The 257333-nt window shown below is 42.1% G+C and overlaps 2 protein-coding genes and 1 long non-coding RNA gene across 14 annotated transcripts; all 3 read left to right on the forward strand.

Annotated features, from left to right (window-relative positions):
* Positions 1 to 1301: 1301 nt before the first annotated feature.
* Positions 1302 to 98237, forward strand: PTPRE (protein tyrosine phosphatase receptor type E). Of its 6 annotated transcripts, XM_051801111.1 has the most exons (21): positions 1302 to 1495; positions 26665 to 26745; positions 64506 to 64615; positions 71730 to 71832; positions 72075 to 72148; positions 73527 to 73663; positions 77973 to 78063; positions 78321 to 78397; positions 78499 to 78535; positions 79630 to 79727; positions 80840 to 80959; positions 81894 to 82054; positions 85167 to 85302; positions 85822 to 85971; positions 87732 to 87825; positions 88252 to 88328; positions 89558 to 89692; positions 90457 to 90582; positions 91516 to 91676; positions 94370 to 94505; positions 96304 to 98237. In XM_051801111.1, the coding sequence occupies exons 2-21, from the start codon at positions 26723 to 26725 to the stop codon at positions 96376 to 96378; spliced, it is 2121 nt and encodes a 706-aa protein (XP_051657071.1). In that variant the 5' UTR covers positions 1302 to 1495; positions 26665 to 26722; the 3' UTR covers positions 96379 to 98237. The 6 variants fall into 6 exon arrangements, with proteins under 6 accessions (XP_051657071.1, XP_051657073.1, XP_051657076.1 ...); XM_051801113.1 differs by lacking the exon at positions 26665 to 26745 and having other exon boundaries at positions 1317 to 1495; XM_051801116.1 differs by lacking the exons at positions 1302 to 1495; positions 26665 to 26745 and adding an exon at positions 1565 to 1987.
* A 6324-nt stretch (positions 98238 to 104561) lies between these two features.
* On the forward strand, positions 104562 to 123231 carry MKI67 (marker of proliferation Ki-67). 7 transcript variants are annotated; one of them, XM_051801047.1, is made up of 17 exons: positions 104562 to 104690; positions 105742 to 105855; positions 107329 to 107410; positions 107492 to 107607; positions 108069 to 108138; positions 108680 to 108758; positions 109668 to 111149; positions 111466 to 111704; positions 112774 to 113176; positions 114382 to 114497; positions 115315 to 115486; positions 115573 to 115707; positions 116276 to 117097; positions 117158 to 117618; positions 118284 to 118350; positions 118782 to 121805; positions 122602 to 123231. In XM_051801047.1, the coding sequence occupies exons 2-17, from the start codon at positions 105764 to 105766 to the stop codon at positions 122739 to 122741; spliced, it is 7500 nt and encodes a 2499-aa protein (XP_051657007.1). In that variant the 5' UTR covers positions 104562 to 104690; positions 105742 to 105763; the 3' UTR covers positions 122742 to 123231. The 7 variants fall into 7 exon arrangements, with proteins under 7 accessions (XP_051657007.1, XP_051657008.1, XP_051657009.1 ...); XM_051801048.1 differs by having other exon boundaries at positions 116276 to 117037; positions 117098 to 117618; XM_051801049.1 differs by having other exon boundaries at positions 116276 to 117037.
* A 9921-nt stretch (positions 123232 to 133152) lies between these two features.
* Positions 133153 to 151794, forward strand: LOC127477210 (uncharacterized). Its single transcript, XR_007906886.1, has 4 exons — positions 133153 to 133215; positions 142151 to 142308; positions 150446 to 150599; positions 151198 to 151794. It is a non-coding gene; the product is annotated as an uncharacterized LOC127477210 (long non-coding RNA).
* The last annotated feature ends 105539 nt before the right edge of the window (positions 151795 to 257333 follow it).

A 257333-nucleotide genomic window follows, 5' to 3' on the forward strand; every position in this document is an offset into this window, starting at 1 on the left:
ATTTTGGAACCACATTATAATAGCACTTCTAATTTCTGTGCTAATAGAAAGCGCGGTAATTTTTTCTAATATGTATAATAATTCCATTTACTTTATTGCTGGGATATAAGCAGTGATTTAAATTAATATGCAATTCCTTGCAAATGGTTACTAGGGAGAAAATTGCTGACTTGCAGTCATTTGAGCTACAAAAATGTTCATTAAAACCCAACACCTCCCTGGTGCTGTGCCCACTTGCAGTGCCATGGCTGCTGATAGGATTTTAGCCTCCTCCTAAATTGCTGTTTCCTAGTCAACATGATGCCAAAGGGACATAATTAGGCTCTGATTAAGTTTCCTGCAGAAGACACAAATATTCACAGATGTTCTGATATTTCTGTCCCAATGGGTCTTTCTGTACAACCCTTAATTCTCTGACATCCTTTGGAACACTTAAAATAAATGTGGTTTGCACAGATATGGGGGTTCTGGAAGTAATGCACAAGAGTCATGAAGGTTGGAAAAGGCTTTTCGGATCACTTAGATCCCTCCTGGAGGAGGAATTTCTTCTTCTGGGAGACTCTTCTTATTCTGGGATGTCCTTTGGAAAACTTAAATATGGTGTGCATGGGTGTGGGGGTTCTGGAAGTAATGCATAGAATCATTAAGGTTGGAAGAGGCTTTTCAGATCACTCGGATTCCTCCTGGAGGAGGGATTTCTTCTGCTGGGAGACTCTTCTTGCTCTGGGAGAGGCGTGTTGTAGGGACGGGAGACAAGAGGCAGCAAGATGTGCCTTCAGCCGCCCTGATTCTCGCCTATCCCTCAGTAATCCCCTCCTCCCTGTCCTACTTTTCCACCTGACGTTTCTATTCTGGGTCTCCGTGTCCCGGTTCACAGTCCCGGTGCAGCTTCGGCTCCCGGAGGTCCCGTCGGAGGGGACGGTGGGTACCCAAATCCTCAGGTGTGTCCCTTCCCCCCCGCCCAGGACAGCGCCACATTAGCGGGGGGGTGAGCAACGAGGGGAAGGATCCTGGGGGCTGTTTGGTCCCCACAGCGAACTCCTGGACCCCAAAACGGCACGGGGATGCCGGACAGGGGGCGGTCCAGCATCGCTCCCGCCGGCCGCGGGGAGCCGGACGCTCTGGAGCCCCGGGAGCGCGGGATGGAGCGAGGCGACTCCCGCATTCCCAGAGAGCGGGCGTGGCGCGGGCGGTGCGCGGGGATGTGGCGGCGGTGCCGGTGACAAGGAGCGGATCCCCAACGCCGCGTTCCCCCTTCCCGGTGCCGCTCCCGCTGCAATGCGGGCGGTGTCCGCCAGACGGCGCCGCGCGCGCCGCGCCGGCAGCAGGATCGGGGAGCGGGAGCGGGATCGGGATCCGGAGCGGGAGGAGGCGGCGGCGGCGAAAGGAAATTTCCTGCCGGGAGCCGCCGCCCCGACCCAGAGCGCCTGCCCGGGCGGCCCGGCCGCGGCCCCAGCGGCCACAGCGGCCCCGCGGAGCCGCCGCCGCCGCGCAGGTGAGAGAGGGAAGGAGGGATGGGATAGCGTGGAATGGGATGGGATGGGAGGACGGGGGAACACCCGGGATGCCGCGCCCGCAGGTGCCGGGAGAGCCGCGATCCCGCCGGGCGGGGGTGAGCCCCGGGCTGCCCCCGGCACGGAGCGCTGAGCGCGGCGCTGCCCGCGGCCCGCCCTGGAGCCAGCGCTGCCCCCGCCGGGGCGACAACTCGCCGACAGCCCCGCGGCGACATCCCCGTAGTGACACCCCGGCGGTGACACCCCCGGCCGGTGCCTCCTCGCCGGGTCAGTCGCGCCGGGCGTGTTCGGGCGATGCGGGACGCGCCCGCAGCATCCCCGGGCCGAGGGCGCATCCCTCGGCATCCCCCGGCAGCCCTTCTTGTTCTGGGAGACAGGGGTGCGTGTTTCGGGCTCTTCCCGGCTCCGGGGATGGCGCTGCCGCGTGAACTTCGCCTTTAAAGTCGTTTATCTTCTCTCCATCCCTTGCTGAGGTGAGCGGGGCTAGGGGCACACGCGGTGCTCGGGTGAGCTGAGGGGTGATGTGGCTGTGTACAAACTCTTCTAGTCTCTTTTGGCCAAGATTAGTGTTTACACCTCCTGTGTTTCCATTTGTGCCGTTTATTAGTTTGCTTTCACCAGACTTTAGCTGTCTCCCATCACTGGATTTTATTTTCCACTTTAATCGTGGTTTGTGGAAAGGGTTAATGGATATTTGCAGTGTTTTTTATTTGGGAAAGGCTGTAGCGTATTTTTTTTCTAATTTTTCAGTGAGGTTCCTCTCCATGTGGCTTATTTCCATGGAGTGAAGTGCTTTGCTGTGTATTCAGCTGTGGAGCTGTCTGTGTCTGATTTGGATGGGGTAGAGACTGCTGAGTTGAAAGAAATGACATCTCTTATCGAGCTTGTTTTCCTAAATAATAAGCCTTGGAAACTAGAAATAAAGAGGTTCAGAATTGGAAAAAAAATATTTGTTATGTGTGTGACAATCTTTATTTCTGTGTTTTAGGCTTGTAAATTAAAAAAAAAAAAAGTGAATTCTAATGAAAATTAATGACATTCATCTGGAAACTGGGTGTGATTTACAAGAGATTTATATGTAGATATAAAATGCCAGGAGGCACTTTAAGTTCCCATTTAGTTTTGCTGGGGGATAAATGAAACCATTTTGGTGTGGGAAGATGAAGGGTGGTTTGGGGGCACCAACTTGGTCTTGTTCTTGCCCAGGTGGAAGTTGGGCTTTGATGGGAGGAGTCCCTAATGGGGTAACAATCTCTAATTGTTGATGACAGGGTGGGATGGGCTTGTGGGACAACCTGCCTCTGCTTTGTGCTTGGGGTGGGGGCACTTGGGAGAGAAAAGGGGGTGGGATGGAGGTGGGACAAGTGGAGACCATGACGGGGAGGTCTCTGAGATGAGTGGGGCTGTGCTGGTGGGGATACAAACGTCATATATGGGAGCTCTGCATCAGGAGAGTGAAGAGAGTTAAGGTAAAAATGTTTGTTTTCTCAACTGACGGGATCATTCAGTTCTTTTAGAATGTGGGAGAAGAAGGGAAACAAAATAATGAAGGAAACAAAATGGTGTGGGCGTAGTGTTTGATTCCTTTAATTGGCTCTGTCTGTGCTTGCAAATAAAGGACTTGTACAGGAGCTGTGTCACACCAGCCAGCCTTGCTCTGCTGTGACTGGCACACTCTGTATTCCTGAAATGCACTGAATATGTTCTTCCAACTCAAAGATAAAATCTGAATTCTTAGTTTAAAAGCTTCCTGTGCCCCTGACACCTTTAATAAACCCAGACATCTTTATGTGCTTCAGAGCATTGTGCTGATGCTGTTTGGGCTACAGCAGTTCATCCTCAGCCTGTGAAGTGCAGGTGCAAAGTGGGTAATTTTAGCACATTTAGGTCCTAGTTAACTTTTGTATCTTGCTTTCTCTTCTTGTTTCCACCTCACATATTTATGTTTATCTCTCTGTTATCAAGCTCAGTTGAGGTTTTTCACCTCTGAGTTAAGAGTTGACCTTTGACAGCAGAGCTGTCTTGAATCCCTGGATTTCCTTGCTCTTATTTTTCTTCCCTCACCCTCTGTTGCATTCCCAGGTCCTGGTTTATACAACTTGGGTGATGGCAGAAATTCACCATGTGGGTTGAAATTATGGGAACCTGGAAAATGATTGTTTGGGTTCAAGGTCTGTGTAAGACCTTCCTCTCCCACACAGATTACCGTGGAGCTGGATCAGAGGATGGAGCTGTGGTGCTTGTGTGCACAGAGTGGGCTCTTCCACCTTCCCACCTGGAAGGTGACATCAGTGACTTATGGGGATATTGAAGTTTGTTGGATTTCTGGAGCTGTTGGTTTAGGGGCCAAAGCTGTAGAGCTCTGTTATTAACTGAACTAGTTTTAGAGTGTTACAGTGTTTTGACCAGTTTACCTCGTGACCTTTTTCTCTGTCATTTAAGAGGTTCTGTGAAGGAAAATGGGTGGACTTGGGCTGACAAGCTGCTGAGTGAAATAGAGCTGGAGGAAAGCAGTGGTGCAATTCTGCCTTGTCACAGATGTCCTTGGTGTTTTCTGAGAAGTCAGGTGTATGTGTGACCATGGAAACATGAAATGGTTTGGGTTGGAAGGGATCTTAAGGCCCATCCAGTTCCACCCCCTGCCGTGGGCAGGGACACCTTCCCCTATCCCAGGTTGCTCCAAGCCTCGTCCAACCTGGCCTTGGACACTTCCAGGGATGGGGCAGCCACAGCTTCTCTGGGCAACCTGTGCCAGGGCCTGCCCACCCTCACAGGGAAGAATTTCTTCCTAATATCTAATCTAAATTTACCCCCCTTCAGCTTAAAGCCATTCTCCCTTGTCAAAAGCCCCTCTCTAGCTGTTGTCAGTAAAGTGTTTATATACTTCTTCATGCTTGATGATGTCATGTAAATTTGTTCAAGGTTTTGGAGCAGGTCAGTTGTACAGCAGTGAAGAATAAAAAAGAGCCAAGGCAAGTGCTGAATGCTGTGTAGGATGAAAACCAGGAAGATCACAAGGAACACTGAATATTTGTCATGTTGATGGGGAGCACAGTCCATCAGTGGAAGGTTCTGCAGGAGAAATGGCTCAATTATAGAGAACCTGAGGATTATGTGGGTCACTCCTTGGAATGATGCTGTCACTGTGTAAATGTGATACAGTATTTCAGTCTTTATCTCCAAAATACTCTTCAGCATAGACTTATGGCAGGGCTTAACACCATGTAGAGATCCTGTGTCTGAAGGTGGGATCAGAGCACTTGCAGGCCATCAGCAATGAATGATGATGTTTTCGTGTAAAACACTTGCCTCTACATAGCAAGTTAAAGTGAATTACTCTGTATCTGGACATACCCTGAAAATGTCCGAGGGGAAGAGACTGAAAACAGATGTTTTTGCTAGAAGGGGCTGTTTTCATCAGTGTCAGGCAGGAATGGACCAGCAGAGTGGTGGTGGCTGATTGTATCATGTGTAAAAAGTGTGATAAGAACATCTCAGTGTGATGGCTTTGGTGAATCATCTGTGCAGACTCCAGCTCAGTTCCTTGCCCTGCATCCAGCACCCACTGGGATGCTGCAGCTTTCCAGCTGCATCCTTGTGCATCCTTCCTGCATCCTTGTGGTCTGGGAAGAGGCAGCAGAGCAGCCAAACGAAGGGCTGCCCTTGGGGGTGCCTGCAGCGAGCAGGACTCTTTCTTCATAGGCATTTCATTATTGATCCCTTGATACAATATTAATGAAAGCGGAATCCCTCTGTAACCCAAAATATAACCTGGTGCCCCGGCACTGAAAGTGTTGTAAATTGGATTGATACATTATTAAAGAGTCCTAAATTATGTGCTCTCGGTGGAGCGTCTTTTAGGGGTTCCCTGGAGGTGGTGCTCGTTTTGTGGGCTGGGAGCTGTCCTGGGCAATGACTGGGATATTGCTGTAACTGATTTGTGATGTGGTGCAGCAGAATTCAGGCTGAATGAGAAGTGGCTGTAGCCACCAGGCTGCTCAGTGCAGCCTTTCTGAAGCCTTTTAACTGTAATCTTACCTTTTTTTCTCATTGCCTGTGCCCTTCTACACAAGGTTTCATCCTAGTGTTGTTTTTATCCTGACTAATATGTATTGTATAATCCCAAATGGGGTTCCAAATCCTATAAGGGTTAATATTTAAGGTAAAAAACCAAAAAAGTGGCTGTATTTATTCCAAACTCCTTGCTGAAATTTAGATATCTTTTCTGGTTTCTTGTGCAAATATACTTAAAACCTGTGTAAGCCAGAGCTGAAATGAGATACTGATAAGACAGAGATTAGGAGGAGCTCAGCAGCAGCATTTTGTTGAAGTATTTGTACAGGATTTATTTTTGAGTTATTCACATTATGGAATGTATTTTTAAGGCATGTGTGCAGTGTTGTGCCTTTTAATACTGCAGGTATAATAATTCCATCAGTGACATCCCTTTGACTGCCCAAATCCTGTGTGTTGTCAGCAGAGGATGCCTCACCCACCACATCTCCTGTCAAGCAGCAGTGCTCTAAAAATGCCCTTTTCCCTTTGGCTCCTGGCAGTGATTCAGTGCTGAAGTGGCAAAGTAAAACGCTGGTCACAGAGATCTGTCTGTGTTCAAAGGTGTTTCCTGGCTAAGGAAAGAAAGAAAACTGGAAAGCCATTTGCTGGGGTAGTTTGTTGCTTGCAGTGACAGCTGATTGTCACTGGGAAATGTAGCACAACTCAGCTGTGGATTTTTCTATCACTTTTTTCCTCTCTGTAAAAAGGAAAAAAGGGCTCAGTCCTGAAAACTTGACTTATCCAAGATTTACTTTCTAATATAAAGTAATAATTTCTGGTAGGAATGAGAGGTCTGAGTAGGTAAAAGCAAAAAACAGAACTAAATCAGGTGGAGGTGACATGAGATATAAACTAAAAAATATATGAGGGTGGAAGTGACAGTTTTTGGGTTATTGCTGTTGAGAAGAGGCAGCTCTTTCACCAGGAGAGTGAGAGTGTCCCAGCAGCTGGAAGGAGCTGTACCAATAACAGCTGTTCTCTGCAGATAACACACACAAGCAAGGATGCACCAACAGGAATCACCAGGAAGAATGAAGGCTTGGAAAGGCTTTGGATCAATAGTACTATGAATTTTAAAGAGAGAGCAAATAGCAGATTTACAAGGGAAAAAAGTGAAAAGAGTGTTACTTGTCAGTTGAAAAAGATTGGGACAAAATAATTAAGGAAGCTGGAGGAGAAACCTCCTCCTTCTAAGTTTTGTTGCTCTGGAGTACTAGAAAATAATTCAGAATGAATTATCCAACTCTTCATTCATGACAAGATCTTACCCTTTTGAGACCAATGTATTTCAGGTTCCCTCAAGGTTGGATGTTCCTTTAATTGTTGTGGGTTTTGAGTTTTCTTCCTCTTCCCTGAAATCAATCTCTTTCATATGAAATCACCTCTAAAGGAAGCCTGGCTATAATGGAGCACTGCTGTGGTTCATCACGGTGCCCCTTATAAGGGACTGATTGAAGAGCAGCAGAGTAATTTTAATTATCATCCAGCATAACTAGACTGGCATGAACTGTGGGAACAGGATGCTTTTAAACATCCCTTTCCCATTGACGTGGTGTAATGTGGATTGTATAGTTTGGTTTGTTGTAGAGAGTTGGTTCTTCCTGGCTTGTGATCCTGAAACCCAAAGGATACGGTGTCCCAAGATCTGCTGGTGTCCTGTCTGTGTATTCCCAAGGGTGGGACTGTGCTCCCTGAGCTCCAGGTCTTCTTTTACCTTGGCATTCACTCCTGTATTTGTTACCTCCCTTGGTTCTTTTAATGGAATTTTTTATCCCAGACAAAAGACAAGTCCGTGTTGAGAGGAACCCATGTAATCACAGCTTGAGCCAAGGATGAGAATTGATGCTTAAAGACCCTCCTATTTTCAGTGTATTTGATAAAGGTTCTGTAAATATTTCCTTACCAAGATCTGTAATTCTTCAGCTTCAGAGCAGTTTTCACTACTAACCCTTCTTTCACCTTGCCTATTTCCTTTAGTAAATTCCATTTTACCATCTTTTGCCCTTTAATCCTGTCATCTTTGCTGTTTGTCCTTGGATGATTATTTTCCTTTGCATTCCTAGCCTTAGTTTCTGCTGGAATATGCTGGGCATTGCTTGAGCTACAATGCTGTGCTTTTCATGAGCTATTGATTTAAACAAGCCATAAATAATGTTTGTCCCATGTTCTGTGGGCTTAGATGTCTCAGGCACCGAGTCTTTTTAACTTAGCTTTGAGTTTCATGAATGTATTCAATCATGGTGCACAATGTCTAATTTTTAATTACTAACTGTTTAATTACTTGACAATATTAATTTATCTGCAGTTTATCTTTCTACTAATCTGATACAATTGGGCAAAGTTTGCAAATTGCTACTGAGTGCAGGATTGTGGTGAAAGAGCTTTCATATTGCAGGAGAAAAGCCTTTGTGTAAGCAAGTTAAAATGATAGATGTTTTTCCTGTTAAATATAGGGATGAGTTTAAATGGGTTCACGTTATCATTTTGTTTGCAGATGTCAAAAGCTCATTAATTTTAAGTCAAACTACCCGGCTTGCTGCTTCAAATGGCTTTTAAATTACACATGTGCTGATCAATCTTGAAAAGCCCAAATTAAAAACTTGGCTCAGGGCACGTTTCAAGGCCACAGATACAACACTTAATTCTAATCTGTTTTTCACAGGCAAACCTCCCACCTCCAGCTCTGGTTCCCGGCAGAACTGGGGGGAGAGGAAGTCATAGAGACTTAAATGTTTCTGGGAAGGCAAAGAGGAAAGGAAAAGCTGGAAATGGGGGACTATATTTAAATAATGACCTATTTGCAATACTTAAAACTATTAGAAACAGACTTAGGGAGGTGTGATGCTGAGATAATTGGTACTGTTATAATGCAGCATTTTTCAAGGAGAAACCTCGAATCCTGGGGTTAGTTTTGGACCCCTCATGACAAGAAGGACACTGAGGGGCTGGAGTGTGTCCAGGGAAGGGAACAGAGCTGAGGAAGGGTCTGGAGCACCAGGATTGGCTGAGGGAGCTGGGGGGGCTCAGCCTGGAGAAAAGGAGACTCAGGGGGGACCTTCTCCCTCTGCAACTCCCTGACAGGAGGGGGAGCTGGGAGGGTCGGGCTCTGCTGCCAGGGAACAAGGGACAGGACAAGAGGAAACAGCCTCAAGTTTTGCCAGGGAGGTTTAGGTTGGATATTAGGGAAAGTTTCTTGTCCAAAAGGGTTGTCAATCATTGGAACAGGCTGCCTGGGGAAGCAGCAGTATCACCATCCCTGGAAGTGTTCCAAAAACCTGTGGAGTGGCCCCTGGGGACATGGGTTAGTGATGGGCTTGGCAGTGCTGGGGAGTGGTTGAACTTGATCTTAGAGGGCTCTTCCAGCCTAAATGATTCCGTGATTTCCACTGTAAGTCCCTCTAAGTTTCACCTGAGCACAGCATGGCTTGACCTGGGATACACAATGATCTTGGCAGTCAGATTCTTCACGTTTTCTTTTTTTAATATCTTTGACTAGTGAACTGCAGAAGTTATTTAGAAGTTGTCTGTGTGTGTAACTTGAGTTGTAATGTGTACTGAAAGAGCTTGGGAATTGCTGTACTACATCAAACTATTATCCCTTGAAATATGGCCTAATTTACCAGGATCTTCCAAGGAAGAAACCTGAATAATTTCCTTGAAAAATCGCTGAACCCTCAAAACTTTCTCTGTAAACAGTTCTGAAAGCCCCTGTTCTCACTGATGAATACTCTGCAGGATGTTGGTGCCGATCATGTTCTTTAAGGACAGTTTTGCTCTGTTTACTGTTACTGAAATCAGATTTAAAGATGGACAGACCCTCCCTGAGCTCTTTTCCCCAGGGCACCTCATCCCAAAAGCGGGACTCTACCATCACTGGGAGTTGTAATCGGAACCAGCTCCGGAGCGTGGGAAAGGAAGGAACTGTCCCGATGGATGCTGTTTGCAGGACTGTGCCCAGCTGTCTGGGGGCCAGGGAAAGGGGGAACGCAATGTTTGGTCAATTTTTTCAGCTAGAAATGCATTCACAGCTGTCTATTGGTTTTCTGAGGTGTGGGATATGCTTTTTAAAAAATTTTTACTTTTTCCCGAATTTACATATATTTGTGACTCTTAAATTCAGTGACTTCCACTGACTTGTGTGGTCTCCTAGAGCTGAGTATAAACCGTGGTGTTGTCTTGTACTGTGGCACAGCCCCATGTCCATCCAGCAGTGCTTTGGGCAACTTTTACCATCTTAACTGACCATATTATTATGCAAAGACGTGTTGCAAAGTTGATGGATTTCTGTTGATTCCTTTAACATATTTATTTCTCCACGTGTTGGTGTGTGCCTGTCCTGCCCTTACTCCGTCCTCCTTCTCTCACCCCTTGTTGCACCCAAGTAATTAATCTTCTTATCACTTGTTGATCCACCAGGTTAGATTTTTATTAAGCTGCTTGTCAAATAACAGCTGTCAGTGACTGAGATGTGTGATAGTTACCTTTGCTCTCCTGGAAGTGAATGTCTGAGTTCTCATCCTCATCCCTGTAATAACCACCACGTGGCTGGTAACAGGAATGCCCTCTTTGTAGCAAACACAAAGTAAGGGCCTGATGTGGTTCAAGAGGTTTTGAAGGGCTCTATTACAGAAAAAGCCATCTCCTCATTTATTGCTCTCTGTGGGTGTGTTTTGTGATGGCCAGGAAATAGAGGCTGATGTTTGAAGGTCAGGACAGCAGACCTGCTGATGTGTTGACAGATACCTGGTAGTAGACTTTGTGGAAGGACTGGTTTGAAGACATGCCTTTTAAAAAGCAGATTCATGGAAAATGTCTGTATGGTCTTTTAAAAACCTTTTAGAAGGACCACAGAAAGCTAAAAGACTTGTCTTGCAAAGAATATGTTCTTTTGATAGTACTTCCATGTTTGGGGTCATATGCTCTATTAAAGATGGACAAATTGAAGTCTAAGCATTGGATTTGATGATCTTAGAGGTCTTTTTCAACCTAATTTATTCTGTGATTCTAAGGTCAGTGGGGAAGAGGTGCTGTGTTGCACATGGAGCATCAGAGTTAAAATTGGTGCTGGGATATTCTGTCTTGCTCCCAGTATTGGATTATCCTCTTAACAAGGAGAATAAAGAGCTCTGTAGCCCCTCACAGTAGTGCTGTTACACAGTGTGTGGGTGTGACCTTGCATTATTTTCCTGTGTTTGGGCCCAGGCCCAGATGGGGTGGGAGGAGGTCGTGCCCTTTCTGGCAGAGCAGGCTCAGCCCTGGGGCTGCCTCTGCATGGTCACTTGGTGTTTGCACACACACAGAATGCTGGATTTATGTAGATAAGAAACGTGCATTCACACTGAGTGCATTTAACACAACTGCTTTTGCCATGATCAGAATGGAAACTTGATGGTTGAGTAAATTTTCAAACTGTTGTATCCATGTGGGAGACACAGTGCTGTTCACATCAACCTCAATGTCCTGTTCAATGCTGTGTTTTTTCCAAGATTAATGTAGTGTATTCTTATGTTTTTCAAAAGCAAATTATTTGTGACTGTCACATGATAAAAGCTTCTAGGAACCTAGATACATTGCTATTTGAATATTACATGTATTTCCCAGTTTGTAAACTTGGGTCTGTGAGATCTCCAGCACTGTACACTGAAACTAGGAGGTTGGTTTACTTAAGCTCTGTCCTTATTGTAGGGATAATTTGGACAACCTGTGGGCTTGTGCCCTAAACTGAGAGTCCTTCTTGTCACTTGTCCTGCCTTGTTACTCTCTCTGAGGGAAGGGAGATAGGGCAATAAACTGCTTGAGTTCCAGTGTTAGGTAATGTATATATTTTATACATCTATTTGTGTCTATACATATATAGAGATTGATTCTTCCCACCAAAAGAAACTCATCAAAGCCAACAGAACAAGACAAAAGAGATGAAATATTTTTACTGTGCTATTTCTAGTATGCAAATAACAGCAGTCACCTTATAGACAAAGTACATGGATGGTTTGAATGGGAATCAAGTTAAAGCAAGGTGGGATTTTAAGATTTGATTAGAAGTGAACATTCAACCTGTTCTTTAATTCCCAGGGGTGGAAGGGACTTGTGCTGGGGAACAGAACTGTTGGGGAAAGGCAGGATGAAGAGAACCCTGAATTCAAGTGAGGGCTGTGGTGATGCCCAGGTTGAGTGGCAGATGGGCAAGGTGATAAAAATCCCACCTAGGGGCAGGGTTTGAAAAGTGGGAGTGGGTTTGCAGGGTCCTGTCTCTGCTCATCACCTTCCCAGGGTAACCTGGTACAGAGCAGAAGTTGCAGCTGCTGAGGGTGATGGGCTTTGCATAATTTCTGCTTTGCATAATGAGAACCTGTATCCAGAGAACACCTTGCATGTGTATCCTTCTGTGCATAAAAGACTTTGTCAGAAAAGTGATTTTTAGAGCAGGATCTGCCCTCATTTTTTAATGACTTAGATCTGGTTGTGCTGTACCTTTCACTCGGGTATCCTGATTTCCCGACTGCCTTTTGTTTCGAGACACGCCACGGCTTTGATGGCAGTTATTGAAAGTTGCTTCAACATGCAGGAATGAAACAAAAAAGCTGAATTTTTACAGAAAATATTGTATTTCTATGGAGTGTTTTCCCCTGGAGGTGACACAAGGCCATCTGTTGATGTCTGGTAGGCCCAGCCTTGAGGAACCACAAGCCCCCATTGTGTTGGCCAACGCGCTGGGTTCTGGAGCTGAACACTGGGGCTATTCATGGGGGCTGGTTCAAGGGCTCACAGCAACCTTTATCCCTGCACAGAAACCAGAATTTTCCTCAGGGACAGAAGCAACAAAGCTCAAGGGGAAAAATGAGTGTGTTCAGCACTGATTTGTTTCATCCCATCAACGGCAAGGCAGGACCGTAGGGAAGTCCCTCTTCCCTGAGCCAAAGGCAGGTGATAGAAACTTCTGAGCATCTGGGGCTTATGGTTGTGTTTTATATGTGTGAGCTTTATTTTTCTCCTAATCTCATTAGATCAGAAGGGCATAATGCTTTTCTTAAAGATCGACCTTTTTATTATAATTTTATTTTAAAAATACTGTATTAATTCTATATGTGTTGAGAAATTGTATCTGTGGAATATAAATGGAGCAAAATGTTGTGTTCTCAGGTAGAAGAGGAACTTTTTAAGCTGCTTTCAGCATCTCAAATCAATAATTACAGTGATCCAGCACATAAATACCAGTAGTAGTAGTATATTTGCTGGGAATTGGTGGCATGTCAGAATTCGCCACTTAGGGATTTGCAGCAGTTGAACAGTAGCTAATGTATTTTCCAAGGTATTAAAGAGATTCTGTTAATTTTCAGGGCCAGAAAGAAACAACACTCAGAAAGCACAGAGGCATTTGGGGAATTTGGAACTCCGTGTTTAAGAACTCGCATGGGAACCTCTTAAAACCACCAGGTGTTTTGTAGCTTTTTATATCTCCCTGGAAACATATAAACAATTGCATCATGTCCCTGCTCTTTGATCAGAGTCTTTACAAACTGTAACTCTTGTTTAATTGCAACATGGGATGTTTGGTAATAGGAATTTGGGAAATAGTGGGTACTTAAAATAGCTTCAGACTTAAGTAAATACAGAATCAAATTCCAGTTGTTCTGGGATAGTAAGTAGTGGCAGTTGGGAATTGTTGTAGTAAAATTATTTTGGGAGTTGTTGGGATTGCAGTGGTGTTGTGTTTCTTTAGTTTGGGTTGGGTTTTTTTTAAATTTATTTTAATCATGATCAAACTTAAATAATGGAGCAAGATTCACGTTTGTGACAGTTGATGTTGCTCATATCTCCCAAATATGAGAGACCTCTGTAGCAAATCTCTGCAACCCAAGTTGCTTCTGAATTGCTTGTCACCTATTAATTTTATTTAATTCTCTTCTCCAATTCATGCAAACATGTATAAAATACATTTATGCTGATGAGTCTTCCCGTAGGAAGAACAGACAAACAAGGCATGGCCTGTTTATAAACGTCTGGAATGCTTAAAATCATTTGTGGGTTTTGTTTCCAAGCAAACAAACTCGGGACAATGGGGAAAGGATATTGTTGTTGGGCCCCTGGGACTCTACCAGTGCATTTGATTTTGAAATAGCTTTTAATATATCCGACCTGATATCCTGAGCAGTAGAAGAAAATTCCAAGTGGGCAGCTAGCTTTCCTTGTTTTGGAAATTTCTCTGCTGTTGTTGTCTGAGGTTGTCTGGAGTGTCTGCCCATGAGCTTTTGGCCAGATAGGATCAGATGTAAAATCTGTTTCAGATCTTCTACTTGGATCTGAATGAACGAGGAACCTGGATCCTAGAGGGGACTAAAATTATCTCATGGCCCTGTGATCCAGAGATATAAATCCAAACTATTTCTCCTTTTACCCTCAAATAATATTAGCAAGCATTATTCTCTAGCTGCCTGTCAAAACTAGATTTTCAAATGTACTTTCATGTTCCCTGGATGCCCTGGAGCAGGCAGGGATCCCTCGCTCCTGCCGGAAGGAAAGCACTTGAACAGCACTGGAGCAAATCAGTGCAGTTTGATGCTACCTGGGTTTAATTTAGCAGATTTGGGGGCATTTTCCAAGGTTGCTTTTACAAGAGAAGGAACAACTGTCTTGCTGAGAATGCTGAGCAGTGGTTATTGTGTGTGGGCGGGCCGTGTCTGGGCGATGTTACGCCTCATTTCGGCTCATCCCTTTGGGGAGACCTTCCCGTCACTGATGTCTTCAATAACGTTTTTACTGGTAGCATTTGAAAGAAAAATTCTGCCGGTTTTCATTTTCTTTTCACGATGTTTCTGCACAACAAATGGAACAGATTTATTGCCTGTTCTTGCTGAGTTGACCTCAGTTGCCCGTAGCCCACGAGGACCAGCCAGGAGCCAACTGAGTCTGTGCAGACTCTGTTTGAGCAACACTTCTGCTAATCTTGGAATAAAATATTTACTGGTATTGTGGAATAATTCATGCTATTGTGAAAATAGTGGTTATATATAAGGATGTGGAGCTGCAGGAGCGAGTCCAGAGGAGACCATGGAGATGCTCCAAGAGCTGATGCCCCTCCGCTCTGGATCCAGGCTGGGAGAGCTGGGGGTGTTCAGCCTGGAAAAGAAAAGGCTTCAGGGAGACCTTAGAGCCCTTTCCAGTGCCTAAAGGGGCTCTAGGAGAGCTGGAGGGGGACGTTGGACAAGGGCCTGGAGGGACAAGACAAGGGGGAATGGCTTCCCACTGCCAGAGGGCAGGGTTAGGTGGGATATTGGGAAGGAATTGTTGGCTGTGAGGATGGTGAGGCCCTGGGACAGGTTTCCCAGAGAAGCTTTGGATGCCCACAAGCAACAAAGGCCTTTCTAAGCCAGTTGATTTCCAGCTCTGTGGCGTTTATAGCTGAATCCATCTGTGGAGGCTCATCCAACCACCAGTTTTTGAGAGAAAAGTTCATCTGAAAGACAGACTCTGTAACTTGAGCCTTTTGAAGACAACCAAGTCACAGAGAGTGTTTTCTTCATGGAAAAAGAGGCAGTCTGTGCCAAAAGCTGGGCAAAGCTCACCAGTTTTTAAGGAGTGGAAGTGACTGGGGCAGCTGAAGAGCCCACGGAGAGTCAAATCTGTCTTTTGACTTCAAAACCCTGTCATTTGTGGACTTCACTGTGTAAAAATGTGTGTAATGCACTGGAAGTTATGACACTCTGGAGGTGACAGGAGTCACTGTGTTAGTTGTCATCCTCAGCCCTGAGCAACTCTGGGAGATCGCAGAAAATATATCAGTGTCCATTATGGGTTTCATCTTGGAATTGTAGAACTCCTTCCTCATCATAATTTGCAAAATAGAGTCCACGTGAAATCTTGTGTTTTTGTAAGGAGATTGATCTATTTTCATTTCACCCTCCCACTGGTAGTTTTTGTTTTGCATCTGGATTTCTGGTTGTTTATCCAGTCCTTTGAACGTGAACATCTGATGTGCTCCTGGAGCCAGCAGTAATAATGACTCAAGGAGGAATGAAGTTCACCATTTCTTTTGGGATATTTGTATAGAAGAATAGCTGAAATAAGCAAAAACTGATACAAGCTGGAGTTTCCATCTCCCACATTAGACAAATAGCAGTTCTGGTTTCTACAGAAAGGGATTGGGACAGCAGCATTCAAGTAAAAAGGTCAAATCCCTGTAGCACACATCCAAAACATTCAAATGAAGGAAATGTTGTATAAATGCAAACATGAAATGCTCCCTGAGGGCAGGAACTTTTATTTATCCCCTCAATGTTACAGAAAACAAACTCGGAACCAATTTCTGCTCCTTCAGGCATCACTGTGAGTCTCTGGAGGATGCTGTCCTCCTTCCTGCACGTTTCCAACTCTTCCAAGGAAGAGTCCTCTCCAGATGGCTCAATATGTGAGGCTGGAAGTTTCTTCTGCACCGAGGCAGAGAAACAGTTTATTCACATCATGTTTATTCTTAAAGAGAAGGAAGAAAAGACTGTAGGTGAACTTGGCATCAAAACACATCTATAATGAACATTGGCAGTCATGTGGGGGGAAGTCACATCTCTGCAGCAACATGAGATGACAAAACAATTACTTGATCTTGCTGATTGATCGTGGGATGGTTGGAGTTGAGGAAAGGTTGGGCTGGGATGAAGATGAAGGCAATACTGAAATGTTTCCTGCTGTTGAGGTATGAGATTGTGAGAAACCCCTTGTGATAAAACTCAGTGCCTCAGAAATGAGGGATTGTATGTGCTTATCTGGAAGTTACCTTTCTTTCAGGCTGATAACATTCTGAGCTGAGTAAGAATAGAAATTGCCATCCAGCGCCTCGTGTTATCATACTGGGAACAGACTTTGCAGTGGATGGAAAAATATATTCTTTAAGTAATATTTAACACAATCTATCATGTTTCTGAAGTAGAGCTACATTATATGGGCTGTGGAAGAGGGAATTGAAGGAAATAACTCGTTCACTCTTATCAGTAATCCCCACTGTGTAGATTGTGCTCCCAGTGTCCACTGCCTCGGAGCTGACCCGGCAGCAGGACAGGGAGGGGGTTCATGTTTCTGTTTCCACCACACTGGGCAAAATCATTCTAAAATCTGTGGAAATCGTTATTTTCTGGAGCTGTAGGTGTGATGACTGCAGGACCTGCCATTCCTTGGCTCCTGGAGGAACTGCCTCACTCATCCCAGGCAGTCTTTCTGGCTTGTTTATCTTCCGTTTTGCCCCCAGGGACCCATTATGGGAAGGAGATTTTTAGACATGAAAAGTTAGAAACTAAACAGAGAAGGCAGACAAAGGCTGAAATAAATGAACTAGCCATGGTGTTGTTTAGCTGGTTTGAGTGAAGGCTGTTGTGGTTATACAAATGTCTTCTTCCAGTAAAAAATTAATAGCTTTCTGCCTGTTCTCAGCTACCTATTCATGCCCCTGAGCTGCCACTCACTGAAGATGTAGAATGTTATTTGTGGGCTGTAAATCACATCAGGGAAATGTTTCCTTCTGGAAATTGCTTTCCTAATTTTTTATTTTTCTTTTGCATTTCTTTATTTATTTTAAGCCAGGTAATTTCTTGACCTGGCTTACAGCAAGTTATGCCAGCACTGGTGGTGATGTGGTGCAGAGCTGCTGAGGGGGTTCTCAGCTGTGGAGGGAGGGGAGAAGAGAGGAAGGGGAAAAAAAAGGAGCCTTTGATCTTGGGTGTTGTTTTTCTGCTGTTTGTGTTCGTGCACGTGCTGCACTCTTGTTTTTTCCAGTGCTGTGAGCTGTTCTTGCTTTCAGTGTGACGTTGAAAAGTGGATTCCACTGTGGGTGTGGGGTGGCTATGGGGTGTTTTAGATGTCTGGGTGTTTTGAGTGGCTGTCGGGTGTTTTAGATGGTTATGAGGTGGCTGTGGGGTGCTTCAGATGTCTTTTGGATGTTTTAGATGGTTATGGGATGGCTGTGGGGTGTTTTAGATGGTTCTGGGGTCTTTTAGATGACTTGACTGTTTTAAATGGCTATGGGCTGTTTTAGGGGGCTGTGGAGTGTTTTAGATGGATGTTGGGTGATTGTGGGGTGTTTCAGGGGGCCATGGGGTGTTTTAGATAGTTAAGGGATGTTTTCAATGACTGTGGGTTGGATCTAGGGTATTTTGGATGGTTATGGGAGGGCTATGGGGTGTTTTATATGGTGATGAGGTGGCTATGGAGTGTTTTAGACATCTGTGGGGTGTTTTAGATAGCTATGGAGTGGCTGTGGGGTGTTTTAAATAGTTGTGGAGTGGCTGTAGGGTGTTTTAGATAGTTATGGGGTGTTTTAGATGGTTATGGGGTGACTCTGAGGTGTTTCAGGTGGCTGCATTACAATGGGTGGTCGTGTCTTTATAGACACCACTCGAAGCCAAAAGTAAGGGAATGGACCAGGAGGAATAATAACCCAGTTATTCCTGACTCATATGAGAAGAACTGTGCCTGTGACACCAGGGAGGGCTGGGGTGGAGCTGCCCCTGCCTTGGGCAGTGGCAGGAGGTGCCCTAGCCCACCTTGCCCTGGGGCAGAGGGGATTGGCATTGCCCAAACCCCAAATTCTCAGATCAATTTTTTGCTTTCCCTGGACATCCCTGTTTGAGGGTGCTTTTGTACCACTGAGCTTGTTATGTCTGTGCTTCGTGTGACACTCCTCTGGTTGTCCCCCAGGCCCTAGTAATCCTTCCAGAATGTCATCAAACCCCACTGTTATTTCTGGACGTTGCAGATAAAGTTGTTTTCGAGACGTTTAACGCCCCAGATTGATGCAGAGCTGAGTCATCAAGTTTTGCTCCTCTTAATTTCTTAAATACCTACTTAAAGCTCTTTGATGAGAAACTCATCTTGGCTGTTAAAGGAAAATAATCCTATATCCTCTGTGTACATCTCCTTCAGAATTCCAGTTTCTCCTCTGGCACCAAAGGTAGATCCAGAGCTTCTAAAGCAGAACCCAAAAATGTTTGCTGCAAACACACATCCCTTGTTAACCAGTATTTACATAAAACATGCTGACACCACTTTGGGGAGATTGAGTAGGATGCTTTCTCAGCTGCTGAGATTTGCACATGAGATGGAAGATGTTTTGATTAAAAGAAGGGGTAGCTGAATATTTTTTTCCATTTATTCCCATGTGTCAAAATCAAAGCAGCTTTTCTCCAGGCACTTTGCCCATTTTCTTTTTTTTTTTTTTTGTTCCTCTTGTTCAGTTGTTTGGATTTTTTCCTCTCAAGGTTGAGATTTTTGTAACTTTTTCTTCGTGGAGGAATTCAGTTATTTAATGAGATAACTACATGTTAAAATACCTTTGAGACAGAAATAAACACTATTACTGGGTTTAGATTCCTGTTTATTTTTAGGAGGATTTGTAAATTCATTCTTTTAGTTATTGGAGAGGGAATGGTCAAGTGGGGACAGGCAGAGGGCACCCAGTGAGACCTCACCACTAATGTCATCCTCCTGTAAGAACAACAGTCAAATACTACTTTTTTATTACATTTTTTACATATTTTTATAATTATTTTATTATAGACTACTAATTTATTGCATTAATAATGGCTATTTTACTCCACATTGTGACTTTTCTAATCTGGGGCCATTTCTGTGATAACATTTTATTATGTGGTTCTTTATTTTTTGAGCTGTGTTTTAAAGGCCTCCTGCCAAGGAGAAGAACTCCAACTTTTTTAATCAGTGTTGAAATGAAATTTTTAAAAGCATAAAACAGAATCTTATCTCTTTTTGTTTCCCCTGCAGTGAGGGAAAAAAACGTTCCCTTTCTCACTTCTTTATTGTTATTTGCTCCGTGTGGGTGTGAGTGCTTCAGGCCGCTCAAACTGGAGCAAAATCTTTTTTTAGAAACTAGAGTAGAATTTTCATAATAAACCTGATCTCGTGCAGCTCCAGAGTCTCCTTTGGGGGGAAGTGAGAGAAGGAAGCTGGAATTAAGGAGGGTTATAAGCACTGGAACTTCAAGGATCCGTATTCTGAAAACTCTCTGCGGATTTGCTGCTGCTGCCTGGATTAGAAGATCCTTTAATTTGCTTTTAATTAAAATGATTTTCATTTATTCTAGGCCTTTTGCAGGGGTCCCAAGGCACCTCACAAACTTGTGGTGCTGTGTATGAAATGCAAAATCCATATTCACGTGCTGCTGAGGCTTCACGTGGAAGTGAAGGATGAAAAAGAGTCTTAACCCTCCTTTTTTCTCTTGGTACTTTTACAGCCTCAGTTCCCCGTTACAGAGGGAGTTTGAAAGCACTGGAGTTGTACATGTTTGATCTCAATGAGACTGGAGTCCAAAGTGTAAACATTGACCTTCCATAAATAGCTTATCTGGATACTATATTTAAATAGCCAAGGATTTATTTGTGCAACCTCATTCAACTGGAGGGGAAAAAAGGTCACGTAGATACCTTTCTCTTTCCTTTTCTTTTCTTTTCTTTTTTTTTTTTTTTAAAAAAAAGGAAATGCACCTATTGCAGAAAATTCCAAAAGAAAATGATAGATTAAAATGGAAACCGTTGCATAGCTTGTAACTATAGTTAGGTTATGTTAATTTTCTTTTAAATAGCTGATCTTAATATACAGTGTAAGTGTTTGGAAGTGAAAAAAACCCTTTCCTGAAGATGACTTTACTGTGCTACATTTTCCTTGTGTACTCTGGAACTACTCTACACTCAATAACTACTAAAGAACTGAAGAAATAGGGTCACCAACTGGTAAAAACTCAATGACTTGTGTGGTGGTTTCTTTCTGTTTCATTACTTGCTGTGGAATTAAACCTGATGATCAGCACAGAAACCTGAAGGAGTTCAAGGAGTCTGGATAATGTAGTTTCAGGGATAAATTTGATGTGCCAGGTGAGGTAACGGTGACAGAGACATTGCTGAGAGAGCAGGAAGGTGGCAGGAGCAAGGATATGTAAATGCTGAATTTTTCCAGAGGCTGGAAAAGTTGCTGTTGAGTAGAACAGATGCTGAGATTTCCTGTCATGCTCTTGTGAGGTGGAGGTTGGTCTCTCCTGCCAAGGGACAAGCCATAGGACATGAGGAGGCAGCCTCAGGTTGTGCTAGGGGAGGTTTAATTTGAATATTAGGGAAAATTTCATGATGGAAAGGGCTGTCCAGCCTGGGCAGTGGTGGAGTCCCCATCCCTGGAGGGATTTAAAAGCCGTGTGGATGTGGCACTTGGGGACATGGGTTAGTGGTGGCCTTGGCTGTGCTGGGGGAATGGTTGGACTCAGTGGGCTCAGAGGGCTTATCCAACCTAAACAATTCCATGATTCTGTGAGTTTAGACAGCTCTGAATTCAGGAAGGCACATTTTGTGAAGCCCCACAATCTGCTGGAGGCAGAAATTCTCCGTGTGCTTTCGCACGACGCCGGCAGTTGTGCAAATTCAGGAACTGCTCCATGAGGTTTTAATATCTGGTCATTAAGAGGGAAAAACAGAACAAAGTCCTTAAAAACAATATAGACGTGTTTATTTAATAATAAATAAAATGGAAAAAATGTGTCAGAGGAGAAAACCTTAAGCTTTCTTGCTTGCTTACAGAGTGTCAGAAATCTCAGTGTTCGAGCTCGGGGAAGCAAAATGCCATTTTTGACATTGCACTGTTGTTTGGGGATGTTACACCAGAATTGTGAGCAGCAGATTTTCTCATAATGCTGGTTTTGTTTTCTGAATGAATGCAGCAGTGTTTTGCTCCTACGGGGGAGTTATTCATGAGGAGTTCACAGAGCTCACCCAGGGTCTAGGAGGAGGGCAGAGGGCTGCGCTCAGCAGTTTGACTGAGGATGAGATTTTTGAGGCATTTTTGGGGCTAACTTTTGAAACGTTGTAATCTTTCTATAGATATCTGATGAACAATTAAATAAACCCCACATGATTTAATTTTCTGCAGCAACTACAGTCCTGTAGCCTGTTGGCACTCATGTCCCTGTCCAGGTAGGGTAGAGGTGGTGCTGGAGGAAACTGGTTGAGTAGCAAGAACTGAGTGATCCCAGTGAACAGACAACTTTGACTTGAATGATTTCACTCCCTAATCATAGATCACAGAATGGTTTGGGTTGAGAGGGCCCTTAAAGCCCATCCAGTCCCAGCCCCTGCCATGGGCAGGGACACCTTCCACTAGCCCAGGTTGCTCCAAGCCCTGTCCAGCCTGGCCTTGGACACTTCCTGTGATAAGGCAAAACTTGAGCGTTTCAGGTTTGAAGCTTGTGGGTTTATTTGTTTGATTTTCTTCCACCCTTGTTTGCCAAACCCCTTCCCCATCTCATGCTCTTAAATCAAAACCAGAAACTCTCAGTGTTATTTTCTGCTATAACTGATCAATAAAGATGACTGGACACTTGAAGGCTCATATTTGGGGCAACATTTTTGAGACACATTGTTTCCTAAAGGCAGGTATTCCTCCTCCTCCTCCCTGCTGTGTCCTCTCCTGAATTACATTCCTGGTGATGGAGTCTTTTTTCAGACCTGGAGTGGCTGATTTCCAATGAGGAGTTGCTTGCAAGCTTTGGCCCAAGAATCCATGGATTTCTGTTTTGTGGAAACGCCTTAGGCCATAGGAAAACTGTATATTTAAAGTACAAGTGGCACTTACAAAGTAAAGCTGAACAGGCCTTTAATTTCTTTTCCCCCCCTGTTTCTAGTGGACTCTTACCTTGAGTGAGGGTTTGACTGAAGGATAGAGATGTTTATAGCCATCTTATGGAACCACTGTGTCCTGCTGCTCTGTAAATAATAACTGGGGGGTTGTGTTCGTCTGAGACCAAGGACAAGCTGCCGCAGGGTGATTTTTTGTGGACTTGTAGCCCTTTGAGACGATGGACTTGGCGTCAGCCATCCACACCCAGCTCGATTAAGAGCCAGTTGATGCATTTGTGGTGAAAACCCACAACAGTTGGGCATTTGCAATGAATTTCCAGCCATCTGTATTGCATCTACTGTGTTCCATTGTTTCATCCAGGCACAGATGTTGGAAAAATGACTGAAAGGAGTGATGCAGAGCTCCAGAACAAATTGTTGTTCTCCTTGAAATGAGGGTGGTGTCATCTTGTTTTGGCTCTGGGGAGGTTGGGTGAGAGGGACTTCCCAGAGTAACATCAGACACCACAACCTGCAGCTGAGCGTGACCCCAAACCCTGTGTGAGACCTCGCTGCTCTCCATCTCTTTAGTAGTGCTACCACCCTGTGGCATTGGTGGGAATTAGGATCTCCAGGGAAATGGCATTTTGTGTGTCACTGCCCCTGGGAGGACAAACAGCATCAGAAGTGCCATCATGTTGGAAATCCAGTTGAGGAGTCGTATCCTGTTGTCCTGATGTGCTCCTTCAGGACTAAAGGCTGCAGAGATGCCCGTAAATTGTATAGACTTGATGAACAGCCTCATGGGCTTCCCCCAAAACAGTGTTCACTGCTCTGTTGTATTTTGAAGGCAAGGGGAAGGTAGATGGAGAGGAGATTCCTAGGATAACCCATGTGACTGCTGAGGGTGTTGGCCAGGTCAGGTCTGGTGCAGCTTCACCTCTCTGTTATAATCTGGAGTTTATCTGTGGGTTTATTTAAAGCTGGATGTGCAGTGAGTGCCTCAGTGTTGTTGTCATCTCGTTCGTGCATGAGAGGAAGTTCCTTAATGAGCACAGAGCAAAAGCCATTTTCATAATTAGTGTTCTCAAATAAATTTATGAAACACTGATGACTTCACTTGGCAGTTCCTGGAAAACCTAATGTAAGGCCCAGCTTTCCACAGAGGATTGGCCCAAGTGGTCTCCAGAGCTCTTTGCCAACCTCAACTTTCCTATGATCAGTTTTACAATCAGTTGGCATGTTTCTTTCTGGACTTTCAGCCTTTTCAGTAGATAAAATTAATTAATTTCAGGCAGAAAAAGGTGCTTAAAAGAAACCTTGGGGGGGTGACACATGTAAACTGGATTCAAGGATTTATGGTTTGGGGGCTTTTTGAGGGGAGGTTGTGGAATTTTAATGCAACCATTAATGCAGGGTGAGTAACCAGAATATTGGGGATGAATGCAGTTGCACTCCTGTCAGTGAGAAGCTGAGCTGAGCTGTTTGTGTTCCTGCTCAAGGAGGTGTGTGGCATTTGCGAGTTCGTCTCCCTTTAGTGCTTGAGGCAAACAGTCAAAACATCAGCAATTGCAGTCTGCTGGAATAACTGCAGGTCTTAAAGCATTTTATATTCATCAAGAAGCAATTTCTGTTGGCTTTCTTTTTAAGATTCAGTACAAGAGTTGGATTTAGTTAATGTAGCCCTGTTTTTGTATTCTGTGTGCATCTACAACGTCCTAACAAACATCCCTAGTACATCAAAAACATGCAAAGCCTGACCTCTGAACACAGTGTTTTCTTCCTGTTTATGTTGGCCCTGGCCCTTCAAAAAATTATTTATTTTGTGATGCAGATGATTACCAAATAAGTTCACATCTGTGGAAGCTTGTTTGAGGTAGATATTGAAACTTGGCATGTTCTGCAGGTTCTTGACCTTCCAGGAGATCATTGAGGACTTTTGTGTGATATCATTGTCCTATCACTGGCGACACGTGGGATGAAAATTAAATGAATGAGCTCCAGCAGGGAGCAGGCTCTGGAGTCAGATCTGCCCAGCAGCTGTTCCTTGTTTGATCTGTACAAACGTGAGAGTGAAGGTCTTTACACGTCATTTTCCACCGGATGCTGTTCAGCCAGGTATTCCTGTGGAACATCTCTGCCGGTGACCTGGAGATGGGATGAAGGGCACACCCAGCAGCTTGGCAGATGGCCCTCGTTTGGAGGGCAGGGATGCTGTGCACAGGGACATCCAAAAGCTTCCCCGTGCTGGAAGAGCCAAATTCAAGGGTGTGAGGATGTGAACTAAGAGTCTGGAGGAGAAGAGTTGTGGGGTGGGGAGGAAGGTCGTGGAGAAGACTGAGCCAAGCTCTACCCTGAGGTGCAGAGCACAAGGACAGGAGGCACAAACTGGTTATATGAGGAGAAATTGCAACCTGTTCTATGGAGAGAAGAAAATTCCCTGTGGGGATGGAATGCAGGAGCCCAGGGGGCTGTAGCATCCTCTCCCTGATCCCCCCCCAATACATATCCCATCAACCTGGGGCTCAGCAGGAGGTTGGGCAGGATGATGCCAAAGATCCTTCTCAGCCTCAGTTATTCTGTCTCACTGAGCATTTTTGTCCACCCGAAACCCTCTCCAGGAAGCTGGACATGCAATTAAGTGACTTGTTACTGTTAATTGTGAATTAGGAAAAAAAAAAAAGGGGCAAAAAATGAGTCCTTGGAATGACTTAGGAAGGGAATTCACATCTATGCAACTCCAACTGCACCCTGGTATATATAGAATATACTTGGGTATATTCTAAAACGCTGGAGAGCCTGACAATTTTTATCATCAATCTGCTTCATTTTTTCATTATTTTTAATAATTGTGATTAGTCTAAGCAAATGTTTGACTCTTCTGTTCAGAGTCTGTATTGACAGAATAGTGGGGCTTGTCACAGCAGGTGTTTGTGTGTTTTCTGGGAATTCACTGTATTAAAACATCCTGTGGTTGCAGTCGTTCCCTGAAGTATATTTTAAATTAATTCTTGTGAAGTAGATGCACTGTTATGCTTCTGCTTTTAGCCCTTCTCTTAGTGGTGCAATATAGGAAATAAAAAACAAGTCTGTTGATTAGGAGGAAGGTAAAATTTTATATTTAGGTAATGTTTAAATTATCAATGCTTATAAAGACAGTAGGGCAGAGGGAGAGCTCAGCTTAAATGTGGAAAAGATTGTTTTTCTGTAATATAAATCTGATTTGTTGACTTAGTGAAGTAGAAGCATCATTATAGTCCATTGTTGATGATTTTAAGGAAATTAAGGAGTGAACCTGATCAAAAAATACCAGGTTTCCATACTGGTCACTCACTACCACCTTTCCTTGGGACAGAGTTCATCTCCTTAAGCCACTGTAATAGTATTTTTATCCAAAATAGTGCTGTTCCTATCCCATTAAGCCAGGATGTGCAACACCAGGAACAGTTTGTAAAGAAAATGAGTTATATAACTATAGGTTTATGTGGTAGCAATGACACTTTAGGCATATATATATATATATATATATATATATATATATATATATGCCTAATCACAACTCTACATATACGAAGGCAGACCCACAGTTCTACTCTGGTTTGATTTTTGTGTTGAAAAATAAGCCAGTTTTGGTCAAGTCAGTACAGTTATGTCTTAAAATCCATCTACTCTTGTGTTTTCAGTGATGCATTTTGCATATGTGGCTGAACATCCACTAATTAAACATCTCAGAGTTGTAACAGTCACGAGTCTTTTTTATGATTTTCTTCTGATCTTTTTGTTGAAGCAGGGAAGGATTTCCCTGTGCAGAATAGGAGTAGAAACCTCTGCAGGCATCAACTAGAGATGGAAAATGTATTTAGAGTTAGCCCTTCCTAGAAGGAAAAGGTTGGGAAGCTGCAGAGAAAGTTATGCAGATTAGTTTCGAATGATATCCTGCTGGGGGAATGCTGTTGGTTTAGGAAGGCTGAGGAATGAATCACTGGAATTGCTCCTGAGGGCCCTTTTGGGCAATATTTAGAAAAGTGGTTCATTGCCAGTGCTGGGAGGTGGGGGGACAGAGCTCTCAGCCATCACAGCCAGCTCCCCTGGGTGCAAGATGTGGTTGAACTGACCCCAAAACCTCTGCATTTTGGTCAGAAATCACCTGGCCTGGCACCACGTGGCAACAAACCTGCCTGGGGACCTCCTTGCTTTGATCTGTGCTTGCACTTTACAGATGGTTTGGGTTTCTGGCAGCGCTGTGAGGAGGGATGTGCAGAGAGACAAGGACCTTTTCAAAGCCAGCAAGTTCTTCTCAAGATCTTTTTATCTGCTGAGTTGAGACATGTCCAGTTCTGTAGCTTTCTTCCCTATTTTTTGACCAGTTTGCATCGGTCACGATTGAGTGGTGTGAGATCCTTCTCTGAAATCTGATCAGGAAATGTTAACTTTGACCAAACTGAGTATCTTTAAACATGCAGATTTTGTCACCTTCCTGTTTATCCTTTTTCCAGATCCCTGAAGAATGGCATTTCTTTTATTTCTGTTGTCCAGGCACCAGCACAGCTCCTCATGAAACACCACTGTGAAAACCAGTAAGTAGTTAGAGCAGAGAGAGGAAAGGGCAGAAAAATAGATTTATCTGCTCACAGCTCCTCACCTATGTCCCGTGGTTAAAATACAAGAAATCAAGACCTTCAGTTTTACATTTTATAAAAATGGTCTTTTGGATGTGCCCTCCATCAGTGTTAATTATAGTGGGCACAGTTTGGGAAATAAGGAGAAAAACCCCCAGTGTTTTGTTGTTCCACCTAAATTCATGTTTTTTGTCATTACTCACGAAGCTGAAGTTTTGCTTTACTACCAGAGAATCGAGTTGTACATTGTTTAAAAATTACTCCCTGCAGGTTCATCTTTTGCTGGCTCAAAGGCACTTTAAAGAAGGCTTTTCCTTATCTCAGTAGCACATCTTGGGAAGTCATTTAGTGAGCAAATTGCCAGTTAATTGCCTTGATCTGCTGTTGAGAAAGATGCTGAAAATGAACTGTTCTTAATCATGATATCAAAATATCAGTTCTGTTCTATTAATTAGCATGCTGGGAAATAGGATGTGTTTTTTAAGGAAGCTACTTAAGCTGATCTGGTTTGCTTTTTATTTTTAGTTAATGCCTTTAGTTGGTTCCCTGAAAGAATCAAAGCCCTGGGCCTGTGTGTGTGAGAGGGAAAACGAAGTTTCCAGGGTTGAGCAGTGGATGATAACACTAAGGATTTTTCCATAAAAGAAATTTTGAGGTATATCTCAGGATTTCATGCAGCTTTGTTGGCTGGAAAGCTTCTGTTCAGACATAAGGGGTTCCTCTCATAGGATTTTTATGGCATAATTTGCACTTCTCCCACAAATGCACCTTCCTTTATAGTCTTTACTTGACCTGTGAATAAAAGGTCTCTTGGAAGCCAATGTGGTGTGATTTTATAGGTTACTGGCTTTTCTTCTTATTTTGAAGTGCTTTTTTACAGACTAGGATTGACTTAGTGTTGACCTAAATTTACTTACTGTAAATTTTGTTGGTAATTAGACTTGGCTCTCTACTCTCCAGAAATATATCCTTTATTAATATATATCTTTATGCAGCTTAGTTCCGTGATATGACCAAAAAGCCCAGAGAGTGAAATAGGTGCAAAATCAACCTGAAACGAGGTGAAGTCCCATTATTTTGTCCAATTTATTTTTCAGCAGCACGACTGTGGTTCTTTGGTGAATCTTAAAGAATCTTTGAAAATCAGACTTGTTAAGGTTGGGAAAGACCTGTAATACCAAGTCCAACTGTTTCCCAGCCCTGCCAAGGCCACCACTTACCCATGTCCCCAGGTGCCACATCCACATGGCTTTTAAATCCCTCCAGGGATGGGGACTCCACCACTGCCCTGGGCAGCTGTGGCAGAGCTGGACAGCCCTTTTGGTGAAGAAATTTTCTCTAATATCCAAATTAAACCTCCTGTGGTGCAACTTGAGGTTTCCTCTCATCCTGCCCCTTGTTCCCTGGGAGCAGAGCCGACCTCCCCCTGGCTCCACCTCTCAGGGAGTTGTAGAGAGCGAGAAGGTCCCCCCTGAGCCTCCTACTTGAGCATGAGGGACAAGAATTGAGGATGTGATTTTTTTTTTTTTTGAGAACTGCTCCTCTACTGCTTCTGATAAGGCTGAGATAAGTTTTATAAGAGAGGTAACCTGCACTTCAATGGCTTGAGCTGGAAAAGCAGATCACAGGCACAAAATGTGCCCCAGGGCAGCTGTTTGTGACTGATGTGACAGGGAAGGAAGGGATATGTTTCAGACACACTGCAGAGGTGTTGGTAAATGCAGCTTGGTTCTGTTTCTCTCCCTGCAGATGTGTATATATATTTTATTTTATTTTATCTTTGCTGTTGAAATGTGTGTGAGACATGGAGAAGCCCTTGGCACCCCAGCAGTGCCTCCTGCCACTGGGATTTCTGGGATAATCCTTACAGGAGTGAGCAGCTCTGCCAGCCATTCTGTGCTCGGAGCTATGTGAGCCAATTATCCTCATTTTCTTCTCTTCATGGAGAGAGATTGACTTGAATCTCACAAAATCAGAGCTACCCGTTGTCGGTTCTGCAGCTGCCAGAAAGATTTTCTGGGCAGCAAATCAGTTCAGCTCTTCCATCTAACAAGGCTTTGAGTTCTTGATGAGGCTTTCTGAGAATCACTAACTAATATCTGCCATTTTTCTGATTTTTCCACTATTAGCAATTGCTACTAATGTCTAAGGAAAAGGCCTTGTGGTTGTTGGTCCCACGAAGCACATGGATGAACTCTTCCCTCTCCTCTTCCCTCCACCCTTCTCAAAATGAGCTGGTGTGGCTTCCCAGGATGTGATTTCCTTGTTTTTCTACATCTAATAGGCTTTAAATTTGCTTGTCATCTCACAGGGCACAACTCTTGGTTCTTTTAAATGCTTGTAAATAGTTATCTAGAGCCTGCTGAGCTCTGAAAATATGATATGGTTAAAATCATTCTCACTGGGAGATAAAAACCTGGTTGCTTTTTCCAAAAGGACCTGGTTATTTTTTTCAAAGGGACTTGTTCTGTCAGGTTTGTGTGTCTTTTTAAACACAAAATTTCTGTTCTTCCTGCTTGTCAGATGTTTCCTTACATGAATGAAGATGTGGAGATGGGATTTGGAATTTAATCTCCTGCAAATAGGTTGAAGGAACCCACTTTTGGGGGTGAGGAGTGAGGGGCACCCAAGCAATGGGAACAGTGTCCAAGCCAGCTCCTGGCAGGGTGGAAGGAGTTGAGCCTCAGTTTCCCAGGCTGGGTTTTCCCATGGCTGGGGAAATCTGCTGTGGGAATCTGCTGATGGTCCCTTGTAGGGAAGAGGGAAAATTGCAGTAAAAAAAAATTCCCTGTGACTTCCCCTTCCCTCCTCCCCCAGCATTTGCAAGTTGGGTGTGATGAGACTGAGGGCTGTACATGGAATATTTTGTTTATCTATCCACAAGAAGATTTTCTCCAATATTTCCAGGAATAGAAATACACAACCAGGTCCTCAGTAGCGGCTCTCTTGGAAAAAATAGGTGATTTCACTTTGTTGCAGCTTCAACCAGTCATTGTTATCCCTGAACATTTATTTTCCAGTCACAGGAGGAAAATGTTGATGTTTTAATGTGGCCAGAGCCTCTCAGGTTATTCCATTGAATCTGTGGGATGAGCACTTATCACATGCTAAAGCAAAATACTCAGCACTCAGGGTTTCCATTGCTGGGGTGGGACTATACAAACTGAATGTATTCTATAAAAAGCTCACCCTTTTTTTGGCTGATATATCCTCAAAGGCGAGTTTGAGAGGCAGAACATTCAACTGAGCTGAAAAAATGGATCCTTTGGGGTGGTGGTGTTTGCTCCTGGGCGTCTCTGCATCAGTTGGGAAGCAGGTAAATAAAAGGAAAATAAAAATAATCAATTTATTGATGCAATTTAACAAAGTGTACCTGTATTTCTAAGTGTGTGTTATCTTTGGGACCACTGAAGAGAAATTCAGATGTTGTGGGTCTTCTCTTTTGCCAGACAGGGATAAATCTTTCCAAATGGTGCTGGGACTGCAGGGAAGGACCAGCAGCCACACGACTGGGCCAGCTGAAATACATCTAATGTGCAGATCTTGCTTAAATGTAACTTAATTAGTTTTAGATTGAAGGCCTGAAAATTAATCAGAATTACTTTTATAGGCTGTCCATTGATTGACTTGGAATAAGCTCTCCAGGAATATTAAATAAAAATTAATATTATGAGGAGAGGACTGTAGAATAACAAAATATGAATTCCTTGGAGGAAAAGAATTGGAAATATAGTTTGGATCTTCTTCCTTAGTCTCCTGGGCCTGTATTTTTTTTACCCTAAAATGTACATGTGTGTGACTCGTCTCTGTGAAACTGGTTGTATGGTTTGGACTTAAAAGGATGGGGGTGGATTTGTGCTTTGAGTGATTGTGGACCAGAATGTACAGGGGAAAAACCAAGATAACATTCACTGGACCAGGAACCACAGAGAACTACGAAGGTAGTTTAAATATTCACTGCTTTGAAAGTTTCCTTGTTTTAGAGAAATTGATTTGTTACAGTGTGGGAACCAATTACTCCGGGTTTAAGATGAAAATGCAAAACAAACTGAAGAAGTGACAATATTAGTACGTGTGTGTTTGTAAATTATAGTGCTGGAGATTTTGGTGATGCTGTTTTAAACCTGTTTCATCTGAAAGGGTTATTAAAAGGAAGTCAGGTTGACTGGTTTAGTTTCATATCCTCTGAGGCTAAAAGTGTCATTTAAGTAATTTCAAGGTCTTTCTGTGTGGTTTTGGTTGGAAGGGACCTTAAAGCTCATCTCATTCCAACCCCAGCCATGGGCAGGGACAACCTTCCACTAGCCCAGGTTGCTCCAAGCCCTGTCCAACCTGGCCTTGGACACTTCCAGGGATGGGGCAGCCACAGCTTCTCTGGGCAACCTGTGCCAGGACCTCCCCACCCTCACAGGGAGGAATTTATTATCTGTATAATATTCCCTGGTAAAAGCCTTAGAGCAGCCAAGCACTGGGCAAGTGTTAGGTCTGGATTAGCAACCACAGTATGTGTTTTGTCTGGGACCTTGGGACACCTCAGTGTCCCCATAATCCCTTGGCAGGGAACAGAGTCATTGCCAGGAACCTCGTGGTGCCTTGGCTCATGCTCCTCCTGGAGTGTGAGATGTGCTTTTCACCCATCCTTGCTTCTTCCCCCCCAAACACCCCCCTGCTTGTATTTTATCCTCAATGCTTAACATGGAATAAGTGACCTAAACATGATGTCAGGGCCTGGCCAGAGTGTGTTTGTGGATCCTCCATGTGAGTCGGGGCCACCAGCAGGTTCCCAGTGGCACCAACAGATGGCTCGGGCAGATGCAGAGCCCTCGCCAGCTTTCCGTGTTCAGAGGATGCCATAGTAGACACTGGGGGAGAAAAAAACCTCCTTTCTAATTAAAAACAAACCCAAAAATGTGCTGTTTCAGAGAACAACTGGTTTTACAACAGGAGCTTTCCGAGCCCGTGATTTCAGTGGATGCTGCTGGTGCTTGGCACCGACAGAGCAAGGGCAGGACGTGTTCCTGCCAGACTGTGCCACGGTGTGGGCTCTGCTCCTCTGCTGGTTTATTTGTGAAAATAAAGCCTGCAGATTTGGAACTCTGTGTCCTGCACAAATGCTGGGTTTGTGTTTGATTTTTAAGCTAACATACTTCCAAAATAGAAATATAATTCTCTTTGATCTTAGGTCCAGGATACAGCTCAGTCCAAAGAGCTATTCCCATGGTAACAAGCCACACTTGACCAAGGGGTATTTTCCACCCAAAAATATTTTTGGATGGAATTTCAGCATCTCTAAATGTGATGGTCAAATCTACAGCTTTGTGTTTGACTCCAAGGAGGTTCCAAGTGGGACTGTCCTCTATTTTCTACCCATGGTGTCAGACACAGCTGTCAGGGGCTGGTGGGAAAACACTCTGCCATTTTTTTTTAGTCCTGTCCTCAAAGAAAAGCATTCCTTTATGCAGAAATCCAACTTGCAGAATAAGGAAGAGAAATAAATAATAACAAAAATCCTTTAGAAATTCAAAATGATGTTTTTGTGAGCTGTAAATACCCTGATCAGCTCTCAAAACTCACTTGTGCTAAATATTTCCCAAGAGGACGTTTCTGTATTATTGCTGTGATTACTGTGCTGTTATTCACATACAGTTTTTCTTCTGTTCCTTAGTAAATATGTTCAAGAGTAGCAATTCTTTTTAGTGCCATGTCTTGATAAGAATTTTTAAGGATTTGAGTGCGAGCTGGCTGTGGATGTTCAGTGCTTTGCCAGGGATTTAAGATACATGAACATTTTACACACCAATGCCATCAGGAATTCCAGTGATGATTTTGAAACACATTAAATAGTAAAATATCAGTTTATTCTGCAGAAAGTATGACAGCAAATGCATACTGATGCTGACACCAGCTGTCATTGGAAAGCAAACATTCCTTGGGTTGTTTATTTGTAGGCAGCAGGAGCGATGACAGCAGCCCATAGGAAAATCAATAGCTGGATTTTCCATCAGCCACTGCCTCTTGCCAAACTGCTGCTCCTGAGTGATGCTGCCTGTTAATTAGTGCTGTCAATGTCTGAGCAAAAGGGAAAGGAGATTGTGAGGGTGGTGAGACTCTGGCACAAGTTGCTCAGAGATGCTGTGCTGCCCCATCTAGGGGGGCATTGTGGGAACCATTCTGGGATTGTGTATTAGGAGCAGAGGTGTCTCATCCCAACATGCTGCTCCCATGGGATCCAGGCAGGTTTGCCTTCCTCAATATCTGAGGGAAGATGTCATTGCACTTAAAACTTTCTTGGGAGGGGCAGAGGAGGGGCAGGCAGTGATCTCTGCTCTGTGGGGACCAGGGACAGGACCCAGGGAACAGCTGGAGTTGTGTCAGGGCAGGTTTAGGTTGGATCTCAGGAAAAGGTTCTTCCCCAGAGGGTTATTGGGCACTGAACAGGCTCCCCAGGGCTGGGGGTACAGCACCAAGACTGCCAGAGCTCAAGGAGTGTTTGGATGATGCTCTGGGGCACATGGTGTGACTCTGGGGATGGTCCTGTGCAGGGCTGAGGGTTGGACTGGATGATCCTTGTGAGTCCCATCCAACTTTGCATATTCTGTGATTCCATGATTTTCCTACCTTGTGGTTTGGGGAAGAAATCTCATCATCCTTTGATTTATTTCCCATCCTATTTTCCCAGGTGCCATATATCCAGATCCTCTTCCTTCCCTCTGAGTGGTGCTTCAACCTTTCTTTATTGCTTTAAATTTAAATCTTGAAATTATTTGCTGATTAAATGTTACATTGCCATTTTCTAATTTCTACCAACCTATTTCTTATCTCCTTCATGAACAGAAGTTGAGAAGGGCCTACAAGGACTTTGTTCATGATAAGCAATGGCAAACTGGGGCCTTTTGGCCTCACCTGCTGCTGCTGCTGTGAGGAATTCTTGGACAGGCTGTGATTTCTCTTCCAATTTGAGTTGAAAACTGACTTTAAACCTCTGATTCAGCATAGATTTGGTCCTGGAAAGGTTCCAGAGGTACCAGAGTTGCCCTGTTTTCTGTGCTGGTCTTTTCCTTCAGTGGGTCTTCCTGGTTTTCCTTAAATACAGACAATTTCAGTGGTATCCCAGAAACCTGCTGACATCCATCTGCTCCCATGCAGTGCAAGTGTTTCCTTCTCCCAGTCTTGTTTACATGTGCTAGAATTGCATTTTTCTCTATTCTTTCACCCACTCACTCCCTCCAAACCGCGTTTGAAGCAGTGAGGCAGTGATTTACTGCACAAAAAGAGGAATTATAGCAAAAGGAAGGAGGAAGTGTCATTAATTGCGGGAAACAAGCGTTTCTTGAAGTTAATTGAGGTGTAAATGAACTTGCTTTGCTCTCATTAATGTCAGTGAAACTGAATATGCTATTTGCTAATTGCAGTGAGGGCACACAACTCTCCAGATCCAGACTACTTTGGATATTTTTAGTTGTTCCTTTAGTCATCAGCTTCCACTTTTGTCTGTTCCAGGCACTGGTGGGAAAACACAGCAGCCCTTTTCTCCAGCAGGGTCATGCCGTTCTGAGGAGACAGACTTTTTTTTTCACTTCTTTTTTTTTTGCATAGAGGGAAAACACAGCGTTTTGGGCTCTCAGAATTCTTGTGGTGAATGTTTATTCCAATCACAAAACTGTAATGTTTCTTTCTCAAGGTGTCAACTTCTTGAGGACTACTGGATAGGTGTTAAGCAGGTCTGAGTTCCTCAGTTGAAATAAGAAACCATTACTTGTGATAAGCAGCTGAATATTTTCTCCAATTAAATTTTCTTCTGTCTGAAGTGCAACACTGACAGCAGGTTGGAACTGGCTGGTCTTTAAGGTCCCTTCCAAACCAGTCTGTGTTTGGGCAAAACTTTCTGTAACACACCTGGAGATGTGCCTCCATCTGTTGGCCATTTCCTTGGGTTTGTAGTGCATTGGACAGTCACCAAAAGTCTAAGCAAACTCAACCATTCTTGGCAATTTGACAGTGGAATTGCTTTAAAATTACTTCAAAAACTTGGCTGGATGAGGTCAAGTGTCACATCCAAGAACTGCCTGATTTATGAGTCTCCATGTGTGGTTCTTGGTATCTCTTAAATGCCCTAAATGAAGAATTTGGATTATGAGGGGAAAGTATATGGTGAAAATTTATAGAAAGGTGGTAAAACTCTTCTTTTCTTGCTGAAAAGACACTTTGCTCATTCTTGGGCTTTCCTGGAGATGGTGATGATGATGTGAGTGTACAGGGAAGTATCCAAAGGTGGGAAGAGGTTGCTGAGAACATCCATGGACATGAGGGAAGGTTGGGTTAAACTTGTTCCTTTTCACTCAGTTGTTGGCCTGTACTCACTTTTATCCTGTTATCAGCAGTAAATCCATGGTGGTCTGAGTGAACTTCTGGAGTGAACTCAGAAGACTGTGATCAGTCTTCATCAGAAGAAGATAACTTTTGTGCCACAGCTTTTTGTAGCTCCTTACATCTACAGGTTACTGTGAAAGTAGTGAAGAGGAAATTCAGTGTTTTAGCAGAAAGTCTCAGGAACATGGGCTCTGGTGGGGTCAGTTTATTGGGGCTGAAGCTCTCCCTGGCTGAAGGCCTGTATTATACTATGGCTCATCCACAATAACAATATTTGCCATTTTTAGGGAACTTTGCTCTTTTTCTCTATGTAAAATTTTTCAGACTGGTTTAAGGTGCTGTACTGGTTTGTAAACCTGTACTGACTGTAACAGAAATGAGGGAGAGCAAACAACAATCACAGCTGAACCCTCAGTGGAATAGGGTGAGAAAAGAGGAGGAACAGCCACTTGTGTTTCCCATGTCAGGCTCCAGCAATAATTGAGTATATTCAGCTGCAGTTCAAGGGCTAAAGTGAAGTTTACAGCTGATGGGCAAAGTTGGGATGAAAAGGGAAATGTCACACACAGAGAAATGTATCAGGAGTGTTGAAATGGTGTAAACGCGGTTAGTCTGGAGGAAGCAGAACCTTTCATTTTCATTTACTCTTAGTCTGTGGGCTCAGAAAAGACCTTGGTATTGTCAATGATGGAATATCAACCTATCAGGTGGTTATTCATGATGATAATGTTGTAACAGTGTTTGTCTCCTTCAGACAAGCAGCTGAGAGATCCGTGTGATGTTCATTGGTGTGGGCACTTACTGTAACCCAGTCTGTGCACAACTGAAATTAAAAAAGCGACATATTTATTATTTATTCAGTATTATTTCATAATATATTGTTAAATATTATTTGGTAAAATTATTCCAATAATATTATTCAATTATATTTCTTGAATATATGTAGTTATTTAATATTTATTATTACAAAATTTGCTGTCAGCATCGGCAGCACTTGAGCATATGTTTGCTGTCAGCTTGGCTTGCAGATGAAGACCTTCATGTTCCAAACCAACTGGCTCTTGTGGGCTCTGGGTATTCGAGGCGGGGAGGGAGCAGCCCTGAGAGCTTTGTCTGTGGGCAGACTCAGTGGTGGAATTCTTGTTTCAATGCTGGGAATTCGTTTTCCTTTAGCTTCTTAAATATTTTCCTAATAATATTCATTATACCCCAAAATTTTAAGTGTATATACTTATATAGTAAGTTCATAACTTATTATTTAATTATTTTGATCACTGCTGTGTTACCTGGCTTGCTGAGCACGATGTTTAATGATCTTTCTAAGGTGCAGGAATCACTTTGCTCAGCAAGACAAGGGGGGGTTTACACCCAACCAGGCGTCTGCTCGTCGTGCTGACAGTGCTGATGTGCAGGATAACCTAAATACACACTTTAAACCAGCTTCAACTGAATTGATGTGACCTCTTTTCTTTGAAATGTGATCAGTACAAGGGAAGGAGGCAGCTTTCGTTGTTAATTTTTGTTTTCAATCTCTCCAACCCCCTTTGTGTTTGAAGGGCAGTGCGTTAAACAGGCTTTGTTGTTCTGGGGCACGTGGGTACAACTGACACGTTGCTGCAAGGAACTGCACACACAAACCAGTTCATTAAGAACATGTGATTTTGAAATAGAATCATAGAATTGTTAAGGTTGGGAAAGACTTCCAAGATCATCAAGTCCAACCTTCAGCCAAATCCCACCATGCCCACTAAACCACATCGCAAAGTGCCACGTCCGCTTGTTCTTTAGAACACCTCTAGGAATGGGGACTCCACCGCCTCCCTGGGCAGCCACTTCCAATGCTTAACAACCCCTTCCATGAAGAAATTTTTTTCTAATATCCAGTCTAAACCTCCCCTGGCACAACTCGAGGCCATTTCCACTCATCCTGTCCCTTGTTCCCTGGCAGCAGAGCCCGACCTCCTCCGGCTCCCTCCTCCTGTCAGGGAGTTGCAGGGAGTGAGAAGGTCCCCCCGAGCCTCCTTTTCTCCAGGCTGAGCCCCCCCAGCTCCCTCAGCTGCTCCTGGTGCTCCAGACCCTTCCCCAGCTCCGTTCCCTTCCCTGGACATGCTCCAGCCCCTCAGTGTCTCTCTTGTCTGAGGGGCCCAGAACTGTCCCCAGGATTGGAGGTCCCTCAGCAGTGCCCAGCCCTGGGGGGTGGTCACTGCCCTGATCCTCATGACTCCATTGGGATCATATGATTTCCCATGATTATGAAAGGAAGAGAACAAAACAAAACCCGCAGCTTGTTGGGGACTTTTCAGTTTGTCTGTGGGGTTCTTTTTGACTTTTAAATTTGTAAGCATGTCTTGGCACACAGTTATTTTAACTCTGGCATCAGGAAGTGTTAAGTTAACACTTACTCTGACTCTCCTTAATTTAAGAATTTTATTTTTTATTGAAAAGAGCTCTAGGATGTAAACTGGTTTTGGTTGTATTTTCATTTTGGGTTTTCTAGTCTGAAAGTCGAATAATGTGTAAATAGTGAGTGGAAATGTATGTGTACATTTACACAGACCAGGGATCTGATCCTATCCTATCCTGCCCTATCCTATCCTCTTTTTCCAGACTAAAGCACTGTAGGTGATGAGATTTTGTACCTTTGTCTGCCTCAATTGATGAGTTGAAGTCTGTTGTTCCCTATTACCCCTCTTAGTAATGGAGTCATCTAAAGCCTGAACTTGTCTGAAAGGAGAAATTGTGTTGCTTTGGGTCTGCTGAAAGTAAGTCTGACTGGAAGTTAAATTAATATGAATAATGGGAAAAAATGCATCTCTTGTTCCAATTCAGCAGGAACTTTGTTGGAATAAATGCAGAATGTTCTCAAGTAGTTTTTTTTAGTGTGTCCAAGTTGAGCAGAGCAACAGGAGCATCGCAAACCTTGTCTTGGTGGGAAACAAGAGGATAAGAAGTGGATGGGGATGAATTCCACCTCTAGAGGTTTAGGAAAATGTTCCTACTTGGACTCTACTAGGAGCTGTGGGAGAGAAAGCTCCAATTAGTGAGGAAGGGGCAGAGATTTCTGCTTGCAATTTAATGTATCAGCTCCTGACAGCTCACGAAGCACCAACTGGTTGCAGCTCAGCCCTGTCCACCCCAGCAGGACACGGATGCTCTGGGGAGGGACCTGTACCAAGGGCTCCTCTCCCAGTTTGCACCATGACCAGGTGGGAAGCCACAGAAACCCGGAGCAGCTCTGCTGCAACATCACTATGGCAACCAGCACAAATAAGGGCCATTCTAGGAAAAGAGAGAGAGCAAATTTTGTTGCAGCCAAGAATTATTATTGGCGTGCGATTGCAGCCCCGCTTCCAAGTTTCTCTGCAACAAAACCAAAGGGCAGTGGAGATGTGATGCTCAGGTGAAGGGACTTGCAAGCTTCAAGAAAAGTAAATGGGATTAAGCCAAAAAACAGAAGAAATGCTGCATTAATTAAATTTATACAGCTATTAAATGCAAGATTTAAAAAAGGCTGTTGCAGTCCTCAAGTTTGTGTGCAGCCCCCATGCAATGAGAAATCAGAACTCTGTGATTTTCTGAGTGAAGTTTAAGGTCTAGTTATTTTTTTTTATTATTTTACAACATTGGAGGAAGTATCTGGGCATCCAGTAATTTTCTGAATGTGATATCCCTATTTTTAATATTGGACTCCTTTGCTAGTCCTCAAGGTATCAGTTCTCTCAACTTCTTTATACACAAATCTCTGAAATGGCTTTTTCTTTTTTTTTTTGCCTTCTTAAATTTTTTTAACCAGAAAGTTTTTAAACTATTTAACAGAGCTCAGAAACATGTAAATAAAAATGAGGAATTCTATAATTGCAAAAGCAGGGTGCTGTTGAGTCATGGCTTATTTTGCATGGAATTACCATTTCTTGTCCTCTTGAGCTACAAAACTGCACTCTGTAAGAAAATACCATATGATATTGCATATGGCATTTTAATAACACATATTTTACAGAACTTCTGCTTAGCCAAACCCACAAATGTGAGATGGAAAACTTCAAGGACGTACTAAAATTTCTAATTGGAAATCAAGTTTCCTTGGGATGCTGGATGAAGATTTTGTTTTATTTTATTTTGTTATTTGTTTTATGTTATTTCAATTTTTGTTTTAGAAGAAGGGTGAATCCTGTGCTGCCATCAGGGTGGTTTAAGGTCTTTTCCAACCTGAACTTTTCTATGATTTTTACCCTTCCCCAAGTACCTTTATACCCAATTTTGAAGGTGTGGTGTTTCACACTGTGGGATTTAGAAGTAAATATGAACTGGTTATAAATTATAAATGTGGATGCCGTGAATTTGTCTGTGGGAAAACTGCTTTTCTCACAGAAACATTAGATTTTGAGGGAACTTGCTGAAATATTTTTAGCCCTCTGCATAATTTAGGAAGTTCTGCTTCCACTGTAGTGTATAAGAAGAGTTTTTTCCAAGGTTTATTGTGAATTCAAGAAGGTAAGGAACCAATCATTACTCAGACAAACATTTTAACTTTATTTCCTAAGTGCAATCTTAGCATTATCCTGTTATCAAGAAATATATTTAAATTAAATATATTTCATTAAATTTGCCTTTTCTGAGGTGGAGGACTTGGAATTGGCAATAAAGACCTGACCTCTACCCCTTCCTTCTCATTATTAACTTTTGAAGCCTGTGGTGGTTTTCCTCTGTTTGTGGGATCCATCAGCTCTGTTTCCTTCCTGAGAAAGTGGAATGTTCTAGGGGTTTTTATGAATGTGTAGGTAAAATGAATATTGAATACACATAATTTTGATCATTTATTCTTTTCAAAGTTATCATTGCTGCTATGATATTAAACCAGTCCCAGGGGAATGGTTGGACTTGATGATATTAGAGGGCTTTTCCAATCTTAACAATTCCATGATTCTATGGAAAAAAACTGTTTTATTTTTTAATCAGAGCCCTGCCCATCATTCCTATTTGCAGTGCAGTGTAGTTCACTGTCACTAAAAGATGGAGAAGAATCCCTGGCCACACTTCTAATAGAAAGTCATGTAATATTTCCTGTAACCTGAGGTTGAACCGCATTTGAACGAGAAGGTCTCCGAGGACACTGTACAAGTATGAACAGTGTTTGAAGTGATATTTTTTCCAAAGAACTGTGCCCAGGTCAACATCAAACCAGAACATTTTCAGCTGTTCTTGAACATTTCTGAGAGTGCTCTCTGAGTTTGCAGTTGAGCCCTCAGAATTACTCTGTGATTATCACATTAGTGATGAGATTATGAAAGACATGTCTAGAACAGCCCCAAAGAATACTTAAAGATAATTTTAATGCTTTTGGCTTAAATCTCCAAGGGCTTTGCTGGGTTTGCATGGAGAATTTCAATAAATATGTATTGGCTGTATTAGCTTAAGTGGTTAGAAAAACACAGTGATGGGAAGGGATTGTAATCCTGTGCTTAACAAGAAGGAAAAAGTATTACAGGCTTAGTACTTCCATTGCCACAAGCATTAGGCTGCTTTCCTAATGGGATACGTACTTTGCTCAAAGTTGATTGACATATTGAATAGGTGGAATCCCTGTTTTGGGGTATTTCTAAAGCATTTCAGCAGATCCATTCAAAATTTCTGCCCAGCTGCCATTTTCCTGAAGTTCTTCTCAATTAAAATAATATAATGAGGTAATTTATATGTGGCCACAATGCAGATAGTTTTAGTACAGTATATTTACCCTCTGGAGTTCAGTGTGTGCTGCAGAGCTACTCTGCAATGCAAATGAATATTGAAGTGTTTCCTACAAGTGCTGATAGATACATTCACTTTCCTTGGAAAGCAACAGATTGCCTAGATCAGAGTTTTTGTCCTCATTTAAAATGTAATCCCTTCCTCTTCCCCATTTCTCTTTGGTCCCTTGCTTTTCTTGTACATATTATGCTGCTTTATTACCAAATGAAAATTGGTTTACTTTCAGATAAACAGTATACTTGCTGTTGATTAAAAGGAATTAAAGATTATAGAGTATAGAGACAAATAAAAATTCTAAAAATGTCTTAGCAATGAGTGTTCCTGCATCACAATAGTATTCTTTGGCAGTTATTTATATATGAAAACTCACTGTTTTCTAAGTAGTTTTCATTTTGATGAAGAAATGAGCCATAAAACTGCACTTTCATATCCATCTGTGCATTTTAGAAATGATATGGGAATGTTCTCCTTTTTCAAGGGTTATGGTGATGTTGAGTCAAGCCCTTTGTGGTTCAAAGCACCAGTGCTCTGGATTTTACAGCTGTTACATTTCAGAGTCTGTGATTTCATAGAATCCCAGAATGTTTTGGGTGGGAAGGGACCCTAAAGCCCATCCAGTTCCACTCCCTGCCATGGGCAGGGACACCTTCCACTAGCCCAGGTTGCTCCAAGCCCCATCCTACCTGGTCTTGGACACTTCCAGGGATGGGGCAGCCCCAGCTTCTCTGAGTAACTTGTGCCTCACCACCCTCACAGGGAAGAATTCTTTAGGATTAATGTTGTGTCTTTGAAGTACTAATCCTTGCCTTTTGAGGTGATATCTTAGAATTACTGAGGTGATAAATTTTGGTTGGAATAATCTATTTAATGAGATCAAATGCCAAGAGAGAAAAACTGAAAATTAGTGATTTATCACTAAAAAACTGTTAGAACCAAGTGCCATGGACACATTTTTAGGAGAAGGTTCTAAGCTTCACTTTAGCAGGTCTGTGTGTGCACTGTGCTGTTATTCAGTTTTCTGAGCCAACAGGATATAAATATCCAGGAAGGAAAACAGAAGGTCAAGTGTGAACTGCTCACATCAGAGGAGGCCATTCAGCATCTTCCAACCTTCATTCTGCTATCTCTGATGAGAAAAACATATTTTTTTATTCAGAATGCAAATAAACCAACCAAAAAAAAAAAATCCCCTGAGTTTATTGGGACTTGGAATAGTAAAAGATGGGAGTTAGGAAATGTGTGGATGGAGTGTCAGGGATGCAGGGTTGGTACAGCCCGGGGCAAGAACAGTGACTGACACCAAATCCTTACACCACATTTTCCCAGGAAGGGGTTTTAAGTTACATTTACAACTGTATTGAAGAACATAAGTGAGAATGTACCATGTTTAAATGTGGGTTTTTTTCCTGCAGATAATATTTCCAAGGAAACTCAAAATGTTATGACACTCCCAGAATTATAACTGCAGCGGAAAGAGTTTATTTTCTAAATATAGTGGTGATATTTAATTTATAATCCTCTCCTCTTCTTTGGGGCAAGAAAAGCTCCCTCTCCTCGAGTTTCTGAGCTGGTGAATATGACTCCTGAGTGTGTGGGCAGCAGTGGAAGTAATTTGTAGTTTTAGATGCTGTTCTCCTACCCATCTAAAATTCTGTGGGATTCTGATGGAGCAGGGCCCAGTTTGCCAACAGCACCCAACTGGAAGGGTGACTGGTAAACCTGGTGATCTACCAGAGGCACCTGGACCAGCAGGAACCTGGTGAAGCTCAGTGGGGATGTGCTAAATCCTGCTCCTGGGGAGGAATCCTGCCTGCAGGAATGCCACTGCATATTCAAATCTGCTTTGGGACCTGACTTGGGAAAGCTGCCCTTTGCTGCACTAACATGATCCATATTTGTCCTACATTAGTGTTTTAAACCTAGTTTTTTAACAGAAGCTCTTGTAAAAATGCTTGGCATTTAAGTTTAGCTGTGTGTATGCAAATATTCATAGTGCCTTAATGACTTTGCTCCTTTTGAATAAATCAGTGGGTTTTCAGTGATATTTAAAACCTGCAACGTGGTGTGTGATGCTTCTACATTTGAGCTGGAAGTAAAACCTTGTGGGAAGGTGGGTGGTGATGACCTGCAAGGTCTCTGGTTGTGCAGGGGAAGCTTCTAAATCTCTCAGTCAAGCTTCTGCATCCCTTTTGTGTTGCTGATGTGTCTTGGGCTGAACGGCAAGTGCTGTAGGATGGCTGTCACACAAAGGTGGATATAATGTTGTCTTTTATAAAAAAACTATAGAACTTATGGATATTTATGGCACTCCCAGAATTATAACTGCAGCAGAAACAGTTTATTTTCTAACTATAGTGGTGATACTGAATTTATAATCCTCTTCTTTGCAGCAAGAAAAGCTCACTCGTCTATATATAAACGTATATAAATAAATATTTATATATTCTGTATATAAATATATAAAACTATGTATATGTAGTTTTATAATTCTGTGAGCGTCATAAATGTCCGTAAGTTCTAAAGTTTGGCTTTGCTGTCAATGCTCATGATGTCTCTTCCTGGCTTTCTTGTCAATAGATTGATGCATTTCAGATAATTTGCACTCTTTGGCGCAATTTTGTCCTTTATGGATGTGTAAATTTTGGAAACAGGCCTAAAAATAGATGAAGCTCTTTTCTGATTATCCAGACCATATCAGCCTGGTGAGGGTGGTGCAGTCATCTCACAGATTTATGAGAAGATCACCTGTCCTTGCTAAGGCTGTGTATGGTGGGACTTCCATAGCTGTGAGATCCCTGGTGCCTAATCAGATCTACAACACAACATTTATGGCATAAATGTGTTGTTTTAATGAGCAGTGAGTAAATAGATTATTAAATTCAGCCAGGAGAAGAGAAGGTTGTGTGGAGACCTCACAGCACCATCCAGTACCTGGAGGGGCCTACAGGGAAGCCAGGGAGGGACTTTGATCAGGAGTTGTAGTGATAGGACAAGGGGGAATGGGTTCAAACTGGAAGAGGGGGAATTTAGGTGAGATATTGGGAAGGAATTCTTCCCTGTGAGGGTGGGGAGGCCCTGGCACAGGTTGCCCAGAGAAGCTGTGGCTGCCCCATCCCTGGAAGTGTCCAAGGCCAGGTTGGACGGGGCTTGGAGCAACCTGGGCTAGTGGGAGGTGTCCCTGCCCAGGGCAGGGGGTGGAATCAGATGGTCCTTAATGTCCCTTCCAATCCAACCACTCTATAATTCTATTTCCCTTCAGGCTTTCAAATTTCCAGTTGACCAGCAAACGTATTTGTGGCTTGAAGGTTGCTACTTATATTTAGGTGGCATTGAAGAAAGAAAAATCTTGATGTAATTATTTAGCAAAGCCCTCAGAACTAAATAAATAATGTGCCCTTGGCTGCCTGATCTAATGATACATACTCTCCAAAGACAAACAGCTCCACTGCAGAGAGATTCCTGTATTTTGGGTAAGTGGAACAGTTTTTGGAGAAGGCGGGGAAGTCATTGACCTAAATACATGTTTATCTGAGAACTCTTCCATTAAAGTGAGGTTTTTAGTCCTCTAAATCAGTGGGAGGTTTGGAGATATTTAAGGTTACAGAACCCAATAAATTTGCATGGATTTTTCTTGCTTTATTCTGTGTTTATTACACAGTTTCAGTTTGTCACTGGTTTGGTCGTTTGTATATTTTAATGTGAACTCAGCATGAAGGCACAGAGCAGATCTAAAGTGCGCTGTGTTGGACTGAATATCATGCTTTTTGTTAATTTTTAATTAATATTTCAGTGATTTTTCTGGCTGTAACAGTTCAAATTTCCTTAATACTCAGAAAGCCCACGTGCAGAATCATTTTAATTTACTCAGGCAATCCTGTCAATAATTTTTTACACACCATGAACAGTGACTTTTCTTTTTGTTTTCTGATGTTCTCACATTTGTAAGTGGCATCTCTAATGCACTGAAGTGGCTGCAAATGTACTCTCTGGTGTGTATTTTAGTTTTCTTCCACTTGAACTCACTTGCTGCTTCCTGTCAGTCCCTCTCCCTGCTCTCAGCTCCCCCCGTAACCTGCCTGTCCCCAGAGAGCCCTGAGGCTGCTGCTTGTGGTTTGGAGAAGAACTGGTGATCAGGGAGGTGTAGCAGAGGCTGGGAAGGGGGGGTCAGAGTAATCATGGGTGTGTTTGCCAAGTCCTTGTTTCTTCTGCAAAGCTACAACACAAAAAAATGTGGATTTCTTGTGGAGATTCTGGCGTGTCCTTCCCTGAGTTGAAGAACCATTTGTCGTACAGGGCATGGCTGTAGGATGTTGTTAGTCAAGTATTTGTGAGGATGAAAATCAAATTAAATAATAATTTCAGCAAAGTGTGCTGCCTGTGAAGAATTTTCCAGAAATCAAGGATGGAGAGAGGTTTATCTTGGAGGCAAAATAACTTTTTTTTGGTTTAAGAGTGATCTGAGTGTAAAGGAGCTGGGTAAGGCAGCAACTGTGCCTGTCACAAGGCATCCTGTCATCCTGCAGATGTATGGAGAAGAGGTGTATATTTGGGGAGAGAAGTTTTGTCATGTCACTTCAAGGAGAAAAAGGAAAAATAATGTTTTTAAGGAAAACTTTCTGTGGACTTGCATAAGAAATCATGAGCTTGGGCTGTGCTCTGTGTGCATGCAAGGGCTGCCCACAGATACCAGTAGTCACAAACCTAATTTTTGCAGCTATAACAACTGTGTAGCTTGTTTTTTTACTACTCAGCTTTGTTTCTGATTAATTACTAATTGATTAAGTTCCTGCAGATCAGAGCCTGGGGCTGTTCTCATTGACAGTTGGAATGCTCAGATGGTGGTACTGGGTTTTCAGATGGAGAAAAAACCCCCAGTTTAATAATGTTGCAGTAATGAAATTTATATTTTCGTTCACAAGGAAAGATTAGAAGCCATCCAACATTAGACAAAAGTTAGGGAAGAAGAATTATCTGTGTGCTTTTTGATGCTTCAGCCTTTTCCTGCCTGAAGTGAGCAGCATTGGGGCAATTTAATTAGAGAAGGCAAATGAATTTTTCTGAGGTTTTCTGTATATTTGGAATTACAGTTGAGAATGAAAATATTTTTTCTAATTAACAGAGTTTAAGTTTTCCAATTTTCACTTTGATACTCAGTGTCCAGATGCTCATGGACACTGCCATGGGCAGAGACACCTTCCACTAGCCCAGATTGCTCCAAGCCCTGTCCAACCTGGCCTTGGACACTTCCAGGTGTGTGACATTCACAGTCTCTCTGGGCAACCTATTCCAGGGCCTCACCACTCTTTGAATAAAGAATTCCTTCCTAGTATCCCATCTAACCACGCCCTCTGCCAGTTTATAGCCATTGCCCCACATGGAAACCTGAATTGGTGAGGTGGGAGCTCTGGGAGAGAGTCCATCTTTCCAGCTCTCGCTTGAAGTGGTGACAAATCACTTTTTACAGCTCATCAAGAGCCAGGCTTTGCAATATGAATGTCACTGCTTAAAGGAACTACCATGAATCCATCAATTTGTAAGGCTGTAAAAGTGACATCATGGTGATGAATGGGAGGCATGTTAGATCTGGAAAGGACATCTCTGGTGGTGTAGCTGTCGATAATTTATGCAGCTCTGTGTCTGTTATCAGTGCAGCCATCAGGGATCAACATCTTTTTTGTTAGATTTGACCCCAGCTCTCTGTATCTTTGATTTCAGAATCATTTATCTGAAGTGAGGTTCAGCTGTCATGTACTTTGCAGGTGACACTGAGCATCATTTTCACATTTGCAGCTCAATTTTTAAACTTAACTGTGCCAGTAGTGGTGTGGAGAAAAACTTGAGAGGAGGTGAGGAGAAAAACACCTTTATCCTTTTTTCTAAGCTTGATATAAAACTATTTTTACAGCTGATTGTCTGTATTGTTCAACTTATAGTAAAAAGTGCCTGTAACCTTTAGTAAGATACAGGGAGATGATATATAACAGTGCAGGGTGTTTCTAGACACCAAAATCTTCCCTATTATTTATTTTCTTAGTGCTTCACCTCCCCCCAGCTCCCTATTTCCTGGCCCCATTGCAAGGGGATGTTGCTGAGAGGGTGAAAAGCTGGACTTTTCTATGCCTGTTAGTTAATTCCAGAGTATTTTAAAGCATATTAGATAACACAACAAAACATTTAGCATGTTGAATTCCAGTGCACTGAAATATATTATAAACCACGGGAGAAGGATTTAATTAATATGTTTGAGTTCAGCCCAGGTTGGTCACCTGCTAAGCTGGGCTTAGTTGACTGAGTTGTGTCCAGCGAGCTGAACTTGGAAAGTACTCTCTGAGCTCCCCTTACTGAAATTTATTTTAAGAGAATGTGGCCAGCATAGTAAATTCTGAATGGTGTACAGGTGTTTCAAATGGAAATTCCAAGAGTTGAATTGTGCCTTCCTGCCTTACCCCTTAATCCTTCTTTTTTTGGCTGATTTTTGGTGGGGGAACAGCTGCCTGAGCATCACACATGTCTCAGGGAGGATTTCTCCCCAAAAAGATGACAGTAATTTGGTTTTCTCCTTCAGTATCTTTCCCTTTCTTCAAATGGAAAGGACAAGCTTAAAGTTTGATAAGGCTTTAGACTTTGAAAGATGCTCCAAGGACTCAGCTCAGCCCAACACTGTTTTATTGGGTTTTCTTGAATTTTCCCAGTCCAAGGCTGATCTGAACTGAAATAACAGAAAATTCCAGTGGAAAATTTCCATCAAATGATGGGAAAACCACTACAAAGGTGGTTTCAGTGGTGAATTGCCCTAATAATCTGTATTCTGGGGAAGACTTGGGAGTTCTGCTGAATTTATCCTCCCCCAGCTGCTGCAGAGCTCAGGGTGTCAGACCTTGATAGCAAAGTCATTTTTCAGCTTTCCCCAGCCTGTGTCAGCATTTTCCTCTTGGGGTTCAATTTTTTTGTTGTTGCTGTTGTTCCTCTTTTATGATACTAATTCTTTTTCAGACTGGAGCAAAGAAAAATCTTCTCCCCCCTGCCAAGAACCCTCAAAATCCTGTGTTATGCGTGAAAAGCTGCAGATGGTTCATTCAGGAGGGATTGGATTTGCTCAGTGCAGGCCCAGGGCACGTGTTAAAGCTTTCAGCACTGTTTGCAGAGATGCTGGAGCTGGGTGTGCATGGGAATTCCAGGGATGCAGGCTCTCAGCATCCCAAGGACGCTGCCTGCAGTTTCTGTGGGCAGCCTGGAGTGCCTGCATCCCTGGGATTTGATGCAGCTCCAAGAGCTGCCTGTACAACCACACTGCAGGCTCAGATTTTACATCTCTGACAACTCCAGGGCTTGCTATTTAATTTCAATAGTAAATCCAGTTTCTGTTTATTTCCTGAGGCTCCGGGATGTAAAGAACTTTCCTAAACTTAGAAATTCACATTGGTTATGATCTTTTTTTGAGATAAATGGCTTATTAGCAGGGCCTGGGCCTTAATGACTCAGAAAATCAGATGTATTTTGTGTCCTAAAACCATATTTAGAATTAAAGCTGGTGCTGTTGATATCATAAGTTTAGTTCTATGAAATAAGTATATCAGCTAACTTAGGGAATGTCAGAGGAAAAGGGGAATAGCAAACCCTGGTGACAGATGCTCTGATATATTCGTAACACAGGCCGTGCTGTTGCTTCAGTTCTCGATGCTGGAGGAACAGAGAGCTGCCTTCTGTCCCTGAAACAGCCTACTCCAATAAATAATTGGAATATCAGGCTTTGGATGAAAGCTCAGCAAGCAACTCCCAGAAAAACAGATGTTCCCCCGGAATCCCGGCGCACGTTTCCGAGCGCCGTTGTTCCGACCCGACACCAGGCACGGAACAGGTGTTCCATGGAATTGTCTGGGGTGGAAGTTCAACATCTGGCACGTCTTGCTTCGTTGGGTTTGTAATTGTTTTGTACTCATTTAATTTCCTGTGCAGCCTGGCTGGTCAACGGGAAGGACTGGGCTTGGAAGGGGCAGGTCTGCACGAGCAGGCCTTGGATTTCATTAACCTTGGATGTGGGTGGCTTTTTGCTGGGAATGCTGCTGCTCCCGGGAGATTATGTGAAGGACAAATATTATGGAGTAGCTCTAGTTGAAGTTTTAGTGCTTCTTTATAAAAAATTGGAGAGACAGAGTGTTATACATGGATAAAAATACACATGACTGAAGTGGAAGCTTCAGGGGGGAAAAAGGCTCCAAAGACTGTGGATTTTTGCTGTAAACCTTAGTTTAGTAAGTAAACACTAAGTAAACCTTAGTGTGTGCTGGTTTGAAGCTGATGCTTCCTGAGAGCCCCTGGGATGTAGGGAGTGAGCGTGGTCCTGTGTTTGCCTCACGTGATGATGGGCTTAGTTTGAACATCAAGAGCTCCTGTTGCTTCAGCTTTAAAAATAATCCCCAAAGTGACATTTATTGTGTTGCTCTTGTGTTTGGAAAGGTTCTGGTTCCTGCTCTTGTCAGTGTGTGGATACAGCTGGTTCAATGTGAGGAAACCATATCCGAACAACCCCACAGAGAGGTGTTTTCCTGGGATGGTTTGGATTCCTGGCTGTGGGGGAATGCCCGTGGCTTGGTGGTGGTCACTATTGCCTGGCTGGCATCTTGGGGTGTGTGGATGGTGCATCCTTCTCCTGACAGGAGGGTCCAGATTGGCCAGGTCATGGGCTCAGCCATTGGTTGGGCTGTGCTTGTGAGTTTGATCATTAAACTGGTTCAGATTTCAGAAAAAATAAGTTTTCCTTCCTTCCCCCGCTGGTTTTTGCCTGGTGTGTTGGCAGTGAGATGTATGGGTGTGTTGGCGTCAGTAGGAGTGAGCTGGGGGTAGAAGACAAAAGGGATGAGAATGTGTAAAGCCTCGTGCTATCAAAGCCTTTGTGTTTCAGAGCAGCTGATCCAGCCCCTCTGGCATTGCCTCTGAGCTGTGCCTGTGTGTGCTGGAGGAGGAGGATTCACAGAAACGTGGAACAGTTCGGGCTGGAAGGGAACTTTTAAAGTCATCTAGTCCAACCCCCCTGCAATGAGCAGGGACATGGACTCATTGAATAAATGAGATTGGAAAAGACCTTTAAGATCATCAAGTTGTCTTCAACCAGATTGGGTTGCTCCAAGCCCTGTCCAACCTGGCCTTGGACACTTGCAGGGATGGGGCAGCCACAGCTTCTCTGGCAACCTGTGCCAGAGCCTCACCACCCTCACAGGGAAGAATTCTTTGGGATTAATTTTGTGTCTTTGTGTTTTGAGGTGATTTCTTAGAATTATTGAAGTGATACTTTCTTCCTTTCAGTCTTGGCAGCTCTGTGCCCGGTGGACCTGCTGGAGGAGGGCATCAGCCACGTGCAGATGTGGTGCAGAGGTGATGAGAGGAATTAGAAACCTTGAAACACAGTGGTACCATCACTGTTCCTCCAATTATACAACTGCTAAAAATATATTGCTGTACATGGGAAGCAGCTTAAGCTTAAAACCATGAACTTTCTCTACTCAGAGTACATATCAGTTGCCTTAACTGCAGAGTGGAGGGCTCTGTGGAGAACCCTGAGCAGGGAGGAGGAGTTACCTGAAGCAGCAGATTTGAGCAGCTCTATGGTGGGGCTGTAACTTCTGACCCATCTCACCACCATGCTGACCTTCCACACCAGCCAAAGAGAACTTTTGCTATTAACTTGAATATTGGCCTCCATTTCAATCTTCATCTTTGATTAAATACTTCTGTCATTAAATTCTGCCAAGTGATGGAGTTGACCCTGAAAAACATGCCCAAGACTTGGCTGCTCACCTTTTCCTCCCAGGTAACAGCTGCTTTACCAGGTGTGCTCTGAAGGGCGTTTCTAGTGCTGTTTCCTGCCTCTGGGGTCCTGGGCCACCAATCTCCAAGGACCTGGTGTGGAGGGAGCTCAGGTCATGGTGGAGTTAGAGGAGCAGAAGGAAGATCAGGAGTGAGCTGGTCCCATGTGTTATGGCCAAGCTTAAAATTGGCACTGAAAGCAGCATCAGAGCTCCCCAGGCACAGTTAAATGCACCATTTGACTTGGAAGCCTGAGTATTGCTTTCACTGCAGGGTCGTTGTTTGGGTTTGGATTTCTGCAGTGCAAAGCTGTGCTAGACTTTGGATACATTTGTAAGGTTTCCAGCCTGCTGTGTTGAAAACTTTAAGCCCTAACCCTGCTCCCTTCCTTCCTGTATTACACCTCTTACATGTTAAGAGTGAATTCTCATGAATCCAGATGTCATGTTCTCCTTTTCTGCCTTGTCTGACTCTCTAGACAGGGCACACACTTCTGCTTTTGGTTTTTCCCTTCCTCCCCTTCTCTTCTCCAAAATGAAACACTTCGCTGCTGAAAGGCAAGCATTTAATGTGGCCATGATGCAGTATTTAAATTCTGTATGTATTTTCCATTGTATGTAATTAGTTTTTGTTTTCAAAACGCAATTTTAAATATTCATCCAGATCTATTACAAAGGAACATCTGTATGATGATACATTTTCTGCAGCTGAGGAACAGAGGAGCCACTGGGAAGGAACCAAAGGCAACTTCTCAAGTTAATTGTAAGATTTTATTGGTGTTTCACTTCACTGCTCAAGGGTTTCTTGTGCAAATCAATCTCAAACTGCTTAATTTATGTATGAGCCCTGCTTGAAAGGCAGCACAGATTGATCTGCTGACAATGCATGGGGAAAGGTGACCCTAATTTGTGACTTCAGTCACAGGCCTGTTGGGAGAGGGGGATACTGGAGACTTGTGAAAATGTAAATGCAGATTTTTGCCTTTGCTTGAAAGGTTCTCCATCCATGTTCAGTAAAACATAATTAATGTGGGGTATGGGTGGTTGTTTAGTACTACAAAAGATATTAATGAGGTGTTAAAAATCAGTCAAGGTGTTTTTCCTGAAGTGTTTGTTCCTCTAAGATTTTATAAGGAAGTCCTGAAACTTTCTTGTTGGCCTATGTTGAATTATTTGATTAGTCCCTTGATTAGTCTGACAAGTCTCTTTTCCTTCTCCATGTTTCTGTGTTGATGAACTCACTCCTTTGGTGAGCTCACAGGTAAAATTGTAAATAATTAAAAATACAACCTTGCTGCAGACCTTTATTTATCTAAAATGAGCCCAAGAAGGATGGACAATTAATATTTATGCAGCGAAAGACACATTTGGAGGTGAAATGGGAGTGTAAAATGGCTGTGGCATAGACCTGATAGCAGAAAACATGTAAAAATAATAATATAACAAAATAATCCAATGGTTTTTCTTTCATTTTCCCCATAAGAGCACTCTGTGCCTTAATCTCAACTCAATCTTGATCCTCCTCTTGGGTGTTGGGCAACTCTTGACATGTGAGCATCCCCCGGGGGCCGTGACCGTGGCAGGGGTGGCTGTGGTAGCCATGGCCAGGAGTCACAGCTGCCACCACCAGCCCTGGAGTGACAACCACTTCCTTTCCTTGTGCTGGGAGCCGTGGGGATGGGTGGCAGTGGCCAGGGCTTCCTGCTGACTCAGCACTGACATCCTGCCCCACCACCTCTCTTGTAACCGTGAGGGGCAGCTCAGCCCGCGACAGGGATCCTCACTTCAACTCCTTATCTGGGTGTCATTTCTTCTCTGCTGAGCATCTGCCTCGAGACTCTGAAGTGTCTTTTAGGATTTCTTTTCTGACGTAGAATTCCCAGCGGTCTGGGGTAGGAAAGGGATTGACAGGGCAAGGCGAGGTTGGCAGCAAGAGCTCAGGCAATTTATAAACCTCCTCTGTCGAAAATCAGACGAGGCCTTTTCTCCCACGCTGTCTTGGAGTAGATTGGCTCCTCTTTGTGCTCTCCAAAGGCTGGGCTTAGTCAAATGTTCCTCAAAACAATGGTGCTGGTGAAGGGGGGCCAGGGGAGGGCTGGCTCCTCGCTCCTGATAAGCTTTTCTATATATAAAACTGCGTGGCTGGCTCCTGATATGAGACGTTCTACTGGCTCCTGATAGCACTGATGTGATAGGGAACGTTCTGTTAACCCTTTCATTCATTCAGCAGTAGTTAGAGGTGTCACTTGCTGTCCCCAAGTCGTTTTGCTGATGACTGAGAGCAAGGCTCAGCTCTGAATTTCATGCACTGCATTGCAGAAACCGCTGCTGCCGCAACCGGGAGCAGCAGCGAGGAGGAAATGGTGAAAGCGGCTTCAAAAAAAGGCATAAGTCCAAGCCCAACTGCAGGGTAGAAGTAAAAAAAAGGAAACAAACTGAAAATACTTTGTTCTCCCTTTAAAAATGTCGTAGAACAGAGATTCACGTTAGGGGATTGGTTATGGGATGAACCTGAAGAAATATGGTGTTTTAAATACTCCAGGGAAATAATTCAGCTCTTCCTGTAGATCAAGAAAATTTCTTTTAGCTCGAGAAATACTTTTACAGCTGTTTTTGTGCTTTGCATGGGAGCAGTTGGTGGAGAATCGCGTGTGGAGTCACCTGAGCGTGGACAGTGGGTAAGGTGAGGTTAGTGGGGTGGTGACACCGTGTACAGGTGGGATGGTGGCCTCCAGCTCCAGGATTTGCTGTTCTGCTTCCCAGTTTCTGCCTGTTCTGCTCTGGCTGAAGCTGTGGTGAGGTGGGATTTGGGCTCAGACCTGGCATTTGAGGTCCAGGTTGTCACTGCAGCCAGGAGCTCTCCCCCCGGAGCTGCAGTTTGCTGGCTGAGGCATCGCAGTTCAGATGTGAAGTAAATCAACTCTCTGGGGGTGAAAAGGGAAGAATCAACTTCTTGTGAATTTTCTGGTTTTCGGAAAATTTTCTGAAAAGACTTCTGGTTTTGTGGAGTTGTTGTTGTTGTTCTGCTCCTTTGCAGCTGGACCTTCATGAGATGACTGAGCGTGGTTGGGCTTATGTGTCCCTGAGGGAGATGTTCCTTCAGGGGCTCTGTCTGTGAACGTTGAAGGTGGGTGAAGGGATGGGGGAAGGCTGGTGGATTAGCTCTCCTCATCAGCAGAGGATGATGGAGATGGCTCCTGCTCTGCCTGGAGTGAGCTGGGAATGGGCAACCAAACCTGCCAGTGCCATGTGGTAACGTGGGTGCAGGGATGGGGACTCAGGCCGTGACAAGGGAAGGACAAACTGGCATTCAGGTGAAGGTGGATGTGAAGTCAGTGGGAAATTCTCACCTGAGAACAGGCTGGAGCCATCTCTGGGTTTGGGTTGCAGAGGGCAGGAGATGTTGTGTGAGCAGGCACAGGGCATTGTGTGGGTCCAGTTTGGGAATCACAGAATCATTAAAGTTGGAAAAGACCTCCAAGATCATGGAATCCAACCTTGGTACAATCCTCACCTTGTCAAACAGACCAGAACCCTGAGTGCCATGTCCACTCATTAAAGGAGACAAGATCTGGAGGCTTCTCAGTTTAACTCAATTTCCATAAAATGACTGAAACTATTAAATGTCACTCCTGGAAAGTGTTGGAAAGGTGTGTGGGGAGTGATGTGTCCTGCCATACCACACTTTGTCCAGTGACAGTATAATATGCCTTATGGATTTCAGTGGAACCTGTAAGTGTGGTGGGCTTGGCCCTGCTGGGTTCATGCTTGGACTCGATGATCTTAGAGGGCTTTTCCAACCTGAGTGATTATAAGTGCTTTTGTGTTGTAGTGGAGTTTTACCCCTGTCTCAGAGATGATGCTTTCTCAGAAGCATGTTGAGAAAAGATGGATGTGATGGAACCTCAGCTTGCAGAGCAGCTGTTCATTAGAAAAATGAGACCCTGAAGAGTGCAGGGGTGTGGCCTTCACAGCAGCCTCAGTTATTTATTGTGTCTGTGAAGGCTTGGCCTGCATGGGGAGTGTTGTGTTCATGGCATTCAAAGCAGTCTTGGCTAATTTGGGGAATGTTGTGGAGAGGAGCCATCAGCTGCACCATGGAGTTGGTGAAGAACTTTGCCTCCACAGGAGAACCAAGGAAAGGACCTGTCTGAGCCTTCCTGTGGCACGATGCCAAAACAAATGAAGGTATGAGGCAGTGACTGGATTGTTATCCGTGCTTTGGGCTGATGTGGCCTTACCCAGAGCATCAGGGCTTTGGGAAGGACCGTGGGCTGAGAGAGTCCTGAAGGGAGTAATGAGAATTGCTGGAGCTTGGGAATGATCTGTTGGGAGAGGCTGGGAGAACTGCTGCTGTTATTGAGTTTACAGAAGAGATGGTTAAAGGAAGATGCCTGTCTTCAAACGTAGAGGGCTCAAATGGGAATAGTGTGGAATCCATCTTTCTGGGAGTAAAGGAGCAGTGGGCTGAGTTTAAAATAAATTTAAATAATTAAAAATTAAAGAAAGTGTGAAGGACTGGAATGTGGAGCTGAGGGATGCTGAAGAACTGGAGATTTGGGTGAATGCTCCAGAGTAACATGTCAGAATTGGGGTAGGTACACCCTGAGGTGAGGGAATGGCCTGGGTAACTTGTCAAGGACCTTTTGCCAAAAAAACCCTTTTTGCTTGGCCATGTTATTGAGCATTTTGCAGCTATACTGATGTATTTAGAATTAATCCTCTTGCAGTTGTTAGGCACCTAAATGAAACATGACTCATTTAATTAATTACACAGAAATCATGGGACTTTATACTTCACTTTAGGTAGGAGTTATTTTATCTCCTTCTTTAATGATTAAAACCTCAGCTCATGACACAAAAGTGTATGAATCTTAAAAAAAATATGATTAGGGGATTTTTTTTTTAATTAATATAGGTATTTGTATTTGGTTTTGGTTTTTCAGTTTTTTGGTTGTTTGCTTTTTTTTTAATAACAGAAGGAACTACAGGATGTTTGTTTACATTTTGGGGAATATATAAACACTTTTCTATGCATCAGGTAGGAAATAGTGAAATAGTGTCCTTGGTGTATTGACTTTGGAACTCTACGACCACTTCAGAAATGCACCTGCTGAGACGGTTGTTTCCTGGTCAGGCAGGGGCAAAAACTGGCTTAAGAGTTCTTTAAACAGTGTTTGACAGTAAATATACATCTGGGAGAGAATGTACTAATCATCTTGACCTTCTTTACTGCAGCATGGAAATAGAGTTTTGAATTTGAAAATAATTTTCATCTCTCTCTCTGAAGTTGTAGTTACTTCTTACTTGTTGTGTGCTCTTTTCCTACTGTTGTCCCCCTGTGCTGGCACTGCTGAGGCCCCACCTCAAATCATGGGGAGGGTTTTGGGCCCCTCATGACAAGAAGGACACTGAGGGGCTGGAGCATATTCAGGGAAGGGAACAGAGCTTGGGAAGGGTCTGGAGCACCAGGAGCAGCTGAGGGAGCTGGGGGGGCTCAGCCTGGAGAAAAGGAGGCTCGGGGGGGACCTTCTCACTCTCTGCAACTCCCTGACAGGAGGGGGGAGCTGGGGGGGGGTTCAGGCTCTGCTCCCAGGGGACAAGGAACAGGAGGAGAGGAAACAGCCTCAAGTTGTGCCAGGGGATGTTTAGATTGGATGTTGGGAAAAATTTCTTCATGGAAAGGGCTGTCCAGCCTTGACACAGCTGCCCAGGGCAGTGGTGGAATCCCCATCCCTGGGGGGATTTAAAAGGCATGTCGATGTGGCACTTTGGATACATGGGTTAGTGTGGCCTTGGCAGTGCTGGTGAATGGTTAGACATGATGATCTCAGAGGACTTTTCCCACTAAAGGATTCCACAGTTTTTGTGATGTGAAAACTGGCTATTCCAAGCCTGACTGCATACCTTTAGATATGATGTCCCAATACCTTCCCAGCCTTTGCGTTACTCCATTGAGAGCCACTCAGGCACGGAAAAGAAATCTTTCCTTCTTTTTTGTCCCTTCATTTCCATAACTGTGGGGCTGCAGATAATCCCTGTATGCAATACATGAGTGGGCATGAGTGTATATTTTTCCAAAGTTAAGGTTGAAGTCAGAGTTCATTCTGTTCCTGGTTTTAAACACATCTAAGCCAATTCTCTTTTTCATTCAGTTTATCCCATAGCATATTTTCAAAATGCTTTAAATCTGATCCTGATGAGCAATAGCACCAAAGAACACAGGGAAATAGTAGAAAAGAGGTCACTGTCCCACTCAACACTGCTGCCTCCTGGTGATCATGGAATAACTTGGGTTGGAAGAGACCTTTCAAGCTCATGTAGTCCAGCCCAAGTATGACTTGCTCATCTAGTCCAACCCATCTAGTCCTGGGTGCATTTGTGGATTCCTATTGATTGAAAAATTCCCCTCCATTCTTAAGGTGTGAAATGTCACTTTGTAAGGCTGGAATGTCCCCCCTGGTGTCCCCACTGTCAGTTAATCCTTGTTGGAGCAGACCTGCTAATGCAGGGCTTAATCTGCTGGTGATAACCTGTGATTTATATTCCCAGGAGACCCCAGCCTTGCTGATTGAAATGAATTTGAACTTGTGTTCACTGTGCTAGGCTGGGCTTGGAGACTTACTGAGAAAGACAGATAGAACCAGCTCTACTGGGTCAGTAGAATTTAAAAACTATTAATACAAAAGTGGTCATTCCTGTCTGTATTCAGTAGGTATCTTTTAACATCAACTTTTTGAACAGATTATGTATTTTCTCTATAAATCCTGATCTAGTCCATGAATGAGTGTCCCATAGGTGGCTCACCTGCCTCTAGCACATCAAAAATCATCATTTCTTGTCTGTCTGCTGCCGATTTTTGTCGCTCACATCCTCTGTGCCACATCTGCTGGCCTCCCCTTACATGAAAATCAAAGCAAATATATTAATTTGTCCACCTGAATTAGACACAAAGTGACTAAGCAAGAAAGACAGTCTATCAAGCTTGATTATTCCAAATGGAAATTCATTTTATTCGGTTAATTGGTGCTTTGCCTCGCTCAGTCTCTTACGTGTAAGTGATTATTCTGATTTGTAATTCTTAATCAAATTATTTCCCTCTCCTTTAGATGATCTTTACTGAGAGTGATCATGTAGCATACTTGAGGAATTTTTACTGTCAGATATAATTTTGTGAGCAGTTGTATTATAAAGGATTTTAAAATTAGATATTTATTCCTTTAATTCTCTCGTTATTTCTGAAGTGGTCGGATACAAAGCTTGTCTTGTTGTACAAAAAATTATATGTACAATATAATAGGCACAATAAACCCAACAGTGAGTGTGCTGTAGACAGTCCTATTAAAAAATTATAGGTTTTTATGGTGAAATTTGACTTTTCATAGCAGAATGTTTTCTAACTTGTTGTGTAGCTGAATTTAGGGAGTGTTTCCCAAGCAGAGAGGTGTCTGCCTGAGTTTTTTTGCCTCTCGCTGGGCTGCACTGAACACATGTGCAAACATCTCCACAGATATCTGAAGTCCATTTCTTTTTTTCCTCTGGATTTTAGGACTTCTGGAATCTCTGAGGCAGAATCACAGGGAACTAAAAATAAGAATATGGAAACTCAATGTATTGATTTTTTTAATTATTATTTTATTTTTTAATCTTTGTTTTTAAAAGCAGGTCAAAACATGGGGCTTGAACAAACTTCTGGAAATTTGCTTTGTTGCTTAATGTATAACTCCAAGTAGAGAATCATTATGGAATGGCTACCCCTAACAGGAGGAATACTGAGAACCCCTAATAGGAGGAATACTGAGAAGCTGATCCCAACTGGTGTCCTTAGAGTGGTGGTGTGATGGGTGGGATGTGCTCCCCGTGGAGCTGAACCCAGGAGCCTGAAGTTCTGCTGCTCCACAGGCTTCAATGCCAAATGCCCAAGGTGGGAATGGTGGTGGAGGGCCTGGGTTTTGGCTGAGGGGTCTGTGGGACTCAGCACCTCCCTGTGATGACCTTGGAAACACATGTAATGAAGTGTCCAAAGCCAGGTTGGATGAGGCTTGGAGTAACCTGGGCTAGTGGAAGGTGTCCCTGCCCATGGCAGGGGGTGGGACAAGATGAACTTTAAGGTCCCTTCCAACCCAAACCATTCCGTCTTCGTGCAAGTTCCTGCTTTCCCCCTGTTGGTTTTGAAAAGGAAGGAGCACTTCGTTTTCTGTCTATTTTGTAAAATCATAATTCAGCTGAACAATTTCCCTTGGAGTGCTGCAGTAATGATTGCTCACCCTGATGACATAATGGCACAATAAAGTTGCAACCAAAAACGAGGTCATGCGGGAGCTATTCCAGTTAAACTGTAACTTGGCACTGCCTGGTGTGCTGGGATGGGTCACACAGTCACAGTCCCTGACTTTCCTGAGGCCAGAGCTTGAGGAAAGAGAAAATAGCTGCAGTCAGCCCAGCTGGAGGTAAGAGCTGCTCCTGTGCCAGGGATTCCTGGCCAGGGGAGCTGCTGCCGTGCCGGCTCACTTGCTCCAGGTAGGGAATCCCCCAGCCTGGTGGAGAAAAGACTGGGGTTTAGGACTTGTAGAATCACAGAATGGTTTGGGTTGGAAGTGACCTTGAAGATAATCTCATTCCACCCCCTGCCATGGGCAGGGACACCTTCCACTAGCCCAAGTTGCTCCAGGCCCCGTCCAACCTGGCCTTGAACACTTGCAGGGATGGGGCAGTCACAGCTTCTCTGGGCAACCATGTTCTTTAGAGGGACCAACAGTGTTTGGAGTTTTATGGGTGAAAAGCAGGAAGAGTAAAAGAAGAGCCAGAGCATTTCTGTCTTTCTTTTTTCTTTCCTCTTTTTTTTTTTTTTTTTAATTTTTTATTAAACTCAATTTTTTGGGTAGGCACTTGCTCTTGCTGTGATCAACACCTTAAGTGCCAATGCCTTGGTCAACCTACAGTGCCAGTGCTTTCATGTCTCTCATGTCGCTCATTTTTAATCCTCTTTTCTGAGTTGATGGTGCTTATCCTTGAGAATATTAACTTTTATAGCACTAAAAATCTGGGGCATGACCTGAGCTACAGGATTCTAAAGCCTTGGGGGGAAAAAAACAAATCCCAACAGTCTCTCCACTCTCCTCTGTGTGAGCTGGGATGTGTCACTGTTTTATTCCTGCTTTAGGAGGACGCAGGGGATGGGTATCAATTTAACCTGCTCTGAAGCAGCTTGTGCATCAGATTCCTTGGAAAAGTCTCACAGCTGTAGCAGGGCCACGTGCCATGACCAAGGTTTTATTGGCCTAGTTTCTTAAAGCCCAGGTTTTACTTCTGAGCTGTCAGGTCAGATGAGGATTCAGTTCTGCGGCCAAAATAGAAATTAGCCACGTGTAGTAATCCATTAATCCCTGAAAATAATGCTGTTTGTTCACATTTTGGGGAGTTGGGCTGTCCCCTGTGACATCCCTGTGGGCTGTGTGAGTTGTAGTGGCAGCGATCCCGGAGCTGGGAAGGGCTGTACAGAGGTATCACACACTCCCCAAACTTCTGAGCTGATCCCTATTGAATTGCATCTAAATTCCAGGTGCTTTGCCTCCTGGGACAGAGACATTGTGGCTGTCCCATCCCTGGAATTGTTCAAAGCCAGGTTGGGTGGGACTTGGTGCAGCCTGGTCTAGTGGGAGGTGTCCCTGCCCATGGAGGGGGTTGGAAATGGGTGATCTTTAAGGTCTCTTCCAGCTCAAACCATTCTAGGATTCTGTGATTCTTGGCAGGATTTGAGTTACCTGTACAATTTTACAGTGATTTTTTTATCCTTTTTTTTTGTCATGGTATCAAGTTCTCTGTTGGACACAGAAGTGTTAATGTGTAACAATGCAGCCTTTAAAATCTGTCTTTGCAACAGGAATCTCTGGCACCTCATTCAGATAATGAGATATAGCTAAATAATAATGGTAGTAATAATAAAATACACGGAGTAGTAATAAACTACCAATAGTAGTAATAAATTACAAAAAATACTAGTCCATGGAGTGGACTTCAGGACTGAAGTGCCTGAGCCATTTAGAATAGAATTACAGAATCATTAAGGCTGGAAAAGACCTCTGAGATCATCAAGTCCACCCTGTGCCCAATCCCCACCTTGTCACCCAGCCCAGAGCACTGAGTGCCATGTCCAGTCTTTCCTGGGACACCTCCAGGGATGGGGACTCCACCACCTCCCTGGGCAGCCCCTTCCAATATCTAACCACCCTTTCCATGAAGAAATTCCTCCTGATGTCCAACCTGAACCTCCCCTGGTGCAGCTTAAGGCTGCTTCTTCTCATCCCATTCTTGGTTTCCTGTCAGAAGAGGCCAACCCACACCTATCCAGGGAATAAAGGCTGGAGGCAGTGGGATGTAAGCAGATAAATGCCCTGTATCCCATGTGGATATGAAAACAGTTCCTGTCTCTTTTACAGGAGGGGCAGCAGTTGCCTCCCAGCAGAGCTGTGTAATAATGACATTGTGTCTCTACCTGGATCTTTTGCTTCCCACTTTTATCAACAAGAGGCTTCTTTCGTAGCACATGGTTGTCCTTTCTTGTTCAGCTGTGCTTTTCTACCCACCTGTTCTCTCTGGGGAGTTGTTACTATTTTTTACTTCTTGTTTTAACAGGCTGTATTATGACATTGTACCTTTGTGAGGATGGAAAATGCTGCTGTGTCTGTAGCTGTGGGTTTTTTTTAATTCAAAAAATTATGTTGTTGCATTCCTGTGTGTGGTGGACATAAATATGAATATACAGTGCAGCTCAGGGTGTTTTTATGTGATTGCAACTCACTCACCTCCCCATCCACTCCAGTCTGAAGAGAAGTAGTTCCAATTTCTCTCAGGGAACAAGAGACAGGACAAGAGGAAACGACCTCAAGTAAAACCTGGAGAGGTTTAGGTTGGAAATTAGGGAAAATTTCTTCATGGAAGGGGTTGTCAAGCATTGGAAGAGGTTGCCCAGTGAGGTGGTGGAGTCCCCATCCCTGGAGGGATTTAAAAGCCAAGTAGATGTGGCAGTTGGGGACGTGGGTTAGTGGTGGCCTTGGCAGTGCTGGGGGACTGGTTGGACTTCATGGACTCAGAGGGCTTTTCCAACCTTAACCATTCCTGATTCTATGAAATTTTAGGGTCTTAGAGGCCTTTTTCAACTTCAGTGATTCCCTGATTCCCCACGTGGTCTATGCAATATTTGGTCTATGCTGAACTCAGTCCTTTGCATCGCCCTCTGTGCTGCAGCTCCTGAATTTCCTGTAAGTTTTAATCCTCCTTTCTTTAGCAGTGGAAATGCAAAGTGCTTTGGTCAAAGAGTGGGATCTCACAATTTGCATAATCTTTGTCGATGTGTTTATTTTTAATAAATTGTGGGACTTCAAAGTGTGCTCCAGTTCCACTTTATCACATCCAAGAGAACAGATTCAGGGTGTCTGGCATGGAATTGGCATCTGTAAAACCCTCCTAACAGTGATTTTGTGGGAAGTGTTGATGTTCCTTCCACCTTCCCGTCTCTTGGAATCTTGCCAGCAGCTTCAATTATTTTGTGGTTTGTTTTTTTTTTTAAGGAGTTGGATGTATTTTAAGGATGAGCCAGTGAACTAAACGCTGCCTGGGAAAATCAGGCAGCAGAGCCACTGCCAGAATTGATTACTCGAATTTCCAGTGGATTTCAGCAACCTTTGCTGAGGATGTGAAGCATCCCAGGATTCAGCACCTCTTCCCTGGCAACACGAGCCCTTTCCCTATTGATTCTACTTTTATTCTGGCTTTATTTCAGATTTCCAAATCCTCCTTATTCCTTTCTTTCTCTTCAGTACACATTAATTGCTGCTGTGTGTCCTGATCTTCCAGCATCCTATTGCTTTATAATTATAAATATAATATAATTGTAAATTGTAAATTTTGGTGGTTTATATATAATGCTAAATACAATGTTGGTACATTTTGCAGTCAGGTGTTAAACATAATTGGTTATCCAATTAACTATCTAATCCAAGAATGGGATTAGATAGTAAGACATTTAGTCTGCTTAAATTATAAATAGTAGCAGAAGGAATTGAGTGAGTAAATTGGTCAGCAGGAAGCTGAACTGGAGAAAAAAAAATATATTTAAGAAAATAAATTTTGATGGTAATAATGCTTTTTATTATTCTTTCTTTACTTATTATGTTAGAGAAAAAAATTCATTGAGCTTCCAGACCGTGTATCTAAAAAATACCATGTGTGTGCTGAGTTGGAATTTACTCCTGGGTGTAGGACTGGGTATAGGAGAGGCTTGGAATAAGGTTCACTAAGTAACAGATGTGTGAGTGGCAAAAAAGTGGTGTGAAAGTTGTTGTTACAGGAGATTTTTGTACAGTTGATCTTATCCAGAGATCATTGCAGGTGGATTATCCCACTTTACATGGAAAGGAAGGATTTATTAATGGTTATTCTGATACCTGCCAAGTTCCTGAAATTTTCAATCTGTTGTTAGGCAGGACTGTGGAATACCCTGTGGAAATGGTAATATTAAATGTGTTTTACTGTATCAGGGAGCTTTGTTATGCAGTCTTTGGATGGTTATGACTTCAGCAGTGGATGCAGAGCCACCATCTGGATGTGTCCTGCCATTTACAAAACACAGAAAGTAATATTTGCATGAAAACATTTTTAAATCAAGCACAACTGGTTAATGGCTGAGATGGCAGCCTCTTATAATTAATATGTTCATTAGGGACTGGATAAAGACACAGCAGATTAATAACAATAGTTCTTTTCCACCTTGACTTTGAGGGATTGGAGTGTTTCTAGACCAACTGATTTATCTACATCTATTAATTTCCCTGAAATTCTCAAAACAGCAGCAGGTTCTCATCACACTTTTCCTTTAAACTTCTCCACATTGGAAATTATTTTCTGGTCTCAGAAACTCTGAAATTCTGTGTTTGGAAAACTTTGGTGAAATACTTTATAGAATCAAGTGGGATAAGGAAACTCTGAAAAGTGTGTTTTAAAGGGACTTTAAACTTCATGGGGTTACTGGTCTACTTGGTGGTTAAAACTTTTCCTCTTTGTTTTGATCTCAGGGCATATGTGATGCCAAAATTTCATTGGAGTGACATGTTCAAGGAATGACTGGATGTGGCACTCAGTGCTCTGGTCTGGTTGACAAGGTAGTGATTGGTCACAGGATGGACTTGATGATCTTGGAGGTGTTTTCTATCCTAAATGATGCCCTGATTCTGCATTGGCCTTGTGGAGGAAAGTCCTGTGGATCCTTCAGAGATGTTCTGGCCACGCTGGGGTTTTGGGCTCACAGTGCTCATGCTCTTTGCACAAGGTCTAATACTCACAATTAGGGCAGGAACCACCAAAAATAGGTGAATTTTGCATTTATCCTCAAGATTTGTGTTTCTCCTCAAGATTCCAGCTGCTGGTACTTGGGAATTATCTCTGGGAATACCCTCCAGGCTCCTTAACTCAGTGTCCTCGACTGCCCTGTTTTATGGGTGGAGCTTTTCTGCCCTGATTTCTGTCATCTTTAAGTCATCTGAGCATTACCTTCCTCTTCTTGGATTTAAAACATCCTTAATGAATTTTTAGTGTGCACAACTGGTATTTTCCTTTTCTGCATCCATACAGGACATTTAGTGATAAGGCAATGGGAGCGTGTAAAACAAGATTTTAAGTAAATTTAAACTTAGATTAAATATCACTTTTTTTCTTTTAGCTTTGTTCTGACAGGAGATAAAAATAGGTAATAATAATTTCACCTGAAAATTTACCTTTTGCTTTGTTTGGGGTTTTTTTTAGGTCCAGGATGGAACATTCCTGCTCGCTCCTGCTGCTCTGTGTTAGTTTTCTGGTTGCACAAGCTCTGCCACCCAATGGAACTGAATTTCCAAAACCAACCACAACAACCAGTAAGGACATCACTTATTTGTGGGGATGGGAGTGGGTGTGGAAAAGGACTTCTGGTGACATATTCCTGGATAGTTTTCCAGGACTTTGACCCCACTAACGTGCTCCTGATCGTGCCAGGTGACCTCTGTGTTTGGTCTCCCTATGGCTGGTGCTGATGTTTTACTTTCTCTTTCCCATTTATGGGAAAAAGAGGGGAGAGCTTTGGGAGAGGTGGGGAAGCCCGGGGTGTCTCCTCCTGGCTGGGTTCCAAGCTCTCCACACCCCCGGAGCTGTCACTGTGCATCTCCAACGTGGTGAGATGGGGGCACAGATGAGATGAGAGAAATTATCAAATAGACAACAGGATGAACATATTTAAACATAATGAGGAACTATGACCTTTATATGAGTCCTGTGTTTCCTGATGATACAAACTGCCTAAGGCAAGGCTCGAGGAGGAGGGTAAAGTGCAGGTGTCCTGGGTAAGATTATGTCAGGTGAAAAATAGAGGAGTGCTGTTCCAAGACCTGAGAACAATCCTTTACTCACTGGTCCACCACAACATCTTTAATTTATCCTCATCTCTGTTTTCAGAATTTCTTCCTCTTCCTTCAAGCCCTCCTACAACCACATCCTAGCATGTAACAGTCCTGGGGAGGGGCTTGTTCAGGGGAAATGAAGTTTTTTGGAGGAAGTGTGAGGCAGTTTTTTGAGGTTTCCTGAGGCAGTTTGGATGGGGCTTGGGCAGCCTGGTCTGATGGAAGGTGTCCCTGCCCATGGCTGGGGGTGGAACCAGATGGGCTTTAAGGTCCCTTCCAACCCAAACCATTCCGTGATTTTGTGAAGATACTGATTCTATTCTGTTCTTTGATGGGGTGATGTATTTTACTTGCACCTTGTCCTTATCCTTCATAATCCTGGCTCTCTGCCTTGGAAACCCCTGTTCTGGTTAGTGGTGTTGCTCAGGCAGTGACAGTGTGTGACGCTGAGCTCCCATCAGAGAGGGATTTCTGGAGGCAGAGCTCCTCCATGCTCTTGGTTGAAGGGAGATAAAGCTGCTGATGTTCCATATAAAGTGTGGTGAAACCTTGATAAGTTGTCAGGTGACTGTTGTTGACACCCAGTGTTTTATTGAAGGATATTCATGTGGTTTATTTGCTTTTAATCTACCTGTGAACTTTACACCCAAATGGAAGGAGAGCCAAGCAAGAATTAAGTGCCAGTCCTGGCTGATGGTCCTTTGAGTGTTTTGGTCCTTAGTTGTAATAATTTAAATGGAAACATGGGAGATTTAGATCAGATATTAGACTGAAATTCTTCCTTGTGAGGGTGGTGAGGCTCTGGCACACTTCCCGGAGAAGCTGTGGCTGCCCCATCCCTGGGAGTGCTCAGGGCCAGGTGGGATCAGGGGCAAAATCTTAGTGTTGTTTTGCTCAGTGGTTTCAAAACAAACAAATTACTGCTATAAATAAAGATTTAGCTAAGTGTAAATATGCTAATTAATTGGTCTGCTGAAGTGTTGTCAAGTAGCTGTTGGCCCCTGCTTCTTGTCTGGCACCTGGAGCAGCAGAAAAACAAGCTACTAATATTGGTCTGAATATGTAAGAATATGGGAATTGAGAAAGGGAAGTAACTTGTAAGTGGTGTGACTTCCCAGAATTTTAATACCATGAGCACAAAGGGAGTTTTGCCATCAGTGTTGTTCATCTTCAGTGCTTAATTCGAAATCGTGTTGCATTTAAGTGTGATAACATGGATAAGAGTAATCTAATCATCCACATTTTAATTAAATCTTAATTTCAGTGATATGATTTAGAAATGATTAGTATGACTAAACTGTTTTTCCTAAATATCAAAGCCTTCCTTGCTTTGCAGTGAGGAGCAAGGAAGGGTTTTGTCTGACAGACAAGTACACTCTGAAAAGACAATGCTGCAGAAAATGTTCCAAGATAATAGGATTATCTAACACATTTGATAGCCATTGAACTAATACGGTATTTTTTAATACAAAAATAAAGATTTTTGATTGAAGCATAAAGAAAACTCCATTTAAAAGACTCTGGAAAGAACTAAAGGTTCCTAAAAAAAAAATCCATCTCTCCATGGTAATTTCATGAGTGATCCCAAGATAAGATGCTTTTGATTCTGAAAGGAATAGTTATAATTCATTGCATATCATTATTTTAGCTGACTTGATTTTTTAAAACATTTGCTGAATTAAAATGCCAGCTTTATTCTTATTTTAAACATGGTTGCCCAGTCTGGATGGCTCCATTTTTAGCACTGCTGCCATTTTGCTTTTTACAAGAGTACCATGAAATTGCCACCATGAAATTTCCCTTTCATAAAATGAAAATATTCTGGGATTTATTGCACTGCAATTTAGTGGAGAAATTGCCCTGACATTTACTCAAATTATTCAGCTGTATTAAAAAAGTATAAAGCAAAGAATCCCAGAATGGTTTGGATTGGAAGTGACCTTAAAGATCATCTCGTTCCAACTTCCAAGCCAGTATTTATTTATTTGGATTTGTATAAATAAATATAAACATATATTTCAAATAGATACAACTTTATGCTCTCAAATACATGTTACAGACTATTTATACCTGACACTGTCCATAGCATTCACACAATTCCTGGTAACTCAAATATTAATTAGTTCTCCAGTATTAATCATAGTCAGGATTGTTTCAGTTCCTCTTGTATTTTTACTTATAAAGTAGTTTAAATGTTGAAGCAGCCTGGGAGTTGCAGTTGTAAAGCTTTTAAAACCTTTCCAAATGTTTAAATTCCTTTAGTATTTACTCAGTGAGTGTTTCATGGGGTTTGTGCCCATCTTTACAATTCCTTTCCCAAACCAATGTATGAACATGCAGAGGGAATGAGTTTATTGGGTGAGCTGGAGTTTGAAAGGCAGCAAATGGGGCAGCTTTGGGTGCCCATTTAATGCTGGTATAAACTGTCAGGAACTCAGTGGGTATCTTTGAAGATGGGATTATTTACCCCTCTGCTCTGCTCTGCTGAGACCCCTCCTGCAGAGCCGCCTCCAGCTCTGGGGTGACTAATTGTGATCTTCCAGGACCTAAAGGGGCTCCAAGAGAGCTGGAGAGGGACTTTGGACAAGGGCCTGGAGTTACAGGACAAGGGGGAATGATTTAAACTGCCAGAGGGCAGGGTTAGATGGAATATTGGGAAGAAATTCCTCCCTGTGAGGGTGGGGAGGCCCTGGCACAGGTTGCCCAGAGAAGCTGTGGCTGCCCCATCCCTGGAAGTGTCCAAGGCCAGGTTGGACGGGGCTTGGAGCAACCTGGGCTAGTGGAAGGTGTCCCTGCCCATGGCAGAGGGGAAAATGAGATGGTCTTTAGGTCCCTTCCAACCCAAACCATTCTGGGATTCTGTGATAGCCAGAATAGGACCCAGAGGTGGCACTTCCATGCTGGACTCGTGGTGCTTGTTTCATGTCAAAACTGAGGCAGCATCAGAAAATGAAATTTTGAAGAAGGAGTCTGTCTCATTTTCCTTGCTATTTAAATGCCAAAGAGATGCTTTGCTGGTAGATACTCAATTTCAAGAATTAGTTTGAAAAGCAGAACTTCAAAATAGGTGGGTTTAGATTGAGGTTTGGACTAGATGACTTTTAAATGTCCCTTACATCCCAGACTGTTCAATGATTCTGTGACTGCAGTGGCAGGTGGGCTGTGCTTGCTTTGGCTGAGTGTGATTCAGCTCTGAGGTGTTAAACACAGGCACCATTTCTGCATTTACTGCTGCTTGTCTTCTGTGTTCTGAATACTCTGGGCACTGGTTTCCCTTCTCTACATGTCTTTTTCCTTTGCCCTTCCTTTATTTAATTTTTTTTTCTAATTTGGGTTTGTGTTTTATATGTACCAAACACAAATCCTGGTTATCAGCTGCATATCAGCTGCTTCCTTTCTGCAGCCAAGACATGGCAGGGTTGGGGTTTTCCCTTCCAAAAATAGCGTGAGCGGGCTTAGTGTGGACTTTGTGATATCCCCTGTTTGATAGGTTTGTGATATCTCTGTTTTTTGAGAAGAAGATCAGACTGTGCATAAATAGAGCTGCTGTTGTGGGATTTCTCCTGTGCTCTGATAAACAAGATCTTGTCTGTTCTTTGTCAATCACCAGAAGAATTTCAGGTACCTGATGTGCTGGTGAGGGCAAACCACACACTTTGTCTTGCTTACTTGCTTTACAGGAAGGGGAAAAAGGTGTTTTAAACACGGTTTTGTTCATGGGCCTTCTTACCCTTCATGTCCTGCTTAAAGAGGAAACAGTCCAGGGATGAAGAGAATCAAAGTTTGGGAGGGAGCATCACGGGGCAGTTACTGCTCTGCACACACTGCTGTTGGTTCCCTTTTTTTCCTGGGGGTGGCTTTGGTTTTGACACATGTGGGAAGTGGGAACATCCTCACATTGAAGGAAATGCTGATACATTTCCAGGAAGAGCCCTGGGCCAACAGCACCAGGAATGACACGGGGAAGGACCTGTGAGTCAGCCTGGAGGGAGGCAGGGGAAGCCCAAGGGGTTGTCAGCACCCTCCTGGTGATAATCCCCCTCTGTCTCAAGATGAAAGTCATTGTTTCATTATATCTCTAAAAAAAATACCCTTGGGAGGATCTTTGTTGTATGACTGCGAAGATAAATCCCTGTGGTTTTGGGCCACAGCTCTTGGAGTGGGAGCAGTGGAAAAGTTTCCCTGGCAGTGGCTGCAGTAGAGATCTGGTTTGGAGGATCTGCCTCTTCACTGTGCGTTTTTCCCAGGGTTTGGTCATTAATTTTTGAAGAGGCACTGTTTAAAAATTTATTTCAGGTCTGTGTTTCAGTCTCCCCTTAAATCCCACTTGGTCTGTAGGCAGGTGTGTTGGCCAAAGATTTTTCAGCCTCAGAGTCTACAGTGGCCTAAGCCCAGTTGGAACTTTCTCATACAATTTTCAGGCTACATTTATATCAGTGCAGATATTAAAGAAAATGCAGGTAATAAAGAAAGCTGTTTAAAACCACAGATGCAGGGGGTGAAGCTGTTGGTGAGCAACTGCAAGGCTTTGAGAACAGATGTGCCCATGTACAAGAAAGAGGGGGCTTTTTGTGGGGTTTGACCTAATTTACTTGTGAAATGGTAGGAGGAGAGGTGAGATCTTGGGGCAGGGAATTGCCTCAGTCGTGGCAGAGGTTCTCTGCCCTCAGCTAAAGAAATGGAGGCAGTAATTTGACAGGAAGTTGAATGTCTCTTGTGCTGGGTTGGATTGAGACTTTCAGTTTTTGCTGGGAATCAGTTTTCCAAAGACACCCCAGAAATGTGGTGTGAGGTACATCAGTTCTCTGAAAGGACCATATGGGTGATTTTTTGTGTTGTGTAATGGACTGAGGGAAATTTTAAATCCCTCATGATGCAAACTTGTTGTTTTTCTTCCCTCATGTCATGAGTCTTGATATGGAGCCAAAGAGAACTAACACAAACCCCCTAAATCCCAGAGGGTTCCAGGATACTGAGTCTGAAATTTCTAAGCTCCAGAAGTGTCTTCATTTTGTATGTGGGGGACAAAAGTATGTATTTTTTTTGTTTGTTTGTTTCTCTGTCAGCCCTTGGTTTCCATGCAGAGTTGCTCAACACCCCACAGAAAGTGTTCATCTGTCTCTGGTGATTCATGTTCACCCAGACACTCCTTCCAATAGTGATTTTCTGAAACCCTGCCAAGTCATGGTTTCTGATTACAATTTTGTCATGCCTGTCACTTTTTGTCTTTATACACCACTTAAATGTCAGGTTTTGTGCATTTTATTGCCTTTACTTTCTTTGTATTATTGTGTTGACTTAAGATATCTTCTTTCCTTGGATGTCCCTAGTTTACCTGTGCCTCTGAAGGAGTTTTTTTCCATGCCCAGATACCCTCTTTGAGCATCCAGAGAGTTCCCAGCTGCTCACAGGGCACCAACCAACGTATGCTTTTGCAGGAGTGAATTCCAGACAGTTGGTTGATCCATTTCCTTTCTAAAATTTTGCAGGTGTTATATACTCCTAAATATTTTATAGAATCACAGAATGGTTTGGGTTGGAAGGGACCTTAAAGATGATCTCATCCACCCCATGCCATGGGCAGGGACATTTACTACTATCCCAAGTTGCTCCAACCTGGCCTTGGACACTTCCAGGGATGGGGCAGCCACAGCTTCTCTGGGCAACCTGTGCCAGGCCCTCAATACCCTCACAGGGAACAGTTTCCTCCTGATATTCCACCTAATCCTGCCTTCAGGCAGCTTTTAAACACTGTAGAAATGGTAAAAGGGAAATAATAAACCACACCAGCAGCAACCGAAGTTGCCTTAATTTTGGGATCGTTGGAATCGTGGCTGTAGGGTTGTGTTTTGTTTCCTGAAGGTTCAGGTTGGAAGTTTTGCTTCCTTAAATAAAACATGGTGGGTTTTTCATGATTTTAATGTGTTATATATTGAATTATTCAGTGGAATTAAAAGGTTACAGAAGCATAATGAAAGTGAGAGAGTCACATACATAAAACACTGTTAACAGAAGGGTGAGACTCAGAGTTTATACCAGATATAGCAAAGATATATTTTTTAATCTCCATTCTGAGTATTTGTTGAACATGTCATTATTCCTACTTGTTTTTATATATAAGTGAATAAAATCTATATGAAAGGTGGCATTCTTGGGTGATTTGTCTCTGGTTGAGAAACAGCTGATGCCCGTAAGGGCACTGCAGCAAACCTTTAATAGGCTTCAAATTCGACTTAAAACCTTATACCTGTTCAACTTTCTCTGAGAACAGGTAAATTCTTTGCTTAACTAATCATTAAAAAAAAATATATCCTTGATTTTTCTCAGCAGGATGTGGTTCAGTTCTTAAAAGAGAGAAAAAGGGGGGGGAAAAGAGGAAATGTAAAAGAAAAGTTGAACTTTCAATCTGAGCTTGAAAAGTTAAAAGGGGGGGGGGAAGAGAAATTGTAAAAAAAAATAAATTGAACTTTCACTTTGAGCTTTGCCTATAATTTTGATTATTGTGTAGAACCATGGATTATTGATGCTCCAGGCACAATTTCTGTACCAGCTGAGGAAGCCTGTGTCAATATTTTGTGTTGTGTTCTATCCACAGACTCCACCGAAGAGAACAACTTGCACAAGGACCTGCTCACTTCTCTGCTGATTCTGGGCCTGGTTGTCATCATCTTCCTGGTGCTGGTTGGGTATTTTTTCAGGTAGGTGTGGGGGGGGCCGTGCAGGCAGCAGTAGCTCAGCCCCGTCTCGATGTGACCTCACGAGGAAGCGAAAGGCGCGCGGGGAGAGGCAGAACCTGCAGCGCAGACCACGGGCTGCGGCACGGGGAAGATGAACAGAAAGAGTTTCTCTAGAATTACGTGGTGGGTGAAATAATGGTGTGGGGAGAACTCTGGTTGCCTACAGACAGTGTTGCTCAGCTGACCTGGTGTCTGTGTTTCAGGTTCAGGAGACACAGGAAAGCTGTTGTGACCTCCGGGGACAAAAAGATGCCGAACGGGATCTTGGAAGAACAAGGTATGGAGAGATTTGCTTTCAGTTTGTTTGCGTGCACACCCCCTCGTTCTCTAGTTCAAAATTATTTACTTATATCTCCTTATATTTATAGTATAAGTTACAGGATGGTTGTTAAAGTGAAAATAGTTTGAAAAAATAGAATCCCAGAATGGTTTGGGTTGGAAGTGACCTTAAAGCTCATCTCATTCCACCCCCCTGCCATGGGCAGGGGCACCTTCCACTAGACCAGGTTACTCCAAGTCCTGTCCAACCTGGCCTTGGAATAGAGATCCATATTTAAATATGTCTATATATAATCTTAACTTTCAGTTTTTTGGTTTTAAATAATATTCACTTCAAGTTGTGATGCAGCAAATGTTTCTTTGTAAATGTTTTTTGGGCTCTTTATAGATGTTTTAGCAGGATGCCAGCTGAGGTCCAGGTTTCCGACACTGATATTTGTATTTAGAGAAAGAATTGCAGAATTACTTCTTCAAATGGGGAAAAGAGGGGCCTTAACTCTTTGTGAAATTACTGGCTGGTTCCTGAGTGTGAAGTTAAATCAACAGGGTGAAATAGGGCAGCTTTTTAAGCTAATGGCACTAAAATAAAACACTCTGAGAGTTAAAAATGTTTTCCTCTGGCTTTTTAATTGTTCTGGGTTTGTTTCTGTGCCCAGGGAGCCCCCTGGGTGCGTCACTCTGTGGGGCTCAGCTCAAACCCAGCAAACACAGAGGGGCTGGACAAGTTATTTTAGCCATAACCAAGAGAAAAATTATAAATTTAATGATAAAAATAATCAATCTGTGTTTTGTGGAAGTTCCACTGGGCTATGTGTGACCTAACAAGTGGGTTAAACAGGGTGGCAGTCAGAGGGAAAGTCAAACCTCTAAATACACCCCTCAGCTTCCTGCTCTGCTGGGGCTTGAAATAAGGAGCAACAGCTACACCAGTCTTGGTGCAGAGTTTCTGGTGGCTACCAAGTTTAAAGATAGGGTTTTTTTTTTATTATTTTTGTTTCCCCTTCACAAGTGAAATAATCTCACAGCATCTCTTTGGTGATAGATGCCAAAAGCTGTCCCTGCAGTCCCTGCTCTCTGTCAGCAGAATGAACTTTCTCCTTTTCCAAATAAAACTTGGTCACATTTTAATCCAGTGTAAATACAGAAATCATTCATTTCACCAGATTCTTCTTGATATGATTAAATTCTCAAAGCAACTACTTGGCTTATAATTTGTTTTTTTTATTTCCTTTAAATCAACTTTATCACCAGCTGAAGTCTCACGTGAGAAGTTTGTTTTGGCATCTTCCAGCATAAAGATGAATTTGTAGTTGGAAATACCTTGGTCTCTGTTGCTCTGGACGTGCCTTTAACATGCACTTCCCTTGTCCTGACAGAACAGCAACGGGTCATGTTGCTCAGCAGGTCTCCCTCAGGCCCGAAGAAGTATTTTCCTATTCCGGTGGAAAATCTGGAGGAGGAAATACGGATACGCTCGGCAGACGAAGGGAAGCTCTTCCGGGAGGAGTTTAATGTGAGTTCTCACACACTGGTTGGGCAGATTGATGGCCAAAAGCTGGGAGGGGGAACCAAAATATCTGCAAATATTAGTATTTCTTCTAAGTGTTTGGTGGTGGTGTCTCAGAGCCTCAGCACTGAGAGTGTGTGGTGCCGTTCACAGGGGCCCTGCCATGTGGGGTGACCCTTTATCTGGGCAAAATCTGGAATTTAACTGCTTTATGATGCTAAATTGGTATTGTATGAACTATTTGACTCTTGTGGTAATGTTTAAAGAAGGTGCTTAGTGTTTGCCTGAAAGCTGGAGGAGAGGAACATTGAACATGAACCTCTAGCACTGATTTTCTTGATGGTGGCAGAGGGTTTTTTGGGTGAGTCTGAGTGTTTCACCTCTATGGGAAGTACTTAGAGGAGAACACAGAGTGTGTGGCCTTTAATATCACCCTGGTGAGGTTTGACTTTTTTTTTTCCCCTGCTAATTTGACTTTTTTGCTCTTTGTTATCATCCCCTCACTTCCTTATTTGCAGCTCCTGTGCCCTAACACAGTTTCTATGAAGGAGCTCAAATTTTAGGGTTTCCCTTTAAACTGTTGCCTTGGTCTGTATTTTCTACCCACAACCTGAGCTGCAGCCACATGTGGTCGTGCAGATGACTTGTACCTCAAGTCTGTGGTGACCTGGGCCACTTCCTATGGAGAAATACAATGGGACAAGTCTGCATTTGGGGCCTTTTCCATACTTTCCATTATTTCTTTTCATTATTCCTTTTCATTTTCCTCCACAGCAGAAGCAAGTTGTTCAGAGCAGTAGCTTAAATGTCAAGCAGGGATTTGTGAAAGCACATGTTGATTAGACAGGCTGTTGAGTTACCTCCTTAATTGGGAGCATATTTATATCTGCAATTTGTTTGATGATATCTTTAAAACACATAATTTTCCCTTATCAGAGAGGGAGCATTGTGGAGATATTTATCAAAGCTGACAAAATGAATGCGAAAACTATCTTGACAAGGTGTGTACTGGTGGATTTTGACTCTCCTGATTAATTTGCTCAGCAGTTCAGAGTGAAACAAACCATCAGTTTTAATTTTTAAGCGCTGTTTTGCTTGGATCATTTTCTGCCCCGTGCTGTGAGTTTGTGAGATTGTCTGCACACAAAAAAACTGGGGTCTGCTCCTTGTAAAGGATTGGTGGTACATGAAGTTTTCTTGATGCTTGATGTGGGTTTTTTTTCTCCCTGCTGGAATGGATATATGAGCTGTTTGCTCAAGCCTGAGAGGGGAAGGAAGGTGGAAAGACAGATGGATATCAGAGTGATTGATGTTGTAGCATAAAGCAGGAAGACTGACACACAGAGGTTTGTTCTGCAGCACTGGAAGGAAAGGGGCTGATAAATCAAGACCCTTCAGCAGAGACATGTGTGTGATGACCCCTCCTGCAGAGCATCCCCCAGCACACAGCACTCACATGCTCCTGGACTCAGCTCCATCCTCCCACTTGCTGAGGTCACACCTGGATCTGCCCCATGAGGCCACAGCTACCAAATCCTACAAGTTTTCCAGAGTCTTCCCCTTTGCAACAATCCTTTTGGTGGGAGCAGCTGAGCTGTGGTGGAGCCTGACTGGCCCAGGTTGCCCAGAGAAGCTGTGGCTTCCCCGTTCCTGGAAGTGTCCAAGACCGGGTTGGATGGGGCTTGGAGCAACCTGGGCTAGTGGAAGGTGTCCCTGCCCATGGCAGGGGGGTGGGACTGGATGGTCTTTAAGGTCCCTTCCAACCCAAACCATTCTGTAATTCTGTGATCCTGTGCTGAGGATACACCAGGGATCTCTGCCCACGGTGGTTTTTGCTTCACATGGCCTGATCCAACACATCAAGGGGTCAGGCATCTCTAGGAATGCAGATTCAGGGTCTCCAGTGTGAATTTGAAGCATATTGGCAAGTCCTGTGAGCCAGCAGTGGCCTGGGATGTGCACCAGCCAAAAAAGTTTGGTGCCAAGTGATTTTTTTTTTTTTTTTTTGTAAGAGTAAAGTAAGTGCTGATAGATGAAGACGTGCAGGAGGCAGAAAGGATTTTTGAGGACAGTTTTCTTAGATTTATGTACCTAATGGTGTTCTCGAGTACCTTTGAATTTGTCCTTAAAGCCTGAATTACCCTTAAGAGGCACATTGCACTCCTTGTACACCAACCAAAATAGCAGAGGCTCCTGCTACTCTCAGTTGCTTCCTTTTTTGTTATGTGATTCCTTTGTGCATGTTGGGCACTGGGAAGAGTGTGTTCTTTCTTCACAGGAACGAAAGGAAACAATGTAAATAAAACCCCATTCCTTTCTGTAAGGCCCCTTACCTCTGTTTGTCATCCCTAATGGAGCATGAGCTGGATGTTGGAAGTTTGGCATGAGTGGCTTATTGCCTTGATTTTCTGAGATTAATTACTGGAAAACTTCCTGTAAGAATTTGCTGTTGAAATTTTAATTTTGACTCGATTAAGAAATCCCTGTGGCTCATTTAGTGGAAAATAAAGAAGAAGATTATGCTGGGTTGAGCCTCTCAGAAGCTTCAGTGAGATTTTCTGGTTCCTGGGAAGTGGGGGCAGATCACAGTGTGGTGCAGCAGATGACCCAGTGCCACCAGGACTCAGTTCCTCGTGACTGGGGGGTGATGGAGAGGACGTGGTGAGGTGCAACCTCAATGAATCATATCCTGCACAAAAGGTGGGAGCTGGAACTGGGCTGTGCCCTGGAACTGGGGTTCACCACCCACCCTGGAGCTTCCTATGGAGATGGCAGGGCCTTCCAGGGGTCAGGAGCAGGGGATGGAGAGATAATTTTGCCCAAGATAATTACTTCTCATCCATTTTTCACATAAAGATGCAGAACTTCTGTGACTGTTTGTTGGGAATTTGTTGCCTGACTTTATTTGAAGAAATCATGTTTAAAGAGATAATTATTTCATAGAATCAGTGGTTTGGGTTAGAAGGGATCTTAAAGATCATCTAGTTCCAAACTGTTCCATGGGCAGGGACATCTTCCACTACTTGTTTTCATACAAAACTTAAGTTTCTGTGGTTTATAAATCATAAATGTATTTCAATCAGCAAAATAGTCTAATTATATACCACGGTCTTCATTCAAACAAGGAATTAAGCACTTTGCTAAAAACAGCTTTCTTTCTCAAACCTTTTTTAACCTTTTCTCTTCTTTCTTTTACATTCACAGGTTTAAGTGACATAAAAAAAAAACCAAAAAAAGCCAACAACCCAAACCCACAAATGCACATTGCTGTTTCCTCTGTGGTGGAGAAGTCCTCCCCACACCCCCTCTTATCCTATGTCACCCTGGCAACACCATTGCTGTTTTCAAGGGGGAATTCCAAGCCCTGCCCTCTGCCAGCCAAGCAGGGATGATTTGAGCTGTACCATCGCTCACCACTTTTTCCCCTTGCCCTGTGTGACTCAAACTGGGTGGTGGGAGGTGGAAGAGTGGGAGAAGGTGGTTGTGCATTCCCAAACCACTGGGATTTTACCTTGGTGGGATCCACATGCTGAGGTTTTAGGAGTTCAATAGAAGGATCTTAATGAAATTCAGTTCTGGTTTGGTCCATTTGCAGTGGTGGCATCTCAGCAGCTTCTGCTGTGGTGATGAAGCTTCATCTTGGGCATTTCCTTGTTTTCATCTTCACCCTCTACCTCCCTTTTTATTTTTCTTTAGTTTGATTGCTCTCCAAGACTGTTTTTGTTGTGTGGTTTTTTTAAGCCTGACTAAATTTATCTGCACTCTTAGATCTTGCTGATGACTTGCAGAATTCGACTCTTGCTCCTGCAGCATAAAAAAAAAAAATTAAAAAAAAAAAATCACAATTTATTTTTTCTTCTCCCTTTCAGCCAGAGTTGAGCCTTCACCTGTGGCCCTGAGCAAGATGTTTGATATTTAATGTTCTTAGCAGTGAATATTAACAATCAAGCTCTATTTCTGTTGTTGAACCAACTGTTGTTGTGGGTCGTGGTGCTGTGAGTCACTGTGGACAGATGGCAGCTTCAGGCAGCAGCTCAGAGTTGAACAATTTTCTGAAGAACTGTGATCTCTGGTGGAAACAAATTTACTTATTTTTCCAAAGCTTCTGAGCTCATTTTCTGTAGTGAAATCTGACAGGGTGTATCTTCCTGTTATAGAGTGATTAAAGTTATTGGAGGAAAAAAAGTTGAAATATGTTTAATTCTGTTGGATGCGAGGAAAAGTGTGAAAATGCAGATTTTCCCTACCCTGTGAGCAGTCAAGAATTAGTTGTTTTCTAACACACTGACTTCTGTATCTTTTTGGGTTTTTTCAGTCATTAACATCTGGATATGTGCAGGGAACATTTGAAATGGCAAACAAAGAAGAAAACAGGGAGAAGAACAGATATCCCAACATCCTGCCATGTAAGACATTCCCTTTTCTTTTAAATGAGACAATTAATTTGACACTGAGCAAGCTGGCTGTAGTGGGTTTTGCTGAAAATATTCAATCAATAACAATTTTGCTGGTCACAAATGCTCTTCATACATTGTATGTGTCCAACCTGTCTGGTTTGTGACATGTCTCTAGTAGTGGTTTAGGAACTCTGTGCTTATCCAGGCCTCCTGCTTGCAAAGAAATAACATATTTCAGAGTGATTAACCTGCTTGTTTTCTTTCAGATGATCATTCCAGAGTGATTTTGACCCAAATTGATGGAGTCCCAGCTTCAGACTACATTAATGCATCATATATAGATGTAAGCTGACATTTGCCACTGCAAACTTTGTGACCTAAATAAGTATTTCTCTGCTAATGCGTGTTGCCATTCCATTTTTTAACTGATATTTATTTCCACAGGGTTATAAAGAAAAGAATAAATTCATAGCAGCACAAGGTAACTTATTCTCGTTTCTCTGTTCTGTACATTTTAGAGCTGAAGCTTCATTTTAGACATGTTTTAAAGGTTATTTTCAACTGCAAGAAGTGGTCAAATATGAGGTTGGATTTAGAGGTCACAGTTGAAGTTCAGCTGAAGTGTATGTGAGGTGACCCAGTGCCTTTAGACCTGCAGATACTGCTCTGAGCAGAGGCTCATCTTCTCCCCCCCCCCACCCAAATTGATGTCTCCTGACAATACATTCTGTCTAAGCAATCCTGCCACAGAAATCAGCATTTCCACAGGAATTCTTGTGCTGTATTTAATCATAAATGTGGGTAACTTTGTCACACTCACAATTCCAGACACAAAGCAAGAGCTGCCTCAGCCTCTCAAAATACTCCTGCACAATGAGCAGCTCCCAGACAGGGGTTTGTTGTGGTCACAGGTAATGTGGACCTTGCCATGGGGAAAGTTGCAAGTAGAAATCCTAAATGTTGCCCTGCCATTGCCTACTTAAAAGATTAAGTAATATTTAAGACTGAATACTTGGAGCCCCTTCCAGTGCCTAAAGGGGCTCCAAGAGAGCTGGAGAGGGACTTGGGACAAGGGCCTGGAGGGACAGGACAAGGGGGAATGGCTTCCCACTGCCAGAGGGCAGGGTTACATGGGATATTGGGAAGGAATTGTTGGCTGGGAGGATGGTGAGGCCCTGGCACAGGTTGCCCAGAGAAGCTGTGGCTGCCCCATCCCTGGAAGTGCCCAAGGCCAGGTTGGACGGGGCTTGGAGCAACCTGGTCTAGTGGAAGGTGTCCCTGCCCATGGCAGGGGGTGAAACTGGATGAGCTTTAAGGTCCCTTCCAAACCATTCTGTGATTCTATGAATAATATTTTAAGGGAGGGGAGATCTGCTAGAAATGTAGGCTTGGGGGGCATATGATTGTGTGAAATAAAATATGGGAGTTTTTAAGGAATATGTGGTATGTTCAAAACCTGTGCAGGGTGTAGCAAACACAGGCACCCAGGATGCAGGTATTGTGAATTAAATAAGTATTTCTCTGATCTACTTGTCTCCATTACCCCTCTTGAGCATTGCTGTGTTCTGTCTGCAGGGCCTAAGCAAGAAACAGTCAATGACTTCTGGAGGATGATATGGGAGCAGAAGTCAGCCATTATCGTCATGTTAACCAACCTGAAAGAAAGAAAAGAGGTAAAGAACTTTCAGTTTGCTCTGGGTTGTCCCTGTGTGCTCCAGAATAAGTTGGGGCTGCTCACGCTCTGGCCAGTTGCATCTCTGACCACTTCCTTCTCTGGTCCCTGCCAGCACAGCTGAGTTTCTGCTCTAAAAATGTAGTTTTCATTTCTAAAATACAAACTTCTATCAGTTGTTCTCAAGGAAGAAGTTCTGATGGCTCATTGTGTCCTGCATAGCCCAGAGCCAAAGGAAGATTTCTGTGGTTTTATCCCAGCCTAAGGCTGCACTTGTGGGTGGGTCTGGTTGGGAATGAAGATAAAAACCCCATGCATTTTCAAAATTCTTTCTGGCACATCCACAAAACAGCTAAATATTAAAGCTGCTTCATTGTGAGAGTGATCCTCTTCCTTCCTGTCCCCCATTCCTCCTCTGTTACGTGGATGGGCATTCCTTGTTTGCCTCAATTCTACTTTTGCTTTATTTTCCTGCGCTTTTACTGCTGCTTGATGAAGCTCAGACATCAAAGGCAACCCATAAGGACCCATTCCCAGTGTAAACAGCCAGAACTGTTAATTCTGGATGTTCTTCATGACTCCAAATGACTGCCCAGAGAAGCTGTGGCTGCCCCATCCCTGGAAGTGTCCAAGGCCAGGTTGGACAGGGCTTGGAGCAACCTGGGCTAGTGGAAGGTGTCCCTGCCCATGGCAGGGGGTGGAATGAGATGGTCTTTAAGGTCCCTTCCAACCCAAAGCAGCCTGTGCTTCAGTGATTCTATGAAATAAGGTCTACTCTGCATTTCTCACTGGCTGAACTTAAAGCTTGAAAATGGAGTCAAAACATCGCAGTCCCACACATTTGGACACCCCCTCACAAAGCAGCCAAACTGAAACAAAAGCTGTGTAGGTCTGGCTAGGTTAAAAAACAACTTCAAAGCTGTTCTCACCTTCTCTGCAGAAATTTAATCAGTAGCACCAGCAAGGTGTTAAAGCTGCCTTGTGCCAGATGAGAAACCCCGATATCCGTATTGATACACCGTGTTCTCAGATAACTCCCTTTTTTTTTATTTAAGCGTGACCAGCAGTGAAAGCAAACTCAGCGTTACAAAACTCACTGTGGTTTTCGTGCAGGAAAAATGTTACCAGTATTGGCCTGACCAGGGGTGCTGGACTTATGGGAACATCCGTGTGTCCGTGGAGGATTGCATAGTGCTGGTGGACTACACCATCCGCAAGTTCTGCGTGCAGTCGGTGAGGAGCAGCCCCGCTCTGGGGGCTTCTTTTTAATCTTTGGAGAAAACTGGTACAATTTCAAATATTTGCTGCCAAGAAATTCAGGAAGTGGATTAAATATATTTGCCAGTGGAGGAAGACGTGGTGCCTCTCCGGAGCGGGGCCTGCCTGCGTAACATCCGCGCGATTCATGGATTGCAAGAGGTTCTGCTGCATTTTTGTCACCGAAGGCCATAGAAAGTCATGCCTTGTGACTGCCAGGAGGGAGCACAGGAGCAGGGACTTGACTTTTTTTTTTTTGGGGGGGGGCGAATTGCACAGATAAATAAGTGAGCAAATTTGGGTGTTTGGGGTAGGTATTCGTTGGCCAATGTCAGCCAGCATTGCAGCTTGATTTTTGTTCTATCTGTGATCTCTAGCACAAGTTAAAGCTTTAGATCCCAACAGAGGTGGTGGGAATGGCTCTGCTCTTGTCCACAGTGTGTGACCTCACTAGGGATCAGTTTAGGCAGCAGTTGGGTATTGAAGGTGCAGCACTTCTTTCATTTTTCCTACTTGATCTGTCCAAAGCTGGCATTTGGCATCTTACAGCCGTGCAAATCCCAAATATTTAGACTGAATTTTGTGAGTTTTGGCTGAGGCTGCTAAAAAAAGTGTTATGAGGATTTTATGGGTGAAAAAGAACTTCACGTTAGATGCATTATTAACATAAATTGTGATTCTTACTCTTTGGAGTCCTATCCTGGGATTATTCCAGTTTTCACTGCTAAGATGCATTAATAAGATGTGGTAATTTTACAAAATGTTTCTTTTTACATGTACTGTAAACTTCTAATCCTCAAATCAGGCTTGAAGTGTTGCAGGAATTAAAATCATAAATAACCAGGGCAGTTTGTGTCTAAATCTTTGCATGAAAAATGAGATGTCCAACCGTGTCTGTGTGTTCCTGCAGCTTCATGATGGTTGTAAAGCTCCAAGGCTTGTCACACAGCTTCACTTCACCAGCTGGCCAGATTTTGGGGTGCCTTTCACACCTATTGGGATGCTGAAATTCCTGAAAAAAGTCAAAGCATTGAATCCTGCCCATGCTGGACCAATTGTGGTTCACTGTAGGTATGTATGTGCTCCTCAAGGCATTCTCATAGCTTAGTCTGGAGTTATATATATATATATATATTTGTTAGGTATAGATATATTTATTTGCATATTTATATTATTTATTTACGTATTTATATTAAAGGCTAATAATATGCTGAGCTTTTTGAGAGAAAAGGGTATAAACAACTTCAAAAGATCTGTCTTTGCTGTCACTTCCATGCTCAAACAGAAGTTGTTGTTTTGTTGTTTGTGGGGTTTTTAAATCCATGAGTGATATCCATTGTTTGGTACAAGTATGTTCCTTGTCAGAAAAACAGACTCATAATACAAATTTGTGACCTTTGCCACTAAATACTCCTCTGGGAATTCATCCCCCACTTCTCCCACAGTAGAATTACAGTTTCCTATGTAAATTAGCCATTGAATACCTAAAAAGTTTGGAATAAAGACTTCATTCAAGAGACTTAAATGTTGCAATTTTAAGAATGTGCTACATGTGAATACAGAACATATTCCCACTCGTGGGTCACACACACAGGTCCTGCTGTCAAAGGCTTGTGCTAAACTATTGAAATCTTGTCTCAATGAAACCAAACCCAAACTCCAAATCAGTTTTAAGGCAATAATTGCAATCTCTATAGCAACTGTAAGCTCACAAATGAGCAAGAAGTATCTTTTCAGGAGCAATTATTGTAATGAGTTTAGAATGAAAAGAAAAGAAGAACAGCTTTGTCTTTCAGGGTCTTGTTTTTAAGGAAAAAAGGTTGTAGATTCATGTATTTGTCTTTTTGTTTTTCTTCCTTGTGTCAGACATCTAGAAATACTTCCTTGAAAGAGATTGTTTGTCCTGACCAAGCCAGTGTTGATGTTTGGTTTACATCCAGTTCTTGCCTTGCTGGGGTTCACCTTCTCTCTCAGGTGTCATAAATAAGAGTCTTGAAGAAAATCATTCAGTGGAAAAATCAGATTTTAGTTGTCTCACAGTCTTGTCTTTGAGAAACCCCCTGTATTTTTATAGGCCTTTACTATGTGTAGAGATGCATTTTGGGCTTGAGCTTTATTTGTCATCGGCAGGAAATGCTGTACTTGGCTTAATGAGCAGGAGTAGAGACAAAGTAAAGGAAAATATAAAATATCTTAATTAAAATCTGCAGAAAGTTAAATATAATGGGCCAAGAGAGCACAGTGTGACCTGTGTCAGTGCTGGGGCCTCAGCTTATGTCAGAAATAAAGGAGGAGAGAGGTGACACTTAATTTCCGTTGGAACTCAGGATGTGACACCGTTGAATTGTTGGGAAAAGGAAAGGGAAGCCCATCAGGAGTGAGTAACCATCCATTTTTAGTGAGCTTTTAGAAAAATATTACCCAGCCACTGTGACAAAACCAGCTCCATCAAAATCTCGTGGAACTTAATAAAGCACTAATTTGGCATTTGTAAGGAAAGAAGTGAAAACAAGGGCAGAGGGTGGCAGGATTTTCTGACAATTTTTTTTATTCCATAAGTTTTTAGAAATAATTTTTTCCATGAGCAGATGAGGATTAGCTGAGTAAGGGATACCCTGGAGGAGGTTAAGGATGGATAAAATCAGGGAAATTCTGAGACAAATGTCAAGGTTGGTGAAATTCCCAGCTTTAGGAGGGATATGCAAAGATGGAATTCAGAGCTGGTCCGAAAGAAGGGAACAAGGGGATGGAACAAGGATGTGTAAAAAGGGATTGTGGCTGTAAAGGGAAGGGAAGTGATGGGGCTGAGGGGGGTGAGAGCTCCCAGGAATGAGCAATGAAGGAAAAATGTGAACTGGACATGGGTGACCCATGCTCAGAGTGGTTCCCAGGATGTTTCAGGAAGAGGAAAAAGTCTATAAACTGGGAGTCGAAGAGTAGGACATGAGGGGGACTCGTCCTTGGTGTCAGAGGTCAAACATGAATGGAAGGAAGCAGCAGAGGTGGAGTGGGGTGGTTCATGGCCAGTGGCTGGAGGGACCAAGTGGGACCAGAGGGTGGGAGCACTGGATTGAGACTGGCAGGAGTGAGCACAGTCTGCCAAATGGATGATTAAATCCAAAGGGGTTTGGAGGCAGAAAGTTTTGGTGAAAATTTGGTGAAGCTCCATAGATCCACTGGTGTCCATCATCCCTCCAGACCTCTGGAACAGTGGGGCTTGGGGGCTTTGATTTCACGTGGTGTTTACTGTTAAAAGTGTGTGTGACAGGAGAACTAAGTTGTATTATGAACACAGTATTTTTTTTCCTGGTGGTATTTAAAACCTAATGTTTCCTTGCTGAAAACTTCTCTGTGTCTTTGAGCTGGGGATGGGGGGAGACGTTTTTATCCTGTTCCTGGAGGTGTTTGTGGCCATTCCAGCAAAATAAACTTACTAAAGGTCAAAGGAGAGTTATTAATGCCTAGCACAGGATGCCATGCCCTTTTCCTCTGGAAGGAAGAGCTGAAAGTCGCCGGAGTTGTGTAATTTCTAATGATCGCGCTCCCTCTCGTGGCTGTGAAGGATATAAAACCCAAAAAGTGTTTTGAGATGGCAGTGTTGGGGAATTTGGAACTAAAAATTAGGGGGGAAAAAAAATTAAATTTTCACCTTAGACTGAATTATTATAGATGGTCAATCAGATTTTTTTTCCAAAGGTGTTTTTAAATATAATTCTGATGTCGTTAAGCCTGAGCTGGGAAGAGGGGAGTTTTTGTGTTAAAAAAATTCACCCTTTTCTTTTTATTAATTTTCGTTTTGTTACTGTCATTGTTGAAACGAAAAATGGAGAGGTTTAGATTGGGTATTAAGAAAAATTCCTGCATGGAAAGGGTTGTCCAGCTCTGGCACAGCTGCCCAGAGCAGTGGTGGAGTCCCCATCCCTGGAGGGATTTAAAAGCCATGTAGATGTGGCACTTGGGGACATGGGTTAGTGGTGGCCTTGGCAGTGCTGGGGGAATGGTTGGACTTGATGGTTTTAGAGGGCTTTTCCAACCCTAAACGTTCCATGATTCTATGAAATTTCACATTTCCCAGTGACTATTTCAGTTTGGTCTGAGCTCGAGTTCTACCCGTAGAACTTAGTGCTGTAGCAATTCCGGCAGGTGGGTGATTCCAGAGGTTTCTGTGCTCTGTCCCCCCCAGCGCTGGCGTGGGACGCACGGGCACCTTCATAGTCATCGACGCCATCATCGACATGATGCACGCGGAGCACAAGGTGGACGTGTTCGAGTTCGTGTCCAGGATCCGCAACCAGCGGCCACAGATGGTCCAGACCGACGTGAGTGGGCTTTAATTACAGCTTTTTGTGGTCAGAGAGGAAGATGCTTCTGTATTTCCACTCCAGAATGTCCTGTGCTGTTGCATGCCTGGGTAAGGCCAGGTTGGATGGGGCTTGGAGCAACCTGGGCTAGTGGAAGGTGTCCCTGCCCATGGCCGGGATGGAACTGGATAATCTTTAAGCTCCCTTCCAACCCAAACCGTTCCAGGATTCTGTGCGCTGGTTTAGGTTGGATGTTAGGAAGAAATGCTTCCCTGTGGGTGAGGCCCTGGCACAGGTTGCCCAGAGAAGCTGTGGCTGCCCCATCTCTGGAAGTGTCCAAGGCCAGGTTGGAGCAAGCTGGGCTAGTGGAAGGTGTCCCTGCCTGTGCCAGGGGGTGGAACTGGATGGGCTGTAAGGTCCCTTCCAGCCCAAACCATTCAATGGTTTTATGATTTTTAAATGAGATAGGTAAGGCCCAGAATTCCTAGTTTCATCCCTGCTTTGCTGTATCCTCACCTGCCTCTCTGTTCTTCCCAGATGCAATACTCCTTCATTTATCAAGCCTTACTCGAGTACTACCTCTATGGGGACACAGAGCTCGACGTGTCATCCCTAGAAAAACACCTCCAGACATCCCACAATGCGGCCCCAAACCTGGTCAAATTGGGGCTGGAGGAAGAATTCAAAGTAAGTATGGAAGTCCTTTGCCACAGGATTCTAAGATTTAAACCAAAAAGATAAAAGTGTCACCTTAAAGGTCCATAAAAGGGAACAAGTTGTTCTTTTGGGGTTGCTGTGAATGGTCCTGTGGAGTGGATGAATGGGGCCCTTGCTGAACATCCTGTTTTGGGAATGCTCATTCAGAGCTGTGTTGTTGTACAGGCCTCTTCCTATTTGTTTTTTGTTTGTTTGGAAAGGAAAAGTGGAGTGATTCTCTGGGTCTGGTCCGGAGGCCAGATCAGATAATGCTGGAAGAGGAAACTGGATTACGTGTGTCTAATTTGCATCTCAGTGGGATTGTTAACTCAGAGGTGGCTGACAGGGAGAATTGCAGGGAATTTTGCTGAATGTCCAGACTGTCAGGAAGGTAAATAAAAAAAAAAAAGGCATTCATATTTAGTGGAGAACCCCAAATGCAGAAAAGAACCACACTGGCTGTGTCTGATCATTGTTAAAATAGATTTTAGTGTCCTGAGGGAATAATTAGAATTTTTTATGACTTTGGTCATCCTAAAATATTTATTCTCCATAAAGGTCTAAAGTATTAAATGATATCTAGATGTTAACTGGAGTTATCTCTTTACTTTGAAGGATTAATTTAATCAGTAATTGGGAACTGGGAAAAGGAAATGACATAAAAATAAGTCTGGTGATAGAGCAACAAGTTAAAAAATCAACAGTATTGGTCTTTCTAGGGAAGGAAGCAAAGCGTCATTTCCTATTTTTTTTTTTCAAAATTTCCAAGTTTTTACTGAGAAGAGTGCAAACAGAGAACAACATTTAGTTCTGCCATTTATTGTGAAAAGCACTGGGATGGCCCAGGAGCACTGAGCCCACCTGCACCAGTCAAGAGTAGAGTCATTTGTAACCAGTGTGAAAGTCCTGACATAAAATCTATTGAACATAGAATTCCAGAGTAGCTGAAAAGAGATTTTTTTGAGAGTAGAGGTTTCTTTTTAATACTTTGTTGCCAATACTTGAGGTTCTTCTGGACTTAAGATCTGCTCCTGAAACACAGTGCTGAAAAATCTACTTGCAGCTTGAAAAGTAAATTAGTTTTAATTTAAATTGAATTTCTGTTGGATAGTTGCTGAAATGCAGGTGTGTAACTGATCACTTTTTGGTGAGTCTCAGCCCAGCAGAGGCAGTTTGTTGTTGTGTTTAATATATATATATTACTATTATTATTTATATGTACTATAAAATAATCACTAGGGCAAGAGCAGTGTTTGTCTTCTCTGTCCTGGGAATGCTGTCAGCATAAACTGAATAAATAATAAGGAACATTGGTCCATTCATTAGCAAAAGCTTGACTAAATTGTATATTAGGTAGAAGTGTTTCCCTAGGAGGGTGGTGGGGCCCTGGCACAGGTTGCCCAGAGAAACTGTGGCTGCCCCATCCCTGGAAGTGTCCAAGGCCAGGTTGGACAGGGCTTGGAGCAACCTGGGCTAGTGGAAGGTGTCCCTGCCCATGGCAGGGGTTGGAAGCAGAAGAACTTTAATGTCCTTCCAACCTAAACCATTCCATGTTTTTATGACTATTATCCTTTCTTAATTTTTATAGACAGGACAGTGAAGTGGCTTTTGTGAAAAGTCAGTGTCCCTTTGACTGTGTCACTGTTTTATATGCCATAAAGACATTTTAAAGCCTTCTGAGTGCAGATTATGGTGAGTGGGACCCACTTCTATTCCAAGGAGTTTTCATCCTGGTCTGTGTTTTATTCCAGAAGTTAACAAATGTTCGGATCATGAAAGAGAACATGAGAACTGGGAATCTTCCAGCAAATATGAAGAAAGCAAGAGTCATCCAGATCATCCCGTGTAAGAGGCCAACTTTTATATACAGAAACAAGAGCTGTAAATGCCTGGTTATCCCAAGGCTGTTGTGACTACACCCTGTGTCTGTATGTTGGCAACATATCAGAGCACAGCTCTCCTTATAAAATATATCCTTATATATCCTTATACAAAGTGAAATACTCTTATAAAGCACCTGCAAACAATTTAATGAATTGATTTTTACTTCATTGATATAAAATCTGTTACAATCGGGTATTTTGGATTAAATAATTCAGCAGTTTTATCTTTTAAACCAACCTATTTTCTGTGGGATTCTTTGCATATTCTTTGTGAAATTCCAAAATACTTGAAAAATGAAAATTTCAGAGGAAAGATTTTGCAGGTTTTGTTCTTTCACATGCAGTTGGCAAAAGTAAGACTAGACTTGTCTTTTTTTTTTTCCCTCAGATGATTTTAACAGAGTGATTCTGTCAATGAAAAGAGGGCAAGAATATACAGACTACATCAATGCTTCCTTCATAGATGTATGTATAAAGCATTTCTGTGTAATTAAATTTTAAATCTGATATTTTTATGTTGCTGATAAGTCTTTTTAGAGACACAATTGACTTGGCTTATGAAGAACATGAGCTTTTTTTGGTTGGGTTTGGCTTATGGGAGTTTTCGAGTCCATTCCTCATCTGGTGTTTCCAATTTCAGTTTAAATGGTTGTGTGATCTAAACATTATCCTTGTTGTAAGATTTATAAATGAAAGCTTTTATTAAATTCTGACAAACAGGCAATGAAACAAATTAGCTACACAGCTGACATCCAACTGTTCCATTATGTGCTTCAGGTTAACAAGTGTAAATATTTGCTCTTCTGAGAAACAGAAAAGTCTGTATTTAGCACAGGGAAAGGCTGTCACAGTGTTTGGGAGCCAGGGTTTACCTGGGCAGGCCTGGATTAATTCCAAGCTTTCTTCCCAGCTGCCTGTTGGAACCTGGGCAACCCAGGATTATGTCTTGTTTTTATTTCAAAATGGGAATTAGTCATTAAGCAGTAAAACCCCATTATCAGCTGAGGACAATGGATGATCCAGTCAGTATGGAAATAAGGAAGGGCTGGATGTGGCACTCAGTCATGGTCTAGTTGACACAGTGGTGTTGGGTCATAGGTTTGACTTGATGATCTGAGGTCTTGTCCAACCTAACTGATTCTGTGATTTTGTGAAATGAAACTGTATCTTAAAATTGAGTTAAAAGTTAATTCTATAGAAAAGCCTGACAGCTGCTGCCGTGATAATGTCATTGTGAAACCTTTTCAGTTCCCTCTTCTTGCAGAATTTCATCTCTTCAGCCATGACCGTAAAAATTCACCTCAGGATTGTGAATTTAGGGGCGTTTTTAGAATCACAGATCACTTAGGTTGGAAAAGCCCTCTGAGATCATCAGATCCAACCATTCCCCAGCACTACCAAGGCCACCACTAACCAATGTGCCCAAGTGCCACATTCACATGGCTTTTAAATCCCTCCAGGGTGGGGACTCCACCCCTGCCCTGGGCAGTGACAACCCTTTCTTGTGGGGAAATTTTCCCAGATCTCCAATCTAAACCTCCCTTGGCACAACTGGAGGCTGTTTCCTCTCATCCTGTCCCTTGTTCCGTGGGAGAAGCCCCCATTTAAGTGGTGATCTCCCTCTGCCCATCAGCTCTGTCCCTCTTCCCTTGTCCCCTCCCATCCCAACTCGTGCTCTCGGTCTCTCCCTGCAGGGCTATCGCCAGAAGGATTATTTCATTGCCACCCAGGGCCCTCTTCCACACACAGTGGAGGATTTCTGGAGGATGGTATGGGAGTGGAAGTGCCACACCATTGTGATGCTCACAGAGGTCCAGGAGAGGGAGCAGGTATGTGTCCCGTGTCCCACAGCTCAGCTCTTCTTGTTCTCACCTGCAAAACATGACCATTAATATCAGATAAAATATTTGTTGCCTACAAATTCCAGCAATACAAGGCTGTGTTTTTTTTTCCTTTCCAAAAATGAGCACTTGTTTCACTATTTGGTGTGGGCCAGCGTTGCTGCTTTTGCTTGAATTTTTAGAAAACCCACCAAAACTACCAAATATTACAGTTTTTAAAAGCTTTGAGTTCACATTAAAGGATGCCTGACATGAAATACTGGTTTGGGATTTGGGAAGAAGCTGGACAAAGCTTTTGTATAAACCTTCCTCCTGGTTGTGCCAGTATAAGCTCCAGTGGCTCATTCTGAGCCTCTCCTTGTACATCAGTAATTAATGAAGAGATTTCTGCCTATCTCTGTGTGCTGCAGGTTGAAGATTCCGGGTTCAACACTGCTTCCAGGGTGTTCTAGTGCTGAGAAATCCTTTTGCTTGGTGATTTTGTGAGATTTTTAACAACACTGTATTGCTTTCAGGAGTTATATATGTTTTAAAGCAACATTTGCCATCTGTGCCTCCTGAACCCTTTTCATCTCAATGGCTTATGTTACAGAAACATTTTATTACTTACTAATAGTTATTAGTGCTTGCAATACTGTTACATGAACAGTTTAGAGCAGTGCTGGATGTCACCTCCTATATCAGAGATTCGTGACAATGTAGAGAACTGGGAAAAAATTCAAGGAATGTTTACAATCCTCTGGATTTTGCAGGAAAAATGTTGCCAGTACTGGCCATCGGAGGGCTCTGTGACTCACGGAGAGATCACTGTGGAAATCAAGAGTGACAACCTGTTAGATGCCATCAGTGTGAGGGACTTCCTGGTCACCTACAGTCAGGTAATCTTTTTAAAATTCCAGGAGGTTGTTTTTCCATTTCAAGGTATTTACAAATATGATTTTGTATCTTAAATTTGGGGATTTTTATCTAAGCCTAAATGTGATTAATCTGACATTAAGAGGAAGCTTAAATGAAACATTTTTGCTTAAAGCAAAATCAAAAATTCTATTCAGTAAAGCAGGTGTTGATCAAAATGGCATATAAGTTTAGGGAGGGGTTTAATTGTTTTGTTGTGGCTGTTATTCCCAGATTTTCTACTGTCTCCCACATAGGTGTAAAGGAAAATTTGATTCAAGATTTTTCATAGAATCACAGACTGGTTTGGGTTGGAAGGGACCTTAAAACTCATCCTGTGGGCAGGGACACCTTCCAGTATCCCAGCTTGTTCCAAGCCCCATTCATCCTGGCCTTGGACACTTCCAGGGATGGGGCAGCCACACCTTCTCTGGGCAACCTGTGTGTGCTTTTAGTGTGCTTTTAATCAAGACAAGGCCAATAACTGTGAAATTTCAAAGTGTTGTGCAAAGCTGAGTCCATGATTTGGGTTGTTTCAGCAGCACTTTGGATTTGGCCTGTACAGAAGGAAAGTTTTCAACTGCTCCTACTCGGGATGAACAATCTCTCAGTTGAAACAGAGGAAACAGCTCTGCAAATCCAAAGGAAAATTTTAGAGGGAACTTATGAGCAGAGTGGTTGGGGGATTTAAAAACAGCCCTGTCAGGTCTGCACAACCAGGATAGAGCCATGGAACATTAAGGTTGCAAATAAGATCATCAAGTCCATCAAGGTCCATGATATATTATGGATCAGGTTGCAAATACTGTAGCAGTGCAGAATTTGTATAGAAGTTCAAGGAGTGTGTTTATTTTGAGGTAAAAATGGCTAAATGTGGTGTTTTCCTGTCCACAAATGTGGTGTTTTCCTGCCCACAGGGTAACCAGGAGAAGCAGAGCAGACTCGTCCGACAGTTCCACTTCCATGGGTGGCCAGAAATCGGGATTCCTGCGGAAGGGAAGGGGATGATCGACCTCATTGCAGCCGTGCAGAAGCAGCAGCAGCAAACAGGGAATCACCCCATCACTGTGCACTGCAGGTGAGTCCCCTCTGGGCTCCAGTAACTCGGGGTTTGGACTTGAACTTGGGGTTGTTAAACTCTGAGATTGTGCTCCAATGTTCTGTGCAGGGGAAAATGCTGTTGGATTTTACAAACTGTCAGGAGAATAAAATAGATCCCTAATCTAAGCTCAAGGAAAATGTGCTCCTGTCCTTGAGAGCAGAGAGAAAACAATATTTTAATAATAACTAATGCTGATTGGAAGCTTGATTATTACTTGGGACATGATAACATGTGTTTGTCCTATGTCAGATTTTCACTGTTTGTTTTTTTTGGGTTTTCTTAATTGTATACTTTTATTGCACCTTTTTTTGCCTGCCTTTTTGAAAGGTATAACTTGTGCTTTTCATCTGTGTTTTTTTTCAAATTATATTTTTCAGAGCGTGGGGTTTTTATCAGTCTTAAAATTTGTCTTTGCTCTTTCCGTAGTAGATCTGCTGATTTAAAAACAAAAAATAGCAGTAAAAGTGGTATAATGCCATTTCCTCATTCAGAAATCGTACTTTGCTTTTAATTTTTTTTAAATTTTATAAATCAATAAAGCTTTTTCTATTTTCTGGTCAAGACAAAGTCAAGTTGACAGTAAACAGGGACAGACTCAGTAGAGTTTCAGGGCCCTAAAGATCATGACACAAAAAAAATCTTGTGTTGTCTCTGATTGCCCCAGAAATGGATTATTTAATTTGTTCTAAATTCTGGCCTTTTAAATCTCTTTCTCTTGGGCATGTTGTACAAGATAAACTGACTTTCCTGGACCATTGTTCGTCTTCTAGCAATATATGGACATCAATATATGTAACTAATTTTATATTTAAAAACACTTGTTCTATGAATTGTGGTATTTCCTCCACCTGTCTGTGATCCCACTGAGAAATGCTTGGCAGCATTAACTGTCTTTTATTTTGCTCTGATGGGAGTTTCCAGGGTGCTCTCTCAGTCTCTGGTTTATGTTTGACTGTCTGAAGTCACCTATATTTTCAAATACAGCAAAGAAGTCCTGGGAGCCTGAGCCACGACTTATATTTATTGGTTTTTGGAATGTGATCTTATAAAAAGACATATTAATTGTCAAAACTTTCTCCTCCTTGCCTTGCAAGCGTTTGCTCCCTTGGGATCTGAGGGTTCCCCCACTCCACAGTGATGATATTTTGGGTTTTATTTTATAACACTTGTTTTGAAATACTGAATTATAATTACAGTGGGTAAAATATCAAGGAGTTATTACCAGTAATTTAAGAGATTAAAAACCAATGTCTTTGATTTGCCCAAATTAGTTGTGTAAGAATTAGTTGTGCTATTTATGGCTTCTACTTTTACAAGCTTTTAGACCTGAGGCCTTAGTTTAATAATTAGCATCTATTTTTCCTAGATTTAAAAAAAAAAATCTATTTCAGTCCTTGTAAAAAGGATTAAAAAGAAAACAAAACCCAACCCAACACAATGTATTCAGGACTTTTAATGCTGAAAATTCTCTCCTGTCCCTGCTTGAACAGCCTGTACCTCCCAGCTTTTGAGTTACCTGACTTTCTCTGTGAAGTCAACTTGAGTCTTCAAATATAAATGAATGTGATGTTATGAATAATTAAACACATTTCAAGTCTCAGTCTGATTTTTTCAGAGTGGTCACATGAACTTGTGAAAATTCTGTTCGTTTTTCCAGCTACTTAAGAACAGTTGAAGGAGCTGCTAAAAATGATCATTTTAAAGTAGAATCAAGACATGACCCTAAATAGTTTAGAAGGGTTTTGCTGAGTTGCCAACAGAGTTTGAAGTCCATCTGTTCTCAGTCCTCGCTTCCTTCTCTTCCAGTGTTTGTCTGCAGCTGCCTCTAATAAACTGTAAAAGGTTTCTGTGTTATTTAGAGGCCACTTAATTCTGGGGTTTGCCCAGGCTTTGCCCATTCTGAGTGTCCTTCGCCTTTCAACTTTCTGTCTCAGGAAATGAAATTTCACTCAAATTCAAACTTATCTTTCTTAAATTCTTTTATTTTAAAGGGAGTTGCAGGAAGAGAAGTGAGCATGCAAAGAGTAGTGCTGTGTCTCCAAGAGACAATGAGTATTTCAAATGCATCCATAGTAAAAATTCTTAAATTAATTAAAATACCTAAATTTGTATGGGCTGTAAGGATTTGCTAAAAGCCTGTTTTCAGAGAAAAGAAGGAAAGTGAGCCAAGCACAAGGAGATGCATTTCTTTTACACAGGCAGATACAGACAGGACAAGGGGAGGTGGTTTTAAGCTAATAATGGAGAGATTTAGATGAGAATTAGGAAGAAATTCTTCCCTGTGAGGGTAGTGAAGGGCTGGAAGAGAATTCCCAGAGAAACTGTGGCTGCTCCATCCCTGGAAGTGTTCAAGGCCAGGTTGGATGGGGCTTGGAACAACCTGGGTTAGTGGATGGTGTCCCTGCCTGTGGCAGGGGATGGAATGAGATGATCTTTAAGGATCCTTCCAGCCCAAACTGTTTGAGTCATTAAAATCATTACAGTTGGATAGGATATTTTCCATCAAATTGCTTTGCACTAATGATAACAATAGCAATAATAATAATTCTTGCCCATACAGGAATATAAATCCCAACCTGAGAGGTGTATTTGGCTATTCTGTGTCCCTGTTATTCCTATTTTACCATTTTTATCCCAGTTTATGCCATGCAAACATGTTTTCCTTGCAGTGCTGGTGCAGGGAGAACAGGGACCTTCATAGCACTGAGCAACATCCTGGAAAGAGTGAAGGCTGAAGGGCTCCTGGATGTGTTTCAAGCTGTGAAGAGCTTAAGACTGCAAAGGCCACACATGGTGCAAACACTGGTAGGATGTTTAACAACCCAGATATCTGTTTGTAAATATTCTTAGGGGAGGAGAACAAAGGGGGTTTTCTTGCAGGTTGCCATAAATTATGCATGATGGCTGCGTGTGTACAAGGTATTATCAGAAATCTGGGCTTTTATATGGGTTTTTTTAATAGCATTTCTAGAAACACAACTTGGCTAAATGTTCTGTGTCTTTTAGGAACTTAAGGCAGTTAAACCAAAATCTTTAGTGTTGCAGATGACAAAATATATAGTGAAATAAATGTCTTTTAAGCTACTTATTAGTTGTTCTTTCTTTCCTTAATGTGTCTGGTCATAAATTGGCTCAAAGTTGGTCACTGGAAGACAGAAACATGGAATCATGGAATGGTTTGGGTTGGAATGGACCTTTAGAATTATCCAGTTTCACCTCCTTGCCATAGGCAGGGACACCTTCCACTAGACCAAGTTGCTCCAAGCCCTGTCCAACCTGGCCTTAAACGCTCCAGGGATGGGAATGTCTCTGACTTGTTTAAAATCTTAAAGTCATCTACAACTAGTGTGTGAAGCCTAGTCCAGATACTTTTCCCTATTGAATAAACATTAAAAAGTTTTTTTGAGACTTTTATGGTTTTTTAAATATATAAAAATACTGGTATTTTGTATCTTCATGGCAGCTTCCACGTAGCGCTTTGAAACTTCTTTAGATACAAGTATCTCAAACCCCGTTTTCCAGGTGGATGTTTTCTCTGTCCTACAGATAGACAGAAAGGGGAATGTGATTATCCACAGTTATGCGAAGACAGGAATGAAATGCTTTTTTTGGGGTGGTCTGGCTCTGGCATTTAATAATGTCAATTGAGGGTGTAAATGCCACAGATATTCCCAGCTGAGCCTGTGGGAGGGCTCCTGCTGAGCTCAGCTTTCCAGCATGAAAGAATTCAAATGCCAGTTCTGTTTGTTATCAGTGTTGTTACAGATTTTGTAATCCAGCAAATCATGTTGAAGGCATATCAGCATGCCTGGAAAATCAGGATGTGTCCCTCTTTAGGATGGAGAGGGCCAGCCAGCTGGATAACAGACAGGCTGGGAGAGCTGGGGGTGTTCACCTGGAGAAGGGAAGGCTCCGGTGCTTAAAGGGGCTCCAAGAGAGCTGGGCAGGGACTTTGGACATGGGCCTGGAGGGACAGGACAAGAGGGAATGGCTTCCCAATGCCAGAGGGCAGGGGGAGATGGGATAGTGGGAAGGAATTGTTGGCTGTGAGGGTGGTCAGGCCCTGGCCCAGGTTGCCCAGAGAAGCTGTGGCTGCCCCATCCCTGGAAGTGTCCAAGGCCAGGTTGGACAGGGCTTGGAGCAACCTGGGCTAGTGGAAGGTGTCCCTGCCCATGGCAGGGGGTGGAACTGGATGAACTTTTAAGGTCCCTTCCAAACCATTCCAGGATTCTGATTCTATGATTCTCCCTGGGGAATGCTTAGGAGGAGTTTCCTGCTGTAACAGGAGACCAGTGACAGCAGAGACCGTGAGCTGCTGAATTTAAATGAGAACCAGGATTCAGTTTAAGAAGCATCACCTCGAAAGCTTAAAGAATTCATTTTAACTGAAGAGCAACAATCATCCTGTATTTGACAAAAAAGCAAGATAACGGGTTTTTTTATTCAAAATAGTAAATACATAAATAGAAATCAGAACAGACCAGTCCTCAGCTACTGGTCCCAGCTAGAACATGTTGCATTTATCATTGGGATTTGCAGATGTCTCAATGTACTGAGACAACACAATCCAAGCACATTTTGATGTGGTTTTCTTGTTTTTCAGGAACAGTATGAATTCTGCTACAGAGTGGTACAAGATTTCATCGACATCTTTTCTGATTACGCTAATTTTAAATGAGAATTCTGCCTTATTTTTTAATTTGTCTGTATAAAATGTTGTATATTCTGTTAATTTATTCCATGTCATTTTGGTTGTTGAGTTTACTGTAAATACAATGTTGTGTTTGCTCTTAAAGTTGCATTTGCTGTACAGAGTTCTTTCTTAAATATAAATATCTTCTAAAGGGAAGTAAAATGTTCCTGTACTGTATACATCTGTAAGATGGGATAGAAATCTTTATTCTAAATAAGAGTAAATTCACTCTTGAGGGTCTATTTCTCGAGTTTTGCCACTTATAAATATTTATCAATAATGTTATGTCCCAATTCTTGAAGCTTTTGATGGATGATTTACAGTTCATACTAAAAAAAAAAAGTCAGTCGTGGTACCTATGTGTAAACATATTTTGGCCATAAATTTCTCTTCACCATGAAAATAGTTATTTATTTTTAAAGGCTGTTTTTAACAGCCTCCAGATCGATGGCAGTTTGATTTTGAGTCTTGCTGTCCATAAAGTGTAAACACAGATTTGAATTTTTGAGTTAATATACCTTTCAAAATCAAGTCATTTTGTTCTTTCCTAAGTTTACCACTATTTTGAGAATATTTTACGTATGGTAAGAGTCTATTTTGCAGCACCTGAACTTATCCACTCAAAGAGCAAGGCCAGAAATGGAGTTAAAGCTTCTCTTCTCTATTTACAGGGGCAGAATTTCCCACTTCTTTTAGCAAAGGCAAAAGAGATAAACTCTTATTGCTTGATGTGATTAAGAATATTGGTAAGAATTGGAGAAAACATTTTACTAACAGTTTAATGCCAGAAACATTGTGTTGAAGCAAAAAGTTCTTGCCCTCCCATATGTGTTATCAAAAAAGGACTGTTCTGTTTCTCTAAAGGGGGTGTATGATTGTGTACAGAGATATATTTTTAATGGAAGTACTACTGATAATAGAATTGGTGAAATAACATTTCAAAGTTTTTATTAGAGCCCTGAACAGGAGGTTTGGGGGTTAGAAAATCCAGAAATCACAGGGCATCCGAATGTTGAATAATTCAAAAGTGGATCTTTCCCGCTCTTTCCAAGGCACCTATGACTTAATGAGCACAAAGGAGGTGAATCTGTACTTTAATTACATAATTAGTATGCAATTCTGTCTTGTCCAGTTGGGCTTTTTTGATGCAAACATAAAAATTATTTCAAATAAGCAGCTTCCACTGAGCATTTCCCTGCTACTCCTGCACTATATTATCCCATTTCTGATATAAATCACGTTGTACCAGTGCCAAGGGAACAGGAAGGTGTCCACACCTCTCCTTCCTTGTCATGCTGGATGGAAAAGCTGCAGGTTAGGAATTCCTAAGCTATTCCCACGCTGCTTCTTGTCTTCCCATCGATGCACTTCTGTATTTATTTGTACAGTGAATTTTGCACTTAAAAAAAAAAAGATTGTTGAAAGACTAAACCTTTGTTGTGAGTCTCTATGAGAAGATACACTCAAGCCACAGTGTTGAGTAATGGAAATGAGCTCTGAGGAAGTTTCCATTTACTGCTGCATGCTGAAAGTCCATCAAAATTTACAAAAGCCATCAAATAAATTCAGTGTGGACACAGTGGGGGTTTCAGAATGATAGTTTGTAGCACAGGGAGACTGAGAGGTTAAATGAGGACGGAGAATAATGCAAAGAAATTCCCATTTTCCGATCCTGATGTCAGGATCTTTCCAGGCATTTAGTTTGGATAGTAATTTCTCTGTTGGACAGATTTTGGGGTCCCTTGAGTAAAAACTTGGATTGGAAGTTGTCTCAGTGCAACGGTGATTTAGTGTGATGTTGTTGGGGTCTCACAGCCCTCACAGCAACAGGAGCTGCAGCACAACAACCAGTAGTAGGATGGAGTTAAGCTGAAACTTTAAATACTCAGTGGGTACTCAGATTTTAGTTGATAACCGTATTCAGATTTCTAGGAGGAGAGAGAAATACCTAAAATATATTTCAGGAGTCACAACTAAAGCTCCATAATGAGTTTTTTATCATTTGGAAAGCTTTGCTTCCCAGTCCTTGTGTCCGGCCTGATCCCTGGGGAGCTGTGTCCTGGTGGAGATGAATTTTCCTTTGAATTCCCTTACATTGCATGGAATGGCTTTCAAAGGCCAAATAGTTGGATTGGAAGTTGTACATTCTGATCTGTCTGTGGTTTTGGTCACTGTGTGACTTGACTGTCGATGTGTTCAGATTGGTTCCAGTTCACCTCAGCATTTAAGCTTCACAACATCTTTATTCCACAATCCATGGGGGTTCCACGGGTTCCATGTTCCTGGAGCAATCCCTTAAGTGCTTTGCTGAATTGGGCCTTAATGAAGAATGCATATTGTAATTACAGTGTTTTTTAGGCTATTTTTATGTATCAGTTTTTTAAACTTTTCAAACAAGCCTGACCACCCATGTTCAGTATTTTGAAATGTTTTCCTTTCCCTCATCCCATTTTCCATGTAAAGTTATGGAAACTTTTCTGTATAACCAAAATGTATTTAATTTGTCAAATCTTTATAATATATGGATGTATTATACAGTTTCAGCTCTTATTATTTCCTTTTATTACATTTCTAATTTGATCTCGCTGTGTTTTTAATGCCAGTGAATGTTGCTGAATTATTTGTACATGCAAATCACAGGATCTAATACATTCTGATGCAAGAACAAAGCTTCCTTTTTATTCTCAAACTGCATTACTTCCTTTAAATCTTTGAATTTCATTCCTCTGCTGTGGGTTCATTTGAATTAAGTATTCTAAAAGAGTTGAAATCCATTATCTAGATAAGTATTTTCAGTGCTTATCTGCAGCTGGATGTGGGGAATATTCTGGTTCATGTTGGGGCTGAACATAACGAGTGTAGAAACTCATGGCAGCAGCTGAAATCCAGGTCTTTCCAAACTCTCTGGATAAGTAGGATCTGACAATGCAGAGCTTTGACATGTCTTTTAAATATAGTGAAATAATACAGTGATAAGTTATGGTGTCATACCAAGATAAAAATAGTAGCTAAACTTTCAGGTATGTTGACAGTTCACTGTAGTTAACAACAATTTTTAAATTCATTTCCACAAGCTTTATATTGGACATCTTGCTAAAAATAACCAAGAAGGCCCCGCTGCTGTAACAAGGAGGGAGGTTTGAGTAAACCAGGAGTAACCGTGCTCAGAGATTACAATCCTGATGTCAAGCTTTATTTGTCAAGTAGGATTTAATGAAGCAATATTTCTGTTGGACTCCTTTGGCCCTGTACACCCAACACCTCCCATCTGGGAGGCACCTTTTCACTGTAGGTAATTTTAGGATTATTGTTTCTACAGTTGTTTGGAAGAACTTGTACTCTGCATGTCCCTCCTGTGCATTGTTATAACATTTGCAAATGATAAGGAAACGGCCTCAAATTGTGCCAAGAGATGTTTAGATTGGAGATTAGGGAAAATATTTTCAGGAAAATGGTTGGAAAGCATTGGAATGGGCTGCCCAGGGAGTCCCCATCCCTGGAAGTGTTCAGAACACGTGTGCATGTGGCACTTGAGGACAGGGGTTAGTGGTGACCTTGCTGGTGTTGCTGGTTGACACTTGGACTTGGTGATCTTGGAGGTCTTTTCCAAACTTAACAATTCTGTGATTTGAATTTTCCATTACATGTAAAAGCTATCAATTTTAACTTTTTAAAATAATTCCAGGTGAGCTGATAAAATGTTTTGTGTGATTGGATCTTGTCCTTTTAGCAGCTCTCAAGATGCACAGCTTGAAGTTAGCTTGGTGTGAGGACAGACAGATGCCTCTGGGTGGTTTCAGAAAATAGAACACTCTCAAGTATTAAGCAGCTATTAATTAATAATTTTTAATAGGAATAAATATTGCTAACTGTAATTATTGATTACTACAGCTCTGCACAATTTCTGCAGTGAACATATAGATGTTCTTATACTGCACTGATGGTAAAGTGTTTTGTTTTCATTTTTTTTACTTCTAAACATTGCAAAGAAATACCATAAAGACCTTGTACTTCTTTATCTTGTGAGAAAGATGATTCTGGTTTTAGAAACTCAGCTTTTAGTGAAAAAAACCACACTTGAATTATAAACTGTTCATGAAATATATTTATTTCAGTGGGTTATTTAAACAGTGTAAACTAAGGCAGATCAAAGACATGTTTGTTCTGTTTAGGGCATATATATCAAATCCAAGCAATGCTTTGCCTAATACAGAAATTATTCAATGCAGAAATTGTTCAATTGAGAATTTTTCAAGCAATTGAACTTCACTGTGAGTGTTCTTCATCTGAGGTATTAAAGGATTAGGTTGTAATTTAGATCCTTTCATAAGAGCTTTGTTCTAATGACTTTTATACATTTTCTGTGCTGCTTTGCACAAAGTAGGGGAATTACTGAGTTATTAATCAAGTTGAGACTTTGCCAAGGAAGTTCTTTCCATAAATAATCATTTTATTCTTTAACCTGTTTCCATTGCATGAAAGACTGTTCCAGTGTTTCCCTGAATGTCACACTCAAACTGTCCATAAACTTTGAACAAAAGATCTGTGCTGTGACTTCTTTCCAGTTGGGTGGACACAAAGAAAGGAAAACTCTCCCAGTCAGGAAGATCTTGAGAAGGAATTATTGAGCACAGTATTTTCTAGTTGAGATTTTTATAGTAACCTTGTCCTTCCAAAGCCTGAAGGGAGCCTGACAGGAAAGATGGGAGAGAGACTATTTACAGGAGCCTGAAAGGACAGGACAAGGGGCAATGGCTTCAAAGTAACAAAGGGCAGGGCCAGATGGGATATTGGGAAGGAATTGTTCCCTGTGAGGGTGGTGAGGCCCTGGCACAGGTTGCCCAGAGAAGCTGTGGCTGCCCCATCCCTGGAAGTGTCCAAGGCCAGGTTGGATGGGGCTTGGAACAGCCTGGGCTAGTGGAAGGTGTCCCTGCCCATGGCAGGAGCTGGGACTTAAAGTCCCTTCCAGCCCCAGCCATCCTGTGATTCTGTGATTCATGGATCAAGTAGAAGTTGTCTCCAAGGAAGCAGCACCTGAAATAGCTTTCCTCCCGTGTTTTTAAGTACTCAGGTAAAGTATGTACTCTATACTTTAATTTAGATTGATTTCATTTGCTGAATCCAGTGGAATCTTTCCTTGGTCCTAAAAAAAAAGTGTATAAATGGCTGATTCAGGCGTGCAAAAGGACTGACTGGGTGATGCAAAGCCCCTCTTAAGGTCACCCTTAGGATTAAAATTGATCTACTGAAGTTGATTGCAAAACTCTCTGGATTTACTGACTAAGAATTTTCCTCCCAGATCAGGCACATGGTGGGATTTCTTGGGATTGTCCTGGGCAGGGCCAGGAGTTGGACTGGATTATCCTTGTGGCTGATTTTGTAATCCTTTGGAATTGGGAAATCTTACACAGCCCCAGACCATGTCCAGTCCCAGGTATGGACTGAAAAGCATTAATTTACATTTAAAAACTGACATAATTTTTATGTGTCATTGTGTCATTTGCTCCCCAGTCATCTTTCCTGGCTTTGGAGCCTTTCTGTGCCTATTGAAAAGCTGCTTTTCAAGATGGACTTTTATTACAGGAAATAGAGATTTTGTTTAAAAATATTAGTGCTTCCCATAATGATCTTTCCCAGTTTCTTTCCCATAGTAGTTTATTATATTCTTTCATAATTTTAAAGAGAAATGTATTATTTCAAAGTATTTCTTAAATGTGGATAGAAACAATTTTAGAAAATATATCCTATTTGTTCATAAACTTATGCAGATTCTTCCCACATAAAATAATTTGTCACAACGAGTTTCTATGCGTGAGTACAAGCATTCAAAAATCTTGGGTGCAATAATGTGTCAGTGCAATAAACTCTTCTTTTAAGAGAGAAAATCTATTGCAAAACTTTAAATTTTCAGGCGTTCATCACACAGTAACTCCTCCTCTCCAGATTTGCCTAAATATTGATTTATTTAATACCTATATACCTTATAAAAGCCCCAATTTAGTAAAATTTTTAACTGGAACTTGTGCTTTTTATTTAAAAAGCAGTGATGCTACAAATCTGTGTGAACTTCATTTAGGGCTTCCAAACCACCGGTTCAGACACTTGAACAAAACAGGATCTTCACAGGAGCAATTAAGATGCTGATTTTAAAGGAAATTCAAGCACTGACTTAAAATGAATTATTTTTCTCCCCATTTTTGACAGTTGACAATTTTAGTTCAGCATGGATTCAGGTGTATTTGTCAGCTTGTGCTCCTCCTAAATTAAATGTTCCCAAATTAACCCAACAGCAAATTTAAGCCTTGAAGAAAATGCCTTTTATTTTTTCCCCCTCCTGTAAATCTCTTTTTGCAAATATTTGTACAGGTGCTATTTCAGAGAGACAGATCTAAAGCCGGGCTTAAAATCTGTATTATAATTTGTGTTTCCCTGTAAGTAGTGCTGTGTTTGCAGGGACATTTCTCCCAAAAGCAGTGACAGTAAGTGCACTAAGAAAACACTGTAAATCATGTCAGAATATACAATTATTGGCATTGGGGAAATTTAGTTAGTTAGTTTGATCACATGTGGGCTGGGAGAGACTGTAATAAATTCAGCTTTCAAAGAGTTTTACTGGTATAAACTGTTTGGTTTAGATACAGCATTCAGGAATAACTGCTCTTGTAGAGACCCCCAGGAAGGATCTGACTTTAATAACTCTGTATTAGCAATTATACCCAATTAGTTATCCAATAGAATCCTGATTTTTGAATGTTTTATATCTAAATTAAAGGTTGTCCAGTAGAATAAAGTTATAGTGGAAAGCTGAAACAATAGTAAACTATTATTATTATTATTATTATTATTATTATTATTATTATTATTATTATTATTATTATTATTATTATTATTATTATTATTATTATTATTTCCTGACTTAATATGCTGAAGTAAATTAAAATCCCACCTAAGCTTATAAAATAGACTTCCAAGTAATTTAATTAAAAAGAAATAACATTTAAAAGGTTTCTTATATCTGTGTCCCATCCAAAGTACCCTAAAGCCATCACACCACATAAACTAGTCTTTGAGGCAAGCTAGATAATGAAATAAAATAGTAGTAATATCAAGAGTTCTGCTTTGGGAAAAACTGGTTAGGGGAATTTTATCCCCTGAAGCACAAAAGGCTGGATGACCTTTCTCCCCCTGTATCTCTTTCCCTCACACATGCACAGAACTTTAAGTTGGAATTAAGGTCCCCAGATTGCATATCTCAATAACGTGTAGTTTTATTATTGTTATTGTCATTGTTTTTATTATTCTTATTGCTGTTACTGTTATTACAGATTCAAGTATGGGCACAGGTAGAGGTACAGGCACAGGTTCAGATACAGGTTTAGGTTCAGGTATGGGCAGAGGTTCAGATACAGGTAAACATACAAATACAAGTTTAGGCTTAGGTTCAGAGTCAGGTTCAGGAACAGATACAAGTAGAGATGCACGTACAGATGCAGATACAGGTACAGGTTCAGGTAGCAGGGAGGGTACAGGCACAGGCTCAGGTACAGGGATAGGTACAGCTACAGGTACGTATGTGAGCACAGGTTCAGGTACAGGCATAGGTATGGGCACAGGTACAGATTCAGGTTCAGGTACAAGTATAGGCACAGGCAAAGGTGCAGGTTCAGATGCAGGTTCAGGTAGAGGAACATGTTTCATTTACAAGTTCAGATACAGGCACAGATAGAGGTACAGGTACAGGCACAGGTTCATGTACAAGCACAGATACTAATATGGGTACATGTTCATGTAGAGGCACAGAGGCAAGCGCAGGTTCAGGTTCAAGTACAGGTTTATGTTCAGGTACAGGCACAGGTAGAAGCACAGGTTCGCGAATAGGTTCGGGCACAGGTACAAATGTAGGTGGAGGTTCGTGAACAGGTACGGGCTCAGGGACAAGTGCAGGTTTATGTACAGGTCCGGGTTCAGCTCTCCCCCCCGTGAGGGTGCTCCGGAGGCCCCTCAGCGCTGCTTCCCCCGCCCTGAGGCGGGAGCGGCTCCCGGGGGGCGGAGCCTCCGTTTGAACTCAAACCGCCTCCGCCGCTCCCCATTGGTTCCGCCGCGCGTCGCGCGCCGCCCCTTCCACCAATCAGAGGCCACCGCGCTCCTTTTCAAAATCTCAACCGTCATCAGCTGGGTTCGTTTCTCCTTCCGCCCGTCGGGCACCGGGCAAAGCTAAAAGAGTCCGGGGGCCCGGTGCTGCCTGTCGCGGACGGGCGGGCTCGGGGCGGTCCCTTAGCCACGGCGGCCGCCGGCAGGTGAGAGCGGCGGCGGCGGCGGCTCCCGCTTCAGTCCGCCTGCGCGGCTCCCGGGGGCTCCGTTTTGGTGCGCGGCGGAGGGATACACCGAGAAAATACCGGGGGGGAGAAGGGCACAGGGGCTGGTGCGCGCGCGGGAAGGGCTCAGTCGGGGCCGCGCCGTGACGGGAGAGGGGGGAGGGGGAGGCTCCGCCACACAGGGCCCTCAGCGGCCGCCAGCGCTCCGAGCGAACCAGGTACGGCTGGGCCACAGGGTGAGAGGCCGGGGGGAGACCGGCTTTGGGGCGAGGGGGGCCGCGGGGAGGGGTCAGTCCGCATGACACTTCCTGCTCGGTGGCTGCCTACCTCGCCATGATGGCTATTGGCCCCTCCTGGGGGTTTATTCCTCCCTTCCTCGGTGTTCATGTGCCCCCGCTGGTGGCTGTGGCCGCCCGGAGCCCGGGCTTGTAAATTTTGGCTTGTAGGAAGCGGTGGGTGCTGTGAACAGGGTGCTCTGAGTGCAGGACAGCGAATATTGTCGTTCCCCGCAAGGCACAGGCAAAGGGGACTCCTGAGGGCACTGTCAGGCTCTCCCCAACCTGGGGCTTGCTGTCAACAAGTGTTTTATCCGAGCAAAAAATTCCAGAAGGGTCTCTCTTAACTGCCCTTAATTCCCTTGCTGCTTTCAATATAGAGTATTTTTATACAGGCTCCTTTGAGGATCGCTTGTGCTTCGTGACACTCTCATATCTATACGTGAAATAACGCAGGTTACCTGAAAGTATATAAGAAGTGTATCTGGTTGTGCAGATGGGTTTAAATCAGTTAAAATCCATTCCTCCTCCTTCTGCTTCAAGGGCTCTGGTGGGTAGCAAATACTTCTTAAATAAGTGAAATAGTCTGACTTTACATAAACATATTCCCAGTTTTCCAGACAGGGAGACACATGGAAACAGCACTGAGGTTCTTCTGTCCGTTGGAGTATGTTGAACAAAAGTAACATATAAAAATGTACATCAATTTACTCTCATAAAACGTTATTGGGATAAATAATCTGGATGTTCTTTTCCAGGTAAGGTTCCCTACATTCCAAGATGCCGCGCTACGGGAAAATTGTTGTCATTAAAAGGAATGGGACCGATGGAATTGTTTTTCCACTCACCTCGACTTCTTGTTTATTCGGAAGGTGAGAATTTGTTGAGCACTTGCACACATGGAAATAATGAGTGATGTTTTCCTGCAGATTAGATCTTTTAATACTTATTTGCAAAAATAAATGTTTATTTGTGAATGATGCACAGGGGAGAGAGGGAAGGTGATCCTGGACTAATTAATTGTAGGACCAGAAAGTTAAACTTCTTTTTTTGTTATTGCTTTTTGTCCTTTCCTTGCCAGAACTACTTTTATCTATCTATCTATCTATCTATCTATCTATCTATCTATCTATCTATCTATCTATCTATCCATCTATTTATTTATTTTAAGCTTCTGACCAAAGGAAATCTGAGGAAGGGATTAAAAGTAATCCACAACTGATAAACAGGTGATGAGATTGTCTTACCTAGAGGCAGTTTCCAGATAACTGACAAGTGAAAATAAATTTTTATTTACTTTTTTGTACTTCAGAACCTCACTAATGCAAGATGTCAACCCAAACTAGAATTAGTATTAAGAATTTATACCTCCTTCTCCAGTCTTGAAACTAACTTTGACATGCTCACTTGAGTGACAGTGGGTTTTGAGCTTGATCCACATGTTTTACATTGAAAGATAAAATTAATACACCCAAATAGGATGTATGAAGACTTGACCATATCATCATCATCGTGATCTTACTGTAAATAGGCTGCAAGTAAAATATTTTTGTTTCTCTTAAACTAAGCCTGTTCAGTGCTTTACTGACTGATTATATTACCTTAAATAATTGTAATTATTCAGTCCAGAATCTCATCCCATGGTGAAAGTCTGTGAGAAGCACTGCAGGGTCGATGATACTGTTTTTTGGCGGGAGCAGAGCTGCCCAGACAGGTGATAATTAATGGTGCAAACACTAATTTCAAGCAGGTACAAATTTCCCCAAGTACACTCCTTTTACCAGGTATTGTGCACAGTAGGTGCTATGTTTCCTGACTAAGACCTACAGCACATCAAAGGCAATAGAGGTTAGCTTAAAAAAAGGACAGACAGGGAAACTCTGTACACTTAGAAACATGTTTTCCTTCCCTCACAACTTTTAAGAAGGTAAAAGTACTTATCCAGGTGAGGCCAAAGGTCCTACTATCTGTTCTCAGGTCAGTAACAAAGGGCTAAGACAGAGCTTAAAAGCATGTGCTGATATTGTATAGAAATATTCCACAAGTCTTGGGGAAACTTGGGAAACAATTTCAAACCACCAGCTGTCTGTTGTAGTCGTGCCTCTGCTTGTTGTGATCGGCTTTTTGGAAGGTTTGGGTATTTCACATATTTTTTCTGACACAGATTCTCTGAAGTATGAGCTGCTATTTTTTGCCACACTTCGAAGATTTGAGGTAGTAAATTTTCTTCCAGTTTTAGAAATCCTGCTTCTGTACAATTATTAACTAAAATATTGGGAAATCCTGTAATTCTAGAGCAGGTTTTTCTGTGTCTCGTGTGCAACTCCAACTGTATTTCCCCCCAGGAAAACAGAGTGTGACATCCGCATGCGACTGCCCTGGGTCTCCAACGAGCACTGTAAAATCGAAATAAATGAGAACAAGGAGGTAAGATCTGCATGTTTTCATGGAATAAGCATTGCCTTGTTGCATCTCAGCAGGCCACTGAAATATTTGTTCTATTTTCAGGCAGTACTGACTAATTTGAGCACAGTAAACCCCACACAGCTGAATGGGGTTTGCTTTGAGCAGCCTGTTCCTCTGAAGCACGGGGATGTCTTAACTATTATCGATCGTTCTTTCAGGTGGGTGCCAGTGCCAGACTGTTCATTAATTGATCCAAGAATGTAACTTCATGTAGTTTATTTATTTCAGATTTCTTTACACTTGATTTCGTATTTCTTTACTTGTTTATTACTTAATCCAAGAATGTAACTTAATGTAGTTCATGTCATATTTCTTTGCAAAGTCTTACAGACTGTTGTCAGAAGACAGGATTGCTTGAAGATTCTGGGTTTTTTAATCACTTATGTTAAGCTAAATCAATAAAGATAAAACTGTCTTCAGAGATTGTTTTGATTTTGTTTCCAGTGTAGTCAGTTTTGGGGATAAATTTAGCAGTATTTTTAAGTTGTTAAAGCCTTTACAAGTGACTTGTGTATTGTTGGGAGGGGAAAACTATTTCTCGGTCTTTTATCTTAGTAATGGGAATTTAGTCATCAACTCTTTGACAAAAAATGGGTGTATTTTAAAATATTTCTTTCAGATTTGAATATCCTCTCCAGTCAACTCCGAAGAAGAGGCGTTCCAGGTCTCCAAAAGATGAAACCCTGCAGGTAATTTTGTGGCCATGGGCTTTTTTGTTACAAGTATTGGTATTACTAGTGAGGCAGTATTTTATTTCTTTGTTCTATTTTCTTATTAGGAGTAACTTTTCAGCCCTAAACTACCTTTCTATCTGAAAATACAAATAAACTCCTTCAGATAAGTGCTTGAAAAAATTTAGTGATTTTTCGGCTTGTCAGTTTTTGCTAATAGATGATTAATAATCTATGATGTTACTAATGCAAGCAGAGCTATAAATCTTCCACTAAGTCTGTTAAGAAGGGGAGATTGAAATGTGCTGGTTTATATTCTTATGCTACAACTGCTTTTAGAGCTAATAATGCTAAAACAAGACAAATTTCTGCTCTGGGGCCTCAAACGTATTGGTCAGTGTTCTTAAATATTGAAATACTCTGGGATTTCATTTGAATACTTTTAAGCCTGTTTAGTAAAAAATGTGTATACTTCTGTAAAGAGTGTTTTTCAATGTACAGTTAAAAGCTGAACTGTAAAGTACTTGTTGCTGGGCTGTAATATTGTACAAATTTACAGGTTCTTCATGTTCAGCAGGTGGCAGAAGTGGAATTATTACACAAACAAACTTCAGGATCTAAAAGTCTTGGTGCTTCAGGTTGGTACCTGTTTTATGGGTTTTGTTTTCTTGTGTCCCCTTGACTGCATTCATTCTTAGCATAAGAAGAAAAACAAGGTTAAAAAGAAGAAAAAAAGGCATTTTAAGACTCTTGAATTTGACACCACCTTGCTGTGGCAGTGACTGTCTCATTATACCTACATGCACTGATTTCCCAAATCTACATCCTGCCAGGAGAAATCACTGAATTGCATCCTGACATATGGGCAGGAACAGCCTGGCATAGGCAAAATTCACAGATATTACTTTCAGTGATTTATGCACATTGAGTTTGGAAAGGAAGGTCAGTTCACCAGCTTTGCAAGTGCAATACAAATGTGAGTTGAAACTGGTATTTGAAACAATTTCCTGTTACATTTTACTTTGCAGAGGCAGCAAACGCTTAACATGTGGCAAATTCACCTTTTTGATTAAGATTTACCTTGCAGTTCTCTGCTATATCTCTTTTCAGCAAGTATTCTTTCCTAATAAGACACTGAAATAAGTATAAATTTGGGTATACATATTGAAGTAATTGTTTACAGTAACTGCTTCATGTAGAACCAGAAAAATTTGGAGCTTCCAAGTCTAATAGTTATAGCCCATGAAGGGGTTAAATGCCAGGACTTTACCTTCCCATCCTTCTTGTCTTAAATAACTTCGTAAAGATACAAAGTTTTTTGGGGAAGGCTTTTTATCTACAGATGGGTTTGATTTTTATGACAAATATTCCAGTTTTAAAAGCCCAGGCTGTTTCCAAGTGTTCTATTTCAATGGACCCTTGTTGACTGTCTTGGGAGAGGAATGGAAGGAATTTTTAATCTGTATTTATGGAACTTATATTTGTAGTTCTGCAATTTATAAGTCACTTTCTGTATTACTTTTTGTTTTGCTTTGCTTCCTTTATAGATAATGCTGAATGTGAAGAAAAAATTGCCAATGAAAATAAACAAACCACAGAGGAAAATGTATCCAAAGCTTTACCTGTCCAACCAAAAACACCCAAACCTTCACACAGAATACACCAAGTTATTAAAAAGCAAAATGAGATGTCTCCCTTTACTAATCTCTATGAAAAGCTGAAACATGAGATGCAAATGAAAAAATCTCTGCAGAAGGGAAATGGCTCCCAACAAGCTGCAAGAGAAGGTGGAGAGAGTGTTGTGCCAGAGCCAAGTGCTCAGATTTCATCCCCAGGTTGTGATCTGGGCAGGCTGAATAAAGGAAAAGAAAGAGGCAGAAGTGGAAATATGGAAGAATGTGTAATTGTAAGAAGTGAAGTGAACCACTCAGGGTTTCAGCAGCTGGCAGCTGGAGGAAGTGCTCCCAGGAGGAGTTTTCCCAGGAGGAGTTTCCCCAGAAGTCTTCAGAATTCTCTTTCGCAGGAGGTGTCGAGAGATACCAGTCAGAGTCACTTGCAGAATCCTGAGGAACTGAGTACACCAGTCACATCTAAAGGTGCCAAGGTTACTCCCAGCAAGGAGAATGGTGAGAATTCCCTGTTTTCACTGCAGCAGTGCTCCATAGAACGCTTGGATTCTTCAGTTAGGGAGAAAATACACATCTCTACGACTCACACCCCAAAGGTTTCTGAAGCAGATAAACATGTGCTGTCCACACCAAGGCCCAGGAGGAAGAGCCCTCGGTCTCCTTTTGTGTCTCCTTCCAAGGAAATCACTGGAATGAATCCTGTGAATGCTGATACTCCAACCACCTGCCGGCGTGTGTCACTGAAACCCAAGTGTCTGTCAGAAATTCCAGCTGAAACTCCAAGGGAAGGTTCAGACATCACACAACTGCCTTTCCCAGAAAACAAATCCATGAAACAAAGACGAAATAGCAAGGGACGCCCATCAGGAACACCTGCACAAGAAGTGCTGAAGGAAATCAGTGATCAGGTAAACTTTAACTCAGAGGTGGGACTTTCTGAAAGTCCTGCTGCTTTCTCCAATTCCAAGAGTCCCAGAAGAAATAGCAGGCAAAGTAAAGAATTCTTAGACAAAAGTGTCCATACAGAGACACTGGCTTCAGAAGAGTTAATGGCATCTCCTGCTGGACAGACACCTGGCTCTGGGAGGAAAAGGGGAAGGCCAAGGAGCTCTGAGAGGAAAAGGGGAAGGCCAAGGAGCTCTGGAATGCTGACTGAAACAGCACTGGAGACAAATACTGTGCAAGAACATCCTGGTAAGACTAGAGACAGAAAAGAAAGTGGAACTCCAGCAGAGCTGGCCATGGAGGGGCTTCACCAGAAACAAGACTTGGAAGATGCTGGTGATATCAGACCACGTGGGCTGTCAGCAAAGAGAGGTTCTGGAAGTGCTCCTATGCTGGAAGACAACAAGGCTGTCCCAGAAACAAATACTTCTGGCCTGTTGGGTGGAGAAGACTCAGGTAAATACATTTCATCCACTGCTTTGTTTTTATATTGAGAAATTCTTAAAATACCTTTCTGAGAATTTTAACACTTACATAAAATATAGAACCAATTGCTGACATTAGTTCTAAAATATGTAGTTATATTTGATCATAACAATACTCCGTAACATAATTAAAGTTTCCTCAATTAAATCTATTTCTCTTTAAGGTAAGTTCCCATCTGGTTTGTTTCCAACTTCAACATGCACAAGGAAACACTGTTTTCCACGTGGGTTAAAATGTTGACTTGGATGCTTAGATACATAGAAATATTTTCAATTGTACTTTTTAGGCAAGACAAAAAGGTTGTCTCAGAAGAGGAAAAGTGATGATTTGCTCCTTCAGACTTCAGGAAAAAGAAAGAGAGTGTCTTTTGGTGGCCATCTGAGTCCAGAACTGTTTGATAAAAGTTTGCCTCCCAACTCTCCCCTTAAAAGAGGAGCTCTTCCTGCCAGGCTGAGCTTGCCCTATGGAACCTCACCTCGTGCTGTGCTGAAAAAGGCTCAGGGATTGAAGCTCTTCACAGACCAGGTAAACTTTAAGACTTCTCAAGTTGCTAAGACCATTACTGCGAACAGAACTTATAAATTCTATTTTTTTTATTCTACTATTTATTATAATTATTTCAAAATTAGTAGCAAACCTTGTTTGATGTATGTTGGTGTCACAAATGAGTGTTTTAGGACACTCAAAAAATCACCAGCAAAGGCATTGGCAAAAGCAGGTTTATTATGAAGTGAAAATGCAACAAAGTTCATGGACAAGGTCACTTTGCAATTTACTGGATGGTTATAGCACATGGAGAAAAATCAGATTAAAATCAATCAATTCGAAACTGAAATCTATGTAAAACGATCCAAGTGGAGGCCGGGCATGGAAAAAGGGTAAAGATGGGAAAGGGTAAGAATAAAAAGGACTAACTAATGGGATATCCATGCTACTTAATCCTCCTGATCCAGTCCCCAGGATACCAGTCCCATCTCTCCCTGAACCTTTTGGAGAGCTGAGGGTCCCTCCATAGGACTCATCAGAGGATGGAGACAGGAATGCTGACCAGGCAGGTTCAATTATTATTCTGCATTGATAATTCCAGTGGTTTGAGAGACCACGAAGGATTAAATAGCACTTGTTTCTGTGGATTTGATGGCATAGGATCAGGTCTCAGAAATCTGTGAAGAGGAGCTTTCACCAGTCCTATCAGGAGCCTGGGAGGTAGTGGGATGTATTGTGAAGGTTAAGTTAGTTTTTATTGTACCAGTACACATTGTTACAGTTGTGGGTACCTTACACTCCTTCCCTTTCCATACTTGGTTTCAGTGTGATGCATATTTGGGTTTAAGGGCAGTTATGAGTTACCACAGAGATTGTTACAGATGAAAGAAGTGAGGGTTTCAACCCTCAGTGGGTTGAGCTTGTTGATATCTGTGCCCAATTTGGTTCATTCTGGCCCTGGTTGCTTCTATGATAAGGGTAAGCAATCCTTCAGTGGACAACTTGATCTTCAGTGGAGATGTGCTGAAAAACTACTCCATTAAAAAGAAGAAAAAATCCATCTGTGCTAATTTTATGTTGTTGGTTTTGTTTGGTTTTTTTTTACCAGGAAAAACAGATCTCGCAAAGAAGTTTGCCAGCCCAGAAGTCCCCAGCTGCCTCCTCCCCTTCCTCAGGGAAGGCAGCACCTCAAGTCCCTTCAGGCTCTCCAGCCCCTTACAGAAAAGGGCGTTTCTCCATTTCCCAGCTCCCGGTGCCACTCCCAATCCCAGAGGAGAAGGATTCTGGTGCACAGGACCTGAATGCAAAGGAGAAAAGCGGTGTGAGAGTGAAAACACCTCAGTCTTCCCCCATTAACCAAGATGACAAAACCTTTGCATCACCTACACCTGCCAAACCAACCAGAAGTGCCCAAGTGGGTTTGAAGGGCACTTCCACGAAGAGAAGGAGCGGGGCTGTGGGAGTTCTCCATGCAAAGAGAAGAAGCGGTGCCTCCAGTGCTAATTTATTAGGTTTGTTTCAGCAACTGCTTTGAAATATTCATTTTAATGCTTTAAAATACAGAAACAAAACTGAAGTAGGCTTGTTTTGTTATACAGAGGCCACCAAGAGATTGATGTGTCTTCTGACAACTGTTGGGCTTGTTGGAAGCAACTGGGAAGTGCAAAATGTTGCATTTTCTCGTATTCATAAAGCAAACTTACTAAAACATCTATTAACTCATGTTTAGAACACAAACCTTAACGTTCAGAAGTTGAGAAATGGTAAAATTAGCATCCTTTTTGCAAGGTTAGTTTCCAGTGCTTTTTCAGATAATTTCTTGGATGCTTGGTACTTTTCTCTGCATCCAGAACACCTTTGCAATGACAGCTTTTCAAAGTTCTTTTCATTTACAGACTTACACAGCAATTCTGACAGGTCAATAGTAATATCCTTTTATTTAGGAACAGCATTCCTATTTTATTTTTACTTAAATAACTGATTTCTTTTGTATGATCCCTGTTTTCTCCCAGCTTTTTTTTTCCGAATCAAAAGAGGCAGATATCCTACAAACTTCCAGCTTCATTTATTACACAGCTATAACTAATTCCCTGATCCCTCTGTTGTGTACAGAATCATGCTGGGATAAAGGTAACCTCACTCTGGGAATTTTTGGAATGTGTCATAAGGAGAAGGTGATACAAGAGAAATTATGAAAACTGTGTAGATCTAAATGCTTTAAGCAGTATAAATACGGTTTCCTGCCTATGAAATTCCTCAGGAAGGTGGTGAAAGACAAGCTGGATATGCTCTACTTCTAAACCATTTCTCTGATGTTAAATCTCACCAGAGGAAAGCTCATGGATAACAAATGAGTCTGAAAGGCTCATGGCAAGTTTTTTTGGGAAAAATTCTCTCCTTGCTAAAAGAGTGAGTATGGAACTGGGTCAGTGTTTGGTTCCAGGATCTCACATCTCTTTGACACTGTGTGGAGCTCATTGTTTTGTTGTGGAAAGTCATCCTGAGGAAACTTGGCCACTTGTTGAATTGGGGTTTTCCAACTGGAAATGCTTCAGAGAGCACTTTTGGTGGTGTCAGATGATACAACAACCACTTTCTTGTGCCTGACTGCATTGGAAAATCATAAAGAAAATCAATTGGAATCATGAAGAAATAATTGTGAACTTCCATTTAAAAAGCTGAGAGTTAAAGTGGTTATTTCTCCCTTGCTTTCTAGTTGCAAAATCTTGGGCAGAAGTGGTAAAGTTGGGTGTTGCAAGACCACAGTCAAAGACTTCTAAGAAAAGTGTCCGAAGAGGAAGACCCCCAAAGAGGATAAACCAACCACCAAAGGTATTCTTTTTCTTTTTCATGGTCACTTTGTTTTCTTGCATGGCTACCAAACAGCTTGGATATATTTTGCTACAGAAGCTGGAGGCTTCTGAGCTCTTGCTGGAATGTTGATGCCTTTGTCATGGCATGTAAGGAATGTAGGTTTTGTTTAAAAGGAATCATAGAATCGTTAAGGTTGGAAAAGACCTCCGGGATCACTGAGTCGAATATTTGAGCAATAAGATCCTCAGTAAAGACCTTGAACAGGATTGTGCCCAAAACTGATCCTTGGGGAACCCCATTAGTGACCAGCCACCAACTGGAGATGGCACCATTCCCCACTCTGGGCCCAGCTGTTACACCAGTTCTTAACCCAATGAGGAGCACACCTGTCCAAGCCATGGGATGCAGCTTTTCCAGGGGAATGCTATGGGAGATAGTGTCAAAGACTTCACTGAGATCCAGGTAGATAAATCCACAGTCTTTTCTTCATCCACTGGGCAGGTCACCTGGTCATAAAAGGTCAGGTTGGTCAGGCAGGACCTTATTTTTCTAGGCTGAGCCTGCTCCTTGTAGTCCGGTATGTGCCATGTGGTCACACTGAAGTTGATCTGTTCTAGGACCATCCTGAGTGCCAGGATCAGGCTGATAGGCCTGTAGTTCCCTGTGTCCTCCTTCCAACCCTTGTAGCTGGTACTGGACAACCTCCAGTCACGTGGGACCTCCCTGGTTAACCAGGACTGATGATGAGTGATGGAGAATGGCTTGGCCACCTCTTCTGCCAAGAAGAATCTTTATTTAATAACTCTTATTTTTCTGTTTCCTATTGCCTCTGCAGACTCCAGAGAGGAAAATAAAAGGTCACTTCAGCACAGGTCATGCTGAGTCACCTGCTACAATAGTTGTAGGTAGAGCTTACTCCACCACGCTCAGATCAACTGGACGCGTCCCTAAAGTGGTAAAAAATCCCGTCCTGAAGCTCAACATGAATATGGATGAAAGCTTCACAGGTGAGGTTTTAGTCTCTTGCTCACTCTGCCACTTGTGTAGTTCTTGTGTCAAAACATGTGCTTACTTCTCCAAATACAATTTCTAGGAGTGCCTGAAATGTTTCAAACTCCGGAAAATAAGAGTGAAAAAACATTACCTTTGGCTGCTGCTCAGAGTGCTGATTTTACACCAACCTGTGCTGCAGGGGACATTTCTGACTTGCACACCCCTGAAGAATCTGGTATGTTTGTAATCTAAAAAAAAGGGATAATTAGGGTGTAATGTGTGGTAGCTGTAGTCTCAGCCTGGGCAGACCTAAAAGTATTGAGATTATCACTTGAAAAGGGGCAGAAAACATGAATTTTCTGTCCAGCCTGTAATTATTTATTTTTTTGGCTGTCAGCATCCCCTAGGAGATCAAAGCCTTTTAATGTCCAAAGCAGTCTGTTAGCCTCTCACCTAATGGGACCCTTCGCTTAACAGATTCACTGAGACAGACAGGACATTTGATACCTATTTACAAAAGGACTGCACAGAACAGCAGTAGGAAAACCCCTCAGGTTTCTCCTATGAATTATTTCGGCGTCGGCAAAACTGTCAGCACCTAAAAACGGACTCACTCGAACAGTTCACGAAGTAACATGTTTATTAATACAAGTTTGTGACAATGTCTGGGGTTCACTGTGTATCAAAAGAAAATTTTGTAGTTCCAGTTAATTTCTGTGTAGGCGATTTTCTTATTCATTCTATTCGTATGAAATTTAACTGTTGAACTATTGTTTATTACATAAATCTACTACTTATTTCAGGAGAGATGATGGTGTCACCCTTAAATAATTCAGATACTTCAGAACAGAAACAAGAGAGTCCAGGCATTTGTCACTTGCTGAGAGAGAAGTCATCTCTAAGCTCTGTGTTTGATGAAATATCCACAAAAACTCCTGAAAAAAGAAAATCTGTGCAAGAAGATAATATTAATGTGGATAGTTTATCAATCATTCCAGAAAGACAAGAATCTCTGGTGAAATCAGGAAGGAAAAGAAGGACTCCAAAGCAGAAGTTGGAGCCAGCTGAGGTCATGTCAGACATCAAGCAGCTTTTAAGGACCCCAGAGCAAGGGTCAGAGGCAGTAGAGTTCTTTTCTGGCATCAAGCAGCTCTTGAAGACCCCAAAGCAGAACACAGAGCCTGAAGAGGCTTTGTCAGGCATCAGGCAGCTCATGAGGACCCCAAAACAGAAATTGGAGCCTGCAGAGGCTTTGTCAGGCATCAGGCAGCTCATGAAGACCCCAAAACAGAAATTGGAGCATCTCTTGAAGACCCCAAAGCAGAACACAGAGCCTGAAGAGGCTTTGTCAGGCATCAGGCAGCTCATGAAGACCCCAAAACAGAAATTGGAGCATCTCTTGAAGACCCCAAAGCAGAACACAGAGCCTGAAGAGGCTTTGTCAGGCATCAGGCAGCTCATGAAGACCCCAAAACAGAACACAGAGCCTGCAGAGGCTTTGTCAGGCATCAGGCAGCTCATGAAGACCCCAAAACAGAAATTGGAGCCTGCAGAGGCTTTGTCAGGTATCAGGCGGCTCATGAGGACCCCGAAGCAGGAATTGGAGCCTGCAGAGGCTTTGTCAGGTATCAGGCAGCTCATGAAGACCCCAAAGCAGGAATTGGAGCCTGCAGAGTCTTTGTCAGGCATTAAGGAACTGCTGAGGACCCCACGGCGGAAGCCAGAACCAGTGGAGGACCTGTCTGGCATTAGGCAGCTCATGAGGACCCCACAGCAAGAGCCAGAACCAGTTACAGATGAAGTTGCCCTTAAAAGGTTGCTGAAGACTCCAGTACAGAAGAGGGGAGCAGTAAAAGGCATGGCAGGTGTTACTTCAGTCCAGAAAACCCCAAAACAGAAATACCCACCAGTTGAAGACATGGTTGGGATCAGCCGCATTTTCAAGACACCAAAGGAAAAGGTTCAACCCATAGAAAACATGTTTGGTATCAGCAGATTGGTGAAGTCTCCCAGACAGAAGAATCAACCAGTTGAGGATTTTGTGGGGCTGCAAAGGCTCATGGCAGAGCCCAGGCAGAAACCTTCTGATGGTGAAGTGGACTATACTGGAATGACAGAAATGTTTGATACACCAGAGGAAATGGAGGTAAAATTCTTTCCTTACCCTTTTGGAAGGGATGTGTTTAGACTTCGAAGCCTGTGGCTGAAATGAATTCTTAGGCCTCCTAGTATGACTTCGTGTATCTTGGAGCATTTTATAGACAGCTGCCTTTGCCTGTGTTAATATGTATTTTCTTTGAGGGGGCCCTGTGTAAGAAGCTCCTGAGTTTGCTCTGAGTGACCGTTCTGACCTTACAATTCACAACTTCATCACTTGTGTCATTTGTGAATTTTATTGGTGCTGATTTTCGTGTTCTGTAGATAAAATGTTGAGTATCACTGGACTTAGTGCTTATAACTACAATAAAACACTGCAAAACACTCAATTTTTCTTCAATACCCCAGTTTCCTTTGAGCACTCATTTAGACACTTGTCAACCAATAGAGTTAATGTCACTTTTTAACTCTGCAGTGTTTGTTGTCTTTCACTTTAAAAACTGCTACACCACTTTAGATGGCAAGAATTGTTTGCTACATTTGTGTGCTTTTGTCAGATACATAGATGGAGTTATAAAATTAGTTGATTTCATTTTTAGGGAAAAGGATTTGCCAAGAATTTTTACAAGTATTGCTATACATTTTGTATTGGTTGGCTCTATAATTTCCTGTCCTGTTAGACAGGCATTTATTGATTATTGTTTATTCCCTTAGGTCAGATCAGTAATGGATTCTCAGCAAGATTCTGCACCTCCTTGTTCTAATTCCAGTCATAAACGTGGTGAGTACACTTTGTTTAGAAGAATAATGAACGTAAAAAGTAATACATGTTACCATGAAGTTCAAATCTTGTTTAAAGCTCTCAGTGAGCTCTGCTAATTCCTGAGCTAAGATCCTTTTTCCCTTGGAGACAGGTGAACATATTAGTGTGAAAAACCTGATGTTAAGGTTTCCACTTCAGATTATCTTCGCAAAGACTTTCAAGAGCATAGTTGAAAGTAATGAAAGATGCCTACCAAATAAACCAGAGAACTTTGATCAGAAGCCTGGTCTTTTCATGTAGGAATTGGTTAAAATATTTCTTTATTTTTAAATTAAGATACTGTGTGATTTGTTTGAGAAAGGTGACTGTTAATAAAATGGAAACTCACAGATACTTTGATCAGGCATAGTAATGTCTAACTTTTCTTTATACTCTTTGCCCTATTCTAGAAAATAAAGGAAATACTTCCCAGGGTGAAGGTTCTCCACAAAAGGAATCAACTAGTGCAGACCAGTCTTCCCAGAGACCAAGAAGGGGCAGGCCAAGGAAGACTGTCCATCCTGCTACAGCAAAGGAGAGTGAAAAGGATGTGAATTTAAAAGAATTGCAAAGTCTGGATGGCTCCAGCACCCAAGAGGAGATGGGAGCAATCACACCTGAAAACAAAGGAAGAGGAAGGAGAACAAAGCGTTGCCTACAAGAAGTTGTTCTAAAGCACTCTGATCAGGAACCACATGGAGCTACTCAAAGACCAGGAAGAGGTAAAAGGAGAGAACTGAAGGAGTTGAAACATCCAAGTGAGACTCTTGAGTCTTGTGTTGAAGGTTCTTCAGTGCTACCAGAAGAGCCTGCAAATATGAAACAACCTTTGCAGGAGTGTGGCGTCGATGACATGTTAGAAACTGGAGATGATCCAGGCAAAAAGACAGGATCTGGTAGCATTCAGAAGGAAAATTGTCAGCTGCAAACAGATGTAAATAAATCTGATAGCAAATCTAATAACAGTGGTATAGAAGACAGTGAAGAAGTGCTTCTGTCACCCAGGAAAAGGACCAGAGGAGTAGAAAACACAGAACCACCAATTCCACCTAAAAGAGGACGAAGGGCTAGAAATGACCAAGTTAAACAAGATCCTTCAGCAGAACTTCATGGAACAACAAGGAGGCTTCGTAAAGACCCACCAGCAAAGGTCCTACAAAGAGATGAACAGACTTTTGACAAGGATCCTGAGGCTGTCACAGAAAAAGAACCTGAAAAGGGAACAAAACTTGAAGTACAGGTAACAGAGAAAAGTGTTAAGTCTTTAAGAAGTACTAGAAACAGAAAGCACTCAGCTGAAGGAAAAGCAGACGCTTGTGGGGTCAGAGTTGATGAAAACACACAGAACATTCAGAAAACTGAGGAAACATCAAGTCAAACTGAAGCACAACCACACATCAAGAATGAGGTGGAAGTATCTCAGGGATCTGAAACAGAAAATGCTCAGGAAATTACAACAGAGGCATCTCAAAGATTAAAGGCAGAGTCACCATGTGGTGAGACAAACAAACTGCCAGTCACTGCTGTGAACTTGGAAGCAAACAGAAGGGCAGCACAGGAAACAAACAGGACGAGGAGCAGGAGAGGCAAAAAAGACTCTTTGGAGCAAAAGGCTGAGGAATTTACTGAAGATGGGAGCAGCCTAAAACTAATTCCTTCTAAGTTTAGGTCAGACACAGAAGCGGATGAATCTCTTAAAGATTCTTTGGGCTCTGTTTGTGTCAAGAACACATCCCAAGTCACAAAAGACCAGAACAGCCCAGCTGCCATGTCAGTACCTGCTGCAAACAGTGACAGTCTTGCTCCTGGCCATCAAAAATGGGCAAGAAACCAACAGGGAATACTTAAAGCAAAGCAAACTGAAATCCTACAGGAGAATCCAGCACAAAGAAACAGAACAGTGTTTAGAAGAGGTAAAAAAGTTAATTTTGAACTTGGAGAAGGCAGTTCCAAAGAGGTTGAAATAAAAAGCAGTTTACCAGGGGATGCTGAAGGAATGACTGACAACAGTCAACATGAGAATTTGGAAAATCCTTCACGAGTGAGGAGGGGCAGAAGAAAGCAAGTTGATTCCATTCCACAAACAGCCAGTCCTGCCTTTATGGAAAAACAAACATTAACTGCAGATCACAGTGAAGGTGAGGCTTTTGTGAAGGAGCGAGATGCAGCTCTGGAAGGTACTCCCTGTTCAGTAGAAGCCAATCCACCGAGACGAGGGAGAAGGCGAGAGGTTGGTGCAGCATCACAGACATCGAGATCTCCTTCTGTCAGAACGAGACGTGGGTTGCTGGAAGGAGATGATAAAAAAATGACTGTGAGGGAAGATGAAAATCCAGCTTTGGGAAATAAAACTTCTCAGGTAAAAGCAAATGCATCAGCAAGGGACAGAAGGAAGAAGATTGATCTTGCAGCAGAGGCAAAAAGTTCAGCTCCTCTCCAGAGAAAATGTGGCTTGTCAGAGACTGATGCTAAAGATGGGGGAGCTAATGAAGAACAAAGTGTGCCTTTGGAAACAGTGTCCTGTGCAGAAGAGAAACCATTAGGAAGGGGCAGAAGGAAAGAAACTGCACTGGCATCACACACAACAAATTCCATTCCTCTTAGAGGGAAACGTGGTTTGCCAGCGGATAATGGTAGGGAAGACACGCCCAAAACAGAACAAAACATTCGCTTAAAAACTGATGATTCATCTGTAAAAGAAAATCAACTGAGAAAAAGCAGGAGGAAAGAAATTGCCCTCAAAGAAGCCACAAGCCCTAATCAGGGGGAACAGGTCCCATCAAAACAAAGTGGTAGGAAGAATAACTATAGGGAAGCAAAAAAAGTGAGTTTGGAGAATTCTTCCCAAGAAAACAGGGATCTTTCAAAAGAGAACTTGAGGCAAACAAGCGCTTCAGTGGCTGGTAGTTCCACCTCACTTCAAGGTCTGCCAGAAGATAGTAAGGATGGAGCTTCTGAGGAACAGCAGAGCAAACTTTTGGAAGGAGCTTCACCTGCAAAAGAAAATCTGTCAAGAGTGAGCAGAAAGAAAACAACTTCTTCCGCATCTGAAGAAACTTCTACTTCTCTCAGGGAAAAACCCAACCTGCCCAAAGGCAGAGGGCAAAAGAGGATTCTTAAAGAAGCTGAAGCTACACCTCTAGGAAATAATTCATGCCAGGGAAGAACAAGGCAAGTGAGGAATAACAGGAGGGCGGTACAATTCACATCAGAGGCAGCTACTTCTACTTCTCTCCATGAAAACAGTGAGTCGCCTGAAAATGGAAATGCTCTGGAAACTGAGAATTTGTGTGTGGCATCCACTGGTTGTGAGGGCAGGAATCAGTCTGGAAAAGGAAAGGAGGGGAACCCTGTGCCACAGGCAACGTCCACTTCTCGCAGAAGGAAGTGTCAGCTGCCAGCAGATGATTCAGCACCCAAAAAACTAAAATCAGGTGAGTGAGAATTTGCTTTCTCTTTTCTAAGGGTGGCAAAGTTATGTGCAGATACAGCAATAATATGTGCAAAGCTCTGTGGGCTGAAATAATTTGATCATTGAATCAGAACCATTCAGGCTGGAAAACATCTCAAAGATCCCAGGTCCCTCAGCCACTCCTGGTGCTCCAGACTTTTCCCCAGCTCTTTTCCCTTCTCTGGACACGCTCCAGCCCCTCAGTGTCTTCTTGTGAGTGGCCCAAACGTGGACAAAGCACGTGTGCCTCACCAACTCAACACAATCACTTCTCTGCTCCTTTTGGCCACCTAAAGTATACCCTGGAACTTTCAGCTTAATGTGATATAGCTTAAAAACTACCATGATGCAAATATTATCAAACAGACATTGAAACAGAAATGACAGCGACTTTTTGGAGCTCCGTATTGAGGAATTTCCTGCCATAAAACTTAGATTTTCATGTTTGCAGGACTTTCCTTGGGTGTTGGTGATGTTTTAGTTTTACATTTCAGTGGAAGGAATTTTACCTCAAATGGCAGCTAATTGGTTTTGGTGCTCTCATTAATGTTAACCTACTTTCAGAAATAGCTGTAAATCCTCAGGGATGCAACTTAAAGGATATTGGATGTGCAGAAGAATGGGGTTTGTATCTGGTTTGTTGGATTCAGAGATGTAATCTTTAGAATGTTGTCAGTAGGGACATTTCCATTAAAAACAGTGGAAGTGAAGATCAAATTTTGTGTGAAATGTTTGGTTGGTGATACAACTTTACAGTTAATTTTTCTGTGTATAAATAGGGAATGCTGAAAACGGATCACTGGGAAGAGGAAAAAGGAACAAAACTAAGGAAGAACTTGGGAAAGAGAATGTGAGGGCAGCTCAGACCTCTGGAGTCATGGACAGGAAGACAAGATCCAGCACAAGAACAAGGAAATAGTTTTAAGAGTCCCAGAACAAGTTTTTAAATCAATTCAGTCATTCAAATTCCAGGTGTTTTTTTTGTCAATGTGAATTGATTTGCACTCAGATTTTAAGCTCAGATTTTGATAATTCAGTCATTCCTTTATAAAATGTGTTTCTTACTGTGTTTTTTTAACAGCTTTTTCTATGTGTGGTGGTTCCTGAACCAGGGGTGCTTGTGCAAAGCTGCAAACATAAAAATACATTTTATTAGACCAGTATTTATCCAATTTTTCTATTAATTAGTACAGCAATCAGGAAGCCATATTACTGCCAGGTGAAGCTATTTTCTGCTTGAATTTTCATATGCTTAAGTTTTATTTTTCATTAGAGCTCTGTAAATATTCTTTAAAAAACTATAGTTGTATTAGAACTATTATACTGAAATTTTGATAATTTTTTTCTTCAAAAATTAAGTTCTTTTTACTGAAAAGTGGAGATTTGCAAGTCATTAAACTTGTAAACAATTTGGGACTTGTGTGTTTGGTGTTCCTATGAGTAGTTAAGAATGTATAATTACTACTGTCTTCTCTCAGGTTTATTTCAAAAATTCCTTCTCTCTGGTGTGGTTTGGAGATGGTTTTTAGGATCTTTTATGAGTAATTTGTCTTTGAGGCTGGTGGCTTCTTGTTAATTTGTTAAATGTAGAAAGAGAGAAAATTCAGCCTGGACATGGAACTTCTGGGGAGTTTTTAGACCTGAATTAAAATCCTGGAAGTTTCTGTGGTCTGTGAGGAGTTAGGGATGTTCCTACAGTTGGAATCATAGAATTGTTAAGATTGGAAAAGATCTCTAAGATCAAGTCTAACTGTTCCCCAGCACCACCACCATGTCCTCAAGTGCCACATTCACATGTTTTTTTTGAGCATTTCCAGGGATGCCCCCTCTGCCCTGGGCAGCTGTGCCAGGGATGGACAGCTCTTTCCATGAAGAAATATTTGCAGTATCCAACCTAAACCTCCCCTGTCCCAGCTTGAGGCCGTTTCCTCTCCTGTCCCTTGTTTCCTGGGAGCAGAGCCAGACACACCCCCTCCAGCTCCCCCCTCCTGTCAGGGAGTTGCAGAGAGTGAGAAGGTCCCTCCTGAGCCTCCTTTTCTCCAGGCTGAGCCCTCCCAGCTCCCTCAGCTGCTCCTGGTGCTCCAGACCCTTCCCCAGCTCTGTTCCCTTCCCTGGCCATGCTCCAGCCCCTCAATGTCTCTCTGGTCTGAGGGGCCCAGAACTGCCCCCAGCACTGGAGGTGCCCCAGCAGTGCCAGCACAGGGACAGTCCCTGCCCTGGGCCTGTGACACACCATGGCTGGCACTGGGGGGGGGAGAATATTAATAAAAACTGACCCAAGCAATACAAAGCACCTGAGAAGTGGAAAGTGGAGTATCTTTTGTGGTTTGTTTTTTGTTTGTTTGTTTTTTCTTTTCTTGGTGGGTTTTTATTGTTGTTGGTTTTTGTTTGGTTGGTTTGTTTTTTTCTTCAAAAAAACTGTTTCCCAACCATGGCAACCCTAAAACTTTAGCCCTCAAATCTTGTAGGAAAGCAAAGGTCTACCATCTCCCATAAAATGAGAATGATCTCTGTGTAAGCACCTGCCCAAATGCCATGGCTGGGAAATCAAGGACACACCGAAGAATATTTTCTGATACTAATAAGTGGTGTGGTCCAGGAGAACCAGCAGGAGAACAAGGTAAGTGGCTGATGGATTTGATCCAAGCTTGGATTTGGTTGTGAGAGCACTGTAGACATGCAGACTTTGGCTTTGCTCTCGATTCAGAATGTTTCCAGAGTAGATTTCCTTTAGAGCCCTTTTGTAGAACTGGTATTTAACATGAAATTTAACATGAATTAATTTATAAAGATGTATTGTGTGGGCAACTGTATTTTCTATTCAAAATATGTGACATTGTAAATCTTTCTCAGAAGTTTTGCTGATGAACTTCCCTGGAAGAAACTTTTAACTGAAGGGTCACCCAAAGAAACAAGACTTCTCTTTTCTCTAGGAAATTTCTTTCCTAGAAAAACTTCAAATCTCATGATTTCTCTAGTGTTACATCTTCACAGTTGGTTGTGTGGCAACACAAATCTAAAAAAAAGGAAACACAGCAGGATTCAATGCCAACTTTTCTGCATTGTAAATTTTTTAAATTTTTGATCTGGGCCCTTTTTTTAAGGAAAGAAAGAAGAGAACGGGACATAAAGTCAGGAAGCAGAGGTTGTCATGCTCATAAAATTATCCATGACTGTACCTGCATTTACAAGTTGCCAGGGAGATATATATTTATATATTTTTATATCTACAAACATATTTAAAAGGTAATTTGTCAAGTGCTTTTGAAGGAGTGGTAAAGAAGAAATAAGTACTATAAACTTTGTTTAAATAGGGAGAGCTGACTGTTGATGATATCATAGTCTCACGGAGTCATTTATGTTGGAAAAGTCCTCTAAGATCATTGAGTCCAGCCATTCCCCCAGCACTGCCAAGGCCACCCCTAACCCGTGTCCCCAAGTGCCTCATGGCTTTTAAATCCTTCCAGGGTATCTAGTATTTAAGCAGGGGCATTATTTTTCTAGGGGTGTTTGTATGAACTTCCTTTCGATGTGTTTGTCTCCCCTGGGCTGTCAGTTGTCACTGATCTACGTCAGTTCACTGTGGGAACCTACATACTCTACCTACACTTTAAATTTCATCTCCACACTTATTAAAAATAAATCACGTAAATAAGATTGAAAAAGCAGCTTGATTGTCGTGGAGGGTTTAAAAACCTTCAAAAAATTCCTGACAACAAAACTGGATTTTAATATTTCAAACCTGCCTTGTAAACAATGCCACGGTTCTGTCTGTTCCTGCCGCTCTCCTTCAAATCCAACATCCTGTCAAAGCACTACAAGTTCTCGGCTTGAAAGAGTTTCTTGACAGCAAGATCAGCTGCTTAATTACCTGGAGTGTGGAAAGAAAACTTGTATTGGTCTGGATTTTCCACCTTTTAGTTTTCTCTTTCTGTGGCTTCCCTCTCCTGACGTGACATTGGGGTGTTAGGAGAGAACGGGGTGAGTGTCGTTGTTAACCTTGAAGCCGAGTTGTAAACACTGCCAGGTTTGATAATTTCCCAAAGGCTGAGATCGGATGGAGGCAATTCTCAAAGATTAAAAGATAGCAGGTAATTGAGGATCTTTGAGGATGTTGTCTCCACAGATTCCCACTTCAGCTTCCTTCCCTGTTTCTTTAGAATATAATTTACGGCTGGTACTCAGAGGAGGTCACAAAAAAAAACCTGGAGACAGGTGGGAACTCACACCCCGTTTAAAAATTGCATGTGAGGTTACATGCCAACTAAAAGTCATAATTAGGGAATTTTCTCAGGCTTGCAACCAGAGGCACATGCACTCCAAAGGCTGGAATTTGGGGAGGCAATAAACTTGAGGAACATCTCCTGAAGTAACTTTTCCTTCCCTGGTACTAAAAAAGGGAATGGAAACCCAGCTAGAATTTAAATGTCAGGTGTGTTGGGTCATCTGTGGACTTTTAGTGGTATTGAAGGCAGATATTAATATGTTTTTGTGGTTCATGTGAGTGGGAGGTACATGAGTACCTGTCAGTCTGGGACAACCATTGTCATCATGACTTGTCCTCACCAAGTAAAATAAAATAGCAGTGGACATTAACCCTAAAAATTGGGAAAACATCCATATTGGAAAACTCAAGAAAACAATACTGATCTGATTTTCAATATTATAAATTAGATCTTTTATTTTAATGAGTTTAAACAAATATTAACGTGGTACATTTTTTTCCAGAAGGACTTTTTAAATTCCAGTGTGTGGCTAAAATACACCCTTGTAGTCCCAAACTGCTGTTTGGTAGCCCCAACTTCTACAGAAGAGGTGGCAGAAGTGGTGATGAGTAAAGCATTCTATTGTATTTCACTGTAAATATCAGTTTTAACAACAGTCCTACGGTCAGAATTGGGAATTAAAGGTGGGGATACCATAGAAACAGGGAAGGAAAAAATGTTTTGCAACATTTAACTTAACTTATGACTTAATCTAAGAATTCATGATTTGCTATACTATAACAGTAACTTACTTATAAATCTAAAGTACTTAAGAATTTAAGAAAGACTGAGCTTTCCTTAACCACCCAAGAGCATTTACTGTGTAAATCTCTGAAACACAGCACACTGTCACAAATCCTTGCTTTTCTTTGAGGGACGAGATATCCCACCAGCAAACCAAGACTGTGTTGGGTGAACTTTGTAATTAATATTTTGCATGTGTTCATAAAACTCTGAACGACCTATTTTTAAATACTGGGAAATGAGAAAACCCTCTAGGAGGGTCAGCCAGATCAGAAGTCAGACATGAGAGCGAGCGTGTTTTCAGCCAAAGCCTGCACCTAAGTTTACAGTAAAACTGAGGCTTTTATCAGCCTAATGTAGGAGCTGGACCAGGTGAAAACCCCTCTTTTGAAGCTGAAGTCTCTGTTTATGACAGTATATCTCACTATATCTATGTAAAGTAGGAATGGAGTGTCTTTTAGAGTGTGGCCACTACTTTGTAGCCCTTGTCTTAAATCGTGTGTGATTAACACCAGCAAAGTCAAGCCCACCAATTAGCACCAGCTAATTTTTCTCCTTTTCCAGTGTGTGTTCCTTTGTTCCACTGTACACTGTTCATTAGTTGGTGTCCCTGATGCCAATTAGGGAGCGAGGCGGCAGAACGACTAATTTGATCACCCAGGGACTCGGCTCCCAAGGTCCCCGTGTAGTCAGAGGAGACACAGCAGTTCCTCCAGGGCACTCCAGCCTGGCTTTGTGCTCTCATTCCCCCTCTAGAGAAGCCAACTCCTTTCCATTAACTAAAGGGAAAGACTTGCATCCCGAGGCAAAGGATGGCCCTTCCCAGCCACGCTCCCGTTTTAATAAAGGGAGTCCCAGGCAGAGTTTGGCTTTGGGTTTCAGGGCAGAGGCGGCTTCTCTTCCCCAGTGCTCATCACGTGATGAAACATGGACACCACCATCCCACTGCACCTTTTCCTTGTTTTTGTCCGTAGCTGTCCTGTGCTGATCCACAGGATCAGTATTCTCCATAGGCATAGCACTTCCCTCTTGGCAAATACTGTGTTTTCTCAGGACAGCACAGACCTCACCAACACAAAATCACAGAGGAACGGGAGAGGGATGAACCTTTTTCCACAAGCCAAAATTGTTAAGTAATGTCGGATGTAGCACCTATTTCATGGAATTATAGAATCATTTAGGCCGGAAAAGACCTTTAAGGTTGAGTCCAGCCACAAGACTCACCCCGCAGACCTTTTCATTCTGTAATTGTAAAAGTCAACTTTGAGGTTTCACTTAAATTGACCATAAAAAGGAAAAAAAAACACCTTTGCGTTGCACATTGTTGTTCTCCTTTACTGCCAACTTTTAAAAGTCCAAACCCTGTGTTAGGATCTCAGAGCTGAGCTGGGCTGGTGTGACAAGACAGAACATACTGAGGTGCATCCTCCTGGAGGGTTTGGGAGAGCCCACACAGCCCACCCTTCCTCCTTAGTGCCTGACCAGTGACAGAGCTGGAAGGAGAGCCAGCAGTGAGTGGATTTAAAACCTTTTCGTAGTTAAAACTGCCTTGTCATTTGAGTAATGAGCTCTCTGTGCTTTCTGATGGAAAAGATTACCAGGGAGTTTTATTTTTGCTGGGGTTGCCGACTGATCTGCTGAACCACTTGCAGCCCAGGTGTGTTGCCAAGTGAACCCAAATTATTAACCTTAATACAATTTTTAAACAATTATTAAGCTAATCGGATGCAAATTAAACAAAATGAACCTATAAATATATGTGTTTTTCAAATTAGTAATTGGATTTTTTGATGATCTTTGGCTTGACATTGATAAGCTGCTTCTCATAACAGTCTAATTAGGCAATATGTAAACTTTGGCATTCGGTTCTGTCCTAGTGGCTTTTTCAAATGATGTTTGTAAAATTTGCAATTTCATATTACAGATTAAAAATTAAAAACTGCAGGAGGCTAACATTAAAATGAGAATTCATTTCATGGAAAGCCCTGTAGACAAAATTCACCCTAATAGAATTGTGCATAAGGGGCTGCAAATCATGATCTATAGTTACACAGGGGAAGGCTTGTCAAAACCAGTATTGTTGGCCTGTAGTTCTATTCACAGTATTAAACCCATCAGTGAAGTCACTTTGGGGAAAATGTGAACATTATCAAAGAACAGTAAATTAGCAAGAAATTAAAGCATATACCCTTGCATTTCCAAAACAAAAGATCCCTTCATTAAAAACCTTTCATCAGTGGTTTAATATTCATAGCAGTAATTTGCATAACTAAATCAGTTTTCACTGATGAGAGACGACCAAAGTTTTTTTTTTTTCACTAATTTCTTTTTTGAATGAGCTCTCTAGTTTTTTGATTAAAATTTCACACCAGTAGTTGAGCAAAATTGAATACATGACTTCACCCTATTTGTGAGCATCATCTTTTTAAACACTGGGTTAAAATGTTGCTACTGGGTGAAAAAGCAATGGCCAGGGTTGCTTTGTTCACCTTCCCAGTGTCTCTCCCTCCTGGCCTCTCATCTCAGTGTCCCTGTAAAATTTCAAACCCAAAAATCTGAGGTCAATTGGGGTTTTATTATCTTTTCCTTACTCTCATACCTGTACACGCACACAGAACAAGGAGATGATATAGGAATAAAGAAAAGTCATCTGAGCACACATGTTAGGAACTTTCCAATCTCTCTCTGAAAGTAACACCCTTTCTCTAGGTCCTCTTTTAATGTTTTCCAAAGACCAATTCCCTTGTGAGAAGCAGGAAGAGAAGAGGAAACACTTTTGCCTTAGGGAATGAAGACAGAAAAGTCTTTTTCAGTTTGTATCAGTCTTTTCTCAGTAACTGTTTTGAGGGGTCGATGTTTGGGCTTGATGATTTTAAAAGTCTTTTCCAACCTTAATGATTCTATGCAAAATACATGTATATTGTGCTGGTTTGCTAACCTTTATTAGAAATTATTTTGAGAAATAATGAGAATTAATTCTGTCTGAGTCACTAAAAGATGCAGTGGGCAACTAAATTTGTTTGAATCGTGTTGTGACCTCAGTCACACCACAACTGCACTGACAACGGGACCCTGCAGGTGCAGTTGTGGTGTTTTCCATCACATCAACTGATTTCAAATAAAATAGTTTTAGGCAAATAAATATCCATGTTCAGATAGGACAGATTAATTAGGAGTTAATAAGGCCAAATTGGACAGGGCTTGGAGCAAGCTGGGATAGTGGAAGGTGTCCCTGCCCATGGCAGGAGGTGGAATGAGATGGGCTTTAAGGTCCCTTACAACCCAAACCATTTTGGGATTCTATGATTTTTGACTGAATTCTATGATTTCTGACTTTTCTTATGAAAAGAAAAATAAAAATAGTCATAACCTTACAGGGTCTTATTTCACTGGGACAGGCACAATTGAAACCCATCAGCAACAAACATCCTGGACTTTATGAGCTGGGACTCTTCTACATTTAATGTAATGAAAAGTATTTCTGTTTAGATAGAAGGTTTACCTGCTGGTGTAAAATCAAATTGAGAACTTGCCTTAGGAGTTGGGACTGTATGGACACAAGGCCTTTATTTTTTCAGGATGGCCTTTGACTTTTTGGATGTCAACAAATAATATTGAAGAAGATATTGACAGGCTCTTCAAACTTCTTGTCCCATTTTTAAAGAAAGGCCTTTAAAGAGAAGGACCTTGTCTTTATAACAACACAGGTAGGTATTTCTTGGAATTTCTGTGTTTTTCTGTTATTTCTTTGGATGATTCATTCCATAACAAGAACTATTTTATCATTTACTTTCACTCCAGAGTGATATAAACAGTGTCCAACTGTGAAGGAATGAAAGAAATCCAGATGATTAACAACAGTTGCTTGTTGTTTCCATTAATCAAATCTACTTCTATGAATAAGCAAAGTGTCCCCTTTGTTGTTTCAAAAGGCAGGACAGGAATGATCATCAAGGTGCTCCACTTACCAGTAATTGTGCATTGTCATTAAAAGTTCCTTAAAAAATGTGCAAGTGAATCCTTCTAAAATAAAGATATTGTAATGTATCTGCAAAGATATATCACAGGACTCAAGCTGGTAAGTTAATGGAGAAGTGTCTCCCATGGGAGGGACCCCACACGGGGGCAGGGGAAGGACTCCTCTCCCTGAGGAGGAAGCAGTGGCAGAAGAAAGGAGTGATCCCCATTCTCTCTGTCTCTCCCTGTCCAGTTGAGGAGGGGAGTGATGGAGCAGCTTTGGTGGATACCTGGCATCCAGCCAGGGTGAAACCACCACACCTGGTCTCTTGTCACCCCTCATTTAGAATATGTAACATCAATTCATGGAAAATGTTGTCCCACAAGACAGCCTGTGAGAGCAAGGTTTCATTATTCTTCTGGAGAGGGGGATTGAGCCTTGCTCTTGGTGCTCCAAATATTTCAGTTGATGATATTAAGGTTGCATTTTTTAATATTTTTCATTAAAATTTAGCAAGGAAATTTCTGTGGGAGCAAATCCATTAAATTGGCACCTCATGGGCTGAACTCCTCCCATCATACCCTGATGCCAAGGAATGTGTTTGTACATAAACCTGATCCCCTCCCAGTCCACGAACAAGAGTAATTTCTTCACAGAGTCCTGGAATGGTTTGGGTTGGAAGGGTCTTTAAAGCCCATCCAGTGTCCTGGAGGGACACCTGCAGGGACACCTTCCACTAGCCCAGATTGCTCCAAGCCCCGTCCAACCTGGCCTTGGACACTTCCAGGGATGGGGCAGCCACAGCTTCTCTGGGCAACCTGTGCCAGGGCCTCACCACCCTCACAGGGAAGGATTTCTCCCTAATACTTCATCTAAATCTCTTCTCTTTCTTCAGCCTTGCCCATTCTAACATAAATTCTTTACATGAGTAAAGGAGAGCAAACTTAACTAAATACTCCTCCAAAATCCAAATTGTTAATAAAGTCTCCATTTTAAAAAACAAACTAATTTCCATCACCATGTTCTGTATTTATCATCAAAAGGACAAGGCAGAAGAACAAAGACAAGGACAGAGAGATTTGTTATTTTACTTAATTACGTAACTACCATAAACTAGATAATACAGTGCTGATTGTAGTTTAAGGATCTATATAATAGTGGTAGGTTTTGAGACAGAAATTTTGTTGTTAATCTGTTATTGGCTTATTATTAATAATTTCTTATATTACTTATATTAATAATAAATCTAATATTGCTTATATTACTAATAAGTCTAATATTACTAAACTAGAGATTTTTCTAAAAAGTAGAATTAAGTGTATGACCTCTCTCAGCTCTATCTTCTCATAGGGATTAATCATAAAAGTGTAAAATGCCCATTTTAAAATGTGAGCTGAGACATTTGGGAGGAGGTAAGTTTTCAGTGTGTAAGTGACTGTGTAAAATAAACCTTGTTCTAAGTATCATTCTCTTCTATTTTGTACCTCACTGTTATGAGCTTGGCTTGCCACAATGCTCCACACAAAACTTTTTTGTGGTTGGAATTTTTTCTAATAGAATTTCATCTGGATTTCTAAGGAAATCCTAGTGGTAGCCCCTGACCCAAATGTACATCAAGTGCTGTTCCCCCATGGCCCTGGCCTATTTATTGCTTTCCTAAGTACTCCAGTTCAAATAGGAGCTCAGAACAAAATTGAAAATGAGCTTGGGGTCTCTTTCTACTCCCAATTTGTTCACTTCCAAAACCACTACCCAATTTAGCAGCGTCTGCTCAGGAGAGGGCAAAGGCTGGAATTACAGGGATGCAGGAGGGCAGGACTGGAGTGTGCTGGCAAAACAGCATGGAAGAGCTTTCCTAGCACTCTGTAATTTCTCAGCTGTGACAATTAGCATGTGAGGGCAAAAAAGATTGGTTTTTGTCGTCCCTACTCAAAACATGCCTGTTTAAATGTGTGATACACTCTGGCAGCAAGACAACAAAGTTATTACAGATAAATTGCTCTTTATCATGGTGCTGCTGGATTGTAGAGGTGGAAAACACCTGAGCAGGAGGTGGGATTGCATTTTATCAGGAAAAACATTCCTGATTTCATTTGTCTCTTATGCTGGAGGAAATACTTGTCATGTACATAATTAATAGGTGCTTTACTGCACAGAGAAAAGGTTTGTGGTCGAAGCAGAAGGTGCTTGACACCTTCACTGCCCACTGAGGTCTGTGAGAGTTGAGTGTCTAACACCTTGCAAAGTTTCTTTGTAGATTGACTGGTTATTCAGAATTGAAACATTTTATTTTATTTTATTTTATTTTATTTTATTTGATTTGATTTGATTTGATTTTTTTATTTTATTTTGTACAGAGTCACGGCTTGCTTTGAACTATTTGCCTGGATGCCTTTCAGAATGGAACAAAAGTCATGTTAATATAGGTAAGTGAATATTTTTTGGGAAGAAGGCTGAAAATGTAAAGGAGAAGTGAAAAAACCAAAAATCTTATTTTCTTATCTTATCCTAGTGGAAAATCTTGAAAAGAAAATGTGACATTAAAGTGCTGCTTAGATTAATCTCTTTAGTAGCCTTTGTTTACCAGTCTCACCTTTCTCCTGCTTCAAGTTCTTTCCTGGCCTCAGCAGTTGCTGTAGATGATCTGCAGGTGATTTTGTAAATACCTGTGAGCAGTTTAATTGCTTTTGGGTATACAGGAGGCACATGAAAACTTTGCTGCTGTAAACCAGCAGTAAAATCAACTAATTAAAAATAACAAAGTAAGAGAAGCAGTAAAATCAAAGACTTAAAAATAAAAACTTGCTTTTTGGTTTGCTTGAGGTGTCACTGGAGTGGCAAAAGAAAACATATACAGGTATTACTCCACAACCATTTTTTTAGGTTCTATTCCCATTCTCCTGACATTTTCCCCTTAACTTTATATCAATTCAATGTCAGGAGACTCCCAGCACTGAGCAAAGCAGATGCTCGGTCTAGACAGAAAGAGAATCAAACTTTTTTGCTTTTAAGTTTTTATAATTTATAATTTTAATTATAAATTATTATTATATTAATTTTTATAATTTATAATTTTAATAATAACAATTAATTAGTTAATTAAAAATAATCTTGCCTTTGAAATATTGAGGTGATCTTATTTCACTTGTGCTTTTAAGGTACACTTATTAAGCGTGTATGTACTTGAATTTAAGATTTATATAGATATATATGGATTTATACAGATAGCACAGGAAACAGGCTTCCTCCTACAATTAGTTGCATCTACAGCTGCCTCAACTACAAGTGTTTACTCTTCTAAGGTGAAAAAAAATCTCTTCTATGCACAGATATAAATATTTTTTTAAAGAATGTAATAGGAGGGAAGACTTCAAGAATTCAGCATGAAATATGTGGATACAATTTTGCTGAATAAAGGATGGATTTGGCTTCAGAAAAGATGACACAGTTAAATGTGAGTGGGGTATTTGTTATAGGGCTTTTAAGCTTCTTACAAAATTGTAGGATTTTATTTTTCTCAAAGACTCTCGCCTTTCTCTTTTGGACAAGAAGGCTTTAGTTGTTACAGGCACTGGCACATTAATACACAAATAGGTTGAAAACACTCAAGCACTTACAGCTCCTTTCTGTTCTTCCCAAGTCCTTGTCTCACTGGGATCAGCCTGTGAACAACATGGAGGGCTTTTTCCCCACCCTGTCATTTCTTTTTGGTAAAATATAACGTCCTTGAAAGAAAATAATAAATGTTTTCTGCCAGCTGTGACTGTCAGAACACATATATCAACTGGAAATTCAGAACTGCTGTTTAGGTTTGTTCATGGTTTTTGTCTTACAACAGACAGTTCACTAAGTACTCCCAGGGACCAGAATTCCCCAGGCATGATCCGTCTGTAGGTCCTTAGGATCACAGGCTGTAGGTGCTGTCACTGGCACACCACAGCAATGAGGAGGAAAGGAAGCAACAAAGTTGTCACTTTGATGCTAGAATGTGATTTGTCTGTGGATTTGATATATTCAGTTCCACAGCAAATCCCCAGTTCTGTCCTTTTCAGATTTCCAAAATTGGAAATTTCCCCCCATTGGAAATCTCTCCCTTAGAATGGTTTCGCCATCCCTCTGTCCTGGAAGTGCTGCATAAGCAGAACCTTTTGTTCATCACTTCCCAATACAAATGCCAGCAGATCTTCTCCAGGGAGAAAGCAAGTCCAGGCTTGCTGCCAAGTGCTTTTACCTTGTCTTAGGCCCTGGCATTGTTTTATGTCTTCTTCCCAGTTCTTATAATCTCCAGGACCACTGGGAGGCTCACACAGGTCTTGGGCCACATCACTTTGATAACCCAGCTCGGGACAGGCAGTACTGACCCAAAAAGTGACAAATTTCTTGGACAATCAACTTGTCATCCTTCCATTCTTTTCCAAACTCCCTTGGCAGCACTATAGGCAGATGTTACCCCCTGAATCCCGCTCCAGAGGCTTGGCTTGAACCTTTGCCAGGCCACTGAGGAGAGAGAAGGAAGAGTCAGACAGGACATGGGATATTCCTGTGGTGGGGTTCCCTCCCTTAGATTTCCTTAAGTGGTGAAGGAACTAATCATGTGGCTCAGTCATTTCAAAAGGATTTGTTCTCCACAACAGCATTGGGTTTGTGTGGCCAGGTTTTGGTAGCAAGGGAACTACAGGGGTGGCTTCTGTAAAAAGCTGCTGGAAGCTTCCTCCATTTCCCAAAGAGCCAATGCCAGATGCTCCAGGATGGACTGAGCTGGCCAAGACTGAGCCCAGCAGGGATGGTGGCAGCACTTCTGAGGTAACAGGTTTAAGAAGGGGGCAAAAAACCCTGCACAACTGCAGCTGGACAGAGGACTGAGAAGGAAGAGGAACAACTGTGCAGACCCCCAGGGCAGTGCAGAAGGAGGGGCAGGAGGTGCTCCAGGTGCCAGAGCTGAAATTCCCCTGCATCCCGAGGTGAGGCAGCTGTGTCCCTGCAGCCCACGGAGGTCCATGATGGATCAGAGACCCACCTGCAGGACCCCACACCAGAGCAGGGAGTGCTGTCTGTAATAGATTGATAAATTCTTCTGAGCCATCCCACATTCTTTCAATCTCCCTGTCTGAGAGTTTCCGGGATTGCCCACAAAGTAAATCAAATCCTGTGAGCAGAATTTATAAAGTCTATTGTATATGTATTTATTCTATTCTTTATTATTAACTATTCCATTATTTATTAATTCAAAATTAGTAGCAAACTTTGTTTGATGGAGGTTGGTGTCACAAGTGAGTGTTTTATGACACTGAAAGAATCACCAGAAAAGGCATTGGCAAAAACAGATTTATTATAAAGTGAAAGTGCAACAAAGTTCATGGGCAAGGTCACTCTGCTGCTTACTAGGTGGTTATAGCACACAGAGAAAAATCAGACTAAAATCTAAAATCAATCAATCTGAAACTAAAATCTATGTGAAATTATCTATGTGGAGGTTGAGGATGGAAAAAGGGCTAAGGATGGGAAAATATAAGGGAAAAAAGGAATAAGGGAGAACCTCCCCTTGAGTCACAAGGTTCAGAGTGGACCCCCCTTGCCAGACTTAGCCCTGGGCTTGACCAAAGGTTTAAGCCTAAAAGTTTAAAAGCACTTAAACTTAACAGCACTTAATCAGTATCCTAATTTAAACAATTTAACAAAAGATTTTATGGAATTTACTATAGGCACAACATGAGCTCACAGGCATAAAGGAGTCTGTACAGGTACCTGTGAAAATTCCCCTTGGATCTGGTGAAGGGCTCACATTGCTGCCTTTGCATCTCCTCAGCTGGTGAAGGATTGAGCCTCCAGGAGTGGGGATGTCAGCCCAGGCTCCATCGAGAGTGGTCTTCCAAGGACAGAAACCTTGAGAACTTGCTGGCTCTGAGAGGTCCCACTCAGAGGGAGGTGCTGTCACAGCCCACTGTTGTCCAGGAGAGCTCAAAGGGTCTCACTCAGGAGCCCTGTTTACAGGGCCACAGCAGAGTTGGCTTTAGTTGTAGCAATTTTCCAACCTGGACACAATTTGGGGCAGGACCCTTCTCTGAAAGTTCAACAGCAAAAACTATTGTTCCTCTGTTGTTGTTATTCAGGCAAGAAAAACCAGTTTCCAATGCTGTTGATTAAAAACCAGGAGCTGTTACCCAGCCTAAATTCCTGGGAGCAGGCAGTGTTTCTGCTAAGCTTAGTCCACGTGCTGTTTGTTTGTCAAGGCCAAGGCATTTCTGAGATCACAGCGTGACCTGGGAGGGGTGGGGATGCACCACCACGGCCAAATGTGTCAATAATTTGGAAAACATTGCTTAGGGCTGCAGCCAGGTGTGTGACAGAGGTTCAAACTCTTCTGAACGAGCCTCTCTAGGCTTGCAAAGGCACTGCCATTTGCCTTCTAGGCTTGGGCAAACTGCAGATTTAAAAGGTACCAGTGTCTGTGTGTGTGATTCACAGCAGGATGGGAGGAGACAGGTGGAAACGGTGCCAGTCTGTGGGAAAGCAACCACCAAAAATAGTAATCTGGTGTTTTTTCCCAAGCTCTTACAGTATTCACATTAAACCAAGTGGTACTGAGCCCGTTTCTAGGCAGAATTTTGAATCATGGTCTGCTGGGAACGCTGGCTTGCACACCTATGAAATTGGAATTTGTGCAGACTTCAAAATAAGCTTGCTTTTAATACTGTCCTTGTTCTCTTTTTCATGAAGTCTAAAGAGAAAGGTCTTGCCTGCCTGTAAAAATTGCAGCGTTATAAATAATTTGTTCTGTCCCTTTCGAGGCTGTAAAAATGGAAATGTTTGCTTTCAACCGAGTTTGTTTTTTGTTGACTCAATTTGAGAGCTGTCCAGATAAAAATATGACCTAATATATTTTGACATATTTGCTTAGAATGTGTGTGACATCAGCTGGCTGTTACTATCTTAGAAAATGTCAGAGTGATGTCATGCAGTCACTTGGTTTTAAATGAATTCAAGATGAAATATGACTCCTCTGTAGGTTGTTGTGGTTTATGTGAAGCTGCACATCAGTTTGTATCAGCTTAGAAGTATTTCAAGTTCTGTTGCAACAGCAGAAATATCTGATATCAAATAGACGGGAGAGATAAAGTACAGATCAAAACAGGGTCTTCTTCAAGATGTTTATCATTACATGCTTTGTAATTTTAATTTATATTTGCTGTCCAAGTTTTTCTACGGTCTTGACATTCACAAATCCAGCCATTGAATATTTCCATGACTGATTCATGGCAGAGTGTAAATCACCCAATTAGTGCCTCTGCATTTTTGCTGCACTTAAGCTGAGAGTAGGGGAACATGCAGAGGTGACTTCAGTGCCTTAAAGCCTGACATAAATATAAAATCATGACAATGATCTCACTTCTTCACTGATAGGCCAAATTCATATTGACAGTGTGCTTAGCATTTCTTCATCTGTCCAACTCTTCATTTCCAGGGAATGAAGTTGTTCCTTAGTTGAAATAACAGTAATTTTGGCTGGTTCAGCCTGCTCCCAGTGATACCCAGATACAAACAAAACCAACGCAAAATTCATACCAAACCCATCATATTTGTATGTGATCTCCTGTTTATGGAGTCACAGGTTGCAAAAGTCACAAATCAGCTTCAAAGATTTCAAAATTATCATAAAGTATCTGTTATGACAAGAGTTGGCCATTCCCACATGGATTCCTGCCAACCAGGGCACACGCTCACCCCATAACCTGGCCCTCATGCTCAGATATTGATTAGCAAAACAAACTCATTACAAAACTGAAGAATTTAATTTTGATCAGTTATGTCCTCCCCCAAGGAAAATTCATGGGGTTTTTTGGTTTGTTTGGTTGGTTTTTTTCCTGATAGATAATATTTTAGTTCTCACATTTATCTTACTAGTGACCGTCTGGTATTTTTTAGCACCTTTCCTGGTGCTGGAGATTGATTTCTGTAACAATTCCTGTGCAAATTTGCTCTAATTATTTGGATTTTTTTTCTTTTCTATTTTTATAGTAGATTAGATGCTATTTTTTGATGTTGGCTTTGGGTGTTTGCTTTTTTCCTCCGCAACAAAAAGAGAACATACCTAAATGTGAATAACTGGGATTCTTAGTTGGATTTTTTTTAAAGAAGCTTCACAAAGCGTGTCATGCCATGGGTACTGTGGTTTTACTTGTGGTACTAAGAAGGCAAAAAAATGTGTTTTAGGAAGAATTGTGGCTTTCTGTGGATGATGAGCAAGGACAGGGCAGCCAGGCTGCGTGGGGCCAGATCCCACCAGAGACATTCTGCCTTGGAGTGATGGTGTGCCTGTGTTTCCAGGCCCTGCTGTGTGTGCTGACATTGAGGAGAAGGTGCAGCTTCTCCAGAGACCCCCTTGGAGCAACTCTCCAGACTCTCCTCAAGCTGGAAAGAGCAGAGCAGCACAAAGACTGTGGCAGGGTAGAGTCCCCTCACTTCTTGTTGGTTTTTGCAAACAGTGCAAAGCCTGAGGTTGGCCCCCAGATGTGGCTTTTGTTGCTTTGGGCTTATCTGTGCTTGTACCAGGCTGTTCTTTGCTGGATAGATCATGAAGATGCTCAGAGGGACGGGCTGAGACACAGGCCCCTGACATAGGAAGGACATGGAGCTGTTGGAGCAAATCCAGAGGAGGCCACGGAGATGATCCAAATGCTGGAGCCCCTCTGCTCTGGAGCCAGGCTGGGAGAGCTGGGGGAGTTCACCTGGAGAAGAGAAAGCTCCAGGGAGACCTGAGAGCCCCTTTCAGTGCCTAAAGGGGCTTCAGGGGAGCTGGAGGGGAACTTTGGACAAGGGCCTGGAGTGACAGGACAAGAGGGGAATGGCTTCCCAATGCCAGAGGGCAGGGTTAGATGGGATATTTGAAAGAAATTGTTGGCTGTGAGGGTGGTGAGGCCCTGGCACAGGGTGCCCAGAGAAGCTGTGACTGCCCCATCTCTGGAAGTGTCCAAGGCCATGTTGGACAGGGCTTGGAGCAACCTGGGCTAGTGGAAGGTGTCCCTGCCCATGGAAGGAGATGATCCTTAATGTCCTGTCAAACCCAAACCGTTCCATGATTTTATGATTCCAGGAAGCCCAGCTGGCTCTTGTAACTTCTCCCCAAGGCTGCAGTCAACTCCTCAGCAGTGGAATAACCTCCCATGCACTTGTGCATTGTACTAGTGGAGAAGATCCCAAGAACCTCTTGGGACCTTATTTTTGTGGCAACTTCCTCCTGCATCCTGCTAAATGTTTCTAGTCTGCAGTTTTGTTTTATCATTCCTACATCAATATTGAAGTTTAATGTCAATGTTAGTGTGAAGTGCCTCTAAAGGTTTGGAAAATAAGAACCAGAGAGATCAAATATTTTATTTATGCACAGTAAATTTTTAAAGTCTCTCTTGTGTTTTGATCCAAAATGCATATTATTGGACAATTTAGTTCCCAAAGTCTTTCTGTGATGTAAGATTTATCAGGTGTCTGCCATGGGCTGATAGAAATATGGGAAAAGTCAATGTTGCCCTCACCTGCACCCCGGGCAGTGCTGTTTAAAGGTCTCCGCTGTTCTGGGGTTCCTCTGGTAAGAGAAACAATAATTGCAAACTCTGCAGAGAGTGTGGAGCAATGAATAGTGTATAAATGGGATCTGTATTCCCTGATCTTCTAAAACTCCCCCCCGGCATGACCTCGGGGCTCCTTCCTGCTGCTGCTGCTGCCCCAGGAGCTGCTCTCAGTGCTCCAGGGGTTCAGGTTTTTCAGGGAAATTCACTGGTTTCTGCTCTTAGGAATAGGGAAAAACCTGCAACAATAATTTATTTTATTTATTAATTTAATAATAATAATAATACAATAATAACAGCACAGTCATAATAATATAAAACCAACCAGAACAACTACCACAATAATGCAATAATAATAGTATAACAACAACCACCACAAGAATTATGATGATGATGATAATAATAATAACAATAACAATAACGATAATAATAATAACAATAATAGTAATAGCAATAATAATATCAGATAGACAAAAAAATAATGCTTCCTAATTTTTTATTTCAAAGGCAACATTTTCCCTCCTATACCTTTGAAATACAATGTTCTAGGTAAGAATAATAATGTAAATATGAAAAAAACCCACCTCTCTTTAGAGAAAAATATGTTCATCCTTAGTGATCTTTTGCAAGTTATTGGCAGATAAACATGTGTGCCCTTAATTACTAATTAGTGTCAAATATCACTCCCTTCACCTCCAGGTGAAGGCTGGAGGAGGTTTGGATTCTTTGGTTGTCATCTTTTATATAAATAATCTCTGTAAAATATCATAATAGTTACTGTTAAATTCTGGGAAGTGGCAGATTATGACAATTTTATAAATTTCTGAGTACTTAGAAATGTTTTCTATCCATTTCTTCTTGAAACTGTACTTTATGACAGCACTTTGTTATGAGGGGAGAATGACAGAGACTTGCAGCAGGTCTCTGTTTCCATCCCTTCTCCCATGTTTTATTTCATACATTCAGAAACTGAGCCAAATTCCAGGCCAACTTCAGCCTGTTCCAGCAATGCCTCCATTGTGTGTCTGGCAGTGACCAATTCCATAACAGTGCTGGTTCTCCCAGAAAATCTGCTTTGTGGAAAGTAGCTTAAATTATTACTGTGGTTTAATATGCACATGTATATAAACATGGAATCCTAGAGTCATGGAATGGTTTGAGCTGGAATACATCTTAAAGGTCATTTTGTTCCACCCCCTGCCATGGGCAGGGACACCTTCCACTAGACCAGGTTGCTCCAAGCCCCGTCCAACTTGGCCTTGGACACTTCCAGGGATGGGGAAAGCCACAGCTTCTCTGGGCAACCTGTGCCAGGGCCTCACCACCCTCACACCCAACAATTCCTTCCCAGTATCCCATCTGACCCTGCCCTCTGGCATTGGGAAGCCATTCCCCCTTGTCCTGTCTCTCCAGGCCCTTTTCCCAAGTCCCTCTCCAGCTCTCTTGGAGCCCCTTTAGGCACTGGAAGGGGCTCTCAGGTCTCCTTGGAGCCTTCTCTTCTCCAGGTGAACCCCCCCAGCTCTCCCAGCCTGGCTCCAGAACAGAGGGGCTCCAACCCTTGGATCATCTCCGCGGCCTCCTCTGGACTCTCTCCAGCACCTCCACATCCTTCTGCTGGGGACTGCAGAGCTGGACAATGCAGGAGGGGTCTCACCAGAGTGATGTAGAGGAGAGAGAATCACCTCCCCCAAAATACACCGACATATGTATATACCTGGATAAATCAGTATCTATTTATATTTGTGTGCCTGTGTGTATATAAACGTCACTCTCCAAATGTCTTCCTCTTTTCCTCTTCTAGGATGCTGCTCAGTCTGCCTGAGTGTGGCCAGCAATCAAGTTTTTCTTAAATCACTCATATCTGGCTGAGGATCCTGTTCTTAATTTAAAGTCAATGATTAAATCTTCTCATGGCAGAAAATATTATGACTCAGATTCCCTGGAGTGAAAAACAAGAAGGTGAGTACCAAGCACCCATGTCCCAGGATGGAGCTCAGGCAGGTCTTGCTCTCAGGATTTGGGGTTTTTTGTTTTATACAGGACCAAGCATCAGTAAATAAATAAGATGATAATAGGTTTATTCTGGGCAGACAGACAGGAATTTCTGCTCCTATATCCCACATGACAGCAGAGAGCTCTGCGGTCACATATGACCTTCCACTAACTGTGTTCATGTCACTTTTACTTTTCATCATAAGTAGCTACAACTAGGAAAAACATCTCAGTATAATTTTCACCATTTCTATCTGAAAGGCTTTAAGGGTTGATTTGAACAACACCTCTTTGCTGTCTCTGGAGCGTCCAGTTCTGAGGGAGATGCTGCTCACAGCCCACTGCAGTCCAGGAGACCACCAAGGGTCTCACTTAGGACCCCTCGAGTTGCAAGAGAGTTGGCTTTAGTCAGTCCTAACAATTTTCCATCCTGTCCAAAATTTGGATCATTAAGTATGTAAAAGTATAATTTTATTGAGGTTCTATTGAGGCAGGAAAAATCAGTTTCCCAGGCTGTTGTTCAACAACCAGGTGCTCATTTTCCAGCCTGAGTTCCTGGGATGAAACAGTGTTTCTGATAAGCTCCAGAGGAGCAACATCTCCTTATTTATTTTTTTTTTTTAACTGAGCAATGACTTTTTTGTCATGGAAGGCACCAGTAGGAGTTTGTTTCTTCTCTCAGATAACTCCAAAGCACATGTAGAAGCTTTAAACTTACCCCTCGTGCCCTTTTCTGCCAGGGATTTTTATTGACATGTAGAGAAACAGTTTGTAATTAATCAAAGTGTTCATTAGAGCCATTTATTTTACAGAGGAGAAGCACTTAGGTGGTTTTTGGAGGTGGTGGCAGTGACTTTGCCTGATCAGGATCCCTGTCCAAGGACTGCAGGATAATTATAGGACTGCCATCATTTGCATATTGCCAGGATGCTGCCAGTAAATATTAATGCCTTACTTTTTGTTCATTTAGCCTGTGTTTTTGAAAGATGCCTAAAAACAAAAAGATCATATCTGTATGTTGTTTTTTAATTTATTTTCACCTTTTTGTCTCCTTTGGAGACCCCTGGTGTATCAGCACTTTGTTTACCACAAATTAAACCTTAGCTGATTGTTTACCAGGCTGAAGACCCTTGTGCATTACTCCAGCACTTTCCCTTTTTTTAATAATCACAACCTGGGATTCATTTGCAAGAGGCCCTAATCTGCATGAGAATTATACAATTAACTTTTGATTAACCACCTAGTTCTTCTGGAAACCACAGTGTATAGGACACTCTGCATTTAAATAATTTGCCTTAAATTGGGAGCAGGCCTTTCATTAAACCGGTGAGTTTGACTAAACAACAACATTTGGAGATAATCAGGGTCAAGACAATAGGCGAGGCTGCAAGGCTAGAATGTCATCTTTAAATATAACAGCTGAGATAAAGGCACCCAGATTGTGCCTTATCAAAACACAAAAAATCAAAGCTCTCTCTTGTCTGTGGCAAAATACCAGGCCCTGGTGTTTAGGGCGACCATTGTTTGGGCCTATAAGTGTTGCAGGATTTGCATTCAGAGAGCCGGGGCTGACACACATTACATCACGTAGGGTACTTATCTCGGAGTCTGACAATAATTATCAGGAAGAATATACTCAGAATGACTTTTTTGTGATTTTTATGCATCCCCAACACAAGGAAAGGGAGATAACAGCATTATGAAAAAGGGGAGAGTCTCCAAAGGCTCTCCCTGGAGCTGCGTTCTTCGATTAAATTTGCCGTGCCACTCTGGTGTGCTGAACAAGTGGAAAGAAAGACTATGAGGCTTTTATAGAGGGTAATAATAGTACTGAACACAGCCCTTACCAAAAGATAAGATCCATTGTCAAAACAAACAAAAGGAGCAGTATTAAACACCACTTGAAGAATATATATGAGCAAAGTTTTAAATCCTTGCCTTTTTTTCATACCTTGAACCTGGCTCTGTGGTGTGGCCATCTTCTAACCAGGCACCTTGGCTAGTGTAGAGGCTTTTAAGGTGTCTTTTCCCTCTGTCCTGTACTGGGAGGGGGTTGTGATGAGGTCTGTCCATGGATCCAGGGAAGAGACTTAAACCATCACAGCCCAGGTTTGGTGTCTGCTCTGTGGGGTTTTTGTTTATGTATTTGTTGCCAACACAGTATTTTGTTCCTACAGTGCCTTTGCTGTAATAATTTATGGCTCAGTTTTCACAGGATAACTGTGGTGCTGCATCAGAGCTCATTTCCAGCTCAGCACAGGACAGTTGAGGGTGATGGACACCTCAATCAATTTACAAGAGCATACAGTGACAGGACAAGGGGGAAAGGCTTCCCACTGCCACAGGGCAGGGTTAGATGGGATATTGGGAAGGAATTTTTGTCTCCAAGGGTGATAAGGCCCTAGCACAGGTTTCTTAGAGAAGCTGTGGCTGCCCCATCCCTGGAAGTGTCCAAGGCCAGGTTGGATGGAGCTTGGAGCAACCTGGGCTAGTGGAAGGTGTCCCTGCCCATGGCAGGGGGTGGAACTGGATGGGCTTTAAGGTCCCATCCGACCCAAACCATTCTAGGATTCTATAATTCTATATTAGAAAATAGTTGAGTGCATTTCTCAGCATCCTCCCTCAGTCTCAGCAGTAAAAGTACATGAGAACTTTTCCTGATCCCATGTCTTTTGCATCCATTATCCCACTGGCTTTTAAAACATGTGTGTGTGTATATACATACATACATACATATATATAAGCAGTGTGTTTTCAGGAGAAACAGCTCAGTCAGTGCAGTCTCTGCACCTGCTGAAGCAGTGAGGGCTGAACAGATTTTAGCTCAGCTGCTGCACCTGCTTTTCCTTCTGCTGCCACCCACGTGCTCCAGGGTCTCTCCAAGCTGACTCCTGGAGACCTGCTGGCAGGAGAGGGACTGAATCATGCTTCCCTTATCTGGGGACTGATAAACTTGTTTTGGGAAGCAATCAGTGAGGCAGGACTGGAAAGGAGGAGGAGGGGGGAATGTGGGAACGTGGTCGGAGTCCAGGGAAGTGAACGATTCATTTGGTACGTCTGAAAGTTCAGAAGTTCAATCCTGACAAAGCTTTGGTGCTTCAGATCAGTATCTTTACAAAGCTGTGACCCTTTCAGGTCTTTGTTTCAACCTTCTCCTCCCCCCCCCTTTTTCCCTTTACTCCTTTTCCTAAGCTCTTATTGCTTTCAGGGGACCCCATTCTTCTCCTAAATTGAATCCAGGTCTTTGCTTCTGTTCCCTTCCTGCTTGTTTTACCCATTTCCCCCCCAGCAGACACTGTACCTTTTCGTTACTGCATTGTTGAGTCACTTGTGGTATTCAATCCTTTATAATAATGTTCTATATGCCAGTGACGGAGCGTGTGTCATAATGCACAAGCAGTCCCAAGCACTCAGGAATTGAGGTGAGTCCTCAATTTGGATTAAAAATAAGATTGTCATTTGGCTTAAAAATAAGATTGTGGAAAGAAAAATGTCATTTGTGTCCCTGTATTTGGCTTTTCTTTTTTTATTTTTTTTTATTTTAACCTTATGGGTACTTAAAGAAAAAAAAAGGCAAAGGAAAGGAATGTGAGAAGTACAAAAGCACAGCTTTGTGAGTAAAGCAAAGTATCAGGGGGCTTGTGATTAAATCTGTATATAACATTTGAATGGAGCACCAGAAGATACTTTATTTCCTGAGTAAATCAAAGTACTTCAATATGAAATAAACTGCAAGTGTGTATTTATAGGCTGCTCTCAGCTGCTTCTGTAGAGCATCACCCCCCACTACAGGGCACACCAGCAACCAGGAACAGCCCTGAAGTTTAAGGATTTCTTTGATTTTGGGGTTTGAGGTGGCTGTTTGATGAATGACCTGACAGTGGTTCTGAAGCTGTTTCTGTAGCTGCTTCTTACAAGATTTATGAGTGATGCCACAGCTCTTCTGTGCGTGTTTTTGGGTTTATGGAAGAATGATTAACAGGCTTTTTGCTGATACAAACTGGCTAAAAGAGGCATTCCACACCACAGAACATCATGCCCAGTATGGAAACTGGGGGGACTGGCTGCTGATCACTGCAGGGGGAACAGGCTTGGCATTGGTCAGGGGGTGCTGAGCAGTTGTGTTGGGCATCATTTGTTTCTCGTGGGTTTTGTTACTCTCTCTCCCTCTCCTTATCATCATTATTTTTATTATTGTTGTTGTTGTTAAAGGGGAAACAATTGCCTGAGTATTCTCACACCATTCAAGGAATCACCATCTCTGGAGATGTTCAAAAAGCATGTGGATGTGGCACTGAGGGACATGGTTTGACAGTGAACACCTGCAACTCTGCTGTGGGAAACCTAGTAGAGCTTCTAATCCTAATGTGAATCCAGCAAATCACAGGGAGAGACTCAAGTCCCTGCCAGCAAACAAAAGTCCTGATCATTTAGTGATAGACAATGTAAAGAGTATGACAAACCTTGTTTTCACTTGTGCTGTCAGCATGGCTGGAATCTCAACTCAGTCTGATTGGAAAAGATTTCTCAGCTCCACTTCCAGTTTTTCTTTGGCTTACCCAAGAAGATCATCCAAATCCCATTTCAAAATGCATTTGAATTCAATTAAATGAACCAGCTCAGGTTGTATGAGACTTTTATTTGTCTGGTCTATGTTAAGTATCTTTGCAGGACTGAAATGATCTCTGCAAAGCTGCCATTAGTGATTTCATGCTTGTCATGAGCTATAAAAACTCTTCTTCAAACCAAAGTACAGCTCAGCCAGGACAACTTTACTTGACTTTCCTCAAACAGCACCAAGACCTGGCACTCAGCAGTGGATGCTTTTCCCACTTCTAGACAATGCCTTCATTTGTCCCAGAACTTAAATTTTAAAAAAAAATTAGTTAGAAAACAACATCTTGTACAGAAAAAAAAGATGCTCCCTTATTTTCTGACAGAGTGGAGAGGCCTTTGGGGGATCTTGAAAGCATCTACAGCCAGAAGGCATGTGAGAGGTGCAGCAAGAGCAGCACCCAGTGACTCCTCCAGATGACAGTCTGGCAGGCAGAGTCAGGAATTATTATGTTTAAAAAACTGTTGTAGCAAGTACAAGGGGAAGCAGGAAACCTTGGAGATATTAGAGTGTGATTTACAAACAAATCTATTTAAATGGGAGTTTTCACGAGAACTTCTGCCCTTTGCCCTGCACCAATCCCGGGAACATGGTGGTTGTGTATGGGAGGAAGAGCTTGTTCTCCTCCTGTGAGCCCTTCTGCTGGTGGAAGACCTACATTTTGGTCTCATATTGTCTGATATTCCTTCTCCTGCACTTGCCTGATTTATTACCTCTTCTCTTCCCTCTCTCTGCCTGACAACACCACATGTGCAGGGATCAGGGAAGAACATGCCAAGTACTGAGCTCCTGCTGTGCATGAGCAGCTGCTCTGTGGATCAGGTGGTGCTGGACTATCCAGCAAGGTTTAGACCTGAGCTGCTCCCAAAAAAGCAGCACAGCCAGGGAGGTCATGGTTAACAGTGCTCCCATGAATTTGTTACAGTGGAAGCACTTATGTGACCTTGATCAGGTCAGAGAATCACAGAATGTGCTGAGTTGGAAGGGACCCACAAGGATCATCAAGTCCAACCCTTAGCCCTGCACAGGACCATTCCCAGGAGTCACACCCTGTGCCTGAGAGCATCATCCAAACACTCTTTGAGCTCTGTCAGCCTTGGTGCTGTGCCCACTGCCCTGGGGAGCCTGTTCAGTGCCCAACCACCCTCTGGGGGAAGAACCCCTTCCTGAGATCCAACCTAAACCTGCCCTGACACAACTTCAGGCCATTCCCTGGGGTCCTGTCCCAGGTTCCCACAGAGCAGGGCTCAGTCCTGCCCCTCCTCTGCCCCTCCCAAGGGGGTTATACCTGCAATGAGGTCTCCCCTCAGTCTCCTCTTCTCCAGCTGAACACACCAAGTGCCCTCAGCTGCTCCTCACACGGCTTCAAATCAAGGCCCTTCCCCATCTTCATTGCCCTCCTTTGGACACTCTCTGATGGCTTCATATCTTCCTTATATAAATAGGTGTGTAAATTTACAGGATTTTCATTCTCATCCGTAATACAACATGGAATTTTTTTCCTCTCTAACACTTTTATGGGGCTGGGAAAGCATTAGGGATACACCTGAGTGTTGTGAATTCATTGCCTCCCTAAAAGTCCAAACCTAACACATAAACTTCCATATTTCATCTTGTAAACCATCCATTAACATCCTCTCCTGATTAGGGATTTTTTAAAAGCCTTTCTCGCTAATACTTGTCGTTTCCCCCCAGTATTGTCTTTTTTTTTCCCTGGAAAATTTACAGAAAATCTTGGAAATATTAGAGTATTTATGATTTAAACCCAAAAACACTTAATTTGGATTTTTTGCAATATTTTCTGCTCTTTACCCTTCATTAATGACCAGGAACATGTCTGTTGTTGTGTATGGGAGGAGGGTGGAGGGACTTATTTCCACATTTTAGAATCCAGTTATAAGGCTGTATTAAAATAACACTTTTTACTGATAAAAATCAAAGATCATGGATACATTTACAAATAATAGCACAGATACTCGTTATCTTCATATCTCTGTCATCCAAGTCACCATTAATTGGCTAAAACATTGAAGCCATCACTTATGACCACTTCATTTATAGTTCTGAATGACAGGAAAGAGAAGAGTATTGACAGGGCTGACAGTGAGTTTGGGAAGGGGGGTTTCTTGAGAGGAAAGATCAGGAGTCTGATTTTGGTCACTCTAAATTAGAATTTGCATGAAGACATTCAGGAATAGGCATCATAGAGAGAGTCAAAGGCAAGGCTGAATGAAAGGAGACAAATTGTGACCGGGGAGGTGGATCTGAGAGTCACATGTATAAAAATAGACATTGGACTGTCTACAAGAATAAGCTGTTCAGGTATTGACCTCATTGTCAGGAGAAGCAGGAGGTGTGTTGTGGGATGTTCTGCAAAAGAAGGTGAAGAGAACAAAAGAGGAAAATGAAAGCTGAAGGGCAAGAGGAAGAGAAGCAGAAATTTCCAGAGCAGCTCATGAATCCTGTGGTTTAGTTGAAGAATGAGTAAAGCCTGCTGAAATAGGGTTGAAACAGTTTGAATTGAATTGAATTGAATTGAAAGATTGTTGACAGAACTAGAGAACTGGCCTTCATTTCCCTGAGAAAGGAAGTTTTCTCACTGCTCAGGATTGTTCTGTCTTGAACCACTCTGGACCCTATTTCAGATTAACTAACAGGTGAATATATTGTGCAGTTTTATAATGTGGGAATAAAAGCTTCAAAGTTTCTGTTGTTCTGGGTGGATTAGACAACTCAGAGATCCCTTACAGCCTCAGTTATTGCATCATAGATATCAATATTATAAATCCACAATAAGGCAATTTGAAATAGCAGCTTCTGAGCCATATTCAGACAGATTTTTGTTGGTTTCTTTGCTTGCTTGTTTGTTTTTTAAGGAAAACTGTATTTCAGTGCAGGAAAAGGTGATATCTGTGTTATATCATACCAAGGTGGGTTTAGGAAAAGAGCTTTAATGTACTATCAAAAAATAAGCTTTGTTTCCCACTGCAGCAAAAAGGTGAGGGATGAAGAATTATTCTTGTAATTGTACAGGTAGGGAAATGGGATGAAGAAAGTGAGAAGCTCAAGGTCACATCCAGAGTCTGTGGCAGAAACAGAATCCAGGCTCTTTACTCCAATCAATACATTAATAATGTCAATGACCATCTCACCTCCCTTGCACATTCCCTCAGTCAGGATCTTACTACCTTGTTAAAGAGCTTGTGTGATTAATCAGTGCTGCTGGAAACACCACAGCAGGTGCAATGGTACCATTTTTGCAATTACAGCTCGATTCTCTCTCAAATTAAAGAGGATGAGTGGTGCTGATGGCATTGGGAAGGTGCTCCTTAGGAAGAGCTAAGGTGGGGTTTAGTCGTATTTCATGGTCTCTCACCTTTAAACTGTCTTGCCCAGCCCAAGGAAAGTCAGAGAGCAGGTGATGTATTTCTGATTGCTGCCTTTTAGCTCTGCAAAATAACTCCTAAAGCCGGTTTGGAATTGTTACAGGAGCATCACTTACAGTGGAGGTGCTGCCAGCACGACCAAACAAGAGCAGACACGATAACAAATGATTCCACAGCATCTGTTTTGCACTGCTTCCAATCTAACAGGAGAGAAAAACTAATGAGTTGACAGATTTGCTGCTGAGCAAAAGTTATTGGTGAGTTTGAATTCACACTGCTCGTTTCTTTTTGCAGTTGTTTTACATCAAGTCTCATTTTTGACTTCCTGAGTCAGAAGAGCCTCACTCCCTGCCTGGCACTGAGTGAGAACTGTATAGTTGCACCCCAGCAATGTCAGAGCAGAGGTGCATAATTCTCATGCATTATCACGTTATTTTTGCTATCAGTTCAAGGAAATGGACACTTGATTCATCTTCTCCTATATATTGATTCCATCCTCCTTTTAATTTAGCACTGCAGCAGGCTATTAGCCTCCATTCACATTTACAATAAGATAATAGAACCTGATAGCTGTTCTCCCAATCCATTATGGATGGTGGATAAAATAGTTTTGTTTCTGTGTGTAAGGATCTATTGACTCACTCTCCTCTGCTGCATTTATAGCAGTTGCTCTCTCTAGCACTGTATGTCTTAATAGGTGGGGTATTGACGAAAGCTCCCTCTGAAGAGCAGAGATAAAGGTTTTTTGGTCTGAAAAGGGGCCCAGCTCATTGCCTGGAACTTCTATTGTCTGTATGAAGTCTCGTGGAAAACAAACCCCACCTCTGTCCTCACCATTAATCATTCTTTTTACAGTTCTCAGGCTGCAAACCTGAGGAAGTTTTCTGCTGGCAGGATCCCTCAGTCCATCAGCATCCAGGGATCTTCTAGATGGGCCTTCAGCCACATCACCCCCACTCCAGCTCATTCTGAACAACAGATCCTTGATCAGACCATCCAGAGCAATCTGTGGACATGAGAACTGCTCATTTATTCGGTTTCTGTGTCGGTGTCAGCCTGCCTTGTCTCACCCAACACACAACTGCTGCCTCAGGATTCTGTGAGTTCTCAAAGTCATAGAATCCCAGAATGGTTTGGTTTGGAAGGGGCCTTAAGGTTCATCTTGTTCCAAACCCCCAGCCATGGGCAGGGACACCTTCCACTATCCCAGATTACTCTAACCTGGCCTTGGACACTCCTAGGGATGGGGCAACCACATTTAAATTCCTGGGCAGATACTCAAGAACCCTTTTATTTCATTCAGAAACCAGTGATGTTCTTTTAATTCTTATTTTGGGATGGTCTTTTGAAGAATAGATGCTGTGTCTGCTTCTGCAACTGCAAGTCTTTGTGGGGTAGAGAGATGGTTTCACTGCTATTTAAAAGCAGTAGGGTGGAAAAAAAAAGAAAATGTCAGAGATTTTGCTAGAAGTGTTTGAAACCAGATGTATTTTGCTGTGGTGCCTGCAGAATTGGTGGTTGCCCCTCCATTGCAGCCTATGTGGAGCCCTGTGGGGTGGTCACGAGTCAGAGTGTTGCAGGAGAAAAGAGGGGTGGATGCATTTCAGTGCTGCAGCTTCACCCAGGCCTGCCTCTGATGGGAACTGAATATAGTCCTGGGTCTATGTTGTGGCCCTTTTGTGCTCAATCACAAAAAGACCACAAAGCCAGGAACAAACATTATATTCTATACCCTCCTATGCCTGCCCATAAACAAATAATTAATTTGCAAAGTGGAAATTGAGATCTACACAGTGGAAATCTTTAAAAAAACCCTTGCCCCAAACCTGTCTTTAACCTGTAACAGAATTGCAGGGACTCATTTCTGATTTGTTTCTCTTTATATTTCTCATACAGAGTGAAGTAAATCAAAGATTAATAATATTTTTATGTAGCTAGAAAAACCAAAAAGTTTTGTTCTGTGCAAGAATACACTTTTTTCTTAAAAAAATAATTAATATAATGTGTTCAAAAGTCATGGTTCTAATTGTCCCTGCCATGGAAAAGGTACAGAATTAAATTAATACATAAGAGACTTGTTTCCTTCTGCAGTAACTACTCCTGTTCTTTGAAAGGCTGTCCTTTTTTTTTTTGAGTTCCTTATCTGAAAAGGTTTCCCATGTCTTCATGCAAGCAGTTGTCATGCTTTAGAAAAATCACAAGCAGCAAAAAGTCAGAATTGTCAGTTCAGAAGACACTGCTTTTTCCACTGGGTAAAACTGAGAAAGCAACGCTGGCAAACGATCTTTAGGAAAGGAAAAAAAAAACCCCGATGGAAACAGCAGTGGAATGAAGATAAAAAGGGTTGCAGGCTTTATTCTCATTGAAGGTTGGCAACAGGAAAGCTGTTGGAATAGAAGAAGAATATCTGATAGGTCATCTGTTGTGTAATGAAGAATAGAAGACAGGAGACAAGCTAGGAGAAGCAAGGTGATTCCAAACCTCAGAGGAATGGAAGATCTTATGAGAGAAACATGAAAGCAATACCTTTATAAACTGACCAAATTTAATTTACTATCAATGAGCCTTGTAAGACTGTGAGCTGACAAAACCCATTTGTAATGTTGTGGGTAAGGTTGAAGTCATAAATTTTTCTCTTGTGGAATCATTTTATTACGTATTCTTTTCTCTTTTTTTGTGCAGGTTTTCTGATTAAAAATTACTACTAAGATGTCAAATATAGCCTTGTCCTCTGATGTCTGGGCTTAGTTACCCAATAGCTGATCTTGCCTCTCCGTCTTCTTTAGTCACAATAAAACATGTTTTTGAAGGGCCAACAAAAGCAGATAAATATGTTGTCATTTAATATGCACAATTTTCTGCAAAATGTCCATATTGTTCTGCTCTGGGTGTTCCTGGAGAGACACTGTACCTGTCAGGATGTTTTGTGGCAATGTTTTAACTGCTCAACCTCTTGATCAATGAGCATCACAGCAAAGGCATTTGTGATTTCAGGGAGGAAGTCAGGAAATGCTCTGCCCAAGGTTGTGGATGCTTTTCCTGTAATTTGTGACACACTGAGAGACGTGAAAACTGGATTCTTTATGCTGGGAAAAAGTTAAGATGGGATGTGATAAGAGCAGATTGACATTGGATTATAAATGCCTTGGGTACCAACATCAGCAGGCCAGGAAGGGCCTTCCTTTGCTGTGTGGAGAAAGAAGAAATGGTTTCTAAATTGATTTTCAATCTCAATGGTGGGTCTCAACACATGTCAGTGTGTTTCTGAGGTGATTTTTACAGGCCTGGCAGGAATGTGACAGGCTGAGAGAATTGAGGTGTTCAACCTGGAGAAGAGAAGACTCTGGGGAGACCTTAGAGCACCTTCCAGTGCCTAAAGGGACTCCAAGAGAGCTGGAGGGGGATTTTGGACAAGGGCCTGGAGGGACAGGACGAGGCGGAGTGGATTTAAGTTGGAAGAGTGTCAATTTAGATTGGATACTGGGAAGGAATTGTTGGCTGTGAGGGTGGTGAGGCTCTGGCACAGGTTGCCCAGAGAAGCTGTGGCTGCCCCATCCCTGGAAGTGTCCAAGACCAGGCTGGACGGGGCTTGGAGCAACCTGGGCTAGTGGAAGGTGTCCCTGCCCATGGCTGGGGGTGGAACAGGTTGAGCTTTTAGGTCCCTTTCAACCCAAGCCAGCCTGTGATTTCATGAGTCTCTGCATCTTTGCTGTCCCTGAATGGAGCTGTTTGCAGTGGGAGAAGACCCAATGTTTTGTGCTTATGAGGTTTAGTTCAGGAGGAGGAAGAAATCACCAAGTCCCACCAGGTTCTGAGCTCTGTAGGCATGGGATTCATCAGCAGGACTTCTCTCCAGTTTTCCACACCATGGAAAGGAGTGGGGTTGCTTCATACTTCCATGGATCTCAACGTTTCTTCACAGGAAAAATGGGTACAGTAAATGGAAGCGAGGGGAAAGCTTCCTATTACAGACAACTACAGGCTTAGGAGAATGTGGCAGGTTTTAACCCTGACTCAAAGGGTCAGATCTGTAGTAGGAGAAATCCCTCCTCCTCAGTTGTGGAAAAAATGGCTAGATAGTGTGGGATTCATTTTATAGAGGGATTGAGCTGGAGGGTTGAGCACCTTTGGCATCACAGGTGAGCCCACAGAGAGACTTGGGAGACACCAGAGCAAAACACCATTCAACTTCTACATCCTGTAATATGGAAAAATGTCCATTTTGGGATGTCATAGTGGCTCAGTAAACCAAAAAGTAAGAATGAGTCAAAATGAACGTTGTAACTCTGTTTTACAATTGGAATTCATTGCCAGAATAGTTTCTCAACTCATTATGAGAAGCTCTGTGCATGAACACTAATTTTATTTCATCTTGTTTTACAAATCTAATAGAAAAAAATCAACTAAATTAGGCTAAACCACTTGATTCTGCTACACGCTTTTAAATACTGTAAAGTAAGAAGATTATGTTACCCCCTTCCCCATAAATCAGGATTAAACTTGCATTTTCAGGTTTTTGTGCCAACAAAATCCCCAATTTGCTGAGCTCAAACTCTCTAATCTGGAGCCAGAGGCCAGAAGAGGAGACACACTTCGGAAGCAGCAACGACTGCGGGATGTTTCTGGGAGAATTAGGACATTTTTCCTAAACTATCAGTGCACTTTTCCTCCTGTTGTGGGAAGAGTAAGTTTCTTATCTCTGTAACCACTTTGTTTTCTCAGTGTGGTCCTTGTTTCTCACACACTTATATTAGAATTGGAAAATTTCACCTGCAGCACATTGTGCATCCATTAAAATCCGTGCCAACCTCCTCATATTATTTTTAAGAGAATGTGAGTTTTCCTTCGTCAAATTCCGATGGGCAATGAATTAAAAATGACAACTCTATATACGGCGAAAACAAGAAAATAAAATATACAAAACATTGCTAATGATGAGTTCTTGAAAAATTTACCAGACACATGGTACCCAGGGAGCTAAACTCATTAGCAGAAAGTGATAGGAGAGCTGAGATACTCCAGGATGAGGCTCAGGCACAACATATTCAAATGAAATCTCTTTAGTAAAATAGTTTTGTCTCTTTCCCTGAAATATTTGGCAAGAGCTTGTCTTCCTTTAAAAAAACCACAGCTATCTGGGAGGTTACAGCATCTTGTTAATCAGCCATCCCGTTGTTTACATTGCTCAGGAGCTCTTCCCTCCCTTGGGAAGGAGAAGAAGTTCCTAATGATGGGCTGGAGACTTTCCCAGTGACGGACCAGATATTTTCCTTGTTTTATCAGGTGGGACCTGGTGTCCTGCTCGGCCACAGCCCATTCTTAGTCCCTGGATGATCCTTCATGTCACCCTCTGACCCCACTGAGCCAAAGGTGAGTTATGGATCTGGCTGTGCTGCCAAGCGACACAAGCTATCTATAAAGTGCCAAGCACAGCATCAGCACTGATAAATTGTAATAATTAATGATATAATAAATAATAATCTGGGTGACCTCACTCCTGACATTGGGTATGTTAGATGACAGAACACCCCGAGCCATTAACTCTGTGTGGCACTTGAATGCTGACACCTTCTAGAAACAGACAATTGTTTCACACCTCATTTGCAAACTAAAGGAGATATGGAATGAATTAAACTTCCTGCAAACACTCAGGAGGTTTACAAAGAGTCCTATCTCTAAGTCTACTGTACTATTTGCATAAAAGAATTCAGTATCAATGTAATTATTAATGATAATTCTAAAGTAGTTGTGCTGCTTCAGGATTTTTCAGATTAAGAATGTAATGAATTAGTAATAAAATCCTAACACAAATTTATTCCTAAATACAATTTCCTTTCTGGCTGTGAATCTCCTTGTATTTTTTATAAAAGATGTACTTGTTGGAACAGCTTTTCCCCGTTGGCGTGGTTTAAAGATGCATGTCTTCCACAAAGTCAAATTTCTATTAGCAGCCACTTTGGAAGCAGCCTGGCTCTTCTTTGGGCAGCAGGAGGATGTGACTGCTGTGTCCTTCCATGCCTTAATGACAAATGCCTTCGAGGCATCCACCTCATCCTACGTGCGATGCCGGTGGCACGGCGGAGGGACAAGACTTGGAGAGCTTGAAGAAGACCAATGGCATCCTGGGCTGGATCAGGAATAGTGTGGTCAGCAGGACCAGGGAAGTGATTCTGCCCCTGTTCTCAGCACTGGTGAGGCCACACCTCGAGTGCTGTGTCCAGTTCTGGACCCCTCGGTTTAGGAAGGACATGGAGGGACTGGAGAGTGTCCAAAGAAGAGCAGCGAGGCTGGGGAAGGGACTCGAGTACAGGTTCTATGAGGAGAGGCTGAGGGAGCTGGGGTTGTTTAACCTAGAGAAGAGGAGGCTCAGGGGAGACCTCATCACTGTCTACAGCTCCCTGACAGGAGGTTGGAGCCAGGTAGGGTTGGTCTCTTCTCCCAGGCAACCTGCAGTAGGACAAGAGGGTACAGTCTTAAGCTGTGCCAGAGGAGGTTTAGGTTGGATATTAGGAACAAGTTCTTTACAGAGAGAGTGACTGGGCATTGGAATCGGCTGCTCAGGGAGGTGGTGGAGTCACTGTCCCTGGAGGTGTTTAAGAAGAGACTGGATGTGGCATCAGTGCCATGGTCTGGGTGACAAGGTGGTGTTGGGTCATGGGTTGGACTCGATGATCTCAGAGGTCTTTTCCAACCTTGTTGATTCTGTGATTCTGTAACTCGAGCTGCTGCTCTCCCCAGCGAAGCCCATGAGCCTGCAGCAAGACCCAGCCTAAAAACCACGCCTAAGTGAGAAAGTCAGGCCTATCTGCTCTGGATTCTGTGCTGGCTGCCTCCATGCTCCTGATGTAAATCCTCCACTCCCTGAACTGCCTGTGATCACCCCCCTAATCATTAACACGCACCTTCGATTCGCTCCCTTTTTGTACCATTAACTCTGTGTGGTGCTGCACATCTGCAGACCAGGGAGTCATTAGGAGAGATGAGTCCCAGATGTTGAAGAGACATGGTAGCATTTTGTGGATTACAACTGGGAGAAATAAACCCCAAAGTTTTAGCATTTATTTGACAGTGAATTCATTTCGTTACGTGGAGGTGGCGACAAATTTTAATTTAATGTATTTTTTTCAAAGCCCATCTCTTGAAATTGTTTTCTCTTGGAATAATCTTGAAATAATTTTTATCTGGGGAAGGTTGAAGTCTAGCTGCAAAGTAAGAAACACGTCCATTTTCTCCTCTCATCTTTTCTCCCGTCTCTCCTCAAATTATCCTCTGTGCCTGGGATGCTGCTACAAATGTTGGTACAAATATAGCACTTTCTGAGCTGTCAGCTATGGTGAAAGATGTTTTTCTTGGAAATTATAGAGCTTTGTCATCATCTCTAGAGCAAGTTACAATTTTCTGTTGATAATTTTGATAATTTTTTTCTGTTTCGATATTCTGTAAGATTAGAAATAGCAAAATTTGGTGAATCTGGAAGTGCAGGAATATCTGGATGTTGTTTTTGTCCAGAACAGAGTTCTACTTCCCTGTTTAATATCCAGATATGAATATAGCTTCCTGGTTTGATGATGAGATCTGGCTCCAAGACTTGGTTTCCCACCTTTCTAGTGGATATGATCATTTCATACCCACTGGTCCTCAGCAGGAACCAACCACTAAACACAATCCTTCCAGGGAAGCTGATGAAGCTGAAATTTTCCATAATCTAAAGAAAAATCCCTGTATGTTATCTCTCCACTTTTGGCATCCTACCCTGTGCTAATTCCTGGTGTCAAAGGAAAAGCTAAACCCTGTGTCCTCATCCCAGTGATCCACCAGGTGACAACAACCCACCTTGGAAATACCTCCAACTCTGCCAAGGATTAATCCATTACCATCTTCCTGCTGCAGGAAGGCACTTAAATGGGTGAAACATTGCTAAAATATTGATTCCTTGGCATGCTAAAATTCCCAGAGGAAGAAACACTTTTGTCCTGGAACGTTCCCAGAGAAATTTTGCCCTGACAGGAATGTTTAATGGCATTACCATGAAAAAGAATTGCTGTTTGCTGAAAATGAAGATATGCTCTTATTCCATTCTCAACTTTGGCCTCCAGAGAACTAATTTGCCCAGACATCCTTTCTCTTGTATTTAAGAGCACTGGAGCTCACACTTTGCATCCGAATCTTGATTTGTGGGAATGACGGCTCTGGTAAAATTTTCATCCCCGAATGTATTTTTCTGAGTGATCCAATTTTCTGTTCAGATTATATTAGCATATTTAATATGAATAATAGTGGATTCCTGTTTGTTTAAAGCTACACAGGAGCTCTGGAAAAGTGGACTTGCTTGCTCTCTACCTCCAGCAGTGAGAGCTACGGGATGTGGTCCATCCTAAGCACGGGCACAGGAGTTTGCTCTGACAAAGTGCTGGATTTTAGACCTAGAACTGAGAGGTTAATTGTCTTTAAAATGGTTTGCACATGGGTAGAGCTGAAAGCCCACATACTTATTTGACTTCCCTCTTTCAAGCTGGAGTGTGTGGAAAATGAAAATGCCCAAATTATTTCAGATTTGAGGCTGTAAATGCCTACACCAGTAGTGTCGTGGAGGAAACAGTCTTGGAGTAGCTTTAATTTACACCACAGAGAGTGGAAAAGCAAGATTAGTGGCTAATTTCATTCTAGCAACACTTAAAAATTTGTATTTCCTTTGAAATGCTGTTTTAAGAGCAACAACAAAAAAATCCTGTGTTTTCCCATGGTGTGGGATCCCCACTGGCAGCAGCTCCAGGTCATTTGGGGTCTTCACCTGTCACAAACCTCAACAGAAGACCTTAAGGGAGATTCCTGGTTGGATGCAGCAGTCACTCCTAGACTTGGAAAAGCTAGACAGTTCAGACAAAAGGCATGTGAATGTTTCAGATCTGGAAAAGGAAATTTTTTTTATTTGTTGTAGGAACAAGTAAGTTTTATAAGTTCCTGGAATTTTTCTTCATTAAAAGGTAGGAAGTACTAAGATATACTTGGATTTGCTTTAGGAGGTACTAAAACCAAAAAAATTTGGCAAAACACTGTGGTGTTTGGTTAATGATTAGGTAAAAGCTGTGTCAAGAAGTAACATTGCAGGACCCTTTGGTGACAGATAATCAGGATTCGAGTTTCTGGTAAGGAAGGAACAACCATCTCAGGACAGGACAAAAAGAAATTACCTCAAGTTGCACCAGGGGAGGTTTAAGTTGGATTTAGGAAAAATTTTTTCATGGAAAGGGTTGTCCAGCCCTGGAACAACTGCCCAGGCCAGTGGTGGAGGCCCCATCCCTGGAGGGATTTGGCACCTGGGGATGAGGCAAATAGACCACATATGGATGTGGCACTTGGGGCATGGTTTTGTGGTGGCTTTGGCAGTGCTGGGGAATTGGACTTGATGATCTTGGATGGCTTTTCCAACCAAAATCATTCACTGATTCTATGAAGACCCTGAAAAACATCCATCACCACTCTAAACTGTCCCCCCAAGGGACGCGGGAGGAGAAGGAATATCTGACATTTCTTCCTGGGATGTCTCATGAGAGCCCTGACACTCCTCCCCACTGCTCTGTAACCTTGGGAGACATCATGGAGGAGACTGGGAATGCCTCAAAATCTGTGAGAAATTAATTTTCCTGTATCAAGGAGAAGGCAGAAAATGTTTTGCCACCCAGCTCAGGGCTCTGGGACAGCTGCTCCTAACGTGGGGTCATTTGCTTTGTCATTATTTAAGTTGAGCTCTGGGGAAACTGTGAAGGAGGAAATTATTCTTTATAAATTTGAATTTTAGTGTATATTTTCTCAACTAGTGACTCTTCAAAAATCTCACTGTGAAATGTGCTGCAAGTCTATTATTTGAAAACCAGTTTGTTTTTTAACATTGAGGATTTTGCATCATGGAAAGCAGTTCTCAGCTTGCCCCAGTTGCCTCATGGAGGCATTTTAGTTCAGCTCTGCTCTTGAGAGTTTCCAGCCACTGAACCCAGTGATGCTTCAGGGTAGGGCTGATTTAGGGACTGTCACTGCCTCGTGCTGAGCACTCCTGCATGTCCCTGGGCATGGTTTTCCCTGTACTCTCTCCTGTGTCTGGTACCTCCTTGGTGGCTCATCCATGCTCAGCCTGGTTTGGAATTGAATTGTGACCCTACAAATACTAAATCACCGGGTTCTGTAGGAACAATGTGCAGTGTTGGACCTTGGCTCCATCCTGATTGTTTGCAGATGTTGTGGGTGTCCTGAAGAAATAGTGTCTTGACTCATCCTAAAAAATGTTCACCCTCTGCACAAGCACTTTAAACTGTGATCTATGGAAGGCCTGTGGCACCACATGCCTCCCCCTCCCACTGATATTTATTAATATATTTATTTATACTAATGTAGAGTGAGAATTAAGCTGTTTACTACCAGAAATTCTCCATTTTCCAGCCTGTATAATACATTCCTACTTCTGCCCGTTGTGAAACTTCTCTGTTTATCAGTGTGTTGCTTCACCTTTTGTTCTGAGCAGTTGTTCCACTCACAGAATAGCTCCATTATCCTCACATTTGCCTGTTTGCTGTAATGAAGACAACTGGATTCCTAATAGTCTATTAAATGGTCTATTAAATAATGGAGCTGCTGGAGGGACCCTGGTAATACTGTACAGAGTGGCAGGGTAATAACTCTGTGATTCAGATGCTGCCTGGATTTCTCTCACAGCTGTTTGAAATGTTTTCTGGAGAGTTTTCATAAATCTTTCTACTTCTCAGCTGGCCTGTGGCCAGGAGGGATCCACTTGTTTTACTAGAACCTGAGATATTCAGCAGATGGGGCAAGTTCCCAACTGCTGGAACTGTTAATCCAAGATGCAGAAGACAGGCTGGCAGGACTGGCCACCTGCCTGAAGATAAAAAAACACAGGAGGTATAAATCTGGATTAATTCAGTGAAAAAAAGGTGTGTATTTACATTTCTGGAGCAGAACTGCTCTAATGGTGCACTGATCTTGATCTGTGAATATCCATGGGCAGCTGTTTATATTTTAGTTCTGACCCAAACTAGATCTCCATATATCAGGTGCCTCAAAAGGCTACTGACCACTTCAGGGCTCCTAAGGTTTTACCTTCAAACACAGAAGTCAGGAGGCTTTATAAGGTCTTAATTGATTCACAGACTGTGTAAATTACTTGCTCGTGTTGAAGCAGAGCCTGAAAAATATGATTCTTGACTCACACTCCGATATTTGAAGATCAAGACTTAACTTCTCTTGAAGAACCTAATCCCAAAGGCACATGATTGGTCCTGCTGAGGTCACAGATTTAGGATTTTTCTAAATTGGGGATTAACTCCCTACCTTGCCATTGGCAGTGGTGCTTGTTGTTGGACATCACTGCAGTCCTGATGTCTACTCTTTTAAAATTATTTGAAACTTTTTCCTTTTTTTTCTTCCACAAAGAGAATAGTTTGTCTTTTTCCTCTGTTCTTCAGTTTTTCTCCCCCAGCTCTGAAACATTGCACTTACATCCCAATGTATGCATTATTACTCCAAATCTTTATCATGATATAGCACCATAGGAAGTCTGTGCAATCAAATGTTGGGTTTTTTTCAACAAGTGCTCGTTCTTTATTGGCAGATGGATCTTTACTGGGACATGATTAAAAATGAACAGTATAAAATCCCAACACTCCCTCTCTTTCTTTCCTGTTCCATCAAAGTACAAGCAGTTGTGCACTAAGAACACTTCAAATGCAATGACAACAACCACAAAGGCAACTTTCTGTCCAGTGTTTGTGTTGATAAGAGATTTTATTGGTGTGACTGTGGTTTATATCACTAACACTTAACCAATTGTTATGTTCTCTGCCCTTTGAACTGAGCAGGAGCGAGTGTTGCTGCTTTGGGCGTATTTTGATTCTTTTAAAGCTCCACCGGATTCTGTCTTACAGACCTTCTGGACTCAGAGCTGCTCAGAAGCCCCCTGCACTCTCAGGGTAAGAGCTTGTTTCTATCCTGGTTTTGGCTTGCTGTGAATGATTGTCCTCCTGGGGCTTGGAATGAAATGACTAATATCTCTTCTAACCCAAACTGTTCTATGATTCCATGATTTTTCCATGATTCTGGGATTGTGGGGAGAAGGAATGACAGGGGTGTCTTTTCCATGGTGGGATGGTTTGTCAGCATTGTTCCCTTTTGCCATCAGCTTTTATTCTGTGTATATGTTCTGTATGTTTTATTCTATATATTTATATATCTCTTACATTCAACAGATAAATTGATTCCAGGACAGACATGGCATTTCTTTTATAGGTGAACCACCTGTCAATGTTTGCACTTATGGGTCCCATTTCTGTGGTTCTCCTCATCCAGGAACTCTGGTGGTGTTGGGTGACTGGAAAAGCTGAGACCCTATGAGTGACCACCTTCCACCCTCTACGTTTTTTATAGTCCTTACTCCTTCCTTCTCCATAATTTTTTCTTGTTATCTGAAAATCAGTGTACCTTGTAAAACTTTTATGCTGCTTTCTTTTCCTTTCGCTTGTCCTAAGAAATTACTGGATATTTCTCTGAGGTCTCTGCACATTAAGATTTTTGTTTGTGCTTTGTGTTGATGTCTCAACACTTTGTTTTAGTACTTTTGCTGTGGCATCTCATATATTCCATTTATTCTGCAGGATCCATTTTTTTTTTTTGTGCATTCAAAACTTCCTGGTGAACTTAAAATTCAAACGGCTGTGGACTCGAGGGATGAGAGACCTTCAAAAGCATTTCAGTTCTATCCTGTCCTGGGAGTGCATTAAATTGCTAATGGAGATGTGCCTTGAGAGCACAAAGGCTCAAAAATGAAAATCTTGGAGTGATGTCTTCAGAGTTGAGGTCAACACTTCTTTTCTTGCTGACTGCACATAAACCCAGCACTGTCCCCTCCTCATTGCTGTGGTTCACACCGAGTTTTGGTTGAAGTTGTGACATCACCCACCTGATGGCAACTTTACAATTATATATTTTGGGTATTATACTTGCAAAAAAGTGTAGTCAGAGAATGAGGTCTGTGTTAGGAGCCAGGAAAGGATTTTGTTCTGTGGTTATTATCTAATGGTACTGAATTCTGAAAAAATCTTGTCTTTATTTATGCTGGTCACCTGTAATTTGTTTGCAGCATTTTTTCAGCTGGAAGTCACATTTCCCCGTGTTATCAACCATATAAAACCATCCAATGGATCTGAACTGCAGTTGTTCTGGTTCCTTCCTAGCTGGGAAAGAATTATTTGGCATGATTGGATGCAGCTGGTGCAGCTCTAGGAAAGGGTGAAAAACTCTTTTGAAAGACTCTTCAAGATGGTTTTGATAAATTCAAAGTTTGAGAGTTTTTATTTGCTTTCCATTAAAAAGCTATAAAAGAGACAACTGCTCATATGTTGCAGGAGGAATTTCTTTACCCTGTTGAGAGATGGCAGATGGAAAAGCAGGAATTTTATGTTGCAGTGATAGCTGGCATGTTGTACATGTTAATGTCCTGCTTCCCATCTTCAACAAAACTCTAAATTTTGGGACGAGACAGTGGAAAGATTACAACCTGTTTCATGATGTGTGTTTGTGGTTGCTCTGTGTGTGTGATGACGTTTCCCAGACTCATCTGTGCACTTCCACCATTATTTTTCCTCACAGTTTGGAGAGGAAAAAGCTCTGGACTTCCAATTTGTCTCTTTTATACTTGTATTCCTGGTCATGGGTGGTGTTTTGAGCTCGTGGTGTCAGGGGCTCCTGTGCCCCCAGTGTGGTGTTTGGGGATGTGGGGGGGGTGCTCAGAGAGCCCCACTGGGCTCTGTCTGTTTTCCCCCCTCTCTGACCCATAGGAGCTGCCCTTGGCTGCTGGAGGGTTTTCTCCACTGGTTGCTCTCAAGGCCAAAGGCAGTGGACACGCTGAAAATAACAGATGTTCTTGTTCCTTTTGCTGACATTCAAAATCTGCTTTTTCTGATGTAACAGATAATTTTTTGTGGCAGCTGAAGAGATGAGATCCTTATTTCCCTGAACATCTCAGATGGATATGAAAGCAATATTTTGCTTTGTCTGATTTATGGATGTGTGTTGCCATTGCCAGTGGATTATCTGGATTTTTACTTGACATTGTGGAGACTTGTTACAGATGTACATTTATTTCTTTCTCCCCTGTCCCTGCAGAGGATTTGTTCATTCTGGCATACACCACAAGCTTTTGTTTTGGGTTGTGCAGAGAACAGAAAGGGTTTGTGCTACTGTTTGCATGAGCCACCAGAACTGTATCAGTTTTCCTTGGACTTGCTTAAGGTTTGCTTCTCTCCTCCAGGCCTTGGGATGGAACTTTTATTCCACTTCAGATCGTGACACTGGATCACTCCTTCCCTTCCCAGTTTGCCTTGTTTACATTACCAACATTTAGTAAAGCTCTATATACATCTGAATGTTTTTTAACATCAGTTTTAGATCATGTTTGGCATTAAACACTGTCTGAGACACCCTATAGTTTGTTTTTATTTATTTCTTTGGGCCAGCCTTTCTTGTAAGTGTGTTTTTGGTTGCCTCCAAAGTCAGCACAGGGATATCCACCAAGGGAGTGGACCCTTATCAGGAGAGGGCTCTTCCATCCTCACCCCACAGTTGTGTTCCTGCACCTCTTCCCACTTCTATGGATTTCAAAAGCAGTGAAATATGGCAGATTTACATCCCAGAGTTGTTTTTTATGTCACACTATGTGACAGGAGCTGGTGTTTCACTTGCTGCACACTCAGCAGGATTTGTCCATTGAAGAGATTCTGGTAAATCCCCAGGTATGGGGGGTCCTGTGCAAAGCCACTGGACACCTGAGCCTGGACTTGTGTTAGTGGGGGAGGAAAAGGGCTCAGGAGACCTGGGAGAAACCCCAGTGACTGGATTTGCCACGTGCTTTGGCTGTAGCAGTACCTGGGTGTGAGGGATTGACTCCTATTCAGTAAAGGTTCATGCAGGACCTTGTCCTAGGGATCCTGAGCTGGAGCACCTCTCCTGTGAGGAAAAGGTTGTTCAGCCTGGAGAAGGGAAGGCTCCAGGGAGACCTTAGGGCCCCTTCCAGTGCCTAAAGGGGCTGCAAGAGAGCTGGAGAGGCACTTTGGACAAGGGATGGAGGGACAGGACAAGGGGGAATGGCTTCCCACTGCCAGAGGGGAGGGTTAGATGGGATATTGGGAAGGAATTGTTGGGTGTGAGGGTGGTGAGGCCCTGGCACAGGTTGCCCAGAGAAGCTGTGGCTGCCCCATCCCTGGAAGTGTCCCATACCAGGTTGGACGGGGCTTGGAGCAACCTGGGCTAGTGGAAGGTGTCCCTGCCCATGGCAGGGGGGTTGTCTGGATGGCCTTTAAAGTTCCCTTCCAATCCAAACAATTTATTAGTTATAATTCCAGTTATTATTTTATAATCCAAACCATTTATTATTTTATAATTCCATTTATTATTTTATAATTCCATTTCAGCAAGATGCAACCCCAGGACATTATTATTCTTTGGATGGGCAAACACGTAAGTTGAGCACAATCCCGTTGCTGCTGCAGGAGGAGATTTCTCCACTCGCAGGGTGGTCGGAGAGGAGTTTTTTGAGATGTGCCGGTGCTCTCCACCCGCTCCTGCAGCGCAGTGGGAATGTGCAGCTTTCCCAGCCATCCACCCGATGGCAGCACAGCGATGGATGTCACACACACCCGGCACAGCCACGGCCTCGCCGCCCATCACAGGCTCCGGGATAAACGAGAAGCAGCTTTTTCACAATCCCCCCTAAAAATCCAAATTTCCCCCCCCCCCCCCGCGTCGTGTTTTCCAACGCTTTTATTTAAACTCCTTGTTAAGATATATATTTAGGAAATAATTCTCCTAGTTCAGGCTCAGGGGAAAATGCTGCAGCAGGTATAAAACAGAGCTCAGAAATTCCCAGCCTGTGGCCAAAACACCCATTTTCTGAGTGGCTGAAACTGGGGTTTCCACTTTATACTCGTGCAATTGCAACTGCATTAAGTCATGAAAGAGGGTAATACAATGTACCATCATTTTCAAGTAATTTAATCACGAAAACTAAAAATTTGGAAGCAAACAGATATTTTACTTAATAGAAACCATCTGCACTGTACAGTAGGCAAATTGTATAAAAATGAATAAAACTGTCTCTGGAGGCAAATGACTCAGGCACCAGCTTATATAATGAAGATGTATATGTGCCTTTTAGCATTTGCATTGTCTATTAGACGAGGTAAATCGCAGCCTTGGTGTAAAGGAAACAGTTACAGATTTTATTACCATCATATGACTGATGACAAAGGCAGGAATAGAAATAATTCCTTCATAGGGGGCTTGTTCCAGCCCCCAAACAGCTTTGGACTGGTCTGTGCAGAGAAAGCTTTGCTGATGGGGGGTTATTGGGATGTTTTTGGACAGGTTGGTTTTCCTGGGGGAGTATTTTCCCCTGCTTGGGCTTTTCCCTGCTTGATTCAGGCCTGACTCATTTGGGATTGTCCAGAGAGGATTTGCTACTGGACTTTTATTTGGCAGAGCTGGGTGGATGAGCTTTAAAGTGGTCCTCTAAAGCAATCTTTAAAACTGGTCCTTTAAACTGGTCCTTTGGACCACACACTTGTTTGCCAGAGAGATGCTGTCCCTCCTTGCTGCTGTCTCATCTCTCTTCCCCTGTTGCTGAAGGACAGATTTCATTACTTTTCAAAATATTTATTCCTTCTCATTCAGCAGCTTTCCTAAATGATGGCAAATAATATGAATTATTCAATTGCAGGGATGGAATAGCCCTCCTCTACTCTGCTTTTAAATGAAGTTTATGAGAGCCACTTTCAGTGGCAGAGATTTAACACTCGAAATAGATGTTCCCTGCCTTGAAAGCTTTTACTCTTTCTCCCAAATCCACAATATCTGGTGAGAAGAGCAGGAATTTTCTGCCACAACATGGAAAATCCCACCCTCCCAGTGACATTCCTGCCTATACTTTCTCAACTGGCATTTTAAAGGATAGGAGGGAAATGTGTGGGATGCAAAAACAGATTTATTTTTGATTTGGGAAGAATAAAAAAGGCAAAAGCAGAATCACTTTCCACTTGCATATTAAGCATATTTGGCAACGAGAACATTTCGCATTAACAAATATGTAAAGTAAAAATACGTCCCAAAAGATTAAGACTTCTGTGAATTTAAAACAAATTAGATGCAATTTCCTACCCCGATATTCCCACTTTCTGTTTTGCTTGGTGTTATTGTATTGCACAGATCCACGTGTTTCACCTGCCCTGGCACTGGAGCCATGGAACTGCTGTTTCATGTGTGGGAACATAAACACCCACCAGCATTTTGGGTAAAAAGCTCCTTATTTTTTTCTGAGCACCCCCTGCGGTGTTTGAGTGCACAAGTTCTTTAAAAAAGGAAGGAAATGCTGGGGATCCAGAGGCTGCTCTTTAGCAGAGAATTCCAGTTTCAAGGCAGACAGGTCAGATTTGAGGCTGAATTGTTTAAAAATGGATATATAAGGAGAAGGTTCTCTGGGGGCTTGATGCCACTCTGGTCAAGGCAGCGAGTCATTCCTGACTTCAACCACCTGGATTAAAAACTCCCTGACACAAAAATCACCCAGATATTTAGCCCAGACCTACTACCCTGGGAAGGAATTAGGCCATCAAGTTCAGAGAAGGATCAGTCTCATGCCCTGAAATACCTTGTTAACAGTATTTGATAACATCAGTTACTTTAATGAAAAGGAAAACATATTTCCTTGTCCATGATCATTCAAATCTGAATACAAAAAAATTCTTTACCTGTTGGGTTTTTTTGGGGGTTTTTTGTGAAAATGGAGCTCACTTTGGGAAATCTTGCTTATCTCCTTTTTGTTTTGCCGGAAGACATATGGAATTTAAGTCCTTACAGACTTTTAATATTCGAAATATAATATTTTATGTGTTGCTAAGCCACGGTTTATCTTTTTATTTTTAAATTTGGTGATTAATAGTGAGTAAAACATGAAACTCTGAGATGTAAAGAGCCCCAGAGTCCAAAAGCACAAAGGAAATGGCTTCAGAATGAAGACATTTATTTTCTTCTTGCTTCCATGTACCGTGGTTTATTTAGTTTCATGTGATTTGTGCCAGGACAAAGTGTGTTCTATAAACAAAAAAAGGGATAAGGTTAAACCAGTAATGAAGTGCAATGATAATAAAAAATACTGATGATAAAAAAGGATGATTAAAAAAAAGAAGGGTGAAGAGTGTTGCGAGCACAGAGTGGGCGAGGCAGTGAGACATCAAAAACCAGATTCATTAGGAAATTAAAATAACTGTGTTTGATGGGGGGAAAAGAGGGTTCAGAACCCCAACCCCGCTCCCATCCCCGGTCCGTGGAGTGGGAACACCAGCTCCTTCTCCACACGATGGCACTCTTAAGCTTTCAAACAAATTCATCTTCAGCTCTCAACGTTTAATCCAAACCCTGTTTTTCTCCCCTGCCAAAAGCTAAGAAGGACTCCGCGAGGGGGGGGGGGGGGGGACGGGACGGGACACACACACAACTTGGAGTCCCCCTTGAAATACAAAGGTCCCAGGTTGTCCCAGCCCACCCCGCTCCATGACTTTGGGGGTGCATCTTAAGTGGATCCAGTCATGATCAGTGTGCTCCCTGTTCGGCAGGGAGGGACAGGGCTCCATCCCTGGAGTGGCTGAAGGGCAGTGGAGAGCAGCTGGAAATGCTGTTTTGGATGCACTAAAAAATCTGTTAAAAAGCCCTTCTGCACAGCAAGGAGGCCACAAACTCCACAGCCCGAGAGCCAGCTCGTGTTTGGACATCTATGGGGGAAAAAGGTCGTATTTTTTTGTTTTGTAGCTTTTTCTGAACAGCCCAAGCTATACAAAAGTCCGAAGCATGGGCTGGTTTCTTGAACAGTTTTTCCTGTTAAGTGTGTTTTAAAATCAAGGATTCTTTACCATCAATCTGGCAGCTTCTAGGGGGGGCTAAATTTATTCCTTCTTAAAGTGTGTGTGGGAGGGGAAGGAGGCAGGGGGGTGGAGGGGGCAGATCCTGCCCTTCCCAGTGCAATTATTTCAATGGTGGTGTTGCCCTGTCCAGGAGGGATGTGTGTGCCTGCCAGAAAAGTCAGCAAATCACGGCACACCAGTACAGCCATGGAAGCAATTTCTGCTCCTTTCTCCCCTCTCCCTGCTGCCAGGTGGTTTTGGGGATTGTGCTCAGGGGGCTGGAAGGATTTTCCAGGCCTGCAGCCTTGTGGCATGTGGTGGTTGCCCAGGCAGCAGCTTGAACCCTGCTCACAACCCACCCACCTGGGTCTGTGCACAGGTTGCTGACCTGATATGTTTTCCTGGCAGGGGAAAAAACAAGCCCTTGCTTCTTTGTTCCCTTTTTCACCTGAAGGGTTCATCTACCTATTGGATACAGAGCTCCAAACTTTTCCACCAGGTCTTGACCACCAGCATGTAAAGCCACTGTTCCTGCTGGTGAGTGGTGCCAACTTCTTTTTAGGGGGAAAGAGAGACTCTCATCACCATTTCACTGCTGGAAAAAAAAAAAAAGGGGCATTTTATCACCAGGCAGGGCAGCAGCTGCACCAGGAGTGAAGCTCAGAGGGCTTTTGGCACAGCCCCCATGGCACCCATCCTCATATCAAGAGCCCCCACTGCCAGAGTTGGAATTAATCTTGCAAAACTGAGGACAACTTCTTATTGAAAACTCAGTAGCAAAGGGTCACTGCATCACCAAATCAAGGGCAGCACGTGTGGCAAAAAGGTCAAATTTCTGAGTCTTTGCACAGCACATGAGCCCTCTGTGAGGATGCTTTGCAGGTGTCGTGTAACCCACATCCTAAAGGTACCAGTGTCATGTACATCCTAAATGCACAAGGGTAATGCACATTCTAAAGGTACCAGCACATGAGGAGAGGGGCTGGTACCAGTTTGGGGGCTCTGCAGGCAGAAGAGCTCCTCCCCTGTGGTGGGGTGTGCCCAATACTGGTGAATATTGGGATAGTAGGGGGAGCTGGGCTGTGTGTGGGAAGCAAGGTGGGTTGGGACAGGGTCAGGGCAGGAGCTGGGAGTGCTGATTCCCGGCCCCTACCTGCCCTTGGATGCTTGTTGACTCTTTCTGCTGCTTTCTGGCTGTCTGTGGGCTGTGGGGTCCTGTCCTTCCTATGGCCCAGCACCCATAGGGACACTTCTGGGAGTGGCTGGGGAGAGAGAGAGGTTTCTGAGCTGTGCTAGATTATATCTTTCAAAAATTGCCAAGCTGGGGTTAGAGGGCATTCTCAAGGGAGTGTCCAAAATCAACACGATTATCTTGATTATTAATATTTGCATTGGCAGAACTACTGTAGATTTGTGTGGAGAAACACAGTCCCTCCACTGCTTATTGCTGTGTGGCTGCAGAGCCTGTTGGGCAGCAGCTCATTCATCTGCAGAGTGGACAATCTTATTTTTCTGCATTTTCATAAATGTCAAGAGAGTTTAATGTGCAATCTGTGTTAGTGGCTGGCTGACATCATCTCTTTTGGGCCAAATCCTGCCACTGCCCCTAGGATGAGGTGCAGTGAGCCCAGTGCAGATCACCTGGATCTTCAAAGGACAAGCAGGACCTGTATTTTAGATGGGTAAGTGAAATTTGTGCGTATCTGACCAGCACTCCTAGGCATCCCAGGCACTTTAATTCGTTATCTTTTCCATCCAAAACCAGTCAATTTTTGCTGAAACTCAGTCCTGTGTCACTTTTTAAGCAGCCCCACGACCTTTCCAAAACACTCCCTGGTGCTCCAGAGGTTAAAAATAATTCACTCATTGGATCAATGCTTAATTAGACAAGAGATTATTTGTACAAACCAGGAAACAATCATTTGGGCAGAGTTCATTCTCCTGGTGTGTTCTGCCTTATTTTTCCTAAAGAAATTCTTTTGTTACGATTTTTGGAGCGTGAGCAGGTCAAGTGTCATCCCTGGCTCTTTTTTATTTTAAAAAGAGTTCTAATGCACTTAATAAAAATATGATGGAGAGACCCATTGCTACAGATACAATTTTCTGCTGAAATTCAAATACTGAGTTAAGTTCATTAGTTACAAAACTCTAATTTTTTAATTGCTTAATACAACCTTGCTATGTTTTCTTGTTCATTGAAGTAGGAAATTGGGGGTTTTTTTGGTAAGTATGTAGCAGATATGATGCAAGAAACAATAGATCTGTGCCTGGGAAGAACTTGGTGTTGTCTCAAGTTATTTACAGAGCTTTTCTCTGGAAGCTGGGAAGGGGAATGAGACAGGGACTCTTCACTGCAATTACAACACATCTCTTGAGGTCACCTGCATTTTCAGTTACATGTGTTGCACAGGGAGCATAATTTATTCCAGTTAATTTTGGATTTGAGGAGCAAAACCACCCAGTGATTCATGTGGTGACTGCAGAAGGTTTGGAGTGTGTTGGTGTTTGTGGTGCTTTCACTGTGGCCCAAGTGTGGCTCCAATGGGGCAGTTGCTCCCCTGGTTTGGGGGGTAGAGCTGATCTTCCCCTTATCAAATGCAGATGCTCAATGAATGGCAAAAGTGCTTTTAAAAGGGGCTCGTGGAACACTTTGAAAATATTAATTAGTGTGTTGAAGCATTCTGCATAGCATATCATAGTAAAACTGCTCCAGGGGGTTGCTTGGAATGAATTATTAATATGAATCCCTCTCTCCCTTATGCTTCACACCCTGATTTTATGGGACTTGGCGTGGGTTGGGGTGTCTATTAGATTCACTTATTGCCTGTTTAGTGGGAGTACTTTTGTAGACTGCAGCAAAAGGTCACTAATTTTTTTTTTTTTCAGAATCCCAAATTTTAATCAGTGAAAGAAACTAGAATCCCCCAAATATGAAAAGAGAGAGAGTGAAGGAAAAAAAAATAATAAAAAGAAGCAAACTCGTGACAAAGGCAGGACTGAAATCACATCATTGTTATGCTGTGGGGAACAGGGACATGTCCAGGCTCCTCCTGTGACCTCAGGACCAAACTGGTTTAGGAGCATCTCCACTGCCATGTACTGAACTGGAGGTATGGAATATCCACATGCAAATCTCACCTCCACCCTTGTCCAGACAACCCTGAGAAGAGCATTTCCACTAAAACACTGTTGTAACATGTTCACGCTCCTTTCACAGCCATTTAGATGCCTTGTACCACAAGTGGAGAATTCATTAAATTCACAGAGCACAGTTCCTTTTCCCCTTTTGGCTTTACAATATCACAAAGTTGAACCTGTTAACCTAACACTGAAAGAGAAAAGCTGTGCTTGAAAAAAAAAAATGTTTTTCAGCTCTTGAGGTCTGTTTTGATGAAGTCCCTCGTGTGCAAATATAAATAAATCCATAAAGTAATTTGACTTTTAATTCATACTCGGATTATGGAAATATTTGTATTTGCATGGCTGCCAGACTGAATTACTGAGGGTTTTGAGAGTCCAGTTTTCATTCTTATAAGAAAAGAAATAGGAAATTGATGGTTTAGGAAACAGTGGCACCGGTGACACAGAGATTGTCAAGGGATGAAGTATTGTGGCAAACCCCAATTTGTCATCAAAGAACTATGGAATGGTTTGGGTTGGAAGGAACCTTAAAGATAATTTAGTTCCACCCCCTGCCATGGGCAGGGACACCTTCCACTAGCTCCAACCTGGCCTTGGACACTTCCAGGGATGGGGCAGCCACAGCTTCTCTGGGCAACCTGTGCCAGGGCCTCCCCACCCTCACAGCCAAGAATTCCTTCCCAATATCCCATTCTCTCTTTTGGTTTAAAGTCATTCCTCTTGTCCTGTTGTTATCTCCACTCCGTGAAGGCTGAGGGAGACTGAACTTTGGGCTTGACATGGTCTCACCCCACACCCAGAGCTTCCACTGTCTGCAGCACAAACAGCAAACAAGTTATCTGGGGGTACTGAGGATGAAGGGAACATTTTTCCCATAATATTCAACACAAAAAAAAAAAGAAAGAAAAAAAGACATGAATAAGGAGTTTATTTCTGCATCTGAAAATAGCTGCTTAAAAATAGATCTGTGTGTCATCTTTGAAAGTCTGAGGAGATGGTGTTTAAGCTTTCTCTGCAAGAAGCAAAAGGCAAGAAGAAAGGGAAAGCTCCTCACAAACAGCAGTGACATTCTGGCAGCATAAATGTTTGAGTTTATTTATGGTGTTAAAAACTTCAGTCAGAGTCATCATTTTAAAAAGCAAATCACAGAGTGGTAAATGCCAAGGAGATTATTAATAATAGCTTTTTTTTCTTTGTCCTTTTTTTTCCTTTTAAATTAAAAAAAAAGGTGAGAGACAGCATGTTCTGTTGGCGTCTAATAGAGAGAATAAATCTGCACCATCTGCAGAAGTTTGACACGGAAGATTTTCCTCTTTTGCTGTACTTCCCAAGAGTTCTGAGCTGCAATTCCTTGTTGATGACAGCTCCCTGCAATTATGACAGAAAGGAATCATCAGCATCAGCCATTTCTTACTTTTGTTTAAAAAAAAAAAAGCAATCCTGAGAACTAACCCTCTTTTAGGAGTTTAACTGGTGATGGATTTTTCTAAGGAAAAGATCATCTTACATTTTCTTAACTCGTGAGTGTTATTGGCTCTGCGTAATGTGTCTTTTTTTCTGCTTTTTTTTCTGTTCCAGAGGAGAAATGTTGCCACTGATTAATATTTGAAGCATGTAGACAACCTGCAGACCTTGCTCTCCCACTCAGATTTCTCCCTTTTCCCTCCTGAAAAAACAGTTTCATTGCTAAAACTCCGTGTTGGAATTTCATACTCCCAGGTGAAACACGATTATTTATTCACTTTATGTCACCAAAACTAAGGACAACTAATACTAGAAAGAGTTCAGCAAAGAGTTAAAACAATATCACATGTAATCTCTGTGGAGTTTGGGTAAGATTTCAACTCCTTGCTTAAAATTATGTGGGTCAACCTTATGATGTGGGCAATGAATAGGAAAATATGCTGCATTTCAGGAACTGAATTTTATATGTCTTTTAAGAAAATGCTAGTAATGCTCAGTGCAACAAAGTCTAAGATGTCAATTTAAGGGTTTGTGTGCGCACAAGGTACTGCAAAGCAAGTTGTAATGTGCTGTTGTAGGATCCTCTGGATAATTCATGGGGATTTGTTTTTATTTATTATTCAGACGAGGATTAAAATATTCCACATTCTCGTTTGAAAGTGTAAACTGAGAAACTGAGAGTTCTGGGAGATGAGAGAGATAAAGGAGCTAAAGAGGAACTTTCAGTGGCCTCTCCGTCCTGGCCGAGCCCCAAAATCCACGATGGCTTTTTGTTGACCTCAGCCCTGGGTGTGACTTGGGGGTGAAAGGGGCTCCTCAGGGCTGCTCTGAAGGTTGGTGTGATGGTGTGGGCTCAAGTTACATCCCAGAGCTGCCTCCCTGAATGTCATGAACCAGATTTAGCACCTGCTTATGTGGCTGCAAATCCAAAGAGCTCCATCAACACCAGGGGACCCACTCCAACATTGCACTAGCAAAACTGGGAAAGCTGATGTTTAAGCTGAGAGAAACCATCTTTTTCTTTTCTTTTCTTTTCTTTTCTTTTCTTTTCTTTTCTTTTCTTTTCTTTTCTTTTCTTTTCTTTTCTTCTTTTCTTTTCTTTTCTTTTCTTTTCTTTTCTTTTCTTTTCTTTTCTTTTCTTTTCTTTTCTTTTCTTTTCTTTTCTTTTCTTTTCTTTTCTTTTCTTTTCTTTTCTTTTCTTTTCTTTTCTTTTCTTTTCTCTTCTCTTCTCTTCTCTTCTCTTCTCTTCTCTTCTCTTCTCTTCTCTTCTCTTCTCTTCTCTTCTCTTCTCTTCTCTATCTTCTCTTCTCTTCTCTTCTCTTCTCTTCTCTTCTCTTCTCTTCTCTTCTCTTCTCTTCTCTTCTCCTTTCCTTTCCTTTCCTTTCCTTTCCTTTCCTTCCTTTCCTTTCCTTTCCTTTCCTTTCCTTTCCTTTCCTTTCCTTTCCTTTCCTTTCCTTTCCTTTCCTTTCCTTTCCTTTCCTTTCCTTTCCTTTCCTTTCCTTTCCTTTCCTTTCCTTTCCTTTCCTTTCCTTTCCTTTCCTTTCCTTTCCTTTCCTTTCCTTTCCTTTCCTTTCCTTTCTTTCTCTTCTCTTCTCTTCTCTTCTCTTCTCTTCTCTTTCTTCTCTTCTCTTCTCTTCTCTTCTCTTCTCTTCTCTTCTCTTCTCTTCTCTTCTCTTCTCTTCTCTTCTCTTCTCTTCTCTTCTCTTCTCTTCTCTTCTTCTATTCCTTCTCTTCTCTTCTCTTCTCTTCTCTTCTCTTCTCTTCTCTTCTCTTCTCTCCTTCTTCTTTTCTTTCTTTTCTTTCCCTCTTCCTCTCTTTCTCCCTCCCTCTCTCCCTTTTCCTTCCTTTTCTTTCCTCTGTTAAATTCTGCATTAATACTCTCCAAAGACCCATTCTCCACCCACTATTATTTTTGCACTGAGTCTACTTTTGGTTTGTATCTACATGGCCATTGCACTAAACTTTGGACTTTTTTAAATAAGCACAAAACCCAGCCTTTTTCTATCATTCATTATTATTTTAATTTCCTCCTTCTCACCCCAGGTTTCTCCTGAATTGTGTGTTAGACTCTGCCCTTTCATCTGTGAAAGGCTTATAGGAATAACCTGTAAGAGTACAACAGCCATGGCAGATACAGGCACACATTCATGGCAATGGCAGGAGAATAAATTCTGCCTCACAAATTAAGAGGAAATAAAGGATTTCTTCATATTCAGAGTCCTGAATGGCAACCAGCCACCTGCACAAAACACGCCTGTGCATGTTTTACATGAGATACCTCCAGAAAGGTGTTGCCTTTGCCAGTGAACACTAAGAAGATCTATGATTCAGGAAAGACAGGAGGGAAGATGCTCTTGTGACAAAGAGCAACACTTTAAATGAATTAGAGAGTACTCAGATCTATAAAAAACATTATTTGTGGAAAAACTACTTCTGCATGTTAGAGGTTCTCCGTCTCTTTTGGCTTCTTGGGGACTCAAATTCTACCTTTTCCTCCTGGTCCCTGGTGATGATCATAACTTGTTATCAGCTTTCTGCTTTCACTGACATCAGGGACACATTTAGGTGCACTCAGCCTGGGCCTACCTGATATTTTCATCTGTAGGCAAGATATGTGTTCATTTCAGTGGTAAAATCTGCATCTTAAATATTTGCAGAGATCCACACATCTGTTGTAAAACCACAGATGTGCCTCTCTGTAGATATATATACTTCAGTGTGATATATTATGTTTTATAATTAAAATTTTATTGAATTTTAATATAAAAACAAATTCATACATTAAAAATTAAGTAGAGAACAAACATGTGTGGTACCAGGAGGATACAAGCTCTAGTGCAGTAGGACAACAACATCTGACCCATAAAACCACCCTGCTTTCGTTATAAAAATACCTTTGTGGCTGGGAGATTAATGTGATATATTATTGAGGCTCCAATATTTGGAAAAATAATACCATTTTGTCTCTTTTATTCTAAAACAGCTTTTGAAGTCCTTCTATTAAACAAATGGAAAGCAAATGGATTGAGACAAAGCACATGTGGTGTCCCAACAAGCAGAGTGAATATTATTTGTGGGACATATTTAACATCTTTGAGCAGAATAAAAGGGTTTATTTCTTGCAGTGTCCAATGCAGCACAACAGTTTGGATGGTGGAGCTTGAATCAAGAAATAACACAGCCTTTGCTGTGCCCTCAAGGGCAAAGCCCTCAGGGATGTCAAGGTAAGTGTTGATGGCACACAGAGTAAATTACTCTTTGTAGAATGTGTGGCAAGAAAAGTGGAGGGAGACTATTTATAAGAGCATGGAGTGACAGGACATGGGGAATGGCTTCAAACTGACACAGGGTAGAGTTAGATGGGATATTGGAAGAAATTCTTCCCTGTGAGGGTGGTGAGGGCCTGGCACAGGTTGCCCAGAGAAGCTGTGGCTGCCCCATCCCTGGAAGTGTCCAAGGCCAGGTTGGACGGGGCTTGGAGCAACCTGGGCTAGTGGAAGGTGTCCCTGCCCATGGCAGGGGTGGAATGGGATGAACTTTAAGGTCCTTCCAACCCAAATCATTCCAGAATTCCGTGATTCTAAGTGTATACTCCTGTCCCAGTATGAGTCCAAAGTCCAAGATTTCATCTTTGTATCACTTTCAACTTTGGGGACAAAATTGCAGTGTGGAGAGAAGGGGTGACCCAACATGGGTCAACACCAGTGATAACCAGGTGGCTTCTCTCTACCAAGTCCAACCCCTGGGCCCTCTCCCTTCACTGAACCCATTTTCCCTGTTCAGCACTGATAAAAACAAACTCCATACTGGATAAATGCAAATCCAGGAGAGAAAATAGCACTGAAATACTGAATCCTGTTGCATAAAGGGGTGATGTGCCTTTGCCTTGAACACTGCATTCATTTCCATTTCAAAACAGGTACAGCTGAAGTATAAGAAGTTCGTGGAGGACTGATGGAAATGATTAGACAGAGGGTTAGATGTCTGTGTGACGAGAGCCTGCCAGGACTGGAAGTTGAATTTTGTGGCTAACAAGAATGAAAATGCTAAAGAGGTGTTTAATGGTGAATAGTGCTCAGGAAATCGTTGAGGATACCTTTTTTCCTCCACTTTCTACTGTTACAGGAATACAGTAACAGCCAAAAGATGTGACAGGGACCACATCTCAGGCTGGTGATAAGGCACAGGGCTTTGTGGATGGGATGTAGGATCATTGCCACAAGAGTTTAAGACATTTGGAGGGTCATGGGTTTAAAGAATGAGCAGTTAGAGGTTTGGATGGCAATATTTGCATTTGATGAGGTAGAACTGTGGGATAGAATCATAGAATGACTAAGGTTGGAAAAGACCTCCAGGATCAAGTCCAACCTTTAACCAAATCCCACTAAACCCTATCACTAAACGTCATGTCCACTTGTTCTTTGAACACTTCCAGGGATGGTGATTCTACCCTGCCCTGGGCAGCCTGTTCCAATGCTTTCAACCACTCCTTCAGTGAGGAAACTTTTCCTAATATCCAACTTGAAACTTCCCTTGTGCACCTTAATGTGTAATCCCACTCTCCATCTGCTGTGTAATCCCATCCAGCTGCTGAGACCGAGAAAGGTGTTTCCCAGGGTTCCATCATCCCTTTGTGTGGCTCTTGAATCTTTTTCAAGGTTTTTGGAATTTGTGCACCCTACCCCAACCCTCTCATCTCCAGCAACATCATCCTCAAAGGAGAAAACAGGCCACAGCTCCATTTAAAAGTTAAAATTTAACTTTAAGACAGTTCCGTCACCTCTGCTTTATATTTTTTTTCCCTTTTATTTGAGAAATCAGGGAAGAGGTATATTTGGGAGCTTTGTTGATGAGCAGAGACAAAATTGTGACTGCAGACTCCAGGAATTCAGGGGAAGAGACTTCCTGAAGGAGCACATCCAAACCCACACGTGCACACACCCCCTGAACTCGGTTCAACTTTTCAAACCCTTCCCCAATGAAGTTATTCAGAAGTCACATTAAATATCTGTCCACAGCCCAACAAACTGATTTATCCCCTGATGACAGTCTGAGCTGCTGCCCAAACTCTGGAGAGAAAGAGGTCTTTAATTTAAGTGTTGTTTTCTTTCTTACTTGTTCCTTTTCACGTTGATTTTAACTTGCTGTTGCTTTACTGTTAATTCAAGATCTCCAGTTTAGTGTGAACATTTAAAGTTTAGTGTCTGTCTCAGCTGCATTTGGCATAAATAATATTTGTGTTCCTGCTTCTTAAATGCATGAATTAAATTAGGATTTTAGTGAAGAAATTAAGCCTTTATTTATTTAAAAAATGCAATTTTAAAGGAGGACTGTGAAGCCACTATAGATAATTTTTAAAGGAATCTTTTATAGGAATGTTCCCATGGCAGTGGGTTGGAACCAGATGATTTTAAAGTCCCTTCCAACCCAACCCATTCTTTGACTACGATTCACTCTTGTTATTTGTGCTCTGAGAATTTAATGAAATTGAGTTTTTCAGGTTGGAAGTGGCATATTTATTCAGAGTATGAAAAGATGATGGTTTCTACCTGGTGAAAAAGGGATATTTTTCTCTACACATACATTTACTTTGGTGATCTGCAGACTCCACAACACATCTGAGCACAGCTGAGTTCTCACCAGTTACAGTTTATAGAAATCCATGAAACCTGCGATGAAAGATTGTTTTATACACAGACAATCTATAAATGATCACTTTATGATTGTGCATACAAAGAACACACTCCTGGCTTATTTGTGAGTTAGAAAAAAAGCCCCAAAACCTTCAGAAATGATTAATAATAGGTGTCAGTAATTTGTTTTGGAGAGGGATTGTAGTTGTGCTATCACATGTCCCATTAACAGTGGCAGGAGAATATTGATTATACTCAAACTAACACTACTTGCCATTATTTCACTAGAAAGGATCAACCAAAAGAAAGTAAAAAAACAAGTTTTAGATTTAGAGATTCATAGATATTTTACTTCTGACTTTACAGTAAGATAATATACAGATAAAAGAGAAAAAAAATCAAATTTCTCTGCTAATTTTATTAAATATTATTTTGGTACAGCATATATTTAATATGTTTTCAGTATTAAACCATGCAAAATTAAAACTAAAGTTCTGTGAACTCACAGTAATCCCCAAAATCTTCATTAGTACAAGCAGAAGATAGGGAAAGGGACAATTATCATTCCTGATGTGTCAGTGCTCTTCTACTGACCTGATGTTTCACTTCACTTGCAGGAAAACCTTGCTCAGCTCATTCTGTCTTAAATCAGGGCTGAGAAAAAGCCCTCTGAGTTATCTCAGTGCCTTAAAGGAAACTCTCAATGTTAACAGAAAATAACAACCTTTATACGGCACTTTTTATACCAGACTATAAAATTTAATTGAGGGTTTTATCTTGCTGTAGATGTTTGGGTTTTTTCTATAAAAATCCCAGCAAACATTGTCATTCCCGTTCAGTTCTTCTTATAAGGAATGTCTGTGGAATTCTCTTTTTTTATATAGATACTTCCAGGAGCTGCACCTGTTGAATATATAGGACTCTTCCAAGGGGAAAATTAATTCCTCAGGGGGTTTGGAAAAATCTCAAACCTCCTCATGATGGTAAAGACTTCTCTTTTTTTCACATCTAACAGTGAAAAAAAAAAAGGAATTATATTTTAGGGGAGCTGGGTGAGGGATAGAGCCTCTGCCACTCCCCGAACTAAGGAGGGTGAGAAGCTGCACCCCATCCAGGCAATTTTGGGGGGATGAAGCCTACAGGGTTGAGCCACTTCCTTCAGCATCAGAGGGAGGGGAGCAGGAGCTGGCTGGAAAAATCCCAGGGGATGGCCTAAATGCCTGTGTGTTTTGCAACACTCTGAGGCTTTTTTGATGCTTCTAAGGAGGATGCAATTAGCTTTTCAATGATAAATAAATTAGAGATAGTTGATTTTGCCTTTCACACATTTGTTTTCTTCGCTTTCATGAGGGACTGCAGCCTGTTTATGATTTTCTTAGAAGTTTGAGAGACTTGCTCTCGCTCAGTGACAAATCCTCCCCTCCAGGCAGCACAGGAAGGGAAAAAAAGAGAAAAGCAAAGATAGTGGGAACCTGAAAATGGACAGTGTGTCTGCAGGGAAGGGAATCCCCTCAGGACTCCCAGAGGTTTGGTTTGGTTTCTGGCTGTTTATTTACGTGATTAGAGCTTGTAATTCCACAACAACACAAAGGGAGATAAAAAGCAGCAACAAAAGAAATCACAGAAAAACACAGTCAGATTGGTTGGATATCAGGGATTGGAGTAAGGCTCTGGTGGACCTTCAAGGATGGCTTTGGCTCTGCAGCTGGTGGTCACCAGCTGGCTCCAGCATGGTGGGACTTCATAGAATTATGGAATGGTTTGGGTTGGAAGGAACCTTAAAAATCCACTCGTTCCACCCCCTGCCATGGGCAGGGACACCTTCCACTAGACCACGTTGCTCCAAGCCCCATCCAACCTGGCCTTGGACATTTCCAGGGATGGGGCAGCCACAGCTTCTCTTGGCAACCTGTGCCAGGGCCTCACCACCCTCACAAAGGAGAATTCCTTCCCGATATCCCATCTAACCCTGCCCTTTGGCAGAGGGAAGCCATTCCCCCTTGTCCTGTCCCTCCAGGCCCTTGTCCCAAGTCCCTCTCCAGCTCTCTTGGAACCCCTTTAGGCACTGGAACGTGCTCTAAGGTCTCCCTGGAGTCTTTTCTCCTCCAGACTGGGCAATCTGAATTCTCCCACTTTTCATCACCCAGACCCAGTGGAGAGATTTCCTCTACCATGACCACATATCTGTCTAGAGACAGAACCTCATGGCCAGTCTGTGAGACCACTGAGGACCATGTTTTAGAGAGTGACATCCAATGATTCACAATACTATGCTTGATAATTGCCTTTATTTTGAACTTGGTACTTATTTCACACTTTACAGCTTGGTGTTCATACCCATTTAGAAGAGACTTTATAATGTTTCAGAGTTTCAAGCAATTCAAAGAGGTTGGCTGGAGAAGGAAGGGTAATTTTGCCACCAACCTGGAGTTCCTAAAGGGCTAGAATTGTACTATTTGGAGAAAATCTTTTGCTTCAGGACAGAAATTATCTGAAGAAAAAAAAAATGCCTAAAGTAGCAAGATTGGGGTTGGAGTTTGTACAAAAGAAAAAAATAGTCGTAAAAAGAAAAATCCAAGTAAGAAGAAAAAATACTCTGCATAGTGAAGTTAAAAATGAGATTATTAAGGTCAAGAAAAAGTTTTGTGTTGAGAACTGTACTGTGTAAAAAAAAATAAATAAGAAAAATGTGACTTTTTTTTCTAACTCCTCCTGAATGAAACAGGGCACTTTTGTGGAAGGTCAGTCACCAGGAACTGATCTGGGATGATGGAGGAAGGGCTGCACAAATCATTTCAGTAACATTGGATATGACCAGTGGGAATGAGGCTGTTCCAGCTTTGTGTCTCCGTGTTATTTCCATCACACCCATCACTGCCATACCTGGGGTGTGAGATCTAATCAAGTGCACTGCATTAAAGCCAGGAAATAGGGGGAGTGGGGCATTCCCAGGCAATCAGAGCAGCCTGGCTGCTCTCACTGAGACTTATAAACTGCAAGGAGGAGGGAAATGTCATTTTTGCCTTCCTAGGTAAAGCCTTTATCTGTGTGAGGCCACACAGCACTGTGCAGGTGGGGAAAGGAATGACAGCCAGAGCTTTTCCACCCACTCAGGGCAGGATTACCATGGACCATCTGCTCTAAAATACTCCCCCATCACTTCTCAGGGAGGTCTACAAAAGAATTTTGCAGAGTTGATGCCTCCACTGGTCAGCAAGCAGGTAACAACCTAGAGGGACTATGAGGAGGTGTAATTAGAAATGACTTCCAAGCTGCAGTTCTCTTTCTCTTTGAGGAGAGTGGAAGGGCTGGTTGGGCTGAGTTCTGTGGAAATGAGTATTCCAAAGGTTATGGAGAAATTTGTATAGGTGATGGAATGGAAAGAAAGCAAACAGTAAGGTAGGAAATGGATTTGAGTTGTCTGGTGTGGAATGATCAGAAATAGTTGCAGCACCAGAAATAAGATCATGGAATCACAGACTGGTTTCTATTGGAGGGGACCTTAAAGACCATCCAGTTCCAAACCCCCCGCCACAGGCAGGGAAGAGGACAGGTAAGCACAGGGGTTTGGACATCTGCTGATGCTGGTTAAAAAGAGAAAAAAAGAAAAAAAAACCTAAACAAGCAAAATACATGATTCTCATTTTGAAATCAGACCAGTCCCAAAGTGCTTAACTCAGACTTCAAGTCCCCCAACCCATCCTGAGAGTGGGAGGAAGGACCTGCCCACATTGTTTGGGACCATGGGAGCTGCATCTGTTTGCCAGGCCTCTAGTGAGCACCTTGCCTGACATTAAGCAGAGACAATAACTTTGTGATGACCTAAATTCATTTAAAAAAAGAGAATTAGTGATGTATATATTCAGGTCAATAGCACTTTCCCCAGGTTTCAATAATCGGATCAATTATCTGAATCCAATAAAATCTTATTAAAGAAATTCAGAATTATCTTTAGAATAGCTGGCCTTGTAGTCCCTGAGTAGGTTACAAAAACTGCTATGAAGAATTACTGTGACCTACTTTCTGGGTGGTACAGATATCATTATCATATCAGAGGTGCAGGCTGATCTACATGACTCCCATCTCTTATTGAAGAGAGTTTGGCAAAGAACTAGCACGAAACTTTAATCTAGGCCTCCAAATTATTTTTTATTTTCCTAAATATCAGCTGAAATTTAAAAAGCCAAAGCTTTGCATGTGAAGAAGCACCTATTGAATGAACTGCACAGGTTAAAGCCAACAGGGTGATGAACATTTAAAGTACATGAGGTGGGGGAATTTATTGTTGTTGCAGATCACAGATGTTGGTGGGCGGTGTAAGGCACATCCACACTGACCAAGGGGCACTTTGCACCTACTTTCACAGGGTCAATGAGGACCTGAACCACGAGGCTGAGGAGGTGGGGACTGTTATGTTACAAGAGCTAACTGAAGATCTTCCAGCCTTCTCTCTGCCAGGTGAGATGTTTGGTTATTTTACTGTTTCTGAGAAAATCACTTTGCTTAGATTTTGCTGGAAACTCTTCCTTATGTTTGTAAGATGTTCTCTGACAGTGCAGCTTGTGCAGATCTGGGCTGGGAAATGAGACTATGCTGGGCAGGACTGTCCCAAGGGTGACTCTGCAAGAGCAGCTCTTTGGTGTCTGATACCTCTGAAGTAAACCTGGCCTTAATACTGGGTGCATCTGAAAACAGTGTTCGCTTAATAAATACCACGAGCCACATTGGGACTGAAGTTTGGAGCTGTGAAGGACAGTGGGTGTTTAACTGGGATTGAAGCATAGTCAGGGTGGTCTCTACACCAGCAAGTTTCTCTCACAGTAGCTCTCTCTCTTGCAGAAGAGCCACTGGAGGAGTGGTAGCAGTTACCTGGTTGGCTGGTTTTTCCTCTCTGTCTTGTGTACCTCAGGTTTCTGCCCTGTGCCCATCCAGCTGTAGGTGTAGGAAGATGCTCTGCTCCTGTGAAAAGCATCACTGTTCCCATCAAAGTCATAAGGAGCTTCTCCAAGCTGTGCAAACACAGAACCCCCTTTTCCAACAGGCAAAGTGTGAGCTTACAAGAAGAAAGGTGATGCCAGCACGTGGGGCTGGTACAGCCTTGTGCCATGAGGGAACCACAGAATCACAGAATGTGCTGAGTTGGAAGGGATCCACAAGGATCATCGAGTCCAACCCTCAGCCCTGCACAGAACCATCCCCAGAGGTCACACCATGTGCCTGAGAGCATCATCCAAACACTCCTTGAGCTCTGTCAGCCTTGGTGCTGTGACCACTGCCCTGGGGAACCTGTTCAGTGCCCAACCACCCTCTGGGGGAAGAACCTTTTCCTGAGATCCAACCTAAACCTGCCCTCACACAACTTGAGGCCATTCCCTGGGTCCTGTCCCTGGTCCCCACAGAGCAGAGATCAGTGTCTGCCCCTCCTAAGGAAGCTGTACCTGCAGTGAGGTCTCCGCTCAGTCTCCTCTTCTCCAGCTGGGCACACCAAGTGCCCTCAGCTGCTCCTCACACGGCTTCGAATCAAGGCCCTTCCCCATCTTCATTACCCTCCTCTGGACACTCTCTAACGGCTTCATATCTTCCTAATGCTGTGGTGCCCAAAACTGCTCCAATATTCCAGGTGAGGCCACCCCCATGCAGAGCAGAGCAGGACGATCCTGTCCCTGGCCCGGCCGGCGATGCTGTCCCTGATGCCCCCAGGACAGGGTTGGCCCTCCTGGCTGCCAGGGCACTGCTGACTTGTGGACAACTGGCCACTGACCAGGATCCCCAGGTGCCTTTCCCAGTGTTGTTTTCCAGCACCTCATTCCCCATCCAGGCCGTTCTTACCCTCATTGATGTCTCTTTCCCAGTGAGGCTTCACCTTTCTCTCTCATAAATCTGGGCAGCCCTCATCCATCCAACCATCACTTCAGGGATGAACATGGCACTCCAGGGATGCCGAAAAACAGGGTGTGGCGGCTGTGGGACCCCCAAGCTGCTGGATCCATCCAGGGCAGGGAGGCGGGACAGGGTGCTTCCACAGTTAATCAGGAAGCCGAGGCGGTGGGAGCCGCTCTTCCCATGTTGAGAGCGGAGCAATCCCAATTCCAGCTGCTGAACACGGCCCTGCTCCCTCAGACCAGCCAGACCCTCCTCCCTTCAACTCGAGGGCTTTGATCTCCCGGTATCAAACCAGATCCAGGCTCAGTAGGGTGGTGGGAGCTGCTGGTGCCATGTGGCTCAGGGCAGGCACCTTCTCTCCGTGCTGTTCCCTCAGCCCCGATCCGCGGCGCCACATCAAGGCAGGGCCGAGCGACGGGCGCCTTAATTAGGAGGCTGAAATTATAATATTATGTTAAAGAACAAAGAGCCTCCAAAGAAAAAAATATGTGCCGCATATCTGACAAAGATAAATTGGATTATTCAAAATATTCCTGATGAAATGTTACATTTTGCAACTAATTATCAATCTGTTTTATCTCCAGACCAGCTGGGCATTTTTGTGCATGCAAGACCTGCCTTACCAATGATCTTAAGATGTCACTGTAGCGTTTACATCTTTTATTTCAAGATTTAAATAACTAGGAAGTAGCTAATGTAATTCACTGCTGAGAAGAAAGGCCAGTTAGTTGAATGCTTTCCAAAGTGATCTTCTCCTAATGAACTTCTCTGGACTGTGAGTAATGAGGCTTTATTCAAATAATGTTTAAGGAAGGTTTTTATAATGTAAGTTTTAAAGAAAGAGCAGCATTTAATACATTTTAAATATCTTTATTCATCCTATCCTGCCTCATGTAGCATTAAAGCATTGTGAATATTTGGGTTTGTTCTTTCTGAATGCTACTTTTGTGATGAGCAGGTTGTAGTTGTGACTGAGCTATAGAAATTGGGCAATTATCTCGTAAATGTTCAGTGATATCTTACAAATTACAGCCTGACATGATTACAGAGCCATTTTGCTGTAAAAGCATGTATTGTTTAAGTATATTTATATATCATAGTGGTACATAACTCCCCTGGTCCCTACTCAGACACTACACCTACCTGCAAGCACCGAGCTTTGCTACCTGTTATAGTTTGTCATTTGGGACAGCTGTGCCTAAATTAATGTGCTGGAGGTGTCATAAAAATTTTCTTTTGAGTATGATTCTGTTCTGTTTTTCAACTGGAATAGGAGAAAACACTGCACAGGTTCCCTTCAGTAGCAGTGTGCTGCAATATTTGCGTTCTTGGTGACGTTATGAAGTTCTCCTGGAAGTGTTCTGGCAAATTTTGCTTTTATGGGTCTGAGCTGACAGAGTGGCCAAAAAAAATTAAAAAAAAATAATTTTTTGATGTAAGGTTTGCTTGGCTAATTTCTAGGAAGGTACAACAATAAATGTGTTTGTGCAACCCTCCCTATTTTTGATTAATTAATGAAGTGCAATCATCAAGCATGGACTGATTTCATTCTTCCAAAAGGTTGACTCCCAGGGCACATGGGGACTGATATACCCTGTGATTGCATCTTTCTGGAGCTGGCTTTATTTACAGCAGAGAATTAGCTTAGAAAGGACTACTTAATTCTAGAACTTTAATTTTTTTGCTTTTATCTCCCAATAGTTAAATTTTGAACACTATATCCAGCTATATGCAAAGTTTTCCCAAAGTAGGGACTGAATTAGAAAACAGGATTTGATGTCTTGTGAAGGTTATTTCTTTCCCTCCAGATAATTCTTTCTGGTTATTGATGCAGAAGAAAATCCGTGTGGTCTGACTTGTGTAAATAGTCCCTGCCCCACATGGGGTAGTGTGGGAGCAGATTTTTACCCATTTAAGAACAGGATAAGGGAGGCTGGGGACAACAGGGAATGGCTTTAAGCTGGAAGAGGGTACATTTAGATGGGATATTGGGAAGAAATTCTTCCCTGTGAGGGCGATGAGGCCCTGGCATGGGTTGCCCAGAGAAGCTGTGGCTGCCCCATCCCTGGAAGTGTCCAAGGCCAGGTTGGATGGGGCTTGGAGCAACCTGGGCTAGTGGAAGGTGTCCCTGCCTATGGCAGGGGGTGGGACTGTGTGGGCTTTTAGGTCCCTTCCAACCCAAACCATTCCATGATTCTATGAAGAAAGCCCATCAAGAGGGATCCATTCTTTTGGACTGCCTGGCTCCAAAGTAGACTGGAGGCATCAGAGGACATGAGTTTGTACTTCTAGTTGGCTTAGGCTGGAATACAAGCTCATTTCCTGGAGTCAGGTCCAAAAATGTGGAGAGTTCTGCCTGTGGCACACAGAACAAAACCAAATCAGAGTGCTCAGCTCATCATTTTTCCCTCATGTTTCTACAGAGTAAATTATGTCCCAACTAATGATCATTTTAACTGTTCAGAGCAGCTTCCACTCTGTTGTACAAATAAATTCTTTCTGCCTTTTGAATCAGGGTTTTCCCAAGGCTGATCACGGAATCTTCTGCCTTTCCATGCGCTACCAAGGCCTGATCCTGCAAAGAGCCACATGTCTTCTTCAGAGGTGCTCGGCACACTCACCTTCTCCCAGAATTCCTGCCAGCTAAGAGCAGCCAGCACCAAGCAGGATTTGCCCCTTGCCTTGCACAAAAACCTCGTTCAGTTTGAACGTTCCATAATGTATGTTTAAATAGTCACAGCCAGCGAAGAACTTTGATGAGGCAAAGGGGTAATTGGATTTTCTTGTTCTATAATTAAAAAGGTATATATTACATCCACATTAATACCAAAAGAGTTCATCATGATCAATGTTATTACAATGAATACCAAAGGATTTAACAGTGATTGGCCACTTAGTTTAAAGGGTACCTGAAATCATTAAATTGTTTGCTGGAGGGCTTATGAAGGCCTATTGGATCTCCTGCCACTCCATTTTTTTGCTTTACTCCTGGCCCGAAATGTGAGGTTTACTTTTACAAAATAGGAGCAACAGGGTGATAATTTTCCTTTATTATTCCCTTATTGACTTCCAGTTAATTTTAATCTTTGCATTAAGTGACCTCTATTAAACATGCCAGGTATCTGATTACACCGCCAAGGTTGAGACCACAAAGCGACCTATTGCACCACGTCAATTGTCCTTCACAGAAGCCCTCACTGTTAATCAAGAGAGGAAGATTAAAGGAGATCAGAACTATCAGCCTGAAGTGCATTTTGCATTTGAATACACCTTTCTACCACTGCATGCATATTGTTCTAGAAGGAAACAAATATGAGCTGTTAGGAGCAGCTTCTGCTGAAATTTCTGCAGAGACAAGTTCTCCAGCCAAGGTGATGTATGAAATACTCTACCCTTATACACTTTATTATATTTGTAAAATCCTAAATCATATACATTTTAATGTATCTGTAAAATCCTAAATTATATGCATTTTAATATGTCTGTAAAATCCCTAATTAATTTATCTCCTATTGGGTTTGGACAAACAAAACTTATGTTTTTTTTTTCTGCAGTCCTAAAATGCTCACATTTAATTTTGTTTAGTTCTACATAGGTACAAATAGTTTAATTAAGTCTCACCCTGACTAAGAATCACAGAACCATTTAGGTTGGAAAAGACCTCTAAGATCATCAAGTCCAACCATTAGACCTGCTCACCTTGGGTTTTTGGGTAGGTTTTAGTTGACTCTTCATCAGCACATGAATATTTATTCACACTTTAATCAGCTACTCAGGGGCTGTTGGGCTTTGTAGAACTCTCTTTGTAGAATTTAGGGTTCCAGAGAAACTTTTTATCGTAATGAAAATGAAAGTATGAACAAAAAAAAAAGGGCTATATTTCTGCCTCAGCTCATGGGGGTCACACTCATATTAATAACCACAAGTGAAACTTTAAATAACACTGAATTTTGTCAAGTCTTCATTTAATTTCTTCTATTTCTTAGCTTAGCTGACTGTCAGTCCCCTTGCAAAAATATCTTTGCCATGTGAAATAATTGTACTAAAGAATTTTGCAGATACAGCAAGAAAAATAGGGGGGGAAATGCTTGAAAAATGCTTGAAAAATGCTTGAATGCTTGACTCTTCTCCATGTGAGTCATGATTTAAAATAATTGTCAGGTCCTAAGTAGAAAGGTGATCTGTTAATAATCTTAGAATTATAGAATAATTAAGGTTGGAAAAGCTCTCTAAGATCATTGAGTCCAACCATTCCTCAGCACTGCCAAGGCCACCACTAACCCATGTCCCCAAGTGCCACATTTACACAATTTTTGAACACTTCCAGGGTTGGAGACTTGGAGACTCCACCACTTCTCTGTTCCAGTGCTTGAAAACCCTTTCAGTGAAAAGAGTTTTCCTAATATCCAATCTGAAGACCTTCCTTTTTTTTTTAATTGACCTAGAGTTATTGGTGTTTTGGACTTTTAAAAAAAAAATCTAAAACAGAAATACATGTTTTTAACTCTTCTGAAACTTGTTTTTGTTGCTAATAATGTTATTTATTACTCTTCAGCTCTCTGGAAACGCTTCCTAGATCACGAGGCACAGCTTTTGCTGCCTTTGGTTGCAGGTGAGAACATGGTTTCCTGGGAAATCTTACTGAGCATTAGAACCCAGCGGGATGATAAATAGACATGTCAGTATTCAACACTAACCAAAGGCATTTGAGACCAGATTGAACTAATTTTACCAGTAGTTAGTGTAATTAAATATTTTCACCAGGATGGAAAGCCATGGTTTGATTTGGAAGTAATTTGCTTGACAAATATCAGATGTTAAAATAATTAAAGCTTAGCCATTTCTATTTAATCTCAAGTGGATCCATGAAAACAAGCCCCTGAATGATATCAGATTCATATATTAATTGACTCATGGATTTAAGACCAACAGGGACTATTATGGTCATCAAGTCTGGCCTTCTGTGTAAGCAGCCATGGAATTCCACCAAGTAATTCATGCATTCAACCACTATTTTAGAAGCAATCCATACAAATTGAAAAGTTACAGAGACTGCATGGCTGTTTTAATCTTATTATATGGAAAATCCATCGAAATATGGGAACTGCAGGTAAGCATGGGAAGGTTTGCACATGTACAGCTCTTAGGGAGTTATTCCCCAAATATTTGCAGTCCTCTTGGAGTGATTTTTAATCCTGATAAAAGAGGAAGAATCAAATTTACTAAATTTTATTGAATATTTTTACTAAATTCAAATTTGCAGTTATAAAATTAAGTAGTGTTAATTCATTCATTTGATAAAACCCCCTGTTTTTTGAGTGGTAAATTCCAGGAACTCAAGTTGGCTAAATTTCTTTGTACAGTTACAATTTTGGTAAAAACATAAAATTTATGGTATTTGATTCTCTTAGCACATTTTGAAACTTTGCAAACAAAAAATTCTGAATTTTTTAGTGAAAAAATTTCTTACATTAGTGTTGAAATAGACTAATATAATACATATTACATATAATATTATATATAATATATGAATATAAAATGCATATATGAATGTGTGTAAAAATAAATGTACTGATTTATCCCTGATTATAATTGTCATTATATATTAAGCTTCTATATTTTAAAAATATAATCTGTTTTATTTAAACAATCTCATGTACATTACTTCACCTCTGATGATCTACAGATGTAAAAAAAAATTCTTGAAGTTAAAAAAAGAAAGTTGGGGTTAAAATTAGAGTTTTAGTAGAATCAGCTCTTTGCTACGTCAACTACTGCAGTCTAAAATGTTCTGAACTGGCTCTGAATAGATCAAATTAATAAAGATATTCACAGGGAAAAAATAAATGTGAAAATAAACCTCTTTCTAGCTGAGGAATCCAGCAGGTGCTTTTCCAGCTGATCTTTTTTGGAAAACCTTCTTCAAAACCTGAAAATCTTCTGTTCTTTTTTCTCCCAGTATCCCCAGCCTACAGAAAGCTTTGGACAGTTTGTTTAGCTTTCCTAGGAGTTTGTTGAGCTTAATTTCAGTGTAGGGGATCCCAAGAGCTTTTAGTTTTTATAATCAATTCTACATGTACAGGCTTATTCTTAATATAAAAATGACCAGTTGGCACATAATAATGTCAGTTTATTGGGATTCAGGTCAATAGCAGTGTTTGTTCTTCAGGTAGAAGAGTCTCCTCCAAACCACTGTGACAGTCAGTAATTTGATCACTGTGCTTTGTTCATAGCAGAACAGGCCTAACCCAACTCAGAAGTGCTTCTGCTCTATGGTAAAGTCCAGTTTTGAAATAATTTTATCATGTAAAGGCTGCTATTTTTTCCAGTTGGATATAAAACGTGCCCAGAGCTCTTCAGATCTCTGAGGAAAATTGGGAAGGATTTTTAAAAATATGTGTTTATGCCTCTTTGTGACTTAAACCACAGCGTGTGTATTTATAGCTTTTAAGGCATCGAGCATCTGTTCTTCCTCTTCCAGGGTGTGTAAACAAGGATGCCTTGGCTTTCCTTAAAATATCCCTGATTTTTACAAGTCCAACAGATGCGCTGTGGGCAATTACAAGGCATCTTTAAGTCAGTCAGCTGGGCTTGTCCTAATCAAGCTGGTGGATGAACTGGATCACCAAGGGATTGCCGGGAGTCGGGAACAGCGTTTAGCACTTCGCTGACCTTGAGTCCACCTTTTCAAAACTCCTTCTGGAACTCGGATTTTTTCCAGCCATTTTCAAGTGATTTCTTCCACTTCCTCCTGAGACCAAACCACTTTGATTGACCCGTGATGTTAAATGAAATTCTTGCACTGGAAAAAGAAAAATTGTTGGTAGTCCCAGACATGGAAATATTCGTGGACTTTTTTTTTTTTTTTAGTGGTTAAAATTAAAATCTTCAAAAAGTTTTTAACATATCTAACATCTGCCTTGAGAGTTTGACAACAGGCATTCTGGAATTTTTTACATTGTGAAGGAAAATACAGAAGCACAGATATAAATGCATATTTAATTCTAAATATATGATTTTAACTGTATTTTAGCCTTGTAGATACCACAATTCTATACCTGTGATAGCACTTTGAGAGTTGTTAATAAGCGGGAAATGAAAACTGAGAACTTCTGAAATGATACCAAGTAGAAAATTAAGGGGTGTGAGAAGACTTCCTTAAGAACTAAAAGCTTTTCTAGCTGAGAACATGATGAATTCTTTCTCAGAATTCCTTAGGAAGAATAATGGAGCTGAAGTCTGTACTGTGTGTACAGTGTTGATAAATCTCTGGCTAAAGGTACCTACATGAAAACATGATTCCCCAAAGAGTTGTCATGATTTATGCTGAAGAAGTTAATGCAGGGAATAAGTTTTGTTGGTTTTTTTTAAATTTATTTCTAACTCACAGTTATGCCTTATATTTTTGTTTGAACTTGGTAGACTTTTTTTCTGCATCAAAAATAGTAATGGTCTCTCTACTTCAGTTTTAGAACTAGTCCATGGTGGATCAACCAAGTGGTAGAAATGAGTCATGACTGACATGTTTTCTAATGGTGAAATGAAAATTATTAGTTTCCTGAGTCTTAGAAAATCAAGAAAAAGAAAAAAAAAAGTTTTTTTTCAAAGTATTCAAAAGTATTTTCCAAATATTCAAAGTTTAACACTATTTTGATGCATTTACCTATCGTTTTTAAAATGACATCATCAATCTATATAGATCTACCTCAAATAAGAAGTTCTACAACAGTAATTGTTTTTAAATTTGCTCTATGGCTAATCACATTTGATGCTACCCTGCTAATTTTCTCTCTCAGTTCATCAGACAGTTTTTCTCTTGAAATGTACCAAAGCAACATCCAAAAAACGCAACTTAATCCCACTGAAGCACAATTTGCCACCCTGCTTTCTGAAATTCTGGGTCTTGAAAGGCTAAATGCTGAAAATTTTCTCGTATTTCTCTTTATAATCATCCCCTGGCAGAGAATTGGCTCAGTTGGTTGGAGCCTGGTGCTAAGAATGCCAAGGGTTCAGTCCCTGTAGGGGCCATTCACTACAGAGTTGGACTTGATGATCCTTGCGGGTCTCTTCCAACTCAGGATATCCCATGATTCTATGATTTTAAAAGAAATGAAGCCCTACATACCTACTTTACAAGTGTTCATCTTCAACTTTGATTTATTCAGTATTTGGTCCCCTTGTTTTTAACACAGAAAACCCAGCAAAAGGTAATTCACAGAATCACAGAATACTCTGAGTTGGAAGGGGCCCACAAGGATCATCGAGTCCAACTCCTGGCCCTGCACAGGACACCTCAACTATACCACCCTGTCCCTGAGAGTGTTGTCCAAAAGCTTCTTGAACTCAGTTTTGGTGCTGTGACCGCTGCCTTGGAGAGACTGTTCAGTGTCCAACCACCTTCTGGGTGGAAAACTTTTTCCTGCTATTTCCCAGACTTACATTTGGGACTGTATTTGTTTCTTCTCAATTATTATCTTGGCTGGATGTGACTTGTTGCTTCCTAGGTATTCATCCCCCAAAACATCTAAACCCTACGGTTTGCCATTGGCCTCTGGGCACTTGTGAACTCTGGTGTTAATTTTATTGGTCCTTGGGATTTCCTCCTTCTGGTCACTTTTCCCTTGGAATAAACCCTGTAACATGTAGGACCAGCTCAGCCCTCAGCTGCAGTGACAAAAACTCTTCTGCAGCACATAAAATGGGCTATGGCATGTACAGTATATGTAATTTTCCAGCCTGAGCAGTTATTCTCTAATCCCCTCACTCTGCTATGTCAAAAGAAGGACTCGATGGTTTGTCTGGGTTTCCATGTTACAGAGGTGACACTGGGTCAGCTAAAACAAAAACAGATAAAAAAAAAAGAAGCTGTACAGTTGCAAAATAGTTCTACGCTACGGGCAAGTTCAATGTGGCTGAGAGAAGGATGAGTTTTATAGCTTAAGAGAAAATCCTATATGCACCCCAGCCATGGAATAGGATTCCAGTTTATGAACATGTGCTATAAAAAATTGTGCAGCCTTTGGTATCCTGTTTAATCTGGTTGCTCATCTATAAAATGAGAATATTGATTCTGATACCTCACCGTCTCTAGCGAGGCTTTTAAGGGTATATATAAAGCACCTCTAGATCTGTGTGCTCTGCAGAGATGCTTTACAAGTGCAAAGTCCTTTTAAATGGTGCAATGTCTGCTGTGATCAGCTGTGGTAAAGGGTTAATTCACCTCACAGTGATGCTTGGGGGCTGCTGGGCTGCCTTGCCATGGAGCTGGCAGTGTCTGCTGGAAAACAGAGCTGGAAAAGTCAATTCAGCTCTTGCTCAGGTTAAAGGGAAGATTGCATTGTTATATCTTTCGTTGGAATTCTGAGGGCCACTCCAGTTCAATGCAGGCTGTATTAATGTGCATCAGTTATCCATACACTGAGCCAGTCAATGACTGCATTGATCCAGAGCTGTGTTTTCTTTCAGAGGATGCTACAATGAGGCAATAGAAATCATTAGGGCTTGTGATATTGAAATCCTCTTGGTGCTGCCAGACATGGAGCTCACATTTCACATGCTGTTGCAGCAGTACAAGAGCAGTCATGCCTAGAATCTCGAGTGAAAGTTTCTGTTTATATTTTTTTATTGAGTGAACCTGCACTGTTTTGTTCCTTTGTTTTGTACTTAGGTTATTTTACTGAGGTATGCCATGTGTACCTGGCAATCTGGTCAGTGGAAGGTGTCCCTGCCTGAGGCAGGGGGTTGGAACAAAATGGTCTTTAAGGTCCCTTCCAACCCAAACCATTTTGTGATTCTGTGATTTTATGATTCTATGATTTTATGTACAAGACATGTCATCCATTTCCACATGTGTTGAATGCGATCCTGGGTATGACATGGTTTGGGTTGGAAGGAACCTTAAAGGTCATCCATTTCCATCCCCCTACCATGGGCAGAAACACCTTCCACTAGACCAGCTCAGAGCTCTGGAGTTCCCTGATAAACCCCAAAGCTGCATCTGAAGCTCTGACACAGCTCTTCCAAAAACTTAGGACCTCATAGTTACACAAGTTCCTTCCCTGGAGGACTATCCCCCTTTTAGTTGTCATCACAACCATTTTTGAGTGAGCCAAAGTTTTTGAACCCTCACTTTTTCCTAGAAATTTTTTCACATGGCAGAATGTCTGGACACCTTATAGACTTTCAGAGCTGATATTTTGTTCATTGATAATAGTAATTTGGTCATTACAAAAATGTTTATGAACCCTTTTACAGAGGGTAATGCAGAGGCACGGAGCAGAGAACAGTTCTAGTTTCAATCTAAGCAAAAAGAGTCTCTTACAAGTGGGAAATACAAAGAAATTATGTGATAGTGGTTAACATTATACAGGGGATTTCCAATGGTTTACAGTCTTGTTATTGTCAAGTTCTTTAGTATATCCATATAGGGAGAAGGTGAATAATAACCTAGAAATGAAGAATCAGAGGTGTGAACAAGACAACATTCAGAAAGCTGCAGGTTTAATTTGGCTGAGGAAGAAAGGGCAGAAGTGGAAACAGAGAAAGAATTTAGAGAACACTCCCCCAGCCACCCAAACAACACACCCCACTAAATACCCCCAGTAACATGTGTGAGCAGGAAGGGGAGCTGTCAACAGGTCGTTCCAATTTTCAAATAAGGTTTGTCCTCACAGGTTTTCTTCACACCTCTCCTGATGTGGCTGCAGGATTAGGACTATAAAAAAGGCAAGTCATAGAAACAAATTGGAAAACGCCAACCCTCCCTCTTCAAGTTTCCTTCAGAAAAATTGCTTGGATAAAAGTCTCCTAAGAAGACATTGGTGACTCGAGGGATGGAAGAATTAGAGTATGGAATTAGAGTAGGAAATGTGTCAGGTTTTTGGGAGGTTATGGATCTGATTCAGCTAATCTGGGTGTATTAGGTGAGACGTTCTCTCTGGTCTACACTGCCTGAAAATGTCAAATATTCCTTTCATTTCCTGCGGTGGATGTGAAGATGTTTTACAAGGTGGCTTTTTCCAAACGATCCTGAGCTAAAGAGAAACTTCATAAGAAAAGCTGGTCTTCATGGTAACCCCACCGCAAACCCAAGGATTTTGGATAAAGTTTTGTTAACACTCTGTTAAGGAGCAAAATGTTATTGAGGGTGTGGTGGTTCAGGTGAAACACTAACCCCAAATCTTGACTGTTTGTTACTATTAAAGACCCCCTGGCACTTTTCACGAGAGCAGAGGTGTGAGCCCTGGTGTCCTGGCCAAATTCCAGCTTGGGTAATTAAATCCTGCTTCCCTAAAATCCCCCCTGTAGCTCCAGCCGAATACAGGATTCTTCATTTCCTCTCTGAAAGTGCTGCACAGAATTGCTTTGTGCTGGTTAACAGCTGCCACATCTCCCCCCAGAGGAATTGCTGCATTTCAGGACTGAACTCTCTCTTTCTCTCCCTCTCTCATGCACGTAGGACACGGTATTGCCCCGGAGCACCCATGAGCATCCCTCCTCCTCACTGCATGCACTAAGTGTGCAAGGCACAGCTCTGTCTCTGCAAAGCAGCCCCACACCACATTCCCCTCTCTTAGTCCAATATTAGCAAGCCCTGCTCGACTTTAGGAGCTCAGCCTAAACATCCCTTGCTGTTTCTGAAGAGCTGGGGAGCTGAAGTGTTGTGGGGGCTGCTCCCCTTGATTTCTAGATATTGGTCATACCTGGTAAATGGTTTCATTTTCTTTGCTGAGGAAGAAATCTTGAGTCCACTTCTACTGGGGCTTGTTAAGCTGTTGCCTTGGGGGCCAGTTGATCAGTTGTTAAGTAGTAAGCAGCTTTGGCAGTCAACAGGCGTAGGATCCCCTGCAGCTACTCCAGCCTGCCTGTCCTATCATTCTTTATAGAGGGAGCAGAGTATTGTCTTAGAAGTGCAATAATGATAAAATACCTACAGAACCTGCTCATTCCATTTTGCATGCACTGGTATTTTAGAAAAGTGTGTGACATCCATATGATTATATATATATATACACACACACATTTATGTACTTGTCAATAGGGGCTCTGAAAGTCCAGCTGAGAATTTTTTTACAGATTTTGTTTTTTGATGATAAATCAGGGGCTCTAAGTGAAAAGACAACAGGCTGAGAATGGTGGGAGCTGTACCAAGAGCTGTTCGTCCTGGCTGTTATCAGCTTCAGTTCCTCAAGAAAAATTATGGGGAAATATGGCTGGTTTTTCTGGGAACTCCAGCAAAAATCACAGCCAGGCTACCAGCATCCACACCTGGTGCAGGGCAAACCTGCCACATTTTTGTCTGACAGCATGGAAGTTCTTTAGTCATAATGTCATCTCTGAATTGTTGTATCAAATAGCATATTTTTATTTTTCTCTCAAGTGTTGTGACAAACTTGCAGGAAAAGTGTGATATGTTCTAAGCACTGGGACAAAAAAAGCCAGCTTTGTAATTTCTCTATCTCAAAACCAGTTTCAGTGGCTGCAGAAGTATCTGTTTTCTAATCTTTGTGCACATGGAGAAATTTCGCCCACCTGATTTTTACTCAGCTAAGTACACCAGGAATGATTCAAAGCAGGCTCGACAGACTCCTGCTTTTCACATGCCAGTAGGGTTTTTTAAAATGTATTTTATGCTGGGCTTATTTTGTTTGGTTTTTTGGTTGACTGAATTACCTATATTCCTTGAAATGGTGTTTAGTAATTCTCAGCGACTGCAGGGATTCCTACTGGGAAGTGGTCAACGGATCACAACAAACCCCACTGACTCTGGGCTCTCCTACTGCTTTAACTCAATTGCACTTTCTTATCCAAAGCCACATCTCTTAGGAAAATCCCAGAAATGCTGTTTGCCGTGAAGCATGGTTTTAATATTATCACAGCTATTTGAAAAGACAAAAGATTAGAAAGACTATTTGGGACTGAAGGAAGAAATAGTTCCTAGGGATGGATTTACCACAAACAAGCCTCACATTTGCTGCTAATGTTCACTTCATAGTCTGTCTTCAGCTAAATCATTTCCCCCTTGATGCTGAATGTAACTTCTATGGATATGAAAGGGGGTGGCCATTCTTCATCTGTGTCCTGATCTCCTACAGGCTGTAAATAATTACTGGCAAAATGGTAGCTTGGGATTTTCTGATTTATTTATTTTTGGCCTATATTGATAATGTATTGTTGGGATTCTAAGCTCATTAAAAAGTCAGAGGGGGAAGTGTAATTAAAAGGCAGGTGGATTCTGAAGAGAGCTGGATGATAAAGGCAAAGCCCATGGAGCTGATCCATAACAAAACCACTTGCATCCTAGAAAGGACTGTGAACCTACTTATAGTTTTGCAGCAAGAGATGGGATAGAACTTGGCCATTTAGTCTGAACAGATGATATTTGTCACGACAATATCATGATGTGTGATAACATGTCATGACACGTGATAACAAATATATTGCTACCCATACTTGCCAAAAAGGGATCAGGCAAGAATTTCAGCATAAAGTCCAGAGGAATGATTGGTTAAGCCCATCATTCCATACAGGAACAGACAGGGCTTTATTGACAGGTGCCACCTCCATCAGGATGGTAAATGCCCGAGGCTTCTGTCTGCACATTTGTGTGTATTTGCTGTTGGTTCCTCCAAAAATGACCTCTCTTCCTCCTCGTCTTCAGCTGCTCTACAAGGGCACCTAAAGCAGGTGGGTAGGAAGGAGCTGCGGGTAGAAGATGGAAATGCCTTAATAAGAAGACTCTCTAATTACAATAGTTAATGGCTTTACGGGCAGAGGTCTTAATTTCTAAATTAGGATTGTGCTTTGCAGCTTTCTGCCTTCCCCTGCAGTGACTTTCTCCTGGAGCTGATTCTTCATGAGTGGAATCACCCCAGCAGTTTGTTCCTTGCCCCATAGGAGACCTCCAGCAGATTTATTAATTCTCTGCAGCCAAATTATTCAGATGCCCTGTCTTAGGACAGCAAAGAATCATGAAGTGGTTTGGGTTGGGAGACCCCTTAAAGATCATCTCGTTCCACCCGTAGGGGGTTGGAATTATGCATCTCCTTTCTTTGTTTGTTTCTTCCTCTGAGAAAAACATCTTCTTTTCATATTTAACACAAAATCAAGCAAACAAGATTCTCTGGTTCTGTGGCTTTATCCTTAGTGATAGCAGAAATCACAGCCCAGAGAGCATCATCCTTTGCAGGTTGGATCTTCAATACATCAAACGACAACGTTGCCATTGTTTTGAGAGGGTTAACTAAGATTAATGAGAAAAGAAACATGAAGCCATGGAGGATCAACATTACAAATCAATGACTGAATAAATTTAATGTGTATTCCAGCTGTACTTTACCTGGCATGAGACTGATTCTTAAGAGTGTATCTTTTATGCTTCTAAATAACCCAGTAGGACAGGAACACAGCTTCCACTTTAATAATGCTTTATTTAAGGTTTATACAGTAGTCAATGTATTGATTTAGGAGGAATTCGTAGAATAAAAAAAGAATGCTTAATAAGGTACAAATAAACTCCTCCAGCTTTTTCCATTCCTCATCCTTAACATTTGCAAGCTGTAACTCCAATATTTTAATTCTGGAGAACAAAGCCATTAGAAAATAAATCCAGACTTGCTGGTAGTCAGTGTTAGTTTGAACCTTTAGACTTTGCATGGAGGAAGTGACTTCCCTGAAAGGTGAACTCTAGATTGTGGAGCTTTCTCTAACACCATTCAGAAAGTTTTGAAATCACCCCTTGTATGTGCATTTTATTTATTTATATGTAATTATTGCTTAGAGATAGGAAATGGAACTAATTAATGCTCAGAGATGGGAAACGTGACTTTGTGTCTTTGCAACTTTGTCGTTAAACTTCAGGACGGAGTTGCTTTGCTCCTTTAGTCTGAACATTGTTACCCTTAAACCGCCTCCTAAAATTGCCATTTGTGTGGCAAAATCTGCTGCCATCCCACTAATTACACGTATGAACCAGCGACAAAGGGAGCCCTTTCCCATGTCTGAGCGCTCCCGCAGTCCAGCCTCATAATCAGATTCCGGGAATTGAACTTGCAGAAAGTTTGTGCTCGCCTTGTGGATTTTCATTTCAGATGTTGTCAACTCAAGGGCATTTGGACCAATCAATATCTGTCTGTCTTCTCGCACAGAGAAAGTTGGCTATTAGAAAAGAGAGGCTTAGAGCAGGCTCAGCCAATACCATTAGCCCTAGCCTAAGGGCAGTTGTGTCCGTGTGCCGGGGTAGGCACCTGCCCCCTCCCCTCCCCCACCATTAAGAAGGCCACTGGGGATGTCATTTGGACATAGCGGGCAAAGAGCACTTCTTTATTCTTTCTCTTTTTTACACCCAGACTTCACCAAAAATCAATAAATCTGTTCTTTGCTTATTTTCAGAACTTTACTTCAATATAAGCAAGGACTTTCCTTCCAGCTACAAACTCCAGTAGCACCAAGTCAGGGATTTTTTTTTTTTTTTATTTTGTGTGTGTGTGTGTGTATTTTTTATTTTCCTTTCTCTGTTCCAATTTGAGAAATAATTGGAAATAATATCCACTGTTTCTTCTTTTCTCTGCTAAAGATTTTTTAGAAGAAAGACCTTGATCTGCTGAGTCTTTTCATGATTCAGCACTTGATTTTTCTCTCCTTGCTGTCCTTTTATTGCTAATGGTTTTATATGATCAGGGAATGAAATGATACATTTCTTTGTTTTCCAATCAACCATATTGAATAGGATTTTGCTATTTTCTGTGTCAAGGCACTATTAGTGACACTGCTGTTGATAATTCTTTAAATATGAAACTACCACCCTTCAATTTTAGGCATGGGGGAACCAGGTATATATTCTGGGAAGGCATCAAGCCCATCCTTGAGTGCTGTGAGATTATTTATTAAAGGCATATTTTTTAATCCACTCTTTCTCTGAAATAAGAAAAAAAATGGTAAATTAAAGATGATTGAACTCAGTAACTCAATGACCAAATCAAGTGGCAGTGGGCATAAATAGAGCCTTAAGGATGCTAAGAAAGCTGCAAGAAATGCAGGTAAATTGTCACTTGGAGGGATGTTCACTGAGAAAATTATGACAGAGGACCAAAGGAGAAGGCAAAAGCAAAAATGGAGTTGATGTGGATGTAGAGATGATTCAACAATAAAAAAAAACAAACAAACAAAAAAAAACCAAACAAAAAGCCCCAGATGAAACAGTTTGGAAAGAAAAATTAAGGAACAAATCTTGAAGACTGAAAGTTGTTGGTCAAACCCAGTGGAGGGAGCCAGTGGTAATAACTTTGTTTAACAGATCTGTTAACAGAGTTCATCATGATGAGCTTTAATGGATGTTCTATCTATTGTTCTTTTGGCTATGAGAATCAAAATGGACAAAGTTTCTGGAAACAGGAGGATCTCATCCTCTACCAAAAAGTCTGGTCACATAATGCCTTTGAAGGTTCAAGTCCTGGAATTCTTAGAGTTGAGATTTTAATATATTGACTTTCAGAAAGTAAATGAATAGTTGGGTAAATGCACCTTTTCTACTGCTGGATTATGTTGTTCTCAAGCAGTTGAGGAGCTTTGTTTACATAAGAAGACTAAGATTCATCTCAAATGATTTAGTAAAGTGGGTTGTGACCCAATGCAGACCTGGCCTGAAACCATCACCTCGCTCAATTCCTATAAATATATATTTGGGCACTTAGGAAATACTACAGTGTGAAGGTTCCTTTTCTGTGGTGATTTAGGCTTGAAGCACAAGAGATGAAAAGATGCAAAGAATTAGAAAGAAAGAGGATCAAGCCTTATAAAACCCATGAAACCATGGAGTGGAAAGTGTTGTTTGGATTGTGTTTCACTGCGAAATTTGGCACTTTGGCTATTTCACTCTAATAGCAAGTAAAGAATGTTGTAAGTAAATATTCTTCAAATGACCTGTGAGAACTTCTTAAGGTTCGAAGCTTTCCATCACCCAAAGATCTCACAGATAGCCCTGTGATGGGGGAACATGCTGGAAGTTGAACTAAGCTCCTCTGGAGGTAAGTGGCAGAATGTCTTTGCTGACAAGCCATAACCAGTTGTGTTGGTTTGAGCTTGAATGGTTTAATTGGCAATTTTCCTACTTAAAATCACCAGCAAGATGCTCCAAACAGGACAGTTAGGATCAGGAAACTCCCCTCCCACCATGGCTGACATGGATTGTGTGTATATATCCCCAAGGGAAGGGTTTGGGGGGATCCTTGTGGCTGGAATCCCCCAGGAAGATGTCAGGATACAGAGAGAAGAGCCAGTGCTATCCAAAAGGACCTCAAAAATTAAGTAGGAAAGGGACTGTTTCCTGAAGAAGGGATTTCCATAGGGTTTGTAGCTATGAAACAGACTTTATAATAATATATGCTAATTTCTAAAGTAGCTTTAAATTAACACAATTTTGGGGTTTGGAGAGGCTTTTCCTTTTTTTTTTTTTTTCCTCTAAAACGTACAAGGTTCAAGTTTTTTGGGTTCCTCTCCCAACATGGCAAGACTCCTGCATTTCCAAGTGTTTGTACTGCTTCACTGAAAATAATATTACTGTGCTAAACAACATAATCTTGGGATTATTTATGAGATCTAGAGGTATTTAAGGGGTGAAGACCAGGACACTCCAGAGTGAAAACCTCCAGAGCAAGGAAAATAAGGTGCATTTCTTATCAACCTCTGAGATAGCTGCATTTCATTCAAGTGGTTGAAATGCATATGGAAAAAAAGTACACAAGCAAAGTTTTATTTACTGCATAAGTTATAATGACTTGGTAGGATTTTTTGAGACTGATGGGTAAAGGGATAGATTTTGTTGCTACTTATTCTCCAGAGCTGAAAATATTTCTTCACTTGGGTGAGGAGAGTTGTTTTGGCCCCAAGTGTGGTTATTCATTGTATGGATTATCATTTAGAGCTAGAGCAAGATCCTTTGTTTTTTGATATTTAAATGGAAAGAAAAAATAAATAGCATGTCCTTTTCAAAGCAAACATTTCAAAATGACTGGTCAATACCAACTATTAAAAAAATCATAGGTTCCTTAGCTGGACTCCCACATCATTAAAGTCTGAAGGAACTTGGTTGCAGACACTGCTGAGCAAGATCCCACCTTTATACACCTGTCACAGCAAGGGATCTGACCAAACCAATCACTTCTAAAACTATTTAAATGTCATTATGACCACTGAGTTATTTGTTTTAGCTTTTCTGTAACGTGAAAGTTTGTGTACATTTACATTTTTGTATTTGTTTTGAAAGGGGAATTTTGGACTAATTAGATTTTGGAGTTAAGGTCCATGATATGGGTAAATATAGCAAGGTCCCAGTGTCTTACCAGTGCTGTGATGTGAATTTCCACTTCATTCTTCTGCAGGCTTTGATGGACACTCAAACCACATATGGTGCTGGTCTGAAACCAGAGAGAGAACTGTGGAAAGAGAAACATCAAATGATTCAACAACACTTATTTCTTACCTGGATGTGACTTGCCAGCTCAACCAAACCAATAAAAGATGATTTCACATCCCAGACATTCATCTGTCCAAAGGTACAGCATAAGGAACATGTATGTGTGTATGAAATCAATTAAATAATACATTAAAAATCTGTAAAGTCTCCTTAAGAAAAAAGTCATCAGGAAACAGTTCCTGTTCTGTTATTCAGATTATCTTTCACAGAAACATTTCAGCAAAATGTTTCAATTAGGCACATAGAGATCTTTTTTTAAAATATATTATATATATATATCTTTCTGTATTTGCTGCTATAGAGGTAGGAGTTTGATTGTTACTTCTGTCATGAGAAGAACAACAGCATCTGAAATTTAATCTAGGATCTTCTTAAGATCAAATATGTCCTAACCTAAAATTTAGTAACAAAGAACATAGAAGAGGCTTAGAATATTAGAAGAGTTCATGAATGAAAACAAGGTCCCACCTCTAAGACTTCCACAGTCCTTTGTGTTTCTGGGTATCCAATTTTACAAGGATAATGGAGCTCTTCAGACTGAAATATCAACTGGAGAAAACCACATACTTAAATATCTTGACATAAAAAAAACCTTTGAAAAGAATGAGCACTCACTGGAAAAATGCTATCCAGTTCTTTGTTTCATATTGAACTGGGAATCTTGGTTTTCCTCTGAAGCTTTTAAATCCAGCCTTGACTTTGCCAATATCTCAGTGTCACTGGCACCTGGTGAGATTCTTGAGATTCTCAGTCGCATGGTGTGACCCTTGGGGGTGGTCCTGTTCAGGGCCAGGAGTTGGACTGGGAACATCCCTTCAACCTCAAGATGTTCTGTGATTCTGTGACCATTTCTGCAGGCTGAGGGGACATGGTTGTCTTCTGCTCCTGTTTACAGCTCATAGTAACAGAATTTCTCACTGATTGTGTAAATTAGCAAGTCTATTCAAACTGCTTAAGAACTCAAGTTTTAGAAAACAAATGCCATGAATTTGCCACAGAGTCTGCTCATAGGTTCATGTTGTAAAGAAGCAGCCTGGTCTTCCATAAACCAGGTAGGAATTCAAATTACAGTAGGAAATCATATGATCATAGAATATCCTGAGTTGGAAGGGACCCACAAGGATCATTAAATCCAACCCTTAGCCCTGCAGAGGCCCAGCCCTAAGAGTCACAGCATGTGCCTGATAGAATCATCCAGACACCCCCTGAGCTCTGGTAGCCCTTGGGAGCCTGTTCAGAACCCCTTCCTGATATCCAATCTGAACCTCCATGACTCAGCTCCAGCCATTCCCTCAGGTCCTGTCACTGGTCCCCACAGAGAAGAGTTCAGTCCCTGTCCCTCCATTGCCCCTCATGAGGATGCTGCTCAGGATGTACTTTAAAACAATATGGGTTATTTTTTTTTGTTAGTTTTTTGGGGGATTTCAACACTAACAAAGCATGAGGAGAGGGGCAGATGCAGCACTGGGGACACAAACTCCCTCTCTGTTGTGCCAGAGCGGTTCCCTTTCCAACCGTGCATGAACTACGGGCACGAACACATCTTTCTGTGGGTTCCCCAGTGTCAACCTTTGAGCACATTAGTGTCACTTGTGGCTGCACATCCCTGGTGCAGGGCCTGTCTAATGGACAGTGGTGGGAGCAGCAGACAGAAAACCCCTGAGCTGGAGCCCATCAGGCAGCGAGCGTCGGATGTGTCAACTCCTGCATCTCTGCAGAAAATGTTTCTTAGCGTCTCCAGCCTCGTTGCTCCCAGTGAGTGTGCATGCCAGCTTTAGTGCCTGCTCCACTTATTTCAGGGATTTTCATGTCAGCAGCCCCATAACAGTCTAAAGTCGTCTTTTTTTTTTTCTTTTTTTTTTTTTTTTTTTTCTGACAGTGTTAGGAAATATTCTTCTTCTTTAACCAAATTCTGACTTGCTTCCTTCTTGTTCAGGCAAAACCGGTTGGAAAATCTCTGACTGGAACAAAGATTCGACCTTCTTGCATATTAACACTGCAGAAAAATTAGAACTGTGAAGATTTTTTTAACAATCTGACCCATCATCAGTCTCAAAGGAACAAGAGGAATCCAAGTCTTAGAATTTTTAAAGACCTAATAAATAATTTGTCACAACCACAGGGTGCTATGGCATAATGGAGCTAAGGTAATATTTAATCTGCTTATTTACAACATTAAGTAAAATATTCTGTTTCTTATTTTTTTAATATATGTTAGTGTTTATTGTGATAAATATTTGAACTCTCACTGCTAAGTTCTCAGCTTCTTGGTGTATTTGGGAGCCTCACACAGTTAGAATTATTCCATTATGCTATTAAAACATGGAATGTGCAACATGCCTCACACCTCAAGGCATTTCTGGGTTCATTTTTATCTTTTTGAATACCTGTAGCTTCCTTTCTGCACAAACATTTTACTGCGAGCGCTCTCTCGGATCTGCCAGTTAACTTCCCCTTGAAGCCCGGTGGCCTCCTCCGCTCTGGTGGTCACTCATCTCGCCCCTCTCAGATCTCAGAAGGGGGTGGCAAGAAACACAGTGAATGAAATATCAAGCAAATTCACATCAAATGGCAGCATGACCCCCCCCAGGTAACGAACAGGCACCAGGTGTAAAGCCGCTCTGCCCCGTGACGTGTCGCTCTCTGTGGCGTTTGCGGGTCCCTCGCGCCGGTGGCACCGTGTCCCCCTGCACATCCCAGCCTGGGTAAATCGGAGCAGCTCCAGTCCTCCCCACGTTGCTGGTGTTATGATTCTTAATTAGAAATGCAACGCCGGGTAGGTGGTGGTTGGGAGAGAGGAGAGGGGGGGAGAAAGGACCAGCACAGAGTAACTGTTTTATTGATGCCGGGAGTCTCGGCTAAAACACAGCTCCTGCTGCATCTCTTCCAGCAGCGCCGGCTGAATCTTTTCCCTCATTTGATACAGTGACCTCTCAAGTGCATCATTGCCCTGAGGGCTGAGGGCAGTCCAGCAACTGTTAAACCCCTTGGGTTGATAATCTTCTCCCACATTTGCCCTTAACACCAGACATACCACCATTAGCTACAGCTCCACTGGTGCTCATTAGAGCCGATCAATATAGACTAACATAAAGAATGCTGCTGCGCCTTCTGTTATTTTTCAGTTACTGCAAATTTACAGATTTTCACCTACAATGCGAGGCTTTGCTGCTGTACTGTATGTAAAAAAAAGAGTGTTTGAGACCAAAAAAAAAACCCAAACAAAACAACAACAAACCCAGCAGATTTTATTAGATGCCTAAATGTTATTTATCCTGCTGCTCAAAATGCCTCGTTACTGGGAGGCGGGCGGGAGATGTTCTGTGCAAAATTGTCTTTGGATTAAGTTACTGTAAAATCACAACTTCTACAAATCACAGCAGATGTGTTGATAAACGAAACCAGGCACATTTTAATATGAAAGTGATTTTGAGCCTGAAAACCCTGTGCAAATTCTTTCATGAACTTGGCCTGATGTTTTTAAGCCCACTGACTGCGCCGGTGCTCTTTTGGGTTGTGTGGCCAGTTGAAGGTCTATATGTTGAAGGCATATATGTAGAGTGGCTACAGCACTGCATTCAACCACCAGCAGGTGTTGCCAAAGATCATAGCAAGAACAGCAACAACAATTAACAAATATATCATTCTTTTCCCACATTTTAACCCAAAGAGTCTCTCAAATGATTCACATGCCACTGATCACAATGGGGAACAACAAACTCAATATATAAAAAAGGCACAAAAATCACCTCATATGTATTAGGCATTTTGCAAAGAATAATAAACAAATGCTCAATTCATTGGAAATAATACATTTTTTTTACTTTTCATCTGCATTTGATAAAAGGAAAGTCAAAAAACTTCATTGGGATTACCAAATGTCAATGTTGTGTGAATACAAAAGTTGGGATTTTTCATGCTTTGTTTAGTCAGTTTGATCATTCAAACTTTATAGTTCTGCTTGGGGTAGAAAGCAAGGAAAATACAGCATCGAGGCAACTTCAGGAAAATATTAACAAGATAGAAAAAAACCTGTTTTCTTCAGTATAAAGGCAGGTATTACTTCTCATGGGTAAACCCAGGATGATTAAATGGGTATATGAAGACTAAAAATACTGGAAGCGTGTTGAATTCCAAGGAACCAAAGGTAAAAAAGCCTCATCTACACCAAGTCTTTCCATATTCTAGGACTTCAGGCCTCCTTTATCTTTCTCAAAATGGTGGCTTAGAGAGTTCAGTGTCAACTGCTGAATGGAAAGGGATTTTGAACTCTCTATTTGAGCTGAAGAAGTAGCAAACAGCAAACCTTACCTGTTTTTTCATTCAACAGCTTCACTTTGGACGTAGTTCTCCGTTGTTGCAAGCAATTCAATACTTCTATTGAATGACTTATTTATCCAGGACCTTTCTGAAGAGCTGGAAGGGTATGAGGGTTTCACTTGTGGAGTGAGGGATTTCTCAAAGTCCATTAAAGCACCTTTGCTCGGAGAACGACACAACTTCTCCAGATGCGTCCTTTGCTTTAGTGGACTTATTTGCATCTTAGGTATTACTTAGTGTGAGTGATGTGGTAGGACTGAGCCCTTGATGATAGGCTGATTAATGAAATCCGTTCTGCTGGCTGAACATAATGGAAAATGGGATTCTCTTGGCTTCTAAAGGCTGAAATTCATCTCCATGCAAACGACACACGTTTTATGTATGTCATGAGCCTCCCGCTATCCTTCTGCTTAGATGGGGATTTCATCCAGTGAATGGAAGGGTGGTTGTTACATCCATTAATGGCTCTAAAATGTGCCCAGTAAACTCATTGCTTATGACTTTGCCTCAAGTTTGAATCTTCCCTTCAAGAAAAACTTGGATAAACTTGAGGAAAACCAATCAGTGAGCGAAACCTAAGAAAACCCCCTTTTTGTAACAGCACAATTTTAGGAAAAAAAAAATAAAATATTTGATTTTAAAACTTTTAGTGAAAGAAAACTGGCAAAATCACTTGGTATGTAACTTGATGAGTTAAATAATGGCAGGTAAGTTCTAATTTGCATCTTTCTCACTCATCTTGCTGTTGCCAGTCCTTATTCATAGTCTGCTAAATTAATGGGCTGTAGGATCCCAGCTCCCCTGTTTATTTCCCTGCAACTGTAAATCCTGTCCTTAAACCTCTGGTCAATTGGCTTCGAGTTCCTTCCTTGTCCCGCGATGAAGACAGAAAAGAGCCATATTTTCCAAATCACGCTTCATTTCTGTAGTTCTTTTGTGAATTCCCTCCAACTTTTCCAGCAGTCACATTTCCAGGCGTAGGATCCAGGGGGGAGTAAATATCTCAGCACAGGGTTCACAAATCTTGCTGACAGCAGCAATAATTCCTCACCATGCCTCTGGATAGTCCATAATTTTCAATAATATCACAATCCAAAACCAACAGTCACTATCCAAGTGAGACTAGTATATCCTATGTTTTGATCAACAAGGAAAGGTTCTTAGGAATTTTCTCTGGCTATATATTCCAGTCCTTAATTATTGACCAAATTGGCACTTCAAGCAACAGTGTCTTTGGTTGTAAATTAGCTGGTTTTAATGGTCTGCAGCAAGGCTTTCAATATCCTCTTTAGTGCCAAGTTTGAATGATGGAACTTGCTATATATGCTGACACTTTTTATTCTTAAACACCTAACGTGCAATATGTTCCCGGGAGTTTTAAAGGGTAAGATAAAATGTCAAAATTGTTCAAAAGTATCATGTATATTTTTTACTCAGAAAGTTACATACTCAAAACTCTAATCAGTCCACCTGGATTTATGAAATCCCTTGTTATCGGAGCGGTGTGAAAACTGGACTAGAGATAAAGAAAATGGTATTTTTATAGAATGGTCCTTTGAGATGGGGCTGCTCCTCTGTTGTCAATGTAGGCCAAAGTGCCAGTGGGAAGTGCAGTACATGACCTTAGTCAATTAGCAGGGTCTCCTTAATCTCTTGGGATTACTTTGATCTGCAATATCAAGTCTAACACCTTAATGAAATTTTACAGATAGTCACAGAAGACATCCATGTAGTGAAAAAAACAATTTCATTTCATACCTAAACTCCTAACACATGCTTAATAAATCCCCAGAAGGGAAATAATAACTATAACCATATTCAACATAAATTTCTCTTTTTTTTTTCACACTGTGTTTATGGCTGAGAAAAACAAGATTATAATAGACAGGACTTTGCTTTTGAAAACTGAGAACAGATCAGGCTGCTGATTCACATTTTTCTTGTGGAAAACATGTTATTTGTTGCTATTGCATTTTCAATCTCCTGAAATAAGGATGGTGGGCCAAATTTTAATTGTATTTTTTTGTGAATATATTTCTGATATATTCACAGTTATATGAAATTTCTGATATATTCAGATATATGACATTTCCATAGCAGAGCTCTGTCCTGATATGTTTATTCAACCCCCTTATTTTAAAATTTATGCTCATTCAAATTCTGTCACTGGTCTGAATGGTTTTGTTGGAGTTAATTGGACAACCTGGCCCATTTCTGATGCAATTTTTAAGTGACTGGGTGACAAAAAAATTGTGATGTGTGTTATTTTTTTTTGCTCTTGTCTGCGTTCTCAGACCATTTCACCTGCAGGTCTTGCAGAAACACTTTAGTGGGAATTTTATTTTTGGGGAAAAAGCTCCAGGATTCCCTGCCCAGAGATGAAAACACTGCAGGGATTCACACTGTGTTTAGAAGGGAGGGAGGAAAGGATGGGGTTTAATTAGGCCACAGCTTTATTAACTGAATTTATCTTGGAATTATGCAGTGATAATTCACACTGTGGCCGCTTCCCTCCTTGCTGGTGGTGGTGGGAGCCACCATCAAACCTGTGCTTCTGGGTCACCCTTGGGGTGGGTGGTGAATCCCGAAGTTTGACCTTCTCCTTTCTGCTCCTTCTTGCCTCTTCCAGCCTCGTTGGCCATGAAGGTCCCTCTCTGCTGTCCCCCAGCATCTCCTCAGAGCATCCTCCAGCCTGTCCTGGGGAGAAGGTCCTGCCTCTGCCCTCATCTCCAGCTTCCTTGCAAGATGCCAGTATCCATCTGGGAATGACATGATCATTTTGGATGCCTGGTGGTGGAAGAGCAGAGAAGAAACCACTTCAAGTGCTATGAGGTCCCTTTGCTGTGATTTAGGGAGGCACCAGCGCTGCTGTGGTGGCACTGGGGGTAGTGCAGCTCTCCTCTACCCTTTCCAGCGCCAACCCACGCAGGAATGTTCTTGGTCAGAAGGGGTTTCTGTACTCTCTGCAGTCATGGAGGGGCAGTGGATCCATTGAAGTCAATTGGATGGCTCCTGTGAGGAAAAAAAAGCGGGTGAGGTCACTTCTGCTTCAGCCACAACTTGAAAAGTACAGCATTTTCTTCTCTGCTGTTGGTGCTCACAGGGTAATCCCTCTGCTTATAAAAGGCAGTTCACTAAAATCACTTTATTTCTTGGGATCTGACCTGCAGTCCTGAGGCAAAACACACACTGGATTTCAACGGGAATTTTGGCTGAGTGGGGGCTCCAGCATTCACCAAGGCAGCTCAGGAACACATGGAATCATGAAATCACAGCATGGCTTGGGTTGGAAGAGACCTTAAAAATCACCTAGTTCCACCCCATGCTATGGGCAGGGAACCTTCCACTTTCCCAGGTTGCTCCAAGCCCTGTCCAACCTGGCCTTGAATCACACCCTGTTTCTCCTGATGCTCCACGTACAGAACATCTCTATCCATAATTAGATATGATTAGAGGAGCCAGAGATGTTCAAGAGCACTCTTTTATAAATTACATTCTTTTAAAAATTGCACTCTTTTATAAATTGCTTTTTGCAGTCAAATTAAGGTTTATTGCAGAGTGTCTTGTGGCTTAAGCCAACTCTGATTTGCAGAGTTTTCCCCATTATTTTTGCTTGTTGTGCTCCTATGGCCATATAGCAAAACTAAATCAGCTCTCCCCACAGGCCCAACAAGGGAGCTTTCCTGTGTGCAGAATTCAATGGACAATCCCCAGAACGTTTTCTGGGGTTTAATGCATTCAGTAACTGTAAAAACCTCTTAAAATTGAACAAGGTTATAAAACTTGGCTCTGTACCGATTCCCCTAATTAACATATGACAGATCCATGCAGTCATTCCGCTGTGCTCTCCTCCAGTAACTGCTAAAGAGAACTATAAAACAGCTTCCACAAGGTAGTGCAGGCACCAGCTTTGTCTTCACACACATCTGTTGCATTTTTTAAAGGAAAAAATAAAGTTTTAATTTTTAAAATCTCCATTTTAATAATGCATGGAAAACTGGAGCAGTTCTGCTTTATTTCCATCCAGGTCTTATCTCACGTCTCTTTCAGTGCTGCCAAATGGTCCCAAAGTATTTTCTCTCTCCTATATCATTCCAGCTGCAGCAACGTGCTCCTGGTGACCAAGGTGAGCTGTGCCAAATCCTGGCATCAACCATAGAATTACAGACTAGTTTGGCTTGGAAGGGGCCTTAAAAACCATCCTGTTCCACCCCCTGCCATGGGCAGGGACACCTTCCACTATCCCAGTTTGCTCCCACCTGATCTTGAACACTTCCAGGGATGGGGCAGCCACAGCTTCTCTGGGCAACCTGTTTCCCTTCCCCATGTGGTTGTACCTCCCTTCAAATATTTGAACTGTTGGGCAAAACTCACACACCCAGACACTTAATGTCAATAGAAGCTCCTCAAATATCAAAATCATGGAATTCACTCATATATTGGAGTTCATGGTGATTTGGGATGGCAAACACAATCCTCATTTGGCTCCTAAGCAAACAAACCTTTCATTAACCATCGTACAATACTGGGTTTCAGTTAATGATCTTTTTGGAAATATGTTAAGTAAAGTATTTTTCACAAATACTCACAGGTCTTTCTAAATGAATTAATTTTTAACCATTTTTGGTCTTCATTTTCCACAGATATCCCTGAAGGAAACCTCTAAGAGGAAATCTCATCAAAATATGGATTTGAAATGGGCATTCAAGAGTGTGTCAAAAATTAAATAGTGAATATATCAGTAACAATTTTAGTTACAATAACAATTATTTTTAGCTAATTTAGCTATTACAGGTTGAAAATTTGAATTGTTTTAACCAGTGTATGGGGTATTTTTAATCAGTTGCTTCATAAATCTCTCTTACTAATATTATTTGCCTCCTATTTCTAGGCTTCAAATGAGATCTCACCAACATATAGACTGAGAAAGTTCTTCCTCTGCATTTTTACACTTCAACAGACTGTGTAGTGAAAGAGTGAGAGAGGGAGGAAATAACATCATCCCCATTTTACCAATTGAGTGTTTTGAAGATGAATTCAGACAAAAAAAAAAAATCACCCCAGATTTTTGAACCCCTGTTCATTGTTTTAACCTTAAGATTGCACTTTAGAATGGATTTTACTGATACATAAAAAGTAAGAATATGATTTTCCCTCTCCCTGAGCTCTGCTGGAGCATCATTTCCTCTTCCAAGGTGCGTGAGGCAGTGATGGGACCCAGATGGGAGATGGCAAAACTCTCCTTAACGACCATGGATCTTTTCCTGCTCAGATCCTAATGGGAGCAGACAGCGAAGATTCTTATCTTACCCTGGAAAGCCTGACAACACAGCATTTCTCTTGATATCAGGGTTATTTTGTTATGGACTCTAAAATTCCTCAGATTCATCTGGTGTTTGCTGATGTCTCCCGTGCTCCTACACCCGGGACAGGTAAGTCCCATATGCATTTTTAATTTAAAACTGTCTCCTAGAACAATAAGAAAGCTTTCAAATCTAAATATGTGAAATCTCTGCATATAGGATTAAAAAATCTATATTCATTGTGGAGTTAAAAAAAAAAAAGAGAAAAGATTACAAAAGACCAAAAGCTCTGGGGTTCAAGCTAATTTTTCATCTTTTCCATGGGGAAAACCACTGGTAAATGTTAAGAAACACCCTTCAAGAACCTTTAATTTGTTTTTCACTCTCCAAGATATAGATTTTCTTCTTCCCATTTAAGTAAAAAAAAAAAAATTCCTGTGGGTTTTTAGAGCCGTTTGAGAATATATATATATATATATTTGTATATTATTCCATGCTTTCTAGCATAGCTTTGATTATGCTGTCAGAGCAGACTGAACAGAATTTGACTTGTAGCCAGATCCACTAAGTTTCCTTATCTTCTCCAGAGGTTTTTCCTGTAGATCACACAAATCACCTGCAGGATCAGGTCCTTACTCCAAAATCTTGGTTTCATCGTGGTCAGTGGCAAAATCACCATTAACCCAGGATGGATCAGGATGTTGCCATGAATATCCAGCCTTTGGAAGTGACTGTGAAGGGGATTAGGCTGGTTTATTTTTGTTGTAGCCTGTGATGTTGCAGTTCTAGGACTGCTTTTGCTGTTGACCTGTCATTGAGTTCAAACAGACACAAGAGGATCTAGCCCTGTTTGCCAGCAAAGTGCAGGGAAAAGTATTAGAATTAGAGCTGAATTTTTATGTGATCCTGGATTAATCAAGGTGTGAATATGCTTTTACAGCTGCACACACATATATTTATAATGTCTATACATAATATAGATATGCATGTGATTGTATGTGTGTGTATAAGCACCTGTAATGAGGAGTTTTATCAATAATACCGAGGATTTAAGTAAAATTATAATACTTTACCTTTACTAAAATGATAATTTTGTATTCAGTGAGTAATTTTTTAATATAAATAATTGAATATATATTCAGAAAGGCAAGTCTTACAGTTTCCATTTTACAGATGGGACAACTGAGTCAAATCAACAAAAGAAGCTGCTGACAGTGGGTCATTGCCAACTTTAGAGACAAAAAATTTCACTGTCAGTGGTGAAACAGGGATTTTGCTTCTGCACCCACGAGTCTCTGCTCAGTGCTGGTGTTTCAAAGTACTGTCCTACAACTGGCTGTGTTTTGTATTCAGTCAGTAATTGCCATTCTTGTAGAATTCAGCTGTAAAGTTTCAGTGTGAAATTGCAGAGAAGTTCTGGTGGACTTAAATAATACCAGTATTTGCCTCTTGCCACCAAGTTATGGATAGTGCTAAGTGGACAGGTCTGTTTATCCCTACAAATTGCCATCACCCCTCTGAGAGAGGAGGAAGAATTTCCTCATAGAAAGAGTGATTAGATATTGGAAGGGGCTGCCCAAGGAGGTGTCCAAGGAAGGACTGGACGTGGCACTCAGTGCTCTGGGCTGGGGGACAAGGTGGGGATTGGGCACAGGGTGGACTCAGTGGTCTGGGAGGGCTTTTCCAACCCCCAATGATTCTCTCATTCTGTGATTCCATAATTAAGATCCTTATTAAAAGAACTTCCTATCTCATTTATCAAAGCAGGTTCAGGGCACAACACAGTAGCCAATGACCCTCAATCTTAGTTTCATAACATTACCTAACACAGTTTCTGTTACACAATGTGCAATTTCTTTTCAGCTCTGCATGTCTTAAACACATGTGAAATGAAAATAAAATATTATTCACATTAAATGAGGTGCTTTTCTTTCAATTTACATACCACTGGTGAAATCTTGGCCTCCATATTAATGAGTTCCACTTGGATATTTGGAAGTTGCCTTTGACTTGGCTTTGTTCTCCAGAACTTCTCCACACAAGTGTTTGCAGGTGTGTGAGAAAATAAGCTTTGCATTTAATGAGTCGTACACTGCATTTATTATTCTCATCTGTCCATGGCTATATCTGGAAAGACATTCATCCCATGAATGCTGGTGTGGCTGGGATGTTGAGTGGGAATTAGACTGGGTGATGGTGGTGCTGCTCATGGGACCAGCAGAAGGTCTGATGGTCACTTTGAGGAGCAATGTGGGGCATAACTGGGATTTAAGCAGGACAAAAGGCTTGTTTTGGCATTGTGTCTGATTTCTTGTGTTGGCTGGAGCTCTCTAGGAAGGCAAGACATACTTTAATTTGCAGAAGTATAATCTTACAGTTGATATCCATGACTGTTAATGTCACACATTGTCAAGAGCAGCTAAAACCACCAAAAAATGCAAACTACAGAAGTGTTTTGCGAGAGTTCGCTTGGTGAGTCCAAAACCCATGTTATAAACTCTGAGCTTGAGAGGACAAAGCCAGGCCTGGATATATATTTCCATTCTTTTTTTTTTTTTTTGATACATTTTTTAGATAGTTGGGATTTGAGTGGGGAAAGCCATATATTTGAATGTTCATTATAGTTTTTATAGAGATTTTTTGGAAGGGCTTTAAAAGCACGTCTAAATCAAGAAAATAAACCTCGACCAACAACTTAGTTTTCGTGCCTGAAATTATGCCATCAGTGAAGTCAGTGGCAAAACTACGGATGTCAAGATCTGTGGGGTTTGACCTCTGGGCTTTGGAGCTGAGTTGGCAAGAAAGAATAAATAAATTCTGCAAAATGATGTATGAACTTCCCAATCTATGCCTCACTTCTTAGGCAGCTATACAATAAAATACCCTAAAAATCTAGTACTGGCTTTTTCTATCCAGTTAATTTGTAGTCAAGACAGCCTAGTCCATGTTCTTGGACATGCTGAATAAGCTGAGAAGTAGAAAACTATCAGCAGTGTGCATTTTAAGGGCTTGGACTAAAACCTTTCAATGACAAACTGCATTGGATCAAACCTTAATAAGCTGATCAATTAGAAACCAGGTTTCTTCAAAATCTGGCCTTACTTTGCTTTTTGCATGAGGTTTGAGTAGTGCCAAAATTTTCCCTTTCGGAGGGTGTTTCAGAACAGATAATTTGTCTTTATGAACAAAAATAACCCAATAAAAAATATGTTCATGCTCTCTGTACCTGCAGAAAAAAATAACAAGTTTTGTTTGATTTAAACTGAAGGCAGAATATGGAAAAATTTAGGCTAAATTGGCTTGGTTGAAAATAATTCAGAGACTGACAAGGGGTGATAATCCCCCAAACCATTTCTAAACCTCCTCCCCTATGAATAGTGTTGCTAAAATCGATCCTTACCACCCAGAGCAGTTTGTGGGAACCATTTTCCCAAGCAGCCGTTTCATCTGCTTGTTTATCCAGAGCCTCCCTGGATGTTAGTGTTGTGTGGAAGGTTGGCTCCCAGCGCTCTTCCCACATTCAATTCCCTGCTGGCAGGTATTAGAAACTCTCCTGTCCTCACTCCTCTCTCAGATGTTCTGTATTCTGGTCAGAGGAGCTGCCAGATGAGAGCCCGACCTCGTCCCTCCAGTCTCCTGGAGTTGTCTGTTAACAGGGCAACGAGGGACCAAACCCAACCTGTCACAGGGGCTCATTTTGCCATCACTAGATTGCACCAGAATTCCCAAGAAAGTCACTGTGGGAGAAGCTGAGCTCCTGTGGCTGCCTGTGGCTCCTTCGCTCTTACTTTGCGTGCTCCATAACAAAACATGGGGGAAAGTTTGTATCCAGCTTGGAAAAGTAATTGGTTGTGGGAAAAGGAAACAAATGCTGGTGCTGGGTTAAGCCAAAAATCGTTGCAGAGGGAAAAATGCCAAAAGCTGCATCCCCTGGATGTTGGAGGGCTCTGAGAATTATCATAGAATCATGGAATGGTTTGAGTTGGAAGGGATCTTAAAGATCATCTTGTTCCAACTGCCTGCCATGGGCAGGGATGCCTTCCACTAGACATGGGGATGGGGTTAGGGAGTGACCTTTCCATCCCTAAAATGTGACCTTTATGGCAGAAGAACTCAGAGGATCTGCCCAGAGCTCCATCCAGTTGCTTACATGGAAGTTTGTTTGGGTCCTGCCATTGCCAAGCCAACCTGAGCCCAAGGAAGGCAGGTGGGAAGGAGAGGGAAGGGAAACTACTACAGAAGGAAGGAAGGAAGGAAGGAAGGAAGGAAGGAAGGAAGAAAGGAAGGAAGGATGGAAGAAAGGAAGGAAGGAAGGGCCACTGCAGAAGGAAGGAAGCAGGTTCATTCCAAAAGGAAGGCTCGTGCCATTTCCCCTCACAAGCTCTAAATGTTTCATGTGTCCTGCTAGAAGTACACGTGTTCCTAGGACATATTCACTGGAAGGCAGGTGCCTGGCACATCTGCTTGTGGGTTGTTCTTGTTTTACAGCTACATATTTATGTTTGAAATCCAGGGATATGTTTCCTTCCCTCCATCCATATTCGATTTATAACTCAGCCGGTAAGAAGGACAAGGAAGAAAATACAGTAATATGACATATTTATTTTTATTTGGTTTATGTGTTTGTGATACTGCAATGTTTTATGTACTTTTCTCAATCTGTCTTCTATTTTTCCCAGTGTTTCACAGTAAGTTTGGAAAATCATAGATCTTCCTGGTGTTTGAAAATTACTTTTCCTCTTTTTTTTTTGAGGTGTATTCTGCTTGCTGTAACACTCCTACCTTCTGTGTTACTGGTGCCTTTTCCCACCTTTCTATGATATGATTTTATATATTAGATATATTTATAGATATTTATATATAATATGTATTTATATATATAATATATATTTACATATATTTCCTAATATTTTTCCTTAATGCACTTTGCACTACCAGACTTTAGATTTTGCTTGTATTCCATGTGTATCCCATATTTTCTTTTTGTCCTTTTGCATGTTATTTTTACCTGATATTTTTATACTTTTGCTGCTGTTGTTGTAAGGGACTGGACAAATCACCCATCAACTTCCAGCTGCAGGAGAGTAGGTTTTCCAGAGTCAAGGTGTAGAAGAGCAGCTGAAAAGCCTGTCAGTCCTGGGATTTCAGAGTGCTGGAAACCTTCCAGGCAGAAGAAACTCTGGGTCTGCACCAGAGGCTGGAGTTCAGGAGTGGGAATTGCTGCCTGCAAGGGAACAGAACAGCCTTTAAATGTGCTGCAGCCTTCAGCAATGCAAGACATGAGCTGGTGATAGAATCCTGGAATGGTTTGGGTTGGAAAGGACCTTAAAGCTCATCAAATTCCACCCCCTGCCATGGGCAGGGACACCTTCCACTAGCCCAGGTTGCTCCAAGCCCCGTCCAATCTGGCCTTGGACACTTCCAGGGATGGGGCAGCCACAGCTTCTCTGGCCAACCTGTGCCAGGGCCTCCCCACCCTCACAGGGAAGGATTTCTTCCCAGTATCCATCTCCCCCTGCCCTCTGGCAGTGGGAAGCCATTCCCCCTTGTCCTGTCATCCCATGCCCCTGATCAATAGGAGATCTTTTACCCTGGGAAGATTTCCTGGGCAGTGTTTTTGAGTAATGAAGACAGGCAGTTCTTCAAAACCTTTGCTGCTCACAGGGTCAGACTTGATGATCAATCTTGGCCTTAAAATCTATGAAATATCCCCTCCTGCTGGAAAATCCTAGTTTGGGAACCATGGAACACTACTGATACCAGAAGGTCCAGTAGATCCCTCGTCCCACTCAGTGCAGCTCTAAACAAACCACTCCAAGTGCACCTTGCTGAGACACTGAGCTAGAATTTAAATGGGAGAATGAAAATGAAGTTTTCTGGAGGCCAACCTGCTCCCATTAAACGACTTGGGATGGCTCTGGAGGCACATTGTAGCAGGAGGTGACTTGCTCCAAGGCTGGTGAGGTTGCCAGGACCAACATTCCCAACATTCCCCAATAGTTGTCCAGCCCAACCAGCTGACAAAGCCCCTGGGCTGGAGCAGCGTCGCAGCCCTGCTGTGTAACAACCAGAGGAGATTTCTTGGCATTCATCTTTTTTATTCATCTTTTTTATTCAGTTGGCCCCCGTTTTTTCCCCCAGAAGCAAAACTGGCCCCCAGACAAACCCGTCACAGGGTACATTACAAAGCCAGGAACATTAAAAGGAGAGAAAGGAAAGCCAAATTGCCTTCAGAAATCAAGATTGCTTGGGGTTTTTTTGCCATGGGAAGGCAGAGCTCTCTGTGCTGCAAGTGATTCTTGGTTTAGGGACAAACAGATTGCCAGAAATAGGATTATGGGCAGAAATTTTTATTTTATTATTATATTTTTGAACAGCTCTAATTGTAAAAACTGCATCCCTGGAAGGTGGAGAAAGGCTTCCAAAGTTCACTGACTTCCCAACTCTGACAAGGATTCTCCTGATAATGGCACAGCAGGTCCACAGTGGCAAAGCCTAATTGACAAAGATCAAAATCTAATTTGGAGAACACCAGGAGCCAAGGGGGTCATGCTCCAAATAGTGCTTGAGCCACAACCAGCCCTGTTTGTCATTTCACGGGGAAAATGCAAAAAAGATCATTTCAGGTCCCCAAATGAGGGAGATGCCAATAATATTGAAAAGCAGAGGCAGGAAGGAGTCTTGCTCCTGAGGGTGCAATTACTGGGGCTGTGATGTGAAATGCTAAAAAAATATTAAGCAGATTTTAATGTTGTGACAAAGGGTGGCCCTGCACTGGGTAGGAATAGGGGAAGGAGATCCTCGGGGCACCCAGATGAAAAATAATACAGCCATGGTTATTAGCAGAGCATTTCATGCCAGTATCTATTTTGTGCATCACTGGGAGGAGAATTTCCTTACCTGGAATATAGGTCACTTTTCCTCATAAGAAACAAGCATCCCATTGTTATTATTATCTATTAATTCCTTGAAAAGAACTACTCTGGTCTGTGGCTTGAAATTAAAAAAAAAAAAAATCTGCTAAGGGTCTTTGTAGGATGTTTTTTGCCTGTTTTCTGGGGTCCCAGGGCATGGACAGGGTGTTTCAGTAGTTGTGCCATGTGCCCTGGGTCCCATCTGACTCCACCAAACCAGATTAGGACGACTGAGGAAAGGCTGATATTCACAGAGAAATCCTGAGGTCTCTTTATGTCTATTTCAAAGGCTTTCCCAAACAAAAATAAAAAGGTCTAAATAAGCTAACAGGAAATACTGTAGGATTCCTTTTTATATCCAGTGTCACTTGCTGGCAATAAAAAGAAATTTTAGGTGAATTTTGCAACCCTCCTTACAATTTCTAAGGGGTAAATGCTGCATTTGACTTGTCCATCTACTCTCTTGCAGCTTGCGTGGGATTTTACTCATTCCTACCTTCTGCCTCTGAGTTGCATTTCACTTTCCCATTTATGATTTGCAAATCACAGCAGAAGATAAATAATTTCAATACCTTCCTCTGCGCCGGATCTGAATTCATTTAAGAGGCACAACTCAGTGAGGGCACCAAGCAACTCCTGGCCTGTGAGGAGTGCTGTGATAGTGCTTGTAAAATGTATAGTAAAGAGCTTTTATAAAAGAGATTTTAATGATAAAAAGGAAAATTATTCTGTAATGGACAGCGAGGAGGGTGCTTGCTTGGAGGAAAATTGGACTGAGTTATGAGGTAACCCGGGATTGGGGGTGGTGATCCATTTGTTTTTAAGCTTATGGAAGGTTTCAGTGAAATTTCCAAAGCTCTTAAGTGACTTAAGAGCATGAGGTCCATTGACTCAGCTTTTCTAACACAGACATGAGTTCAAAGCAGAAATCTCAGTGATTTGTCCTCCAGAGCAACTCAGGTGCTTTAGAAAACACAATCTCATTCTATCCCCTCCCAGAAAAAATAAATACGAATAATATAAATTAAAGCAAAGAGGTTCATGCACCTACTTTGGCAGCACAAAACTATTTAGAGGAGGAATGAAAGGATGGCAATGAAATGATTCCTGCCTCTGGCTGGGTCTGCCAGTTTTGGTGATGCTTCAGTTTCACAGTGATTTGGCAAATCTCTTGTAAAGGGTCCAACAACACTTCAGTGAAGCCTTTGGAGGACAACAATCTGTGCAGCACATTAATTTGGCACGTTCAGCAGCCCAGGTTTAGCACAGAGGAAGCATAAAGACTTATACTGACTGTTCCTGGTCAGAGGTTAAAGCCCTTGACAGGCAGGGATGAAAAGACGGCAACACATCCATCTGTGCTCTATCCCATCCAAGGGATGGCGTTTCCTCGTGCTGTCCAACCCCAACAGCAAAAAAAAGAAGGGAAAGCAGAGGTTTAGCTTTGCCTTTTCATGATCTCTGCATTTTTTTTCCCTGCTGGTTTCTCATGAACTGGAGAGTGATGGTCTACGGCCAAAGAGAGGTGGGAGGTGGATTCTCAGTGTGCCCAACTGCTTGTCGTGGTTGTCAGGGTACCTGTGAGACATAAAGATCCTTTTCACGGCAAAAAAATGAATGATTTTTATATTCTCAGAGGTGAAATCAAACCAATCCCATTAATTTCAATTAAAATGTTACCTGTCTCAAGCTATCTCTTTTTTTTTTTTTCGCCCTCAAAGACTGTTTAGGGATGGGAAAAATGAAATATTAATGCATTCTATAAATAATATGTGTGAGGTCCATGGAGACACAGAACCCCCACATCATTAGTTAAATTGATCTTCCTCTTAGATTTTGCAGGAAACTGGGGGGTTGTATGGCTTAGTTTTCAGGAAAAGTGGCCAAAGCTGGGTCTGTGGTATAGAAGGTCTGGAGGTTCTCCTGCTGTTCCTTACTCTGGGTTGTTTTACATATTGCCCAATGTTGGAATTTTCAGGAGAGGCTCAGGAGTCTGCACAGTAATGCAGTGAATTTTGGTATGGGGCTTCCATGTATAAGGAACTGCAGGATTGTGACCTTTTTAGAAACATTAAACATATTTTGTTTCCATGGCAGATCATTCCCTGCATATCAGGATTAGAAGGTGTTTTCTGTAGTTTATAGAATCACAAAATGGTTTGGTTTTGAAGGGACCCTAAAGATCAGCCAGCTCCAACCCCCTGCCCTGGGGTTTGTTCTCCAAACACAAATTTTGTGGCATTCTTTGAGGCATTTTAAACACCTGTGAACAAAGCAGGAGCTTCACCTGCTGCAGCTCCCTCTTGAAAATAAAGCACAGTGTGGTTCCTTCCTCCTTCCCGTGAATGCAGCTGCTAAATCCAGCAATCTTTTCCCCTTTTGCATTATTTTTTGGTGTATAATAGCATAAAGTCACTGCGTGAGCAACCAGCAATGTTTATTAATAGAGATCTCCAATTTTGGAGCCTTTGGTAAATTGAGAACATACTGAGAAAGAATCTTATCGCTCAAATCGTAGGAAATCCAAGTTGTCTGGCTTTCATCAAATTAAAATTAGTTTCATGGGAATATGAGGAGGTTTTTATAATTAGATAATGGAAATTTGCCTAGGTTATCTCCCACTTACTTGGATGGAACATAAATAACAAGAATGTCACGTCATGCCAGTATTTACTCATCTAACTCAGCACAAATCCTGGGTCAAGTAAAAAAGATTTGAAAACATTTCAGTGCTTGTTGCTTAGAGACCATTTTTAACCACTGGAAGGATATCACTCAAATCCACAGCTGCAGAGTGAAAAACCTGAAAACTGGGAATTTTTTGAAGGGCCCTTAAAGATCATGTCATTCCACTCCCCTATCATGGGCAGGGATACCTTTCCCTAGACCTCAGGTAAAAGATTCCCAAGAGTTATCCATCAAGTGATTAAGAATGGTGTTCCCATTCCATAGGTTGTAGAGAGGTGGGATGGGGGATTATTTGGACAATTAAATCAGTCAGGAATCTGTAAGCTCTGCTTTTGAATTTTTTCTATTTTAACAATTATGTTAATCTCTGCTTTCTCCTCTCTCCACACCTGTGTTGAATGTTTAGGTGAAAATCCATGAGGTTTGGAGCCCATCCCATGGCTGGGAGGTTCCAGTGATGTCTCAGCACAATGGTGGCAGTGAAGAGAAAGTATGACATCACACCCCTTCCAGACAACTGTGATATCATATCCCAACCAGCACAACCATTTTCCTCCTCAAGCATTAAAAAGTACATTTCCCAGCCACCCCGTTTCTCTCTTGAATTGATTTAAATCAATTAAAATCAAATGTCCAGTTGGTTAAAGTGGGTTTGCACATGCTCCCATCAGGCATTAACCTTCAGATGATGTTTGTGTGGCTGTTTCTTTCCAGGTGCATCAGATTCCCTGCCTGAAAACTGGGAAATATCCCAGTAGTATGCCACACAACTGCCACAGGAAGCCTTTCCTCCTCCAAAAGGGCTGGGAGCTGGAACTCATACGGAATCCAACCAATCCATTCAGCTCTTTGAATACATGAGGAAAATTCTGCTCCAGTGACTGAAAAGGCACTAAAATTAGTTAAATCAGGGAAAGAGCATTTTATGCATCATAATTTTCAGAGGAGCTTGAAAGTACCACATGAAACCAGATTGTAGAATTCCACACCCATCTCCTCACAGTGGTAAGACTGAAGAGCTTCCTCACAGGTTTGGCATAGTGGGAGCTGTAATTCCCTCTTGATCCATAAATGGACTGTCATACTTTTACGTATTAATGGCTGATAGGTTTGTCTTCCTTTAGGAAATGTAATCCCTGCAAACATATCACACCTTGGTGCTTCCTCTGCACTTGGAGAATGCAGGACCATACGGATGAGCATTCCTACACTGGCAAAAATAAGGGTAGAGACTTCTCATCTCCTCTTTTTGAAGCCCAAAATTGATATATTCTATATGCTTCTGTCTCTCTCCCCTCCATGTTTTATTTATATATCTATTTATTTATTTATTATTCTTATCTATTTAATTTTCCTTATTTAAGTAATTTTATTTATATGTTTATTTCTTAATTTTTATTTGCCATTTAACTTTATTTTTTGTTTATTTATTTATTCTTATTTATTTCTCTTTGCCCTAAATTCCCCAACTGTCATTTTCTAAGGAATGACAATTACCTGTTTCATAATTAGGATGAGTTTGGATGAGGTTCTGAGTCACTGGGAAGGTCAGTTCTGTCAGATCTGAATTCTGTTCAATTTTACCCCAGAATAGCTCTGTAGTTTTACAAATATTTTCCCTGCAGACTATATCTTGTATTTATGTTGAAGGTTGTATCACTCCCACTCTTGCAGACACAGATGGGGTGGGACACAGGGTGGAGGATGTTGCTTGCTGCTTTCCAGGGGTTGGTCACCAAAGCATTTGGAAAAGAACCATGTCAAAGAGGAATATTTATAAAGCAGTGAATGATATAAGAAATAAAAATCTTATTATTCAAAAAATAATGAAGCATGGGATGATATTCCAGTGTGATCTTCCAAAAAATACCTTAAAAAATAAATAAATTTCACCTGATGTACATTTCCTCTGGAATTTTATTACTGAGACTAGAAGTTCTTACAGGCAAGCTGTTGGGAATACTATTATCCCATCCAATATGCCAGGCCAAGATGTTACCATACTATAGAAACCTATGAAACAAAGAAAAGATCAAGATTTCAGACTGATGAAAAGTCAAATGTCAGGAAAATATTATGGCTTTAGAAGAAATGTTATTAATGGAAGATTTTTCCACAGCTGCTCTTTTCAGGAGTTTTCCACGGACTGTGAAGCTGATTCAGAGGTGAAATTTGCAGTTCCTAAATATCTGAGGATACATTTGCTAGATACTGGACTTGCTGTGAGAACCTCATTTGCCCACCAGATCTTTAACTGTGCTATTTGTGTTGGTGGTTTAGACATGATTTTGAATCTGCTGAACTCACACGTGCTGTTCCCTCCTGGAATGTATATTTTGGGTGCCACATCCCTCTATTGCTGATGCTCCCTTGGGTACCAAGTTTTGTTCCCAGTGTAGGGCAAAATGTCCTTTAGAACCATCATGTTTGTGTTTTTGCGCCAACACAGATCTGATATTCCCTGAGTAGAGAGTTAGGACCTGCTCATTACCCTGATTGATTAGGACTGTGAAGTAAAAACTGCCCTAATTAAAGGTAACAAGCCCTTAAATAAAGGAAAACAAGAAAACCACACTCAACTATGGAGGTGAGGGAGCTGAAATGTTGTTTTCAGGGAGACTTCTGAATGCAAGAGGTAAGGGTTAAAATAATTACTGTTACTCTTCCTCCTTTAATTACTTCTCAGGTAAAACAGCATTTCAGTGCAAAAGTGTGTGTGTTTTTCACCAAAATTAACTTTTTGATTGTGGCCTTAAAAAATAAGGGACCATGTTAATGTTGTGGTTTTGCTTCCTTGGGAATCAAAGGTGTCTCCTGCACTTGTGTGTTGGATTTCAAGCCCACTTGGCTTGAAATTTTATTGGTATTTTATTTATTTTTCCATCTTGAAGCTAACTTAAATGCTCTATAACACATTAAGTGGGAAAAATTTGGTTAAAATTCTGATGTCTCCTCCTTGTTGTCATGTTTACAATTAAGAAACAAGAAAGTTATGTTGGTTTGAACACAGTTTAAAAATTGTTTTGCTGGTAAATCTGAAAGTTACTCTTTTATGTGCTCATGAAGAAAATCTAAAATAGATTTTTGGCTGGAGAGAGGGATAAATTCACCAAGGAAGGTGACCAAGGGCAACCAGTGTGGTTTGTGTACATTCCTATAGGGAAGTGTCTTTCCAGAACTTACCTGGTTCTTTTGTTTTGGTTCAAAGTTTGTCCTGTTTCATGTGCTGGTGGTGGATGGAAAACTTGCCTTGGAAAAGAATAATGGGAAGTTTGGGATGGCTCACGTGCTCAGTCTGATGAACAGTTAAGACTGGTGCATTTTTCTTACTTGGTTGGTGAAGAGGGAAACAAAATCACAAATTATCCAACAACTGAAGGGGAGATGTGTATTATTTAGTCATTCTCTGCATCAGTCCAGAGATACAGAGAGACAACTTTAAGAAAATCAACTCAAAAAGAAAAGGAAATAACATATATCAAAAAATTTGATATGTCACCTCTGAGCTATTCCTATTTCTGATGTGCCATTCCAGAGTGAAGAACACAGGGAAAGGTGCTGGAATTAGGCACTATTTGAACAGATCTAATCATCAATAAGTAATTGTGTTTTAATTAAAATGTGTCATGTCATTTTGAGGTTCCTCTATTACATGAGTATGAAAATGTATGACTGCATAATGCAGTAATAATTAGAATTACACTTTCCCAACTCTTAAATTAAAATGCTTGGCAATTAACTGCCTGATAAATCTCACTTTTCCATGGGTGTTTTTTTTCTTTCTTCCTGGCAGTATTAAATAGTCCTAATTGCTGATTGCACATTCCTCAACTGTTGGCAGTTTTCTGTTGTGTCTGGCAGATAGAACTTGCTCCAAGTATTGCTTTATTTTTGCACACAAGTCAAAGATGTTGCATTCAACACTTACTAAATGGGGAGGTCATGAAGTCCTGAAACCTAAAACATGTATCCATAAGATGAGGGTGGACAGGGACTTGATGTCTTGGCTAGAGGTGAGTCTCTAGGGATGTGTAAGCTGGGCACAGTTCTGGAGTTGTTGGCTCCAGTGTTTGTACCTTTTAGGCAAAATTTAATGATGGATGTTTTCTGATTTTTTTATTATTATTTTAGTGAATTCAGAAATTAAATCTCTCTAATGTTCACAGCTTAGCACAGTTGAACTCCCTGGTTTAGAGGACAGAATCACAGAATCATTTAGGTTGGAAAAGCCCTCTAAGATTGAGTCCAACCATCCTCCAGCACTGCCAAGTCCACCACTGACCTGTGTCCCCAAGTGCCACATCCACATGGCTTTTAAACCCCTCCAGGGATGGGGATTCCACCACTGCCCTGGACAGTTGTGCCATAAACACATGGACAACCCTTTCCATAAAAAACTTTCACTAATATCCAACCTAAACCTCCCCTGGCCCAGCTTGAGGTCATTTCCCCTTGTCCTGTCCCTTGTTCCCTGGGAGCAGAGCCTGATCCCCCCCAGCTCCCCCCTCCTATCAGGGAGTTGCAGAGAGTGAGAAGGTCCCCCCTGAGCCTCCTTTTCTCCAGGCTGAGCCCCCCCAGCTCCCTCAGCTGCTCCTGGTGCTCCAGACCCTTCCCCAGCTCCATTCCCTTCCCTATACATGTTCCAGCCCCTCAATGTCTCTCTTGTCATGAATTAATGAATTAGGCTGGGATAATTCCTTAAAAGAGCAGACTCTAAGGAGCAAATGGGAGTCCCCCTTTTCTGCCCTCTCTGCTGAGTTTGCTGCCCAGAGGTGCCAACAGCAGTGGTTCTTGCAGTAGTTTTCATTACCTGGAATTTTGCACATGATGGAATTCTTGAGGTGTCCTGTGCAAGGCCAGGAGTTGGACTCAATCATCCTGTTGGGTCCCTTCCAACTCAGAAGATTCTCTGATAAACAGGACTTGACCCACCATCCCGAGTCACACAACTATCACTATCTTATTTAGGCTGTGTTTAAACTCCTGTCCTACAAGAACGTGCTCAATGCTCAGGGTCATTCCCAGCTGCACTTCCAAGCCTGCACCTGTTAATAGAAGTATTTAAGGACATCCATTAGGGCTATTTTTATGTTTTTGAATTGAGGTACTCACTATAAAGGGAAAAACTGGAGAAAGGCTTTTTGTCGTAGAATAGAATTACAGAATCACAGGCTGGTTTTGGTTGGAAGGGACCATAAAGATCATCTCATTCCAACCCTCTGCCATCAGCAGCGACACCTTCCACTAGACCAGGTTGCTTGGCTGAGTCCTTTAGTACTTCTAGACTAATACTGCTGTTTAGAAGGCACTGCGTGGCTGAACAATTAACAAATGAGTGGTGGGATAACACAGCCCTGGCTGTGCACTCTTGAGTGGCTCTGTGTGACAGCTCTGTGCAAAGCAGCTTCTTGGGGACACACAGGTCCTTCCAATGTGCTCTCTGGGGTTCAGATCATGCTTTTAAAGCCTTCTCATAAATGCCTTGCTCTTGGCCTAACAATGAGGAGACCAACACAAATGCATCAGAAAGAGGTAAAAGCTGCAAAAGGAGTTTCCAGAAATACCCTTCCATCTGCATTTTGCATGGGGGCATCAGGCTGGCTCAGCCTAAATGGAACTGAAAACAAAGGCACTTGCTGGAAAATGTTTTCTGTGTTTGCTGCTGAGGAGCAGGGAAAGAGGGTTGGAACGGATTCAAGGTAAATCACAAGGCAACGTGGTGGGTAAAGATCACACAGGACCCCACAAATGCGTTGAGACAACTGCAGTTTGGGAGACAACAAACTCCATGACACAACCTAAGCATGATCTTAATTTTACAGGAAAGAGCAGGATTTTGAGAGCAGTCATTTCCTTAAAGATTTATCAAACTCCTTCCCTGCAGATGTAACATTTCCCAGGTTTGTTCCCCTGCATTTCACATCTCGGTGCTCGTGGTGTGAACTTTAAGGGACTGATTCTTTAGTGGCTGACTGAAGGTGAGCCAAAGGCAATGACTTCCAGGTGTCTCCCCTGACATCCCCCCAGCCCATCTCACCATCAGTGAGTGCCTGCACTAGGAATGGGCTGGCAGAGCTCGCCCTGAGCACTCTTGTCACCAGGGTCTTGCAAGTTCATATCATCTTTGGGCTTTTTGAGCTGATAAAGCTGAGATTATAGGGAAAAAAATGGGAAAGACATTTAAATCCTGTCTTTGGAGTTGTCATTCCTGCTCTGCTCACTGCTGTGTACTGTGGAAATTGCCTGAAGAATTAATTGAGGTGATTTTTCTGCCTATTGATTATTTCAGATTAGTTGTGCTCCTCCATCCCAAGTAGTGGTCACTACCTGTGCCTTTGCTCCCTCAAACTGCACAGCAACTTCTCAGCCCCAGATTGGATAATTTAACCCTCATGATTTGTGCCAAGTGATGCTGAGGAATGGTCCCTCCAGCTGGGATTTGGAAAGCTGGCAATTAGAGACATGATTTCAGCTTCTTGCTGATGCTGCTCCTGCAGTCAGTGGGGAGAAGGGAAGAAGCAGCTTTAGGCAGAGGTTTCTCCTTCCAGTGGTGCTGTGGCTCCCTCTGGAGAGACTCCTCTTCCCACCAACGGGGAAAGCCCCAAGACAAGTAGTAGAGCACAAGCCTAGTATACAGAAGAAGAAACCAGGGGATGTAAATTCCTAATTTCTGAGAATTCTTTGCTGAGAAACTATCCCTGGCCTGATTTTTATTATCATACTTTTAATGTGAATATGTGCAGACTGCAAGCAAACCCAATTTTTTTTTTTTAAACTAAGTGGAAAAGCTGCCAACAATAATTTATATAAAAAATAGTTCAGTTTAATAACAAAAAATGAGGTTGTGGGGGGTTTTTTTGTGTTTGTTTATCTAATTTTTTTTTAAGCTTTGCCTTTTATTTCTGTATGTTGTCACTGGAACACATTTGTAAGAATTTTTGCAGCTATGGGGACCAGTGATTTTTTTGCTTATCTGAGGAAGGCTCTGAGTCTCATTTAATCACTGCTTGTGAAAGCTAAGGCTTGAAGAAAATCTCCAGCCCCAGCCAGGCTCACTGCAACATCAGGAAAGTTGGCAACTATTAAAATATTTGCAAATATTTTTCTTGCCAGTTTTTCCCTCAGTTCTGCTCTCAGCCATCAGCAGGGGACCTTTTGAGGGATAACTGCTCCCTACATGGAATCTTCCTGAGCCCAGTTCAGAGCTGGTGAATGCAAACACGACTGCACTGGCTTCACAATTAAAAAAAACCCCAATCAAAACCCCCACTCTTTTGGTTTTGTGCTGTTCAAGCTTTTTATTTACCTATTTTATCCCTTATTTATGCATTTTTATGGGGTGGGAGGGAGGAAAGGGGGTCTGATTCTGCCCAGAAGAGGAGAGGAGTGACAAGTGACACCAGGACAGTGCAGACCAAGGTTTTTCTTCATCATGGATGTAAGAAAACACAGAGATTCCTGGGGAGGCTGCAGTTCATTTTTGCATTATTGTGAGGTAAGGATTTAAAATCCTTTTGGATGCCTCCAGAGGTAGTTTGCTGATGGCCTTCCTTTACCCCATGTGCTGTTACCCTCCTCTGAGCAATTTCCATCAGCTGTAGATAGAATTTTCCCAAATATACAGGGAAAATAATCAGTTGAAATGGTCAAATCAAAGCAGAATTATTCTTGGGAAGCATCAGCATCCAGGTTGATGTGTATTAGGCAGCTAATCCATGCAAAGGTTTGCTGAGAAGAATAAGGGTGAGCAATCAGCAGTTATGGGGTGGTGACAAGAACCTTCTCTTTCCCCAAATGTTTTGGCAGAGCCAGCAAGGTTTTGGTCAGCACTGCAAGGGGAAAAAGTGTGTTTCTCTCCCTTTTCCCTCTTCAGCACCAAAAGCATAACAAGAAGCAGTAGAGTTTTGAATTTATATAAATAATGTTGCCTTCTTACTAAATAGCTGTTACAACCTATAAATTAGGTGTGCTGAGCTATGGCAATGCTGATAATCTCATTTTTGGGAAAGGGAAAGGAAAGCTGACCACAACAGGTTGAACTCATCATAGAATCATGAAAATGGTTTAGGTTGGAAAGGGCCTTAAAGATCACCTCATTCCACCCCTTGCCATGGGCAGGGACATCTTCCACTAGACCAGGTTGCTCCAAGCCCTGTCCAACCTTTTTCTCCTCATTTTCTGCCTTTTCTTTGTTCAGCCACCCCTTATTGATGGGTGTATAGTCACCAATTTGGTATCAGCTGAAGCACTGATTTGATTAGTGTTAATTTGATGTCATTTATCAGTGAATGGTAAAACAGTGGTTGTTCCTATGTACAGGAACTCTATTTAGTGCTCAGAAAACACTGATTATCAAATTGCTTAGAAATCACAGCTTGTTTTCATATCACAAACTGTTATTTCTGGTGGATGAATGGCTGTGTGTGGATGAGATGGAGCTGCAAGTGGGATATTGGCAGGAATGAGATGGAGACAACAAAGCAAGAGGAGAACTGGGGGCTTTTTAAACAGAGACAGTTGTTTTGGGCAGTGTTTCCAGACATGTGCTTAAATAAAGGGGGAGATAATGGCTAAGGCAGGATTGCAACCCTTGTTTGTACGTGGTTTTTCTGTATATTTGCCTCTCTCATCCCTTCACATCCATTACATCAGTGTGTGGCTCCTGGGATAAAGGATGTCCCAGAATTAGTAGGTAATTACTGACTGCCAGGAGACACCTTTCCCACCACCTGCATTGCTCTCAATTTGAGGAAAAAAAGCTGTTTTGTTGTGTTGTTTTTTTTTTTTCCATTGGATGTAGGTGAGGATGGGGACAAGCTCCTCCAAGTGTCCCTGTGCTACAGGGATTTAGTCTCTGAGTGAAAAACGTGATGTCCAGAAAAGATGGGTTTTAAAAGTCACTTTTATTGTGACTTAATTGTAGAAGTGTTGGTGTAAAACTGAAGGAGGGCTTTGCCTGCTGGGTGTGGGGGTGAGCTGGAGTGAGGATGGTTGTTTGTAAACAAGTGAATTAAATAAATTAGAGAACAATTTGGGTTAAAACAGAAGCTGTAAAATGAGGAATTTGGGCTTTTTCTTTTTAATGTGTCTCTGTGAAAAGAAACTTAGGGCAGGTCAGAAGATGACTCTCTGAGGGGCTAATTCCACCACAAGGATGCTGAAAACACGTGAGGAGTTGAAGTACATCTTCTCTTCCTGACTTCTTCACCAACCACAGAGATTTTATATTAAAACAACAACAACAAAAAAATGTAGCTAGAATTAGACAGACTAGAAAATGCAAATTCATGGCACAAAAAAAGAAAAGCAGAGCATGAAAGAGAAAAACCCCCTGATTGCTCGCAAGGGGAGGGATGGCTCAAGGGCTTTAATTTTTTTTTTTTCCTTTTAAATAGAAATATTATTGCAGTTTATTTCTATTCTTTGCTAAGGGAGATGGAGGTTGTCTGATGTCCAGGCCAATGTGGGTTTTATTTTATTGCCTTCATAGTGGGAGACTGGTTTGCCCACCCTGTCTGCTCTGTGGTCTCCTTCAGGCCCAGGTGGACAACTCTGGTGGCAATGGGGGGAAAAGGACACAGACCTTCTATCTGAATGAGATACCTATTTTTATAAAGTAGATACACTGGTTGCAGCCAAATTGGACTTGAAAGCAGGATTTTATTTATTTCATTTTTTTTTCTTGTGCCTGCTTAGGATGGGGACAATGTGTAAGAACCTGCTGAAAGAATGAGCACTTGCTCATCTCCTTTTGGAGCTGGGTCTAATTTTCAGTGATGCATCCTCACTCTTTGGTATAAAAGGGGAATTTTAGTGTTGTTTTGGCTTCCACTAGGATTCATAAGGGCCTCCATGTATTTGCTTTTTGGAGATATTAACTGAAATGGTACAAAAACTGAGCATTGCCGTAGATTTTTCATCATAGAAAACCCTTCAGGAAATTGTGTTTTAAAAGAAGACAAACTTTAAAAATAAAAAGTCCAAAATGTGCCTTGCTCGAGCTTTTTAAAAATCTGTCACAGCCCCTAAATATGTCACGTTTATTTTTATAATGCTATAAATAAAAAAGTTGAGGGAGAAAATAATCTCTTTGCTGGACTTGGGAGCAAAGCCTTTGCCAGGAAAGGTCTCTGCAAATAGCAGAGGTCAAAACTGCTTGGGATCTCTCCACCACCCATCTGAAAGCAAGGAATACATTTTGATGTGTACATTACATAAAACATGGATATTCCTCCTTGTATTGTAAATCCTGGGGACTCTGAGATGCCAAGCAGATGCCAAAAAATTTAGGGGGAAAGAAAATCTATCTGCTAAACCCCTTGGTTATTGTTTCTTAATGCTTAATGTGCCTTAAATTTTACCATTTTAGCTTGAGAATTTTCGTACAAATGCTTTTGGACCCAAACCCTACACTTTATAGTGGGTTTTTCATGAGAAAAGGCTGGTTTTGATACATGTTCTTACTTAAGTCAGGAGTTTATGTTGTCCAAAGGTACTTTTCCTAGGTTTCAATAGAATTTTGGGTTCCTATCTTTCTGTTTAATACTGTTCATTCGTAGAGAAATAAATAGTCCTGGTTGAAGAAAAACGAGATTCTTTGTTTCCACAAAAGCAAGCAGAGTGTGGTCACACATGGGGAGAATATATTTAAATTGAGGAAAAAGGTTTGTAGAGAAAAAATGTCAGAACTTCCCACCTCCAGTGCCATTGTAAATCTGTGCTCTTCATTTTAGATGCTCAGAGCATCACCATCATCAGGAGGGAAAAGGAAAGAGTTTGTTTTGAATTTTGTTTTACTTTCTATAATGAGATTTGTAAGGGATTTTTTATTTTCTTGCCTGACAATGATTTAGGTGAGGCTTGGTTTGGATGCTGACACTGCAGTAGGAGGAACAGGAATGAAATGCTTTGGGAAGTGCAGGGGTGGAAGGAAGTGCATCCTTTCCAGCTTCTCCAGTGCATTTTCTATAATTCCATCTTGAGTTCAGGTTTATGCATCTTCAGGGTCAGCTGGAGATTGGCCCTGATTTGTTCTGGGACTGTCTGCAGGGGAATATCCCAGGACAGGCTGCTGGGGGTGTCCTGGGTGCTTCCCAAATGTCTGAGCAGCCACTTTTGCTCTGCCCAGGGAGAAAAAGATGCTGTTTATCCCACAGGGTTCTCCTGGTTTTTATTTCCTTATTCCACAGGGAAATCTGAGAGTTTATGACCTTTGGCAGAAGGAGCAGAAAACTCAGGACTGCAAGGTGGACCTGCTGGGTTAATGTCTGGACTCAGTCCTGGAGTTCTTTTCCAACCCAAATGATTTGGTGACTCATGAGCCACTTGGGTTTTGAATTAGAGCAACATTATAGGAACAAGATGGGATTGATGCTTTCATGAACAGGCTCTACATTTTGGAGGTGCAAAGGTGAGGCCAAGTAGTTTTAGTATAAGTAACTCTGCTCTCCTGAGACAACAGGCAGGCAAGATGTTCCTTAAGCACCAGGTGATCAAAGGTATCTTAAAAAATTGCTCCACTCAGAGCTTGGAAAGTGTTTGGTGAGGGTGTAAAGGCAGGGACTGAGGGCACACCATGAGTGGGTCTGTAAGTCCACTCCCAAACTCCACTTTCACCCCCACTGTAGTTCCTCCTACCTGTAATTTTCTTCCTGAATAAATTCCTTTAACTATTTCCCCACCCTCACCACCCCAAACCCGGACTTGACCTACTGTGCTTTCATTAGAACAAATGAATTCCTTTCAGTGCCTTTTACCCTGGCTAAACCTTCATCTTTTTCCAAGTTCTCCTTCAGCTCATTAGGAAATTTATTATCAATCCAGGTGTGTTCACTCAATCCAGGGAGTGTTTGCTGGGAAGTGAGACCCTGGGTATTTATTCATAAATAAATAGAGAAGAAGAGGCTGACTGAGCTCCACTGGACTTGATTAATGAAGAAAGAGGCACTGAAGTCTTCTCTAAAAGGAATTTTTCTGGGTTTTTTTGCATTTTTAATCTTAAAAATAAGCTTTATTCCACCAAGTCTCCTGCTTGTGGAGGCTGATGGCTCCTGGAGAACATCCTGCACGTGGTTCTTGCTGTGAGTTATCTTGAATTACACAAATGATTTTAAAACATATGTCAATAGGCTTTTAAGTGAGCAGATTCTGTTCTGATTAATTAATCATGCAGTTTCTCAACTTCAAATGAACTTTTTGATGACAAGTATTTTTTAATTTTTTTTTTGCCTGTTTGTTTTTATGCATCTGCATAGTGCTTAGTTTGAGCTTATTAATTATGATAAATAAAAAATAAGGAAAGCAGCAGGTGTTCTCTTATGTATTCTACAAAGAATCTTATTCTTTAAATTTTACCAGATTATTTTTTTCCTGCTGTTTCACTCTGTGGGTTTCAAAACATAAATATTTTCTTTTATTCACATGAGACTTTTCTTTTCTTTTTTTTTTATTGGCAATTTGAAGGCTGTCATGGTTTGTGGAGAAGAAAACACACTCCTAATGTCTCCTTGCTGCTCCACGACTGATTTTACATGGACTCGGGGGTGAATTTTAAATAAGTAGATTACCCCAGATTATTCTGGGTAAGGTACAAAGGGAAATGTGGTTTTTCCCTCCCCGTTTCACTTGCAGGGACCATGTTTGGGGGTGGTTATTTGTATTAGGCTGGATTTATTTTGGGGGAGAACGAGTGAATTATGCGTTTCTGTGTTTAACAAATTTATTTTTGAGTCTGAAGGGCTCAGTCTTCTGAGCACTTGAATATATGAATGCAAAGATTAGACTATTATTGTTATTAATATTATTTAATGTATTAATTGACTTTTAGGGCAGCTTTCTCATGCTCTCCGTGACTCCAGGAGCTGGGAAATGAGGAGCAGCCACTGCGGCTGAGGAGGGCAGTAAGGTTGGGGTTTGAGGGTGCAAGAAAGGTGTTTGCTTCTTGTCTCTCACCTCCTGGGAAAGAAAAATCCCTGGGTGCTACCTGAGAGAGGGCACCAAAAATCCAACCCAAGACATTAAGCAGCTTCTTCCAGCCTACGAGTTGTTTATCACATCCTGAGGAATGGGAATATCCACATTTAAGTACACGGGTGGGGGCTCAGCTCTGACCAGGTCACCTGCATGAAGTTTTCCCCCTCCATCACTTTTATTTCCTCTTTTAAATTTTTTTAAAATAAATTAAAAATCCACAAACTAAAAATTCCGTCCAACTGAGTTAAAAAAGAAAGAACAGGCATCACCTTTCACTACATCTTGTCTGAAAACTCTCCTTCTTTTTATTATTCTTCCTATTTTATTTTTTAATTAAAAGCAAGCTTGGATGCAAGTGACTGGCGTGGAAAGCTAAAAAGCAACTTGAAAGTTTTGGAGAATTATTTTTCGTATGATTCAAATGCGAAGGGAGGATTATAAACAGTTTAAAAGCTTTCCCATTTCAACGTTTTCCATCAGAGGCTCCTCTGAATGCCCAGATGAATAAGGGAATGGACAAGGTTCTGGTTCCTTTCAGAAGCTGCCTCGACCTTCTGGGTTTTTCCTCGAGCATTGATGTTTGGTGCATATGAAAGGATTTCTCCAGGGGTTTTTCCAAGGGTTTTGGGGGAAGTAAAGCAGATTGGGTGAAGTAAGAATACAGACTTAAGTTCTTTCTGTATTTTTGGTGGTAGAGAACTGACTTCTGCATTATCTCACAAACACATAGGAAACATAAAAAGGGGAAATTATGCAGAAAAACATAAATTATGTAGATGCTGGAAAGCCTATGCAAAACATGATATGTGCACATAATAGCATATTTCCCTAGGGTCTAATTGCATCCTTTGGGTACCTTTTGAAGCATCTGAATATTCAGAAGAAAGCAAATTTATTGTAATTTACAAAATATCACAAAAAATAAGGTTGATAAAATGATGGATGTTGTAATGGAAACTCACTCTTCAGTTGTTGTCTCAAAGTTGACCGAAGACTAAAATGTAATAAATTAATGCAACTGTTGTGTGGGGGATAGAGCTGCTTCCCCCAGCCCATCAGCCCCTTCTCCTTGCAGATGAGGTGCTTTTCCAGATGATTTTTTGGCAGGTCCTCAACCCTTACTGTGGGAGAACCGTGGGGCTGCTGTGGTGGGTAATAAGTGGTTTGTAGAGCATTTATTTTCCTTCCAGTAGCTGAGATTTAGTCAGGGTAGAGAAGCTCTGTGACAGCCCCTTGGAGTGACTCTAAGTGGACGTGATGGGGGAGATCTGGTGTCAGAAGGGCTTGTCAGGGTCTCTGGTCTCCCACCGAAACTCCTCCCGAGCCCCACAGAGCAAATTGACAGCTCTTTCTTTGCATCAAGAAACAGGTAATCTGCAGATAATCACAATGCCCCTGGCCCAATTACAGCTGCCCTCAGTGATCCCTTTCCCTTTGGGATGAATATGTAAGCTTTTGGGAAACTTGTGATTGCTCACCAAAATCTAAATATATTCGTCTGCCTTTGAAACGGCTTCGCTGCTTTGAACTCCAGAGTCAGGAGGTAACAGAAAACAATGGGAAATTCTTGCTGAGCCACATCTTAACATCTTTCTGGAGTCAGGAGGTTATTGTAGCTCTTCTTCATGAACTGTTCCCTCATCAAAGGCAGAGTCAAATGCCCCAAAATCCTCTCACTGGGCTCCCCTTCCAAGTCACAAGGATCCTCACGAGCCTCCTGACGCTGCCACCGGGGAATACAGACTGTTCCTTTTGCAGAGCCTCAGTTGGATGAAGATTGGAGTAATTACTTGGGATGACTGGTGTCTCTATATAGCTGTTTATGTTTCAAGTTAAACAGATGTAGGCACTTGTTTGTTCTCCAAAGCCCTTTTGAACAGTGAGTCATTGGTAGGTTTGAGTTTTCAGGGTGGATCCTGAAGGAGCATTTCTATTTACCATCAGCTTTTGTGACCAGTCTGGTGTTGTCTCTGGACCCAATCCTGAGTAATATCCCCTTGGGGACCCTGCTTGAGCAGGGGGGCTGGACTAGATGACTTGCAGTGCTCCTTTCCAACCTTAACCCTTCCGTGATTCTGACTCATTGTTAAAATGGCCCAAGAAAACATCAGGTTCTGAACAGGTTTCACTACTCGGACCATGTTCCATCTTGCTCTGTTAAAAATACCTAAATTGACATTTTTTTTGGCCACAAAAACTGAGTCCCAATTGCAAAAAGCATCAGAATGGTTAAGATCCAGCACTTTTTCTTTTGCAGAGCCTGTTTTCTGGGAATTTGGCTGTGGAACTTTAATGCAGAGAAATTTGGGGCCTCTGTGACAAATAGGAAGCTGTGCTCAATTTAAGCATCAGGATTTTAACCTTTGTCCTTTTTTCCAAATATCCACACCCTGGGGAAAGAACAAGCAGGGGGCTTTAGCCTTCAGGTGATGGCATGGAAAAGGAATCCCTGGAATCAAGGTCTAGATCAGGAAGATACCACATAAAATCAGGGAAGTTCTTGATACATTTCCCAAGTTACTTTTAATCATATTAAAGAAGTTTTCATCCTCCCATGGCTACTGAGACCAGGGGAAGGGCTGTGTCTTTTATTCCTCTGATGTACCATGCAAGTCTGTTGGTACTGGGGCTGTTTCTTTCTCTCAGGGAGTCTTGGGAGTTCTTGGACAGATTCATTGGGATTGCCATCTCTGTTTGTCTTCCCTTCCTGTATAAACTGGTGTTAAGTGGGCTGCCTTTGGGCACCTTGCAGTGCCATTAAGGAGTGTGTGGCACTGCTCTGTGGGTGCCATCCTGGTGGCACAGCCTTGTGTAGCCACGTGGGGTGCAGGGAAAACATTCCATTGCCTTGACAGTGTCTATACTACGCTATTCTTGCTTTGTCTTGGTTTTCAGAAACATGCGTCCAGGCTTCCCCACACTTGGAATTTAAATATATAAATGTCCTGCCCAGATCTGCTGTTGGTTAGTAATGTATTGTCAGCTGTCCTGCCAGCCTTTTTATCTTCTGATTAGCTTTGAAATCATTGAAGCCGGTGAAGATTCGTTTGTTATCCCAGTTCTCGAAGGACCAGAAACCCAGTGATCACGTGAATGTGCTGTGAGGCAAATACCCATTTGTGAGATGGATGATGATTGCTTGTCGATACCAAGAAAAAGAGCTTTGTCAAACCTGAAGTTGTCTCCTTTCTTAATAAAAAATATTATTTTTATTTTCACGCTCAGAGAAAATTCTAATGCTGCCAGCAGTAGGCAAAGGGAAAAACAACCACCACCCCAAAACCCAAGGTGACTCCAATGTTTGTTTATTTGTCTGCTTTTGAGGTAGACAAGGTATTATTTATTTTTTTATTTTTTTTAAGAACAAAAGCTGCCAAGGGAAAGAAAATACTTCTTTTTGTGATAAGCTCATGCAGGTTTGCAGGAATTTTCTTTCTTTAATGAGCAAAGATTTAATCTACTTCATTGCCTGCTTTCTCTAATCATTTCCCTGAGATATACTGGCTTTTGTGATTTCAACAGGGGGTTTCAAAGCCTGGTGGGATGTGGCTTAATGTTGGGCAGACTTTGGGAGGTGGGAACCTTGCTTTGGAACAAATGTTTGGCCACAACATACAGGTGTGAAGGCACACCCAAACCCACCTATAATTCCTTTGTATTTGTTCAGAGGTATTTTCTTCAGAGTGTCCTGGGGCTGGGTTAATGAACAGTCCAGGTCAGAAATGAGGTGGTTGCAGATATTTTATAGAGTCATGAAATTGTTTCAGTTGGAAGGAACCTTATAGACCATCTTTTTCCCCTCCCCACCATAGGTAGGGACACCTTCCACTAGCCCAGGTTGCTTCAAGCCCCATCCAACCTGGCCTTGGACACTTCCAGGGAGGGAGCAGACACAGCTTCTCTGGGCAACCTGTGCCAGGGCCTCCCCACCCTCACAGGGAAGGATTTCTTCCCAGTATCCCATCTAACCCTACCCTTTGACAGTTTAAAACCATTCCCCCTTGTCCTGTCCCTCCATCCCTTGCACAAAGTCCCCCTCCAGCTCTCCTGGAGCCCCTTTAGGCACTGGAAGGGGCTCTCAGGTCTCCCTGGAGCCTTCTCTTCTCCAGGTGAAGACCCCCAGCTCTCCCAGCCTGGCTCCAGAGCAGAGGGGCTCCAGCCCTTGGAGCATCTCCATGGCCTCCTCTGGACTGACTCTAACAGCTCCATGTCCTTCCTGCCCTGGAGCCCTAGAGCTGGATGCAGCACTGAAGGAGGGGTCTCATCAGAGCAGAGTGGAGGAGGAAAGCACTATTTAATAATTTCTAACAGACAACCATTTAAATTCCTTAGAGTGAAATTGCCAACTATGGCTGAGACTTGTTAAGCCACATTTAGTGATTGAGTCTTTGCTCAGAGCAGGGGCTTGTTTTGGCTCCCCTGTTTCCCCTTTTATTCCAGGTGCATAATTTGTACAGTTCTTTCCTGCCACCACTGGAGTTGTGTTTCCTTGGCTGCTCAGGGGAGCAGAGCTCAGTCCAAATGCCCTCTGAGCTGGAGCCAGGATGCAGGAAGCCTGTGCTGATGGATTTGGTCCTCTTGGAGCAAGTGATGCTCTGGGGTTTGTTAACTCCCTGCCTTTATGTACCTGAAGGTGACAGTCTCCAGATTAATCCGTGCTGGTTCCTCCATTCCAGCCAGCAAAGAAACTCTGAGCTCAGTGTGAAACTGCTGCTGCACCACCGCTCTCCTGAAAATCAGTGTTTTCCTGGAGGCCCCTGAGAAGTGGGAAACAAGAGAGGGTAACTTTTTAAATGAGCACGTACCCTTACGTTGTCTCACGGTCTGACTTTGTCTCCATCACCCCCTGCTTGTCCCAGCCCTCCCCTCTCTGTGTTTTTTCCATGCCATAAAAACAGGAGCCAGGCTCTTTACGACCCAGCAGGAGCTGAGTCTTTCCGCTTGTTTGCTCTGCAAAGGCTTAACGTGCTTTTGGCCACTGTGAAATAACTCAGACCAGCGAGGAGGGCGACTGGAGCTGGTTCTGTGGAGCTGCTGCTCTGCATTTCCCATTCCAAAACTTTAATCAGAAAGTCTTCCCTCTGTAAGTCATGTAATAGGAGAAGGACCAAAGTTTTGTGATTTCTTTCTTCAAGAACTTTAAAATTTACATTCTCAGTGAGAACTTGGAGTTTAAAATGAAGTCATTTGAGTAACATGGGTTTTGTTTATTTAAGAGGGAAAAAAAGCTCCTGACTCCTTCTACTCTCACCTTTGACCTTCCCTCCTTGGGAGGGAATAGATAAACAAATGGGAAAACTGGGGGTGTGGGAAGGAGGACAAGGGAGGTATTGGCTTTAAGCAAAACTCTGTCACGTAAGTGTCCATCTGTACATCTGTCTGTGAATATATTGAAATTATTAATAATATAAGTGATGTCATGGGTTCTTGACAGCAGTATAGAGCCCTTGGGACACCTCTGAAGCAAGTCAAAGGAAATACCAGTGGCTGTGCACATAGTTAGAGATCCATTTGGCTCTCTGGGTGTCAGGTTTTTGGTGCCAAACCACTCTCTGTGGAAGGGCAGGAGCACACAGGGTCTGCATGAAATCTTCCAGGGAGGTCAGGCTGGTTCTCTCTGTTAACAGGGAACACCAAGTGCATGGTCTGAAAACATCTGACTTAAAAAGCACATGGTCCCTCTGAACCCTTTCCAACTCTGCCATCAGCCAAGCAACCCTTGTTTTATAGTTTCACACATCTTCATTTTTGTGGATTTAAGTGGACCAGCAATGTTGTGGAGGATTAACTGGGAGTTAAAAAAGCATTTATGAGGTCCCTCTTCTGCTGGAAGGATACAGAGTGAAATGCTCCTTGTGCCTCCAAGGGCTGGGTTTACAGCCTGCTCTTGCACTCCTGGAGCATGTACATGTGCCCTGAGAGAGATGACAGCACCAGATTCCAGCTAAATTGCACATCAGCTCTTCCACTTGCTTTGGACATCCAGCAGTGCTTGGCAGTGAGTGTTTGAGAGACAGCAGGATCCATAATCCCGGGCATTTACAGTAGTTCTCCCAGAAAACAGAGCCCTAGGCTGACTTTCTCTGTGCTGGGAGGATGGGATAGCGCTGGGCTGTCATGGAGGAGCCACCTCAAGTCCAGGGATCTGCTCTCCCTGTGCATGCTGTGAAGCAGCCAAGTGTGCCCAAGGCAGGTCCTGGGGCCTCTCTGAAGCCTGATCCATCAATGTCCTGGAATCCTGCCTGATCCAGGCAGGTGAGTGCCAGTTGATGGGCACAACTACTGCGACCCTAAAAAATTTCTGGAGAAACAACTGAGGAAATGGTTGCTCCTTAAAGCCATTATATAGATCATTTATTGGTTTTCATACTCTGATCTCAGTCCAAATGGATCTTATCAAGCTGCTGGAAATCTTCAGCTATTATTAAGATGATTTGGATTGAGTTTTTGTGACATCTGCATGTCTTTACATCTCATCTCTGTGGCATGGAGAATAAACATCTCACATGTCCCTATAACGTGAATTCCAGAAAGCTGTGGAAAAAAAAAAAATGCTCTAAAAGCAAACCAAATGCATTCCTTAGACTTCTGTCCCCCAGTATTTCTCAGTCCATGTTTACTAATTTACAAGCCTTTGGACAATTGTTCTCATTCACAACAAACATTTGGGTTCTATGTAAAATTAATTTACCACTGGTAAATTCAAATATCTTATTTTAAGGTGGTTTGTTTAAGTTAAACTTTTAAAGGAAGACACTTTGCCAGCTCTGGCCTCATGAAAACTTCATGTCTATTCCCATGGGCTGAATGTGGGATGAGAGGGTCAGGGACCCCTTGGTGTATGTGTGCCTTCTGGGATCCTTGGCTGATACAGTTTTTTTAGGACTTTGAGATGGAGTAAAGTTTGTTAAGAAGCCTCCGAAGCTGGCAAAATCAGGTTATGAAATCTGGAGCCTTCTTTTGATATGAGAGGCCTGAATAGAGCAGAGAATTGGGTCTTCCCAGGGACCAGGTGCCCATTTCTGTGTTTTTTTTTTTCCTAACCCAAACATTTCCTACTCTGTTCTGAGTGGAAAGGGAGAATTTGGATGATTACATTCCAGTTTGATGGGCTTGCTTAGCACCTGGAGCTAGGAATCTTCTTATAGCTTTCATGGGGTTTATATACTAAAGAAGGAATGAATGGCAAATACAAGTTCAGCTGCAATCTCACTATTTTCACAAATAGTGAAAACAACTGGGCAACACTTGAGAGGTGCAGTTGCAAAGGAAATAGTGACTAGGCCAGAAGATTGGCCATCCTTGAATGCCACATGAGGAGATCAAGAACAGGGGAGCTCAGATGGACTGTCAAGAGTGAATTGCTGACAGAATGATTTTTAGGGCTTTTGGTTTCTTAAAGGAGTCTGTCATTTGTGTAATTTAAAACCAAGACCCCTCTTTTTACCCTGTTTATAAAACAAGATTAAAATCTGCTGTAGGGATGAGACCTTTCGCTTGTGGTCAAATGGTTTTGATGAGAAAATGGGGGTATTTTTTTATTTACAAGGTGGAGGGAAAGGATGTAAAATGCAGTCTTGTGATGTTTTCTACCCAGATATAGATAACCAGTCTGATTAGACAAGCTTTGCAATATTTCTCCCTCTGAAAGGTCACTGTCACCTTTGTTCAGTATTGTCTCATGGAAGGGAGGAAACAGGGGTAAGGAAAAAGGGAAAGGGGACAGCATAGAAGAGCAGCAGGGAAATTAAGCATGCAAGTATGAATCCTATCCTGTATCTACTTGTAAGGTGATAACAAGGCACAGCAATTCCAACTGAATGGATTTGTATCTGTATTCCAAAGCAGCATAACAGGGAAGCTTCTCATCAGTGAGACATATTACAGTGCCTGAAAAAAATCTCTGTTGCATCAGTGCCTATATGCACAAGATTAATGCAAAGGAAAAGCCCTCTCTCCAGCCCCACTACCCACACATCTGCTGACCACCCTCCTCTGGCTTCGTGGCTCCACACGTGGGGAGAGGATGGATATGATTAATCAGGGACTGCAGGATATGCTGAACATTCGTGGCCCTGTGGAGCCTGGGGTTGCTGCTGTCTGTGGTGAGGGCTGAGGGGGGAAGGTTTTCAGTTGCCAGTTAGAAGAAAAAGAACCCCACCAAACTGGAAAAAAAAAGGGTGTTTCTGTGAAACTTGTAGGACGTAAAAAATCAGTAGCTTTGCAGAGCTCTGCTCCCAGTATTATTCTTTGTGATTAGGCTAATGAGCTCTGACTCTTACAGGTATAGTGTGCTGTGATACCCACAGGGGTTGGGATCTTCATCAGACAATTAGGTCTCTCCCTCTGTGCAGGCATTTTATAATAAATAATCAGTAGCCTTAATATGGTTTTGAAGCTGGTCAGCACAGTCATTAGCCTGCACAGCTCAGAAGTTCAGCTAAATTCACTTACTCAGAGTTGTTTGCAATATCTTGCCTGGTAATGAGTGTTAATGTTTTATTAAAATAAATGTTTAGATTTCTTGAATGCATTTAGAACAATTTTCTTTTTCAAGTGGAAAAAAATAGCCATGGCTTGATGCATGAAGATTGTTTTTAATGGGATGCTGGTGATCTTGGCTCACACCTGGTTGGGTTTGGTACATACCATGGTTAAGAACACTTGGTGCTCCTTTGGTGTCCCTTAGCAGGGATGTTGTTCCTTTTTTCACAGATATGTAGAAAAAAATAGACACAAAGAAGAGCATGGCCTTAACTTACATGAAAGAGATAAAATACTAGTCCTCCAGGTTTATTTCTGAATCTTTCTCAAGTTTTACATGTGGTTTAGCAGCAATTTTTGGCCCAGCTGCTCTGCCCTGCCACGTCCTGGTGATGTACAGGGGCAGGTGCTGTTCCCATAACACACCCTGCCAAGCACACGATGTGTTTGGCCAGGACTCAGCCTTGCAATATTTCTGATGATTTCTTACTCCCTGCTAAATTCATAGAAAGCTTTTGAAAACTCATCTGTCAAAAGCATCAACACTGCTCAGATAACTGTTTTAATTTTATTTAATCACTCCTAGCTGTGCATCTCCTTGAATGATTGATGGTGGCCTCTTTGTTGCAGAGTGCCTGGGAGAAGGTACAAAAATCAAACTAAATGGTAGCGTTGGCCAAACACTCAGACTGTCATGAAACCAGTTCCTGACCCACAAAACTGATTTGCCAAAGATAAATCCCCTTTTAGCTAAAAAGCCAGAGCAAACAGATGTCTCACGTGGTGCCCTGTAAATGAACATCCTGCAGCTCCAGAGCTCACAATAAACTACGAGCTCCAAAAGTAGTTTCCAGATATGATGGATGCAGGGTGTTCCCTCCTTCAGTTGTGGCTGAAATCACACAATTGGATTTGGGATATGGGAAACTTGGGCCTACTCTAGATAAGAGGGGTCATTGTTCCCTTGTTAGACATAATGTACAGTGTTCAAGCCCTGTGACTTTGGGCATCTAAAACTGGTCTCTGAGTTAAGCACTTTGGCTCCTGGATTGTTGGAAGAGAGGATTAATTTAGGAACCTCTCACACAGCACTGATTAAAAACAGAGGCTGGGGACACGCGTAGCTGCCCCATTCCTGGAAGTGTCCAACGCTTGGAGCAACCTGGGATAGTGGAAGTTGTTCCTGCCCATGACAGGGGGTGGAACTGGATGATCTTTAAGGTCCCTTCCAACCCAAACCATTCTGTGATTCTGATTTCTCTTATAGGTCCTTTGCTGGGAAGGACTGTCTTTGTCTTTCTAGGGAGGCTGAATGGAGGGGAAAAAGGAAAAACAAAGGCAAAACAAATGGAAAAGAAGTGAGGTTTTAGGCCACCAAAGATGGAAAGCAATGATTTGTCACATTGCCTTGCAATGTGGATGAGTTTGTGCAGTAAGGTGGAACCACCTTGATGGAGTAGCTGCTGGTGGAAAGCACCCAGAAGTTAGTTTTGGTTTTCCTCTCTGCTCTCCTGCTCCAATGCTATTTTCTCTTGTTTCCAACACCTTTCTATCTGGCGTGTGTGGGCTGTACAGGAATCAGCATTGTGTGGGTGATTCTGAGTGCCTTTTTCGTTGCCTTATTTCCAAGACATCTCAAATATCCTACCAGGCTTGGAGCTTGGATGAAGGGTGATTTCCTGAAGCTTATTCTGGTTAAAGCTGAGGGTTTTACGGTGATTTGAGAAGCAGAGCACAGCAGCAGAGTCTGCTTGCTCCTCCTTTCTGGGGGCAACTTCCTTACCTTTGTGCCTTGCAGACCCAGAGCGAGTGAGTGGTGCTGGGGAGAGAGGATGGGAATAGACTCCAGGATTTCTTTCCTTTCTGGCCACAGCTTACACTTAAAAGCACTTGGTAATTGTGGTGCCAGCAAAACTTGACAAACTGACTTGCTTATGTGGGTAAGGATGCACAGCCAGATTTCTTAGATCCTTATTTTCCCCTTCCCTGTACTTTACAAATCGCTCTAATGTCACATAAGGGATTGGGAAGGAATCTTGGGCTCCATTCATACCGGCATTGTTGCTAGGAAACCTCTCCCTTTGACAATGGATGTTGAGCATGCCTGTGTTTGCCTTTGGCTCTCCGAAGGACAAAAATCACCATGTGGCACTGGGAGGGGGGGGGAAGGAAAAAACCCAAACAACCCTGAAAATTACTTTAAAATTATAAACTGTGCCAAATGATGCTCTGGATTGCAGACGCCAGTGCTTGTGGTTTGGTGGGTTTGCTTTGGGAGCAGATGAGCCACAGTTTGACCCTTCTATGCTTCATGTGCTTTGAAGTCAGGCTGGATTCTCCATGTCCCCTTCTGCTACCTGGGGTCTGCTGTGCCATATGGGAGAGGGCCTTGGAATTCTTGTCTGTAGTTACCATCCGGGGGGAGCTGGCTCTTGGTATCCATGTGTGAGCACACAGCACAGATTCTCCAGCATTCAAGGAAGCTGCTTGATTTACAGAGTTTTGTTTGGTGGGAAAGAGGAGGCTTCACGATTGTCTGTCTCTCTCTTTCTTTTCCCTCTGAGTTTCAAGGTATTAATTTGAAAAATATTTTAAATATCCATTGTGTGTGCATATACACATTATAGTTACATTGTAGTTAACTCAAAGAAATAAGAAAATATTTGGAAACTATTTTGCTTTCTTCCTCAGAGGGGTGAAGTCTTATTATCTAAAACCAGCCTTCATAATTTTCACACAAATTTGCATCCTTTTTTTTTTTTTAATTTTAATTTTTTTTCCCATCCTGGCTGAAAATCCTGCAGAGTGGAATTTTTTTTTGGAGGCAGCAGTTGCTGCCAAACACTTTGGATGAGGTGTTGCACATCATTGTTGACCCCTGGTTAATGCAGAAGGGGAAAATCTGGTCTTGTGGCCAGGAGATTACAATTCTAGTGTTTAATGTTGTGATTTTGGTTGTGGAATAGACAAATATGGGCCTCAAGATGGAATACTGGGTGCAGAAAACTTGGACTATGCCCATGTGCACATACCACGGGACTAAAAAACGGATAAATTGATCATTAGTTTAAAGAAGTAAGGTGTGAAATAAGTTAAAATAAGCTCAAGAAGGTTACTAGTTTTAGTAAAATTCCTAATTCTTGATTTGCAGTTGGCAGGAAGGAAACCTCATGTAGAATAAAAGGTTCTGTGGGTGTCTTTGAGGGGTTTTGGTTTCCATTTCTCACTCTGTGTCATTTACAGTGAGGAATAAAAGGGATCTGATGGCTCCTGCTTTGTCCTCAGCTGGCTCCATTGTGGGAAGGGGACATGGGAGTGAAGGGGGAGCAGCTCCAGCCGCTGGTCCTACTGCTATTCCTGACCCCAATGCTGTGTGCATCCAGTGCCAAGGGTTTTCCCAGGACAAAGAAATGGTAATGAAACATCCCAGTGGATCCCCAGCCATGAGAAGCAACTCAGATTCCCCCCCAGCCCTCGGCCATAGCCCTGCTGTGCCCTCTGCCTCCTTCCCAGGTCTGAGCTGCCCAAGGCAGGAACCCTTTGTCCCTGGTCCCTGCTCCTATCCCCTCTCCTGTAGGCATTACCCATCACACCACCTCCCATCTTCCTATTAACTCTCCCCTTGGCTTCTCACACCCCTCATGTAATGGCTGTTTATTCCACCTTAAATTATTTCTAGTAGAGCAGCCTCTGTGTCCCTTTGTGTGAGGTCTTGCATATCTGTGTGAACCTTCAGAGCTGAAAGTGTAGGAGAGAGCAAGGATTCCTATTTCTGTTTTGAGGAGGAGACACTAAAGCTCAGGCATGTGAACTGGGTTGCCCAGCATGACTCTTGCAGTTTAAAAAGGCTCAGATTTGCAGTATTTCAGACCAGTAGCACCAGTGGCTTCCTGATGGACCCCCAGGATTCTCTTAAGTTGTTGCACAGACTTCAGTGGGTCTACTTATGAACAGCCCAGGACCTGCTTTTATTGCTCCTAGAGTAGAAGTAATAGTAATAATACAGGTTTCCTTTTCCTGCCATCTGCTTCTAAAATTCCAGTAAAGAAGAGCTGGTAAGAAGTAAAGAGAAGTTGATTTTCTTTACTCTCCTGGTGGACAGCAAAGGTGTTCCCACCACTCATACCTGTCTCTGCCCAGCCTCGCTCATGATGCTCATAGAGGTGTGATTTTGAGGGGCCTCTGAATGTGGAGAATTTTCTAAATTTATCATAATTACCACTATTTTCATGCTAAATATCTCTTTTGCTGCTGTGCTACGTGAATTCACAGGCTGTTCCTGTGCCCTTCAATGTTTACTTTCTGCCTAGTGAGCAGCTACAGGTGTGCATCACAAAACCAGATGAAAATGTGATTTTTGAGGAGTGTTATGACAGTTCAATGTCCATAATGTATTTGTCTTGGGATAAACTGGAGAATCTGCTCACTTTTCAGGCAATTACTAGAGTTTGTAGAGGTGTTTTGTCAGATCAGCCTTTATATCATCTGCAAAGGAAGGACTCGTGACAATACCGGGCAGAGGATAAGGTTTGGTTGCTCAAGGTTTTATAGACATAAAAGATGCATAAAATCCAATTGTCTCTAATACTCCATACATTAGATTGGGAGCATTATGGGTGATGCATTTGAAGAAGTAGGATCCTGACCTACATTTCCCCACTGGAACTTGCCCATGGGTATTTCCACTTTTAGGAATATATTGAACCTACCTTTACGTTCAATATATTGAGTTTCTTGGCATCTGCTTTCAAGGTTTATGTAGACTTGAGTTTTATTTAATTAATATTTTAAGCCTGCACCTCTGCCTTGATGAGGAAATGATCCTTTCCAAATGGTTACTTTTATTTGAAATCGCATCTGAACAAAGGGCTCAGAGCAGATTTATCTCTTCTGTTTCCAAAGCTTTTTCTAGCTCTCCATCAACTTTGGAATAAAGAGTCTATCCATGAAGTTTAATTCATCACACTCCTCTGCCTATGGCAGCAGCTCTGATGCCCTGACTGCCCTTTCAGAGCATTTCCTACTGAAACCAGGGAGATATTTACTTACATTTTAGCAACTCTTTGAAAATGGTCATTATCAGGATATATCATCGTGGGTGAAGTATCCTGAGTTTAATCTGTCTGTTGAAATTTCCTTCATGTAACAACACAGTATGTACCCTGTAAATAACATAGTGCAGCTCAGGAAATGAAAGATGTTTTGAATAAATAAATAATGGCTTGCTGACTACTGAGGCTCCTGGCTTTGGTAATGTACTGGGGAAGAGAAAGCAAATAGAAATCTCCTTCTGGGCATTTCCAAACATCAAAATGCCCTCTGTGTTTTGTTGTGGTTAAATGTGCAACCCCATCAGAAGCCTTGAGACCCCTGTTTGGGTGGCCTTGCAAATGAATTTCAGATATTGCAGTAATTGTAGTTGCTGCAAGGAAACAGAAGTTCTTGTTGGAGGCAGGGGATTTTTTAATGAAAAATTTTGGCAGTGCAAGGGATGCGTCTAAACCTTGTGGTGTCTGGTTGTTTAATGATAACTGGGAGCATCAGAGGGATGTGAGTGTTTGGGGGCTCTGAGGATGACTTTTGGCAAACATTATCTTCTGCTTGATTTTTAAATGCTGTGATGTGCAATGACCACGTCGTGCTGTGTTGAGCCGTGGGACAGAGTGAACCTGGCCCAGGCTTTAATACAAATTGATGGGTGTTCCATGCTGTTTGAGGACCCAGGAAACAGGGAAGTCCTCAGGAGCAGGTGAGAAGAGGTGGTAGGTTGAGATCATTGGCCATCCATGTAAAATCATCTCTGATTCCATAATTAACCTGAACTTTAGCAGAAAAGTTGCATTTGGGGAAGGAAAAGACTGGAAACAGTGAATCCTGTTGGGTTTGGGATGGTATTTATCTTAGTTTGATGTGGCCAGCTTGGGTGGAGCTCAGCATTGCACATGAAGAAATATAACACCTCCCACTGAGACCGAACACGGAGACACGACCGGTTTGCAAATCCTGCCACTGAATCATTTTCACAAACTCTGGCTTAGGTAAAAGACAGAAATCTATCAAATGTTGTACAGATTAACTTATCACCCAGTTAAATGGGCTGTCAGTCTGGGCTGCCTGTGCTTGGCAGGGTGAATTCAAATGCATGCAAATTTCCCTGGTGGCTGACGAGCAACGATGGTGGAGCTGTCAACTGATGACATGTGAAAATACATTAACATTGGTTAAAATATATTTGAAAGGGATAGCTCATATTTTGATAACATTTTCACAGGCAAATGATTTGTATGAGATCTGAAACACTGACCACATAATTTATGCCAGGAGGAAGGATTTTTTTTTTTTTTTTTTTTAATAGCAACTCTTCAGATATGTTTTGTGCTTGAAGGAAGCCCCCAAACAATTAACATTTACCACACAAACCGGTTCCAGTCCCATGTGCCACCATTGTACGGAATCACTGTTCCGATAGCCTCACTTGTCACTTCCACTTGATCTTCCCAAAAGTGATTAGAAACTTCAAAAGAACCAATTACACAGGCCATTGTGTTATAGACCTGGCACTGGGTTTTATACCTTGTGCTCCTCCCTGCATTTGGACTCTCCATCTTTAATTTCTCCTATTTGCAAGACGGATTTGTCCACTTAATGGGAACATCAGGAGACGGAAACACTGAAAGCTCCACAGTACTTAGCTTTGCCCCAGTTGTTCTTTCAGGGCTTAGTGACTTCTTAACCACCCCCTCCATTAACTCCCTGGGGAGCCACGTGGTTTGTGATGGTCACTTCATGTGTTTCCAGTTACGCCAGTGACCGTTTTAATAAGTGGCCTTGAAAGGTAGAAGAAAGATGCAGCTCACTGCAGGAAAAGGTCGTGGGATGTGAACAAGTGTTGACTGAGCTGTGTGATAAGAAAAACATCTGAAGCATGTGATTCAAGATTCATCCTTTAGTCTCGAATCTTCAGGGGTGAAAGGGGAGAACTTAGCACAGTCTAAAAACAGCAGATCTCACAGTTCAGCAGTCAACCATGGCGTCTGATACATGAAAAAAATTACTTATGCTGTCAGCTTCCATTATTTACATGATCTTTCTGTGGTTGAGTCGTGGCTGTGGATGTGCAATTCAGCTAGAAAAATTGCATATTTACACAGATGGGTGCTGGCATGTGACCAGAGCTTGAGCAAAATGCATGGGTAGAGGTAGAAATCAAATACAGAGTGGTGAGTTGGGTTTTGAGGGGTTTGGTTACAAGGTGCAAATGTTTACAGATGCTCATAGGTATGAAGGGCTCTCTTGGAAATGGTGATTCTTAGGGTGTTGGGAACAGCTATGGGTGTTTGCTCTCCCTGGTTTCCTGGGGTGTCTGCATACCCTGTTTTAGATGATGCTTCAGGGCATCTCTACTTCTTGTTTTATTTGGAAACTCATAGCAAGGACACATATGATGTAAGTCTGAATTAGATTAAAAACACTTTTTTTGCAGAATAATGGAAGTTGAATGTTAGGGTGTAAATGTACTGCTTGGAATGTGGTAGAAAAGACCTGGTGGTGCTCCTGCACAGAAGTGTCATATGATGAGGGAGAGAAAGAAGTCAAGATAGAGGTCCTTTCCTTTCTCATTCCCTTCTTCCTCTTTACTGCTTTGCACTGTGCTTTGGAACAAACTATTCCCACCATAGCCTGGATTACAGTATAACTAAATCAGTGGGAATTTGTCAGTAAACTCATTTTCTTTTGTGCATTATAACAGTGTGTTGGTGGGTTCTGGGCATAACTTCTTGCCTTAGAACCCCCTCAGACTGCAAACCTGGGGATGAGATGAAATCTGTAACCTTTCCAGTGACCATATGACACTCACATAAATCCCTCCCTCCATTTCTGGGATTTGCCTTTTGAACACCCCCATCTCTACGAGCAGATGGGCTGTAAAACACTTCAGCAATGTGCTGACTCTGTTCCTGCTGAGAAGTTTGCAGGGAGACAGTCCTCTGGCACTGGCAACCTGAACCAAGAGCAAATGCAGGTGATGGGAAATCTCACCACGTTTCAAAGTGGACAAGAGCTTCTAATACAATAAAGCTTGGAATTTTACCAGGATTATCTTGATACTGAGGAGTGAGGTGAGGTTTTTGTCATTATGGTGTGAGGTGACATCTTCTTGACTGAACTTTCAATTTAAGTAGAAATCTCTGACCTGTTTTTGATCTATAAAGTTCAAACACTGGCTACGTGTCAGGAGTGTGGACCTCAGTGCTGCAGGGCACAGGTAATGGAGAAAAGAGGGATGAATATAGGGAAAGAGGGAACAGGAGGACAGGGCCATGCCATCAGAGAGACCGCCAAGAAGGGCAACAGGTCCTCTGTTGATATTAGTGGCCTGTGGTTAACTTGGAACAACATGTGTTTCACATTAAAACATTATAAAATATTTGTAGGTGAGTTTGTGTCTCTCTTTAGGGTGTGAGTCTCCCTCCCCTGAGGAGGAGAAGTGTCCTCGTGGGTTGCCAGGTATTTAACACGTGGAAATCAGGTACATAACATCCATTTAACTTGTTAGTGAATCAATTGCTTTTCCCTTGGCAGTGGTGTGATGTGCAAACCCTTTCCTTCCAAATTGTTCTCTCTGCAGTTATCCAGTTTCCCTCTGGTTAAACTCCATTCAGGGTTATAAACTGGGAAAAAACCCAACTAATAGAGACTCTTGCCCACATGGAGGCATTTCCTTATGAAAAAGAAGAATAAAAGGCACATAGTTTTTGTACTGTTAAGGAAACAACGAGCTCGGTTTCCCAGAGAATTACTTCAGGAGTTATTCCTGTTTTGAGGGGAAAACCCCCCAACTCACCAATTCATGGTCAGCTTTAACAATTCAGAAGCTACTGATCACAGCTGCACTAATGAGAAAGAGTTAATTGCAGCACAAGCCACGCAAAAGGAAATGAATAGAAAAAACTCAATGCCTCAACTTTAAGCACCGCAGCTCTCACTGTCAGCACATCCCTCCCTCACCGGGGCAGCCTTGCCAGGAGCAGTATATAAGCAAGGAGGGCAGTGACAGCAAGGCTGTGATATAAAGAGGGCCCCCGCCTCCCTCTGCATATTCCTGCTAATTGCTTTTCCCGTTACAAGGCCGGTCCCACCCCTCGGTGTGTAAATTACGCCTGTTTTGTGCAGCCGCGATTGTCAGGTCATTGTGCTACTTTGCTTTATCACTCCTGTCCACTCGCAGCTGTTCCCGGCTCTGTGAGGCTCCCTGTGCCTCCCGCTCTCCTCTTGGTTTGTGCTGCTCCCAGGTGCCTGGGAATCGCTGCTGCAGGAGGGGAATGGCCACTTTTCCTCAGTGAAAAAACTGGCTCCTTGAAATAAATCTGTCTCCAAAGCACATCTCCGTTCCACATCCCTGTGCTTTTTTTTTTTTTCCCATGCCTGTCCTCGTCCAGTGAGGAGAAACTCTCACCAGCACAGGCAGAGGAGAGGTGACATTGCTCTGCCACGGGGCTTTGTGTGATGAGTGCATTGTAGAGATCAGACTTTTGGCACCCATTTTGTGCCAAAAGGGGCTCTTGGGAAAGACAAGATGTTTCAGGTTGTGTTCACACAATCCCAGAATAGTTTGGATTGGAAGAGGCCTCTGGAGTTCCCCAGTCCAACCCTCCTGCCAAGGCAGGGACACCTGGAGCAGGTGACACAGGGATTCATCCAGGTGGGTTGGAATGTCTCCAGAGAGGGAGATTCCATGACTCTCAGACCTGCTGTGAAAATTCCATCACTTGGTCTTTTATTTAAAGGTATTCCCTGACTCCAGCTTTTTCAAGATCAGCACCTACTGACTCATTTGTGGGAAGGTCTCACTGAAGTCTCACAACTTTAAAGACTAGTTGTGGGTTTTGCTGAACAGGCCCAGGTGTATTCAGTGCTTGTCCCAGCAAAGCCCAGATGCTGTCTGGGACATCTCAAATAGACCACTCAACTTAGCTAAATTCTTTGCCCAGGTATGAAAGTTTTGTTGCATTTGTTGTTTTTTTTTCCCCTCTTTTTCCCCACTTGTTTTTTTCTTCAAGATGATTATAGAAAATAAAGTAGGATGCAAAAGTCTTCATTAAAAATGCATTTTGTAAAATTGAAACTTAAGTGTCAGATTTTTCTAGCAGTCTGTCAAATACTTGACAATTAAAATAGCTGGTTTTAAAAATTTAATGAGACACAATAAGGACTAAATGCACAAGAAGCTTGCTCATTCTTAGGATAAAATAGAAACATAACAAGTCCATTATATTTCCTTACAAAAATGTCCCATTTGTAAAATATGCTATAATCTATTTTTAATTAAATTAGTATATGCAATTTATTACCTGAGCTATATTTATTAATATTTAATATTTAATTTTGAATTAATTATCCAAGTGAAAGAGTACTCATCTGGGCTGGAGAGACTCACTAAACAGCGAGTGTCCTGCAGCAGCTGAAGGTAAACCTGGGGTGTGCAGCTGTCCTGAGCCTTATGGGAATGAAGGCAAAAAAAATGCAGTGCAGAAGTCTTGTGTGCAGTAACCCAAAGTCGTGGAAGTGTGGAATTCCTCAGGAGATGAATGCCTGGTGTTCATATAGTCATAAACTTGGGAAGCGTTTTCTCTGAATTACACAGAATCACAGAATGGGTCAGGTTGGAAGAGACCACTGGAGGTCACCAACCTGACCTTGGACACTTCCAGGGATGGGGCAGCCACAGTTTCTCTGGCCAACCTGTGCCAGGGCCTCACCACCCTCACAGGGACTATTTCCTTCCCAATATCCCACCTTAACCTACTCTCTGTCAGTGGAAGCCATTCCCCTTGTTCTGTCACCAAAAATCAGCACATTGGTAACATTTGGGTCACATTTTTAAGGTTTTCTTCACCATTAAGACAGCTAGAGAGTAGCAGTTGTGTTATTATTTGTGAGTACCTGGAGACTCCAGATTAGGGCACCCTCTCCTGAAGGCCCCAGCTCTGCCCCTGTGTTTCATGGCACACCAACAGTTTTCTTGCCCCTATTCTCTCTTTCTTGACTTGGGCAATCTTCTAACACAAGGGACTTCTGGGCTGGAGCACTTAAGGGCAAATCTCTTGAAGCACCTCTTATTTTTTTCTCTCAGTTTGGCATTTCTAGGTTTCAGCAGCTCCCTCTTTGTGAACATGCCGAAATAGGTATCTTGCTTTCAGCCATATACAAGTTGACAGGCTCTGCACCAATGGGGAGATGTGGAAGTATGATGGAATACTTTCTAATTTACCAGGATAATTTGCAGAGACTGCTGGTCCTCTGTTGGTTTAAGCCAAAATTCAATGTGAGTTGTTTTTTTCTTTCTTTCATCAGGAATATAATTTTATATTAATTACACTGGGCTTATTCAAAGGTGTGTGTAAATTCCATATGATTAGTTGAAAAAGGCACCTTCCTGGGGAGGAAAAAGGCCAATCCACAGTGACACAGCTCAGACAGTTGCAGTATTTTGATCAGCATGGGTGTGCTACCCATTAGTACAAACTAAAATGAAAACCCTTGGAATGGTGATTTTCTACATACAATCTGTTTAGTTTGGGAAAACAAATGAAAGAAAGAAATAATTTAATGCTCAGGTTAATAATTGAACATCCTTCCTTCCCAGGATGCACAAGGTGGTTATACAAAAAACATTTGTTAAACAAAAGTGACCATTAATAATCCAAAGTTGTTCCCTTTTTGGCTGATTTTCATGCAGACCCATCCCCACCATAAAAGAGCTGTAAGAGGAGGCTTGTCTTTATTTATTAATTCAGACTGACTTCAGAAAGAGCTCCCCAAGCCACCAGTGATGCCTTCTGACAGGCTCCTAATCCTTGCCCGCTGCTGCAGGAGCAGCATTGCAGCAGCTTGTCATTAGTCCTGGCACTCTGCCAGCAGGTTCCGCTGCCTCTGGAGCCAGGGAGCTGCAGGTACAGCAGGGCCCCCTTGGCATCGTGGGCTCCTGAGTGTCACAGGGCAGTGTCAGCACCTTGGCCGTGCCCTGTCACACACCACGACCTCCGATGTGTTCCGTGTGCTGTGGGAGCTGCACGAACCCAGTGATGGACACTGTGCCCTGAGTGCCCAAAGGACGGTGTGGGGAGAGAAACAGGGTCACGGCTCTGTCCCTGCACAAGGCCAGGAGATTTAGTAGAGTAGAAGGGTTTGGGTTGGAAGGGACCTTAAACACCATCCAGTTTCACCCCCTACCATGGGCAGGGACACCTCCCACTAGCCCAGGTTGCTCCAAGCCCCCTCCAACCTTGCCTTGGACACTTCCAGGGATGGGGCAGCCACAGCTTCTCTGGGCAACCTGTACCAGGGCCTCACCACTTTCACAGCCAAGAATTCCTTCCTAATATCTTATCTAAACCTTCCCTCTCTGAGTTTAAAAGTTGGAATTTTGGTTGGAAGGGACCTACAGCAATCATCTTGTCCTGCTCCCTGACCAATTCAGAGCTGACCATTCCCATCACCATTCCCGTCACCTGACCCCAACATATCATTGGGATTCCCAGCACTAGGCAGGTACCTAGAGCTCAGCACTGGTGACAAGCCAAGGTTTTAGATGCCAAATCTGCAGCAGGAGCTGTTTCTTTGTAATGTCCACCCAGGGTTTTATCAATATTGTCAGTGATATTGAAGCTGCAGCCACATTTTTCCTTATTCACAGTGGTGCAGTCCCTTCCCTTCCCTTCCCTTCCCTGGGCAGAGTTCCATGCCCAGGATGCCGCTGTGCT

The sequence above is a fragment of the Manacus candei genome, unplaced genomic scaffold (assembly GCF_025592945.1).
Source record: "Manacus candei isolate 608988 ecotype Guabito, Panama unplaced genomic scaffold, ASM2559294v1 h1tg000050l, whole genome shotgun sequence".
Classification (NCBI taxonomy): Eukaryota; Metazoa; Chordata; class Aves; order Passeriformes; family Pipridae; genus Manacus; species Manacus candei.

What these genes read in the sequence shown, in the direction of transcription:
- PTPRE (XM_051801111.1), top strand. Translation starts at nt 26,723, where the DNA reads ATGAAACACCACTGTGAAAACCA. An exon ending in AAAACCAACCACAACAACCA is followed by an intron (nt 64,616 to 71,729) that starts GTAAGGACATCA and finishes TTCTATCCACAG; the next exon opens with ACTCCACCGAAGAGAACAAC. An exon ending in CCAATTGTGGTTCACTGTAG is followed by an intron (nt 82,055 to 85,166) that starts GTATGTATGTGC and finishes TGTCCCCCCCAG; the next exon opens with CGCTGGCGTGGGACGCACGG.
- MKI67 (XM_051801043.1), top strand. Translation starts at nt 105,764, where the DNA reads ATGCCGCGCTACGGGAAAATTGTTGTCATTAAAAGGAATGGGACCGAT. An exon ending in TAATTCCAGTCATAAACGTG is followed by an intron (nt 118,351 to 118,781) that starts GTGAGTACACTT and finishes GCCCTATTCTAG; the next exon opens with AAAATAAAGGAAATACTTCC. An exon ending in ACCCAAAAAACTAAAATCAG is followed by an intron (nt 121,806 to 122,601) that starts GTGAGTGAGAAT and finishes GTGTATAAATAG; the next exon opens with GGAATGCTGAAAACGGATCA.